Below are 237,550 nucleotides of genomic sequence, written 5' to 3' on the forward strand. Positions count from 1 at the left end.
TACGATACGAGGGTTAGCTGTGAGCTCATTTCAAAAGGGCTATGTTGGACGTCCTGTTTCTTTTAACGAGAAAATGTGGAGACATTTAAAGGGAGTCACTCAGCAGGTATAGAAGAATGATGCAACTCGAGTTGATAGCATTAATTATTAAACATCATTTTAAACCAACTAAACAGCATCACAACTGCTGTGGGGGGAAAAAAGCTGCAGATGTCACACAAACCCATGGACCCATGCAGCACTCACTACTCACCTACAACAAGCAACATTTTCCTTAACTGGTATTTTACAACTATTTTCAATGTATATTTATCTCTCAGCATTGATATCCAGATTACATTTTTGATAGTCTTTAACATTAAACACTCAAAATTCTCTGCAGATATTTCAATATTCAAAAATTGATTTTCTGTATTGAATTTTTCTTTTTAAAAGAACAAATGACACATTTTTCCTCTCACAAACTAAAGTTGAATTCATAAACAATAAAACACACTCCTGCTCGGTTTTATAATGCTCAGGGTTTTTGTTGCTACAGTCTAACTTAGTTAGGTATGACTGACCACCTAGTAGCTAATGCTAGTTAATGTTTGCAGACTTTTGAAAGGCTAGATTGTGCTCGTCTCCTCTCTACTTGTGCTAGCTGAGGGTGTAGGTTTCATTAAATATTAGAGGGGCAAATATGAGACAAGCATATGGGGTAGGGTGCTAGAAACTTTTCAGCACCAAACACTTAATTTCCTGCATTCTTGTGTATTTTTATGCACCACTTCGTGCCTTTTCTACATTAATTTATGATATAAATGTCATATAAACTCTTTGTAAATAAAGAGTTTTCTGCTACTTTCATGGTCTGTCAGTGGAGACAAATGCACATGCTTTAAATACTGTAAAGGATGTGTTCCCTGTCTTCCCCCCTAAATCTACACCTATGATACCCTTAGAAAATGTTTTTGATTTTTACCATTATTCTGTAATTATCTCTTGCCGTCACCGTGGAGCTCTTAGGCTCTTCTTGGTATGTTTTAATTGTCCATTATTAGATAAATCTGATAATATTTTTTTTTTGCTCAGCAGTACAGAGACATACATGATTAGAAAATGTCTTTCAAGAGTTGACATTAAATAATAATATATGATAGCATTTTTCTGTCATGACAGAAATCATCTGTAAAGACGGAGATGAAAATTCTTAACTTTCGGGTGAAAACTCTTACAGTATCATAATCACAGTATAAACTTGTTAGTTACATCACCATGTACTAATAAAATACAAAACATAGTGTAGCTGTGTTCACTATATGTCACTGCTGGTCCTGCCTCAGGCATGTAGAGAGCAAAGTGCTGTAATATTGAGTACCACTGTGGGACCATTATGTCATCAGTCTGTCTGCTGGATGACACTGTCTGTTTGTTTGTGTCTGTCATAGTACTGTGTTTGTTTAAATATAAAGTTTTACTGTTGTGTTCAGTTGCAAAGACTCTCCAAAATGCAATATCATTACAACTGTGTCAAGTTTTCCACATCAAGAAGGCTGTTCAGTCTTCATATATTTCTGTTTTCACAATCAATTTCAGTGACCCTATGTGTAAGTTTTAAGTAACATACAAATTTGAACCAATCTGAGCTGAGCCAGGCCTCTCCCAGCTGTCCGTTGGCCTTGTCTGCCCTCCACCTTCATCTCCTCTTTAATCCCCAAAGCCTCTCTCGCTCTCTCTCTCTCCCTCCTTCACAGCCTGTGCCCCTTATCTACTCCACCCGCTCTATCAGTTTCTCTCTCTTTCCATTCCTCTCCACACTCACATGCCTTCCCCATTGCGCGGGCGTCCCGACATTGTCACTCACCATGGTGCCAGTGTTCGTGCCTCCCTCGTCCTCTTGCTCTCCTCTCACACAGTTTGTCCTTCTGGCCTGGTGTTTACAGAATTGGCCCCGTTGAAAGATGATGGTGGATGAATAAATAAATGAAAGAGAGGGATGGAGAGAAATGATGATGAGAACAGGTGAGAAGCTTTAGGAAGCTGCAGTTATCTTCTAGAAAGCTAGAGGAGAAATACAATCATGGATACCCAAATTCTAATCTTCTTATACAACTACTTTTTTTTCACTATCATAAGCTGAAAAACTACAGACGCAGACATTTTGTCTCCATAGAGTGTCTATGTGTTCATATCATCCTCTTAAGGCCCAGACACACCAAACCAACATCAAAGAACTAGCAGCGATAAAGCAAACTGACGCAATGCCTCACATTGCCAGTGTCTCAGCCAAAAAGTTACACATGAACGTACTGCAAAGACTACAATTAGTAGCTAACTAGCACGTATGTTCTGCATCTTCATGAGAGGAAATAATTCTCCAAACCAGCAGATGGCGGTTGTCTGTAATCACCATTCACAAAGGGGCGCTGGTAGACTGATGCTAGTTAGCCAGTTAGCACATTAACAAAACAATCCAGTGTTGAAAGAACGAAGCATATTTACTGTGCGCCAGTGAACACCAACACAAACCACCAGAAAACCTTTCTACTTAAGATGTCAATAGCCAAAGAAAAATGAATCTTACCTAATAATACCAATTTCGTTTGGATCTCACTTCCTCTCGACTGAAGCTCTTTGTTTACTTTTCTCACTTCTGTTCTGTTTCTGAACTTGCAATGAATGAGTAATTTCATTCACCGACGACATATGCCACCTCTGACGCAAATTAAGCATGCTAAATCTTCAAAAAAAATGGAGATGAGGGCCAATGGTGGGGGACATACTGCAGCAACAAGGGCAACAAACGCTCTACCACCGGCCAACATTGACTGGTGGCTGACTGTTGGATTGGTATGTCAGGGCCATTATACCTCCTTTCCACCAAATTAGCTTAAACCGGTTCTGTTCAGGATGCTTGAAACTTTGGTGCTATCTAGCGAACCATCCTGAGTTTCCAGCAGTTTTGTTGAAAAATGTACAATGAAAGTAAAGCAAGTAGCAACAAGGCGGACTGCACTGATTGAGAGTATTTATACACAATAAAAGTGCTAGGCTATCAAAAACAGCGTACACAAAAAAAACAATGCCTGCAAACCTACACCATGCTACATGTTTAATGAAGACGTTTCATTCTACTTTGATCATTTTCAGGTCAAAATATTTGAAAAGAAGAAACCACACCAATATTGCACTGATTAAATGCAAATGTTTTTTTTTGTTGTCACATATATTTGTTTTTATCTAAAAAAAACAAGCATGAACCAAATAATAATGAGACCATTGTGTGCTTTTTTTCCCAACTTGCCTTCTCCATCTTCTCTCTTCAATCTGTAAAATAGGGTTCCCACCAAAAACAACAACAAAAACGTTCTTCTTCAGTTCCAACAGGGAACCAACTTTCCAGATTCAGAATAACTTAACTTTTGGTTGACTTTTGCTTAAAAATTAGGTATCCCGGAGCCATAGCTGAACCCACTCCATATTGGTGAAAAAGGGGTGTCATAGACTCCTGAAGGTTCAGATCTGTGGAAAATGCTGCATCACTGAACCAAATTATCCTCATCCTCTTAGGATAAAATATGACCCAACTTTGTCAAATTGCTGCTTAGTTCAAACAAGCTTTAATCTGTATTTCTTTCCACCTCCAAAAATAGATTTTCAAGGTCATCCAAGGTGGCCTCAGCCTTGTCGTGCTAAAGCAGGCCTGTGTTTATAAAAGTGTGTGCGTCTCTACTCACCAACCAAGCCAACAGCATGCAGCCAAACATGCTCATCACTGTCATACACATGATGAGCCTGGGCAGAGTTTGTCAGGTCAGGTTGCCCAGAGAGCTGTCAGGATGCACATGGATGCATGATGCATGTTTCTTTGTGCACCTTACCACACATTTGCTCTACTGGCAGTCAAGGTCACCTGATAAATCCCTCGTTACCTACTTTGCTGGGAGTCAAATCAGCCGATTTCTCCACCCCCCCATCTTTTCTGTCCACGCCGATTCTCCCAATCCCTCTCTTCTGCCTCTATTTTTAACCAGCTTAGCAGCATTGAAGGCATGAGAGGTTTATTCTCTGCCTTCTCCCTCACTCATTACCTGGCTGCCGATTCACAAAGTCTGTTAATCCCATAATGCCGCAACTGCACAGATCACTGCTAGTTTACAGCAAAGTAACACGGCGAACAGTGAGAGCAGTATCTCATCACAAATTTCTTCTTTTCTGTTGATCCTCAAAAAAACCTTTAACTTATTGAATCTCAACATCTCCTTGTTGTCTGTCCATACGTCTGAGTACTCCATTGACAGTGTGTACATTCCCATCATACCACTGTAACAACCCTTCGATCAATACACACACAATCATTAGAGAGAGTTACAGCTCCTGCAGGATCCCCAGATCATATATATCGATCCAGATGTTTATATAGTAGGCATCTTAATGTACATTGCAAAGTCAGCATAAGGGTACTGAAGCTCAATTAAAATTAGAATCAATACATAAATAATAATGCTTACAGGAGCCATCTTTACAGTGAAAGTCAGGGTGAGTTTTCAGTGCTTCTGCAAAGCTGACCTTGATTTTAAGTCTTGAATGGCCTTCGTTTGCAAAATACATTGAGTCAGCATTAAATCTTTAACACATTCATGTCTTCTTAGACTCTTCATCTACCTGTGTGATCAGAATACAGGCAGAGAGCAGACTGCAGAGTCATAGTGGGCTGCTTCTCAGGCCTCACCTTCATCCGCAGTACGGAGACGATTCTGCACCAGGCCTGCCTCACTGCTGCACTCCAGTTAATATGGCTGAGCTGCGAGACACAAGTACTTTAAACATGTGAGTCAGCGGTGCACGAGAGTCACATATGAATTTATTATATTCCACATATTTAAGACTGCACATTTTTTGGCTCCTAGTGGTGCAGTTGCAGTGATGGAAATGAATCACGCTGATCTAAAAATGGCCTTCTTCTCGTGCCTGCAGACTTTTTCATGGACTGTGAGTACGGGATTGGAGGAAATACAGCTTAAGATAGAAACAGATGAGTCAGACATGAGGGGAGCAAGCAGAGAAGTGCCTGCAACTGTATCAGGTGTGCTAGAGCCTCTTGCAGTTTCAGGCTTTAAAATCTAGAGCCCTCACGTGGACATCTTTAGGTACTACAGCTGCGGTCTAATGGCGCAATTTTGTTCCTAAACACTCCCTTATTATTTACTGATAAAAGTGACAATACTTACTAATAACTGAAGCCTCCGGTTTCCCAAAATATTCAGATGTTGGCAGGTGCTGGTCATGCATGTGACTCTGTTGTGATAAACCCTCCCACACTATCAGTCCACACTGCTACCACGTGGTGTAATGAGGGAATTACAGCTGAGGTGAAAAACATCTGCAGCTGCAAAGAATGAAGTGATTAGCAGCTCTAGTGAAGAAGTGACTGAACCATGGCCAAAGTTTAAATCTTTATTGAATCAACTGTCAAGATCACTTTTAAAATATAATTCAGGATGAGCAATTAAAGTCATTCGGTAAAGGAGAAAATAGATCACATTTCTCATTAGGCTAAAATCACCTGGTTGGCACTAAAACACAAAGAGACACCTTTGGGTTTATGATGGAGCAGACACAATTCAGACTAAGTATCAGTGACCTGTTCAACCCTTGACCCCGATAATGGACGGACATATCAGTATACTAGCAGGCTCTGTGTCTGGATTCCATAAACTATTTAATCCTCCACTAGGGAGATGAGTTGCCACAGATTTCATGGACATAATCCAGATTTATCCTAATCCATCTGAGCATGTTGGTAGACAAAGTAAAAAAAAAAAAAAAAAAAAATAGGCACAAAAGTTTTTTAAAGTAACAGATATCCCCAACAAATACAGCACTGGTGCTGCTCGAGCAACCGAGAAATGTTCTACTATGGCTTTAAGGAAGGATGCAAATAAAAAAACATCAAATGTTACAGTTATAAGCATACAGGTTGAGTCACTAGCTCTAAAAGGGATAGTTTGGGTCTTTTGAATTGGGGTTGAATGGGCTACTTATCCATTGTCAGTGTGTCACATGAAGTAGATGTCTGACAGCATGCCTTCGGTTGGGAGAAGCAGGTTAGAGTCAAACACAGAAGCTGAGTAATGTACTGCTGTAGAGGGGGGGCAGCAACAAAACATATATCAGCAGCCCAAAGAATCCATTTAAGCGTATGTTATACTGAGAGTTTTTTTGCTGTGTTACCTTTCTTTAGACAATCAATTTAGACGGGGAGGCCGTTAACAGCTTCAGTTTTAATGCTCTCATTATGGTCACAAAACTCCATTCAGAAAACAGTAATTTTAGCTCGATGAACACAGAAGCTGCTGATCTATCACTGCTTCAATCAGTTTGTTAGTTAATGTTATTGTGTGACTTTGGTGAATCCAAACTTACCCTTTTAAATGCAAAAGCCACACAATAACGCAAATAAATGAACGAATCGAGGAAGAGGCAGACCAGCAGCACCACTGTTCAGTGATATTAAATCATTGTTTTTGTCAGTGGAGTTTGGCTTTGAAGAGAGCAATAAGAAATCACTGTCTGACATTACGGTACAGCAGTAAAAATACTCTCAATATAGTGCACAGCTAAAAAACGTTTTATTGCTGACCCCTCAACAGCAGTGCATTGCTTAGCTTCCGTGTTGGACTGTCTGCTTCTTCAAACTGGGGGTGTCCCAACCGCTATTTACTGCATGTAATACATTGAGTACTGATAAATACTTCATGCAACCCCACTTGAAAAATCTGTCCCTCTGAGTTTCTTTCCATCTGAGGTGTCACTGAATGTTCACAAAGAAGGCAAAAAAATAAGAATAATACAAAAACTATTCAAATCAAACATTAACACAAATATAGTATTACTGCAGCAGTTAACCCTCCCCCTCACTGCAGTTAACACCCTGATGTTATCACGGTCTGTGAGTCTCGTCTCGCCGCTGTCCGATTAACTGCAGCTAATAGCTTCTCCACAGGGCGTCTGTTTTACACCGACTTCATGCCAGCTGGGTTTGTAAACCAACAGCAGCAGACAGATACGACTAGACAGAGGCAACATGTAACACCCACGCATTGTGCTTCTGCTAACAAATGCATGTAAGTAACCACAATGTGTCTGTAGCTCCACATTCAATAATGCAGGACAATTCAGTGTTGAAACATGCTTTTGCAATGCAACAGCGTACTTAGTATGTGTTCATGTCCTATGATGTAACATTTACACACAGCATTTCAAAACAAATTTGCTTTACAGAACTACAGCTTCATTACATCCCTGTAGCTGTCTGATACAGCCATGCATACAGTACATAAGCAACATCTTATATCTTGCTAGCTCAAGCTGATCAAGGTTTAAAAATGGTCAAATTCTCAAAAGGAGCAACACGACACCTAAACCCGATTATTTCAGAGTATTGACCACAGATAAATATTCTCAAACAAACAAGGCGAAACAGGTTTTGCTCTGCATCACAGACTTGAAAATATATAGCCAAGCATAAAATTCACATTCACAAGTCCTCACACTTTCACAGAGCTCAAGCTATCTCTCTCTCATGTGAGCCTGCAGAAATGTTCACCCACCCAGTTATACACATATTTACACACACACGCACGCACACACACATACACACACACGCCTCCAACTCCGTGTCCTCTCACACAAACATGGCAGGCGACACAAAGCTATCCCCGCGGTTGACATTGGGGCCCTGATGGTAGTCCTGGGGGTCGCTGTCTGTGCGCATGTAAGGAGGCGGGACCTCATTGTTTCCGGGATCATCCCAGCCGGAGGGGGCAGCAGAGTAATAATGCTCCCTCCCATCATGACCATAATCTTCATCATCATGGTAGGCATCCAGGTCCTGCCAGAAACAAGGGAACAGTAAAGATGTCAACCTTCATGTGTGATGAAATTTCTGTGTGGGTCAATCAGCTGTAAATACTGCATCTCTACTCAAGTTTCATCCCACTAGCTTCTGTTTTAACCCTCTGAAACCTGGAGTGACACCATTTTTCTTGTGCAAGTTTTTAAACCTTTGAACCTTTCACAAATGAGCTTTATTTCATTCAAAAACATGTGGAAAAGGGCAATTAGCAACTTGGTAAGAACTGTTCCACAAATTGCAAGATACAAGCGAATTTAGATAAATATTAAAAAAAAAAAAAAAAGGTGGGGAAAAATGTCTAAGGAAAAAAGAAAATTGTTAGGGAAAATTATTATTACTATAAATGTTTTGTTTTTGTAATTACCAATAACATTTTAAATAATTTTATGGAAAAACACATTTTTTAAAATCAATTTTCACCAGGTCATTTCCAAGTTTTTTTTTCTTTCTTTCTTTTCTAATTTTCAGTTTTTGGGTCCTTTCTTCTAAAGATTGTTTTGTGCCTCCTCCACATGGTTTTAAAAGAAATTAGCAATTTGTTCAGGTTTTAGAGGGTTAACAGCATCTGGTGCACAGTTCTTTTTTGCAATCAGGATTTCCTTCATGAATTTCTGAAAAGACTGAGCAGGATACAGCAGTATTCTGTCTATATTTTAGAGTACGGGTGTATCTACTTATAATTTGACTTTGCAGTAGTGAACTGCATTGCTTCATATTACCTCTTAAGTGGACCACTGCTATTGTAAAATCAAACTAATCAGTGTATTTCTAACACTACTGCAGCTGTGCAGTGTCACACACCATTAGCCAAAGTTTATCCGACTCCAGTCAGTGGTGTCTGAAATTAGCCTGTTTCCAGACCTCTGATTCACTAAATGGCCATTCAGTCTGAATATCAGCCTCATCTGAGATACTCTTCTGTGAAACAATGAGATTGCAGCTCATTCACAGTCCTCTGAATTCCATGCTAGCAGAGGGGATAGTTAAAGTGGGAAATAAAATGAATAAAAAACACACCTTCATTTATCCATGAACTCATAGTGTGACAACAGATTAAGTAAATAAAAGTTTTCTCTATGTTGTTTTCATGAAAACTTTCAACCCTCAACCCCAGTGTTTCCTGAAACATCTTAAAATAGACATAACATTTATTCTACATTGTGCAAAAAAGCTAAGTATTAATGAAACACTGCATGACATTTGAGGTCTGCACCCAGGAATAGTTTAGTGTGACATTACAGTATATTCTAAATGTTTTCTCCAACTATGGGGAAATGTGTGAGCAGTTTGATGAGGTTTGGCTGCACAACATTTAAGAACACTGTAGGATCCAAAACAGGGTGCCTAAAGACAGCAGACACTTAAATACATTTTAAGACCTACTGAAGAAATTTATTGTGGAAGTCAGATTTCTTTGTCTTTTTTTTTTAATTAAAAAGCAGATATATTAGCTATATAAATCCTGTGAAAGTATCAAAATGCTCAATCCACAGAGGGGTGCCGACTTTCAAAAACTGTGACGTTAAACAAGGCATAAGAACTTACACAAACTTTTGGACAGAGGGTGAATACAGGTATATTCAGGCAGACAGTATGAGAAAAATAATGTGTATATTTTTTATTAAAGCATATAAACACAACCCAGTAAAACCCCAAATACAAGTATGAACCTACAAATGTGGTTAATATGGGACCTTAAAGGCTGATTTTTCTTAGTATTGCAGAAAGGTATAAGAATAAGTATATATGAGGTCTCATGGTAACGGGAAGGTTTTTTGTAAGAACGTGATTATTAGAGTGAGTTAGGATAATCTAAATTTTGCCAACAGGTAAGGGCAAGTATAAAGTAAAGCACTAGACTTCAAAGATTTGTAACATCAGTAATTCAGATTTTTTTTTATGTAGAACAGCTTAACTCATTTTGATAGAAAGAAATTCAAATATGCATAATGGGAATGAGATAAAATATTTGTAACAATTAAGACCTCACAAATTCAAATCTAAAACAATTCAATTAAATTCAATTACTTAAGGCCTTATATTTTGAGACTTTTTCAGGACTCGAGGACACCCTCAAAAAGGACAGAAGAGGTTGTAATAATGCATAAAAACCTTAAACAATCTCAGACACCACCTTGATCACGGCAAGATTGCAGAAAACATTTGGTGAATAAAGCCGGGTGTACTGGAGGAGGCCGGTGTTACTTGTTTTCATGTTGACAGAAACTCATACCGCTCCACAACATGCTCTGTGCGTGTCCTCAGGGTACACTACAGACTTACAGTAATTGGAGTGTGTGTTACTTCTGCATTTTTAACCAACATGCTCACTTACGGTAACTGGCTCGGCACTCTGGGTAGAGTAGTATTGGTTCTGCAGAGGTCTGTCCTCGGCCACCGGGACATTCCCTGAGTTCACTTGCTGTGGATGCACACATCAGATAACATGTTTCAGAAGATGTGATCAAAAATCTGTTAAATTTGCTTTGTGTCGAACAACCTGGAACAATTGTCTGGTTTATGTGTTTCTGGCAGGCATTTGTGGATGGTGACTCACTCTGTTAGCCGAGCTGTTGGTCTTTTGAGGGGGAGGGGGCTTGTACTTGGGTGGACCACTGAAACACACAAAAAGCCACACAAATATGAGACATCCAGCATGTCATTTCATCTAATGAACGATTTTCAGAATAAACGCTCAAATATAAAAAACAGAAAACAATAATCAAGTGAACTGCAGTCATCCACACTCATCAAGTCAAACAGGTACTCACTCTCCGTTGAGTTTGTTGTTGCGGTGTTTGCGGTACATCGCGATAGCTGTTCCGATGATGGCCAACAGTATTATGACTCCAATAATGGCTCCTACGATGCTGCCTGTAGTAGCGCCTTTCATTGGAAGACGAGTACCTGCAAAAATAAGAAAAGAGAGAAAATACATTGAGACAGTGATGTGAATTTCCCCTTTAACTGGAGGGTCCTGCTAACGTCCACTCAATAACGCAAACTTACATTTTAGATATTCAAAAAATGGTTCACAAACTGTTTGCCTCATGAACCCTCAAAATAAATCTACTCGGAGCTTCATATCTCTTGTTGAACGCCTGTATGTTGATAAGTTGTGAGCACTGCCACTGGTGATTCAGACTGCTACATACTTGGGCGTAGATCTATCTATAATCACTCAAGAAAAAGCAACAGTTCATGGACTAGTTTGACATCTTGGAAAAAATGCCTGCCGGGTATTTGCTTTCCAGTGTAGAGTTAGATGAGAAGACAGATACAAATTTCATGTCTGTCCGTTAAATATGACACTACAGCCAGCTGCCTCTTAGCTTAACTTAAGACAAGGGCTGGAGACAGCTAGTGTCTTTTCAACGGGAACACATTCTGCCAAAAAATAAATAAATAAAGTATTCATGAAGTTGTGGGCGGGGCTACTTATTGTTTAGGACCAGCAGCTTCTAGTCTGCTAATCGCCTGGCAACAGCTCAGAGCCAATAAACAGATATGAGAGAGGTATCGATTTTCTCAATTTATTCCTGAAAAGGGGAATTTTTATCATGGTATGCTTGTTCCCAAGGTTAAGATTCCCAAGCCAGAGAAAGTAATAAAACAACAATGTCATGAAGTAGAGCAATGTCTCGACATTTACCATTTTGTCCATTTGTTAAACAGTAATGGTGCACTTGTTAAATCTATCACATTTATTATAGCAAAAAAGGAAACACTGATGCACTTAGCTGCGGAAGAGCCGGGTAATTTTCAAAGGTGGAAAGAGTAATATTGCAATCAAGTAAAAGTAGTGTTACTTGAAAGAAATTTTACTCATGAGAAATTTATCGAATGAAAAGTAAAAACTAAGTCACTTACAATATTGTCTGTGTAAATGTCACTGCGTTACATTATTAAAGGGGTTAAGGGGGTGGTGACTTTAGGCTACAAAATAAATCGTAATAAATGTCTATGTATGCACTAGTGGAACAACATTAGCAACATGACCCCTTATGTCACAACCAACAGTAAATTCAATTTCTAAAGATGGCCCTTTGCAGCCTGCACAAGGGCTTCAAGTGATTATGATTCAGTTTTACCTCACTAGACTTTACCAGAAAAGAGACAAAACTCAGACAAAAATGGCCAACAATAAATAAAAAATCAATTAACACCAGCAGCAGATGCAAAAAGTAATATTTATCTACCCAAATTAAATAAGCTGACATTTCTCATAAAACCGCCAGCACAATAAAATATCATCAAGCATAACAACATGGAGCTGTCTAAAAATAACAAGTGCAGAGCGGCTGCAGCCACAAACAGAAAAGGAGAGACTTCACAGTTTAAATATATACCTCGTAGCTAACACATGCAATGCTTGGCAATGCAATGGCTGTTGACGTTTTTATCTGGAGAGCTGTTATTGTACTCACCTGTCTGAATGTCAGACTGAGTCTTGTTCTCACACAGCGTTCTCATGAATGATTCATATGACTTTTGTTTTACTAAGTTACAGATGCGACTTAAAATGTAGGAGAGTGTGATAAAAAAAATACTTACATAAAAGTAAAATTACTCAAAAAAGTACAAGCACACAAATAAACTTAAGCCGCTTTTACACAGAGGTTGCGCTATAGGGCCACAATAAAGTCCCTTCTTTATACCACACTTGCATTTTTACACAGAACCAAATGACGGCGGCATCATTCTGCTCCCGCAATCAAAGAGGCGTGACAGGCATGACGCGTGACACAAAAACCTCGACCTCTGGTGTGACATATGATATAAGCGTCAGAGGCACTTTCTAAATAATAGCAAAGTGTAGCAGGCAGTGTAAATGCAGCTTTCGTTACAGTAACAAGATTAGATGTAATTCATTACTTCCGCCCCTGGTTGAACTTTTTTTAGCTTCATGCACCTCGGAGCAACTCTCATAAGAATGAATAGGCCCTCCTCCATTGCTGTATCCAGTTCCCTTAATACATCAATGATTATGACCCCTCAGAGGTATCTTGTGACTTCTTGTGAGGGCCCTGCCCCCCAGGTTGGGGACTTCTGATTTAACAAACATTAATTAAAAGAAAAATAGTGCAGAACTGCATGTTAGACAAGTTAATTTACTCCACACCAGACCCATGACTAAGGGTGGCGTTAGAAAAAAGAGACTCGACGATGAGGATGACTTTATAAATGAGTGTGTGTGAGTGTGTGTGTGTGTACACGTGTGTGTGTGTGTGTCTGTGTGTGTGTGTGTGTGTGTGTGTAGACGTGCAACACTGAAGTACAGAGAGGGTCTTGATTAGAGCGTTGAGTCACATGGGTGATTAAGATGAACCAGAGGAATCATGCAGAGGTTCCACTAATGAACCGTGACCACACTGAACATGAGCCGACACACACACAGCGCACGCGCGCACACACACTGTGTGTTTACGGAAGGTGCAACCCGGCTCATTATCCCCCCAAAATCCCAGGGGATTATGCTAATGAGGGGGCGTTAAAGGGCAGAGAGGATCTGAAGCTCATTTGATGAGAACAAACTCTGGTCCTAGTAATTGGAAGGGTCATGATTGAATGTTGTTCGGCCTCTAATTACAATTCTCCTCTAACAATAGACTTCTTTGAATATGTCCTGAAAATAATTTTCATACTTTCGTACATACAAAGTTGTTCCAATGATCATCTCTTTCTTTGCTACTCATTACAACCCAGCACATCATCTTTTACTGCTGACCCTGGTTGCACAACAGCTTTGGCTTTCCCCTCTCTTTAATGCTTTCATTGTGCTAAGTAATTCATGAAGCCCATATTTGGAAGTCTCTGTGAACCATCTGCACAATGGACTTATAAACATTCATTCTGAAAAGTGAAAACATGGGAATGACAAAATGAAAGACATGACATTTGAGAAACAAAAATAAAAGAAGATGTGAACCTTCAATATCAAAAGCACAATGTGCACCTTAATCTGCACAGTCACAGCAATAATCACTAAGCTTTTCAGCTCTTTTAACCATGAAACAAAAGGATTCCCTCGATATAATAAATAGAAAATCTTCTTTTGATGGGGTGAACTGAGTTAATTATGTTGTTTGGATTTATTCTGTGAGGTACAAATAAGTTTTCCATTGTTTTTTCCCCCCAGTGCTAAAAAACCAACATGTGGTGCCCTCATTGCATCTAAAGTAGTTTTCTGCTTTGGGAGGGACACAAACTGCCACAGCACACACTCTGGATGTGTGGGGTTTTTTTTTTTTACATGTTATGTGTGTTATTCTCAAGTTTTAAATCAAACCTGAATTACACTTTTGCTTTCAGTACCTTGTTAGTAAGACATGCTCTGGATAAACTGGATTCAAACAGCAAAAAGAACCACAAGTTGTATTTTAATATATTGCAAAATATGGCACAAGCCTACATATAGTATATATTTAAAGCTGGGGTAGGCTGTTTAATTTTGGCATAATTGGGCAAAAATCCCATAATAACATTTAAGCATATTGTAATTGACGTAATCTGAGAGAAAACTAGACTTCTGCACCTCCTCTTGGCTGTTTTCAGGCTTTTGAAAATGTAGGCCGTGACAGGACTATGGCCAATCACAGGTCATTTCAGAGAGAGGGCGTTATGAGCAAATGTTAGCTTGCTAAGTCTTGTTTTTTATGGTATGAGAGACAGACAGAGAGAAAGTGGGGCAAGCAGGGGCTGAGGGGCTAAGCTGTACAACTCTACAATCAAAAAACATTAAAATCAAAGTATGAGAGACACTGGGTTACTGTATAAAACATGTGCATATGCCTGTGGTTGTCTGGTGGGAGAAACCTGGGACAGAGAGGGGGGAGCTGCAGGAGGAGGGTGTATTTTTAAATTCTGACATTTTTATTTTTTGCCCATCCCAACTTTAATATTAAAAAGAATAAAATATGCAATAAAATGCATTTGGATAAAGTTTGTTCTACAGCAAAATTGAGTTATATGAAAGGAGAGGTGATTTAAATTTTATTAGTACTGTTATATGAGACAAGATATTTTTTGGGATATTGATTAGTGTAATATTTTGGCACTACCAACATATTTCTCTTCTTAAAGTTTGCATTAGAGCAAACTGATAGAATTCTCTGAAATCATCCTGTTCTAAAAATCAACAGTGTTTTTAAAAAAATGCCAAAACATCATCCTGACATTCTGTAAATATCACCTCAACCTCTGGACTCACAGCATAAAGGTTATTGATGGTTTCTAACACTTCTGCAATAAAGAGAGGGGGGGCAAGCAGCTGTTATGCTGGAGAGGAAATTCAGGCTCAGCTCGGCTGCAGGAAATGAAAACTAATTATTCATGCAACAGTCCAAATCTTAAAAGTGTCTCACCATGAGCTTGTAAAACCTACTTTTGTTTCAGCTCGCCCATAAAACACAGACTTTGGGTTATAAATGAACAAAGAATGTGAACTTTGAAATGAACAATGCTAAATAATTAGTCAGATTTTTACAAGGACTGTCATGAAGGAGTGTGGAGAACATTTTACGATGGCATTTTCAAAGTCACGGTGGGTCTGAAGAGTATTTTCCACAAAGTAATTTAACAGACAAGGAGGGGTGATTTAAACACAAAAATAGAAGAATTAAACACCAAAGTGTCTTCACAGAAACTCAAGCAGCAGAGACAGACTGGATGTGAAGCACTAGCAGGCACTCAGGCTCTATCAGATTACCAACTGTTGCAACTAAAATTTGGCATTTAATCACTTCACTTCAAATGTATGTAGTGTAAACTATCTGCCACATGGTGGTGCTGTGTCCATTTAAACCCAAAACACAGGAACCACAGGCCACATTCATTCTAAACCTGATACCTGCCTGGTCTTTCCATGGTTTTTGTGTTACTGCTTCCTCATTCCAGTGCCGTGTCTGTTTATCATCACACTGCTCGCTCCCTCCTCCATTTTGCCTCCTGGGATGTTTTTTTAATTTTTTTTTTAAACTCTATAGGAGGCCCCCCTCCCTTCTCCTTTTGCTTTATCTCACAGGCATCATTATCCAACCAAAGTCATTTTCACTCAGCAGGTTTCAGGTAGAAAGCTGTTCCTTCCTCACTGATAACCCCTGATAGAGAAGAGCGATCTGCAGGAAAAAGAGGCCAATTTTCAGGATTGAGGTGGCGGTGCTTGTGTGTGAATGACTTGACTTGAGTGTGCCCTCTGTGTTGGCCCTGGACACCAGCCATGTCTTGCGCTAATGAAACATCCCAGACCGAGAGAGAGGAGTGTGTGTGTGTGTGTGTGTGTGTGTGTTTGTACTGCACACTAGCTGGGCCTGTTCAAATCCCTGCAGCTCTTCGCCAAGGACATATTACCAGACTTACCCCACACATATAGAGTGCAGCAAGGCCATGGACCCGTGCAAACAAAAAACGCACTCGTGCACGTGCTCACACGACGTTGTATTAAGAAGCAGCTGGCATCCTCTGCTGTATCCTCATCACTCAGACTGACATATTTACACAAACACACTGGTCTGCAGCGTGCCCTTTGCCCCACTGCTTCTCCTCTCCAGACAAACATCACATGCATACACAAATACACATCTACATACATGAGAACAGACACAATAACAAGCACAAAACAACAACAGATCTGTTTTCTATATTCAGTCTCACAATATGTTTTTTTCTTCACTGTGAATGCAGAGATGGTCCAAACTCAGTTAAAGGTCAGCTCCATCTCTGTCAGTGGATCAATGCAGGGACCTTCCAGTCAGATACACATCTATCTCTTCCTATATGTGAGCCCTCCATTGCTCACCCTTGCCTGCCTGCCTGGCCAAGCCAGTCAACCATAGACCACCACTCTCCCACGAGGCACAGAGGAGGGGGGGTGGAGTGGGAGTGACGGAAGAGGAGATGAGCCTGGATGGCTGGCTGAAACTGTCTGAAATTACCGCAGACCCACTTCAGCAAGTTGAAAATACCACCAGAATCTCTGGAGCTTTAGGCTGCATGGTTAGATACTGGCCGCAGCTCTGCAGCCAGTGGTGTTTTTTGTGGGTTTTTTTTTAGTTTTACCTTTATTCTCTTCATTTCTGTCTCAAAATACTTTTACAAAGAGGGGGAAAAAAATTCAGGAGACAGATCAGCACTCCTTGAAAAACTTAGCGCATATGAGTCACTGACGGTAAAGCTGAAACGAGGACTCAGGGAAACAGGATTCGTTGCGAGATGAGTCAAGTCGAGATGACGGGGGTCCAAACACAGGAGTTCGGGTGAGTGACATTCAGGAGCGAGGAGGTGAGAAGAGACGGATCAAAAGCGGAAGAGAGGGTGAGGGGAGCAGGAAGTGAGATGGAGGCTGTGATTAAGACGTTGGCTCCAGATAAATACAGAGGGATTTCCCGGCTGCTGCCTGCAACTGGCTGATCACACACTGAGGGGATGAAGGAGAGAGCGGGTAGACAAAGATCTCACATCCCTTTCTTTTCCACTCAATCCTGTGTTCTCTCTTCTTGTGTGTTTATGCCGCTCCCTGAAGGGATTAAGGTTAACATGCTGGCCTATCCTCAGCATCCCAGCACAGGCCGGGCGCTCGCTGCATTTATCTCTGCCCCCTCCCTTCTCTTTCCATCCATCCCTCCTTCACTTCCATCATCCCTCTTTCCTGTCATCCTGCTCCATCGCCGGTGTAATTTGGGATTCGCTTGTTTGGCCCGGTAATACGACAGCGCAAATCTCCAGCGTCTCCCTCTGCATCTCTTATCTCCTGTGCCTAACGAGTAGAGATAAGCCTGTTTTTATTACCCTCCCTGACCCCTTCTATAAATCTGTGCACACACAGGCGCACACACACGGCACGTGCACACACACCTACACAAGCTTTTATTCCAACGAATGCTAAAAATCAGAAATGTCCATCTTGTCCAGAGAGTTGTAGATCCATTGGAGAAAAGATTGACATATACATGAGGTTGGTCTTGGTTTAAGAGATTACAGACCAATGGTCAGCAAAAAAAACAATCCTTCTGTAGCTGATGATGAAATTCATTTCTAATAGCTTGACTTTTTAAAAGAGACATTTGACCAAAACACCCAAAGCCTGAGGTGTCCTGTTAACTCAGCAGGCCTTTCGCCTTGCACATGTGGTACACAGGCGGTGGGATTGTCCCGCTTGTGAATTTTACCGTGCGTCATCTCCCCCTCTTTTCCTCCCACACATCTTTTAAGTAACTCTCAAATATGCTTTTTAGTAAAGTGAGAAATGCTTATTTAATTATATAAATCCACAGTGTTTGATCACTCCACCACCATTAATGTCTTTGAAGGAGCAAACATTTTTATTTTTTTTTTGATCTGGTATTCCCTTTTAATATCGGCAACTTTTTTTCTTTGTTGTTTTTTTTAAGATGTCAGCGGAAACTTTAGTTGCAGCAAAGAAAATTCAAAGCCTTTTGAACTTGAGCTGAGACACAAGCCACAGTACCCGCCCGGGACAGAAAAACACAAGGCTACCGCGGTCACACAGCAGAGTGCCTGGAGATGAGATTAGGACCGAATGAATTGATGGCCTCTGAAAGAGATTAAGATAAAGAACAGTACATGTAATCTCATTGCTCACTAAGAGAAAAGAGGAATCCTAGCCTTTAGATTCTGAGGTTAACTTGGTGAAACACACACACTCTCTATCTATTGACACAGGTTGAGCAGTGCATACACTTGCTGAAGGAGTAATACAGTAACCAAATAATCGACTGCATGGGTAACTGCACACAACAGAGTGAAGAGAAGAGGAGTAGAGAGTGAGCAAAAATGAGCAGAAATAGCTTATGGCTGCACTGACAGGCTACATACATGAGCTGCAGGCCTGAACACACACACACTTAAATTATTCACAATCAATGCAAGTGCTACAGAGTTGAGTGCTGCAGCTACCTCTGACATTAATTTTATGGCAGTTGAAGACCTGCTACACCCACTTTCACAATCACCATCGCGATCACTGTCATTTACTATTCAGCTGCACTCATGATGCAATTACAATTCATTTCGGCACAAAACAAATCACATCAAATTGATTGGGCTTGTTCGGACAACACGACCAGCTTCGAGAGGACAGACTCTACAGATGTGACTGAAACGCTGACTGAATTTCTTGAGTGTGTGTGTGTGTGTGTGTGTGTGTGTGTGTGTGTGTGTGTGTGTATGTGTGTGTGTGTGTGTGTGATGCTGTTGCCAAGGCTTTTTGGTTTGGGCAGATCAGTGATGTTGGTCATTTCTAATCTACTGTGATTCTGGAGCTCAACCCTGTGCATTTCAGCTGTCTGAGGATTAAATTCATGTCACTGACACTGCGTCTGAGTGTACATACTGGGAGTGTGTGTGTGTGTGTGTGTTTGTGTGTGTTTGCATTTTGACATTTTAAAAAGCTGTGTGGTGGTAATGTGAAAACTCTGTATGGTGTGTGGGTGGGTGGGTGTGTGTGTGTGTGTGTGTGTGTGTGTGTGTGTGTGTGTGTGTGTGTGTGTGTGTGTGTGTGTGTGTGTGTGTGTGTGTGACGCCGCTCTCCCTCTCCCTCTCTGGGGAGACAGTGTGTTCCCTGCCACAGTGCATCAAAGCACACTCAGTTGCCTTGGGAGAAGGCAGGAACTCACTCTCCCTCCCTCTCTTGCTCCATCTCTTCCCCCTCTCCATGCCTCCGTCATCCCCTCCCTTCCATCTCCCTCTCTTTCCTTCTCTCTCTCTGACAAGGTCGCTGTTCGCCTCTTGCTGTCTGCCTGTCAATATTTACAGTCCACTTTACACTGGCACTGAGGTGGTCGACTGCAGCCAGCAGAGAAAGCGGGGTTGCATTAGCCAAATGTAGCTGTCTGCTCAGGACATGAATGATCTGTTGTACTACAAGCAGCGCTCTGGTTCTGCTTCTTTCTCTGTCTGCCTCTCTCTCTCACACACACACACACACACACACACACACACAGAAGGGTAGGAGGTAACAGGTAGAGCTGGAAACAGCTTAACAGAAGAATAACAAGTGCTCAAAAAGCACAGGTCAGACTGTCATCACATCCACAGGAGCACATTAAATGTCTAAACCCATTTTAGCACTTTTAAATATCAAACACATTAAGCTAATTATGATACGTTACACAACCGTCTCAAAATTAAAGTGATGGTATTAAAATGCTACATGCTGTATATTTAACATGCAGTTTATTTTATGACTGTACTTTACTATAAATTCTGTAATAACTCAGAATAATTGTAAGGGTATAAGCACAGATTATATTTTCTATTCTCTAATAAACAGAAAACTGCCTCCAGGAATACATTTAAATGGTAGAGTTTGTTATCTTAAGGTAAACAAACATTTGAAGGGTCTCTAGGGATGTTTGTAAAACACTGCAGTTTTGACACGTCGACAAACACAAAATAATGTTTGTTGAAAGATTGTTGAGACACAATAATGAACTGCCATTATCAGTTAGGTAAAGTACATAATAATATATGAAATATATGTAAAATCTTACTATCACTTAACAAACTGCTGCTCGTTGACAAACTGTATAATGCTCAGAAATGGAAATTAGCACCAGCCACCTGCCAAATGCTTGTAAAATATGCAAATTGCTGCTAGATTTTTATTTACTCACCAGCCAAAAAACAACTGCAATCTATCAAGTGGATGGTAGATTTTGGAATCAATCAGTCACAGTGGACAAACAAAAGATAATTTTCAAACCTGTGTAAAAAAAACAGTTAATAACTAATTTAGTGAAGTTTTAATGCAATTGACTTGGAATCATGAAACAGAGTTTTACAAAACAAGAAAACACTATTGCAGTTAAAGTTAATAAATCATAAAAATGTTGTTTTTTTCCCCAGTTCTTAAAAAATGTAAGGATTTAGTGTTTAAGGGAATAGTTAGACATTAAAAAAAATACAATAATTCACCCTCTTGCTGAGAGGAAGATGAAAAGATCAATACCACCCTCATGTCTGTGTCTTAAAGGAAAAGTTTAGATCTTTTGTAGTGGGGTTGTATTAAGTACATAGTCAGTGTGTTACATACATCAAATGGCGGACTGCACTCCCCCCAGTTTAGAGAACTGACACAGAGGCTAAGCTTTGCACTGCTGTGGAGAAACATTAGCAAAATATATTTTAGCCACCTAAAAAAAACTTATCAGTTCAAGTGTAGGCTATATTTGGAATATTTTCACCAGTAAAGCTTACCTTCAGACAGTCCTTTCCAATGGGGAAGTTTAGCTATTATATCAATTTATTCTCTCAAAGTCACCGATTTCTTTGACAACAACATTAATTTTACCCTAATTGTGTGACTTTGGTGAATCTGAACTAACCTTTTAAAACACCAACTGTACTACAGGGGATGGCTGTGAAATCAATTTAAATATTATTAAAACTGCAATATGGCCAAGTCCATATCCATATTGCAAAAGCTGCAATTTTTTGATAAAAGTAAAAGGTGTCACAACAGCAGTATAACTGAGGCATTGTGGTGCTACAGAGATAAAAGTGTAACTTTTCAATCTTGCTCGCCCCCTTGTGTCTGTCTGCAGTATAGGTCATAAAGCTGCCCCTCCATGTTAGTAAATGGGACATAGTCCAAACTAAAAACTCAAAGTACATGCCAAATAAATGTTTCCAAAAGATGGTTTCTGTCACTGAAGGTAGTTCTCATCACCCTGATGTTTGTTTAAGTGTTCGTTTTTATGATAAGGTTGGTTTTAATGAGTTATTCAGTTCAGGACCATTAACAGTTTTACACCAAGTTATGTGCTGCAACAATTATTATTTGACAAGTTGTGACAAGTTTCTGGGAAGTCAATGCGTGGGCCAGGTCACACACCCCCCAAAAAAACAAACTCTAGTTTTTACAGTTGTGTTTTTGTAGAGATCAAAGACACAAGTTGCCGTGTAATGTGTTCATTATTGAGCTTCAGATTTTTATTTTTTTTAGTTTAGAAGGAGCCAGGTTTGCTGTTTTCCCACCGCTTCTCTATGATAAGATAAGCTATTCACATCTTGGCTTTATAGCTCTATACTTAGTGTATAGACTTGGAAATCTGTTTGATCTCCTCCTCTAAGTCTCTGCAAGAAAGCCAATAAGCATATTTTCCCAAAATGTCAAACTGTTCTCGCTGTAAGAGCGAAAGTGAAAGATTCAAAGGGCATTCAAAAAAGCAGCAGGTGTCCTACATTACAGGGTTACACACAAGACAATGTGTTTGTTAGTTTAGTCTTGGTTATTATAGTAATCAGTTAGATCAAATTACAGATTATGAGGTGAGGTAACCAGCAGCTAACCTACCCACTCAGAAGAAATAGTGTAATTCACAGTATATGTTGCAATCTGAGAATATCCAGTCACCTATTTTACCTCACAATGCCTTCAGGCCTCCCATCCATCTTCTCGCCCTGCTTTTCCTGCTCCTTCCCCCCACACCACGCTCTCTTCCTCCACCAGTGTCACTGCGGCCTTGAGGCCAGGCAGTCAGGAGCAGCTGGTATGTTTACCTGCCCTCCTAACCACTGCTAACCTCTGGCTAGAAGGGACTCTCACCTCATTACCCACAACTCAGCGACACATACAACCTTAAACTCTGCTATCCTCTTAGATTTCTCTCCTACAGCTGGGATGCCACACTGTAATAGCCTGTGTGTACTGCAATCAATTCAGCAGCCTGCTGTGCAAAAATGTTAGATATAATGAGAGGGGGGAAAAAAAGAATAACGTCTAGGACTTGGCGAGCGCTCCTTTCCTCCCTCTTTCTCTAAAGCGTGGAGAGTCAGTTCGTTCATTCCTCTCAACTCTCGCCGACTCACATGAGAGTGCTCTTCATGTCGCCCTCCTACCAAGTTCCTCACATAGACTGCCAGAGAGGAAACAACGCACAGAGGAGAGACAGAGATGGCGAAGGAGGGAAGATGGTGTAGAACATATAGGAAAAGAACATAGAACTGAGAGAATAGAAGATTCGAGCTGGAGGGCGGAGAAGTAAAAGACGTGTAGGAGGAGGCAGAGAAATCGAATAAGTATGTGTGGCAAAAGAAAAGTTACGTATGTCTTTCAGCTTGATAGCGTCGAAAACTAATGATCCTCGTACAGAATTTGTTGTGGGCTCTCTTTTTGTTGGGATAATGATTTCCTTTCAAGCGTTGTTTACTGTGTTTGTACCTGCTGTATTGCTGACCGCAAAGAAGGCAGCCTAAAAGAGCCTCACAGAGAGTCCTGAGAGTGCCATAGCGGTAATAGGCCCCATCTCTCCCTCAAACTGCCTCTCATCAGCGACTGATTAATGACACACAGAGCCATAATGGCCCTGCGTGCTCTCCACATTCATTCACTTTCCTCTTCATCTCGTGCCCCTGGAGAGAAACCACAACAATGCGAGCTGTCGAGACACCCAAAAACTACGCGCTTGCCGAACTCGAATTCAAACCCTCATTAAGAAAGACGTTTCCTCCATTGCCATTCAGTTATGCATTGCCACTGGGAGCGGTGGACAGCAACAATAGAATACATAAGAGATGGGAAGGTGGAGAAGAAAACGCTCAGAGTTCAATTTATCTGAATGGGAATAAAGAATGGTTTCATCACTGTTTAAATGTGGCTGATTGGCTGCTTGGCGTGGATGGTGAATTATGCATCGGCAAAAAGGATGCAATGTATATTCTGTCACAAGATGTACGCACACACTCACTACACACACTCACTACACTTCAAATCCATCTTTGCCTCTGGATATGAATCAGAGGAAAAAAACAAACTGCTGCGGGAAACCAGAGATGTGTACCAAAGTTCATCATCGTGTCTGCTGCGCAGCTTTGTCAACAATACTTTAAGTTGTATCTCACTGGCTAGTGTCTTTAAAGTGCAAAAACAAACTGCATGTGAGCATGTCTGCTGGCGGGCGTGCATGTGTCAAGGCCTTGCACGAGCAGAAATGCACACAGACATCAACATCCAAACCGACTCGCTTTCTTATGCGTGCACACAGATGCAAATATTCACATTTACGACACGCTTCAACCTTCGCATGTCACGGATGAAAGATATTAAACTGCTGTACGCACATCAAACGACATTACGCCAAGTAGCCTCCGTTAAAACCCCTCTCTGCATCAATAATGAACAAATCTATCTACATTCTCATTCTCCGCCGTGTATTGAACGTGCTGCAGGCAACGCCACTGATTTCATTGTTCTAATCCAAAATGGTTGCAGGCACATGTAGTTTATTGGCTCATTTATGCACTATTCATGTGAACATTCAGAAATTACCAAACACCTCAATCTCCTCCACCTACCATTTTTGCCTCTTCACATGCTCCCACCCTCCTTTCTGTGTGTGGGTGTCTGTTTATCAGTGAGTGTGTTTGTGTGTGTGTTTCGCAGCGGCAGTATTTATGTTTAGTGTTTGACAGTGTGTGGGGTAATCAATAGTGTTTCAGTGAAGGACACTTAGGAGCAGATTGGAGCCCAAATCCAAGCCGGCATGAAAGACAACATGACAGAAACACTTGCTGCTCGACCTGAAGGGGCTCAGTGTGACATCCACCCTGACTGTTGTCGAGAGTGCACACACAAACATGCACACGCCTTCACACACACACACACACACTTAGACATGCCTGTGAGTCTGTAAGAGTATCTCCAAATACAGTTAAAAACATTTACACAGTGCTACATCAAAGCAAGCAAACTAATGAGTTATTGACCGACGAGTGTACACACACACACACACACACATATACAAACACACATTACTGCACATCGCAATGCATCCATCCATTCCACGCCTAACGGACGTGACCAGCGTCCTTGTCACAACTAAGCAGAGTGTGTTATAACGAGTGTGGGTACGTGTACACGCCTTGCCTATTTGTGTGTGTGCGTGCATGCATGCGTCGGGCTCACTGCGTGTACACAAGTCATTATTAGAGGTTTAGTGTGTGCTCACCAGTCAGTCAGGCTCCAGTCAGAGGAGTCAGCTTAAGGGCTCATAGCAGCTCCCTGAGGAGACACTAAATACCATCAGCCGTTTAAATCCATCCATGACCATTTTAAATATGCAGCACACACTCACTCCATTTTTAATAAGGGCTCTGAGCAAGACAGAGGGAGAAAAAAGGAAGAGAGAAGAGAAGAGACAGACAGAGAGCAAGAGAGAGAAAAGGAGAAGGGGGCAGACTGAGGAACAAGGAGGGCTGTTGCATTGATTTCTTGGCAGTTTGGCACCGGCCCTGATTCGCCTGGAAAAGCCACAGATGTGTCAGAGCCAGTTAGGCACGCCAGAAGAGAGGGAGCACACACACACACACACACACAAACACACACACACACACACACACACACACACACACACACACACACACACACACACACACACACACACACACCAGACTCAGTCATATGCATGTACACACACAGCTCATGTGCATCCATACACAAACACACACACACACACACACAGGGGAATGCTCATAAATAGAGAGAATACACAGCGAGCACTCAAAGTGTCTAGCAAGGGTGTGTGGATTACAAAAGCACCTGTGTGAAAGCGGCGCGGGAGAGCCGGGGATGATGCAAGGGGTTTTGATGCCTTCCCGAGGAAAACCAGGCATTTCTCTCTGAAGGCAGAGTCAAAAATAGATACTATTACACACACCTAGATGGGCAGTAAATTTCTCCTTAATCCCTGGCTTAACTTAGCTCAAAAACCTGTCTGCTCCGCTCAGCTTTCAAAGCACACCTGACTGTGTGCGGGTGCATGCGCAGCCCAGCGGAACAGCAGGGAACAGTCGGATGTACATTTTGATCTGAGGGCGGATGAGACATTAGGATCAAAGTCGGGGACTGGGGAAAATCTACTGATCTTAGCTCCGAATCCATGTGCAACCTCCAGACAGACTACCTGATTAGATAGGCATTTGTGGCCCATATCGAGCATGGAAAGTGAAGGGAATATTGATGATAAAGCCCGGGGCAGAATTGTATCTAGGTCCTCTTATGGCTCAAAATGGTGCAAACTAATGTTAAGTTTAAGGGCTTGATTTCCACTGAGGTCACCTGCGCTACTTAAATGAGATTCCATCAAATATTTGTTTGATTTAATACAAAAGATAAATATTTGAAAGTAAATCATACCTATTTTATCAATGAGCAATAGGTTCCCATTTCCTATGAATAAATAGCAGCTGTAAAGCCTGAAGTGGGATTTAGATGCTCTTGCCTGACATGCACCTCCCCAGAAATGTAACTACACTTCACAGCAACACAGGCATCGTGTATATTTTTGTAAGCTGAAAACCAAGTCCTTCAGTGGAAAATAAGCTTTTTAAAAAAAGTTTTATTTCAAAGACAAGAAATTGTGAAGACTCTAAAGCCCCCACAAAATAGCATTTCAAGTCTTGTGACTTATCCTGGCATGAGTAGAGAAAAGTCCGCTAGGCTAATTTATCCAACAGGAAATGTCATAGGCTTATGCTAACAATGCTAGCATGTTGTTTAAAACATGTCCAGCAGGTGTTTTATTGGTGAGCCTCCAGAGTTATAATGGAGCCAAATTTTAGTTTGGCAGTTAGGCCACGTTTTGTGTGTGTTTGAGGTGTAACTGAATCAATCAAATTATAATGCACTGCACAGAAACTCAACACAGTAGCAAGAAACCCCAGTGCCAACTGCGTTTTGAAGGTACAACTGTAGAGCAACACAGACACACCATCACACAAGTATTAATGCTCAAACAGCGTAGAGTAGACTGGCTTTTTACGGATTTCATCATGTTTATGCTGTCTCATTTTGTGTGATTGTTTTTTCCAGGTGACAGTTGCAATTAGAGCTGCATCTATTATTTTCTTGATTGATTTATCCATTTTGTCCTAAAAAATGCAAGAAAAATCAATTTTTCTTCAAACTCCAAGGTGATATTTCCAAATAAGGCTACTTGTTTTTGCCTGATCAACAATCCAAAGCCAAATTACGGTTGTTATTACCAATCTGCAATCTCCAGGGCTGATATATGAACCATGGAAGTACCTAACACTGCTCATCGAATGGCCACTTGAGGCTGGCTCCAGAAGTGAGCCATAGACTTCCATGTTAAAACGCCACTTTAGTATTAAACATGTTAACAGCCCGGTACAAAAAAACATTTTTTAAATCTCTGTGACAACAATTGTGATCACTACTGACTCCAAAAAACCCAGATGGCGACAGCCAATATGCAGAACTCGAGGCTTTAAAACAGGAGTCCACAAACCAACGGGGTGATGTCACAGTAGCAATGTCCATTATTGTCACAGTCTATAGTATTCACTTGCAGTAAGAAAAGGACAAGCCAAAAAATCCCCACAACTGACGATCAACTTAAATTTGCTGCTGATTGACTACTTGCTTAATTAACAGGTCAGTTAGGATCGAGTAAAAAAAGAATAATATTTTGTTAGAGCACGAGTCACTGTAATAAGTGGGCCGTTGAACAGAAATAGCTACACAGAAGTTACATGTATCCATCTTCCATACACATTTATGAACTACTTGCTTTTTCCACTGCCTATTGAATTAATAAGAGAGACGACAGGTGCTTGCTGCACCTGAGTGCACAACACTTAACACCACTTCAGCAAATCCTATATGTCAACAGCCTTCGCTCAGTGGGAATGATGTCATCCTCAGTATAATAGAACAGTGGTTGCCTAACACCATTTCCTGCTTTGGACAAACACACACACACACACACACACACACACACATACGCACTAACACACACACCTATGCAGCTTGTTCTTGCTCCAGGTGACAGGTGTGTCAAAGCAGCATGGCAGGAACCTGGTGATCTCACCCGACAAGCTGAATGACCGGTTAGTCAGCTAGCTGGCTGACTCACTGACCGAGAGGATAAGAGCTCACTCACCGTCACGCCGGCTGCACTGTGTAAACGTACACAAGTAGAAAAGGATGAATGTGTCACTCTCAGTTCAAACAGGGTTACATGTGGAGATGCTGAGGCTCACAGAGACACCCCGGCATCTGAGATGTAGATTAGATACGGTATGTTTATTACCCTCTGTGCCACAGACGAAACCAGTTCCGAGACCTCCGTTCACTCAGCTGTCAGTAAAGACACAATAGGACAGTCACACTTTCTTTGACGCGACACTCTGGAATGTTAATCACCACAGAAACCCATTATCTTCACATCCTCTCGTTCCCTCCCCCCATTTGTCTCCCTCTCCTTTTAAAACCTGACAAACTCATTGCTCGTTACTAGAAAGTACCATTGTTTCATTGAGCGCACATGTAGAGGGAGACAGAGACATGAGGCGGAGGAGATAAGAGGAGGCGCAGCAGAGAGGGGAGGCCTGCCTGACTGCTGACATAAATTGGGGATCATAAAAAGTGTCGTCCCGGAATTAATCTGCAAAGAATGAATAAAGTGAAGTACCGTGGGGAGGAATGTGTGTGAGTGTGTGTGTAGACCAGTCCTGAATCCATAATGAAGAAACAAGAAAGGAGAGCAACATGAAAAACATGACTTTCAAATGCATTCATAAACCTTGATAATCTAGTATCATGAAGATGTGTGTGGACATTTATTTTTCTAAGTGTGTGTATGCAGCAGAGCTATTGAATTATGAGTTTGTATGTTGTGTGTGTCCGTGCCTCAGCTGTGACATACTCCCTGCCTCTCTCTCACAGCGCCTACAGGAAGTGCCACATACATCATGAATTTTATGCATAAGGCTGAATGTCAACACTGATGCATAATTTTTGCGGTAAAATGCTAAATGTCACCAAACACCAGGCTCTGTTTCGACTGACGGCGGGCCCTTGTAGCACCAGATGATGTGCTTGCAGCCAGAAGTCGCCACGCCAGCCGTCACACCAGTACTGAGAGGCTACAATTGTACTATACGCGGTTGTGGCAGGAGTGGCAGAGTAGGCGACAAGGGAGATCGGGGGACAAGGAGGGTAATGAAAGCAGATTTGAAAGAGAGGGGAGTGAGGCAAGTGCATTTCTTTTAACTTTTCCCCCCCAACACAGATGCATTTGCAAAAGAACAGAAACTATATTAGCATCTGACACATGATTTAATTCCCTAACATATAGTTTTACCCTTTAATTTCCCCTTACGTAGCTTGAGGGCTTCAAAAAAATCCCTCTCTGTCTAACATCTATACATCATCCTGCTCCTGATGATGTTTGATATATTTGGGGGTTTTTTTTTAAGATTTTTAAGATTTTAAGATTTCAACTCAGATAAAAAAAATAAAGTTCTCAGTCTGAATCATGTTTGGCTGCACAACGCAAATTTTTGCTGACTGACCCACCTGTGGGAGAGCAATGTTTAAGATATTAAGTATTAAAGCACCGTTGACCCAAATGATGAAAAAAATGTTTTTCCTTACTTTTAGTGGAAGAAATAAGTTTTGATTTTATTTCTGTTGTATCTGAGGTTTCGACAGCCACCTTTATACAACAGATCAGCACACAGCTCACAGCACTGAGGCGTCAGTTACACCTGTCATTAACATGTGATCTGTATTTTACTACATTATCATATAGCCTCTGCATTTGCACCAGTACTTAATCAACATTCTCTGACCGCAATGTGATTGGATCTCAATATACGAATTAGTGCAACATAGCTTGATGTTTAAAAATGTATTTTGAGTTTTTAACCCTCACCTCACTTTGTTCCGAAAATGTCTACGTGCAACCACCCTCTGTGGATGATAAACGAGGTGCAGACTTCCCTCTGTATCACCTTTGAGGAGGAAATGCAGCAAAAGCTGGACAGAGCATTGAGAGACAATCATCCCGCCTACTTTTAAGATTACTGTCTGCAGTGGAAACGCTAAACCTTTCTACGGTCCAGGTACATGTTGGTAGGGATTACTTTTGGTTCTAAAGGTACTATACCAAAATTTTTGGTAGAAAAAGGACTTATGTTGCCATGTTGTTGTGTCTAAGTGGCTCATAGGAACAACTATTTTTTAAATCCAGCAAATATTGAGTGAGCGTGCTACAACCGGCAGCAGCAAAATGTAATCACTCTGTACTGGTGCGCCCAGTGAGTTTACTTCCATAAAAAGTGCTTGCTTTAACCATTAATATGCTCAGATTATTATTACAACAGTCCACGAAATTATAGAAAAGACAGCCTTTTTTCTGTTCTTTTTTGTGTTCGAGTTTTGCTAAAGGAGTAGTCTCATTCTGAAACCTTCAGACTTTTTCGCATTGTTGAAATCAGCTAAATTTTCAGCCGTGAAACTGAAAACCTTTTAGATAAGATTGAGATTGAGACTTGCTGCACGCAAACATTACACACTACTACAATACTGGCGCTTCTCTCTCCAACTCTTACTCATGTCTCCACCATCTTTTTCCGGCAACAAGTAACCTCTCAGGAGATTTCAGAAAGAGACTCCTCGTTAGTGAGACTGTGACTCTACCATAGTCAGATGGCCAATTGACATTATTCTGCATAATAATTACAATGTGCTCCTGCTTTGGGAAAATGCTGTCGGAGAAACTGCCCTTCAGAAAGTTTGGAAGTCCTCTCCATAACATGACAAACTGTCATCTGACCTCGGCTGAAAATCATTTGGGAAATAAAACTTGCACCGCTATGTCATTAATTTTGTCCCCAAATGCCCATGTCTCAGAAATGTGATGTCTTCTGTTGTCATTCCAACATGAATTTGTGTGACATTAGTGGCTGCATGCACGTGTTTCAGGGCAGCGATCCGTTCACACTGATGTCAGATATAGGTCACTAAAAACATGAATGTACACAGTCTTGGCAGAAAATCAGATCTGGGGAAATAATCAGATTTGAGCAATAAGAGCTGTAATGTGAATGTAGCTAAAATGCTTTTTTGTTATTGGCATGAACTGACTCTAACATTTTCTAATACGGCTTTTATTGTCCTTACCACTACTTTATACTCATCATGCCCAAAGGGAAGTGGAAAAGATGTGAGCACACACACATACACACACACTCACATGCAGGGAATGTGAGGACAGGAGGATGAGAGAAAAGAGAGAATAAGTAGCCAGTGATGCAGATATACAGCTTAAACTCTCCCTCTGAGGCAGGAGACCACCAGCTGAGCTCCCCAAATGAAAAACTACACTATTAATATCTATGTGGTGAGCTGGCATCAAGTATTTTCAGCAGCAACGCACAGAAAGAGCAGCATGTGCCTGAGCATACACAAAAACACTCCAAATACAGACACCACGAGTTACATAAATAAGTTTGATATTCTTGCATTTAAAAGTGCTAAGTTTGTGCTTATGACCTTTAAGGTTGACGGGGTGAGTAATGAGGAGTTGGGCAGCTCAGCCAGGCCTGCCTGAGAGGCTTCTGAATGAAGGACAGGGATGGAGAGATGGGTGAGAGAAAGAGATGGAGAGAGAGAGAGAGAGAAAGTAAGAAAGAAGAAATATGAAGGCAGTGTCATCTCATTTTTCCTCCCTCCGGCTCTCCCAGCTGTTGTTCTCTCTCCCTCTCTCTCAATCACTTCTAATTGTCACTCATCCCTCCAATCCCCCCTCTAACCACTCACGCTGCCCTCCCGCTCCGCTGCCCTCCTCTCCCCTTATTCGCTCGCTCTCTCCCTCTTCTTCTCTCCCTCTCTCTTTTTCTCCATCCACACAAATGACTCAGTGAAACAGGTCAAGTGTTACAAAATTCCCCCTGCAGCTCAACCTGCCTAATACAAGGCCTGGCTCATTGCACCAAGACAAGTTATACGCTGCCTACTCACTGAGAGGACACACACACACACACACACACACACACAAACACACAAACACACAAACACACACACACACACACACACACACAGGCGCCTACCACCAACATGCAATTAATAGAAGCTCATAAAATGCCAACAAAATTAACATTTTTATCCATTATATAAAAGCATGCCACCTCACACCATTAAATGCTGAAAGTCATCTAGCATTAGCCATATTCACTATTTTGTTATCCAATTCATTTTAACACTATTTTACAGTTATTAGCTGATTGCCAGAAAAATAATCTGCATCTATTTTAATAACTGATTATTTGTTGTGGTGGTTTGTTAAACAAAAATCCCAAACATTTCCTAATTTCAGCTTCTAAATCGTCAGGATTTATAGCTATTTCTGTCCTGTGTGTAGGAAACTATGTATTTCGGTTTGTTTTGAGGCTTTGACGCAAAAATGATAGTGCCAAAAACTGCAGTTGTGAGTTAAACCTCACAGACCCCAGTGTTAAAATGCCCAGCTTTACAGCAAAAATAAACATGTTTACAGACTGGTACAAAAATCTGATTTGGCTTATAGATAATTTAAACATTCAAGACAACTATGATTTTTTTTCAACTCAACAATTTACATTATTCAAAGGCTTCAAGTTACGAATATTTAAGGCCGGGGACACTTTGAGCAACAGGCTGTTGCTGCAGTTTTTGAGTCAGGTCCACCCTTACTCATCCACAGCTCCAGCCTCTTGTTCAAAAATGGTCTCTCACACACACACACACACACACACACACACACACACACACACACACACAAGCACACATAAAAAGATGGCAACCGCAGAGGCTTCAAAATGGCAGTCAACAAACCAATGGGTGATGTCATGGTAGCCACGTCCATTATTTTTACAGTCTATGGTCCAACCCTGTGTCCTGGAAATTACGTTTGTCACTAAAAGTGCTTTCTAAATTGCATTGTTGTGGCAACCTAATTGCTGCCTGGATTATGTTAGAAGACAATATTTCTTTTAGGTAAAGAAACAGCATTTGAGTACTGCAGTAGTACTGCATAGGCTTTGCAAGGAGGTGGCTGGAGACAACGGTGAGTGAATAAAGTGCATCAGAAATTCCAGTTAGCATCCAGACACTTAGTTTTAACCAACAAATGCACTTTGGTTAAGGTTAGGGACAGATGGTGATTATTGCTAAATGATAATATAGAAAGGGAATCAAAAGAAACAAATAATGTTGTGACACCTATGAAAAGACTGCAAGACTACCTATTTAGGCAGAAAACAATATCTAAAAATACATTGTCAATGAACATTTGACCAATATCTGGTATAGGTGAACATGTTGTAGATATCTGAAAAAACGATTTTAGTGAATATTTTGCTGATATCTGCAATACATTGTCAGTGAATATTTTGTTTAGGATCAAGAATCTATGATTTGCCAGGTACCTTAATAAGCAACATTACCGCATTATGTTAAAAGAAAATGTTCTTAGCATGGCATTACATCTCCCTCGAAATGCAGTAGGTGTTTTTTAAAAGATTAATATAACTGTAATTTCTAGGAGACAATGCTGGCAAGCAACATGAAGACATCACCTTGAGCTTCTAGAAATTGTGTATTTTCTATCTATAGAGCATGATGAATCACAAATAATCTGCAGATTAATTCGTAGTGGAAATAGCTGCAGCCCTACATATCAATACTACAATAAAGTCAGCTTAAAAATAGGGAAGAAGGTACATTTAAGCACACTCTGCCTCTCTTTCTACCTCTCCCACCTATTCACACTAATGAATAGCAATTGGGCGACAGAAAACCCTGAAGCACCAGAGTAAAAGTGGTATTAAGAGGAGGACAGCAGAGTAAAGGACCTTAAAATAGGATAAATGACCGGGAAAAATGGAAGTTAACACACACACACTTGCCCTTTCACACACACCATGACAAACCAGCTGCTAGACTGTACCATATGCAAGTGTGTTTGCTCTGCAGGCAGAGTGTTGAGATATAGAAATGTAACAGCTCCATATATCAGGATGGTAGGGAGCGATGGAGGATAAACGACCTGCGAGTCGTACCTGGACAGTGTGTGTAATACACAGATAAATAACTGGGAACTGGGAGCCATATGACACACGGACTCCTGGTGATAGCATGGAAACCACCACACAAACACACGACGATAAAGAAAGCAGAAACATGAACATTGGACCACAGCACGCACTTATTTCTGAGAGTTTTGTTTGTCTGAATCCCCCGGGAACGACGGTCGTTTGGGAGGGTAATGACTTAGGAAAACTGAAATGTACTGGAACATAAATTAATCAAAATGTGAGACCTGCATTCACGCACGCTGTGAGTGCTCAGCGCCGTCTATTTTTGCCCCGTTGTTGGCCAACAACAAAGAAGTTCCGGCTATTACACACAGTGAACAGAGCATAATTCTGCATCGATGTTTCCGCCCGCTGCTCCCGTTGAAGGCTGGCTGGTCAGATCAGAGGTCTGTGGCCAGCATGATCCAGTTATTACTGTCAAGGTGACAAAGATCGCATCCAGGTTTGTGAGGCCGATAATCGACTCCTGTTAGTAAACATTTCACGTAGAGCCCCTGTGATGCCAAACGGCAAATCTGAATAACATTTAATTTCCTTCACCAAGATAAGACCTTTTGTTCATTTGAGACTATTTTATTCTATCGCTGCCCTAAGCTGACAGTTAAACGGACGGGGGGACGGTGCGGCACGGCTGTGCTTCGCATGGCAATGCTGAGCTATTTTCTAAACTCAAACACTCTCACATTACACACTGAAGTGCACTTCAACTGTGAGTCGAAGCTGTTACCCATGATGCCTCGGCTGTGGGGTTGAGTGACAGGTGACCATTGAGGGGAGGAGGGGGTAATAAGGGGCCAAAGACATACAGAAGACCCCCAGCAGGTGCTGCACTGAGGTCACAGATCACCGCAGTGTCTCTACATGATGCACAGACACACATGTAAAGATACACACACACTGTCTGACACAACAGCTTTGAGCATTTCGTGCATATAGATTCTTGTGTCTTGGAGCAATAATTAATGGGTTAAATCAATAATGCAATTCCCTTTTAAAATGATGCCTCTGGGTTCAGTAGCAAGTGATTGGAGATTTGCTGAAAATGAGAAAAGAGGATGTGGAATGATTAGACCCCAGGACTGGTTGGACAGCTTTGGATGTAGTATCACACACACACACACACACACACACACACACACACACACACACACACACACACACACACACACACACACACACACACACACACACACACACACACCATTCTCTTACAGATTGACAATCCTCTAACATTTAGTCCACAGTCGACGATAAAAAGATAGGAGCGTCAGAAAAGAGGACGGGGCAGAAGAAGTGATTACAGGAAAAGAGATGTCTAGATAAGATGACAGACAGATGAATGGGGAGGCAGTTTGTGGATATGAAAGGAGGAGCTGACACATGCACATGAGCAGACAAAGACACACACACACACAATTTTGTTAAGTCTTGACAGTTCTTTCCTCACTGTGGCTGTTATTTAATGTCAAACAAAGAAAGCAGAGAAGACTTGAACCCTACAGGGGAACCGGCCAGTGCAGATAACATCATGCTGGACTGCTGATGAAGGCGCACAGTCTAGTCGGCTCCATCACTTCACCATGTAGTGCTGGATCTACCAGTAAACACAGGAAATCTATACTAAAGCATTATCATCACTGAGTGGAATCTTAATCTATAAGTAGGAATAATAAATGCAAGATACAAAAAATGTCACTTTTCTGGTTGAGTTGATGACTCAATATAAAAACTAAAAATAGCATTAAACAGAATAAAAGCAAACGCCAGCAACGCTGGTTTAATCTATGATCCATCAGCAGTGTATATATGTTTTCCTTACTGGGTCAAAATAACCACGAATTGGTGCTGATTAACCAAATGGAAATAATTTAAATAACACAAAAACTGGGTCAAAATAATCCATTAATTTGGATGTGATTAGTGACACAGGGGTTTCAATGGGGACTACTGAGTAAACTTTACTGTTGTATGTTTACCCAAATTGGGTTAAAACTGACCCAGGTTTTTTTGTGTGTTTATATATTCTAAGTATATTGGTCCCTCCAGGGTTTTGCAGACTTTTGGGGGGATTGCCTAATTTCAAGCAGCTTTTCTGAAAAATTTTGATGCATGTTGCGATGTTTTTAGGCCTTGTTTTTGCATAGAAATTTGAGCATCAAATAAAAATGCAATAAAATTGAAATAAGAAAAAAGAAAATTTAAGGCAACTTGTTGCAGTAAGAATAAAACTGCACTGTTATTTATAATACACCAATGTTCCCCCCAACCATAGACAACGCACCTTGATTTTTTTTGTTTTTAAATACAGGCAATAGATCTGGATGCAACGGCAGAAAAGTGTTTGTCAGTGGATGTTGTTTGTGTTCCAACACAGCGTTGAACACTGCAAAACCTCTGCTTATGTGCACAACATGAGAAAACTGCCTTGCACTGTCTTTAGCAGTAATTTTAGTTTGGAAATGTAAGATGTTCGTGTCACACGTCTGCAACTTCACAACCAGAAACTCAGAAGTGAGTTTGTTTATGTTATGAGGGGGACTGCTATGGCCAACAAAATCACACCAAATATCTGCAAAATGTTGTGATGATAAATTGCAAGGTCGCATAGAATTTAAATGGATTTGTTAAATTTGCATTAACAGTTGTGTCAACATGGAAACATCCTGGAGAGGCTGGTATACAGTCTTTTATGTATGTGTGCAGTACACATAAATACACACACTATACAGTTATGACACATTGCCATAATGTGTCTGTGATCAAGATATAATATACTGCAGCATTAAGTATTAAATTACAATAACAGTATGTTGGTATTATAGTATTATTATATGGTGATTTAAGTAGCCTTATATAATTCAATGTAAAATGCACCAGCATTTGAAATGTTACTATTACTTAAATTTAAAGTTTGGGTTCAATACATAGTTACTTCAGGCTAGATCTGGGCGATATGGAAAAAATCAAATATTACAATATTTTTGACCACATATCTCAATATCGATATTGTGGGGTTGGCTATTGGTGCTTTTACCAAATACTTACACAATGAGATTTTTGATAAATAATCATCAGTAATGTAAATATAGAAAGTAATTAAACAAAAGGCAACTATAAACAACTATAATAGTCTGGCCTTTAAAACCAGGAAATTACAACACTGAACACACGACAATATCCAAAATCTAAGACAGTATCTAGTCTCATATCACGATTTTAATATAATATTGATGTACTGCCCAGCCCTGCTCCAAACCAAATAAAAAGTTTTACCTAATCTTATTAAAAATGAATTAAAATATTGGTGTTTTTGTTATGAGTTTTGTCTGATGCATGACGGTGTTCATTCCATTGAACACTGATTCATTTATATGTAATTTTGGTTTCACTCTTGGTGACAGACTTCAAAAACTTATTAATATTATGACAGTGATTTCAGCCATTTCACCCTAATTACATACACAATGATAATGACTACACAGAGTAATTTCAAACCTCATAGCATGGGTTATGTTATAATTCAATTCTGATGCGATTTCCAGACATCTTATCAGAAAAACACACACAGAGCCGCACAAACATTAGATGTTCGGCAGCACTCAGAAAACATTTGTGATAAACTCCCACTCAGACAAAAACATACATTTGCATGCACATTCCGTACTGTCAGGCAGGCGAACATCTGCACGGCAGTTACATGCACAAATGAACGTGAACACAAGCATCCACAATTTCCTTTGGACTTAGCAGTCCCCAGAAGACTCCAGTCCCTGAGACCAAATATTTGCAGACTTTAGTTTTTATCTCCATATTCATCTCTCATTCTGTATGTTTATATCTGAGGTTATGCAGACGTGCATGTGCCAGTGCGTGCATGTACTTTGTAAGAGCTGCCTGTTGAGACGGTGAATTAAACAGCAAGTGCATTTGATCTGCAAAGCACTCTAGGGCAAATACGCACAAACTGAGACAAACACACACACACACATACACACATGCACAGAGGCTTGCATACAGCATCAAAATCATTTCCGTCACAGAATCTATTCTTAGGAGCAGCAACAAACCATTCTTTCCCTGATATAAATCTCTTTTATTCATACCCACACAGTCACGCACATTCACATACACACACGCAGACACGTGCACACTTAGCTCAAAGCTAAACTCCCCGGTGGTCATAATGCATTCACATAATGTTCTTTGTTTTCTATTTCCTAGAACAGGATTTGTTCCAGGTAAGTCACAGCATGAAGACCTTTTGGGGCTTATTCAACTCACAAACACGCATGCACCCGCACTAAAACTTCCATCTGGTGATGGTGGGCGTTTGTGCAGGTGTGTCGAGGTCAGCGGCGTTCAAAGCTTCTTCGCCATCTTCCTCTCTCTCTCCCTCTTACACTCACGCGGTCTGATCTGTGAGGAGCTAAATCAACACAGCTGCAACGACTCAGCTCTCATCGTCGTCCTCCCTTCACTCAGCCGTCTTCCACTTCATCTTTAATCAGGCGTACCCTCCCTTTCTCTGTTCTGGTTTTTGCCCTTTTGCTCTATCCATCCTCCCTGACTCCTCCTCTACTTCTTTCGTCTCTTTTCCCCTTTTATTCAATCTTGCATTAGTCACTGTTAAATTTATATGCCGGCTGGCTCTCTGTAGTTTTTGCCAATACACGAGGCCCTCTGATCTCATACTCCCTTCACTCTCCTCACACCATCATGCCCTCTTTGCCCTCCCTCCATACTACCTCTCTCCCTGCCCTTCTCTGCCCTCCCAGCATTCAGGCCGAGCATGCGCTACCCCAGGGGAGACGTGCCTCATCCGCCCAACAATGCACTGCAACCAGCCAGTTACCTCCAGCCCTGTCAGCACGGGACAGGAAGAGTAAACGCCCCGGGGCCTCCAGGGGAAACACGAGCATCCACTTCCCCCTGTCTGTCTGCCACTGTGTGTATTTATATGACTGTGTGTGTGTGCGCATGTGTGTGTGTGTGTGTGTGTGTGTGTGTGTGTCAGACACAGCTGAACACAACTGAATGACCAGAAGCCACAAGATCGGATGTTATCATTTACCGCTTGAGGAAGAGGAATGATACAATTTCCAATTTCCTGTGATTATTTACAAAATGTAACTTCCTCTGCACTTTGCATTCACCTTGCTCGACACGATAACAATACTCGGCTGGATCGAAGGAATGCATTTGGCAGAGTCTTAAAGCACCCTCTCTTGTTTAAAATATGCTTTCATTACTTTGACAGGAAAGTCCTTGGGACATTTTTGTAGGAATTGGTGAGTCAATCCAACAGGATCAGCATTCTTTGACACTGCATTTTAAGTATTAAGGTGAGGAGGAAGTGGCATTTTTCATCTGCATTTCATTACCATCTTAGGTAATAAGGTAATGCGTCTGTTTCAAGAGTAAACAGTCGATGAGTGGCTGTTGCCTGAAGCTGCTGCCTTTTCCAGCATCCATTCAAAACAAACTCCATAAAAGTCTCCAAACTAAGAGGAGACAGTTGATAAAAGCAAACATTATGTGCACACACACAAAAACATAAATGCCAACAGCACTATAACCTGTGCCTCAAAAAAAAAAAACTAATCTAACTTTCACAAACAACCATAGTCAGAAACCAAATTAGTCATGCTGAATCCCAAATTGTCAACAAGCCCCGATTTGTCACAAACTGGCTCAGACAGTGTGAAATTCAGAGCTCCACACTTACTTTCCTTAAAAAAAATATTGATTTTAATTTCATTTCAGTTTAACAACAGGGTGAAAGTGAGCAATATCAAAAATAAAAGCGAGAGGTGGGTGTGGGAAATACTGCAAAGTCAGAGAGCATAAGGAAAGACCGTATATATGAAATACATGACAAGGACAGTGGTTCATCTTTAGACTTTATACTACTATGACTTTGAGGTTTAAGCACTGACATCCTTAACTCTTCTTTAAGGGTGTTTATATCCAAACAGACGAACAACCCAGTTCCTGTAGTGATTTTTAGGCATGCTGGTCGGTCCAAAACTTTGATCTTGACTGAAATATCTCAAATGTTGGATGGACTGCCATGAAATCTTGTACATTCATGTTCCTTGAGGACGATTCTTCCTGACTTTGATGATGATGATAATTCTTCTACTGCTATATATACCTGCTTACGTGGCTGTAGACCCTCACAGTACACGTTCTAATACTGCTACTGGCACAATTTAGGTATGCCAGATAAAGATTTAGTATGTCCCAAAACACAGTCAAATGCACTTTCCCAAACACACCAGCATGTTCTACTGAGCCCATCACATTTTGCAGCATGCAAGGCAGCATGCTTTTCTGCTACTCTGAACTCTTAACTTAAAATCTGGAACCACAGACTTCAACAAATATATAAACAAGTGGGTCAAGGTACAAGGTGCAATGTTAGGTTATAGTCCCAAATGTATGCATACTTCATGCAACAGTATGTATAAACCTGATTCCAAAAAAAGGTTGGGATGCTGTGTAAACGTAAATAAAACATAATGCAATGATTTGCAAATCCCTTGCTACATACAGTGGGGGAAATAAAGTATTCAACGCGTCAAATGTTTTGTCATTATACATTTGTCACATTAAATTTAGATCAGACATTGACATTAACTCAATTAAACTACACTGATAAAGAAGACGTAACATTTCAGTCCATAAACCCTCTGTGCAATGACGTAAAATGATGTAAAATGAAGAAAAAATAAACACACTCAAGCCTTTGAGACTTTGAGAAGCTTTCGTTTGCAATACCAGCCTCGAGATGCTTCCTGTATGGAGAAAGTAAACTCTCAAAGTGCTCAGATGGGATTTGGGCTCATTCTTCCACACAGACAGTCTTTAAATCTTTCAGATTTTGGGGGGCCCACTTGGGAATCTTGAGAAAGAAATTTCACTTTCCAAACTTCAAAAATGATTGTCCTCAGTTCCCAAATGCTCACTGAGTGGTGTTAAAACAAAGGTGATGTAACACAGTGGCAAACGTGCCCCTGTCCCAACATTTTTGGGACGTGTTGCTTTTTATTGTATATTTACAAATGAACGATCAAGTTTATCAGTTTGAACATTAAATATCTTGTCTTTGTACTCAACTGTACTGTAATCAATTGAATATGGATCAAAAAAGATTTGCAGGTCACTGCATCCTGTAGTTTGTTATTTTACTTTAACAGTGTCCAAACTTTTTTTGGAATCGGGGTTGTACTTTGCAAGGACAGCTGAACTGAAAGTAAGTGAAAAAAGTAAGTGATTGGGATTGCAGAATTAGTCTTGTTACACATTACCAGTGGTCAAAGGTCTTTTACTTGAGTAAAAATGACAAAACGACAGTGTACACAATTTTACAAATGAAAGTCCTGCATTCAAAAGCTTACTCAAGTAAATATATACAAGTATTGGCCTCAAAATCTACTTAAAGTACCAAAAGTAAAAGTACTCACTACAGAGTGGCCCTTTAAAAAAATAATAAAATTAAAAAAAAATTGACATCTCTGGATTACAATTAATTTTGCATTTGGTAAAGGTTTTGGCTTATTTTAATTACTTAATATACTGCTAGGTAGTTTGACCCATAATAATACATCATAATATATTAGTTGAGTTATATTAGCTATTAATAATTTTAATCTACAAAGTAACTATCAACTAACACTGTCAATGTACATGGTTTCTTTCCACCACTGTTAATTTTATTTTCACAGTATTACAGTATTACAGAATTAGTATTATTATCAGTCAGAATGACCCTTAAAAGACTGAAAAGAAAAGGGTTACTTTTGGTTGAAAAAATGTGTTATCACTATAACCAAGACTTGAAAACATTTTTTTTAATGGAAGTAATGAAGTCTTCCTTTTAAAAATAATAAAAATAAAGGTGAGATTTTCCATTCAGTTGTTTTTTTACATTGCAGATAAGCAAATGTATATGGTATGATAATCATCAACTTTCCTATCACAGTATACTTTAAAACTGGTATATCGCTGCAACCCGAACCACATCACTTGGGGAAAGAAAGCAGTTAAAACAGACTAAAAAAGTCATAAACCCACAGACATCACCAGACGTTCTTATCTCCTCTTGTGACGTCCTGTCAGGCCTGAGCTAGAGCATTCTTCAATTTAGTCTCCATGAAATGAAACACGTCCTCGGCCTGAGGTCAGATGACTGACTCTGGCAGTGAAGAGCATTCCACGGTTTGGCCATTAAACTCCTTAATTACATTATCTGTCTCCATACTTGGGATCATTGTCCTTAAACTGGAGGAGTATGTACTGTACCAAAAGCTATGAGTCAATGTGCTAAAATAATTTAAAAAAAACATATCACTGTCAGTTAAAAGATGAGCCATAAAAGATACAATGTTTGATACAAACATTCAAGTTACTGCAAGACGCACACAGCTGGAGATCTTATGATTCACCGCAGGCAAGAACGAGAAAGGCCAGCTGCTTTAAAGCAAAGAAGAATATGCAAGAACCTACTTTAATAATTGAGGTCAGACGCAGACGCTTGCTTTAATCCTTATGAAGGCTCAGGTCACCACATCCATCACTCAGAAATCCATGCAACAGTCCAGGCAATTCATCACTCACTCTGGGATTTATTAGTTATGTCTGGAGCCAGAGGGTGAGAGGTTAAATGAGGAGCATTGTGTTAGCGGTTATCAGCAGTGAGAGCCCAAAGTGGGTTTGTGTGCTAATCCACACACACACAAACACACACAAACACACCATCAGATGTTTAATCAACACTGTGGCTGTAGCTGCCAAAGCTGGAAGTTAAATATACTGCCTTATACAAACATGCATGTGCGAGACAGTACATACACACACACACACACACACAAACACACACACACACACATACACCAAACAATCCGATAATACACAAGCTCATAAATACTTTCCCGCACAAGCATCCCGTGGAAATCTGAGCTGTCTGCAGCATAGCAAAGCACTCACCAGACACCTAAACACATGAACATACTCCTTTAGCACGCTGTATGACCCAAGAACACACTCACATGCTCATTCTCCATCTAATACACGCCTACACACACACACAAATAACTTGGTATAAACAGGGCCACTACCAGCTATCCGGATTGCCCAGGGGCACCGCACCATGTCTCATCACTGTAAGCTAATGTTGAACACGGCGGCAGTGCTTGGCGTAGCTGCTGTCACTTTGGCTTCAGATCCAGGTTATTTGCTCGGAGCTCAAATAGGGCAGGTTCTGCGTTGCGGGGTCACTGCTTTCACATGGAGGTGCATCCTCCGTCAGTGACAAACCGAAATGTAAGTGTTGCACAGGCTTTCATTACCAGCTGCAGCTTAAAAGCCTTTCTGCTGTGCTCGAGTCTTTTACATTCAGCTAGAAAACCAAAGGAGCCAGAGTGTGCGTGTGTGTGTGTGTGTGTGTGTGTGTGTGTGTGTGTGTGTGTGTGTGTGTGTGTGGCAAGTGTGGCGAGTGTGTGTAAGTGCTCTCTATCTCGCCAGCCTCAAATCCAAAGCAATTAGAGAGGCCAGATGGTGGGCTGGACTCACAGTAAATAGCTGTGCATTGACAGAAGAAGCCTGCAACAAAAATTAACTGTGACAAGGAGCCAGGATGACACGCAGATACATGACAGCATCAAAGCACCAGAGAAACATCGAGGACACGCGGCCATAACCGACCATAAACCAACTGTCACAGTCGCAGGATGTTCACAGCACAACTTGATTGTATCGTTTGGTGGGGACACAGAGGGGGTACTTGTATGTAAAAAAACGAATACGGCAGGTGCACATGCACGCATGAACACACACATTCACTCCCGTGCCAGAACGTTCATACATGGACCTGTACACACACACGGACAACCCCCTACGTGCCCTTCTGTTAAAATTTGACCAAACCAGTTTGGTTTAGTCAGAGTTCAAACAATGCAGCCTTTGAGAGGCGCTCCATTCACTGAGTTTCAGCTTGGCCTGCACATTCCCCAACTGAAAACACAAACTGCCTCCCTCCAGGAAAACCACTGAAGCTACCGCACCACATTCCTCATCTCGATCCTTTTTTCTCACTCAGTGTGTGTACAGTTTTCGCCTCAGAGGTGTTGGGGCTCCATCGAATATAATGATTATATATGCACCTTGAAATAAGAGTGTGCTCTTTGTACCGTCACTCTCCCTAATCCGAATGCTCAGGTGAAAAATGTGCCCTTTAGACAACTACAGCAGACTCCTGCATACCTGTTACCAAGGCAGCAAGTTTACTTCAGCCAACCAGGACACATATACGAATCAGAGAGTCTGAGAGGAGGTGGAGCTTGAGTACAGGACAATTGTAATCCACAAAATGGCTTCTCCTATTCCTGTGCTCACTTTCCCCATAAGCCTGTTATCGCACCTCTGTTGACACACACACAGATTTATCAAAACCGAAACGAGACACCGACCACACCAGGAAATGAGAGTGGAAAAAAAAAAAAAAGACAAACAAGCATGAGGGTTGGGGTGTGTCTGGTGTGTGAAGGATGGGTGACAAGAGACAGAGAGGCCACTTCATACCCCAATCAATTAATCCATAAATCTAATCAGTGAGAATCAATGACTGGCTCTTCTATTCAATCTGGCTCCTCAGTCATCAGAGCTCACCGCAAGTGTTAAAGAGACAGAGGAAAGGAAAAGGAGAACCAGATACCACACGCAGCAATGTTTCAAAAATCAAGAAATCTTTAATAATAGCAACCAAATACAAAAAAATATAGAAAGACACGACAAAATGGTGACAACACTTCTAATCCTTATTTTTCTCTTCAAAAAGACCAAAATAAATCTGAAATTAAAAAAGAAAAATACAAAAAGAAATAAACGTTTACACAGAGCAGTCGATAATAAAAAGCACATCTTGGGGGGTAAGACTGTTTTGTTGTGTGTACAGTTCATTTGTATAGAATAAGCACATTTGCCAGTTTTGGCAGCAATCACAGCGCAGCAGTCAAGAATAAAGCACTCAGAAAACATAAATTATAAAGCACTGCAAAATAACAGAAACGAGGGAAAACTGTAATAGGAGAAAATAAATCCTTCATGCTTGCTGTCACTGAGAAATACACAAACGTGACACCATAAATTAGTAATATCTTTTTCTCTGCTACATATTTATATATTTATACTTTATACACAGGGAGGTTGTCTCTCTTTTTTTTTTCTTCTTTTATGTGAGCGAGATGGGAGATGTTAAGGCTTTGATTAGTCATCAAATGTTTGAAAGAAAATGTGACTTTCTGGGGAAAAAAAAAAAAGAAAAGAAAAATATTGGGTATTTTGACTGCCTAACCTTGTGCTAGACCTGGGCCAGGAATGCGGATTTCTCTAAAAGCATTTTGTCTGACAAGCCTTACTTGGGTGCTCGGGTGGGTGGCAGTGGTGTACGTGTGTGTCTGTGAAGGCGGTCGCGAAGGTGTAGGTGGCTGAAGTGAGAAAAAGTCGAAAAACAACATTTTGGAGATGTGTAGGAAGTTGTGACTCTCTAAAAGCATTCTGAGGGATCCGAGAAGGGGGGAGCAGGTCAGCGCAGTCAGTGGCATTTTTTTGAAAGCTGAGTTCCCCGGTGTAGAACAAAAGCGGAACGGACAAATGGTTTCCTAAAAAGCTTGTTTTTCTGACACTGGGTGAAAGGTGTGTGTCCCTGAACGTGTTCTAGGCTACGTGGTCGCTGATTCAGGGTTGGACTATTTGGGGGATGGAAAGCAGTGGAGCAGGGGACACATCATGCTTTTTCCACAGTAACAGGACGCGGTATATGTCCTGACAGAGCCACTGAGCAAGAAGCGGAGAGAGAAGAAGTGTTTGTGTGCATCTACGCGAGCGCATTTGTGTGGGCTTATGTCAGGAGATGGCAGAGTTTTCAGGTATGAGGTGTCTTCTGCACAGTTTGGCTGTGGGAGTGAGCATAATGAGAGTGACTGAGGGGTGTTTGTGTGTGGGCGAATGCTTCTCTGCATTCTGCGTATGTACAGTATGTGTGTGAGCGTGTGCCAGTGAGCGTGCCTTCAAAATGCACAATAATATCTTTAGTTTGCCGGTTTTCCGTGGTGACAAAGGGTGGCTACTCAGGTTACAGCCCCAATAGCAGCGAGAGATGTCTCAAGGCACCCCAAGCATCACAACACACACATTGACACTACTACTACTACTACACACACACACACAGACACACACACAAAGCTGACTCAACACAGACCGTCGCTTGTGCGGTTACGGTCTACCTGATAAATTATGAGTATTGTGGGTATTTTTGCATTGCGCAGGATGTCTGTCAAGGAGACGGAGAAGCCAGTTGTGCAAAGAAACACCGTGTGCTTATTGTGTGGAAATGCAGGCAATGCTAACAAAACACAAAAATTATAAGCATATATAATTTTTCCTCCCAATAGAAATCAACTCTTAGGCTTTAGGTAAACTCTCCTCAGTCGGTTCAGTGTGTTTTAACACCCGAACCACCGAGGTATTCATTAGATTAAAAATTACATTCTGAATGCTCTCTGAGACATTTGAACTTCAGGCTTTGCCGACCATGTGCGCCTCTTTACTTCCACAACACTGGCTCCATCAATCTGATATTTACATTTTCATAAATATCCACATTTTCACAAGAAAAATAAAGATGCTTACATATATAGTACACAGATACCTCACACCAAAATGTACATACAACAGTTTTGTCCCTTATTTTGACCCCGAAAACCAAGTATTACACTCATATTTCTCTTTGAAGCGGTGACACACAAAAGTGCAAAAATAAGTAATACATTTTTTTTTTTTTTTTGAGTGGTTGTGTCAAATCAGCGGTGTTGAGTAAATTCACTGTACCCCAGGTTGACAGGAGTTGCATTTATGTAGAAGCTAAGGCCATTAGACGATAATCCCATTGAACACGCTGGCTTACAGAATGCTAGACGGTGCTCAAACACCGTTTCTGTTTTTCTCATCTGCCTCTTGTGTCCCTCTCCTGTTCTCTCTCTCCGCCTCTCTGAAAGTTAACAGCCATCACAATGGCAAACAAGGACGGCCTCTCCTTACACAGACACTTGCACTGAGGGTTTCTCACCTCTATAGCTCAAGGTTAAAAACAACTATGATAGGAAATGCAGCCATCCTTGCTCCTGGCTATGGGTCACCCTGCATTTGACCTCATGACCTGCAGCGAACTGCAGCCCAGTTCTTCGCCGGGCCTTGCAAGAGGGCAGTACAGTCATCTGAGAGCTACGCTCACCAGATTCCCAGTGGGTCAAAGGGGAGTAGATTAGAAGGCAGGGTAAAGCATGATTAGAGGAGCTACGGTGGCACTTCTCTCCAAGATTGTCCATCACAGTCATCCAGTGGCTACATAGATACAGTGACGCATGCAAATGTGCACGCTGAGCCTCAAAGACAGCAGCATGCGGCAGCCACGGAGCAATATTTGCCTGAGCTGGCCTCCGGTGGCTCGTTAGAAGGATAAATTAACAGTCAGGAGACAATCAGCCCTGAAGCTGCATCATAAAGGGCCATTTCACTGCTTGTAGCCTGTTAGTCAATATGACTCCCATAGCCTCGCTGTAGACGCAACCTTTAGTGTCTCCCGATCAATTCACTACATTTAACAATATCCGCTAATGGAAAGGAATATTACATGATCTTATTGAAAATCTATCTAACCTAATGCAGTCGCACTTTGTGGGTAGGGCTCTGTTACATCCGGCCATTTACTAAAGTGTGTGAGGAGGCGTCCGTGTGCTGAAGTGGAGTGAAAATGGCAACTCCAGGTGGATTAGTCAGTCCTGGCATGTCAGGGCAGGCCGGGCTGGAATAGAGTAAGTGGGGCGTTTGACACATCAGGAGCAGTAAAATACTCCTCTGCTCTCTGTGGCCCTGACCTCAACACCACCGGATAAATCATAACCTCCCCATAAACACTGGGAGAGAGGGATGAAGAGAGAGAGAGAGGGAGAGAGAGGCGATAGAGAGATAGAGGTGGGAGGGGGAGGAATCGCCACGTCATAAACGATAAGTGGTGGCAATCTGTTGGTCCCGGCTAAGCGAGCGACTTCACGGCTCATTACCAATCAAGCTCCGCCTGTCAGGAGCGCTCTGAAGAGACGCGGATGAGGAGGAAGAGAAAAGAAGAGACGTGCTCCTCTCTCCTTCTCCTGCATCCCTCTCTCTATCCCTTGACCCTGTCAGATCGGCTACACCTCACTCCCTCGTCTCTTGTTTACCGTCCCTTACCTCCAGGCACAGTACAAAAGTTTGCATGTGAATACCTTGTTAAGAACTTAGCTCAAACTCTCCTGCAAACTTACTTTGCTCAGATCGGCTGCCTTTGTGTTTGTGCAGCACTCGAGGTCTTAATGTTCTTTTGAAATTTTGTAGATTCAAGCGCCGCTGATAAGTTTGCAGAGAAGTTAGAGAGGAAGGCAGAGAGAGCGAAGAATGAAAGCTCGCCAGTAGACTCGAGCGTACGAATCTTCTCTAAATCACCTGATGGCTACTGTCTGTTTCTTAAAATGTCTTCCTCCCAATCCATCACCGGCTACTAACTACCCACCAGCTGTCACAGCGCGTCATATTACCAAAACAAAAGGTTTCCCACAGGAGGACTGAGAATAGCAGCCAACACGTAACTGCTTGACAACCTCTTCCACTTCTACTGTTTTGGTGAAGATAAGAGTGAATATGCAAGTGAGTTGCCTCCTCTATAGCCAAGCTTGTATCGTGATTCCATTATCCCACTCCCACACTACATGGTTTCTCTCTTTTAGTCTGTCTGTCAAGAGTCCTTGTCAAGGTCCCAGTGATAGCGATAGCATGAGCAGAAGCAGTGGGAGGCAGGTTGTTTCTTTTCTCTGTTTGATTTTCAGTTCGTAGGGACCAGATAACAGCGATGCTCCTTTCAAATATCCCTCCTCAGTCCATTTCTGGGGTTGCACTGTGATTAATAATAGGCTATGTTTAAAATCAATTTGCAAAAATAAAAGTGGTATCATTTTCTCTTCTCTATCAGACAGGGACAAGACCCCAGAGCCACAAATTCCTTGGGAGGAATCCTCCATCCCTCCATTTTTCATCTCCTCCTCCTTTCCTCTTCTCCTTCTCTATACGTAAACAGCAGTCCGTGAGATGACGGAGCCGTCCTTCTGGGACTCCATGTCATCATCCAGGTAATCTCCAATCATATCGTCCTGGCCATGCGGTGGGCGAAGCTGAAGGATGGGGGCTCCTCCGCTGAAGTGGTCATACCTCTCCTCCTCCTCCAGCTCGTCAAACTTCCTCCTTTCTGCGTCATCTAATTCACTGCTCAGAAGGATGTCTTGGGCGGTGGGCGTTGTGGCGACAACTTCAGGCCGGCCACCCATGGTGAGCGGCTGGTGGTGGTTGTTTTTCTCGGCGAGGCCCTGATGGGAGGAGCTCTCATTGTAAACATAGACAGGCCCGTTGTTGTTACCGCCTCCAACGCCCCCGCTGCCTGTGCCCGTGCCGTTCTTGCTGGCCTTCTTGCCGCCGCCAAATATACGTGTCTTCATGTCGCTGCCGCCATTGGCACGGTAACCTTGTTGTTGCCTGCGGCTACGGGTGACAAGCACGGCGATGAGAGCGGCGACCAAGAGGAGGGCCAGCAGGGAGCCAATCACAGCTCCTGCCACCACGCCGACATTGGATGGGTTCACTGAGGGCTCTGTAGGGGGGAGGAAAGCAGGGAGGGAGAAAAAGGAAGAAAGGAATATGGTTGAGAAAAAGGGAAAAAAAAGAACAGCGTGAAACATGGAAAGAGGGCAGGAGGGAAAATAGAGACAGCATAAAAAAGGAGGAAGAAAGGGTAATGTCAAGGAAAAACGAGAAAGGTAGGAGTTGGATGATGTCAGTGGCCTGTACTGTATTCAGTCAAGTGTGTAAGAGTGCTGAGGTGTCAGTACAGTCAAAAGTGTGTGTCTGTGTGTGTGTGTGAGTGCTGAGCCTCTTCCTACACTGACATTTCCTCCTCTCCCTCAGAGCTGCTCCTGTCCCCATTCCCACAGCCACGTCACAACAACGTCGCAGCCACGTTTCCCCCCGTGTTGCCCTTCAACGGCCAGGGTCCGTCCAAGGCTCCCCACAAATCACAAGGCAAGGCAGCAGCAGGGGGTAAAAAGTGCAAGCCACATACACACACACGCGCACATTTTCCGAGGGAGCAGGGAATGGCGTGTGCAGGGGCAGAACAGGTGGAGGCCATGCAGCGGAGGAGGATAATGATGGATGGAGGAGCGGAGGGTTGGGAAATTAGATGAAGAAGAGGAGGAGGCGGAGGAGGAGTGAGTGAGTGACAAAGTGACACAGCGGAATGACAACTCTTCCTGGAAGCCATGAGCATAGAGCAGGGGGACAGTTTGGCACCCCTTCGCTTCTGAAAACCAAAAGGCAATGGCTCGAGCGCATGTCGGTCTTTTTTTCGCGTGTCCATTTTTATTCAAGTACGATTGGTTTAGTCACAACTGCCATGTTACACACACATGAAAAGAAGCCATTTTAAGTTCATTTTAAATCAAACAAAGTCTTCCTTAGAGTGCAAGCTGGCTGAGGAGGGTATATAAGAAAAACTAGGCCTCCACCATCAAATACACAGTGTTTCTGTTTGTGTATCAAAACTCCAGGGAGAGTTAGTGGTGTCTAAATCAGGTGTGTGAAGACGTCCCATATGACTTGTCAGCCATATAGTGCTCCTTCACTGAACTCACACTTCCCACTCCCTCGGCATCCCTATGCAGTGATATTAGTACAATATTTCAAAGCAAGGATTTCAACAGCAAAAAGATACAACTGCTTTTGCAGAGAAGGAAACCACAGGTTAACATTAAGGCTGGCGATTGTTTGAAATGTTTTGATTTACCGTGGCAATAACACACCTAAGTTTCAACACCAAACAATACTGCTTTTAATTCCTTACTTTGTGGAATACAGACATGTTTTTTTCTAGAGCAGCATTTCCTAAACCTCTCCTTGAGTACCACTTGTCCTGCATGTTTTAGATCTCTCCTTGCTCCAACGCAGCTGATTCAAATCATCAACTGGTTATGAACTCCTGAAGCTGCTTGATAACAAGCTGATCATTTGATTCAGCTGTGTTGCGGTGGTTTGGGAAACACCGCTCTAGAGGAACCGTTTCTTCCATTTATCAAATATTTAATATATAAGTTATATTTAAGTTATGCAAACTACATAATATTACATTTTGGCAGATTCCAGGGCGTCCTCACCTGATAGAGCAGGCACCCCATGCACAAAGGATTATCCCTTGCCGCAGTGGATGTCGGTTCGACTCCAGCCTGCTGCCCTTTGCTGCATGTCATCCCCACTCTCTCTCTCCCTTTTGCGCTTAACCTGTCATATTAAATAAGGCAAAAGCCCCCCAAACTAATTTTTAAAAACGGTAGATTCACTGTGAGTTTCTCTACTGTTATAAGCATTTTTTTCAAAGGCTGAAAAAGGAAAAAAACTATGCCACTAAGTTTTGGTTTCATTACAGGCACACTGTTTCTATCCTCTGCTCTATGGGCTCACCTCCTCCATTCACACTGGCAGGGCCACCCATACCAGGGAACACCGGGTCACAGCTGTCGCAGAGGCTTCGCTCTGCTCTGCCTGTGTCTGTCTCCAACTCTTGCGTCTGCTGGTTTGACCACGGAGGTGCGAATGACAGCAGTCAAACCAGCTGCCGCTAAAGTTGAGATGCCCCTCTTTTCTAACCTGTATACGCACTAAAACAGACTGAGATTCACACATTACTAAGTCTGCTTTTCAAAATAAGTGGTTTACACAGTATTAATACATAGATGGAAAAAATATTTTTTGGATTTCACAGGAAGCATAAAATATGTTCCTTTTGTCCCTACTAAATTAAGATATTCCACTAAATTGTGAGGAAAATTATTAAATAATTGAAAATACTGCAAAAAATAGTGCCACTTAATTAAAATTCATTGAACTGACTGTTGAATTTTTATTCATTCACCACACTCTTTCTTAAGACTGATTCAGAATGTGCTTTAATAGTAAAACACAGAAAATTTTAAATGGAAAACAGGGAATTTGGGTAAAATTTTAACATAAATTTTAAATTTAAATTTTAACGTATTATGGCCCTACAAACCACACTAAGAATCTGAGAAACATTCACTGCCAGCTTTTGTATTAAAGTTGATGTTTTCAGTCAGTACCCAAAAAGTATTGAGCTTTGATACCAGGCTTAGTTAAACACTAAAGCCTCTTGGAGAGCCATGACAATGTTACTGCTTTGCACAGGCTTTTTCGGTGCCACGAGTTCAGGGCTCTAAGTGCTTTCTTGGAGTATGACAACTCCCCACAGACCCTGTGACCGTTTCCCCCATGTGGTCATCATCTATAACTCAGTGTGCAGGGAGTACGGCTCTAACAATGCCGGAGTTAAGGGTCAGGCAAATCCGAGCTGTTTGCATTCACAGGACTGTGAAGCACTTTGAAGAAAAATGCTCCAAATGACGCATGTTGTTTGACAAGGAAATAAGAAATATAACAAGCAGAACAACTTTTATATAAGAAGAAGGAGCACTTCAATATGATGGATATACAGCTTTAATCCACAAGCTGTTTATGCAACAATGTGCCTCATTCACAGCTGTACAGAGTAAACCTACTCCTTGCAGAAGTGAATATTGATGCCTGTAAATTAATCCCACTTTTACATGGTTCAAAGCATTCAAGTTCGAAGCTTATGATCTATTCTGTATGGATGCATTTTTAAAAAAATGTAATATACTTGTTTATTCTGTTAGGATAATTTTGGATGCCCCAGAAGCAATAAACAAAATGCTTTCATGTGACTTTAAATCCCCAAAGAAGGCACATTGTTGCAGAAACATCATTTTATTGAAGTCTGTTTATCAACCATCACTCTCAAAGGTGTTCAGCTTCCTTCAGGTTTGAGCGCACAAGTTACACAATAAAACAAAATAAGTCGTAGCCCCTGGTTAAAAGTGATCAAGAGCCCTTGGCTAAGCTGAACATCCTGTCTTTAGCTCTGGCTTCTCTCTCCACTCTCTGCACTTTCACCAGCTTCTGCAGAGGATTAAACTAGTAGACGTTGCTGTTGAAATCCCTGCCTAAATTTGAAAGTAGCGAATCAACCCGATTCTTATTGTCATTCCCATTTGAAATCCATCAGAAGCCAGCCCCTCTTGTTAAGTGTACAGAGAGCTGACAGAATTACTCTTGTAACGCTGATTCTTGTCAAGAGAGAGAAATGGTAGTCTACTGCTGTCTACACCTGTGCTCCGCTCTTCTCTTCCACTTTATTTCTGCCTCTCTTCTCCTCCACTACCCCTTTCCTTCATTTCTGCCACCACTTCACAAGCTGTCTCCTGCATGCACTCTTTCCGTCTCCTCTAAATCCATTTTCCCTGCCATCTCTCCAATTTACGTTTGTATTTCTGTCACATGTTACTTCTCTCCTCTGCTCTTAACTTTCAACATAAGCTTTCGGAAAAAATTAATAGTTCTATGTGGTTAAATTTCCTTGTTCTTTATTTCAATTTCTCCCACCATTCTCCCCAAGCATACACACTCTCTCTCTCTCTCCTTCTATTCTCCCTGAAGCGGTGCTAAACATTCCTGTTCGCACACATGAGAGTGAGAGCTAGCCCTCAGTGTCCACTTGTAACAGGAACACAAGAAATGCATTATCACCTCGGGGTCTGTGGTGCTCCGTGGTGCTCCGGCACATGCAACGTGGCAACAATCTCTGTGCAAACTCAGGGCCGGATGCTGTCACACACTGCCATCACATCAAAGGGAATTACAGTGAAATTTAAATGCAAATTCTCCCTAAATTCCTCTCATCCAATTATTTTTAATGTGTCGCTCAAGTCACTTCTTAAGTGTCTCTCTCAAAGTCTATGCTGGTAAATCCTTTTGTCAGTGATTATTCATGTTTTTAGTCTACCCTTCTGGAGACAACACTTAAAAGATTCAAGAGATAGATGTAAAAGGAGACACCCAAGGCTCCCAGTACAGGCCCACTACAGACCCAGACACTTCCTAACAAAGCACCAGTGGAATTTATTTCAGTGGGTGAGGAGAGGACATCTTATAAACACATGCTGTTGGATGAGACAGCAGAAAAACTGCAATATGCATGCTGTGTGGATAACAAAGGGGGGAAAAAATAGAAAAACAAACATGCAAAACTACAGTACCCCACCCCTCCCCGTCCCTGAACACACACACACACACACACACACACACACACACACACACACACAGAAACGAACACACACAACATACTGTGGAAGCCAAAAAACAGCATGCTTCTTATGAAGTGACGTCCAGCACGACCGTAAGCTCCAAGTGACCGCAAGTAATAAGAGAGATGGAGCGGAAGTAACGTCTACTGCAGCCTCCCAAAAACACGCATGGTCACAGACACACTCATACACACTTGCACACTATCATGGTCATCAGTGGTGTGATGCTGGGCCGGGCTGCACCCTGAGCATAGCTTATAAGTATTCTCCGTCAGCATGTTAACTTATTGAACAGAGCTGTGTGTGTGTGTGTGTGTGTGTGTGTGTGTGTGTGTGTGTGTGTGTGTGTGTGCGCATGTGTGTGTGTGTGCTAATGAGGGGTGGGCAGGGGGCCAGTGGCAGGCTGGAGGGAGACTTGGCTCCATCAGACCTGTTCTCTAGTTGTTTTCGCATGGCCGGAGACACACACTGACAGACACAGACAGATACAGGCAGACACACACATGCCCAAACCCAGAGGAGGAAAATGTCCAAGCCTCTTGTTCTTGAACTGACTTCTAAGATGAGTCTTAAAAAGGGAGAGAAATAAGGGGAAATCTTTTTTTTTTTTTGTTGAACTGCAGAGCTTTTCGGACCATGTGGGGGACTGAATCAGGGACATTTAACTTTTTGAGGTTCAGCTCAGTCACCCCTGGTAAGGAACGAATGAGGAGGGAGAAAATAACAAGATGGAAGATGGAGGGAATCTGGGTTAGCCACTCAAGAACCCCCGCGAGAGGATACTGGGATGGAGGGATGGATGGAGGGATGGAGACTACTAAGCTGTGATTAAGACAGAGCCACTGGTATTTAAGAGTTAAGCTTAAAGAGAGAGGGAGATAGCACGGGTGTGAGCAGGAGAGAGAGAGAGAGAGAATGCTGGGGGCAGGAGTCTCTTCTCTGAGCAGGGAGATCAGCAGCAGACTTGCGGAGGCTGAAAGACAACCTGAGAGAGATAAGGAGGATGAGGAGAGAGCATATGCTAACTGAGAGGATGAGAGATGCAATGAAAAGAGCAAACTGCAGCGAAAGAGATAGTGAGGGGGAGATAAATCGAAAGAAAGGAGGAGGGGTAGGCTACTTTGGCGTGTGTGAGTAAGCAGCAGGATCGAAGATGAGAGGAGGAGAGGCAAGGAGAAGAAAGGACATCCATCTCTTGCTCTCTGCCTCTGGGAACACAGGACAGCACTGAGGGCAGAGGACATGGGCAAACACCCACATAGACACACACAAGAGCGTAGATTTATGTGTGTGTGTGTGTCATGCAGCTGTGGGGAAGAGAGCAGTGGGGGACCTGCTATGTAGCAGGTGCTGGCCATTTCACGCCTGTCGGCCCCTCTTAGCCCTGTTTGTCTACACGAGTTCACATTAGCCTCCACAGGTCTGCATCGCACTCCCATCTGGAGTCATTCCACATCTTTTCTCTATCTCTGTTTCCACCATCATCCACTCATTTCACTCCAACCAATGCAATCTCTGAACACTTCTCTCTGCCTTCTACAAACCCTTCTTCACTCTGACACTTGCCGGTCGCCTCAGTCACCTCTTAACTGCTGGTGAATTTGGCTCATATATGATCCTCCTCCTCTGCTGGTGAGTAAGAGAGGAGTGGGAAGGAGGTGGTCGGCGAGAGAACAAGAGGAGATGGAGGAGGGAGAAGATAGGACGAGGAGACAAGAGAATGCAGAAAGAAAAAGCAAAGGAAGAGGGAAAAAAGTGGGATGAAGAATAGGAGTGGAGCGAAAATGTAGGATAAAGGACAGAGCAAGAAGGGATGGTGGAATGAGGAGGGAAGCAGCCAGGAGCTGAAGCAGCAAAGGGTGACTGATCCGCTCTGAGAGGCTTGGAGACAGACAGACACACACGCTATGCTGAGAGATAGTGGAGGCCAATAGCTGTGGAGATAGGATGCAGTGGCACAAGATTCCCATGGGAGTTTTAAATGCCGTCAGCATCCTCTCTCTCTCTCTCCCTCCATCCCTTGTGCCTCACTTTCTTAGTGTGAGGACTGCACGCTGGCACTGATTTATCCCGGTGCACGTTCCCTGGCTTTTTAGTCTGAAAGCAGCAACCTCCATCTTCCTCCCTCTGCTGCCTGCGTCGTTGTATCTTCCTTGCTTATTGCTTGTACTACACAGCAGGAGATGGTGACATCCTTTGTGCTACAGAAGCCAGTTACGCTACAGTGCAGCGGTACAGAATGGCCCCAGAGGAGCGGTGACGCATGCTGTGGCACCATAAGGAGCCAAGGGACTTGAAGAAAGATGGGGGGTGTGAGAGAAAGATTGGAAAAAAAGAATGAAACGAAGAGAGACTGAGCAAAAGGACAAGAAAAAAAGGGAGTGAAAATGAGGGCATGAAGTTTCTGGGTTGCTCTTAAACTGAAGTCGCCAGAGAAATGCACTTTTTCCCCATTACGGGCGAGGTTTACCCCTATGTCAGCAGAAAATAACTTCCGGTTAAGTGCAGGCAGAAGAGTGGAGGGGATGTATTTTGTATGAGGTGAAATGCAGGAGTGAATCCTGTTGAGGGGTGCAGCTAAAACTACTGAGGAACAGAGGGGGATGAAATGTTTTCCATCATAACGGGTGCAGTTCTGGATGGTTAAACTCACAGACCTGAGGCGGTACAACAAGCTACACAGCACACAGACAGATGCATACACCTGAATACACACATATCACAAATATGAGCCAGCAAACATAGACAGAAAGTGGATCAGCGTATGTGTATCCTCAGCTAAACCCAAGGCAATGCTGAAATACCACTTCTTTTCAAAGTCAACAGTGTCACTGCGAGTCAAATTCATCACTTGTAGTGATTGCAGCCTTATCTTCAAGTCACTGAGTCTAATGAACACTGCTCATTTGCTTTGCTTTAGTCTCTCCTGTCATTAGTGATGGCCAAGGGTACTGCTGAAAAGCTACTAAGTTTCTTTTGTGATCATGACTTAAGGAGGCAAACAGCTCTCTCTCTCTCTCTCATTTTAGAGAAAAGGCGAAAAATATCATCTTGTCCATGTGCACCACTCACAATGTGAACGACCACAAAAAACCTTGTGAACAAACCGCTTCGTAAATGCCTTGTGATGCACAAAGCAGGTAGACAGACCTTGGGTACCGCTGAGGCACAGAAGCCTTGATACATCAGTGTTATTAAGCGCATGCAAAGAGACATAGAAAAGTGACATGCATTCTTAATAAAACACGGAGACAGACAGAAATAAAAAGTTAAAAGAATGATCCCAAACGAATGCACATACATATTCACTCCCTAAAAAAAATGTCCCACGCATACATACACACCATGGACAGAGCAGCTGGACCCTCTAACCCTAACTACACACCCAAGACAGTACTCAGCACAGAAAGTGTGTGTGTGTTCATGTGACATGTGGGGCAGAACAAGGTATGTGTCCCTGGGGGAAACATGAGAGCATAGCACACCAGGAAATGTGTTGCATGTGTGATTAAAGTGCACTCAGTTCCAGTTCATCAGTTCAGATTATATAGATGTTTTCATATACAAGCCAGGGAAAAGTTTGGATGATGAATGAGGCCCAGGTGAGCCACCAATGTGTTTTTCATTTCACTTCTGAAATATTCACTGCATCACTGACGCATTTACTGCGCCCAATTAATCAGTGGGTTGTGATATTTGTAACTTTTCTAAAGGCCCAGACACACCAAAATGACATCAAAGAATTAGTGGTGACAAAAGCCAGATGTTGCCTTACGTCATCTGTTTCCCGGCCAAAAAGTTGCACTAGAACATACCGCAAAGGCTACAGCCAATGGCAGTGGAAATGACCCTCCATATCAGTGAACAGGGGCAGTTTATTTTCATCATTCAATAAGGGAAACCAGAAGATCGACAGGCAGGATCCAAATGTGACTCTGCCAGTTAGCACTTTAATAACTTCACTCAATGTTGAAAGAACAAATTATATAAATGCATTCTTGACTTGTGTACTTGTTTTCCTCACTTTCATTTCTCTTCTTGTGCACGGAGCTGAACTGCCTTCAGCGCCAGAGTCAGTCGGTGATTTCTCTCACCAACAGGCTCCGACGCCAATTCAACATGCTGAATTTGCCGCAAAGAAGCCGACTAGTGCAGGAAACAGCACAAAACCGACCGTTGTCTTGGTGTGTCGGGGCCCTCAGTTACAGTTTGTTTTATTTTTAACTCACTTAGAGCAGCAAATGTGATGACGGGGGTAAGTCTAAAGCTAATTCATCAAATCACAGGGAAGTGCACAAAAAGAACACTTCTGTGTGTTTTTCTCACACGTTCTCCACGCAGGTTTAAAGTCTGTTCAGTGATATCTGATCTACATCTCGAAGATCACTTTTGCACGTTATGTATTCACACTTTGGGGTGTGTGCTTGTTTGTTTCCTTCAACTCACCTCTGACAAAGACTGTGACCTGGTCCCTCCCGACCCCGATACGGTTCTTCACCTCACAGACAAAAGTTGTGTTGACAGCGTCGTCCACCTTCAGCACCTTCAGCTCGTTGCCATTGATCTGCACCGTGTCTGGCTTCTCTCCTGACATCCTGTGGGGACACGAGCATATCGGCATGAGGAAGAAGAAAAGGGACAAGGCCAAAGGAGAAAACGAGAACAGGATCGTGGTTTCTTTGACTTTGGGCACAATGAGAGCATCGAGACAAATCAACATTTACAGAAACGTGCTGTATTGTGCACTGTCATCATATTCTACTAATCTTGATCGGCAGAGCAAAACCAATCAGTTTCCCCCTTCCTCAAAAGGCAATCCATTATCACACAGTGGAGGAAAATACGATGGGGACAGAGGAAAATCAAAAATTGCTGGATCCAGGCCTGAAAACTCATCTCTCCTATATTTAAGTACCAGACTTTCAGTTTTTTTTCCCCTCAAATTTTGTCACAGTTACGTTAATAGCTGATAATACGGAAAAAAAGGGAGGGAGAAACTCATATTGCTCTTCTCATTATGCGAGGGTTAAATCTCGAGTCGCAGAGTCCATTATGAGAAATTATACGGCTATCTCCATAATCAGAGCACAGGGCTGTAGTGGCAATAATAAAAGCGCTGATTGCAGCTCTCTGGACCTGGGTATGAAGGGTAAGGAATTGCAGAACGAGAGATAAGAGAGGGACACTGGGAAAAAGAGAAAGAGAGGAAGAGACGAAAGGACAAAAGAGATGATGGATGTGTGGATACTCACGTCGTCCACAGGGTGGTCAGCGGTAGAGGGTTTGATGTAGCCTGGCATGTTAGCACCACATTTGTACGTCCCACGTACCAATTATTGTCATAACCCAATATCGTCACCTGAGGGGCGTCTGAGGGAAGGACAGGTGAATGACAGAAGAGAGGAGAGAAAAATGGCAATCAATTAATCACTCCAAGGTTTCATGCTAGAAGCTGAACAGCAAAGGAATTTATGGGATAATAAGTGTTGTGCGTGTGTGGTGTCTTACACTGTACCACCAGCTTCATGGGGAAGCTATCTGCTTTGGTCTGGGTCCTGTGCGCCACAATGCAGCTGATGTCTTTCCCGTTGTCTGCCGCTGTGGGAACCATGCGATACTCGCTGGTCACGGTCACAGTGTTGTCAGCACCGGGCTTAGACACCGTCGTTGCATTGCCATTGGCTGTGGTCACCCAAGAGATCTGGGCAGCGGGGCGGCCATCCATAGACACGCAGCGTGCCACGACGACCGGCTTAGTGCCTGCGTCCACTGTTATTGTGGAGGCCGAGTTCTGGGGCTTAGCTGATGGATGGATGGACAGATTGATGCAAGGGCGGAGGGTGGGGAGAGGAAGAGACACAGAGTGGCAGAGAGAAGATTAAAGGATGTAGAAATAGATAAAATGGAAATAAGACAGCTGAGGGAAAAGATAATGTGCACCATTATTGATAAACAATTTGAGTCACCAGCCTGGCAAAAACAAATCCAAATCTCCAAACATCCTGTGCCCCCCCACTTGCCCTCTCTTGCTCTCTTTCCTCTGTCTTTTATCTCTAGAGCCTACATTGATAAACACTTAGGAGCACCAGTGCAAACACACCCAAACCCTAAATCTTCTTTCACTCTCCCTCCATTTCTTTAATCCATCCCCTCTCTATCACTATCATCTGCTATTGATAAACAATTTCCCTCACGGGTCCACTGCATTTCCATACACAAATTCTAAATCACTACATGATCTCTGTCATCCCCTACCCTCTCTCCTCAGACCTCCTCAATTTCCCTCTATGATACAAGTGTGGGATCAGAGCAGAGCAGGCAGGACAGCAGCTGACAGCGGGCATGACAAGCAGCCAGATCAATATAGTGCCTTAGGGGAGGCAGGGAGGAATGATGCGTTGGAGAGAGAAGAGAGCGGAGCAGAGGCACTGGTGCCGGGCCAAGGTTAGACCAATGGTTCCATTGCATTAACAAGAACACAATTGATCTGACAATACCACTTATAATAGCAATTAAGCCTAGCTGGACATGCTTTTAACCTGCATACTACCTTTGGGGGAGGGAGAGAGCGAGAGAAACAGACAAAGAGAGGCAGGCTGAGAGTACTTTGCATTTTTATATATAGTACGCAAGTTAAGTATGCACACTCCCTATAGATGGATGGATGAAATCCAAATTCTAAGAAAAACCAGCTATAATGCACCTTGACTCCACACGTCTCTCAAAGCTCTAGTAGAGAGACGAGCACCATGGTTATTGGTGAGAGAAGCTAATTAATTGATAAAGGTAGTATTAGACAGTTGGCCAATTCTCTTGCAATATAAATTTGACAAAGAGCCAATTTGGGCTTGAAAAATGGTACTTTTCCTAGCATAATGAATTAGACATTTTAAAGGGAGCATTCAACAATGTTTCAAGTTTTTGGGAGGCAGAAAGAGTACCAACAGCTTGGATCCTGGCCTTGACAGACAGAGCAGTAAAAATTATAACCCAGTATGGTGAATAATATTTATAACAAAGCTCCTGTTTATCTTAAAGGTCCGCTTTTGTAGAGCTATTATTGCTGATGTTAACTAGACCAAATCACTGTGGCATTGCGCTGACAACAAAAAACACTTCCAGGTAGACAACTAGCAATAGATTTCAATTGCATAGATAAGTAAAATCGTCAAACTTCTTTATTTCTGTTGTGATTTCAGCCATAAATGTAGCATTTAGAGATATATAGTTGTACATGATGGTCCAACCCATCTGACACTTTTGTAATCTTTATTGTCTGTGACTGTGTGTCCTATAATATTTCGCCTATCTTTATATAAACACGTAATACATTTTGTAAGTGACCTTACCCAGCATTACGAGGAATGTGATGCCTTGCTCGTTGCCACTGGGGTAAGTAGCATACTCGCAAATGTACTTCCCCTCATCGGTCATCCTAACATCACTTATCTGGATGGAGGGACTGGCCAGGTTTGGAGGACTGGGTGCGAAGCTGACTCTGCCTTTCACAGGTGATTCAGGGTAGTTGGGGTCAAAGTTGGGGTGAAACACAGCAATATTGATCCTTTCTCCATCCTTTGGCTCATATATCCACGTGACCTGGTGGTAGAGGAGGCACAGGGGTCAGGTTAGGATGTGTACAGTGACTGAGAAAAACGGCCTCATTTATCATGCCATTGATAAGCAGCACTGGAGAGCACATCTTGCTGTAAACTCCACGGGGCAGCGTTCACAGCATCACAATCAAATAAGTGGAGCAGGTATGAATATGCATGTGACTTTTTCAGGAGCAGCACTTGCTCACTCTCTCTCACTGCAGCTCTTAGCGGAACCAAACAGAGTTGTGTACTTCCCACTTCATTGAGATGCGACTAAGAAGTGTTTCTATTACCATATTCAATCCCCTAAAGCAAAATGAAGCTTAGTATTGTTTGTTTGGAGTAATAAAACATTAAGCCTAAATGTGATAAAAAACCTATTACTAGCCTCAGGATTATTTCTGAGGGCTATGATTTGCTAGATTAAGGTTTAATGGGGTGGGTAAACAAGGCACATGGACCTGCATTATCATTTTATGTTTATTTTGATTGTGTAGAATTGCTCTTATCCATCTGTGCGACTAAGTTTCACACACCTGCAGAATCAGGTTGATACATAATTGACAAATCCTTTATTTTACCGGGAAAACAGCCATATGTTTAGTTAAATATTACATTGTGTATTCGCTTAATGGCCAATGTGTTCACTTCAATTGTGAAAGCAAATTGTAGTCCCAGACAATTTCGACAAATTGTGCTGTGTCAAGTCAGCACAATGAGCTGCAATTTTGGGATGAAACAGACATTTTTATTAGAATTTCATAACACAAACCCAGTTTGGAGGTGATGTGACTGGGTGGTATAAGAAAGTAATCAAATCCCAACTGGAGAAAAAAATGCACTGTATCATGACAGTGTGTATCTGACCATTGTGAGCTGAATCCCAGTAGCATCAGTGAAGGCACAGCGCAGGTTGACCGTCTGGCCGGGATACGACAACACCTCTGGCTCCACCTTCACCCGCTGACCCGACGCTCCTGGAAGAAGCAGAGACAAACATTAATGATGGTTGTTTCCTTTCCTCCCAAATGAGGAGAGGAGACAAGGAAAGGGTGCAGAGGAATCGTTTTAGCACTGAACAAAAGCTCCTGATGATAAATGAGGACAGCGTGGAAGTGTCTGGTAGAACAGAGGACAGCATTAGTGAACCCAGGCAAGTAGGCCAAGAGTCTGGTATCTCTCCATGACTGTGCGTGTGTGTGGACGAAGCGGCCGAAAAAAGGGGGATGTGTGCAGGAGAAAAAAAAAAGAGGAAAGCCAGTTCTCTTTTGCACATAGGTCATAAATCATCCGGATGGTTTGTGCTTTTCTATAGCCTGCCATTTGCTGCGCCGACACATTCCTGTGTTACAGCAAAGAGTCAAAATAAATATGCTTTTCTTGGTGTGCTGTATCAGTGGGTGTGTGAGACACAGGGAGAGCGAAGGGAGCTTTAAAACGACAATCTGTCCGTGTTTGTGTGTGTGTGTGTGTGTAATCCAGGTCTCTGTGAAAATGTAATTACTTGTATGAGTAAGCGAGCATTAGTGTATGTCAGCAAGATGGCACCTGTTTTAAGTAAGAGTGGATTACCTGCGGATACACAACTTCAAATGTCTGCAGCCGGGGCTATGTGTGTGTGTATGTGTGCTCACAATGTGTTCAGCAGCAAGCTATAACAACACCAAGGACACACAATTTCCCCTAAAGACAAACAATTACTTGCGGAACTAGTTCCACTGGTTTGTGCTGAGCCAAAGCTGTTGTGTTGAGACTAATATGATCTGCAGGGCTGATGGAGCACACACACAAAACACCCACACAGATGAAACCCATAGACTGGTAGATAAGAGGAAAGGCCAGTGCTGTCTTTCTCTTTTGACGAGCAATAAACACCACACCTTCTCTACTCTAGGGAGATCTGAGATATCAATACGGTGGAAGAGAAGGAGGAGAAAGGAGTGAAAGAATGAGTGGGAAAATGGAAGAAAACAAGCCTTTCCTAGAATAACACCAGCTCTCCCAGGACCAGCCCAATTTACAACCACAAAACAACCCCCTTGTAGCCACAGAGGAACCTCTGGACAACCACTGAGCAGCCTGTGGGAGCAGCAGAGAGTCTTATTGGGCTGAAAAGAGGAACAGCTCACTCTTTTTCTTTCTTTTGGACACACATACACAAGCATATCTGTGCAAGTAGACCCACAAAAGCATTCATGCACATATACATCACATATACAGCTTTATTGGTGATCTCCTGGCCTGTAATCTTTCATATGTCGGGAGTATTTAGTGAAGATGAAGCTATAACCCCTTCTGTCAATCTACCTGAACTAGTCTGACTAACTACAGATGAGCTCTGGGAATGCGAGCTGTGCTCTGGTTACCAAAGGATGTAGCAGAGCGAGAGAAAAGGGGATGAAGGGTTATTGAAACCCTTGATTACCTGTCTTGATTGAAGTGTATGGAGCAACGTCAGAGGTCATTAAACCGCACAGAGTAAAAGATAAGTTACTCTGCCTCAGGTTTCACTTGTGTGCACATTCACACACAAACACTGTTGTGTCCACACATAATATGGGGGCAGAGCTGAGCTGGGGCCTGTTGTCTGTCATTCTAAGGCAATAAGAGGAGAGCCAGCACAGGTCAGCTCCTGCCAGAGCTCAGAGAAGAGACAGGCTGGCCTTATGAGACTCTATACAGCCCCAGGGAAATGAATATTACATGCAAGACATACAAGGAGTTGCACGTCTTCGTCCTCCATGAGAGTCCCCAAATCCCAGCCCCGAAGTCTCAGAGACTCAGTGTCATTGAACACCAGACACGGAGAGGAAAAATTCAGCGTGTGCATGTGTGTGCATGCACATGAACACATCAGACTTTGGGAAACGCTTAGGCAAGGCGGCATTTGAAATAGTAATTGTCAGTATAAATATTTAGAGAGCATTGGTCATATTTAACAGAAGAGCGAGGCGGGAGGTGGAGAGAGACAGGATCTAAGGGGAATTAGAGAATAAAAGACGGTTCAAGGGTAAGAGCAAGAAGAAAAGAGCGACAGAGGGAGAGAGAGACGGAGGGAGTGAAAGAGAGGGTTGGAGGGAAGAAGAGTGATAACAGAAGCCTTGTGTCACCGCTGCTCCACTTTACAGTAGCTCCGCTGCCTGCAGGTGACATACAAAGAACGCCACCAAATCAAAACGCACATGAACAAACAAATGCATGCACGCTGCCCTCTTCAGCATCATCAAATAGTCAGATGTCACCCTCCTGAACACTGTCACCTATCATTATGTCTTTAACACCCACATGATGTGCATGCGCACGCACACATTATGCTGATGGCGCCGCGACAGCCCTGCCATATTAACACAGTCCTCTCTGATCCCCTGCCTGGTCACACTGACATTTCCATATTTCCCACCATTCGTCTGTGAAGAGGGGAAATGAATTAGGAAGGAAGGAGGAGAGGAAGTGTGCAAGGATGGAAGGATGAAAGGAGACCAGAGACAGCCTGGGAATGCCAAAGTGACGGAGGATGAGAGTGGTGGAGGAGGAGGGTGGTGTAAGGAAAGTGGGGATGAAAGTGTGAGAAGACAACGTGGTGCCAGGAATAGAGAATGAAAGAGGGAGTGCAAAGAGAAAGTGGTGAGAGAAGAGGATATGAGGAGGAGGATCTCGAAGGGGAGACTGTGTGAGCTATAAACAAGGTTAATAGGAGACAGCTGAGGGACAAAAGAGAGACATTTAGGAGAGAGGAATGAGAGAAGTGAGAGAGGGAGGAGGTGAGAAAGAGACCAAGAGAGAGACTAAAAATGGAGAGGAGGTTGGCGGGGAGGGTGGTACAGGTGGAGAGAAACAGAGCGAGGAGAGGCAGATGAGGGGAGAAGAGACGGGAGGTGCAGAGCAGTGCGAAGCAGGATAGACTCCACACCTGACCTTGTGAGGAACACTGTGACTGTGAATAGAGAGAGCAAAAAGAAAGAAAAAAACAGCACAACAGACTGAATGAGCAAGCGGAAGCGAGAGAGTCAGTAAAAAAAACTCAAAATCCTCATTTTCTCTGCAGCCCATTTGAGCCAGCAGTGGCTTATAAAACGAACATACGCTTATCAGGCTGTGTCCGCCTGCCTCGCTGCCTGGCTGGCTAACTCTGACGCCTAATGGCATTCATGTCCTCTGCCTGATCCCTGCTATAGCGGAGAAAAGCACAGCGTCAGGGGGACAGGGAGTGCAGGCCATCACCTAAAATATCTAATGGCCTTCAGAGCTCACTGACTCTCTGCCATTTCATCAAGCTAGTGGCTATGCACTGTCAGGTGGGCTAGAATGAAGCTTCGCCATTCTCCGCGTTCTTGACGATTGCTTCCAAGCTCACTCTGTGTTTGTGTATGTGTGTGTCTGAGAGGAGAAAGTGCAAGACAGAGACGATGAGAAAATGTGGGTGTGTTTTTCCTTTGGCCTTTCTAGTGCATTGCTGTCTCAATAAGCATTCTGGGCTTTCATTATTCTTTCTGGTCTGTGTGAATTTCTCTCTTTCCATTATTCTCTTGTTGTTATTGTTGGGCCCAACCTCTCTGCTCCTGAAGAATAATAGCGCTGATACAGACAGTATGGGGCGTCACTAGCCTGTCCTGATGGAAGCGGTCTTTGTCAGCTCTCTCTTTCTCTCATTTTTCTTCCTCAAAGATATTTTTTTATACAGGAGAATTAGGATAATTCCCATCCTAAGTTTCAAATATGATCAGTTGATATGCTGAGTTTTACACCCCAGGGTGGCACTTGTGATGTAATGAGTTACTGAGATAGTGCAAGACACATTTTGGTCAGACTTAACAAAATCTGTAAATGTCTGCGCAGTATACAACCACTATACAGTACTGGTGGCCTAATAAATGCTTGAGCAAAATAATGTAAAAACATCTAATTATGAGCACAACACTTGCATTTACAAACAGTTCCAATCCTCCTTGGGTCGATGCACAGGCATAAATTATCTCTGAGCTCAATAAATACATGTCCATTAAAAGGAAGGTATGGGGATGTTTAGATCGTGTGTTCACAAAGGCCACATTTTTCACCACTTATTTATGACATACCTTGAAACGGTTCAGTTGGGCGTATGAAGGGCTCATCATCTTTTATGCCATAAAATTCCTAACTCATGAAAAATGCATGTTGCATGTCAATGTTGTTACATATTCACTCCTACGTTTAAAGATATACTATGTAGAATTGTCAGTTGCTGTTTGTCAACACACTTGCCGGTGAAAGTATAAACCAACCCGAGATCACGGCTAGGGTTTTTAATCAAAGTACTACATAATACCAGGGTATTTGGAAATCCAGAAAGTATGATTTTTAATTAAAAAATAAAGAGCATCTTCCCTTTATTAAACTGAAATGGAGGTGCTGTATTTAGGCGATTTATTGTAGTGCACAGCACGCACCACAAGAGGTAAGTCTTTTCTGACGGAACAGGAAGCTGAGGTGGGAAAGATGGCAAACGCGAGTGGTAGTGATGCGTGGGTTGCTTGTAAATGTTGCTGCTGGTGTCATCATACGATTCTGCAATGTATTTTTTGAATTTGCATCGGAGTCTTGTGTCCCTTCAGCTCTGAACAAGTTCCGCCCATCCAGCACACCAGCTTGATCAGGGCTGTTAGGGGTGAACCATGTCGTAGAGCATGGGTTAAAGGCTTCCTTTACTTCCACCAAAACAAGACCCCGAGTGTTGTACAATGGTGCAAAGATGATCTATCAGATCTCGTTACTTTACCCATTGTTCAGTGCTCTTGGTTTTATTCTCAGTGCGACAGTGCATGCGTGTTTGTGCGCTGGCCTTGGATACAAGTGGTTTCTAAATGAAAGCTCTGCCAAATACTGGCTTTGTGAGGCTCCCGATGTGCAATTTTGTTTTTGTTTTTTCGAGACATTGGCACAAAGAAGCTGATTCAATTCCACGATTATTACTGGGGTTGTAGTTTTGTACAGTGCAGCTTGTAAGTATTGGGACAGTGACACATTCTGCTGTTGTTTTGGCTCTACACTCCAAATAGACTTGAAATGAAGCAATAACTGAGATTAAAGTGCTGACTTTCAGCTTTAAGGGTGTTTGAGAGTATTTACTTCCATTCTGTTCCCCTCCAGTGTGGGAGTCAGTCATAGCCCTTTTGTACATCGATTTTTTTGAATAGCAGGACAATGACAGGGCAACTATTCCGGTGTTTTTTTAAACTAATGTGGATATTAACTCTCTTACATTAAAACTGAAAACTGAAATGAAAAATAAAACTGACAAAACTGGAATAGCAAGTTTCATTTCAAATTCAATGTGCTGGTACAAAGAGCCAAAATAATAAAAACATATCTAAATGTTTCATAACTAACCTGTCTATCCATGACAAGCAACAGCTTGTGACTGCAGTTCCCCCTCACTAAATCTTGTGAATGATGCATCTGTTATTTGGGTGCTGACTGCTCGTCTTATCTGGACTCTGTTAGGTCTTTTGTGCAGCTTTGAAATCTCATACCCAGAGACCATCAAATGTGTGACACATGCTTATTTGGCTCCGATTAAGCAACTACCAAGCAAGATAGCAACTTCTCTTCCTGGATTCCACACAAGTTAACATTACATCATAATATAAAACAAATATGTAACTAGAAAAGTGCACTCAGGAGAATACAGATCTCAAGGCGGCCTCATGCCCCCCGGGCAGGCTGCATGCAGCCACTCTAGACAATTCTTGTAATTCCAGCAGACATGCAGAAACGTGTTTCAAAAGGATCCCAGAAACTTATAAAAATACATGACTCTTCTATTTTTGACAGAGCCACCGCATGTTGCACAGAGTGGATTGATTTCTCCTGCTAACAGGCACTGTATGTGAAATATAGATGTGATGTTATTATTAGGATTAATGTATTTGCTATTAACTAAAACACAGCCCCAAATCTTTCATGACCGGAATTTTAATGGCATTAACTTTGTGTCATCGTCTGTAGGTTACAGCACCACAAAATAGAATATAAGGATATAAAAAAAAAAGATTTGAAAAACACAAAAACAATTTAAGTATATAGCCATTACTTATGGTGGAAGAACAAATATCATGAAAAAATAACCAGATCAACAAAATTTGCAATTCTACAAAATCGGGAAGTCAAAACGCACCGCTTCTGACATGCTTTCAGTGCAGTATGATGGCATGCAACGGATGGAACAAAACTGGGTTGCAGGCAGGGCATGGAGAGATGGCAGCAAAAACAACAAAAACTGAGACTAATTCATATTGTGCCTAACTTTAGTGGATCATAACATAGCAGGCATAGAATTAATCTGCAGATGCTCCGGCTCAAAATGAGAACAAACTTTTTGTATGGATGTTAGTTTTTGAGCTTTGACGAAGTCGGACACGTCATTTGCAACAGACGGTAAAGCTTATTGTTATAAGCCAAGATGATTCCCCGCAAACTGGCGCCACCTACTTGCCAGTAAAAAGGAAGGGCGTGAGTAGTCTAGGACGAAATACAACAGATAATTAAAGAGGCTTTTCAACAATTGTGTGTCACTGCAACTATGAAAGGTCCTTCCACATACGGGCATTGTGCACACAAAATATTAGGCCGATTGGTGCAGCAGGATGGAAGATAAACTGCAAACAGACAGATACACACACACCTAAATTCTCAACCAAACACGTGATCCTCTCCAAGCTCACACCTGACAAAGATAATTAAAAATCCAAGGCAAAAGGAAACAAAAAACAAAAAGAAGACGGGCAAACTACAACAACAATGAACAATTAATCAACAACAACAAAAAATACACAAGACAGTAATTACAACAATCACAACTACCCACACTATATCCAAATAGTCAGTAAACATTAAATTCGGCTAAAAATTGTGGTAGTAGTAGTAGTATGACTAAAAACAGTATAAACTGTGACTGAAATAAAATGACCACAGAGTTCCTCATTAAAGATCACACAGTCAGATATTATGTAACATAACACGTCCTATTTTGAGTATTTCCTTTACTGTGTTTTAAAAACAATTTCTCTATCTGACACTCTAGTTTAAAAGGCCTGTATGTGCAGCTTGGATTTCTGTGTGGTGCTGCCATTACTTTGTCCAAACCAAAACAGTGACACTGCTGTGGCTGCGTGTCATGTCCAAACTGCTGCTGGTATGTACTAATAGCCGTTATCAGCTGGAGTCTGAAACAGCACCAGCCTGAACCTGCTGTCGACTGCTCCTGCTGCTGCTACCCGACACTGTTGCAGCGCTGCTTCCTCTGACCTTCACATGCACACGCACAGGCGTGGGCGCACATACAGCCACACAAACCCACAATGAACGTGCATACACTGAGCATGCACACACACACACACACACATTTAGATGTGGATACTTTGGTATGCAGGGAGCAGAGTGGGAATGCAGCTTAGCTTTGACAGGCGAGGCAGTTTGACAAGCCAAGAATAAAACTAGGAAATGAAGACTTGAAATGTGTCTCGGCTTCTCATTGACCTTTCCACTGGGTTCTCTATAAGGAGCCAATCGATATCACATGAGAAAAGCTACATTTAGAAAGTAGCCACTGCTCATTATGGACTTCTCCAATGACATCCTATTATAATCCATTCATGCTGTGAGCTTTAGTAGTGGGAGCAATTGAGACGAAAGCACCTTGGTTTGATAAAGAAGCGCACTTCAAAAGACCAAGGCTATCATGCCAGATCTGCTCTCAAAAATCACCATAGATGTTCAATCAGCTCGGAAATGTAAAAAAGAAACACAGTTGTAAAAAGGGTTTGGTGTTACAGCGAGGTTGCGTGCAGGAGACAGCAGGTAAAAAACCAACCCCTGTGATGCAACAGGAGCAGAGAGAGGAAGAAAAAAAAGTGTGAGAAGAAGAGAGTGCTACATTTTACTTTGTTCACTGTGACATGATGAAATATTTGATAACTGACTCTGAACACAGAGTGTAGAGAGAGAAGGGGAATCAGACACACAGGAATAAATGAGGAAGTGAGGCAGAAATGCATGAAATGTAACAGAAGGGGAGCGAAGGAGAAATAGGGGTTTGGAGGGAGGGACACAGGGAGACATGAACAGGCTTCAAAGTGCCAAGGAGAAATGAACAGCTGGAGGAAAAATCTGCACAGGGAGGTGTGAGTGTTTGGTGACTGTGCATGTGTGCGTGTGTGTATTTACACACACGCATCTGTATACTGATGCATATTCCTATTTGGTTGCCTGTTTATAACAAACATGCCCTAGGACTTGAGCGAATATCATTTGCAAAAATAAGCATTTGCCAATTCAATTAAGTGCATCATCTTAATGAAAAAAGACCCAGCAGGGAAGTTTAAAACGCTTAAAAAAAGACAGTTTAATGCTCTCAAAAGTGTGCACACTTCAGCTTAAAAATGCCAAAACTTCCTTCTTGAAAAGCTGGACTATGACCTCAATGTTACCATGAGACTATAGGTCTATACAGTATGCATGAGTTCGAGAGAAAAAGGAAACTGACAAAGTAGAGGAATTCACAATAGGATCTTCCAGCCATTTAACTGCAGGGGCCCTGACAAGAAATTACACACACAATAGCCTATGCATACATCTCTCTGTGGACCTCTCTCCCGCTCTCATCCTCTATCTTCCATTCTCAGCTATGTACATACCACAAACAGAATATTTCAGGTCTTGCAAGCTCTGGCGGGCAAACAGGTCTGAAATAGGAATCCTGTTTGTTTGAATGAAATTGGAAAAACAGGAGTGATCCATCAACTATACATGCTGGGTTCTTTTGTTTTACTGCGGCGTATCTCGCATCGCAACAGATGAACCTTACAACCAACAACATACGCAACACGCTTAATCATTTAGCATCTGCCAAGCTAAGGGAAAACCGTGCATAAGAGATAAAAATGACTTGCAAAGTAGTCAGAATGGTGTGTGTGTGTGGTGTCGTGGCTAGACAAAACACATCTCCACACGTACATCTGCTAGGTAAAGTATAACCACATTTAGACAGGCAGTCATAGAAACACAGAAGATCGTACACACGCGGGGTGGAGAGGCACTCCTCTCCACTGAGTGAATAATTCATCCCCGGGTAAGAACGAAAGCAGTGTGCTCTCCTCCTCCTCCTCTCATCTCTTCATTATTGATAAACACCAACATCTACACTGTACCTGACCCAGGAGAGAAAGAGAGGAAAGAGAGCGAATGAAGGAAGGAGAGAGATGGTCAAAAGGGAGATACTGTTGGAGGGGAAGGAATGCAGCAACTGTGTAAAGCTGAAGTGTATAAAGCATAAAACACAAAAAAGGAAAATGACCAAGGTCATAAAAGACGTGAGCGCAGTTTTATGGCATTGCATGTTTTCATCTGGCGCTGGGCCCGTTTAGGGTCAGTAAAGTCTTGCTTGTAACAGGCGGTTTACTGTGGACAGAAAGGACACAGCTCTCCTGAGCCAAACAAATAACTGCTGCTTCTATACTGCCTTGCTGCTGCTATCGCTTCAACCCACTGAATAAGTGACTGAATAACTTACTGGCTGGATAGCTGACAGACACCCAGCTCCCCTGCGGCTCCTGGCTCTGCTTTGTCTGCTCGGGCCCTGCACATCATTCTACCTCCACCGCACTTGCCTTCTCTAGGCATCGCTCACTTCCTTCCTTTTTTTTTCTCCCCCCTCTGTGCCATCGCCCTGTCCTGTCTTTTCATTTTGGAATAAATCCTTTTCATCCCTCTGGCTCATTCTGCTCTTCCTTGACTACTTTTTTTTTTAAAACTCTGCTAGTTCTTTTTCTGTCTGACTTCTTCATTCTAGCCCTGTGTGCCATCGCTCCTCATGGTAATTGTACCGGGCATGTTATTTTAGCCCTGAATGTAATTTTGGGGTTTTACTGCCGGGTGACCATAGTGACAGATCTGCAGTCCGTGTGCAGGCATAAAATGTAAATCCAAGGCTTCGGGAAAACATTTTTCAGGTAGGTCTGGGGTCAGTGTGTGGGAAATATCTTGATCTATTTCCCATTATGCATGCCGAGGCCTTCCACCTCTCTATCAGGTCGAGCAGTGAGCTTGCCAAAAAAATTCTTCAGACATCACTCTCTGAATGACTTTGGAAGTGTGTGCTTGTGTGTGTGTGTGTGCGCGCGCATGTATGTGTGTGTTTGTGCATATCCAGAGTCTGGCAGCATCTCACTTTGGAAATAGCCATGAATTAAAGGATCAGGCTAAGTCAGAAGTGCACAGGAAGAAAAAAAGTGCCAGTTACTTCTACAAATGTCAAAGTTGGACTGTGTCTATGTGTTTATCTCTTTATCCATCATTTCCTGCGTGTGTGTGTATACATCCATGCCCCGGTATGTCAGTTGTTAACATAATGTGATTATGTGTCCTATTTTCGCCTCCCTAACAACACTTGGATGTGAGAGCCTACCGAGGTGTCAGAGAGGATATTTCAGGCTGGGTGTGATCCTTTCCCTGAATAAAAAAAAAAACAAAAAAAAAACAGCCGCCTGTTAAAGTGAAAGGAATTCCATGACAACCCCGCCTCCAGACCAAAACACAGCTGTGTTTCCAGGTTGTTTGACGCCGACGTTCACCTTTACTTCACCTTGGGGAAGCTTCGTTTCTCAGCTGCTCACAGTGTCACGGCTGCCACTCAGCCAGCAACTGACGAGCCCATTGGTCAACAATGCTGTCAACGTGCAGCTCATCCACAGTTGAGGGGGTGAGAGACCAATCCAATTTATGCTGCACATTAAAGGATTAAAATGCAGTACGGTGATATGAGGGAGACAGCTATCAGCGCAGTCAATCTGTCAGGAGGATCACACAGCGTGTTACCAAATCAATGCCGGCCATATGGAAGACAGAAGGTCGGGCACCGCAAGCAAACAAACAAGGAGGTGCGTACCAATATTATGATAAACTGATGACTGTGTCCGTCACAACAACCAGCTGGATTGAATTACTGACGGTGAGTCTGTGTAGGAGCACGGAAAAGAAGTCTGCAGGGAAAGATTTGAGAGGACAGACGAGTTATGTTCCAAAATATGACACCCACCCACCACTTGAAGAAAAAATAAAAGCAGAGTGTCTGCTCTTGCAAAAGTATTGCCAACATACAGTAAGAGCAAAAGTTCTGATTTATTATGATTATGACTCATATTACAGAAACACTGCAGGGTGTTGCACAAATGTCAGAGATGTGGATAGCTGATTAGTCTACCTGCAATTTAAAACTGTAATAAGAACATGCAACAGCTCTTAAAATATTTCACATAAAGGACAAAGAAAGCTACACTGAGGTGGGAAGATGATTAGTAAACATCAGGTAGGTAGGATGTGGGAAACACAAAGATAGGAATGGGGACAGTAGATAACTGAAGCAATTAAAAAGCAGAAAGAATCTATGCTTTGTGTATTAGAGCAGCTGCATTGTATGCGTTGGAGTTTCCTTCCCGCAGGTCTGCAGTGAGCTGTGAGGGCGGAGGTGAACGGCCTATTGTCTTCGAGTCTCAATAGGAGGCAGGTAAGATGAAACTCTTCACTTCAACACTCCTCCCATCAGTTCTCCCACAAAGGAGAAGGGGAAAGGTGATACCGAGGAGGGAGGATGAAACAGGGATAGAAAGGAGAAGAGAGAGAGAACTTGGACTGCGGTTTCTATAAGGTATAATGGAGTATGAGAGTAATAAACAGCAGGAAGGTATGAGGAGGTTGAGTTCAGGATTGTTCTCTAGTCCTCCCTCCATCTGTTTGTACTAAACATGAAGATCAACTTTGAGTATTCTCTGAAGGACAGTCACTATGACAACTTGCCTTAGGAACATGGTGTATTGTTTTGATGCTGGTGGATGGAGGGGTGACTGAAGAGCAAAAACACAGACAGACAGACGAACAGCTCAAGGAGACAGATCATAAGAGGGAGCGGCGCATAAACCGATATTTCCTTTCACATTAATCTGTTGGATTTTTTTTAAAAAATAGAATTCTCTGAGAAAGTTTAGCTGGCTGGTGGTCAAAGTATAATAATAAAAAATGAAACCACTTTAATTATCCTTAAAAAGGCACCTGTGCATGTCAACTCAAATATTAAACACAAAATGAAATATCAGACCAGACGCAGTGAAAAGCTTTACAGTAAAAGAAATAAAAAAAATCTATTTACAATTAAATAGCCGGAGGAGATAAAGGACTTAAATATATAAATATATTCTAAAAAGCATGTAAAGCAGAAATGTGCTAGATTGAAGTGTCTCAGTATGCGCATAATTTTTCTTACAATTTGCCGGTCGCAAAGAAATCCAAGTCCCTGTGTTTCATTCCAATAAACTTCAAAAAGGTTTGAAAATACCGTCTCTGTCCTTCAGCGATAAGCTATGAAACACAGATAAAGGAGAGGGTCAAAAGACTCCCTTAATTATTGATAAAAGTGACTAAGAATAACTGCTCTCACTCATTTTCAATAAAAGAGTCTTTCTTTAGTCGCTACATTTAATCATAACAATGTTTACATTTCACCTTAATTTACTGTCAAACATTTTACTGGACTAAGTTGTTGATGAATTTAATGTTCAGTTTCACTCTATGATTGTTGCATCCGAAATGATCTCTTCAGCTTTCTGTAGATAAATCCCCATTTGATTGATGAATCGTGCTCATACTGTACATATATGTTGTTTATGCTACCTATATTCCCATATTTTCTTCTATGTCTTTCAATGTAAAGCACATTGAGTTCATGTGTAATAAAATGTGATACATAAATTAAAATTGCCATGCCATGAGTACATCTGTAAAAATGTTGAATAACTGCTTAGTTTTGATAATCTTACATGTTTAGGTTATAAATCAAGCACAAATGGGAACTATTGACTGGTTCTAGCTCCTCAAAAATGAGGATTCGGTGCACCTTGGGCATAAAATAATCTACAAAAAGATCCCAAATTAGAATTTTTTATATTCATTAATGAAATTAACAGCAGTATGAAGAATGTGTTGATGCAGGCATGTGGTTGTTTACAAGAGTCCACTGCTGTTCTTTTGTTTTATTGCACTTTTTTGCATTTTGTGTTGTATGTTGTATTTTAATATGATGTGCTTTTGAACAGAGGCTACTTTTGCAACATCTCTCTTGTAATGAGATTTTCGGTCTCAATGAGACTTTCTGGTAAAATAGAGGTCAAATCATAGACTGTATTTTGAAGCCTCAATTTGGCCTTCGCCATCTTGTATTTCTAGAGCCAGAAGTAAGCATATTTGAATGAGGGGGGTGGATCTGATTTGTTGACTGTAGCACCTTGCAGACAGCATGTCACTCCGCTTTTAAATATGTGTAACTTTAAGCATTTATAAAATCTAAACAGGTGAGATATAAAAACTCAACCTATAGTTGGATGTTGACATTAGAAGGACCAGAACAGTTTTTATACCAGGCTGTAAACATGTTTATTTCTGTTGTAAAAGTGTGCATTTTGCCAGGGTGTCTATGGGGATTGACTCTCTCTTGGAGCCAGCCTGAAAGGGCCAATAGAGGAACTGCAGTTTTTAGCACTTACACATTGGCTTAAGTTTATTGCCCCGAAGGTTGCTGCTTGAATGAAAAAAAAAAATTTTTAAAAAGATTTTTAAAATTGTTTTATATCACCACAAATTGAAAAAGAAAAAAAGAATTTAAAATTTATTATAAATTTAGCTAGAAAAATTTGATTTATATTTTTATTTTATTTTTTATTTGAATACATAATAAACAATTTATTCAATAATGTAAATGCATTATTGAACAAAAAAAGTTCCTGCAACATACATGATGAAACGTAAAGGAGGTCAATCACAATTCAGAGGAAACCTCTGCTTTTTCTCTGTCAAAAAAAACTGATACAATACATCTATGAAAAAATGAGGCTAATTATCAAGGCTAATTAAAATCAAAAACCAATCAAAAACCAATCATGCTATTTAAGGGTACAGGAACTGAAGTCTGCAATCGGTAACCAGAACAAACAGCTTGCTGTCCTCGGCACCTTTACTTGTCTTAGAGGTGGACAGCAGTGGATTGAGTTTCCCCTCAATAACCGCATGAACCCTGGTTTTAGCTCGTAATGGCTCGGCAGTCACAATGATGCTGCAATTGATCTGACTGTGATTGAAGCCACTTCCCAGAGATCATAAGGAGGAGCACAACAACAAACGCACACCCGCCAGAAAAACACACAAGCTGTTGGAGCCGTTCCCTGTCAGGTCGTCATTACATTGAGTTGGGGCCGCCTTTGTTTACCATCTCCACCCTTAAGGCAGAGTGACAGATAGAGGATTGGGAAGTGAGGGATAGATAGATGGGGGTATGAACAGCCAGAGATGGCCCTGCCATGCTCCAGTGGCCAGCTTCAAGGACAGACGGGCCCTTCAATATCACAGCTTCTGTGTAATTAGACAGTGCTCTGTCACGCACCAAAGAATTGCTCCTATTTGTGTCATATTAAAACGCAGCATGGATATCCCCAACTGTGCTTCGCCATTGAGGGCTAATGCAAAGGGGGAGCAAAGGGGGATTTGTACAAATTTAATTACATTCATAATTCGCCCATCTTTTGCTGTAATCACTCGGGGTTAAGTTAAGTAAATCCACTTCTCAGTTAGCCACCCACATCCTGTGTTGCCTTCGTAAGGAGTGTGTTTTCCCGGGGAATTTCATTGACAGGCTGAAACTCACTAAGTGAAAGTAAACATAGTTCCTGGTATGCACAAGTAAAATATTAACAGCTGTACTCTTTCTACAGAAGTGCTGCATGCTTTGAAACTCTGCAGCTCACGTGTGTTTGTGTGTGTGTGTGGCTGTCTGCTGGTGTATGATACTGTGTCTCTGAGGCCACCTGCAGTGTCTCCGAAAGGCAGGGAAAAAAAATCTGCCACTGTGTGCATCTTTGTGTGTCTGTTTTTGAGTCTTTGTGTGTCTGCCTGAGTGGGTACGGTGCACCTTGCAGCCAAATCGTGGCCCAGGCAGGCAGCTTTTTTCGACAGAGAGGGAGAGGAGCGAAGCAGATCAAACACAAGCCAGCTAATCACAGACGCCGACTAATTAGCGCAGTCCTCAAAGGGGAACCAGGAATGAGTGATGATTCCCCCTTATGAATTTCCCAATGACGCTCTGCCGTATGCCACCATGAACAGTCACCGGTCACAGAGAGAGAGGAGAGACCGTGGAGGGTAAAGTGCAAAGAGAGCCTCCAGTGATCTGACCTTGTTGTAATCTTATCATCTGAGAGCAAAGGGGGGAAAAGTGGCGCTCAATATCTCTTATCGGTGTTTCGGTCATATGCACAGAACACACAAACTCCAGCATTGTCACATACACACACACACACACACCACAAAGTTTTATCTCAACATCCTCAAATTAGACTGCATGTAACGTTTCCCATTAAGGGATTTTTAGAGCGATTAAATCCCGAGTGCGGTGATATTCCAGCCTGCAGAGCGAAGCACAGGTTGACGTTCCTGTGCTCGAGCTCTGAGTGCTGATTAGCAGGCGGATCTGCCACGCTGATCCCAGATTTCCACAAGATCAGAGGCCGGAGCTGCGAGCACGGCGGCAACGGCTGCGGCAGCCAATTACAGATGTGACACGCACACGCATGCCTATGCACACATTGCACACGCGCCCTACCACACAGATACAACCACACGCCTGTCCCGAAACAGATTTCTCCAGGCTGAAGTCATCAAAGTGACGTGAACCTCCCCCTCCTCATCTCCCTCTCCTCTTCTAATCTCAGACAAGAGGGCACCTGTCAGATGATGCTCAGTTCACCAGCCAGCCAATCCTCGCAGAGACGGAGGCAGAGGGACCAAAAGAAATGAACAGAGAGAGCCAATAAAAATTCTAATAAGTCCATGTGAAGAGGCGCTGGGCACTGATGGGAGTAAGCCTAAATAAAACCCATTCATCACTCTTCAAGTGTCCAAGTCCCATTTCGTTTCTATAAATCTCAACATCAAGCTAAACATAGATATTCTAATTCTAGCTCTGGGCCTGGCTTTGAACAACACTGTGTCATTGGATGGATAAACAACAACACAAACGCACTCGCATTGACAAACACAAAACATTTCTCTCATTTCGCCAGATTCATGGCGGAACAATCCCCCCTCCCTTTCTCTGCCCTCTGCCACGCTGCCATTAATGGCCAGCATTTGTTTCACATGATTACAGTGTGACAGTTGCCATTCATGTGGCAGACAAACACACTCAGATCCCAGACTTATTGCTATGACAAAAAAGCCTAATATGCTTTGAACGGCAACAGCTGCATCTGGGAGGCTAGAGACTGAAACGAATTGGTGAGGCTGGTCAGAAAAGACAAAACAGATCTGAGAACAAAATATAAAATGAAGCTCGCCAATTTACACTTGAGCAACGGCGTTGCGGGGGGAACAAAAAGACACATAGATAATAAGAAAGCAAAAGCAGAGAGATATAGAAGTGGGGAGGTGGTGGGGTGGAGGGAGGGGTGATGCTGCAGAGCAGAGCAACAGCTGCTGAGCATCACATCTGCTCCAAGTGGAGTCATCAGCGAACAGACAGACTGGAACCGACCCACTGAGGCAAGCCCCAGGGAGAGCGAGGGATGGACAGAGGATGAGTGGAAGGGATGAAGGGGAGGGGGGGCGAGGCGAGGCAACGAGAGGATGAGATGAGAAGGGTACAATTAGAGAGATGAAGGGTGGAAAAAGATGAAAAGGAAAATGCACCGGAGCAGAGAGAACTTTCTGCGACCTGTTACTCTGTCCCCCAAATGGAGGTGATGGAGTTGAGTGGGTTGGTAGTAGGGTTGTCACGACACCAGAGTTTCTAACTCAGTACCGATACCCAGAAAAATACTTGATAGTCGATAGTCGAAGTGAAACTTAGTTTTCCTATAACTTGAAAACTTGTTTTGAATAATTTCTTCGTCATTTGAAGTTTGTTTTTAAAGAAGGGAAAAAACATTGATTAAAATCACAGAGGAAGCTAACACCTGACATTCTGTTGTCTCATTAAGCCTCTTACTAGCAAATGCCTTTTTTAAGACACATAAAAGCTTCAAAGTTCACGAGTGGGGTATTTACTGATGTATTTTATGTCCTAGAATATGTTTTGTGTTAACCACAGACCTTATTTAAGGTCGCTTTACCAAACACAAATTCACTTTGAGATGAGGGAACCAGAGGTGTGAAAATGCTAACAGATTTCCAGGTTTTTGGACTCGTTTCTGGGGTTCTCTATGAGGAGGCAAAGAAGGCACCATTGGTATTGGTATTGGTACTGTTTGAATGAATATTGTATCTAATATCAATTTTAAATATCAATTAGTGTCCGACCATCAATTTTTGACAACCCAAGCTGAGATGATTTAGCAGAGAACAGGAAACAGAAATCACTTGTTGTCGTTTTCCTTCTCTCCCTTTGCCCGCCCTCTTCTCACCACTTCCCTGACATCCTTCCTTCATCTCTCACTCCTTCTCTCTCTCCCCCCTTCTTTCTCTTCAGCGAGACTGACAGAACAAGAGAAGCCTGTGAGAGTAAAGATGAAAGGCCTGTGAGGGAGGTGTGTGTGTGTGTGTGTGTGTGTGTGTGTGTGTGTGTGTGTGTGTGTGTGTGTGTGTGTGTTGGGTGTGAGATGAATGAATGACCCCTCTTATCCCTCATCCACCACTGGAGCCATCCTGCCCTAACACAATAGCAAAAAAAAAAAAATAATAAAAAATACATACAAAAGCAACAGGGGCAATCATGGAGGTCACACTGTTGCATGCCTGTTTGGCGTGTTGTTGGTGTGTTTATTCTTACTCACACCATGTTCCCACAGTAGAAAATGAAACACATCAAACATCTCTCTAACAGGGCTTCCTCAGCGTGAATACCATCTTATGCATAGCTTCGTGTCCTGTAGCGTACACCTTCGGCCTGCGGAGAGGCACCCTGAGGAGAGGCAGGGGACCCTGAGAAGTACACATTGTTCATTCATGATAGCAGCTACTGGCAGCGAGGGCAACCCCGTAGCAGAGTAAGCGATGTCATTTGGCAGCAAATGAAGGGGAAAGAGCAAAGCAGTTTATGCTCGCGTCTCTCCGAGGTCTCACAGCTAGCTCTAACGTTAACTTAGCCCGGGCGTAGGACAAAGCTCAGTTTGTGTCCGCCGCTCTGCATGGCGGAATAAACATAGCTGCTGCTTCACAGTTTCCTCTAGCTCGCCATCTCCTTCCCTCTCATCTCTGCCTCCTCCGTTTGTCACCCCCGCTGCTTAAAAGAACAATCTACCGACGCAGCATGCCCTTTCCAAAATATTTACTCACTCAGTATTGGCTGAATACAAAGGCCATTCTCTTACACTCTCTGATGTCGACCATTCAAACAAACCATGCACCCACATGCACTCGCTGACTGCACCTGCTCTGGATCGCCCGCACACACTTGTTTACTGATGGGATTCCTCCCTTCCTGAACTTTCCATCTGGTTTTGTGCATTCGACTGATCTGGAAGTTGGGGGAAGAAAAACAAGTATAGCAGCAAGTATAGTCGCCCCACCTAGCCTGCGGCAGGGAGTGCGTATCTGCTGCTCACATCCTCGCACACACACACCCCTCTGATTCAACACCCCTGACGCTGTCTTAACACCTTTTTCCTGTGCAGCTTGTGCCCTTCTTTCCTGCTCAGTTCCTCTTTCTCCCCTATCTCAATCTGTCACCTTACATTCTCCCCTCGGTCCTCCTTAATCTTTTCTCTCATTGCATCCTTTTCTGCTAACCAATTTTCGAAGCAGCTTTTCCGACTAATCCAACGTTTTCTGTTTTTAGCAAGCAAAACCCAAATATAAGTTCATTAACAATCAAGTGCTGAAATCACTTGCAGTGTTGCAAAGCTCTGGCTTTTCCTGGCTCCTCGTTCATTAGCATATGTTTGAAAACCAAGTCTAAATGAGATGATCAGAGATGATGATGAACTACAAACAAAGACCCAGAATTATTCCTATGATGTGGCTGCGTGTCATGCTTGTTTTTAATGTGTTGCACTTAGGATTTTTTAACTAGGCGCTCGAAATAGATGCAAATGAATGGATAGTTAGATAAAGCCTGGGCGCCCAGAGTAATGACACATCCCCAGGGTGCCCACTGTTTTTGGGTGATTGTTCAAGAACTCCTGTGGGGTTTCGCATGCTAATAAGTAATAATGTTCTATCAAAGTGAAATGTTGCATTGAATCTCCTGTCTTGCAGCTCTACAGTATTTTTGACTACTTTCCAGCCCTCCTGTCCTCCTCTCTGATGGAGGATGTGGTTCCACGGGCTGCACCTGTGTCTCATTACCTCCGCTGATGGTTCAGTAACAGGCTCCTCTCTCCTCTCGCCATTGTGCTCTTACTCTCTCTCTCCCTTTAGCTACCGCCAACATACATTTACCTCTAACTGCATGGCCTGCACTCGCCTCTTCCCCTTTACTCATCCCGCTGCATGCCATTCACATGATCTGTGCAGCTCTGTTACTTCCTGTCGCTTCTGCCATCACAGACGCAGCACAAGTCGGCTTTGTCAACTGGCAGGTGATCTAATGATTCTGTGCGAGACTGGGACATGCCTCCAATTTGTCAAGAAGTCCTCCCAGCACTTGAACACCAGGGGTGTAACGATTTAGAAAAGTCATAGTTCTGTATGTACCTCAGTTTTTGGGTCGTGGTTTGGTATGTTTTCGGTAAAGTAGTGGGAAAAAAAAGCAGAAAATAACTATTTTCATTTATCTTTATCTTGTTAACTCACTGGCAGTAATACTTCCCGTAACAGTTAAGGCACTCAAATAGTGGTCAATTAAAACAGATAAATAAATAAATAATTTTTAAAAAATGTTAGTTACGCTTTATCATGAGACCCCTGAACTCATTGTGCTAAAAACTGGTACAAAAGACTGACTAAAATGCCTACTAGAGCTGCAACTATAAGTCAACTAATTGATTTTACAATCCACAGAAAAATAATTGCAAACTATCTTGATAAATGACTAATGATTTAGTAATTTTGCTTGTAAAAAATGGCAGAAAATGGTGGTTTCAGCCTCTCAAATATGGAGACTTCCTGCTTTTTTTCTATTTTAAATCACATTAAACTGAATATCTTTTGGTTTTGGAGTGACAAAAAAAGGCGTTTAAAGACATCACCTTGGACTCTGAGGAACTGGGGTGGACAATTTTCAGTATTTTCTGACATTTTATAGACTGAACGCTTAATGGGTTAATCAAGAAAATAATACGCTGATAAACTGATATTGAAAGTAAGTATTCTCAGCAATAATAAGCCTGTGAAGGCACGTTGTACCAGGGATGATGCACCTTGACCACATCCTTACTTCGCTATTCTCTATTACTGACTACGGTTGCATGCCGCAATACAGTCATTCTGTGTAATTTCATGAGAAACACAGAGAAAAAGGAAATCTTCATAACTGATCAGTTAAAACAAGATGTTTCTGGCACATAGAGTATACGCTAATATACAGCTCAGTGTATGGCTCATCTTGTTACTCCACTCTATGTGGCTAGAGTGAGAACAAATGCGTCATGCCACTGCTCTGCCAAAGATTATCGAACCTTTTTTAAACAGGGTTTATTGGCTCAAGTTGAGATAACATGCGTGAGAAATGCGGAGGCAAAGTCAGATAGCACCTTAAGCTCTCTTTCTTTGACAGTTTATCACCTCAGCGGGAGTACTGCTGCAATATTTCAAGCTGTACGTTCTGTAACATCTCAGGCTGCAGTCTCACTGTGCTGACCTGTAGTTGGCATTATGATATATGACGCAAGCGGCTGCACTGCTGGACTCCGAGTACACTCACTTCACTGGTACTATTCTGTCATTTTTAGCAATACTGTGCTATCACCACACAAGTTTTGTTAAAAAATATTGGACTTTATCAAATTTTTGTTTAATATCCAACTTTTCTATTCATTTTCAGTTTTTAGAAGGATTTCTACAAGAACATTTAGATCAATGGATTATACGTATTGCAATAACAAAACATTATGTTTTCATTTATTTAAAATGGATGTTATTAGTGCATATCACTAACTCTGCTTCTCTGGAGCCTTTACGCTCCGTCGTCCCTGCAGCCGCGCCTGGATCGCAGGTGGTGGTTGCACTGATGCTGTGTTCCTACATGACGCCTACTTCTACTGCTATTATTATTAGTCACACTTACACCATTATTATAAACATATGATTGTTATTGTCACATACATATACTATAATTTCTGCATCTAACACACATGGTATCATAAACTACATTTATTGATATTCATATTTCTACTACTATTGTTAAGGTATTGTTATTATTGCTGTTGCTGTGCATCTCTCCCTCTCTCTCTTCTTCCTTTGTATCACTTTGTCATATTGATTCCTGTATTTTTTTTGTTGCACGTCAGTCCGTCCTGGAAGAGGGATCCCTCCTCAGTTGCTCCTCCTGAGGTTTCTACAATTTGTTTCACTGTTAAGGGTTTTTTTGTCGGGGAGTTTTTTCTTACCTGCTGTGAGGGTCCAAGGACAGAAGGGATGCTATAAAACCTTCTGAGGCAAATTATGATTTGTGATAATGGGCTTTATGAATACATTTTTAAGAAAATCATGAGTATTTAGCTGGTATCCAATAAAAGTGACACATTAACAGATATACAGCCTTAAGACTTTCATAGAAATCCAATTTAATATTGAATTATGCATTAAGTATGGAATCAGACCGGCATTACTGTGATATCATAGCCTATACCTGATTCCTTTAAGGCCAATTAACCCTAGTGTCAGCATGAAATGACCAAGTAAAAACTCAAGTGCATTCATTAAACTTGACAAATGAACGCAATACAGATGGATATTATAAGAGTCTTAAAACGTACTACTGGGGGGAAAAGAAGACAGCATGACATTAGCCCTGATGGCTTCAGAGATAACTTGCTCCAGAGTGTGATAGCTTCCCAAGATGAGCGGAGGAGAGTGAGTGGCTATAAGCATTAGAAGATCATGGACAGGCTCCCTCCTACGCTGTGCATATTAATTCTTCTAATGCAGCCAAGCTCAGCTTGTCACACATTGACACTGCATAATTATGTCATCTACAAGGGACGAGCTTTTAAAAGGGCAGACGTGCGGTGCGGCGGACTGTCTCTGTCAGTGGAGTGGTTCTACGCTCTAAAATGTCAATATACGTCTAAAGAATGGTTTACTTTTAGCTCGTTAGGACCTTTAAGGCCACATTATAGAAATAGTTTTAGATCTATGGGTACAAAAAGGACGCTGCTGGTGAGAAGAACGAGCTCCCTGAGGCAGCTATCTTAATACAGCCAGTGAGGCTTCCACACCTTTCCATAATAACGAACGAGCCAATTCTTTAAGTAGTATCCTGACTGACAGGGGCGTCCATCAAACGCCCAGATCCCCTCACCCGTGGCCTCTCGCCATCCATCAATCCATCCTGACAGCTCTACCTCCACCCGTCTCTATGTAAATAAACACCAGAGAGAGGAGGAGAGGAGCATGGGGGGCAGTGAGAGGAAATCAAAGTAGGACACTCAAACCTGAGACAAGCAGGCCAAGTCAGGTTCACAGAGGAAAAGGAAGAGTGACGCATGGCTGGATATGGTTGGAAAACGAAGAGGAGGGGGGAAAGGGGAAGGAAGCAAACTCACAATGGACCGAGGTGATGAGGGGAGAGACGGGAGAAAGAGAGTTATCTGGAAGGAATGAGTAGGAGAGATAAATTGGAAGAGAGGAAGGGAACTGGCTGGCACAGGGATGACAGCCAAATGAGCGGCCACATGAGAGGGAGGCATGCAAAAGAATGCAGAGAAGAAGGATGGAGGAGGCCGTCTATGGAGGATATCAATAATCTATGCCAGATAAAGCAATTCTGTGTCAAAAGCAAAGAGCAAAATGGAGAGTGAGACCGTGGGGTAAAAAGAGAGACAAACAAATGAACAAGGGAAAGTTGGTAGGTGGAGCCTGGGGAACTTCTATTTAAAACCAGAACAACTGAGAACACTTGTGTTAGTTTACACAGGCAGCGGAGCCACATCCTCTTCCTCACCTTACCCCCCCCCACCCCCCTCCCACCCATCTTCCCGAGGCTGTATCTATTTAAATGTGTGTTTAAACGGCGACTGCTACTGCTCTAATCACGGCTGGCATCACAGCACATTCCCTCTCTACCCCCCATCCCTCCCTCCACACACACCCTCCCACCGCATGCAGCCTTCTTCTGTCGTTCAGACCCTACACACACTCCACACACACACACACACACACTCATGCGTGCACACTGCATGACTGTGCCGTGCCAGAGATAAATTCATGAATCACTGGTGCACGAATCAGCCGCAAGCTTGTTGCAAGAAGAGGAAAGTGGGAAGAGAGGGAAAGGACAGAAGTAAAGCGGTTAAAGTGTTTCCTTTAAAAGCTTTAAAAAAGGAGGTGGGTTCAGGAGATTGCTCCCAGCGAGCTGAGCGAGCGAGCGCACACCCAGAGGGCCTCGGTGACAAGTACTAGTCAGCAGAGAAGATACTGTCTCTCCTGCTCTCTCCATCTCTTCCCCTCTCCTCTCTCATCCCTTCCCTGCTGGCTCTTCCTAAAGAGGCCAAGATAGAAAGCCAAAACAGCAAGCGGCAAAATAACGAACAAGTGTATGATATATGCACCGTGTGAACATGCATATTGCACAGAAACTACCAAATATTTGACTTTCTGCACATCAAATGCCCTTTGAGGAGTGCATCAAGGACTTGTGTACCAAGAAAACCTGTTACAAAAAGGCACCACAGTGGCCCATCCACACAACAGAAAAAGACCCTCCATCAGCCTCCATTTCAAGAGAAACTACCCAATCATCTCTTGTTACAAAGCCACTTTCCCTCTAGGGCCACTACTCAAAGGCAGGCCTGTCCATTGATACAGGTGTGGTGCAGAGGGAGGAAATGGAGGGGGGAGGCAGGACAATAGATGGCCTTTTCAATGGTCTCCCTCGGCTCACCTGGATTAGGGGGGTGGGGGGTGTCTGGGGGGAGGAAGGAGGAGGAGGGTCTCTAAGCTTGGGCTGAGAACAATAGTGTCTCTGTTTTCAGTAACACCAAGTGCATCATTCTGTCTGGCAGCAGCCAGCTGACTGCCGGGGCTGAAAACAACATTTCAAGGCTGCTGCTGTTGAGAGAAAATGTTAACAGTATATGCATATAACTGGAGCTGTGACGGTATGTTTACTGCTTCTTTTCACGGTGAAAAGGCAATGCACCACCAAGGTTTGACAGTTAACCACCACTGTTACCAGCGGAAACACTGGTCTTACTTGTTTTTGAAATTTCGGTGTCAGAGCTTGTGATGTTTCAACTTACAACTTCAGTAATATCATTCGACACACAGTTCTGAGTGCGCTCACTGACCGCAGCAGTTCCATTTTCTTTGTCGTCTGGCATGGCAACCTTTAGTCTTTATAGGCAATTACTCATCATTTTTAACCAATCAGAGTGAGGCTATAGGGGAGTGACTGCAGGCAGCAGCAACAGAACCAAATAAGCACATTTTTCAAGGAATTCATTATTTCAGCTCAAAATAAATGTGGTGATGACAGTGATGACCTTTTTACCATGGTAGCGTCACATGATCATGGCATTGCAGTGATGTGATTTTCATAAAAGCCCTATAAAAGATCTATCCATTATTGGAAAACAAGGAACATGCACTTCTGCAAATGTATGGTGATAATTCAAATTGCTTTTTTTGCCTGAGTAACAGTCAAAAATACAGACATTTTTACAATGCAAAACTGAGAAAAGGCTTAAAATGTGATATATTAAATATTAAAATAGTTTTTTCATTACTTTTCTGCTGCAAGACTAATCAAATCTAAATCTATCTGTTTATTGACCGCATACCTTGATATTGATATCACAGTGCGTGGTACATATTGTAAAGTCGACTGTTGGTGATTTTTAAAAAATAAATTAGTGAAGTTGATACAATGACTGAGGAAAATAATAGAACAGCTTAAATAGTCTAGTTAGTTGAGAAAATCAATTCACTTTACTGTAATGCAGCCTTTAAAACCAGAAAATTACAACACTCACAGTATCATAGCATCCAAACTCAAAATGATAGCATGATATTGATAAAATATTAATACGTATATTGAGTAGCCCTTGATACAGACTATTTCTTCCTCACAGTTAAGATGGATCAGATGTGTAAATGTGGATTTACGGTGACTCTATGCAAATATTTAGCTCAATCAAAATAAAACCGTGTACCTCTCAGACACAGTCTCACCGAAATATGAGCGTCACAAAGCTAGTTTCCTGTCATAGTATTAAATTGTACTACACTGTAAACTGGGAATTAACTCTTCCAATGTAAGCCCCTTTCAACTCAAGTATGAGATTCTTGTTAGATGAGTCAAGCTATATTACCGGCCTACTAACCGCCTGCTGGGAAGAGGAGTGTGTGACAGCATGTAGCAGCAGGGGAGTGGACATTGTCAGCCTGATCCCGGCGCTGCACGACAGGTTAGCTCTGCTGAAATGAAATAAAACCCCGCATCTGTTTCCATTTCCCCCGGTTTTACCTCTCGTGCTTTACTCAGCCGCTTTCTTGACTTTGTCCTGTCACTTCCCCTTTTCTGTCCTCTGTACAGCAATCAAGTGATTCAACCATCAAATCAGCCCAGAGAATTGCGTGCATGTGTCCACGATGTATGTACTGTTTGTGCTGTGTGCGTGTTTTTTGCGGTTGTGTGTGCGAGGAGGTGGTGGTGATGAGTGTCGTTCTGCAGCCTGGGCGAGGGGAGACGGCGGGAGAGGATGGGTGAGACAAAAGGGGGGGGGGGGGGTGAAACACTGTAAAAGTGTCACAGCAACTTAACCTTCAAAAAATGCCCACCAGGGTGGAGTGGGAGGAGGTGTTCTTGGCCATTAGAAGAGAAAGAGGGAGAGAAGGAAAAGAGTATGAGAGAGAGAGAGAGAAAGAGAGAGAGAGTGATTGATGTGGAGGAGAAAAAAGAAACAGAAGACCTCGTTAGGGGAGGTAGGAAGGTACAGATGCCTGCAATACAAATGTCTGCAGGGAGGGCGGGGGCCGTTAAGGAGGTATGAGAGGAAAGTAGAACGAGAGACAGGGGGAGCAAATGAGAGTAGGAGAAGGAAAGTAGCATAGGCAGTTTGGATAGGCTTAAAGAGAAACTCTGGGGCTGACATAGGTGGAGGAGACAACTGGGGAATTGGACAGTGGGACAGGGAGGGTAAGAAAGCTGCAGAAGAGAGGGAGAGAGATTATGGGGAAAAGAGAAAGTAAGAGGATCGAGGAGAGCTACAGACATTCCAATTACAGAAGCAGAAACGAGGGATTGATGACTAAGAACTGAGCGGAGGAGAACAAAGAACAGGACGAGAGGAGGAAAAGAGATACAGTAAGAGACAGCAGTTTACTGAGCAGATGGAGCAATTATGCGGACCAAATTACAGAGAGAAGGAAGTTTGGAGCATTAGGAGGAGACGTAAACAGAGGAAGACGGAGAGGGCAGAGATGAAGAATAAAATCAAGATGGAGCAGTGGAAGCAAAAAGGCACAAACGTGATAGTGGGGGGAGATTGACAGGGGGTGAGCCAGTGGCCGATTAGAGAGAGCAGGCAATCAGTCGAACACATGAATGAGACAAATCGCTTCAACGAAGGAGGACCTGCTCTCCCTGAGGAGCCACACCAAACAAACACCGACACACCCTGTTGACAAAACGCAGGCCTGATAACTGAATAAACCTGCTGTCTCTATTTGACCTTAATGTGCTGTTTGCTTCAGGGGGAGGATTTGAATGCTCTTGCCATTTCAAGGCTCTGGGGACTCATGACGACTGCGCTGCGTGTTTATCGGCACAGCATGGCGGCACATTTTTATATAAACAAGTGAAACAATAGATAGTGCTGATATCAGTGGCAAGATAGTAAGATTTCAACAACAATGTGAAACACAAGAACACTCCCTGCCTGCTTTCATGACAAATAAACCTGTTGTGAATTATCTCTGTGATGGCGTATTCTGTTTTCTTATCTCATATTTCTCAGATGATATCTACGAGAACACCACAATTTCTTTACATTACGGTGTGCAATTTTACGCTGTTCCTCAGATAAGTCTGCTGGGATGGTGAGAAAAGCTGACTGAATTGAAAGCACTTGGTGTGCATAAGGTTTTTGGGGGAGCACGACTCTATATCGAGCTATCAGAGCCCTGACAAGACCCTGTCACACCAAATTCAATTTCCTCCTGTAGCCAGCCTGTCCACCGCCTCTGATAAGTGTGAATTTGACATGACCTTGTCAAAGTCAGATGTGACGAAGATGCAGCATGTCTGTGTGCGTGTCTGTGTGTGTGTGTTAATGGAGGTGTGCAGGAAGGTAACAAAATAGACGAAACAGGCTGTAATGTTGCTGTAACATATGTTCATAAAAGGCGCAAAATATGTGGAGAGAAAAAAGACAGAAAAAGGAAGTAACAGCAAAACTGGCTCGATATCTCACAAACCGGGGGCACGGAGGACACAGGCAGGGATTAGCAGAGGAGGAGGGGAGAGAGAGATGTTTCATGGCGCTGTCATGCCGCCAGAGCGAGCCCTAAATGTTTTCAATATCACATAAGGGCACTGCATCATCAACCATTCAATACCGGATCAATAACGCAAACCACCTTCCACCTCGCAAACTACATTTAGACACATTAAGGTGACTGCTAATGAGCCGTCGTGTGCATGTGCATGTGTATGCAGGAACGCGCCGAGGAGGACACAGTCAAGGGCCTCAGTGCTTAGTTGCACCGAGATCTGCTGAGTCCACTGTGGGGAGGATTTCTGAAATAAAAGAATGTGACAAAGACAGAAGAAAGAGGAGAAAGATGACAGGGAGAGGGTACAGGGCAGGTAACTATAATAAAAAGAGAAAGGTTAGTGCAAGCAGTCCCTTTCTGTCCACAATGGAGGACTCTTTGGCTGTTAAATATGTGTCTCATGCTTTAAGAGAGGGAGAAGAAGAGGAGAGGGAGGTGCGACTAAATTACAAATGAGCTGATAATTCTTGGCCTCCCTGGTTCACTCCCTCACACCGTTCATTTTTTTTTTTTTTTAAACCCTCCTTCATCCCCTCTGCCAAGATGTGGAATTTGAAAATGTCGACACCCTGCTCCCCCAACACCACTCCTCCTTTCCCGTTCCTCCTCTGTGATTTTACTACAGCGGGGGTCACGCAGACGCCCATCTCCCAAGTCTAGTTAATTAAGGGGATTTTATTTTAAAGAGTTTGGCTGCCTTTCAATGGATCTTCAATTGGAATTACCGCTCATTCTCCACATTGGCTGAGCTGGAATGGGTTTGACCTGCATCTCCCTAAATTCATTGGGGTTTGTTTGATATCAGGAAATGCAGAATTGGCAGAAGGTATCTTGACTAATGGTGTGGAAATGTGTGTGTGACCAAGAAATAAAGTAAGCCACATGCCTTATAGCATTTTCATACATGATAAGCTGCTGGCATGCTGCTCCTGCAGACAGTACAGTCTTAAAACTCCCCATTATCTACAAACATGTGGGTGGTTAGAGCACATTATGGAATGGTCTCTTTCAGTGAACTCGGATCAGTCTGTGAGCTACAGCACACTGATTTCATGTAGACAGCGGTTTGACCCAACACCTCTGCCAAGAACAACATCGACCCCGGCACAGTTGTGTTTTTGGAGACCCATCAGCTGCCCCTTTTCATATTAATGACATTTGGCATTCCTTCTAAGATGTGGATTTCATCAGACTTCTGGATCAGATGGGACCGACTCCAGCAGTCTGGCAACCCTGGGAGCCAAACACAAACATCCCGGTGGGGGGCTCTCAGTGTGACCTCAACGCAGGCCACCATCCGTCAAGCATGAACATGTAGGCGGGGGTGAAAGGGAGTTCTAACATGGAGTTGGAGCTCCTAGTTTGCTCGGACTGCACTATTATTATGTACAAGTTGGAGGAAAAGCGTCCTTAAAGAGAGTCAGTTAAATGAGCAGGGAGCGATAAAAAAGGATGTCCTCGGATCTGATGTCTGCAGAAGATAACAGGGTTACCGATGAGGATAATACACACCCGTTCCTGAAGGATTGCACACATGCACTGTCATCCTGTGATGTTCCTCCCTATTATTGGAATGTCATCTGACTTGCAGCCTCCAGTTACTGCCTTTATTCATCACCAGCTGTGTGTGTACGTGCGCGTGGGTGTGCTCAATTGTGTTTGTGGTCCAATATACCGCGGCCTTAAATGCAAAAAGATGCAGTGACTCGTGCTCATCGACCTCCATCTCTTCGGATCCATCCGTCCTGTCTAATAATATTTGCCAAGTCAACAATAAAACTGATGGATCCTTTGTGTTTCTGGTCATTGGTAATGAAAAGTCTACAGAGCGAAGTAATTTCACTGAAACTCATTTATCAAAAAATATCTGTATATGTATGACCCGGTAAGATGATGAGGATCAACATTATTTTAGATCAATATAGCTCCCATATAACAAGGTTTTTAAAAAATGAAAAGTGCCCGCTGCTAAAATGTTTTCAATACATCTGCTGAAAAGCTTTCCATCCGTAGTTTAATGTCGGATAAGAGGTACTCCATTTCCAGGCAGCCATTAAATATTGCCACTAAGCTGAAATCACTTTTTTCCAATAGCGCACCTGGTGAAATAACAAGTAATAATAGAGAGCTGTCTAAATCATTAGGCTCATTTGGTGAAATGCCAAATATTTGCTTCAGTCATTCTACAATTTAATTATTTAAAAATAATGGGTACACATTTGCCACACAGTATTCACAGAGACACACACTTGCTCTGTATCACTCTCATATCTCCATTAAGCTGTGAATCCAAGCACACTTTTATGTCTGAATCAACCAACTCTTAATGGTGATTATAAGGGGGAGGAGGAGGTTATTGATGTGTCATTTAAATACAGAGGCCTGTTAATAAGTGTGTGTGTGTGTGTGTGTGTGTGTGTGTGTGTGTGTGTGTGTGTGTGTGTGTGTACGTACAAGTGAATGCCACAGCCAGGACCAGACTTTCTTACACACATATAGACACACACCTGACCTTTTCAAAATCCTTGTGACATTTACAGGGGCCGGTGCGAAGGGGGCGAGGACAGCTCATTTACATAATGATAGAACCTAACTGAGACAGCCATTAACACAAAATCCAAACCAAGACCGAAGCCCCTCGCTCTGCTGGGACTAATGAGATACTAAGGACTTACTTTTTCCTTCTTTTATTAGAGAGGAAAAAAACATAAACTCATTATCCATCAATCAAATTCCTCTTAATAGACAAAGTGTAATGCTCTGGCTCTGTTGTAATGATGGATGGTCTCAGGCTTGGCAGGACTACACTGTTCACAGGATCTCTCCGTGTGCCGGGAAGTAGTTAGAGCTAGTAGTTTGACTTATTGCACAAGTCGGACTGCCAAAAGAAACATCACCTTGAAGTTTCTGACTGCATGCATATGTGTGTGTGTGTTTGTGGGAGGGCAGGGTGTTGTTGAAATGCTGGGAAATTCCCAGCAGAGTTGTTCTGAAACCAAAACCATTATGCCTCTGGTACTACAAAAAAATGCTGGATAGGGTAGTGGTGAGTATGCGAGTCTATGCACCAAACCAATACTACTTGATTTATCAATAAACTTACATGTTGTTTAACAACGGGATAAAACAGTACTTTTCCCCAGAAATCAATTCTTCTTGACCAGTAGTCGCACAGCAACTTGTGCTGTGCAACCACTGGCAAATACTGTTTAGGAGCAGAGAAGAACTGGTTTCTTTAGATTAACTGTGAGCAAAATGTCAGTATATTGGCAATATGTTACAACAGTATGTGTGGAGTTTGCATGTTCTCCCTGCATCAGCCTGGGTTTTCTCAGGGTTCGCTGGGATCCTCCCACAGCAAACATTCACTTCTGAATTTAATTTTGATTGCGCAATGTCATGGCTATAAATGATGAAAGAAACTGAGTAAAACTTTGTTTTCTATTAGCCTAGCTTTCACTATGCAAGGATCAGTTTACAGTACCAAAGGAAGTGCATCAACCATTGCCCAACAAAAGCAGGAAGAGAAACGTGCTCTCTGCTTTCCCAGGCCCAGCGCTAGCTAACCACAGCAAACAAGTGTTTTTGCAGTTAACAAGTGATTTTGCAGTTATCATTATTGTCCATGTAGTGAAAATAGCAGAGAGTGAAACAAGTGAAGTATCTGTGGAAATTCTGCATAGCAAAAGAAAAAGAGCCCAGCTAATGGAGGCCATAAAAAAGGTGAAGAGACAGAGCGATCAAAGCTGGGGTGAAACCAGTGTGAATCTTAAGAAGGACGGTAGAAAGTAGGTTTACTCGTCATTTTTTTTAAACAAAGGTTAAAAAGGGAAATTTCATTTGTCCTTGATTCAACTGCATCTTTGTGCATTTGTGCATTTGTGCATTTTTGCATTTTTACATTTGTACAATGGCAGGAGCTCCAGGATCTGACAGGGTTTAAAGCCGACAGGGAGTTGTTGTTCTTCCTTTTAGGTCAATATTTGCCCACACAGTTGCTTTAAACTTTCATTTTGCACCGAAATAGGTTTTTCTGGTCCAATTTAGAATTCTATGTGTTTCTGCCTCTGAATTGTAGATAGCCAATTATAGTTCTCAGGCAAACAGAAAGTTGTTACACTAGTCTTCGCAACAGTGGCGTCAGATACAACACCACTTGGAGACACTAGGTGGGGGTAAAATTGAAAAGTTGAAAACGCATTGCTTCCCACTTTAAGTAAATTGGTGACTCTTAATTGTAGCCAGCCTCCCGTCCAGTGTCAGTGGGGACAGGCTCCAGCCTGGAGGCTGCAGCTAATAAATGAATGAATGTATAAAATAGTGGACGTAGCTACAGTGATGTCACCCACTGGTTTGTGGACTCCCATATCTCAGCAATTGCCAGAAGTGACGATATTTAGCGAGATGTTGAAGTTCTGGAGGAGTGAGGAGTGGATCTGACTCACACGCTGAAGTGACAGTTCACACAGCCCCCGCACTTAAATATGTGCAACTTAAAGCCTTAATTTAATGTAAACAGGTGAGTCATATAAGAAGTAACCCCCTGTACAGTTGTCATGACTGCTGAAATTAGCTCTGGACTGTTTATTTGTACTATAAACATATTTATGTTGTAAAATTGGACATTTTAACATGGGTGTATTTGTGGACTGCTTCTAGAGCCAGCCTCAAGTGGTCAGTGTTTTGGGCTGTTCAGCACTGGCTTCATTTTTCTGCCCTAGAGTTTGTTGCTTGGGTTTAACTTGAGCCATGCCATCAGCAATGATAGCAACCATTTTACATTCATAGAGGTTAAACAGCTGCCTTTTTCTCAGTGCAGTGGTGTCAGCCAATACGCAAATTCAGATATGGGAATCAGTACTGAAAAGGGGAAAAATGTATCAGAACATCTTTAATCCCAAGCATGCTCATAACTTATACATTGGTATGAAAAACATATCATTTCAGCGTGGCCGTTGCTGCTCTGGTTGACAAGGAATCCTACAGCCATGGTGACAAACCAGCATGAGGTCATCTGTAGTTTATTTTCCTGTCTGCCTGCGTGTTGTTCCTGTCATAAACAGCATGGCCTTCAGTCCAGAGAGAGGCTGGGAGGCGGGGGGAGGGAGGCCATTTGAATAAACCAATGACTACCGTCACTCAAACAAAAGCAGTGGACAGGAGAGAATGAAAAATAGATGAAATAAAGAGACGAGAACAAGGCCCCTGTATGTGGGCGATGGCAGGGGGGTGGCGGGCGGGAGGGAGGGGAGGAGGGGGAGAGGGTGTTTAAAGTGGGGGGTGGGAGAGAGGGGAGGTGGGGCGTTGCCTGTCTTAATCAGACGCTGCCCGTTTAGTTTCCCAGCCAATCCTGAAATTCAGCTACAACCCTGCGCACTGCAGCAGGCTGCCAAAATGCCACCTGTTTCCTCGAAACCAAGAAAAGCCATGAAGAGTAGCTTTGCATCTGAATTAGCTTTGCTGGAGGACTTCAGGTATACAAACACAAACATTGGTTTATTTGTGAGCAGAGAAGGAAGCAGCCTCCTCCCCCGGCCCTGACCCTGCTGCATGCCCACCAGTTTCCCAGCCAGCCAGCCAGCCAGCCAGCCACCCCCTGCACACACGCAGCTTACTCAGCCATAAAGACAATGCTGCCATAGCCTCATACCCCCCATACTCCCCCGCACATAAGCCCACCCCTCTTCTAATAAAAACATCTCCATGGTAATGGGCCAAGCCTTTCTGACCCACATCCGTGCTCCCTCACAATCTTGACTTGGGGGGCGGGGGTCTTATTATAGTGTAATTTCAGAGCTTAAAGTGGCCCCCTACCTGCCAGCTTCTATTAAGTTTTATATTTATGTTTATAACAACATAAACCTATAATTAAAAACCCATCAACCTCTATATTGAAATTTCACATTACAGCTAGGCCATATTAAAGTGAAAACTTTGCAGAGAATTAAATCACATCTCTCAGATGCAGGAGGGGAGGTAAGTGGTTTTTGAGGCAGCTCGAGAGGAAGTGCCAGACGTAAAAATGCAAAACAGACAAGTGAAAACTCCCAGATTCGTCGCTGCAGCTTAAGTTGCACAGCTTCACTATTACCCAAAAGGGGGTCAGAGGTTCGCTCTGAAAAAAAACAACTTAAATGAAAGAAAACTAAAAGCAGTGTTTTCGCTTGTACTGCCTTGCGTTTTTCCTCGCTCATAAATATGTAAAACCTTTTGTTTTGTTTTCCCCCCACTTTCCTCCCTCCCCGAAGAGCACTTCATGCTCAGTAAAATGAAATTGGACAAAAAAGGTCCACTGCATGAATAAGTCAGAAGAGTGAGTATGCTTATGAGTCGTGATTACAACACCACCACAATCAGTTACATTACTGCACACATGCTGAAAATGTATACAGTAGCTGTGCCAGAGCGTTAGATCTAGTCCTACATTCTTGCCCCAATTACTGCACTAAACAAATAGCTGGCCTAGCGGGGAGGCAAAAAAAAATGTTGAACTGGTTTCATGCCACACGCATTCATATGTTAATGGGTTAACTGCATGCCAGGGATGTTTTCTCCTGTTTGTGGGCCTGCTCGCTGTGGCGGTCGACCTGTAGGTTACCTGGGCTCAAGTGTACTGGAAAAGAGCTGAATAATTAACCTGTATGACAGGTTGTTTAAAGTAATAGCAACTATGAAGGCCAACATAGGGAGTGGCTCACACACAGAATGAAACTATGCAGAAGTTACAACCCCGAAAGCAAGCCAGGGCAAAGGATTTGTCATCAGTGTAAATGATTAAGTGTCAAGTTGTTGCCCCCTGTGTTACTCTCTGTGTACATTAAGAGCTGTTTCAAAGCCCATTTTTCTCAGCTGAAGTGTAACTAATAGAAGATGATGTGTGGATGGAGGGAAGAAAAGGAGCGGGGGGGGGTTGAAGAGGAGAAGGGTGGCTCCAGGGGAAAAGGAAGCAAGTTTGAAAAGAGAAAAAGGTCGCAGAAGCCAGCAGCAGGCACCTGGGAAAAACACCTTGCTCTCCACTGAGCCACACCTTATGAAAACTAAACATGGCGTTGAGTCAGCGACCGAAACTCGGGTCAAAGAGCAATACAGATGGTTCATGAGCGAAAAACACGGGGAAAACGAACAGAAAATAGTTAAGATATCTAATTTCGCGTGGCTGTAGCCGAAATTCTTAATGATTAAAGCTGAAATAAAGCTGAAAACCTCGCCTGGACAAGGCAATCACCTGCCGGATTTTCTGTTCCTGTCACCGCCCTGACAGGTGGTGGCCAGGTTTTAAATTTATCTCCTCTTAAATTATTAAAGCTCAGAGAAAGAAATGAAAGGCGGTGTGCCGCTCACAAGCAGCTGGACATTATTAAGTTTTAATAAGTGACCATTTCTTACCGTGTTGGAGAAGTATCGACGCGACCAAGCAGAGCAGTCCGATCATTTTTGAGCAGTCATGCCACTTTCGGGCGTCATGTCTCGCCATGGTCGATTACGGTCCCCTTTATGAAAGCAGACACGCAGTCTCTCCGAGCTAAATGTATCAAATGGAAACCTTCAGACGCGGGTCAGTTCCTGTGTAGAAGCTCACTCATTCAAAGCGAAATAAACTTGTCTGGCTACAGGACAGGAAGAAAAGGGACTCCGACAGAGATTTCTTGTTTCAAGTGTCCTCGCTCACTGCGCCTTGAAGACGAGAGAGTCTGCTAAAATAAATGAAAATCCTCGTGAATTCGTCCCGGCGGCGCACAGGTGAATATTTCCTCCAGCTGGTGCTCTGGATGTAATGAAGTGCTCGCGCGCGCTCTCTCTCTACTCCCAACAACTATCCACTGAGTGTGAGCGCGCGACTGTCCGACTGTGTGTGACTGACTGGGTGATGTCATCAGCCTGAGAGGCGTCACAGCACCGCTTCCCAAAAAACAATTAGAACCAGCGACGGAAGGAGGGGAGGGGAGGGGAGGGGGGACTCTGGGAGCAACTTGTTGAAATCATGGTTGAAATCGCCAAAAGCAATTTTCCTTGGAAACCCCACAAGATGTACCTCGATGGAGTATAAAGTGCGCAGCGTTTTTTTTTAAACTGTGATTTTTGCTGTACATTGAAGTTATAAAAGCGTGATTCATATCCAGAAATATCCCTAACCTACATGGCGATGTTTTTCAAGCTCCAACAGCTGAGAAGTATTAGCTCATGTAACTCAATGTTGCCTCAAACTATGAATTTGCAGCCATCGCTTTGAATGCATGCAATTAAATAACCATCATTTTAGTTCAGGTAAAGTGGGAAAATAAGCATTTAAATACTTTGATATGTCCAAAATTATTATTATTATTATTGATAACATGATTTGCATGCTGACGGGAGTGAAATGAAATGATGATCAACGATTATCATCATCAGTTAGTTGCATGCTATCGTTGTGTTGTGACTGAAGCCTACTTCACCGTTCAAACTGAGATGACCTGCTGGCCTGTTGTGCATTTCACCAAAATATTTTTAAGTGGATAGCTCCTCCTTCTACAATGAATTACATGTTTTTTTTTCTTGTTTTAAAGGGTTTTTTTTTTTTTTACAACGTGATATATAAATGACTGTCCCACATAACCTGAACAAGCAGCCTGAGTGTGAGAGGGCCTTTTTATAGTTTGTTTGAAGGTGTTTAGCCTCTAAAAACATTGTGTTCACATTTCATTCCAAGATAAAAATGTCAACAAGACCTTAATGATTTATAGAAACATCTCTTGATTGAGTTAATAGTTTTTTTTATTCTCTTTTGAGGCACATGCCAAAAAAGTGTCCCACATTTCCTGAAATATTAACCACAGAAAAGCCGCACTCAATCTCTAAAAACAACACTAAGTTACTACACAATTTATCACCAGTCAGTCCTGATACGTAGAAAGAGATGATTCTTACGCCCTCTGCTGTCTGTTTGTGCACACACTTCTTACAAGAGAGATTAGCTCATTTCAACTCCAGCACAGCAGATGCCAAAATCAATAAACATTCATTAATGAACGGCAAAATACAAATCCAGTGGCAGTCAGCAAAATCAAATCAAGAGGAAACAGCTTCTCATGTATCTATTTGCAGACTCGAGCAGACTCTCTTGTTGATGAGATTTTTTTCTTTTTCCACAAAATAACTTCCAATTCATTTTTGCCCTATTTTCCTCAGAGGCAGGGTGCATACTAGCATAGCGAAGGCATTATCTGGTTTAGGTCTAATCCCTATACCCAAGTGTTTTACAGCCAATGTAATTACATCTCCATAAGTCCCACAGTTTAAACCGTGCTGCTTGGTTCCTTCTGTTCCATTTCCAGATTTCCCTCCAGTGTCACCCTCTTTATTTTCAGGCTGTGTTTCTGAAGATGCTGATAATGATCAGAGGTCAAATTTCTGCACAGTAGAGAGGTAAAAAAAAAAAAAACACAAACAGTTGAAACATGTTCCTCTTTTGGAGGTTTATGTCTTCAAAGAGACAGGAGGGGTTTCATTTTCTTTTCCACTCCTTGCCCACTGTAAATCCAGAGACTGTGCAAGCAGTCTGCCATGCAAAGACAGCAGCTGTGGGTTTTAAATGCCAACGATACTTTGCATAGACATATTTTAATTTGCAGCCATCTTCTGGCTCTGTAGCTGAAGAGCACCAGCACAGACACAGAAAAAAAGTGTGCAAGGGACCACCCGTGTGACTACTGCTACCACTACATCGTATGCATTCATGACAGAATAAGGAGCTTTAAAGGAAACAGCCACCAAATGGAGGATTTCATTCCTTTCCCTTCCCATGCTCATCCATTTTTCATACCCGTACCAAATCGACCTTCACACCTTCCACTTTGCAGCTACCACCCACTTAACTTATACAGTGCACCACTCGTTTTTTCCTCTCCATCTCACACCCCTTACACCTTCCCTTCGTTTACACTTCACTTTCCTCCTCCCTGCCTCTCTCCCTCTTCCCATGTCATTCGATTTCCTTTGTCCACTCGTCCTTCACTCCTTGCTGTTATTCATCCTGTCCTCCATACTTGTGCTCTCCGGGGGTCTGTGGCAGTGATAATGAAGCGCATAGTTAACAGATATTAGCTCATTGGCAGTGGATTCATTAGACAGAGCCAAGGCTTATGGTGATTATTTACCCATAGAGGAGGGGCCACAGGATCAGTACCATGCTCTGTGTCAGCAGCCACAGGCTTCTTTGAAGTCACTCTCTCTGTTCCCTTGCAACACTCTCACACTTCTACTCTCCCCGGGTTTTCTCATTCTGTCTGAGCACCTCTCCCTCTGCACTTCTCCCTCCTTGCTGCTGCTCTCCCATTTTTTCTCTCTTTCCCTGTCATTAGACACCCACAATACATATCTGCGTTCTCTCCCTCTCCCTCTCTTTCGCTATCTCTCCTCGCCGCCCCCATTCACCCAATGGTAATTATGGAAAAATCTGTAATAGTGCTCAGAGGAGCTGATAATACCTTTAGCTTAATTAAAGACATTTATGGGATGTAAAGACATGTAGCCTAGGGGTTGCTGTGCACCCACACTAACCCAAACTCTTTATTTCCTGCTTTTTCATCTCCCTCAATCCCTCGCTTTCTGCTAGTCTTATCGTTTTCTCCGTTTCACACACACATTGTGAAACACACCAGTACATGCTCATTCCTTTTGTCATATTAGATGTTAAGGTCAGAAGTTCTGTAACTAATTACCCATAAGTTGAGCTCCAAAGTGTTGTGAAACATTGTAGGCCTACATTATGGTGTGAGGCTTGTGTAGGGTTAGGGTACTGCTAGTTCATGTGCTTTATCTGCCTCAAACACACACTTGATGGAGATAGTGACAGCCCTTTCCTGTCAATTATCCCAGTGTTGGCCACTTCCTGTTAGGCTGAAAGATGAGCAGCAAACTTGTTAACATGTCATTCAAGGACACCAGGAAAGTGAACAATACTTGGTGTTCTGGAGCGTACTTAGAAAGGTCACAGTGTTGGAGAGACAGCTGGTGCAGCGAGGGCATTTTTCCTTTTCTTTCATTGTGTGATGGAGTCTGGTTTTCTCGCCGTTATTCTTGTCTCTTCTTTCGCAGTATATTCCTCTCACCCTGGCAATACAGGTATGAAATACTTTGTGTGATTTTAAAAAAAGAAATATATTCCTAAAATGATCTGACTGGGAAGAGAGTCTACATTTCCCAGCTTTGAGTGCAAACATGAATGAACCTGTTTCCTCCATATTTATTGGCTTTAATCTGACCTTTAGAGAATAGGCTCACATTTTTTCAAGTCTGTCCCATAATGACACTCACACGTCCATATATGTACTGAAAAGGTTATGGCTCGCTGTAATTCTCAGCTGGCAACAAATGTCAAAATGATTTCAGAGAAAAGTTGGACCCTTATGTTGGACAGATGCTAAATTTTGGTTGATTTGAAAATCTGGTTGATGATACCACAGCATTAAAATTGCATGTTGTGTGGAGGTTAACATTATCACATATTCCAGACACTGAGTTTTGGTCACCATTAATAACGACTAAATGTTATTCTATGTCAAGATAACGTTGGAACAAGACATTTGGAAGATGTTGGATTAAAATTACTTTAAATTATTACAACACGGCTTTAAACCGACAACATATCAACATAATCTTTCTCCCCTGTCCATTCTGGCTACAAAAGAGATCATTTTCCTTAGATGATTTAATAGTAGACACAAATCTACAGAACTTTTCTGTAAAAAATGCATTTTAAATGGATTTAAAGCTAATATGTTACTTTAGTGCTCTGCATTGCACACATTAAATTGTCATCTTCTAAAGTTACAGTTTTTTTCTTTTTTTTTTTTTACAAAGTTCTCTCATTTTCTAACTATCTATCTGCCACAACTCAGCAGAGAAACGCTGTCCAGGGAAACAGAAAGGTGAAATTTGGTGCGAAACAGACTGTAACTTTGGAATATACCCATTAGATTTGACTCGGACCGCTGAGGCCTCATATCATCTTCGGCAGAACTCTTAAAGGCCTTCTTTTTACACAGAAATCACTTATATTGAAATTGCTTTTGGATTTGGAGCTCTTTGTGAACAGAAGAAACACTTTTAGGGCACAATAACCTCTTCAGTGCACATGTGGGCATGTGAGTATTGTCTTAAAGGTCCAGTGTGTAGGATTTAGAGGGATATAGTGGCAGAAATATATTATAACACTATGTTTTCTTTAGTGTATAATCAGCTGAAAATAAGAATCATCCTGTTTTTGTTATCTTAGAATGAGCCATTGTATCCACACAGTGAGCGGGTCCTCGTCCATAGAGTCCACCGTGTTGCAATGTCATGTTTCCACAGAAGATCAGAGCGGACAAACCAAACACTGGCTCTAGACAGGGCCATTCATGTTTTATCTCAGCCACTGTAGTTAGTTACCACTCCACAGTGAGCCAAACAGTGTTGGAAAAATACAGATTTTTAATGTGCAACTGTGTTTCTACTATTTTAAATCACTGGGCCTTTTTTTGTTTGTTTTTGTTTTTTGGCAAAAAGGAGACCTCTGCGGATAATTCAGCTCCCGGTAAAAAAAAAAACAAAAAAACTTCTGAATGTCTAGAGCAGAAAAAAGATGAGCCCACATTAACTTTTCAGAGAAAAAAAAGCTGAGTACACATAAGCAGGTGTTGGGATGACAGCCTCTCTGCAACAAGCCAAATGGTGTAGGAGAAACACTTATTTGTAACATGACACTGCTTTATTTAGTGTTTTTACCATTTTTGATTATCTGGTCCATTATTGGAGAGAAAGAGACCTCTGTGGATAATTCTAAGCGGGAGAAGTTGCAGTCGATGGCAGTCTGCAATCTTCACTGCTACATGCTTATATATTACCTTAAATCTTACACTGTTCCTTTAAGACACACTTGAGAGCACATGAACTTTTACTTTTAGGGCAAAAAACAGAATCAGCACTTTCTTAAAAGAATTTCAAGGCCTTCCTAAAGACTCGCCTGAATGATTCACCTGTTATAACGCTTGACTTTTTGTCCTGCCTCCTTCAGAGTGGGAAGATGTTGTGGTGGCGAGAGAAGGCATGCTTACCACCTTGCCCTGCACTGATACAGTCAGGGGTGCCGTGGCCATTAACTGGATGGTGAAGTCACTTGGTGCGGGTGATTGGAAACTGGTTCTCTCAGCCAGTGAAAGTAGAGAGTTCTCCGGTGGTGCCTCGAAGTCATCGATGCAATTGACTGACCCCAACTTTCAAGAGACGGGAGTTTTCTCTCTGTTCTTGATTCCCAGAATGGAGGACAGCGGGCTCTACTCGTGCTTGATAAAGCAAAAAGAGAGGAAAATTAAGGAGAAGATTATCCTCTTAGCCATCCTTACAGGTAAATCAACAGGTTGTAGGTAAGAATTGTACACCACCTGTACTCCATAAGACTATGTCAATCGCATACATCATTCGTTTGTGTAACACACATCTCCCAATATTTAATATTTAAATACTTAAAAACTCAAACTTAAATCTGAGTCATGTCTTTATATGTGTTTCCATTTTAACAGTCTTTTAAATCTCTCAATAAGGCCTCTTGATATACTCTTTCATGAAACGTTACATAACTGTCTAATTATTAGTTTGATTGCTAAATTAATGAGAACCTAGAACCAAGAAATAACCTTTGCTGCACTTCATTAATATATCCTGCAGTGCTGAGGGGTTACTAGGTGCATTTACTCAAGTGGCACACTAAGTACTATTTGAGGTTGTACTTGTGCTTTTCTTCAGTATTTTTGTTTTATGGTACTTCACACCTCAACTCCACCACATTTCAGAGGAAAATTGCAGACAGTTTTTACTCCACTACATTTTATTTGTGAGCTAAATATACCAATCATGCTGCAGATTAATGTTTAACATCTAAAGCACATGATCCTTTTCCATAGGCAGATGCAACAAAACGCTCTTTACATGGTAAACAATCCAATTTAAACATAAATAAGTAAATCAATAAATAACACTAATGAAGAAATATTTCACAGCTGAAAATATAGTCTTCTCATAAAACAGTCTGTGCAGAAGAAAAACGCCAATACTTTTGAAATTGGTGCCACATGACCAGAGAAAATAGAGGTAAATGTCTGTGGCATTTGCTTTTGCTTAAGAAAATCTACAACTACCAGAATGCACTGCACCACACCGCACCAGTAAATACTCCCGCTGACATAATGCAAACTTGGATGTTTGTCTAAAGGAAGCAAAATGGCAGCCTGCTGGTAACAAATAATCTTGAATTAAAGTCAAACCTTAAGCTAAAATATGTTTTTGGGATCATTTTAAGTGAGAAATAGACAGTGCAGTTCTGCCTATTTTTATTATATGATGTCAATATATTCAGTCTCAGTTTTCACAATACAGGAAACAGTGCCCACTTCTTTTTGTTTTTGTTTTTAACAAATTCCCGTATTACAGCCAAACACTGCACTAAAAAAAGTTTCTGAATACATTTTAGGCTTTTGGTAGTGGTGTAGTGAAGGGTATAGGCAGGTATACGTCTCTTTTTATGGCCATTTACAGTATACCCACCTATCTGCCAAAAAGCCATTGGAATATATACAAGAGAGTATACCCACTTTCACCTTGGTAATCTGCCCATCTACATAGTAACACACCGACCTGATCAACTACCACTGCACCACTGGCAATTAGCACTGCCTAGTTTACAGTTTTGAGTGTGGTATACATTTGAGGAAAAGAGAGAGAGAGAGAGAGAGAGAGAGAGAGAGAGAGAGAGAGGCTTTACTTTTTGTGTCCGCGGCCGCAGGCATATACGGAGGCACAATCTGTAGTTCAACAGCCCTTGAGCCGGCAAAAATCCACTGGTAAACTGAAGGGGAAGTTCACCACAGTTCATTTACACATACTACCCACATCATTATGATACAAAGCTGGTTGAAAATTGACAAAGTATCCCTTCAAAGGGGCTATTCTGCATAATGTGTGCTACCTTTACTTGTTACAGGCCCACTTTAAGTGAATTTTGCTGGTGATACTTACCTGCTTTTACAAAAATTAAAAATAAAGTGCTGAACAATTACTTGGGATGCTTTCATTGTGATATTGCAACTTTTACTCAAGTAGACCTAACAAATTCTATTATCTCTTCAACCCTTCCCTCATCTCCAGTCACTGTTATCCCCGCTTCGCCCGTTCCTCAGCAAAGCACCCTGCGACTGATTGCCAAAGTTAATCCTGACTTCGCCATCACCAAGATCACCTGGGCGGCACCCGGCAGCATTTCCATGAAGAGCGAGAAAAAGCCAAACACAGGCACAGTGACCAAACTGCCTGTGGTCCAGAACAGTGACAACGGGGCCTATGTCTGTGTGGTTCACCCGTGGGGTAACAGCAGCACCGCTCTTTTCCCCTTCAATGTGGAAGTGACTGTCGATGGTGAGCCTGATTTAAGAGAGAAAGAAAAGCAAAAAAAAGGATTGAGGAACTGAATGCATTTATTGTTGCTTTTGTTGATGGTATGAGTGGGCATCTGTGCTCAAAACTCCAGCAGCAGCATTATTTATTTAAACATCCTGTAGCTACAGTTCTTCAAAGTATTTACTTTTATAGACCAGTTTTGAGCTTCAAAAATCTACTGTAGATCTGCACTAAAATTCAGCCAGTCCTCCTGTGAATATTATAGTTGCTATATTTATGTATTATTCATTATTTGCTTTTTGCCCCCACTCCCCCACCTCCCCCTGCTTCCTCTCTCTCCACAGCTGACAATGTGGCCTCATTCACCAGTATAACACATGGTGAGTGACTTTGTAACACAAGCAGTCTCAAAGTCCTGTGTCAGCAGCTTGCTAATCAGGCAGAGCAGAATGCAAGACCAACTGAGAAAGTAGCTCTCAGCATATAAGAACCTAATCCCTATTGTTGTAGGAATTTTCCCCCTATCTCCATTTCCCGACTCTCTTACTATTCTGTTTACTCTCTCTGTCTTCACCTCACTCTTCATGCGCTCTCTTTTTATTCTGAATTCCCTGTCTATATGTCTGCTTGCGCTGTTATGTCTTTATATCCGTCTCCCTCGCTGTCTCATCTGTTTTATCATTCTGGATTCTCTTGTCTTTTCCTCCTCCCTCCTTGCCCGCAGAGAGAGAGGTTTCCACCGCTACTCAGGCTCAGAAACTCTTCGTTCTGACCTGTCCTGTTGTCATGGGGGACTACGTCAAGATGTACTGGCTACCTCCAGACAGCAAAAGGGGCACTGAGATGAGGATTGTGTACCAGTACGACCGCTGGAGGGATTCCACTTTTTCTACTGAGCAAGGCAAGAGACTCAAATTCGCCGGCCCACCCTACAATGCAGAGGCCGGGAGTTTCTCTTTTCTGCTCACCCCTGGCTTAAAGGATGGCGGCCTCTACGTTTGTGAAGTGTTCCAAAACGACAACGCCTTCAGCCACAGGACCACACTCAGCGTGCTGAAAGGTACAGAACAGGGTCAGGTGGAGGAGAAAGACAAGAGGGAGGTGGATTAGGTTAAAAAAAAACAGGGGGCGGGGATGGATTTATGAGAGTGGTGTCACTTTTACAATAACCTTATGTATTTGTGTAGTATGACACTATATTTTATGGACGTTCATATGCAAAGCAGTGGCGATGAAAGGGGTAAATAAACAGATGAATGACAAACTGATGGGAAAACCAACATAAAATGTCTTAGTAAGGTGCATCGGTAGCTTCCAGAGCAACTTTTAAAGTCTGGTAGAGAGATGGAACATAATTTTTCCAAAATATATGACCTAATTTTGTGTTTTGATCATGAAATGCCCCATGGGAATTCATTTGGATTGCGATCTAGTGACTGCAACGGCCTTAACTCACAACATCATCACACTCATCAAATCATTCAGTGACAAATCATGAGCTAGTTGGAAGCATCTGCATTTGATTTGTCTCTCAACCCTTACTCTGTTTTTCCTACAATTTCTTACTTGTCTGTAGTTTATCTAAAGGAATAGCTTGACATTTAGGAAAATGAGTGAATTTGCTTTCTTGCCAAGAGTTAGATGAGCAGACTGATACCACTCTCATGTCTGTGCTTTAAGTATGGAGCTGGGACCAGGAGGTAATTAGCTTACCTTTGCATAAGAGGCAGGTTCTGTCAGAACAAATAAGTTGATGAATCGAAATTGTTATTCAGAGCAGAAAACAAAGAGAACACCAGTATTAAATATGTGCAAATAAAAAAGACGTGTTTCAGCTAAAGAGGCATCATCAGAGTGACGGGACACTTCTCAGCAGTTGTTCAAAGCAGGCACAAAGTTGAGTTTCTAGCCAAATGTGTAGAGCAAATTTTAACCAAATTTTCAGAAGATTTACAAAAATAGCACATGTATGTCTTTTCCACCCATTACTGTTCTACAAAAATAAGAGCTGGTTCATGGAGATAGAAGGGACTAATTTTCCAGTTAAGTGCCACTAAAAAACAATGTGCAACAGGCTGAGATCATTAAAAGAGCGCGAGTCAAACCTCAAACGAAACGAACAGTGGCCCATGCAGTGACGTCATGACAGTAAGTCAGTTATTTGCTGAATCTGTTTCAACTGCACTTAGTTACACTTAGTCCTTTTATCAATACACCAGTTTTTTTTGTCTTATTTTGAGATTTCTTTGAAAAAGATTTTAACTTTTTTGACTTTCCAACCAGTGTTGTTTTTTATGCATACATTAAACAATATGCACAAAAGAGGTGGTTGGAAACCCAGCTATATACAAGGTGAGAAGTGATATTGTTTAATTATGGGAATGGTACATTATCAGGCAGTCTCTTCTGGGAGGCACTCATAGTGTTGAACTCTGTTGTTCATGTGAAAAGTGACAGAAATAACTGCCAAAAGTGACAAAAAAAAAACTAGAGAGAGGTGTAAGCTCTAGCTCCTCTCTCACCTCCGCACAGCAGGCTAATCACAAAATTGTAGGTTTCTGAAAGTTGCAGAGATGGTGGGAAACTGCCTCTCTGTTGGTCGTCACACTGTGACGACAAGGAAAACATTGAAGACTCCTTAAACATAACACACAGCTCCCTTTTTTGCATTTTTGTTTGTGTATTGGTTCAACAACAAGATATAATTGACTAATGAGCTTTAGATATTTGTACATCGGACCGTGCCTGGCTAACTGCTTCCCACTGCTTCCTGTTTTTATGCTAAGCAAAGCTTTTCATCTTCTGGCTCCAGCACCATACTTTGTTCCTGTTAACATGAGAATGACTGTCAAACTAGTCCATTAAAATTATAGCAGTAACAGAACATGCATTTTACTGCAAAACAGGTTCATTTATTTTACCTGCAACATACTGACAATATTTTTCACTTTTGCTTAAGTAGGGTTTTGAATGCACATACTATTTAACCCTTTAAAACCAGGAGCAACTTCACTTTTCTCATGCTACTTTCAAAAGTTTTTACACTTTTGAATTAAAAAAACATGAAAAAAGGGCAATGAGCAACATGAAAAGAAATGTTCCACAAGTTGCAAATTGAAAAGCTAGGGGAAAAACTAGATTTATAATGATCATAGTTACATGTTTAAAGTAATGTTACAGAATTAATATCGTTTTTAAGGACTTTTCCAGAGGTCTTTTTTATTCTTTAGTCTCGTATTTCTTTCTTTATTTATTTATTACTAATTTTCAGGGAAATTTCTTGTAATTTCCTGCTTATTTTGGGTCATTTTTTCTCTTGTTGCTCATTGCCTTCTTCCCATGTTTTTGAAAGAAATCAAACCAATTTGTTCAGATTTAAAAACGGTTAATCTGAGCAGAGTGCAAAACAGTAATAAATAAGTGGCAAAAAGGGCGACACAGTGAATACAGAGATTTACCTGTAGCCAACGAGCACTTACTCTGCTAATGTGCACTTAACGCTCATCCTGCCAACACATTTAACTGACAAGGACTACTGCCTGGAGGGACTCCAAGAATAAACTACTGTAAGAAACAACTATCATAACAAAATAAAAGCCCTTTTCATTGAAGACTTTTTGACTTGTCTCAGAAGAAAAAGCACAGGTGTACATAATCAGATTAATTATGGCTGAATTTAGCTACTATGATTTCAGGTATTGTTGATGCTGGCTGTCTGCCACTCACACGGGAACTCTTGAAGAGAACAAATCCATCGTTAGTGTCATCAGTAACACCTGTGCTTCTCCTTCTGTGACAATTTAAAATGTGTGATGGGCAAAAGGTCTATAAACTCTTTCTTCTCAAAACATTGTTAAGTTATGTAATAAATGTCATCTAACAAGAGAAAAGATTAATAATATGTTAGGAAAGTTACAGTAAATACACATATTTTGACATGCTACATTATGACGTTTTTGGCCTTTTTTTCAACATTGTATGCTATGAGGCATTTCTACAAGCTACAATATATCGTTTTCCGCCATTTTTCGAGGGATGTCAAAATTTGATGTTTTTCGCTATACTATACTATACTATACCATTTTTCGACAAGTCCTTGGTCTCAGTATGACACTTTGTCAAAATAAACGCCGAATAATGTAATTCAAATGTAGATCTTCCAATTAGTACATACTGTAACCCTGCAAAAAAAAAAAAGGTTGAATAATGTAATTTAAATATAGATTTTCCAATTAGTACGTGATGTAAAATGAACTCCACACGCTACAAGCAGATTAAGCACACAATTTGGTTCATGCTGTGCTCAGGGTGCACTGGCATGTGAGTGGAGGAACAAACACTTTCAACCTTACTGCGTGTGCCTCGAGAACAAAGGCAACACCTTTATTAAGTAGATGTTTCATGTAAACATTTTCCTAGAATTGATCAATCGAATTTGACAGTAACAAAATATTATATTATGAAATAATGCAACGTATCCTTGAATATCATCTTACTTTAGAGAAAAGCAGTATTTAGGGTCCTAAACAGAGCACATGAGGAAATCTGTCTGCTGCATTCACATCTGTCTCCCTCAAAATCACTGACCTGAACTGACTGATGAGAGTCCTTAACCTCCTCCGATACTGTGTAGTACTTTAAATTAGGATCCATCGCAAACATGAAGTTATTAAATACCACTATAAATAATCTATAAAGGCGAGACACCCATCCCAGGTGAAAAGATGTTTGTTTCACGCACTGGTCGATTTTGACATTTTGGGTTATTTTGCTTCCATAACGTGTCTTTTAGCAGAGCAGTGCAAGGAAAATATCCAAAATATGCATTGTTGTGTTTATGTCCCATTAGATTTCTGTTCTGGACATGTATGCAAATCATCACATACTTAGTTGGATAATGCCTCATTTGCATATTTAACCCTTTGAAACCTAAGCAAATTGGCTTGATTTCTTTAAAAAACATGGGAAGAATGCAATGAGCAGCTTAAGAAGAAATGACTTTAAAACAACAACAACAAAAAAACAAGCAAAAGACGAAATTACCTGAAAAAAGGCCTTGAAATGCAAAGTATTATGTGAAATATATTTTAATATATAATTATGCTAATTATAAATCTAGTTTTTGTGGACATTTTTCCCTGGCTTTTTTAAAAATAAATTTCCAAACCTACTTAGTTTGAAGGTTTAAATAGGTGTGAAGGCATCTAGATGCAGCACAAGAAAAGTGATGTCAATCCAGATTTCATAGGGTTAAACATAACATCTCATAAAACTAATTGCCTTAATGTAAGTAATAAACTTGGGAAGTTTCAAAGTAATGTTTATGTGTTTCCTCTTAAAACTGCATAAGTGGAATTGGGTGCTTTTGACTGTGGTCCCCCAAAACCAACACAATGATATTTTTCAAAAGTACTAATTAAAACAGAGACAGAAAACAATGATATGAAGTAATTTGGAGCAGATTTCTTGACAAAGTCGTGAAAAATAGTAATAATAAAATAAAGCACCTGTGAGATATGACAAAAAGTATACCTCTAGGGTCGGCAGAATGAGAGAAAAGCAAGACAGCTCCCAGTGCTTTATCCTCACAGATCATACACTGTGCAATAATTTTAAGCAAATTCCCCATAGCTATTAGTAAAATGTGACATTATTAAACGAATACATTTACAATAGTGCTCATGAAAATGAACATTTGCTCGATTCATAAATTTAAAGAGAAAAAAATTGAGCAGAACACCTGTTGATTTTTATGAGCGAGCCGCGGGGAGGTTTCACCCTTTTCAGAACGCATTTACACCCACACACGCAAAAACCCAACACACACACACACATATAATGCCCTGTCATGGCGGCCTTGGAAGACTTTACTAATCACAGTCTCACTGGCATCCATCACAGCCGCCCAGACATGACCAGCCGATCCGTCACTGTCACTGTCACCCGGCTTCACACATCTGCATCCCTCATACACACACTCAAACATGCACATCCACCCACACAGCAATCATGTGACGCATATATTTTTACCCCACCTCATTATGAGTATCATTATGTATGATTATACCTGCTGCCCTCCCACCAAGGCTGTATGTGGCCCACACTGATCACACTAATCAAGGCTGAAATGTGTGTGTTTTTATGTGTGTGTGTGAGAGAGGGGGGGGTCTGCGGAGCTTGATTACACCTAGATGGATCCTCATTTCAGTTTGATGAGACACTAAGCATCAGTCACAGTCAACCAATGCATTAGCAGCAAATCACTTTAATGAATATATATTATTTTGACCCCTCTCTGAATTGTTCTTTGTTTTTCATATCACTCTCCCTTCACCCAATTACTCTCTGTCTGTCCTTGGCCTTTTCTATATTCACACACTACCCTTTAACTCACTTTCTTGCCCTGCCTCGCTCCTCTCTCTCCCCTCCTGCCTGTCTTTTTCACTTACTCATCCTTCCTTCGATTTCTTTTCATTTGTTTCATCCGTCTGTAACATTTTCTCTCCCTTATCCTCCTGCACTCCCCTCCCCTCCCTCCCGCCACTCTGAATCACATCCACAGTCAAAACCAGATATTCCTCCTCAATGCTGGAATTGAAGTGCCTGTACTCAGAGCGGTCTCAGGTCCAAAGTGCGTCTTGGAAACACCAGAATGAGAGTCGCCGGCTGCAGTTGTCAAGCAATGGCCCTGGCAGCATTATCACCACTCTGGCCTTACCCATCACCTCTGACACAGCCGGGAACTACACGTGCACCCTACGGCTGACAAACGGGCAGACCGTCTTTGAAACACAAACTGTCACACTGCCCTGTGAAGATGGGAGAGATGGTATGGTATAACAAAGACTGGTCTGTTTTCTGATTTTCTCTATCAACACTATGCTATTTTACTTGCACAGGAGTCCTGGCAGACTTCCTGTCAACTCAGTGGAGATAATGAACCATGAATGTGGAAGATTCTCGGGTATGTGCTCCGTGAAGCGTTCTACGGCAAATCCAAGCCAACCTCAGGTCAATTCATCTGCCAGAAAGTGCACGGTTTACGAAAGGAAAAAAGCCCCTGACAGATACCATATGTTATGCTTCCTTAATGCAGTTAAAAAGGTCACAGGTCAAGACTTCTGTGAGGTTGTGATTTGCAGATAATATCCAGCGGGAATAAATCAGCCCATTTACGTGCCCATTTTTCAGAAAGAAATCAACCACAGCTGTTAAACTTCTATAAAACATAAAACTTAAAGGCTGTCGTTTTTCTCATCACACTCACCCAGCTGATGTGCGAATATAAGAAGACGGGACCTTAGGACATCTCTCCCTGCAAAAACTAAATTATTCAGGCTTATTGTATTGGTGGCTGTGGGGGACCACAGGAGGATGTGACAGTTGAATGGATCCCTCAGCAGAGATGAGTTCACTCCCCGTACCCCAATACATCACTTGGGTTGAGGGGCCCAGAGCTCATCACGATGCATGCTGATGGTACGGCTATAAGAGTGATGGAAATGGGGGGAAAGAGAGAGAAGGTGATAAAGATAGGGAGAGGGAAAGAGGCAGCGCCAAGATTTTGCCTGATTGGAGAGGCTGAATCAGAAAAAAAACATATATATTTAGTGGGTGGTGAAATTGTCCAGTGGAACATGAAGAATTTTATACTGAGCAGAAAGAGAAGTTGAAATAATGTGAGTGTTGAATGACCTACATTTACACAGCTTTAAAGTGACAGGTTGCACAAACCCTGCAATAATGCAAGATAGCTCAAAATTCTTGGTTAATAATGAATAGTATGACAATAAGCAGTGACAGTTTAATGCTTATAAACAGTTCTAGTAAGGAGGCACTCAGAAATAGTAGGATTTTGTCTAAGAATGAGCTGGAAAAACTTTTTAGTTCACTGTAAACAGCCAAATAACCAATACAACAACTTATATTCTTATATATAATTTGTAGATATATTATGTGCTGAAAGCCAAATCTCAAAATATAGTGCCAGCTATAGGAAAAAAAATTCCTGAATAATAGAAATCCTTTCAGCACAGTTCAGAGAATGCAAAATGGAAGCAATCATTGTGCTCTGCAGCACATAAAATACTTCAAATGTCAGGGATGTTCTGCAATCATTTGCTATCCCGAGTTGGCCCATCATTTGCAAAGCATTCAGGCAGTGCTTTGGTCTGCCTTCTATCAGCCACACTCCTTTACAGTCGCAGCGATATTATTCACCCCTTACGTCGTTTTGGATTAAACAAATGAAGTGGGGGGGAAGTGCCACATTAGAGGAAAGGAAAAGGTGAGATGAAGAAAGATGAGAGACAAATGGAGAGAGTGACAAAAACAGAGAGAAAGAAGGGGTGTCAGAAACTGGAAGCATTTATGCATCACTTCGCTGCACTCAATTACCATAATTCATGCGTTAGAGCTGGCACGGAGAGCAGTGCAGGTCAGTCTTGGGGTCAGCACTCACCACAGTATTCCATTAGCAACCTCGACACATATTCACCAATCAATTACACCTCACACAGCGCGTCATGATTGATCATTTTGAAGCCAGCTTAAAGCGGTGACACCAGAGCTGTAAGGTGAAGCCTTTAACAAACAAAATCTGATGAGGTGTGTAAGTGGACTTGCCAGGTTTCTGTCCATCAGTTAACCTCATACTGCACACTGTGAAGACACTGTTTGAATTATTCACAACTAGTTTGTTTTGGTAGCTCTGGAGCACATTTTTTTATTTCTGCGCCACTGATAGCCAAGCATGATATTGGGTTTTCCCTATGACCATCCCATTCGTGTGAACAAAATATCTCATGAATGCCTTGAGGATTTTTTTTTCAAATTTGGCACAAACATGCACTTATACTCAGTGATAAACTGATTGGATTTTGGTGGTCATAGGTCAAAGCTCAAGGTCACTGTGGCCTCATCTGTCGCATTCTTGTGAACGCAACATTTTAAGAATACCTTAAGATAATTGTTTCAAATTTGGCACAAACATTCACTTGGAAGTCAACATTGAACTGAATAGATTTTGGTGGTCACGGTCAAGGTGAGGGCAAGGATTAGCAAGGTGATATCTCAAGAACACCTGGAAGGAATTTCTTCAAAAGTGGCGCTAACATTCACTTGGTCCCAACAATGAACCAATGAGTTTTTGGTGGTCAAAAGTCACTGTGACACTGTCCTTTATATTTTCATTAACGCAATATCTCAAGAACACTTTTAGGGTATTGTCTCAACTTTGGTGCAAATTTGGGCTCAAGAATAAACTGATTTAATCTGGTGGATAAAGGTCAAAGGTCAAGGACCTCACAAAACATATTTTTGGCCCTAACTCAAGAATTCATACGGTAATTACAACAAACACTGTTGCTGGACATGATTCAGCAACATAACTCAGAGGCAGAAGGGGAGACATTTGGTCAGATAATGAACTGGTGACAGTAATTTTGGGTGAACACAGCTGATTGTATAGACTTTCTGTGCTGCTGAGGGGGAAAGATGTGTGTGAAGCTGCTTCACACACAAACATGGATGCTGCCAGACATGGATGTAAACAATGCAACTTGACTGGTCCGCAGAGGCATACAACCACAAGGCAGTAATTCTAGTTTATTTATTAGCCTTCTCTATGTAATCAAAAGACGTCTGACAGATGTGACGGCTTTGTGCTCCGTGAGCAGTGAGCAGGCAGCGACACGACACTTGTTCAGGTACACTAAATTACAGCAGTCTCTCTGAAAATGAGTACCTCCCTCCTGCTCCTTGTGTCGCCCCGTGGCTCTGTTTTTGCAAGGCTGATGTCATCCTCATTATGCAAGCAAACCCGACAAGTTTGATAGTGCACGTGAGCTCTTCCAACAGAGTTTGACTACAGTGAGCAAATGGTTTGCTTATGCAATGTTTGTGATAATCATGCCTACGCTTTCTATCCACCTGTTTACTGCATTGAGAGGGTTTAGCTGAAAGACTGATATTTATTGTCAGTTCGCCTGGAGGCAGTTTGTTGCCGAGATCAGATGTCAAGAGCGTGTGCATGCATGGAAAAGCCTCTCCTCACATTCCTTACACTGTATACAGAACATATATTAAGATATGAAATAGGGAATTGATTGGATTTACAAAAAGTCTGGAGTTTCATACAGACTACTCTGTATGAAAGAGCCATTTGCTGAGCTTTTTTGTAGCGTCATGATCCAACAGCATCTGGTCCCTTTGATACTGGTGCTTTTTCTCATCTACGTTTCAAATTGACAGCATTTACTGTCCAGACTGAGGGTCTGTCAGATCGATGTCTACTCAGCTGTCGTACAGACTATTCACTCTGTATGACAGAGCCTGGCTTTCTTCACCCTCTTCCTCTGCACCCATTGTCTGTGATTGACAGCAGCGTGATGCAAATGCACGCAACATGTTTTAGAAAATCTCAACGTGTCTTTGAATCCATAGCTGTGAGTATAAAGAAAAGGTTGCCCCCTCTTGACTTGAACCAAAAAGCAAAGCAGAGAACAAACAGCAATAACTTCCCTTTGTGTCATTCAGCCAGACATAGCTCTGCAAGTTATATATTATCACTGTTCTTGGAAACACTCATGCTATTTCTCTCTCTCTCTCACACTTTTTTTCTTCCTTTAGTCGAGATCGACAGTGTGACCACCCCCTCCCTGCTCCCTTCTCTCTCTGCTTTATTACTCCTGGTGCCCCTGGTTGCTGCGGCTGTCTGTGTGTTGCTATGGAGACAGAAACACATTTCTGATCGCGGTGAGTCTTCCGGCATTTTTTTTTTGTTTTTTTTGACAGCTTTCCGTGTTCTGTCCATCTTTGGCCCCTGCTGGCTGTCACTGAGTGATGTGGGCCGTGACATCCTCTGGGGTTGTTGTAATGAATCTGCCCCCCCCCCCCCCCCTCCCTGTGCATTTGTGTGTGTGAGACTGTGTTGGTAACTATCGCTCTGTACTCAGGTATTGAGCAGTCTCTGTCTGTCCACTCGGGTGAAGCGGAGAACATCTACGAGAATCCTGAGGATATCAGACAGGTGATGAATTTAGACTTTTTTCAATAACTGAAACATCCTCTGATGAATTTCCAACCTCTTCTCCCCCCCTCCTCTCTGGTGTTTGACTATTTTTGTTTCTCTCACCCTCCCCTGTTCTATCTTGTCCCTATTGTACACTTTTCCTTTTTTCTTCACTCTCCTCTAATTCTGTTTTCTCCCTGATTTCCACTCTCCGTCCCTCTCTGTCACTTGTTGTTCATTAAACCTGTTTTCTCTGCTCTCTTCCCAACAGGCACCCCCCCAGGGCTCAGTCTACATGGTGAGTTATTGTGTCGTCCCCCTGCGCGCACACACAGGCGTGGTGCATATGTGTGTTTGTGAGGAGTTGTGACATCCACCAATGCATGTTCACTCTCTCTATTGCGTCCTCCTGAAGCTGTCAGCAGATATGTCTTCCCTCACACTCGCAGTCCTCTCCCCCAATCTGTCAGCCTTCCCTCAGATAAACCCATTGCGTATCAACTGTCACCCTTACATTAGTGGTATTAACAAATCAATCTCATTACACAGGGTACAGAGGGACATAAATCTGGCCTCAGTAGCATGAGTTTATCCGTCTCTTCACTCCTCCCTTCCCCCTTTTCTTCTTTATGCCAGGATTTGAAGCCAAGAGGAGAGGATGATGTCTATAAGGAACTGGAGCGGTAAGCAAAAACCCCTTGCATCACCTGTGTGTGCTTTTCTATGTTTAACTGGTCTGTGTGTGTGTGTATGTGTGTTTGCACTGTCACTCATCTGCCCCTCACACTCCTCTCACACTCACCAATCACGCTGGCCTGAACATCACTCTGACACTGTGGCATAATATCACGCCATGCGCTGACAGGCAGCGCTCCTTCGCCCGTGTGTTGTTGTTGTTGCGTGGGCTGTCTTGTGTTTGTGTTTAAGGAAGAATAAAAGAGACTGGGGGACGAGAGATTTTTGTGCGAGTTTGTCTTTGTGTTCTGTTTTCAGATACTAACAGTGTCAGAGCTGATCACCTACCCACATCTCATCCTCATCCAGCTGTCACATCTGCTCAGTTCCCAGCTGCAGCAGAGGGCCTTTATAAACAAAAGTAACAACTGAATGTCAGAGTTGGGATTTGAAGAAAAACTTCAATGCTTCAGGGAGATGCAACTCAATTGTTTGAATGTTTTTTGTATTGCATGCTCTTGCTCTTTATAGGTACTTTATTACTGATTTGCTTTGATGTCTGCACAAAGAGGCGGAGAGGGAATATTTTTTTCATAAGGTTTGAAAATTTGTCTCAAATGTGTGTAAATAAATAGGAAATATTTTCTTGCATTTGCTACTGTGCTGTGCTAAGTTGTATTTTACGTCTATAGATGTATGTCTGTAGTTTAGATGATGTACACAAAAACCATACTTGATTTAAAGAACAGATATATTACCAGGAAGTGACATTTGTACAGTTTGAGGTCACTTATTAGAATAATACTTAACCAAAAGTGTTGAAGTGTCTGATATTTACTGTACTTAACCATGACAAAATTACTTTTATGATATTAAATGAAGTATTGAAAGTAAAAAATACAAGTAAATGCTGTTTTTAAAAAGCAAGTGCTGAGAATTTGGGGAATTGTGAAATTCCTTTGTACCATACACCACCTCAAAAATGGAGCACACATTACACTTAAAAAAACAAGGTCTTTTTTTTTTTACAACTCAAGGATTTCTAGAACATTTTTTTTTCTTTTCTCTCATTCTTTCATTTGTTTATATTCTCCGCATCCTTTCCTCCCTTCTTTCCTTCCTTCCCTATTGTATTAAGTAACTACAATGCTTTAGGGTAAATGCAGTGGAGTTAAAGTACAATTTTTTATAAAAGAAATATAGTCGACAGATATATAAAACCTCAAGTACAGATAATATACAAAATACTTTACTACTGCAACAAAGTATTATTGCTTCGTTACATTACAGCACTGTTTGTGTGTAAATGTAATGTTTCTAAATAAACATATTTGTAATGTTGCTTGTCTCAAACACGTTTTTCCCCACACATTACTGAGCGCTTTCGCGTTTTAGATTTCTGGTCAGTGCAGCTTTCCGTAGTCCTCGTAGTGGAAGAATGGCCGGATGGATGTTGCTCCGCTGTATTTTAGGGCCTCATTTGCAACGAATTCATCGTGCAACGGACCAGTCTCGACCTGAAGGCAGGGCCGGGAGGAGGGTATGGATACCTATTAGGTTTTACATTTGTCTTAGCGCAGCCGACTGCGAAATCTGAGCAGTATTTAATCTCTTAGCATTGATGTAGCTCCGGCTGCGCCCCCGGAAGTGTTGTGTTTGTTATTGAAACCCTGCAGTCACTGCACAGCCGCCGGGGTGACAGTTTGTAAATGAATGAAGTGACAGCCGCACATCGATACATCTGTCTTTTAAAGTACAATTCATTTGTTTGTCACCGTCACAGCAACAGCCAGTCTAAGTGACGCCTCACAAACGCTTTCTCTCAATGACATTAACCGTTAGGCTAACGCTAAGTGGCCAGCAGGTGAAGGAAAACTTTGCCAAAACAGGAGGAGAAAACATATAAACTGTGCATAAACGAATAATTAGCACGTCTCTACTATAACAAAACCACTGTAAATGTTGTGTAGTTATAATATTTATCACCCAGTTTCAATGGGTAAAGTCAGTCAGTGCAATTAGCTAGCAGACGTTAGCTCTCTGAAAGTCAGACGCTAGCAGCAGTGCTCCAGTTACACCAGTTTATCACCAGTTTATCTCCCAGCAGGGATGGAACTACCAACCCAGGAGTCTGGAGAAACACACTGACAGCATCCTCGGCTGGGTCAGTATGGTTGTATCTTTGATAACAATACTGTGAGGGAAAAGATTTAGAAGTTCTGCTGAGTAAAGTTTCTGTTATTGTCCCTCCAGGCTTCAGCACTGTGGTCCCTGTCCTACTACAGCTCTCCTCTTCTCCTCTGCTATCTGTACAGGAAAGGTAGGTTTGGATTAAAAGAGTGACTTATTTCTTCTTCACTGTTTACTGCTGTCATGGCTAATGGTTTAATGTTATAAAATAATAATCATGGTTGGAACGAAACATTTTTGTGCACCTTTCAAATCACTTATCAAAACTGCTTTTAATGTTTAATCAGTATCATAGGCAATGTAATGTGTGTCTGTTGTGTATTTTAATGTATTCTATTTTATGATCTTTTTTGACTTCTGTAAGATGTCTTTCAGTTTCTTGAAAAGCGCTCTATAAATAAAATTCATTGTTATCATTATTATTATTATTACCTGCCACTCAATTGTTTTTTTTGGCTAATGAGTGAGACAAATCTAGCAGCCACCTGCATATTATTACAACATTTGGCTGGTTGTTGGTGCTAGTTTACAACCGTGGTAATAATACTTACTGTACTTAAGGGTGGGGGGGTGATATTTATATCAACTTTCCCTTTTACGCCACTACATTTTCCCTAATAAACTTAGTTACTTATTGCAAAACAGGGAGGGAGGAAGAAAGGGAAGAAAGGCTTGACATACTATGATTAAAGGAATCTTCAATACATTTAATTTTAGTACATTTATTATATAATAAAATTACTTTTGATACTTAAGTGCAATAAACATGAGATACTCTAAGACTTTTATTCAGGTGATTATTCTAATAGTGAACTTTAACTTCTACCAAAGTCATTTTCTGGTAAGAAATCTGTACTTTTACTCAAATGTGTCTTTCAGGTGCTTCATCTACCACTGTTTATGAACAGAGCTGAAATTTTTAGAAATGTAATTTGATTAGTCAACCAACTGAAAATTAATGAGCAACCATTTTGATAATTCACTTATTAAGGGTTTAAAAAAACAATCTTGTTCCAGTGTTGCCAATGTGAGAACGTGCTGCTTTTTCTTATTTCAGATTTTTTTTGTAAATTGAATATGTTCGGCAATTGGACTGTTGGTTGGACAAAACAAGACATTTGAAAATGTCACCTTATCAATTAACAGAAGACAATTGCCACAATAATTAAAAATGAAAATAATAATTAATTGAAGCCTCAGTTGGGACCTATAATAGAAAACAAGGCTCCATAGAGGGATAGACATGGTTGTGCAAAATGAGGCAATCTTGACAAGGACTGGGTAACAATTAAGCATTATCATTTATTAAATTTTAGCTAAATTAATTTGAAATATTATGTTGTCTCTTTACAGAGTTCGATGGTCAAAAATTCTTAGCAAGATACATTTAAAACATTTATGATTGATAGATATGAAGAATTAGGTTTCCTCAAATGTAGAACAGCAGTAGTAGTTTTAAACATCAGTTGAATTAGAGATTTGCATTTTAATGTATTTCTGTATTTCTATATTTGAGTAATAAATCATAATTTTGTACAAAAAATCTGGTGTAAGTTTAATGTTACATAGCCTGTGCTGCACATAAATTTATTGGTTAAAATACTTCTAAACATCACTTTCATGCCAGGTTACCATTCTCTCTATTAGACCAATACATTGGAAACATTCGAAGTATTTAACAGCTGCCCATATCTATTATTTTTGCTATTAGGGTCTATGCAGGTATTCATAGATAGTAGGGGTGTAAATAACTGGTTTCATCACGATATGATATTTGATAGTTGATACTTTGGACAACAATACGACATTTGCCGATATTACAAAGCCTACCACGATTCTATTTCAATTCGATTGAATTTACGGGCCCTGCTATCAAAATGGGACGATATTATATGCTCGTTTAACACAGCTGGTTACAGGAGGAGCTGCCACGCGTTTCTTTGCTTTTGGCCAGAAGAGATAAAAAGAACATATACATACTTGGAAATAATTCAACGTGGCTCATTGTGTTTTAAAATGCTTTCTGGAAAAAATGTTTTCTTGTTAATTCAAACCATGATCTTTTTTCCTAAGACTTCAGGGCTGTCTGACTTGTAGACAGACCTCTCCCAACATCCTCAAAACGTGGATTAACAACAAGATCTTAAGTCTAAAACTCAATAATAACTGTCAAGGATCATAGAAATAACAACTGCCTATGCAACATGCTAATGTTATTAGCATTAGCCTATGACATTTTACATTGCAGAAATTAACTTAGCGGCTAGCGGACTTTTCCTCTACTCATAACTTAACCAGTTTACTATTATTTATGCTTGCTCGTACTCACCGCTGGTTTAAGTCCCTTCACCTCCCGACAGAACCGCGCAGGTGACTTTCAGTCTTACATACACGTTTTTTCAGTCAACATTGTTGAAAAAGGGCAGCTAACTTAAAGTTAGCACGAAGTCAGTGAGGTGGCCCAGCAGGTACATTATGTGTCCTCGGTAAGGCTTTTGTTTACATATCACGTGCGCCGTCTGTTGACTCGCAGTTTCTCCGAAAAACAAAAATATTTCCACACTGATGATTTTCCCGAGTAAACAGCGTTATCCTCATCATGTTTCTCTCGGCTGCTCGCCATTATCTGCCGGACGCTGTGTGACGGTGACACAGACTTTCAAAATAAGGGCGCGCCCTAAGGAGGATGATATGGATCGATGTTTACACTTTACGTCGATGTTACCTGATCCTTGCTCATTTAATCGATATATCGATGGATTGTTACACCCCTAATAGAAAGCAGTTACGTTACTGGGTCACTTCCAAAAAAATGTTATTTTTTAATTTTGAACAGAATAACAGTATTAGAAATTATCTAGACTAGTATTATGACAATCTTTTCTACCTCATCACCCAGTCTTACTTGCATGTAAACAATTCCAGCTTTGGGGAAAAAGCAAATTGTTTGTTTTTTCTTCTTCTGTCTCATTCCTTTATACTACACTTGAAGTTTATATATTAAAATCTGAATTTGACATGTTTCGGTATAAGACTTTCACAGTACATTTGGCAGTGACACATATCAAAATATGTATTTTTTTTAATGACATTTATCCTTCCATTAAGGAAGAAAAAACGCCGGGGGATGTTCTCTGTTCTCCTACAAGTGGGATTAATATAAAGTTAATCAACTGAATCATCCAGTGAGACTGTGCCGTAATAGAAATTAATTGCTTGAGGTTGTGTGCTACTCTGTAGTGTATAATTGAGCTTCTGATATTGATTTATGCATATGGTTGTAGGGTAGTTGTCAGACTGTGAATCTTTGTATTGGTGCCTGTTAATGAGGCTCAGGTCTTGAAGGGAAAGAGAGGGTTTCATGTGGATGTCTGTGTCACTGTGTCTTTGTGTATTTTTAGGTTACATTTGCAGCAGTAAGCTGGTTCCAGTGAGTCAGTATGTGGGAACAGTGCTGGTGTGTCTTCTAGGAGTGGCCTGTCTTAGAGGTGAGGCTCCAGATTTCAACTGACTGGCAGGTGATGACTAATTCAAGTCATTCATCTTTTACATATCAAAACATATGCTGTGTATTCTGCATGTCAATAAGATTGCATTAACATTGACACCACTGCACAAGGTCTACACACACAAAGCATATTAAATGCACCTTGAGGCTTTGCAGCAAAATGTTGTTTGTATTTCATGTGCACTACGCCGCCTATATTTCTATCTGTTTGTGCTTTCTTTCCACCTCCCTACCATCTTTCCTTTTCTCTCCCAGGGTGGGGGAGATGGAAAAACTCTGAGTATCTTCAGTTTATCTCCATTCTTGAAGAAACCAAGAAGAATCACACACCAACAAACAAGGTGAAGTTAGAGGAAACTTATAAATGCTATTCATCAGGATTAGCTGTTGGCATTAGTAATGCCATGCTTTGGGGAATGAGGGGACAAAAGAACAATTACAAATTCTAACTATCCTTTCTGAAACATCAGAACTTAAGAAATAACTTTCTTTTCAGAAGAAACTGAGGTGTTACGACTTTGACTTTTCGTGCTGGCCTTCGGATTTCAGCTGGACTGAAGTCAGCAATCCGTAAGTCTTTGCTCTTATATATTATTTCCATTTGAAACGGCCATGTGTTTGCTGCAGTTCTATTCACTTCAGGGTCAGTTCATAATGAACACATGCACTCACAGCACTGTGAAGAACATTGGATAAATGCGTCCACTGCATGTCAAATGCTTTGTGGCCCATCTGTTTCATTATAAGATTCTGTGTGTGACAGAAAACTATCCAAGGTTGGTGTTTCTCTGCTAAAGCCCGAGCCCAGATTAAGAGGAGCAGCAGACAGCGTCCTCAACTCTGTGCGCACTCTACCATGCCACATCATCAGGTAAATGCTGTTTATGCAGCACGATCCAAAAATGAAGGCTCTGCGTGATGCCAGAACAACACTGCATATTTGTCATTTGTATCACAGTCAGCAGATTTTGTATTTGTCCAATGTTGCTTCAGTGTCATTTCTATTTTCTTCCCCTCCAGCTTTCTTATCGCTCACTCGTTTGGGAGGAGGATGCTATACCCCGGCTCTGTAGGTTTACTGCAGAAAGCCATGAGGCCCATGCTCCTGCAAGGCCAGGCCAGATTAATAGAAGAGGTAAAAAAAAAACAACACACTTTCTAAATGTATTTAATAAATACCGATCATCATTCTCTGTCAATATGTCTCCATTTTGTCACAGTTTGACGGCCAAAGGAACAAGCTTGTGGCCTGCGATGGTAATGAGATCGACACCATGTTTGTGGATCGAAGGAGAGACGGGGGAAGGAATGGCCAGACTCTGGTTAGTGTCTGAAATGATTTGTTGTGTCTGTGCCTCGGGCTTGTTCCAGGGTTCAGCAAAAACTCGTGTCACATCAGTCTCTTGAGATGTATGAATTCTGCCACAGGTCATCTGCTGTGAGGGCAACGCGGGCTTCTATGAGGTGGGCTGCATGAACACTCCACTGGAGGGTGAGGAATCCGCAACTCCACAAGAGTCAAAATATGTTATAATGCTAAAGCACTGAAGTTCTGTTAGTCTGAATTTGTTGTATTTCAGTTGTGCTGTAGTTAAATCTTGTGTTTTTGTCCGCTGTAGGTGGATACTCTGTATTAGGCTGGAACCATCCGGGTTTTGGAGGCAGTACGGTAAGCAGCGTTTTCAGATTTGCTTTAAATTCCCAGTGAAAAAGAATATTGGAGTGGTTACTGTGTACTGTTACAAGGGGGATTTAAATCTAACCCTTTGCATTTGATTGGAGGACCAGGAAGAGATGAATGAGTTAGACCTCTGTCATATTATTTTGGAAATTGAAACTAAGGTCTGGTTTATTGATAATCAAACACACATCTCATCCTCTCTACATATTGCTCTATCAGTAACTACAGTCCACAAACAGTGAAGTGCAGTTTTGCATGACTGATGTAGCTTGCTAGTCGAGTGAAGAATTATTCAACAAAATTTGAAACTTTGAAAAAATATTCTGATACAGAATTTGTTTGACATATATGTGGCACAGACACGTGATTTTATCTGGAAAACTGTATTTTTCTTTCCACTGGGTCTTTAAACTGACATAAATTCAAAAATAATTTAAATAGCACCTTTCAATACAAAGTTACAAAGTGCTTTACACTAAAAAGAATAAAAATGCCAAAAACATTTACAAGACATAAAACAAGGTAAAATAGTATAAAAAGTAAAAACAATTACCAGCAGTTAAAAAAAGCCAAATGATAAAAGTGAGTTTCAAGAAGAGATTTTAAAGAGGTCACTGAGTTTACAGTGTACGCCTGTGATTCACATAGCTATAACACAATGGAAAACAATAGCATGTTGAAATTCTGGTTTCGGTTGGACAGTATTGCACAAGAGTACACTCCCATGGTTAATATTAACAATGAAGTGCAATAACACATTGCACTCCTGTAACTCTTTCGTGTGTGGTTTTGCAGGTGCTTTGAGTGTTGGTGTTATGTATAATAATGCAGGGATGGTATGTTGTTGTACTTGTTTTTTTCTCACAGGGAGTGCCATTCCCCCAGAATGAGGCCAACGCCATGGATGTAGTGATCCAGTTTGCGATGCACAGACTGGGCTTCCAGCTCACTGACATTGTGGTCTATGCCTGGTCCATAGGAGGATTCACAGGTACACAAAGACCAGAACAACACATAATGGCAACAATGCTATGAATGTGGATCTTGTAGTCAAAGTCCCTCCTTCCTGGTTCTGCTTATTCCTTCTTCTCATTTGGTCTCTCCATTTCTCCATTTCCTTTCATAGCCAGTTGGGCAGTGATGTCATACCCAGAAATCCAGTCATTAGTGTTGGACGCGTCCTTCGATGACCTTCTGCCTCTGGCCCTCAAGGTCATGCCTGACAGCTGGAGTGAGTCAAAATCATACTTTGATAATTTTTTTCTTGCAGCAGGGAGCTTTTTTTTAGTGTCTTAAACATCTTTGTTTTTTCATAGGACCGTTGGTACAGCACACAGTCAGGCAGTACATGAACCTCAACAATGCTGAGCAGCTCATCAAGTGAGTGGGACAATCTGTTTATAGTGACGCTCATCATAAAAGTCAGAGTCGGCATTGTTGAATGTTACGCAACATATTGGAGTATAATAATGACACTACCTATTATTTTTTGTGGCTGATGATTAACACATCTTTTCTTCCTGCAGATATCAGGGACCAGTCCTGCTGATCAGGAGAACCAGAGATGAGATCATCACCACAACGTGAGTCCCCACAGTCAGGCTTAAAATGTCTCAGTGGGTATAAATTATAGCAGGTTTCCGCATGCATAATATGAGCAGATCACACTTTGGTTGAAATAGGATGTTGAATGAGGGCAACACAGCGGTTCGGTTAAAATGTGATCAAAAGTTGGAACATTTTTTACTGACACGAAAAAGATTCTCTAAAATGCCAAAAAAAAACACCATCCACTGGGGTACAACTGCTGTGATTTTCTTATTTTGAAATGAATCATTTTACTTGTCATGAAGCCATCCATAACATTTTACCAAGTACTTAAAGAAGTAATATTTTGAAATAAAATACAAGCAAGTTTTTTGTTGAGCTCTTGTCATTAAATAAGAGTATGTTATATAGCACTATACCTTACACCAGTTATATAAGAGCATAATTAACACACACTCACACAAGAAAATTACCTAGCACTTGAATGATCTACTTTTTACAGCACAGTAAATGTCAGTATGTTGGGAATTAAGACAGAGGATACAGCATTCACTTGCCTACTCAGTAATCTGGACACAAGACCACCATTATATAATATTAAATAATGCACTGTATCAAACAGGGGTCCAGAGGACATCATGTCTAACAGAGGCAATGACCTCCTGCTCAAACTGCTACAATTCAGGTTGGTGTCATGGCTTTTTTAAACATCTGATCTTAGTATTCTCTTTGCTGGATGCGATCAATGTATTTGGATTTGTTGAGAGACACGTATGTAATGTAATTTGTGATGTTACTTCCCCGCTTAGGTATCCAAAAATAATGACAGATGAAGGGGTTAGAGTTGTCAGACAATGGCTTGGATCCTCCGGTCCCCTCGAGGAAGGTATGTGTGACCACCATTTCACCGTGTTTGACACTTTCAATTGCTTTTAAAGGTCAAGTTGTTTTTTTTTCAACCTGAACTCTTATTTTTGTACGTGACTAATGGGAACAACACTTTTGAAAATGTATCCAGTAATGATCAAGACTGCTGCAGCCAGCAGCTGCAAAACAGGCTGCAATGTGTGAAAAGCAAAATAGTATAGCATCTCGAAAAATGTCACAGAATGTGTTAATAACTCTCAGTATCGTACGTTTTAGAAAGTTATACTGTCGTATGTCACAAGTCACAATATAGTATGTAGAAAAACTGTTATAGTGTTGTAAATTGAAAACCGTAATAGTATAGTATGCTGAAAATAGTTAAAGTGTAGTATATCGAAAATAAATGTTTAAAAGTCATTGTAAAGTGTGTCAAAAAAAGTCATAATGTACTATGTAGGAAAAATAAGTCTCAGTATAGCATGTTAAACAAAAGTCATAGCATAGTACGTCTGAAAAAAATGTTAAAAAACGTAGTTTTATATGTTGAAAATCATAGCATAGCTTGTCGAAAAAACTTCAAAATGTCATGGCGTCAAAAAAAGTTAGTATTATAAGAGCTGTGTGTAATGACAGCTCACGCTTTCTCTGCAGCATCTGTGTACAGCGGATACGAGGTGGACGACGACTGGTGTGCGTCTGTGCTGCAGTCCTATCAGGCAGACAGAGATGTTTTGTTTCCATGGAGTGTTGGTAAGCCCACAGATCCTCACACATTTACAAGGCAAATAGACAGCACACAGCACTACACTCACACATTCACGTTTCTGTCTCATGACCTCACGCTCTGTTATACATGTGCGTTGCCAGGTGAGGATATGACTCTAGAGGGAAGGCGGCAGCTGGCTCTTTTCTTGGTAAGGAAAAAATCTTTTGTCATTCATGTCCTGTCTTGCTGTGTTCAGTTGTTTCTTGTGTCTGGTTTAAAGGGCTGCCACCTGTTTTTTTTAAATCTGAATCAGGATACAAAGTCTAATTTCCTTTTCACCAATAAGCCCCATTTTCCTGTTTAAGGTTGGCTTACCTCCCCTGTTCTCTCACAGTTAAAAAAAAAAAACAAATCACAGCTATTCAGACATCATTACCACCGAGGAACACTATTCTGGTCGCCATAGTAACCAGCTCACCTGTGCTCTCAGGTTGACTGGTGTAATATATTTCAGCGTGCTCAGCTTATTGAAGTCATTTAACATCAAACAAGAGCAGTGCCATCAATTACGGCTAATGCTATGCTTTTCCTCCCTCTGTAATTCCTTCTGAATTAGGCTTTATTCACCTCCCGTGTAAACCCTTAAGAGATGGGAGAGATTTGTAAGGCACTGAGCCAGAAAGACTGAACCTAATATAATCAAGTTCTGCACTTTTTGTTCATTGCCCTCCCACACCTCTCATTTTCCATTCCTCCTCCATCCCCGCTGTCTTTTCGCTCTCTCCCAGGCACGCAAGTACATGCGAAACTTTGAAACAACACACTGCACTCCTCTTCCCGCCTCCGAGTTCCACTCACCCTGGAGACTGTAAAGACAGATGCATAGATGGATGAGAGGAAACATGCAGCAGAGGATTTGGATGGCCTGTGGTCAAGAGCGTGGTCCCGGCCTGGTGTGAATGTTTTACTGTGATTTTGTTCCAGATTTTATCCGAGACGGATTAATTGTCATGTATACTGTTGCTGTGGTGGCATCTGGAAAGATCTGGTCTACTTCCCCCTACCTGACCTCCACAAACCTGTAAAATATGGTACATCTTTTTTTTTTTTTTTGAGGTTAGTTTTTATTCATACTTTTCAGTGTTAGTCTCAAAAAAATAAATAATTAAAAAAGGATGCATTTTATGTAAATGCACAAGCCATCTCTCTCACTCCTTCCATTGTTCCCTCTTTGGCTGTATTTGTAAAGAAGCAATTATTAGTAGAGACACGTTTAAATAATGAAATAATCTCAACAGTAGAGGAGTTTTAATCTTTAAAAATGCAGCCAAAGTGTTAAAGCTTTTTTTTTTTTTCTGTGAACACTATCTTTATGAAAAAAGCTGTATCCTAAAATGATGCTCTTACATGTTGAATTAAATATGCTGAATAAAATGTTTGACATAAGGGACTGGATTCATTTGCTCATTACTCGATACAAGTGTTCAACAAATTGCACAGATTTTCAAGAGACCAAGATTAATAGATTGCCTCGGAACAATACGCTGCTGAAGACAATTGTCTGTCATAAGAACTTTATTGAATTCCCTCCGTACTACAATCAACTTCGAAAATGAATATGAAAATTAATACACCGACATGAAAAACGTGACATAAATCTTGATATACATAATGCTAAGGGGAAAGTCACATCATTTTCTTGAAGTTGTCCGTGGCTTCTTTTACTTTTTCGAGCTCAGTTTGGCTCTGCCTTAGCTGTGGAGAAAAGGAAGTAATTCTTTATCACAAATTCACATGTCTCACACCGCGAGAAACCCTGTGAGTCGATTTCTTTTTCTCACCTTCTCAGCATCCTGCTCCTGCACCTTTGCTGGCACCTTCTCTCTGTAGTCACTCTTTGCCATCTTCTCTGTCAGTTTCTCCATCTGTTTCTCCAAGTCACCTTTCTTAGCCATTAGCTTAGCCACTTCCTTCTCAACATCAATGAGACCCTGAGGGAATAAAAGGTGAAGTAAAGACAAGGACGACAGTCATAAATTATGCTTTTGTCAGTAAAGGAGGAACAGAGGAACCACTGGACTCAAATTCAAGTGAAGGAGACCCAATATTTCTAGCATATTTATCTGACTTTTTTACTAGGTGAGTCATGGTCTTGGACTATTCATGTAGTCAAGTTAAAGGCTGTGTACACAACATTCAGCAGCAAACCGCTATTCGTTATGAATTAAGGATAAATCAAAGTTTCCTGGATCATTAACCAAGAAAGTGAAATAACTGGTAAAACCCAAATTCTGTTGTCAGAGCTTCAAACCCGAGCAGCTGAGAGGAAAGTCGATCTCGTTATAAAAGATCCCACTCACCCTCTGCGTAAGTCTAACCAGCTCGCTTTTCTTTCCCATTGGCCAAAAAAACACTTATAAAAACTCCTTAATTCCAATTTCCATAAACATCTTGAATAAAAGGTAATGATCTACTCATCTACAGTACATAAACACAAAAGCCACTTTGCACACAGTTGTATATTGTGATTTTTATTCTGTCTAAATTATAGTATTAGGTATTTATTCTAAAGATAAAGATGAAGAGGAGGAATAGCATCCTGAGTGAGAGTGTGTGTGTGTGTGTGTGTGTGTGTGTGTGTGTGTGTGTGTGTGTGTGTGTGTGTGTTGTAATCTGAGCTTCTCTGGTCTTTGTAAAAAAAAAAAAAAAAAAAAAAAAAAGCTGGTCCAGCAGCGTGTTTATGTATCCCACTGGCAAGATAATCACTGCCACAGTGCCATGCTTTCAATATCACAAGAACTGCCGCTAAGGTTAAAAAATAAAATCAAATTGTGCCGGTGCTCATTTTCCGACAGCACCGTCGGTGTATGGAATGCAATTTTTCCCAGACATGACGGGCAGCATATAACCATAAGAATTCATAAGTGTTCTTATCTGCTGTTAAGTGTCAAAGGGAAGAACAAAACATGAAAGACTGCAATACGTTCAGCTCCAGTGACAACTTCATCTGCTTTTAGTGTATTTTGTTAAATCTTTGCAATGGGAGCACCGAACATTTACACTATGCTGCAAACGCAGGCAGTGTGACAAAGTGTTGAGTACTGTGACGACACCCAGGGTGTCATCTCTGTGCTGTTGATTCACATCTCTGTGTTCTCCTCTTGCAGTCAGGTGTTCGTTAGTGCAACTAAAAACACCTGAGAGTGCTCCGGTGATTAAAGTCCATGTGCAGCTGGTAGCTCACTCTCTGAGTGAACCTGGTTTGGTTTCCTTAGCGTGTTGTTTTGCTTTTACGTGCCTTTACAACACCCATTCACCACACACTGACACCACTGATTTCCACACTCCAAACTGTAAATATTAAGTTAATCTTCATTTGTTCTAATTTTGTCTGATTTGTTTTAATTTAATTTAATAAATATCTTTGGTTCAACTTTGCCATGATGTGGGTCCATTTCTGTTGTGGCCATAGAAGCCGAGTTTTAACAGTATCTATTCTGCACAGGTGAAACTTTGCGCTTGATATGGTCGATATTTACCCAGCTGTTTACTCAAAACGGAGGAGGGTAAGAAAAAAAAGCCTACTGCAAAGACTGTCACATCTAACATTGACAAGTACTGAACAGTAACAACAATGCAGGAAAAATGCTGATCTACTGCAGGCCATGTATTCACGCTTCTACTCTCACAAAATCTAATGAACCCACACTTTGTGTTTGCAGCAGATCATCAGGGATTAATAACATTTTAATTTAATTTAAGGGTTTTTAAAAAAGAAATGCACGTTTCAGTACGTAGGATTTATTGTTTTTTTGTTGGGGGTTTTATACCATGGTGTTGAGAATTGTTAAATTTCACTGGTTTTGTTATTAACCACAAAATGACTGACCAATGCTCATACAGCTGTTATTGCTGTTAATGACGTCCTGACCCACGGTGGCCGAGCACATTTTAATAATGGAGGGATTTAATGAAATCTGTGAGTTAACTGAAGAGTGAGAGATCCTAAAATTACTTCAACTGAGCAGTAAAGGGGTGCGTAAAAGAAAAGGAGGTGGTCAGTGTGCCCACTGAACCAAACAAGGGTGAACATGGTTTGGTTTTGGGAGTCTGACAACAGTTTTGATGATCTTATCAACCACATCTGGCCCTATGTTGGTGTTGTAAAGGTGCATAAAAGAAAACAAAGAGCTAAGGACACATAATCAAACCAGGTTCAGCCAGAGAGTGAGCCACCAGCGGCACATGGACTTTAATTACCTGAGCACTCTCAGGTGTTCCCAGTTGCCCTAACGAGCACCTGACCGAGAGAGAACACAGACAGGTGAGTCGACAGCACAGAAATGAAACCCTTGGTGTCATCACAATACTCAACGCAAAACTAGAGGCTTGCTGTGACTACCCAATCACAATTGCAAAATATGACAGCATGGAGGGACAGAGTGACACTTTTCTCTTACGGGCAACACTAATCAAAAGTGTTGAGCACTCTACCATAAATCAGGCTAATTAACCGATTTGCAACTGTATGAAAAAGTAGCAAATGACAAAACATGACCATGCATCCAAACACAATGTCTAAGAAAGCTAAAATAAAACCAGAACTAATGTATTTACACATCAGGTTTGTGGTGCAAGGATGCAAGAAGGGTGCGAGACACCAAAATTGGACAGATTACCGGTCCTCACCTTGAGCATAAGGTTGACAGTACATCTGTCAGAGGCAATGGCCACAGCACAGCCTCCTGGGACAGCCTGGTTAGCTGTCAGAGGGATGACGGCCTGAGAATAAGACAAGGTCTGAATCTGCAGACTGTACTTCTGCACCAAGGACACAGTCGCAGAGTCTATGCACTGGAGGTAGCCTGCGGACAAACAGGCAAATTGAAGTTTAGGAACCATAAAACTTGTTGACAAGATACATTCAGGATTCAATACAACCTGTGGTTGAAACAATTAGTGTGGACAGAAACTGATTGTTATTTATGTACAACCACATGTACTGGCTCAAGGGAAAGTCAGCTATTCGGGACATTGATCAAAAGTAGCAACACCACGAAGTAAAAATATTAAACTGCCAATGAAAGTCATTGAAGTACATTCAAATCTTACTTAAAGGGACAGTGCACCCAAAAATCCAAAATCAAAGTGTCCTCTTTACGTCATGGTCTCACTCTAGATTGTTCCCTGTCAAATTTAATGGAACTAGATGGCACTTGACTTGTGGTGCTCAAATGAGCATATACATACATATATATATATATATATATATATATATATATATATATATGTCACCAGGTTATTGTTGCTGATACATTAATGTGTAAGAGATTGTGTAATGTGTAATGTTGTTGCTATCTGAGATGGAGCTCATTTAACTACTCTATATACTGCTCTATAGTTAAATATATTGCAATGCATGATATCTCAAAGTAACAAATATATTGCATATACAAATAAAAAGAACATTATTTGCCCTTATGGCTGTATTTAAGAATAGTATCTAAGTAAACGCTTAATTACTTTTTTTTTTTTTTTTTTTACCACTTATTATAATCATAGGGACAAGGAGTTAGAGCCTTCTATGATGTTTGAAAAATCCCCCAAAAAAGCGGTGGTGGCTAAATCACAGACCATGGTAACTATGCACAAAAATAAAGTATGAAAAAAAATTACAGCCAGGCTGTCAAATGCTGGAATTTCCCTTTATAACTGAGATGATTATGATTTAGCCTGCGTTTGTCCGCTTACAGTCAGCTCTGGTCTTTGTCAGGTTGTAGTCGGCCCTCAGTGAGCGGATCGTCTTGATCACAGTCATTACGAACTCCATGTCGCGGTCGACCTCCTCACTGTGCCAGCAGAACTACAAGTCACAGACACACACACACATCAAGACAGAAAGAGCATGACCAAAAAAGTTAACTTCGGTTACTAACATGTAAAACAAGTGATGTCACATCTGAAATTGCAGCTTTATATAGTTTTGGGGGATTTTTTTAAGCAAAACTAATTCACTCTTTCTTTGTCTCACCTCCTCTGTATCAGGGTACGATGTGACGCAGATGCTGGGGGGATCACTCTGAGGTCGTCGCCGTGGTAACCTCTGGTAGAGTTCCTCGGTGACGAAGGGCATCAGGGGAGACAGGAGACGCAGACCGACTTCTAAACACGTGTAAAGGGTCTGTCTGCACACCAGGGCCTGTCTCTGGCTGCTGCTGTCCTCCTCTGCTTTACTGAACACTGGCTTCACACTTTCCTAGAGGACATGAAGAGTGGGAGGGAGGCGGTGAAGAAAAAGTTGTGTAATGTTTTTTTGTACAGTCATCTGCTAAAACAAACTTTTTAACATGCCCTCACTAAGTTTGCAAAATTATGGAAATATTTGAGGTGGAGACTTTACATGGGAGTTAACATGAATTTATGCAGATTAATGATGAGAAAAAATGGAAATATCAGGGTTATCGGCTCACATACTTTATTATTATCAACTACCGTTGGCAGATACAATCATTTCAGTTTCCATATAAATCCATTTATCTTAAAGATCACTGATTGTAATTTTTAATTTTCTTTTTTGGAGGTCTGACTCGTTAATTTTTATTTCTTCTTTTTAAGAAGTAGAACTGACAGCATAGACGAACATTTTTTATAACCTTTTGTTAAATTAAAAATGTTTATTAAATAACTATAACTTTATAAAATAACTATTAAATGACACTTTCTCCAAAACTGCACCAGGTCACAGCACCCTCTGTCATCTAAAAAAAAAAAAAAAAAAAAAGAAAAAAAAGTGCTCCAGGTTACTGTACAGATTTTTTTTTTTGCTACTAATAAAATTCAGCTTAAAAATAGAACAGCTCAAACAAATGTACATATCAGACAAAAGGAATCTGAGAAAATATTTTATACTGTATATATAGGTCTATTATAAAGAATCAACCATTTAGTATCTACCCCAACTATGTATTTATTTATACAAAACTATTAATGAAAGAGTATCTATATACAAGAGTTTAATGGTGCGTACTGTATACATTAACTCCTGCAGCGAGCAGCGTCCTCCTGCTTGCTGCACACTGTGTGCACGGTGCAGGAGGAGAGAGAGAGCAGACGAAAGGGCCCTGCGCTGCTGGGGGCTGCAGCTGCTGTGACAATAGTTGTCTGTACCACTGTGCAAGCAATGTGAACCATCTTGCAGAGCATGCATGCAAATTTCAATAGGAAGGAATCGGCTACATCTGAGACTGACCAGCTGGTGACCGGTCACAAGCAATCAAGCTGAAAAATGGTGGATTCCGGTCACCGGCCGGTCGATCAGTGCATCTCCAACTAAAGGGGAAGATCGTCTAAATTAAGAATTCCAATATGTTATTTCCACGTCCTTAGAAAGTTCAATCGATATTGGTGAACATGAGCTTTTCTCTCTCGAATCCGAAAAGTAAGTCTAAAACTTGTGATGTCTTCCAGTAAAAAATTGGAGGTGCTCCACAGACAATGAATGGGAGAGTTTGTGGACCCACTGAACGTTTGTTTTCATTTTTATACCCAAATGAGCTTTTTTGTATTATAGTGTTTTCAGTTCTAAAACAAAAAATGCCCCCATAAACTCAGAAGATTCCCCTGGCTGCTCTCAGTGTCATCTATAACATCATTCCCAATTCACTGTCTGTGGGGCAGCTCCAGACTTTTTACTTCTTGACATCACAAATTTGAGTTTCAGCGCTCTAGTTTTTGGACATGGGAGAAAGTTGATCATGTTAACAAGATTTTTGGACTTTCTATGACCATAGAAATAACATGTATGAATTTGAAAATGGGGTGTAGTTACCCTTTAATTTGTCAAATACATTGGAATACACTGGAAGATATGACATATGAGTTACCAACATTAGCCTACAATTTAACTAATGGGGAAAGGTACTTTAAAAATTTTAGCTGACAGTAGGCTATGTGCAAAAAAAGAAATTTATAAAATCAATGTTTTACAATAAAGTATGAATGGAAGTAGATTTATTAAAACTCCTCAATTAGCCTGTCCTATAAAGCTATATCTCACATGGTGCATGCTAATTAGCAAAACTTAGCGGTGTTATATAAATTTATAACACATTGTAAATGGTGTACTTTGCTTTAGGGTAATATAAGCTAGTTTGCAGAAATATCATCAAAAAAATAAAATACACTGACTCTGGTAATATAATAAAGAGTGTGGGCTGCACACATAATGGGAGCATGCAATGGCATGCAGGGGGTTGTTATTTTACTGAATTTCTATTTAATGGGATGCTGTCAAATGATCAGTGCATGTGATGGAAGAACTGCTGAATGCAGTGCACGGTTACAATTCAGTTAAATGGGGACTCTTAAGCGAAACATGTCATTAAGACTTGAAAAGAATTGAATGGACCTTCTGCTTCCCTAGTGCTCACATAATCAACTTAAGGTGAATGGGTCTGTGTCACACTTTGTTCTCAGATTTTCTTACCAGGTAGACGTCACACAGCTCGTACAGCCAGAAGTTGTAGATGGCGGTCGTGATCGTTGGAAAGTCGTAGGCTTTGAAGCCATTATCACAGAGTGCAACAGCAGCGCTCAGTCTAGACAGAATCCACCTGTCTGAAACACTCTCCTCTCCACACAGCTGAGGGGAATGAATGAAGCGTGAAAAGAGGAAGAATTTCAGTTATCATGACTATACTGGGCTCCTCCCAAATGTCAATGTGTAGATGTTTATGAATACAAAGCAGGGCAGCACGGGGGCAAACTAAACCCCCAGATATATAATGGTAACAAAAAAGCTGCTTTACTAGATGTTTACTTGGTCAAAACATGGTGTGTGTGTCACTGGATGAATATAAATCAGTTTGGAGCAGTGGTTGTTTGTGTTCTGTGTCCTTCATCTTCTCCCCTGGTCTCACCTGGGCTTTCTCTGATGGCACAAAGTTGTCTCCCAGCGTCTTCATGGCAAACTTCACAGCGTTCCACAGTTTGTTGCAGAAGTGACGGTAACCCAGGATGCGGTTGACATCCAGGTTTATATCCCTACCTGAGAGACATACACAGGAATAAAATGGACTGATTTTGTAGCAACTGACCTTGCACCGAATGATTGCGATGCTGTTTTGATATATTTTATGTAGTCAAGGTTGAGATCCAGGCTGTTGGCCAATGGAGGCACAACAAGGGAGAAAGTATGAAAAACAAAAAAATAAGACAAACGTGTTCACCTTGGCTGGTGTAGGCACACAGGGCAAACCGGAGAGCATCTGTGCCACACTCTGGGATGCCATTTGGGTAGTCTGACTTCTGGCCCTGCTTTGCCTTCTCCACCTCCAGTGGATCCAAGTTGCTGTCTGTCAACAGGGCATGAAGACCCTAGAGGGAAGCGGGATGGGCAATAAGGAGCGATGTCACCACTGAAATACAAAATGTGTTCAATTTTCTCTTTTCATCTTGAGAATGAAAATTCCCCCTTTGCTTGGTGTTTTAATATGCAGATAAGGACCTTTAAAGGGTATTATTACTCAGGGTGAAGTGCAGTTTACTACAAGTCCTTCAGTGCCCTCTAGAGGACAAGTCTGCTTCGTCTGACTGAGCAGTTTCCGCCCAGCTGGTGAAGAGATTTATGGCCTCAATAAAAGCTTGATGGAAGCAGAAAAGGGTGCTTAATAAAGCTTACATAAGAATATGGGCCTCAGAGGAGCGATGAGCGCGTGGTGACCATGTAAAAGACGACCCAAATGGGAGAGAAAAAAACTAAATGTATGAGCGTATCTGAACATGCATCAAAGCGTGATTAGGCTTTACCTCTAGGGAGATCCCAGTAATGACGTCCAGAGGGTCAATGACGTTGCCCAGAGATTTGCTCATCTTCCTTCCATGGGCGTCCCTCACCACTGCATGCAGATAAACCTGTAAGAAAGCATTATCATTACTAAGAAATGTTCTGCTGAGAACACTAATATCCTGCTGTGTTATGTTTCAGTTTTGGCAGGTTTGATTGGTCTCACCTCTTTGAAGGGCAGCTTGCCAGTCAGTTTGAGGCCCATCATCACCATACGAGCAACCCAGAAGAAGAGGATGTCGTGGCCCGTCTCCAGCAAGGTGCCGGGGTAGAACACATTCAGGTCCTGGGTCTAAAGGGAGACCACAAATATTGACGCTTACAATGACAACATAAACACACTGAGGAAAAAAAACTGTTTTAAAAGTCGCATTTTATACAGAGCACTTTAACTTGAGTGGAACCAGATTTATATATTACTTAAATCTCTTTGAGACCCACTATAGACCTATTCAGTCTTTTTTGGAGGCGATCTTTAGGGAGCAATAGCAGGTGGACAGTATATGCCTCATAGAAGTGCTATACGTCATCTGAAAGCAGGAGACCTAAAGATTAATTTTATTTGCAACTCAGCAATGTGTCAAGTTTTGCTAGTCACAACTTGGTAATAAACATTGTGTTTTGGTTATTCAAACTTTACAGTTTAGAGTGGATAGGGGATTAGAGCATTATGATACAAGTATATGATGGCCATTCCCATGTTCAGTTATGTCTCATAAGTTGTTGGTGCTAAATTTAAGCATTTTTGACCACTCGAAAAATAATCAAAAACACCTCCAAAGTACCCCATTAAGACACCAAGACCTTGAAGAACAATATGTATAGAGAAATCCATGCTGTCATTTAGTATCAAAAATTTTGGACATTTGATGATTTCTGTAAGAATTGCATTTCTCAGCATTTGGATGGCAAGTACATCTGTTCTGGAAACTGCTAAAAAAAAAACTCAGTGAGAGGTCAGAGTTCAAGGTTACAAAGTTATTTCGGCCTCCTGAGAAGCTAACAAGACATGGTTGGCACCACTGACTTCCTAGTTTCATGTGATACGGGTATATTCAAACAAGTTTTAAAAACTTCTACAGCCTCTCAAAGACAGTAATGTCAGCCGGGATCCCTTGCGGCCCCACAGGTCCCGAAGGGTTAAACTAAAAGTACCACCACTTCTAGTCTATCTTCTTTTCTTTATTATATATTTGAAGTTTTTGAGCCATGTTTCTGCTGCAGAAGATGTATCTACTGCTAAAAAGTGTCGTTCGTGTCAGTGGGAAGGTGGATGACCTCAGTCTTTTACCTCATTAGGCCACCCGAAAATGGAAAAGGGGAAAATGCCAGAGGAGAACCAAGTGTCCAGAACATCCTCATCTGAAACACAGGAACAGAATTTATCTCATCTGTACGAATATGCAGCAAGATTAATCACATTAGGTGAATCTGTGTAGTAGCAACACTTGGGCTGATTAGATAACCTTTACAATAATTGTGGTAATGAGACAGCTACATTAAAGAGTCTCAGTCTTACCCTGTCTGAGAGTAATTTTGTCAGCAGACACATTGAAACGTTTTGCCGCCTTCTCTCTGGCCTCTTCCTCTGACCTCCCACTTATCCAGTACCGGCCGTCCATGTCCTGGAGGGAATAAAAAACAAAGAAAAGAGTAGACGAATGAGAAAAAACAGGCAAAGTAGCACGGAATAACAACACAAATAGATTTTATCTGTCATGAGAGCCTCCAGACCTTGACAGCAGTGACAGACATCATCTTACCTCTCCTGGTTTCACGGAGGGATCGCTGACAGTGATGAAGTAAGCAGGAATACGATGACCCCACCACAGCTGCCGAGAGATACACCAGTCCCTGACAGGAAGATGGATGGATGAAATTTGAAACACGACTCACTACACACTTGATTGTGCAAAATGATATCTGAAGCTGAAACAATGACTCTGCGAAAACATTAACTGATCAACAGAACATTCATTGGCAGCTATTTTAACAATCAATTACTTTTTATTTTCGTATATGTATGTATGTATTTCTGTATAAGAATATTATCATATTCCTTCCATCAGCAGTCAGTTTTTAATGCTTAAGATTTCAGTGTAAAGGCCAAAAGTGAAGATACTGTATGAATCAGAATCAGAGTAGTGATGATGATAACACTCTATGGTACATGATAATGGTCACAAAAGGGTCCAGACTGCTCAGATCAGTACAAAACAGAAGAGACACCTTTCAACAGGGTTCATATAGCTTACAGCAAGTGGAATTTAAGACATTTTAAGATTTTTTTCAATGGCACTCAGAATGACATTTAAGACCGATTTAACTACAACCAAAATTGGGGGAATGGAGAAAAAAAAAACACCAATAACTAATTCTGTGATTTTTTTTTTTAAAGTTGCCTTATTTTGAGATTTAACAATGCAATTTCAGAAAAAAAAATCATAAAATCATGTCTTTTATGTCTTAGCATTTTCAAGGTTCATGAAAAAATGAATTAAATACATTTTAAGACCAATTAAGGCCTAATTTTTAGATTGATTAATTCAATGCCTTTTATGACTTTTTAAGGATCCACCACAAGGACCCTGTTTCAAATTAAGAAATAATTACCTGATGTTGTCCATCCAGTTGAACCATGTCTTGAGATGGTGATCTGGGATAATTTTGAGCCGTCCCTCTCTGACGGCGTCTGCGGCCTGCTTGCCCATATCTCTGCAGTTCACATACCACTGCGGCTTCATCAGCGGCTCCACGATGTCCTTGGAACGACTGACAGGGCAGATTCACAAAGGGGCTTAAAGGATGTTCCCGAATAAGACGGAAAGATCTAAAACACGAATAACCCGTGCTCTACTTATGCACACATGAACCTTCACTTTACCTGCAGACAGGGACAACCATGGGGTTGTCTTTGATCTCTTTAAACTGTCCTCTGTCCTTGAGAGCCTGCAGCACTGCCTTCCTGGCCTCAAAACGCTTCATGCCCTGGGGGACAGACGGAATAGTTAAAAATGAAAAGTTAAGACATAAAACTGTCAAACTATGCAGGAGCAAGACTTTTAGTGTCATGGTGGAAATGAACACACTGCAGGGGGGAAGTACGATAATGAGACACTATACCAGGAAGGGAGGGGGCACGTTAATGAGCAGGCCGTTCTCGTCCAAGATGTTGATGAAGGCCAGATTGTGTCTCTCTCCAACCTCGTAGTCATTATGGTCATGGGCTGGGGTGATTTTGACAGCACCTGAACAGAAAATGGTGAAGTGAGACAGCAGAGGCAGAGAAGGAGAAAAAAAAGAGCGGCCATAATAAGGAAAGTGGCCCGGCTTAACGACTCCTTATGATTACTTATTTTCAGCACAGACCCACAGGCAGACTGTCTCTTCCTCTAACTCATGCATACCTGTTCCAAAGCTTGTGTCCACAAAGTCATCGAAGACAATTGGCATCTTGCGGTCGCAGAAGGGGTGCAGCACCATTTTCCCCTTCAGATGCTGATATCTGGGGTCAGCAGGGTGGACAGCTACAGCTGTATCTCCCAACATGGTCTCAATACGAGTTGTTGCCACGATCACTTCTTCGTCTAAGCAACAGAGAGAGAAGTGTGAAGAAAGTTATTTCAGACGAGGCAACGGGCGTCTTTGTTCAAAATATTCTCATCTCTATGAACTCAGACGTACCTGATCCGTCCACCTTGTAAGCAAAAGACACCAACACTCCAAACTCCACTTTCTCTTTATAACCAGGTACAGGTAACAGAGTCCTGCCTGTGAGCTCTTTCTTATCCACCTGCAAACCAAGCAGAAGATTTCATCAAGAGAGTACAGCACTGGCATAACTGTCTACATCTGTCACCATCGCAGCCTTTTAACAGGGTACCAAAAGTACATCTATTTCTGTACTTTCATTTTCTGAGTATAATGACATTTTTCTGGGGAAAAAAATCATAGCTTCTCCTTTTGCATGGATTATTTTGGGGCATTTTGCATTTTTATTGGCAGTATGCAGTCAAGCGCCAGACAGGAAATGTGAGGAGAGAAAGGAGGACAATTGTTTCCAGCTGCGTTATTATGGATCCATTTCTTTTCTTGTAAGTAGTGATTCTGTGCTCTGATCAGAGGTAGTTAGGGTTAGGGCAGAGAGGTTTGGGGGCATGGATAGGTTGTGCTAGCACAATAATGCCGTACATGCACAGAAATGTAGTGGAATCCATAGTAACTCTTCCTAAATGGACTCAAACCAGGGACGTTGTTGTGCACATCTTAGCCCCTAAGTTACTGTAATGTCCCCCAAAAATCAATTTTTTTTAGCAGTCATCAGTCATTTTCTGTAACCGCTTGTCCTCGTAAGGGTCGTGGAGGGGCTGGAGCCAATCCCAGCTATCATCAGGCGGAAGGCGGGTTACACCCCGGATAGGTCGCCAGACTATCTATCTATAGACTGTCTATTTTTTAGCACCAACGTCTTAAATGCATCAGTGCTTAATTTTGTCTTGACACAAACAAACAAACAGAACACCAGAACTTACAGACAAATAGTCTCCTATTTATTGTGGGCAAAAACAAACTCATATCAGCTAGAAGTTATCATTAGCGTCTGTTTGTTTTGATCCTTGCCACATCAGTGCCCCAGGATACAGTGTGCATGCGCTGTTTTTTCAAATAACCCTACAAATCAGCTACCTGGATGAAATACAATACAGATTTATATTAAAAAAAATCAAGGTTTTTATCTGGAAATATCTGATCGAAGAATCTGAACAAACACAACTCTCAATTCCTTGTTTTTTCATAGTTTTTTAAATAATCTGAACGTTTTGCTGTTTGATACTCAGCCCAAGTAATAAGCAGGTTTGTACACAGTTTGAAATTTTATTTCTAACTCATTTTAGTATTTTATTTTTATCTCAACCAACACAGTGACTGTAAACCCCTAAAATTAAAGCATAAAATAGATAGAAACAAGTAGACCGACTGCTGCTGTTTAGATTTGACTGGGGAGAAATGCATCCCTTATCATTTAAGAAACTTGCCTCAATGTCGGAGATGGCAGAGTTGAGTGTGCAGGACCAGTTGACCAGCCTCTTGCTCCTGTAGATCACTCCCTCATCATGCATGCGGATGAAGGCCTCTTGGACTGCATAGGAAAGTTTCTGGACAGGGAAACAGAAATAGGCATGAGAATGTGAAATTTAGAGTCTATTCAAATTGGTTCAGGGGATTTCAGAAAACTCACAGGGTCCATAGTGAAGCAGGCTCGGTCCCAGTCCAGAGAGGAGCCCAGCTTCTTCAGCTGGTGGTAGATACGATCTCCCTTCCTAAAAAGGCAAAGTTATTATTGTGTCTTTATTCTAGTATTTATCCCAAGTCAAATTTCTCATATCTCCTCCTTTCAACTACTTCCTCCACTCACTCGTTCTTCCACTTCCAGACTTCCTGGATGAAGTTTTCCCTGCCCAGATCATGACGGCTCATGCCTCTCTCTCTCATCAGCTTTTTTTCCACCACCACCTGGGTGGCGATACCAGCGTGATCACAGCCCGGGTTCCACAAGGTGGTCTCACCTCGCATCCTGTGCCTGGAAGGACACAAAAAGCACATCAATCAAACACACGGCTTCCAGATCACAATAAACTCAACTAGACAAACAACAAACGTCTCTCTGAAAATAAAGCAGTGAACTATACGCTATTTAACAGCCCAATTTCGTTTACCATCTTGTCAGAGAATCCTGAATGGCGTTGGTAAGAGCGTGACCAAGGTGAAGCGATCCGGTGACATTAGGTGGAGGGATACACATCATGAAGATGCCACGGGGGTTCTCGTCACCAATATTCTTCCTCTGCAGAATGTAGTGAGGGAGACATGTTATTGCAGACTGAAATATAACTATAGCCTACATTTACAGCTGCACTCTGCCGTTTCAAATCAAACTGTTTGCCATAACAACTTACAGAAATAAAAACATTACCCCCAACAAAATACCTCTGTTAATTTAATCCATGTGCTTATGTCAAAGCAAATGACAAACACTATTTTGGAAATGTATTTCCCCAGTGTTTCTGACCACAAGTAGTTGCAACTTGAGTGTTAATCAGAGGCAAATTTAGTGATTTGGGGGCCCCAGGCTAACCCTATTTTGCTATATTGTACTTTCACCCTTTCTTTAACTGAGAATGTTTGGCACTGGTATTGGTAGACAAGATATATGCCTGAGCATCAGCCCTTTCTGGACAGGCACATTTTGAAAGGGCACTGCATAAGTGATAAATAAACAATACGGCATTTTCTGTCATGTGAATATAGCGTGACAGGAAGCACTTCCTTACCCCATACTCAGGCTTGAAGAATCCCTGCTTCTCCCACCACGGATACCATGCCGCCTCCACATACTGTGGACTGTAGGAGTCAGGAAGCGCACTAACGACGTCTGACACCAGAAGAGAAAGAGAGAAAGAGCTGACGTATAGACCTGAAGCTGATAATGATAAAATATGATTAAACTATTCATATTCTGGAGGGATACAACGTCAATGTCACTTTTTCAAATTATACAATTCCCCTCATCACCACTGAGGGGCAAAACTAACCTGCTGTAGCTGTTATGAAAGGAGAAAGCTAAAACACCACATAAGGTGATGTCACAGACATAACTTCAAACATTTCCACCCACACTGATCAATTACCTTTCTTGTCCCCAGGGGCAGTGGGCACAGTGTATGTGATCACTCCCAACTCCTTCTTTTCCGGTTTGGCCTTTTTCTAAAAGAGAAAGGTCATCTTTAATCAATGCAAAAAAACTACATCGTTGATAATATTTGTTTTGTTTAGTGTTTTTTTGTCTTTTTTAGAAGTTAAGTATCTATACCTCTGTTGGCGGCTGAGTCTTTTTCTTTGCCTCCATCTCCTTCTTTTGCTGAAATTTTTCCAGCTTTTCTCTCTTCTTGGCTTCCTTCTTCAGCTGTGCTTCTGTCTTTGGTGGGCCTGAAGGAGGAAACATAAAGAAAATCAGAATATTAAAAAGATATAAAAGGAGACATTTTAATTAACTGTGGCGCAGGATTTACTGACCATTAGCTGTGGCGTTGGCAGAATCAGCAGCAGGACTGCCATTAGCAGCTTTATCATTTGCGACAGCATTTGTCTTCGGTGTAACTGGCACCATCTTCTCGCAAAGAGCGATCTGCCCTAACACCTTCAGGAACTGTGGCTGATTTATGCAGGTTGTGAACCACCTTGTAACATTGGTCAAGACCTTCCTGTCTGATGGCTCCAAAACCTAAAAACAAAAAACAGAATAAGATTATGGTTGACTGATTAATAACAATAATTCCCAGTTTCTCACATTGTGTTTCTCCACATACGCACATATTTGAAAGGCAGAAGAACAGCTGTAGCTACAGCCATATCAGCCAGGCTGATGCTCTCCCCGACCAGGAAGGTTTTTGGCTCCAGTGCTTTATCGAGAACCTTTAGAACGCGCATCAACTCCGCTCGGGAACTTTGCTGGAGCTGCGAATGCAAAACAAGTCATTTAAGATTCAAATCTAACAAGATGAAATCACACACATGTCAAGGTAAGCTTTTGGATACTCCTCTCACCTTCTTATCCACTCCCATCACCCCCATCAGTGGGAAAACCACAGCACAGGACACCGGGGTGAGCTCATTGTCTGCAAAGCTGAGCCACTGCCACACCTGGCTCTGCTGCTTTGTATCTACACCAGCCCTCTTCCCCTGATTAGCCAGGTACCAGGCCACGGCACTGGCCCCGCTCAGGACGGAGTCACCGTTCCCAGCGCCCAGCACCAGGGTCGGTCTGGTGCGGGCATTCAGGGATGCAGGAGGGTCCTCTGTGAGGGTCCGTGGACGCGAGGACGGACAAAACTCTGCAGCTATGAGAGCCAGGAGGCTTCTGAAGTCATCGGGGTGAGGGGACACGTAGAGAGTGGCCATCTCTGCTGATGACACGGAAATAATGTACATTGTGAACTGGTTTTGATTTGTGAACAAATTCTTTTTGAGCAAGCTGCCAAAACAAATATGCATGCCAGGCTGTCAACGACATTCTTGATCTGCCCAGTGATGGAATGCAGCAAAGCACATTTACTCAAGCAATGTACTTAAGTACAAATGTATAGTACTTGAAATATACTTGAGCATTTTCTTTTCATGCAACTTCATATTTTTACTAATTATCTGAGGAAAATACTTTTTAACTCACTAAATTTAGCTGACAGCTTTAGTTACTTCACGAAATAGGATTTTTGCATAAAAACACATAAAGAAGAGTTTATAAAATAAGATGTTTGTACAGTTTATACAAGTACAGCTGCATCAATTAGCTTTTTAATCAATTAGTCAGTTCACAGAACTTGCCAACTTTTATACTATTATACTATTATGCTAACTAAGTCTTTCTCAATTTTTAAAAAATAATTTTAAATTTTGGTATGTGTTTTTTCCTCTAATTTAGATTTTTCATTATTATCATTATATTGAAAACTATATAGTATTGTGTTTTGGAGTGTTTATTTTTTAATAATAATTTTTAATGTTGGGTTGTTTTGGGTGTTTTTTTGCTTAAAACATTTTGAGGTTTTGAGGAGTTTTTATAACAAACATTTGTCTGCATTGGGTACGAGTTTTCCTTGTAACCGAGGATTTTCACAGGGTGGTATCAGTACTTTTAATTCAGTAATTGCCTGACAATTATGGGAGTGGGTGTGTTTGACTGTAAAACCTGTTACACAGTGTAATATCTACGGTAACGTTAACTGGGGTTTAAAGCTTTGTAAACAAACCGGTTTGAATGTATTTAAGAAACCATTTTTGTGTCTTATTCTGCCTACACCTCCGTTTAAAAGTCTCAGATGTTAGCTTTCTGTTTCACTCTGTACAAAGCTCGTCTCTGCCACCTGTCAAAGGCTGACGAAAACTAATGTCAAGCTGGCTAGTTAGCTTTAGCTGATCAGTCAAACTACAACTCGAGTTTCTGTAAGTGCACGCTGAGCTTTTAAACCAACGTCACGGTTGTTTTAAACTCGTTTTATAGTTAGCGTTCAGTGAACTCGTGCTTCGTTATTGAAACATTTCTGTAAGGAGTCATACATACCTTTGTATGAAACAGAAAGAGACGTCAGCTTAAGTTAGCACACACAGCAGAGCCACATGAGTCCTATCCGCCGTCTGATGCAACGAGAAGCAGCAACGGGTTCCGGGTTTGATCCGCCGCTTCCGCCACAAACCGGAAGTCCCAAAAATATTTTCCAACAAATAAATGAAGAAATAAAGTACACGAGGTAATCATTCAATGTAAAAATACGCCATTACATTTAAATAAAAGTACTTAAGTATCCCCATAAGAATATCATATAGTCTCATAAACACTGTAGAAATGTAAAAGAAGTACATGTTCTCAATGCAAGTGCTGTACTTAAGTTTGAATTTGAGGTACTTGTACTTGAGTTTATTCCTTTTATGCCACTTTATACTTCTACTTAACTACATTTCAAGGGGAAATATTGTACTTATACTGATGTTTTTGATGGAGCTAATTTTGTTTGTATTTTCTATTGTTCCTAAGTAATCCAGTCTATTACAGTGTAGTTCATAAACTTCTCATTTGTTTGATATTTGAATCTACAGACTAATTACTTACTATGTAAAAGATATATAATTCAGTGTACAAAGTACAATATTTAGCCTGGAATGTAGGATAAATAAAAGTATAATCAAATTGAACTACTCAAGTTAAGTACACATAAAACTGTACCAATGTACACTGCTATGTCCTACTAATTTTTGTATACTTAGTTTATGTTTGGAAGTTTTTATTTCATGAATATGTTAGTATACTATTGTGCGTACAATGACAATTGACAGAAAAGGACAGAACACATTTTGCTGTGTCTTGTTTTGATGAGGAAACATTTCCATCACATAAACATGTACAAAGACAACGCAGTACAATAAGCCAGCATTCTCTTTTATTAAAATCTACATATAAGCAAACATTCATCATAACAATTATCATACAGGAATTATTTTGAATAATTACATCCTAAAGCTTTGTGCACAGTGTTGACTAAATCACAGTTGGGTCACTAATCCCAGCAACAGATTACTTGGACAGCCAACCACAGTGATGTGTAAGACCTGCAGAATAATACATTTTTAATTCATTAAATTTGATTCAGAAACATGTGGCTGTCCTTCTATAACAGCTAAGGCATTTTAAATGACATCAAACTGAAACAGTCCCCTTTTTTCACACTCTTATGTGCTAAAGAAATTTACAAATCAAAGCTGGAGAAAACATTTGTTGGTCAGGGCGTCTTGTGGATTTTTCCTTCACTTTTCACTCTTCCTCCTCGCCAAAAGCCCCTCTCACCGCACCGATGACCATATCCACCATTCCCATGACTACCCCTCCTCCCAGCCTAAACACATTACCCACCCCCTTTCCACTTCTCCACACCAGGCTCCCCAACCCTCCACCTACAGCTTTTGCCTGACCCCCCACCTCTGACACCACTGTTCCCACGTAACCCTCGCTCTGCTCCCACAGCCGCCCTCCAAAGAACTTGGTCACCCACCAAGCATTATCCAGTGCATCACCAAATATCCCCACTGTGTCTCCAGCCAGGGTCCCCACACCAGTGACCCCAGTGTGGCAGCTGTTCATCAGGGTCCCCACCATGGACGAGGAGCAGTAATAGATGCTGGAACAGCAAGTTTCCCCGATACCCAGTAGTGTTTCTCCAGCTGAGCGCACCCAAGACAAGAGGTCAGAGGTCAAAAGGTGGAACAGGGAGAAGGTTTCTCCAGGTAGGGCAGACAGGACACCGAGGTCTTCCTGAAGAACGTACGTCACCTGAGTCGAAAGACAAAAATGTCATTTTTTTAATGACAACAATTGAATTTTATTAGCAGACAAGATGTCATTAAAAACAAATAAATAGAAACAAAAATAGCAAGCATTGTGCAGGAGAGGTAAGAAACCCAAAAGAGCTTATCGTGAAAACCTCCACTCTATATCTATTCAATTACTGAAGGTTTTGCTCTCCTTTACCTGACAATATAACAGACAACAGTCAATTTAACAATATGAAAATGAAATGACAGAATGACTTGATGGCATGTAATGAGTGAACACCTGCTGCTGACCACACCTCATTCCAGTCTCTAGGAAGAGCACTGAAGCTGAACATGTTAAACCAACTGGTTCTCTCCAAACTAAAATCACATCTCCGTGTTTTGTTTCATGAAATCCATGAACTCTTGAAAGATTTGTTCTTGTTATCTAAAAAGGACACAAGTATGTCCTGTTGCTGTGCTTTTTTGTTGGCCTTTGCAAACCCATTTATTTTTTCCTTTCTTTTCCCTCTCTTGTTGTGATAAAATATCATCCTAATTATTTTGTATATGCAAAGGTACTTAATTATCAAGTATTTTGCCTGTGATTGGAAAAATTAAAGGGGCATTTCCCCAATTTTAAACATAAAGTTCACTTTACTTGTTATGGGGAGTACTACTCAGCCCGCAAAAACAGTTGTACAATGTCCTCTTTTGCTCGGGATGAGCTGTCTACAGTCTGTCAAAATAATCATGTCATCAGGTTTGACTTTGCAGTCTACAAATTTGCAGCATAAGGTCTCTCTCTGTCACAAACTGGGGTGTTGTTGGCTCTTTGTATTTGCATTATTGAAAGTGGAGGATGATTGATCGATTCAACCAGTCCTTTGTGAGCCTTATGGAAGCAAATACATTTGAAATTGTAGAAAACAGACAAAACGGACTGTGGCACTGGAAACCAACAAATACCAGAATGCATCTGCTGGGCAACATAATGGTGGCTGGCTGGATCTCATGTTACAGTTAAACGGTAAGCTAAAACATGTTTCTGAAAACATTGTAGGTGAGAAATATGCAACTGAGCAACAGAATCTTGGTTTACATTTGATAAGTGCTGCTTAGTTTGACCGTTTGATCTCAGTTGTTTCTGCCTCTGTTTTTACTATGCAAGAAGTGTGGCACCCATTTCCTGTGCACAAATTCTCACCATTACGAGGAAACAGGTCTGACATCATCATGACATGATCTCGATGTATGTTTAACAGCACTGCTTTACAGTTTTACCGTTTGATCCGATTTCGGTTCGAGTTTGAGAGAAAGAGGGGCGGGTCTGCCTCTTGATCAGCTGTATAGTTTTTGTGTCTGCAGTGGCAGCAGCATGGTTGGTGGGTAATACAAAATATGGAAGTACGATCTGTAGTTCGAGCAAGAGCCTCAAGAGGCAGCAAAAAAAACAAACTGCTAAATGTTGTAAATATGTCATTTGGTGGTGTTTCACCGGGGAAAGGGAGGATATCTAGACGCTAGTTAGATGGAGGGAAGTCCACAACAGTTCAGCTACACGTACTACCCATATGTTTTCATATAAAGCTGGTGGAAAAACAATGAAGTATCCCTTAAAGGTCTGGTGTGTAAGATTTAGGGGGATTTAGTAGCATCTAGCAGTGAGATTGCAACCAGCTGGAACCTCTGGGGAAAGAATTCCTTCAGTGTTCATCGTTCTAGAGGTTTTTTGCCAGGAGCTGAATTAAACACAGAGGCCTCTTCCTTTCCAAAACAAACAGATCCGGTGATTTAAACAGTCACGAACACTAAAAAAGCAATTTAGCATTTTTTTTTTTAAAAATCAGAGTTGTTCCAGTGTGCTAGTCTTATTTTCAGGTGATTACACACTATTATATTATATTCCATTTCTGCCAATATATCCCTCTAAATTCTACACAGTGGACCTTTAAGTTTTAAGAAAACAAAAAACATGTCTACCTGTGCAGGTAGCTGTGTGACTGTGGAGAACACAGGCCGCAGCGGAGCTTTAAGGATGGACATGGCGGTGGAGAGGATGTAGACCAGAGTGCTGCTAGAATTTGTGTCTGTCTCCTGTTCATCCACAGTTTGATAATCGGTTGAGGACTCAGGAGACTGGGATGTGGCAACTATTTTTTTATGCTTCACATCACGCTGCTTTTCACTGCTACCCTCTGAAGTTGAATCTTGGCTGGTGGCACCTGAACTGACCTCCTCTCCTCCAGTAGCACCTGAATGAACCTCCTCCTCTCCAGCGCTACCTGATTGAACCTCCTTTTCTGCAGCAGGAGTAGAACCAACATCCTCTGCTTCAGTGGCTTCTGAATGAACCTCTACTCCCTCAGTAGCATCTGAACCATCCTCCTCTTGTTCAGTGGCATCTGAACCAACCTCTTCTCCTCCGGCAGCATCTGAACCAACCTCCTCTTCTCCAGTGAGACCTGAACCAACCTCCTTTAGTCCCACTCTGATTCCAACAGTCTCCCCATCTGCTCCTCCACAGCCCTCTGAGAACAGCTCTGCTACTTCAAGCATCTCCTCCAGCTCCTTCACGCTCACTTGCTTCTCCCCTTCCCCTGTCTCTCTGATTAACCCCAGACTGAAGCCACTCTTCCCCTCTGAGACAGCGCAGCACACTGCAGACCACAACGGCTTTGTCTGACACTCCTCATCTCCATCCTCTGCAGCCCCAAGACCTCCCGACCCGGTCAGGATGTAGAGATCACCCCCCAAAGTGCTGCACTGGGGAATGATGCTTGACTGGAGCAGTGTTGCGACTGTTGAGTCCCAGTTTTGAAGCGGGGAGTCTGTGGGTGAAACAGGATGATCCCCGCCTCCTCTGAGAAGAGCTGGTACTGCTACTTTAACATCTTCTTCTTCTTCTTCTGTCTGAGAGGAAAATAATCAGAAACAAGTGTTAAAAGTATGAGTTTATAATAATTAATTCAAGTGCACACTAATAATTCACTGTATTTTCATTTTTTATTTTATTGATTATTTTCAGATTTTCAAAAGTTCTCAATGAGTCTGTTACATTTTAAAAATAAGACATGAAAAAATCATTTGTGTTTTAGTATCATTGTATGATTGAAAGGTTTAAGTTTGACAAAGGTCATTTCTTGAACAAAAATACAGCTTTTGGGGTGATTTGTTGGCCTCTTTCAAAGGCTCTTATCTCTTGTAACTTTTTGTACATTCAATTTTCAAACACATTGACCACTGCCGATTGTTTAACATGTTAAGTGCAATGGCAGAAGATGTATTTAGATCTTTTGCATAAATTAAAGTACTAATGCAATGACCAAAACATGACCAATTTCATTACAAGTAAGAGTTCTGCATTCAAAATTATACTGAAGTAAAAGTACCCAAATATTATCCACATAATGTTGAAAAAGTTCTTGTTCTGTGGTTTAGTCACAGGATAAATCTGACGGGTTGTTAGATGATTAATCAAGTAGAAGAGAAGAAATACATAAAGTTACATAATGTGTGGCATATTTTTTTTATAAAGGCATCATATTATTGGACTGTTGGTACATATGTAATATGTCCCATTCTTGTGAATGTGATATCTCACGAATGCCTTCAAGGAATTTCTTCAAATTTCGCACAAATACCTACTCAAACTCAACAATGAGCTGATTAGATTTTGGTGGTCATATGTCAAAGGTCAAGGTCACTGTGACCTTGTCTGCCTCACTCTCATGAACATGATATCTTATGACCAACTTGAAGAAAAAGTTTTAATTGTGGCACAAATGTTTACTTGGACTCAATGATGAGCTCATTAGATTTTTGTGGTTAAAGGTCAAGGTCACTGTGACCTTTTGTCCATCTTTTTCTCTTCAACTTGATATTATATAGAATGATGTCTGGGAATATCCTAAAATTTTGCAAAAAAAAATTCTGATTAGAACTGATAAGAATTTGATGGCCAAAGGTCTAGGTTACTGTGACTTTAGGAAATATGATTTTGGCCCTAACTCAAGAATTCATCCTCTAATTGTGACAAAATTAACAAAAAACAAAACAAACAAAAAAATTCACAAAAATGTGTACTAGGATATAATGATGCAGTGCTGACATTTTACATCTAAACGGTCAAAGGTCATCTTCACTGTGACATCATAATATTTTGCAAAAACATTTTTCTGGCCATGACCCAACATCATGACTCAGGAACAGAAGGAGAGATATTTATTTAGATACTGAATTGGTAATATTGGGTGTCCACCTTGAAATTGTGCTAACTGAATAGATCTTCTGTGCTGTTTGAAGCATCCATGTTTTCACAGATGTAATCTGTAAGTGCGACTTGACTGGTTCATGGGAGCATTTAACCATGAGACAGTACTTCTATTTTTTTTAAATAATCTTTGCTTTACGTATAATGTTGTTGCAGTTTTTTTCTGACTGTTTCACTAGAATTGCATTGCTAGGTAATAGCTTGGGTGCATGTTTACTTTCTATCAGCTAAACAAGGAAACTATAAAACATATAATTTTCTTGTCAGCTGTTGTTAGTCACATTCAATGCAAAACATTGGGAAATACAAAGGGAGTGTTTATGCTGTCATGTTTGAAGTGGCCTATAATGTAATTTTGGTGCAATTGCTAAAAACTCAAAGACATCATAGGCACCAATGTTTTGGTCACAATCCAAAAAGGTTTTAACAATGAATTTGATTAGCTCATCATATTTTTTAATATAAAATCTTAATCTGAAAATTAACTGGTTACTATTTGCAGACAAACACTGTGGAGAAAAAAACAAACAATATTTCACTATAAATTTAGTTCAGTAGAAGCATAGAGTATCACAGAATGGAATTTCTGAAGTACAAGTACCTCAAAAGTGTACTTAAGTCCAGGACTCAAGTAAATGCACTTAGTTCCTTTCAACCACTGTTTTCCTGCTGGAGCACCAAGCTCCACTGATTTTGTGCTGTACTAAATTTCTCAAATTCCATCAATTTAAAAAACAGGTGATACTACTTTAAACAGCATGATAGATGCATGCTTACCACCAGCTCTTCCCCCTCGTCTCCCTCTGTCCATCCGTGCCTGAGATGGAAGGCGGAGTAGACAGCTGTGTCACAGGTCGGTCTGGACAGAGTGGCGAACGTCTGTCCCCCGGGCAGTCTGTGGCAGAGTGAGCGCAGCAGCGGCCCTGCAGACGCTCCCTGAGGAGGCATCTGTCTGTAGAAGCAGTGGCTGCAGAGGCTGAAACCTGCCTCTGTGTTGTCCTCAGCTGGAAGAGACAGGCCTGGGCCCAGCGCTGCCAGCAGCCAGACAGCCGCAGCAGCTGCACTGACAGCAGCAGGACACAGCATGGTGGTGGTGAGCTCAGCAAATCCCCCCTCTCTCTCTCACACTCACACAGAGCGAGAGGGAGAGGCTTATAAATTATCCAGTGGTTTCCGTATATAGATGGAAAAGGATAAGGTGGCCAAGGTTGGCTGCTGATGGCTTGTTGTTTCTCTCACTCCTTCCTTGTTCTCGCCTCCAGTTTGTCTCTAACCATGTCTATCTTCTTTTAAAGTCTGCTAAGTGAATCTGTCTATGTTGCAGGCACAATCTTGCTTACTCCTTCATTTCCCTTTCCCTGACAACCTCGCCCCCTCTGTCAGTTCCACCCTTTTTGACTCTCCCTCTGGCTCTACCTCCACTTCACCCCTCCCTCTTAAACGCTCTATGGTTACACCTTTAACTCCCATTGCTGTTAGGTACACAAGCCAAGTACACACACCCATCATAAGCTGTCAATTACCTGTAAGTCTGCATTCCAAAACAATGGCCATAGTACAAGCTGAGTCCACTGAATGATACATTATTCTTGGTAAAGCATTGCTTAACATGCTGATTCAGTATCAGGTCAAACATTTGCTTGGAAATACCTCCATATCAAGCAGGACTATCACTTGAGACACCAGGTAATAGTGTGAGCAACTGAGCTCTAAATTTAACAATGTCAGTTCATGAAACCCTCATTAAAGCTTAATCCTGACAGTGTCAAAGCCACGGGTCATCGTCTCACCCAGAGTGCAGCGATTCTTGAGATCCTAACTCCCCAGATGAAACACACTCCCTTCCATGCATTGCAGATTGCAGCTTGCTCTCCTTGATATTGGAAACAAGCCTGTTGAGACATGATATTGGCACTGACTCTTCTTTACAAAATCATCATGTGGCAAAAACAGCAATTTGCATGCAACCTGATAACCAAGCTCAGTGCATGTGTAAGAGTAAACAGAAAAATATCTAGCTCTCGTTTTGAATTCTAGAAGAGGTGGAGTCCAGCCAGGCTGCCTTCAAGTTGCTTAAGAGTTATAGCACACATGAGCCAATATGTAACCCTGGGCTAATACCAAGAGTGGTATGAAGATTACTTTGCAGAGTGGTCAAGCAAGCAAAGAAAAACACGTGCAACAAGTAACATGAACTGGGTTTACACAAGCTTTCCTCATTCATAGCTTGAGTGTTGTGAATGTTGTCTGTTCTCACTTCCTGCATACAATAAGTGCTCAGACAGACTATAGCAGACCTCAGTGACTGACAAGTCTGGAATGAGAGTTTTAGGGTGTGATGTTTTAGGTGGGGCATCAAGTCACACTGAGTTTGACATTTTCCCAGCTACATACGTGCAACAGCACTAACCAGCTGTTTTAGGTAAAATAGCCTCTGTAGCATGTTGCCAGTAGAATCTGTGAATGAAATATGACACCTCCTTCTACTGAGCAATTTAATGTTGAAAAGAGGCTTACTAAATTTCTATTATACATCTGTCTTTAGATGTTTAGATTTCAGTTGCTCAAGTTTGAAAAGTGAAAATTAAGCATGCATCTAGTCTTAGATGAGAGATGAGAGAGTAAACAGAATCTGTGTATATAACAAAAGTAAACATTCATAACACAGGGGTATGCAGTAATTGTGAATCATTCACAGATTTTTATTATATTTCATGATTATTTTAAAATATAGTTTGAAATCAGGCTATTTATAGCTGATAGATACTGGTCTATAACAGGGCAAAGCTTGGAGATGATGTTTAAATAAGGTCTATTGCTCAGGAGGTAAATTCAACTTTAAAGAAAGATTTGCAGTCATCTGAAACGATAGCATTTTACATTTTATTCTCCGACAAATGCAATTGGACAGATGCAAAAATAATCAACATGAATAAGCTTTGATTTTTTTGAAAATTTGTTTAAAAAAACATTAACATAGTATAAGTACAAATGGCAGGTGTCAAAACTGCCTGTAACAAGCAAAGAAGATGAGAACATTTGAAACACCTACATCATACTAAAACAGCTTTAATGGACTGCAGTGTTTACGCAACAGCAAGTCTGAGATGGTGTTTAGTTTATGCAAATATAAATAAATCAAGACTCTCTCCGGGCAGGACTCACCTAGTTTTAGTCATAGTTGTTGAGACTATTTAAACAACAAATAATCAGCAGCCAGCTTGCAAAAACAGTAAAATATCCCATCATCCCAGAGACAGTGTTTTTTTCTTATAAGCTTACGAACTGTAATTTCGTCACACATATATTTCCTAACATAATATTGGAAAACCACTTATCTGAGATATTTTTAACAGTGATATTGCAGTTAGACAAAAGTCCACAGGAGGGAGCTTGGCCCTCCTTTTGAAAATGTGTAATGGGCTGCTTTTTACAGAGAATATAGTCAGTCACATTCAGTCTTTGCTCTCAAACACACAAATGTACAAATCCTCAGTCCTTTGCTTATAAAGGCCCTATTCAGATGGGACAAGAACTACCTGGGGACATTGTGTGATTTAAAAATTTCCCCCGGTGTTTGTTTTGTGCGTCACGTTTGCTCAAGATAAGCGAAAACTGTATTTTACTTGATTTATTTATTGACATTAGCCCCCAGATATGACGCAAACAGCCATTTGTAACTCAAGGCAACAAAACACAGAAACAATACATAGCACTGATGTACAATTTTAACCTCTTTTTCTTTTAAATGTGGGTGAAACAAACTGATTCTACCACACATTATCACATTATCCATCTAATCATCTTTGGAGAGTTTGCTCTTCTGGTTGATTTGAACTTTCTTTTTTGGTGAAAAGGTCTCCATGCCGTGTAGCAAAATAAGTCTCCTGCACCCAAAATGCTGTCCGAACTTTCATGGATAATGCCAATGCATCGTTTGTAATCCTTGAGTGGAAAAAAGGCAGAAACAAGACGCGGAGGAAACAGGAAACCTACGTACAATCCCAAATCACAGCGATACCGATTCACATAGAACCAATATTATCTCATGACCTCTGTGTTTGGCAAAATACTGTTGGTAATTTGCTGTGAAATTTTAACTTCACAAACTACAGACATATCAGATTCACACAGGATTAAGATCACAGATGACCTCTGTAATTATTACAAACTTCCTGTGGCCCCCAGATAATACTAGTCCCGTGCAAATAGGGCTAAACACATCTAAACACACACTCATCCTCACTCATTAGGGATGTCAATGACCAGTTCTGCTTCGTCTCCTTCCCCTCTGTCTTCATCTCCCCTGTCACTGTCTGCATCGCTGTCTCCCTCCTCCTCAGCTGCATCTCCACTGAGCATCTGTCTGGGAACCCAGCTGAAGGGGCCGCTGCCTGCCGGAGGGGCCGCAGTGGCTGACGGGTAATTAGCTGCCACTGGGGCAACAACCTGAGAGGAATTCAAAATAAAGTTAAAATGTTAAAAATGACAAAAGGATGGAGATATGATGAAGGAATGAGAGCTACGGATGGATGACTGCATCAGGACAAAGCATGCAGCATGTACATAAACTTACAGGCTAAAGGGTCATTGTGGCATAGTGCCAAACTTTTTCACATTAGTGTCCCGAAATGTCATTATTACAGTTTATACTGAGCAAAGTTGTAAACTGTAATATGCAAAAGCAGTTTTTAGATTCTCTGAGGAGAACATAAAAGCAGAAATATATTACTTCCTAGTTTTTATGCATATATACTGTAACTTAAACATAACCTACTGTGCCACCTCATATATAAATGGCACATTCAAATACAAGATGTGAGAAGTAAGCAGTATGTCTGCATTCTTCTTTCTCTTATTATTGTTATTATCATAATCATGTCTGAATGTCTCATTTTCCCTTTCCCTCTCTCACCTTCCCAGTTGTCTCTCTCTTGTTTTTAGGCGTCTTTGTTTTTCTCTCTTTCTTCATTCGTTCAGCTGGGGGAGCCAAATACTCTGGTGGGAAGGGCATCTGCCCAACACACACGCAGTCCCCAAATTGCCAAATGAACACACATGCAAAGGCATATTTACGAGACAGACAAACACACACAAAAACATACACAGAAGAATGGACAATGCAAGGACAGTCAGCATCAAATAAAAAACAAAAAACAAATGAAGAGATAAAACAGACTCATGAATAGAATGACAATCAAATTATATTTTAAAAAAAATGCAAAATCAAAACGAGGATTATGTTTGCTGATGAGGAGGTGACAGAGGCAGCAATGTTACTGTTATTGTTGCTGGCCGCAGAAAGAAAGATTGAAACTCACAGTGTTGAGGTAGGGTCCAGAGCCCGATGACTGTAGGGGATGCACACCAGGACGGGACAGAAGGGAGAGATGAGGGGAGGACGATGAAGGAAGACAAGCTCCAGGACTACTTCTTCGCCTGAGAAGAGCACATGAGAAATTAAGAGAAACTCAGTGTGACCGTAAGAGCTTTCAGAGCACAAAATGTGTGATCCACAATGGTCCATTTAGGTTACTAAGATGCACCAAGCTGGTTTAATAGAAAAATGACTCCCCACTAATCTGGCATTTTCAAAAATGTTTTCCAGTGTGGATAAACCTGAGAACAATAGCTTCATATTTTAGTGTGATCAAGGAGAAAACACAGCTTTTGGAAAATGATGCCTGAATAGACATGGTCAGCAATAAAACAAGAGACCATAAATTACTTATATTAATTTTAGTCTCAGTTCCAGTATCAATAACTCTCAAATAACTATGTGTTGGATGATAATACTAGACAATGGTACCTTCCTTACACATGCTAGTTCAAGACTTAAAGGACCAGTTTGTAGGATTTAGGAGCATGTGTTAGCAGAAGTGAAACAGTCATAGTTGTGCTTTCACTAGTGTATTATTACCTTAAAAACTATTAATCATTGTGTTTTTTTTTTAGCTTTGAGTACAAATAATGGGTTGCTGTTGGAGGTGTTTTAACCGTTGACACCCATACCCCTGAAGAGACAATGCTTTTAAGGTTTCAGTTGTATTCTCCACTGTGCATTGCACTAGAATTATGTTTACGACAATGCTTTTTCCTTTTAACATGATCAGTATGACCAATAAGAAGCATGTAATATGTATGCTGCATGTGCTTGCACATATTTATGTACTATTCATAGAATGTGGTGATATGAAATAAAATTCCCAACTCACTTCTTTGCTGCATCTCGTTCCCTTTCCCTCTCCCTGGGGCCTTCTCCTTCACTATTTTCTGATGAAACTGTTGCATCTGAATCTAGAATAAAAGACAGAAAACTCAATTAACTTACAGTCAATTTGAAATGAAAGCATGCCACAGTAACAAACATTTTATTTTTTAGGAGAGCCTTTACAATGAGGAGTAATAACTACCTGAAGAGTCTTCATCTACTCTCTCATACTGTAGCAGTCTGTCCAGAAGGAAGCTAGAAAAGAAGTAAATAACATGATATGACTGCACGTCATCATATCATAACATATTGTTTAACATCCACATATTTTCACGTACACACACACAATGTAATCTCACCTTTTATCCCTGGATACTTTGAGAAGTTTTCTCTGTGCTCTCCTCAGCTCCTCCTGAAAACATTCCTGCTCCTGGAAGAGGGAAACCAAACACGAAATCAGTGCAGATAACGAGACGTGTGTATTTTCTACAATACAGATGAAAGCATGGCTCAAGACTGGCCTTTCGTTCTCAGAATGATCGTACTCACATAAACAAGAAATTTTAATTTTCGTTTGAGATTTTTGTATTTCCGCTTGTAGTCAACTTCGACGTCCGCTTGACCGTTCATTTCTGCAACAAAGAACACAAATAATACAACAATAAAAACTTCCATCTACTAATAATTGGTGTTTTATACCGGAAGTAATGTTAAGTTTGGAAACACAGACTGTAATTAAAAAAAACCAAGAACGTATTGTATGCTAAGCTAATCATTAGCTTACATAGCTAACTCACTAAAGATACAGAGCTGCTGGTCTCTCTGGCCTCTGAAAATATACAACAATATTTATTTCTACCATGAAAACATCTTTTCAATGAACATGCAAGACAAAAATCATCCTCAAAACCAATTTGTACCTCTTGCTTGAGTCTGTCTGTGCGACATGCTCTTGTTTACTATCGTGACGTCGTTGCTTCTTCTTCTTCTTCGAGGGTTTCCACGGTAGCAACATCCAGCGCTTCCCGGCACATTATCGCCACCCTGTGCTTCTTGTGAGAACTGAATACTACAAAAGAATCCCGTTTGAATGATTTGACGGATAAAATAAAGATAAAACAGTTATTTGCCACCAAACATTGTGTTTGGTAAAGAGCATAAACTGTATATGAAGATAAAGATGTACAGTCTATATGGTCCAGAGTACTGATATACAGCACAACATCAAAGGGACTGTTAACTCTTAATGTATCACTCCGCTCAGGTAAACATTAACGGTCGGGAATTACTGTAGATTATAGCGCACCGTCCTATAGGCCTATTCTGTGTCCATATGGCAGATAAAAACTTGTGGGGGTAACTTCCACTCTTTTGGGGGGTCATACATGTGTGGGAGTTTTGGTTAAGGAAAACAAAAAAGGCAGCAGTCGCTGTTGGAGCTGTTACACCGTCTTCCAAGCTGTTGTTTTTAGCTTAGCTGCCTCAGTTTAGCTAGCTGGCTAACCCCGTTTGGCGCGGAGACGAGGATCTTTTAAACACGGTTTACCTGTCCTCTCCTATGGGTGGTGGCTGTTCGCAGAGCTCAGGAGGCGGATGAGACTGCAGTTATGAGCCGGTAAGGATTCTTCCTACTCACCTTAAAAAGTCAAGAGAGACACACGATACACAACAGGCTGTTAAAGTTGGTTTGCGGTAACATGAAGACCTAGCTAACACAAAGCGGCAAGCTAATGTGTAGGAAAATGTTTGTACTAGCAACAGCTGTGACTTCCAGCGGTTATGGAACTATTTGTGTCTGCAGAGCAAAAAAAAAAAACAACGTGTTTTTACAAAAAGTGGTGTTTAGCTCATGAATTTTTAGTGATGGAGGGATCCCCCACCCCCATGCTCTTGACTGAGTGTCCGGCGGGGTCCGAAGCTTTTACTTTGAAAAAGTTAGTGTTCAAAGCAGGCCCGGTTGCCCCAATACTGCAGGTAGGAACTAAGGACTAGGTTGTATTTTGTGGGTTTTCTCTCTCTGAACTGGGGCCATGATTTGTTGCATTGTTTTGTACTTTGCATATTTACACATTTACATGTACATTGTAATACAATTTTCAGATGTCTTTTATGTCATTGAAGGTAAAATTATAACATTTAAATCACTGTTTTGCTTGACAGACTCTTTGCATTTTTCTCAGCTTTCTAGAAAAAAAAGTGGTCTTTTTGATGAAACTAGCCTCTGTTCAGTCTCAGATAAATCAAGAATGGAACAAGGTGCAAACAAGCATTTTTTTCATGATGAAAAGGAGAGTTTCTTCTTTCATTTGAGCTATTTCAGTTTTTGTACAAAATATTTTGTGGGTCTTGAAAGATGACTTAAAATGGCCAGAAAAGCTGTCACAAGCCACTTTAATGTGAACCTTTCCTTATCAATAAATATTCAATTTACAATTGAGTGTATGAAAGTTCAGAGTAATTCTGACCTGTAAGCATGGATCTTCTATAGCTAAGCTACATTGGCAAGGAGCAAAAACCAAGTGTTTCTTCTCGAATAGATAACTATTAAAAAAAATTAAATAATAATCTCTGTTTGAAATTACATTTGGGCATGAAGTTAGTTTGGCACTCACATGAAGCCTTGTGTCTGCCACAAAGCCATGATGATATTCAGTATAACAGCAGCACTCTCTTTGGTGTGATATTGCATAATTAAAGCTCATTCGGAGTCCCATTCATTTTTTATGGATCAGCATCAGACTCTATGACATCACACATTTCAGATTTATTTCTGTGGTTTCTGGCTTTGAGAGAGAGAGTAGCTTGTGTTCACAAATATTGGTCGAACTTTCCTAGGCCATAGGAATAACACACTAGAATTGTCAACTGAGGTGGTGTGCCCTTTAAGCGGGAAATATGGCTCAAATTGAAAGTCTTTCAGTGTTTTTTAAAGACTTTAGATAAAGAAGATAACAAAACCTCATAATAAATCGTAATACATTTATTTGTCAATTACTTAACCTGAAAGCTGCCGTGAACCTCCATAAATGTGATGCAACACCCTGAATCTGCAGTCCTGAAAACTCCTCTTATGGTAGAAAAACAGCTCTGAAGTCTCAAAGTTGTGGGTTTAAATATCTTCTGTGCATGTTTGGTTGTTTTCCTTCTGTTATCCAGAGGGCTTTTTCATAAAGGTGTCTCTTATTCTGAAAATCCTGTCTTAAATGAGCCTTAAAAATCAGTCTGTTTTGTAACGACACTCAAAGCAAATCAAAGCCTGAATTCATCAAAACATCTTAAAGGAGAAAGTAAGTTAGAACTAGACAAAACTTGTCATGTTTGTTTTTTAGGACAAAAAGTAAAAGCCATTTTTTATAAACTTTCCTAATTTGAGAATTGACTCATAACTCAGCTGAAAGGTGTCTGAGTTGCAGAAGAATTTTAAACCTGTCCGCAGCTGCTGAAGGAGGTCACAAAACATACACCTTTATGAAGCAGCACTCTGAGGGGTAACAGAAAAGAAAAAAACAAAAAAACACAGTTGGGATTTGAACTCAAAATCTTCCGACTATGAAACAGTTTCTCTCCTGGGTAACCTCTGAAGACTTTGTGAAATGTCTTCACTTTTTATGTCCAGGGGCAAATACAGGGGCTGTGGGGTTCACATCAAGTTTCAGGTTTTAACCCTTTAAAATTCGAGCAAACTGGTTTGTTTCTTTCAAAAACATGGGGAGAAGGCAACAAGCAACTTAACAAGACATGGCCCCAAATAAGCAAAAAAATGGTGAGAAAAAGTTACAAAAAACCCACCTGAAAGTAAGAGGGGGAAAAAAAAGACAAAAATCATCAAGAAAATGCCCCTTTAAAAAATGCTGAAAATGACAAACTATACATGTATTTATTTTATATATTGTATTTTTTCTGTCACATAATTTTAATTATGAAATTATTATAATTATATAGTTTTTAAAAAATTTTCCCCATTGTTTGGATAATTGTATAAACACAGCAAAATAACCCCTGCTGATTAACTCTTTTGCTCCTTATTTCTCATAAGGGGGGTTTAGGAGAAACAGGTCAGAATTTAATAATCTCCAACTAAAATGCTGAATTATTTCACAGAGACAAAAGACTATTGTGAACAGCAAAATTTTTCTTGCATGTCAAGTTTCTACAGCTTCGGTATAATCTTTTGACTCTTTTTTATGTGTGTGTGTGTGTGTGTGTGTGTGTTGAAGACCTTTTAACAATCAACTTTCCCTTTCTGACTTCTTGAGCTCCAGAGCATTTGTGTTTGTTAGTGTTGTTGAGTGTGCCATACTGCAGCCTCTAGAATAAAGGGCTCAGCTTGATATTAATAACCTCCAAGTACTCTGCATATCTTTTGCCAACCCACCCACAGCTTGCTCTTTGTCCTCTGCCTCGTTCCCAGCACTCCTGCAGTACCAGTTTAGTGAGGTGTTGTTCTTCTAACTGTCTGAGGTTAGCCCAGTAGTTGGTCATTAACTGCTTCCTTCTAATATGTAGTGACATCTCTCCCGCCTGGACTTGCAGGGCTGGGATGGGAGTTGACTTTACTGTGACACAAAAATGTGAGTTTTTGAGGCTGAACCATAGGTGACACTGCCGTGATCAAACGGAACCTGTGTTGTTTTTTTTCTCAAATACAAATATGTGAATAAAGGTAGAAGATTTTAATAATGAAAGCAAAAAAAAATTATTTTCGTGATCTGACATTATTTTGTCTTTGGTATGATTTAATCCTTTGAGACCTGAGCAAACTAGCTTGATTTCTTGTTAAAAAAAATGAAAAAAGGCAATGAGCAACTTAAGTAGAAATTAACCCCAAAATACCTAAGAAGAAGTACACACACACACATATATATTTATGTGTGTGTGTGTATTGATTGATTGATTAGTTTGTTTAAGTGCACTTAATTGTGCCTAGCCTACATGGGCTTATAAGACACTGATTTATATATATATTATGTATACATACACACATGTAAATCACAGCAGGGTGTTCAGCACCACTGTTTCTGTTTAAATAAATGTTTTTGCTACATTTTGTCAGGGCTGAAAGCAGCCCTGGAAGAGAAGAAACTGGAGAGACAGAGTTACACAAAGGTCATCACACTAACAGTCTTTATGACTGACTATCATATTTGTTATTTCTGTTATATATTTTTCACATATTTTCCTAGAATCCTATAATAAGACCATTCATTGAGTTAATATAGCCCACACTGATTTATAGCTGCTTTGATCCTCAGCCAGGAATTGCTGCGCATGCTGCCTTTGGGTTTTATTGAACCGTCCTGTCAGCGTCCCCTCCACCTGCCGCATACTGTAGTGCACTGTAGTTTGCAGCTCAACCTCAGATCAGCACAGTCACTTGCCAGGACCCAGTAGCATGAATTATAGATGAGGAACATTTTCAGAGATGAGTAATGCTGCCTCAGTGCACGTACTTGTAGCCAGACCCCCCCACCCCGTGTGGAGGGTGATGGAGGGGGAAACAAAGACAAAGAAAGAGGCAGAGATATAAAAACTTAAGATAAGTGGACAGACTTGGGGCAGATAAAAAGAAAAGAGAGAGGAGGCTTTTGGCTATGTAGTTGAATGCAGATAATCCAAAAGAGGAAGAGAGAAATGCTGACTGTATGTTTAGAAACAGTGCCCCACTGCTGAAATCCAGCAGGGCACTGACAGCTAAAAAGCATCTTTAAACGCAGCTACCAAAGCAAGCACTGTAATATCTCCTAGATCCTCTCATACCCCCACACGGTAAGAGAGCCACCTTGCAAAAATAAACGTGCATTGTCTCCCTTCCAGGCAAAACAAATGCCGATGTAAAACACAATATCTGCCCCTTTCTGCCGACAGATTGTTCTTTGATTCCAAAGACAGTGGCGGACAGAAATAGACTCCTCTGTGTCTGCTGCCATAAATCGCTGCTGCCAGCGGGCCAGCCAGCCAGAGAGCCCTGCTGGCAGATAAAGTCATCTGCCACCCCTCCTCCCTCCTCTGCTCTTAATGGATCCATATATTCTCAAGTCAGGCTGTGGACACTGATCTGTGCTTGTCGATACGATTTCTGCTTAATTTTCTGCTTGGATGTATGTCCTTGTTGCTCTGTTGGTATGGCGTGTTGTTCTTACCGTGCTGGAATGCATGCCCCCCCCTCTTTCTTGCTCCTTCTCACTTTCTGCATTGTCATGTCCTCCAATTTGTCCCTCCCTCTCACTCCGTCCATCACTTTTATTGCACTTTTCTTAAGTGTCCTCTCAATTTCTGTTTTGTCAAACTAGCAGAAACTGGAATGTACCAAAACCACATGAAAGACCCCAACAACAACTGCAACAAAAGCCTTCTCTGTGAGCACAAGGTAAGCTCCATGTTTTATGGTTTTCACCTGCTGCTGTACTCAGATTAGCTGCCATGAGATACTTTGTCTCTCATATTGTGACTCAGGGCTGGCACAATATCAGATTCTTATCACTACACGATTATCATGGCCATAAGACTGAACGGTAGCGATCTTATCGTGATATCTATAGAAAATTAAGTGCTATCAGTCAAAGTCAGCTTTAACTTTTTTTTTTTTTTGCGTTTTGTCTCTTTGTTTGATAAAAAAATTCGAGTCAAAATATATAGTGTAGGGAGGTGGAGAGAGAGTCTGCTACTGTACAAAATCGTACAGAAAAGAGTACACTTAATGGTTATAAAAAGAAAACCAGATGGTGTTTAGAGAGGGAGACAAAGCAATAACAGAAAGATGCAGACATGGGTTTAGAGGCGCTGGATTATTTACAAGATATTATCATGTGTGTATTATTAACATATCAATATTTCATTTACAAATGTCAAGGTTATCAGCAATAGAAGAATACACCCCTAATGTGACTGTATTTATCTCAAAGTTCATGGATCGTAAGCGAAGAAACTCTGCAGGATATTAAATCAGTAACCTTTCTGTTCCATGTGTACTTTTTCTCCTCTCTCTGTCTCGTGTTTGTGTGCGTGTGCGTGTGTGTGTGTGCGTGTGCGCATGTCTGTGTGTGTGTTACAGGAAAAGCTTATCCAGGCTATTAAAAGAATCAAGCATGAGGTAGACGAGTGCAGAGAAGCAGAGAGAGAGACTCACATAGACTCAGTTGAAGTAGAGGTGCTGTTGCTGCATTATTAATCCTTATCTTTCTCAAAAATGCATCATTTTTTCACATAGCAACTCCAGTTCAATAGAAACTACATGTATATATACATAACAATTCTGCTAAAGCCACTTATAATCCATAATGTCATATCCACACACTGAATTTATAGCCACAGCCAGGCTGAATTGATAATTATCCACCTTCTCTCTCCGACCTTCAGAGCAGTTTTGATGCCCTTGAACGTGAAATCAGCGCAGAGTTTCAGAACCTCCATCGTTTCCTGGATGAGGAGGAGTATAGGAACCTGGAGCGACTGAGGAGAGAGAGACAGAAACAAGTGAAGCAGCTGAAGGAGAGAGAGAAGAAAATAGCAGGGCAAGGGAGGGACCTTGAGAGGGCCATCGCGGTGCTGAACAGCAAACTGGCTGAGGAGGACAGTCCGAAACTGCTCAAAGTGAGGAAGCGTTTTCATAGAAGAACAAGAAATTTGCACGCAGATATTAAATCTGACTGTCACTGTAGTTTTGTCTTATGCTGTTACAATACCGAGCTTGAGTGTGGTGATGGAGGTGAATTTGGAACAAGGGTTATGTGTGAAAGAGGAGGAGGTGCAGAATAGTTTGGCCTCCCTCCATATAACACTCTGGAAACAACAGCGGAGCCACACATGGGGTTATCCAGGGTCACTGTAAGCATTCACCTTGACCTGAAACAATAGTTACCTCACTCTTGACATGTTTGAGCTTTGAACACTGTGATCTCAGGTTTCCATCAAAGGGACCCAATCTGCAGTGCAACCCTCCTCGCCAATCCACTCCTTCTCATCGGCACTTATTTGATCAATTATAGCCACTGACTGACTAAACAGTTGACTCTCCGGGTTTTAAAAGAGCAAATCAATTTCTCATTTAAAAATGAAAGGACAAAAGGAAGTGGACGCATTAGTCAACAAATAGGAACGGGCAGTGTAATGCAGTCTGTCACAACTTTAGAGTTGTTTAGAGTCCAATAATTTAGAGTCCAAACAAAGAGAACTGCTTGAGGCAATGGAAAGTTTGAAAATGTTTGTTTTGTTAACCAACTTTCTTAAAATCCTTTTCTCATTGCAGGACATTCAAGATCTCATAAAAAGGCAGGTTTTCTCAGCCTAACCTTTTTTTTTTCTCCACGGTTTCCCCCACATCTCATTAATCTTGTGTGTATGCATGCTTGGCATGTCCTCTCCTCCATCAATCCATCCCCATAATCCTCACTGTGGTGTGGCTACTACCTTAATATTCTTCCATTCATCATTCAGTCCTCCCCTCTTCCCATTTTGTCAGATCTCAGGTCAGATTTGTACCTCCAGCGGAGGTGGACACTGAGGTACGCTCCGGTCAGTTTGTGGGGCCCATACAGTACAGGATATGGAAGCACATGAAAAGCTGCCTTTACCCAAGTATGTTCATACATGTCATATATTACAACACATGCAGTACAAAATGGCAAAACTCACCTTCTTTAATCCTTTGACACCTGAGCAAACTGGCTTGATTTCTTTCAAAAGCATGGCAATGAGCAACGAGAGAAGAAATCTCCCAGCTATTAACACATTAATAAAACTGCAGGAAAAATAAAAATGAAAATAAATAAATACAATTTTAAAAAACAAAAAGGAAAAGAAAGTAAAAACAACAACAACAATTAAGAAATGACCTGGAAAAGTACTTAAGAAGTATTGTATTTTTAATGAACACTGTGATCACCTGCTGCAATTCGGAAATGCAGCCCTTGTCAGTTATGCCCCAAAAGGTATGGAACACACTACCAATAGATATTTTAAAAGACAGCTAAAAACACCTTTGTTCACTTTAGCCTTTAACAAGGGCTGATTTTATAAAACTTTTTTTTACACTTAAGACTGCTGCAATTATTTTAAAATGTTTTCTCTTAATTGATTTCATGATTTTAAGCACTGGCGTATTTATTGTAAAGCACTTTGTGCTGCTTTTCCTTTATGAAAGGTGCTTTATAAATAAAGTCTATTATTATTAAGTGTAGTTTTCCTCTTATTATTTTCTTTTTTTTCCTTAGCTTATTAAAAATATTTTGCCAAATCCACAAATATCTCGCAGTTCGTGTAACATTTCTTGCCAAGTTGCTCATTGCCTTTTTTTCTCCATGTTTTTGAAAGAAATCCCCCCAATTTTCTTAAGTTCAAAGGCTTTGATACTTGTGAAAGCAGCACGCTCCAGGTTTCAAAGGGTTAATCTCTATTTGCCTACAGATATTACATCAATGACCTTTGACCCAGAGACAGCCCACCCTAATCTGTCCCTGTCCAAGGCTTGCACTTCAGTATGGTTTGATGAGGATAAAGACACGAAGGATTGCCAGCCCAACCCACAACGGTTCCACTATTATTACTGCGTGTTCGGCCATCAGAGCTTCACCACAGGCCGACACTACTGGGAGGTGGAGGTGGGACGTAAGACAGCGTGGAGGTTGGGTGTGGCGCGAGCAGATGTCCCAAGAGGGGAGATGGATGCCACTGGAACTTCCAATGGCCTCTGGACCTTGGCCTTGAAGGACGGATCTGTCTATGCCTGCACAGACCCGAAGCCCACCAAGGTCATCGTGTCTGTCCAACTTGTCCGAATTGGTGTGTTCTTAGACTGTGAAAAGGAGGAGGTGTCTTTCTATAATGCTGTTACCATGGCGCCAATCTACACCTTTACTATGGGATCTGTCGGGGTTCCTCTGTTCCCCTTCTATAATCCGTGTGACGCAGATGACGGGAAAAACATGGCACCACTTAAGATCTTTAACCCTTTACTATGATGAGCGGCTGCAGAGATTTATAACGCAGATTGTTTTGTATATAAGCAGAATAATTCTAACATTTAGAGCTGACGCAATTAGAAAATTAATGCGTAACTATTTTGATCATCAATTAATAGTTGGTAGGAATAATATTTCAAGCAAAAATGGCCAAACATATGCTTCCTTGTTTTATGTAAAATCATACAGAATATTTGGGGGTTTGGAACTGTCATGTTTCACAAAACAAGCCATTTGAAGAAAACAATTTGGATTTTAGGATATTTTCCACTATTTTCTGACATTTTATAGGCAAAAAATGATTGATTATTGAGAAAAAAGATTGACAGATTTCACGATAATGAAAATAATTGTATATTGACTGTGAATGTTTTAGAGTTTGGTGAAAATAAATGTGATAAAATACGAAGATTCAAATGAATCTTGAAAAACGGTTTAGGAAAACAAAGCATGGGGGAGAGTTGGACTCTGCGGTTGTCCCCAGAGCTTCAGGGTCCATAGCAGGTGTTATAATGTTACCTTTGGCCTGTTTATAAATATCTTTGTTGTGCCTGCTCAGTTATGATGTGTCCTGACGAGGTTATGGAAGCTGGGATTAGTGGCACGCCGCGGGCCCAAGGGGTGAGAAAGTGGCGCGTGACACTCAAACAACAAATGACGGCTGACATTGAGTGAGACGAGCCACTGAGCTGGAACAGACAGCTCTGAGACATAACTGTCCTTCTGCGAGTTTGTTTGCACAGAGAAAACAAAGACAACAAGACAGGAAATGTCATAATCGCTTGTTTATTCTTAGTATTCCTTTAGACATGAAATAAAGAAAAATCTATTTTCTTTACAAAACATCTGTGAAGTGTTGTGCAAAAAGGGAGTACAGAGAGAACATGTGGGATGTCACACCACACCCAGGCCAGAACAGCAGAAGTAAACAGAGAAGATCAGGGCAGAGACAACTCACATAGTGCAAGAAGTGCCAGTGGTGTTAAAAGTAGTGGTTTCTTCTGTTAGTGGGTTATCAGAGGTGGGTATGACACCAGAATCCCTCTGGCACCAGTTCGATGTAATAACTCCAGTCCCACTGGACTGAGCCTTCTTTTAGATGCTGGTAACGTCAAGGAGGTTCAAAAGAGGAGAGTTCACAGCGCTATATTGTGATATATCGTTGGGGTACAACACACAGGCAGTAAAATCTGCTCTGTACTTTCTGAAAGGCTCGATAACTGGCGCAATATCATAGAACAAGGGGAAGATTGATGACTTTCACTAAGACCTCTGCAGTTGGATAAATATTTAGAACGAAATGTGTGAGAATTACAATTCTGCAGTTATTGAAAAGTTCCTTACAGAGGCGTAAGGTAGTGACAACAGGCCCCAGTGCAGGCTGTGATGGGCCCTTGTGCCAGATTTTGCATCTGTAGTAGTTACAGTATATTGCATCATCATGTTACCCTGCAGTCATCAGTCAGACAGAAGTCAGGCCAAATTGCTCAAGTTTCAAAGGGTTAAGTTGCAGTTCTAAGAGACTGAGTTGTATTTAACGTAATCTTCTAAAGTAAAAATTGTATGACAGTATGGAAAATTTCCGCCTCACATACCTCAAAATGTTTTTGTCATAGGTAAAGGTAAAGACTTTGACATGTGATTCATTCAAAACAGAATTATTTAGCTTTACTGAGCCAATGTCATGACAAAAACATTAAGATAATAAGAAAGGATTCATTTATTTTCATAGGTTTTTAAAAGTTTTTAATTAATGTAGAACAGGCATTTAAAAAAAAGAAAACCATGACGTTTGCCTTTTTGAGGGCAATAATCGCAAATGGCGCCTCTTTTACTTTAACATGGAAGTTTTTATGATTTATGATCACAGTTGCATTTTTGAGGCAGCAAATGAATCACCTGCAAAAGCCAGCTCATATTACTTCTCTACAGGCCCCCTCTCTCTATGCCCCCCCCCCCCCTCTCCACGGGCCCAAGTGCAACTGCACTGCCTGCACTGTCTATATGTACAAAAACAAATGCTTTCTGTAAATATTTTGTTGTATATATCGGCAGCCATCCATTTGAGCGTTTTCAAAAAGTTTTGTCAGATCCATTGCACTCAAGGAGGCTAAAAATAGTGCATCCAAAGAGCACCTGACTGGACACCGTGCCTTTATTTATAGTGCCGTCTGCTGTAACTATCCAACATTGCAGCTCGAGGAACAATGCGCATGTGTCATACCCTATAGCCTCCACGGGGTCAAAGAATGTGTCCCGCCTCTTTTGAACAGCCTTGGGTAACGTGTAAACCAAAGGCTATCTGCCTCTCTCACATTGCTACTCCCTCTGGCTGGAGTGGCTTACAATCACTGACAATATTCAGTAGTGGTGGTGCACAGAAATTCTGTCTGAGAAGTCTCTCTCTTACCACAACGTAACCCTGTGGGTTACCCACACAAAGCTCTGTCATTCATCTGCTATCAGTAATTCAGTCAGACTCCTAACTGTGTCACAGACGTGATTAATGACATGGAAAACACCCTTGCTTACAGTACAACAACACGCTCAGCACTCCTGACACTCTTCAGAATCATCTGGAAAACCTGACTTTCATTGTCACTTTCATCATCTTTATACAATTTGTCACACATCTCCAACACATTAGCATATCTATAGCCAGTCAGTGGTACCACTTTGCTCAGTCAGGTGTGCAAACAGCTTTTGTGAATAACCACTACATTAAGAAAAAGGTGCCATTAGGAGTGTCGGCAAATGACAGAATACAGGCCAACTATCCAGTATACGTTGTAGGCACTAAACAAAGACAAGAGTCACTCAAATATCTCAAAGTTACAATATCTTTTACAATATGTTGCGACTTCAAACACATTCACACTCATGACTTGAACACAGCACTTGTTTTCTTCACGTTGCAAGACAATTTTAAGCAGGCACATGAATACCTTACTCACAACAGACGGAGAAAGCACATGAAGTACAGTTGTGTCATCCTGTACAAACTGCCTATGCATAGATTCAGCACGCACAAACACTCATAAATCATTCACACTCACACATAATGTGCATCACAGGCATACACACTTAAAACACATAGTCCAAACACACCATGATGGCAACATTTAAAACATCACTCTTCTGGTCACACACACACGGACACAACTTTAGGACAATAAAAGCCTGTTTTTCATGTTGTGGGCATGCTGCAGTCAGTGCTTTAAGTGACGTAGGTTAAACATTTTAATACAACATGTAAATACTGTGAGAGATGCTGTCTGCTGTGAGTATCATCAGGTTGGAATGGCAATAACAGCAGATCATTGATCTAAAAAGATCTAATATAGTCTTGATAGATTTTTACAATATTTGGTACTTAAATTAGTTCAAGATGTTAGTGAGTATTAGTGGATATAATATATTGTACTGTATGTGTATATATTTTATATTCTGGATTTAAGTTTGGTGAGAAATTTAAATTAGTTTTCTTCTTCATTTTTAAGTATAATACAACAACCGTTCTATACACTACAAACATTCAGCCTTAAGGGGGTTAAACTGGCGTACACATGCAATATTTACAAGGCTGGAGACTGTATGTCTGGTTAGTATGGAAGCCCATTTTTTGCCAAAGTGTTAAAAAAAAGATCCTGTAAGTCAGAACAAGAACCTTTCTCAAAATAATGGCCTGGTATCTTAAAAATAATGATTCAGTATCTCAAAATAACTTAATATCTCAAAATAATGAGAAGTTTTTCAATAATATTGAGTTAGAATCTCAAAATAATGACTTGATATCTTAAAATGATCTATCGCATAACAATGAGTTAGTATCTCAAAATAATGAGAAACTTTGACTTGCCCCAAAATAATGAGTAGCTTATTCAAAACAATAACTTCTAGAAAGACGAAATATTTAATAATTTTAAGAACATTTGTCAAAATAATGACTTATCTTAAATAATGCATTTGTATGTCAAAATAATATTTAAGTCAGAAGAGCTACTTTTTTGTATGTCTCATTGTTTTGTGATACTAACCCATAATTCTTAGATACTAACTCATTATTTTAAGAAAAAATCTCATTATGTTGAAATACTCATTAATTACTCTAAGAAAAGTTTCATTATTTAGAAATACAAAGTCATTTCAAGAGAGTTTCTCATTATAATGACTTAAAATGTTCCTTTTTCTCACACTTGACAAGAATTGGCTTTCATAGTGGTTAAGTGTCCGTGTGTATTTGTATGTGTGTATAAAGACAATTGTTAGTTTTGCCCAAAATGGGTTTCTGGTTCCATGTTCCACATGTTTTACATTATAATGCCTTATTCCACATGTGTAGACCATCTGATACTGTATGTCCATTTAAAACACTTGATTTGATTTTTAGTTTGTGTATTATATTTATTGATTTAAGTAACAAATCTGACATCTAAACCTATTTTGTATCATATGGCTTTTAAAATGCTTTGCCTGATATTAATTTACTTGTTAGAAAAATCTACGAATCAGGAAAGCTACAGAGAAAGGCCAGTTGGTTGCAGGTGGATCTGCCTCTAATAATATTCCTACATCTCACTGATCATCTGATTTAATCCTCATGGTTACCACTTTGTGCTTCTCGCAAAAATCCAAAAATGCTTTTTGTTAAATTCAGCGCACCAAACCTGGACTGTCATTGGTTTCCCGGTGGTCTGTTGAAACATGAGGTAGAGACATGCATTTTGTAACACTGAAATGTATCTGCACACCTCCTCTGTGGATGATGTTGTGGCACTGATAAAGGCCTCGTGGGGGTATTTTGGAGCCATTAAAGATGCTAGACATAAATGCTTTTGCTAAATTTTAGAGGCCTAAAGACACAGGACCTGCTCACTGTAAGCGTCAACACAAACAAATACTATGAGGAAATTTTGGAAAAAAATGTAATGATTGTAATTACTGTCAAAGGCTGTGCACAGTTTAAAATGATACCCAGCAAAGGAAAGGGGAGAGAGGATGAAATAAAGAAGGGAAAGGATCATTGAAGGAACAGTACACAAAAGGAAAATGTGAAAGTAGACAAGGAAGGAGGGAGGGATAATGAAAGAAAGAAACAAACAAGCAAGCATGAACTCACCAGATGCTTTCAATCAGTATTTCACCTTTGGAAAGCCCGCCATACAGCGGGAACATGGTGGTCCCATTTAGTGCCTGGAGTTGCTGATGGCAAGCGCTTGCTATTAAACTGTAGGAATAATGGGATTTTTTTATAGAGCCACAAGGAAATCCAGATCAAAGGCAGTAAAGTGGTTGATCCGGACTTGAGGGATCAGTCTGCAAGACACATTTAATCATCTGAGAGATCCACTGGGAGTCTGAGGCTCAAACTCAGAGACCTTAAACATTAGGGTTAGTGTTATTAGTATAATTTCTTGTGTTGGTACAGTCAAAATGAATCTTTTATTTCTATATGTGATCCTGTGTTGCAGATGATGAAGCCAGAGGATCGGCAGAAGCGCCTAACGTCCCTATTCAGGTATGTACAGTGTGTGAACAAAAGGGCTTTCATTTCCGTTTCAGTGATGTCCAATCAAAACAATGTCATCACACATTTTTGTGGATCTGAGATGACATTGGCTGCAAATTTCAACCGTTTTGTGTGTTTTAACCACATGCTGATAGAGGAACAAAGCATTTTGATTGCGAGTTAAGGCCAAATAAAGAATTCTAGTATACTCTTGTTTCAATGAAATGTTGTAAACCTTTCTGGCAACCTCATTAGGTTAGAAAAGACCTTGTGTGGAGTTTCTTTTGTAAACTCTGCAAAGGAATTTATTTGCAGTCCGACAGTTTTACCACGAAGTTACTAAAAAACGAGGCTTGCAAGGTGTATACAACTAAAACAAGCCCCATTTTTTATGTGAAGATTTCCTGAATCAGAAAGTCTCAAAGTGTTAGTTTTAGACAAGAGAGATCGTTAAAGTAGAAGTATTCAGGCGTTAGACATGTTAAATCGAAGTCCTCGTCTCAGTTTCAGTGGTTTCTTCATTATTTGGTAGGGGGTGTTCGATTGTCTACAGTGGTGGTGGGTGGAGTAGATCTGTGGGGCTTTCACTGGATATTTGCCGGGGCAGTCCTCAGGTGGTGGTGGTGGTTGAATCCTCAGCAACGGTGCTGTCTTTGCTGGCGTCCAGCGTGGCACCGCTAGATTTCAGCTCCACTTCAGGGGTTTTCGGGGGAGCTGCTTTTGGAGCCGAGCTACCGATAATTTCAGCGTGATCCGGGCTTGGTTTTGAATCCGGGCCTGGCTCTGGGGTACCATTGGTGATAGGTTCGGGTGTGGTTGGTTTCGGGGGCTCAGGTGTGGGAGTCAGGGTGCTCTTGCTTTCAGGTGTTGGACTGGGGGCTTTAGGAGCAGGGGATTTAGGCTCTGGACTTGGGCTGGGTGCAGGCTTTGGATCAGCTGGACTCAGACCAGCCTTGGGCTCAGGGCTCGAGGCTGGGCTGAGCTTAACATCTGCTGGTTTGGGCACGTCTAACTTTATTTCCACAGGCTGATCGGGAGTTTTCTTGGTTTCAGGTGATGGGGAGGCTTTACTTTCAGCTACTGGGCTGGACTTCATTTCCGCAGCTGGTGGAGTGCTTGGCTTGGACTCAGTAGTAGCAGCAGCGGCAGCGGCAGGCGGTGGGCTTGGTTTGGATTCAGAGACACTTACAGCCACAGAGTCAAGGTTTTGGTCAGGAGCATCAGTGTCAGTGTCCAGCGGGAGAGCGGTGTTAAAGCCAACGCCAGAGTCACTGGTCTCAAGGTTACCGACCCCAACTTCTTTTGAGGAAACCTCCAGACCCTGGGTGAAACAAACGACAAGGTAAGGCAAATTTATTTCAACAAGCGCCCTTTAATAAGAAATCAATTTAAATTGCTTTAGAGAAGACATTAAAAGACGTTAAGACAAAATTGATACAAACACACAAGGCAATCGAAAAGGAACATAGACAGGGTTTTAAAAGAGTAAAATTAATGGGGAGATAATATTAAGTTAAAATTGAATAAAACAGGAGAATAAACGCCATAGCTCAGCTACATTGCAGTGCAAGATACGAATAATAGTCCCAAATTAAATTTGATAAGAGGCATGGCCAAACAGAAACCATTTAAGATTTAAAAGAACTGAGATTTGGAGCACATCTCAGGCCTTTTGGGAGTTTGTTCCAGATATGAGCTTCAAAAACTGCTTCTCCATTAGAGGTTTGACTCTGAGATCAGTAAACAGACCACTCCGAGAAGACCTGAGAGGTGTGGACGGTTCAAAACATAGGAGCATATCAAAATATATATGTTGGCCCTGAACCATTCAGTGCTTTATAGGCCAACAGTAATATTATAAAAATCAAGTCTTTGTCACACAGGAAGCCACTGCAAAGATCTGAGACCTGGACTGATGCGATCCACTTTCTTGACCTTAGTGAGGACTCTAGAGGTAGCGTTCTGAATAAGGTGCAGCTGTCTGAACGCAGAAAACAGTATAAAAATGCAGACATTATTAGAACCTCTCAAAGACTCTGTTTAAAGAGATAAATATTGTACATCCTTACTTTAATGTCCACCTCAGTGCTCTGAGATTTCTCTGTATTGTCTGCCTGGGAATGCTTGGATTCCTCGCTGAGTTTGGTGATGTTCTGGACCACCTGTGGAGATGCACACCGACAAATAATAGTAATTCATCATCACTGATTAATTGACTGATGACTTTATTTCGCACTTGTAATATACAACAAAAACAGTAGTTAAAAAATTAATGAATAACAAAAAGATAAAAAAAAAAAAAAACGACGTATTGAATTCCATCCACAAATTGCATCAATTTACATGTGCAAAAAGGAGTAGGAAGATGCATACACTTGTTTAATCCTACCCCTTTATTATATAATTAAATTATCATCAAAAACTCCCAAATAGAAATCCAAACACCGCTCCCACCTGTCTGAAGGCTTCTCCCTCATCCTCTTTGCCAGCGTTCTGGGCAATCTTCTCCAGGGCAGCAGCCCTCTTGGCCCTCTTCTTTACTTTGAACAGACAGGACAGCAAACAAACCAGCAGAAGGAAAACCAGCAGGCCCAACAGGGCGATGATGGCCACATACAGTGACTCCAGCTTGTAGGCTGCGTGGAGGCACGGTGGGAAAGAAGAGATAAGAACAGGAGTGGGAGAATAAATAATTCAAATGACCTTTCATTGATGAATTGAAATTCCAGTGCATGAATATAGTAGAAGAAATTGATTACTTCTTTTTTGGCCACAACACAGTTATTTTGGTTTCAGTACCATTATTTAGAAACCATCACAACAGTACTGTAAACTAGACTTACTGCCTCACAGTTGTATGCCTCTGGCAACCAGTCAAGTTGCAGTTATTGCTTTTATCCATGTCTTTCCAGACGCATATGTAGCCAAGACAGCTGACAGTGCTTGAAATATAGATTTTCCTGCAAATTCTAAAATGTGGATTCTTCACACACTTCTTTAACTGGGTGGTACAAAAGATCTTTACAATCAGTTTCGAGATTGACACCAAAGATTTGTGTCACCAGTTCAGTATCCAACTAAATGTCTTTCCCTCTGTTAGTGAGGTATGACGTTGAATAATGGCCGGAAAAAGTGAAGTTGACCTTTGACCTTTTCGACATAAAATGACATCACTTTAACATTTAATCCTATTAGACATCTGTGTCGTAATTGGTGTATGTAATACTGGGCTATAGCTATAGCCAAAGTTAGTTTTGTGAGGTCACAGCGACCAACTGTCACATAACTCCAATCAGTTGATCCTTGAAAACAAGTGGCATTTGTGGAAATTCTTCTATTCTTGAGATATGACCTTTACGAGACGGGGACTGAGGGACGGACAACTACGCCATGACACTGGCTCGGGGGCATAAAAGGGCTCAGAACTGATAAGAAGAAGCCCTTTTATAGTCTACTATGATATCATAGCCACAGAGTATTGTGGGTAAATTTTTAGGGGGAACACAGACGAGCATTGTGGGCTCAGATGTGTTCACTTCTAGTTGCATTCTGTTTCGCATACTGGAATCCTTTTAAATGCGATGTAAAGAGGTTAATCTCCATTATAAAAATCAGCTATTACAGTTCAACATCCCCATCCCCATCCTTACGTTGTAATTCCAGGTGGACGTTGGACACATTAAACCCCAGTATGTCCGTTATCTGGAATATGCCTTCATCTGCATTCTTGACCTGATCCAGGTATACCCATGAACCCTCCAAAGAGAGACGGTCCTCAAAACCCAGATCCGTTTGGGCCTGGAAAAGACAGACACGATACACTTAACTTAAAAAAAAAACAGCAAAGATGTGAAAAACATCAATAAATGATGACATTAAAAAAAACAATAGCCATTCATAAAAGACTTAAACCTTGAACATACACTGGTGCAAAGGTAGGTCAGACTGGATGTCCATTAGCACCATTTGCCAGACATAGTAAATCAGGTCTATCCTTTAGAACAAGCACTTAAGAAAGCAGTAAAAGTATCTGAGAGTTCATGGGTGATAGTCTTGAAAAAGAGAAAGAGAAACTGGCCAAACAGACAAATAGTGTTATGAAGCTATATATAAAGATTACACAGTATACAAAGTTTCCCCGGGAATTTATTTACTGGTGGTGTTAAGCTACTAAGCTCTAAGCTCATCTCGAGATTCATTTAGCTAAAAGATGTGTGCATCAGCAATTAAAATCACATCAAGTATAATGGTTTTTGCTGTGTGAAATATTGCCTGTGGTTAATGTCATATTCCACAAAACTGCATGAATTTTTCATGATGTCAGTCTTGGTGGTCTTTGTGTCAGATGACGTGGCCCACAGCTATCAAAAACAGACTGTGTGGCTGAATATGAAATCTATTATTAACTGTCTCTTATATGTTATAATATACATTTGTGCATTTTATAGGGATGGGAATTTAGATTTTATTTCTACAAATGTCATTGATTCTGCTTATCTGTCCGATTGTTTATTGATTTCTTTATTGATTCTTGGTCAATTTTCTGTGTGGGGAAAAAAGTACACAGGTTTTCTTAGTCAACTCAAAAAAGGCATGGACGTTATTCAGGTCCGCAAAAGCTCCACTGTTTAACTGTTTTCTTAGTCAAAGAAAAATCAGCTAAGCCTGCCTGTGTGGTGCTAATGTTATTATAACTGGATATTTACTCTCTTTACAGGAAGTGCGGCTCGGTTGTAGAGTATAGCACTCATGAGTAGAGTGTCAGATACATGGCATTCCTGGAGTTAAAGCCAATGTTGCATAGGAAAATGTTGCATATTGCTGGTGTTTCCAGAAAAACCTGCCAGCGCCCATAAAAGGAATTGATAATCTCTGATGCTTATTATTCTAATGGATCAGATCATTTGAAACCAGCTCTCGATTCCCATCCCTGACATTTTACAATATTTACAGTCCATAACTCTTAATCACAGCAGTGGTGGGACTAAAAAGAAATAAGAGGCTTCAGTTACACTTGTAAATTCTCCCTTGTCCAGCAGCAGACGGGGTACAGGGTCATAATTGGGGGTGTAGTAGAGTCGGATCAAGGAGCTGTTGAGAATCAGGTTGATCTTCAGTCTTTTCCCAAATGGCAAGGTCACAAAATTTTGGTGCTCTGTAACACAAACAGACAGAAGTGAAGGGAGGATGTACCATGAACACATCACAGCTCTGTTAATGGGCCGCTGGATCAACTAAAATGCATTAGTCTGCTGGAGCCCATTAAGATTTAGGTCTTTAAAAAGCCATTATGGCAGACGAGCGGAGCTTAATAACGAGAAAGGAAACAACAACAACATCCTGATGGAAGGTACCTGCAGTTTAAAACAGGTCAAGCATGGAAGATGGAAAGATATATGTCCTCATTTGTGCTCTCACCTCTGACGTTGAGACACACTTTCCTTTGGATATCACCTCTTTCATCTCTTACAGTGTAGCTACCCTCGTCTGCACCCGTGACAGCGCTGAGGGTGACGAAGCGCTCGTTGACGCTGATTCGACCCTGGTAGCCATCCCTTGAAATCCCTGTACTGGTCAGAAGCACCAGAGCAGGTCTGCGGGAGGAGGAAGTCATAGAGGGTGAACTTTCCTCGACCTTTCTTGGTAAGTCTCAGACAGGCTGTCGCAACGCATGCACATCATGGCGAGAAAATGTCATCACAGATTCCGTAATGGTGTAATTTTGTGGACCCTACCTTGATGTCTGGTTGGCCTCCACAGCACTGGGCCTGTACTCCAGGGTGATGGGAGGAGTCACCCCTAACAGTGGGATATGGTAGTTGTCTCCATATTTAATGACCTGCTCGTTGGAGCAATCTATAAGGCAAAAGCATGCTGGTGAACAGTTTGCTCTACAACAGTTGTTTCCAACTGGTCTGGCCACCGGGACCAGATTTTTCCTGAGTCATTAGTTCCGTGTCTAGACATTAGATTAATTATCACATATTTAACTTTAATTCACAAAATGTAAACAACACGTTGGCTTAGAAGAAATAAAACATTATTACAAGAATAAACAGAAACGCACTTCAAAATAAAAGCTCTATGCTGGCAATTCACTTTATGTAAAAAATTGAAAATGTTTTTCAAAAATTTGACACATTCACAAGTCACCTGTGGTCCATTCAGAATGAACCTGTGACCCACTTTTGGACCACAACCCACAAGTTGGGAGCCACTGTCCTAGCATAAAAGGATGCAAAAAACATTATTTACAGAGGACTGGAAATTGCCTCTTAAAGTGAAAAAGAGTGAAAGAGGACAGAGAGCTTATTTGCTGCAAAGAGAAGGAAAAAAGATAGAAATAGAGCTGAAATGAGAGAAAGGACAGCTAGGGGTAAAGGAGAGAGAGAGGAAAAGGGAATAGCATGACAGATGTGGCAAAAAGGGGGACAGATTGCAGAAAAAAGAGCAATGATCCAAAAATATCAGGGCAGCTGAAATGAAAGGGTAGAGATACAAACCGAAAGGCAGCAAAGACAAGATAAAGACAGGAAAACAGCAGGGCAGAACGGAGAGAGGAGTGGGTTGGTGGTTAAAGAGCTGCATAATTAGTGCCTGGCAGCTCCTCTGAGAACACACACACACACACACACACACACACACACACACACACACCTCTTCGTCACATTACTCCCTCCATATGGCACATCGTCCACATATTGCTCCGCTACAGTCGCCTTTATCCACGCTGGGTTTGAGCCCACTCCATCCTCTCGTGTGTGTGTGTGTGTGTGTTTGTGTGTCTAATCTCATCAGAGTCAGAGTCCAGAGTCAACACTGCTGCGACTTGTAACACTCTGAGGACAAACAGGATGTGTAACTGAGAGGTTTATTTAGCTGCTGACTGCATGATTAAAGCAGGAGAGATGACGGCGCCCACACGAACATGACTCCGACTCCAGATCAGATATAAGAGGCTTACTCTTCATCCTGCAGTTGTGGCTCTGATGTCATCCAGAGGTGGAGGAAGTATTCAGATGTTCTACTTAAAAGTCATCTAGCGGTAATTCAATTCAATTTTATATTTGCAGCCCATGTAAAAAAACCACATAAGCACAAACAATACGACATAAAAATATACAACAGTTGACATTAATCTGTGTGGCTTGCATTCTAGCTCGGGAGCAGATAAATAAGTGTCCACCATAACTACTATATAGCCCTTTTAAAGATACATTTTTGCTGCAGTCTTTCATTGTTATGGTTCGTCTTTTAGTTTTTGGATGATCACTCAGATGAGACAAGGAACTGACGTCACTAAAACACACTTCTCTGTAAAATTGTGATGGACATAGTTAACTGCTATATGACATCTTTTTGACTCAGTGCTGAGTTTAATAATTAATCGATAATGTAAATTATCATTAGTTGCAGCCTTGTTTGAAACTCATTGACTGTCATTGTTTAAGAAAGATTTAGATCACATGAGTTATAAGGAGCTGTTTTGTATTTCTGGTTTGCAGCAAAGCTTCTTCAAGAAGCACAATGCTTGGACAAAGAACTATTTTGGGTCTGAAATGTTATTTTGCTGGTCTGTGTCATATTGAAAGTGCATTTTAAAGCTGTATTAATAGATAAATTACTACTTTATTAAGTGGATTTATTACATGACAATTTGGTCTTATAGATGAGGTTATCCAAAAGGAACTGGTACTAATATGGTTTTATAAATTTGAGGCTTCAATCAGATTTGAAGTTAAGAGTATTTAATTGAAATTCCTGCCTGTGAGAGAGCAACATGTCAGCTGAGTCTACGCTTCATTACCTTTCCTAACATATGATACACTCATGTCACCCAGTACCTCGGACTATAAGCGTAGTGCGTCTTATGTCCTCTGGGTTCTCTGGATCCTTCACGGTGTACACGCCCTCGTCTCCCTCGCCCACAGCCTCTATGATGAGGTAGCTGAGTTGGCTGTTGAGTCTCGCCCGACTGCTGACCAATTTGCCATCACGCATGAGGAACACATCACCCGACCGCGGAGAAGACCTGTTCCGAAATGTGACCTCCAACGAGCGTGAGGGCAACATGATGTGGAAATCCTCCCCGTGAAACAAGGTCTTGATGTCCTCATTGACTGGGTTATAAGATGGAATAAGGAAGATCTCATAAAACTTATAAAAGCACAGGAAAAGTTGATAATTGATGAGTGAAACACTCAGAATAATAAATGATGCATTGGTGCACTGAATCTTACCTTTAACGGGGGCAGAAAGAGCTGTTAAAAAAGATAAAAGAAAATACACATCAAGCACGATATCAATAATATTATCATTCTTGCCATCTGCTATTAGACTGCAACACAAAGTCTAAATCATTTCCCTCTCCAAATCAAACAGTGTTTTTATTTACTCTTTTTCTCACATATTATTTTGGATAATGTGGTGTATTATGCTCCGTTTCTTACGGTTCTTAAGGTTACTACAATATAACTACAATAACTTCACATAATGACAAACTGGGTGTTTCCTGAGCAAATAACAGTGTAGCATGATCAGCTGACTGCCAAAACACTGACACTGATGGATTAAGACACGATTTCCATATTTCCATATCACTGCTAGAGGGAACAGCATCACATGTTTGTTCTCAACATACCTGTGGCGAGCAGAAAGCTGAATATGATCACGCTGACTGTCCCCATCCTGGCTGATTGTTTTGTGCCTAGAAAGAAAGAAGGAAGAGGAATGTGTTCATAGGAAATCTGTGTAACAGCCCATTTTCACTACAGATATTTTCACATGTCATAGTGGCCAAAAAAAATGGTGTTGTCAATAACATGACTGATGGCTGCATTCCACTAAGGAGGGGGCTGGTATTGCCCTAGCTGGATCAATGGAATAGTGGATTATTGGTAAACTTAATGGAATTAATCCATCATAAATGTTATCAATTTGACCTGAGCTTTTCCTACTATGACAATAGTCAATCAATAAATCAAATTTAATTTATATATCACCTTTCAAACAAATTGAATGCAATTCAAAGTGCTTTACAATTTGATTGAAGAAACAAAAACAAGAACAACATATGAAATAAGCAAAAATGCATCTTAAAAAAACAGATTTTAAAAATAGATCTTAAAAAAAAATTTTTTTGATCGTAAGACACTTCATCAAAGCCAGTAAAACTGTCTACTGTTGAAAAGGGTCCATAGGCAGCATTATTTATTGCTTTAATGTTTGGACATATATCACTGTTTCTCTTTTATTTCTTCATGTATTCTGAATCAGTACTGAGGGGAATCTCAGAGAGCACGTGGATATTGTTCGACCCTGTTGCCTTCTCACAGTGAAACTGGTGTGTGACATCATCCCTGGACGATCTCATGATGACTTAAGCATCCGCTGAGGCGCATACTTGAAACTTCAGACTCATAAAAAAGTAAGTGGAAAGTGTGGTTCTTAGTCTGATTTTCTTGCTTTGTATCCTTTGGAAGCTGTCAGTCGCTTTAAATTTGAGCGTACTGTCCGTCTTTATATATTTGTATGATATGTGGCATGGTGGTGTAGTGGTTAGCACTGTCGCCTTATGACAATAGGGTTGTTGTGAACACACAGACAAACTGGGGCCGTTCTGTGTGGAGTTTACATTTTCTCCTCATGTCAACGTGGGTTTTCTTTGGCTCCCTCCCACAGTCCAAAGACATGCCCGGAGGTGTGAATGCAAGTGTGAACGGCCGTCTGTCTATATAGCCTCTTTTATGCGGCCTGTTCAAGTTGGAAATATTGCGCCATTGTGCCACCTTGGTAAATATAAGGTACAATTATGGACTGGGGGGACAGAGCAGTGTCCCCTTAAAAACAACGCCAAAACGGTGTCTGTATAAACAGGACAGCCAGCAGGACGGGACCACAGGAAGGGCAGTTGTGACAACGATATTTGACAAAGTGTTATGTGTGTGATCCACAGCGGGGAATTTAGAAAGCAACTAGTAACAGTTAGCAGCTAAATCAAAGAGGAAAACTGGGGAAACAACAAGTTTACCCACCAAGCATTGTTATTGTTTAGAAAGTGCTGCAGGCATGTATGTTTTATGTCACACCATAGGCAGATGCGGTTGTGTTACATGTCATGCCCTTGAAGCCTCTTTTGATTCCACAATGCTGGCATGCTGTCTATAATCACACAGCAGACAGCAGAATGATATTGCTGTCGTTTGGTTCTGTATAAAAATGCAAATGGGGCATTAAGAAGGGACTTTGTAGCAGATCTTGTGCTCCATCTCTGTGTAAAAAGGTTTGATATCATTCACAGACAGTGCAAAACATTCCAACAGGATGTACAACGGGAGCCATTTAAAATGTTTATGACATCATGTTTGAAATGTTCGATACAAGAAATTACAAGTTTTTAATTTTAATAATGTAACTACTGCTGTTAGTTTCTGTAGTGGCTGAAAATACAAAAACGTCCATCTGGCTCGGATCCCAAATTCAACTCAGCCCCAGAATGTAATCAATTGTTCTTGGATCGAGGCTGATCTGTGTACCACATATAACGGGAATCTGTTAATTGGTTACGCAGATTTCTTGCTCACATAAAAACATTCACACACCTTGCCAACATAAGTTTTTATCTTCAGTTTACTGTCAATAATCTGAGAAAAAAATGAAAATTATTAAAAGAAATGTGTTAAATAAGAATAAGTTTGCACATTATTCTTGAGTGCAATGAAATGCAGCATCATTGGCAGTTATCTAATGTGTATAATGTTCCTCATGGTATAAACCTCTTGTTACAAAGATTCAAGAAGGACATGATCTCTTTCACAGCAGAAAAATACGCTGCAGCTTAAAAAGTCTTCAAACAGGACACATCCAGAAAGGGAAAACGAACACACCCAAACATCATTTCCACATCATCATTTCCACAAGCTGATCTCTGAGAAGAATCCTGATTAATTGCAGCGCTGAGGGGGATCTTGATGATGTGAACTGCTCTCTTTTGCACTGAGACATCAGAGGCAACACATCAAGGGGTCTGAGCAAAAGAAACGTTCCTGTGGTTTTCATTTTAGAAGCCCAGGAGGGGAGCAGGAGGAAACACCTGCAGTGCTCACAGTCAGAGAGCGCAGCAGCTAAGCAGAATGCAGTCAAGGCTATCTATATGCTATAAAAGTATGTACAACCTCATAAATAATTGTATGAATATGCTTCATTATTCATACAAAACAGTTTAAACCTGCATACCTTTGAGGCCAGCATTGTCTTTCTTTCTTTCTTTCTTTCTTTCTTTCTTTCTTTCTTTTTTCTACTGTTTATGCTAATTAAAGTGGATTAAGAAACCCATATTGGGTCGAAATCAATTTCTCCAATATCTTCAATAAATTACATGGAGTGTGTCCTGGATAATATTTTATCATGGGAGGACATTACTTTAAAAGCTCTTAACAAAATTACAAATAAATTTCTGTCTAGAAAATTGTTGCAAAAACAATTGTGTAATTATGCCACTTTGATTATGCTGCCACCTTTAGGTACAGTCTCTTAAAGACACATTACCAACTGCACAAATCAAGATAACAAGTGTTGTTGTAAAGCTGTCCCCTGGCACACATCTTAATGCAGTTCATTAAAAAAATAATTAAACCTTCTCCCTTTGGATGAAAAGGTCATATCTGCATCTTTCTATCTATCTGAATATTTTAATCTATAAAAACAGCCACTCCCGCAACACTAGAGACAGTCTAACAGATTGTATTCCTATGAGAGGTCCATTGAGATTTATTTAGAGGAATGCATTTGCAGAAATGTTATATAATAGGTATGTTCTCTATAGTGTATAATCCCCTGAAAATATGAATCATTGTATTATCATTACCTCAGGATGGTTTATATCTACATATAGAGTGGCTCTTTCATGGAGTCTGCCATGTTGTTTCTAGAGTATCCCAGAGCAAATCAATCAAACACTGGCTCTAGAGAGGGCTTTTTGCATTTTTGTATTTTTCACGTTGGCAGCCGTAGTTGCCTCCGACGTGATAAGCAGCATCGAAAAAACATTGATTTTTAACATGAAACTACTTCATTCAGTTAATCCGAGGTTTCTTTTAAAGTGGCAGCTGGACTTTTTGCTGGAGGTTTCTTGAAGACTTTTTGCCTCTTCCCCAAAAGGCTTCTCCAGTTCTAAAAAGTTGACTGGCCGAGAGCTGGAGTATGAAGCCTAGGCTGACCATTAGTATGCTAATGATCAAGGTGTCACATGAGAGTTGTCAGCTCAAAATGTGGGGGCATGATTGACGACACCCTAACCGTCTTGGTCCTTTCTGGGTCCTTGGTGTCACATGATTTAAAGTGGTTGTGTTTGGATTTCTGATGGAAAGAATCCAGAAGTGCATTGTAGATGGGTAATAAATGGTGTCTTAGACCACCTCCTCTGTTCAGAGATGGTTTTTCTAGCTTGACATAGATGTCTTCTTTAACTCCACGGTCAAACCAACCCTCTTCTTTGGCCTGTATGCAGACTTTGCTGTCTTCAAAGGAGTGTCCAGTATCCTTAAGATGCAAGTGGACCGCTAAGAAACACAACCACTCTAAATCGTGTGACACCAAGGACCCAGAAAGGACCAAGACTGTTAGGGTGTCGTCAATCACGCCCCCACACTCCTAGCTGATGATTCTCATGTGACACCTTGATCATTAGCTTACTAGTGGTCAGCCACGAGAGGCGAAATGTCTTCAAGAAACCTCAACAAGTCCAGTTGCCACTTTAAAAAAAAGCTCAGATTACAGCTTTGTAACGTAAAACTGAGTTATTCAGTGTTTTTACTAGTTTTAATCACCTTGTCCAGCATTTCCCAAACCTCTCCTCGAGTACCATTTGTAATGCATTTTTTAGATCTCTCCCTACTGCAGCACAGCTGGTTCAAATGATCAGCTCATTATGAACTCCTGAAGCTGCTTGATAACGAGCTGATTGTTTAATTCAGCTATGTTGCAGCAGGAAGAGACCTAAACATGCAGGACAAGTGGTTCTCGAGAAGAGGTTTGGAAAATGCTGACTTATTCTGTTTGTTTTGGAGAGGAGGAGATCCCTGTGGACTATTGCATCACGCTCTCATCCCAAGTTGTCACATGTTCTTTGCAGTGGACTTCTGCATCTAATGGTACGTTAGTTGGGGTCGTGTTAACCATGTTTGTGACATAAGTCCATGTGAATGCCTCCCTCATGTTATATTTATGACCTCATAGGTTGAAATTTTCTGGAAGCTCCAGGAGTTCACAAGTTGTGATGCGGGTGCTGACGTTTTCAGAAATCGCACAGGCCATGGACTACAGTTTTTCGACAGATGGTAAGTGAATATGCGTTATAATTTCAGTTGTATGGAGGTGTTTTTTTGTAATTTTCTAATATGTCCGAGGAAAATGTTGATATTCCCAGTGGCTTGATCTTTTTCCTCTGACGCTCTGTCTTTTCATTTCCTGCATTACATGGTTCACTCTTGCTAAATCGTTAGCCTCAGTGGCCTCTAGGGTTCATGTTGCCATTGCTTGAAAGTGAAGCATTTCATGTACATAACCTCCCACGTTGTAAATAAGAGCTTACCAGTTCCAACTGAATGCAGCAAGAAAACCTCCTGAACACTGAAGGAATCCAAAAAGGAAGTTCACACTTGGCTCACAGTAGATGTTTCAGCTCGTTTAAATCTACAATCCTCACAGTTAGATGCCACTAAATTCTAAACATTGCTTCTTTAAAACATGTTTTAGGAGAAATAGTGTTCATTTTTTAAAAATATTTAGTCACATCACTGGAACGAGCTGTCAGTCTCACTTAAACTAACCCCAGTTGAGAGGAGTTTTAAATCAGATTTTAAGAAATGTTTTTTAGATAATTTAGGAGTACATTTGCTTGATTTTTTTTGTAGTTTAATGTAATTCTTGCTTGTAATTCTACTTGCTACTTTTGTATTCAATCTGCCATCTTGTACTGCAATAGAGGACCACAGCTTTAAATATCTTATATGGGGTCTGTCAGTCTATCTATCATTAGGCTCAAATCACAGTAAAAATCAAGAAAAAAAAACTCCCTGAAGAGACTATCTGCAGAGAGTTGTGCAGTCCCGTAAATTCAATTTATCTGCCTCTGCCTGGAGGTTATTATTGGACTTCAGACATAAAAAAATAGCCTGTGGTGCATCTTTTGTCGAGAAAACCAATAACAGTGTCATTATAACTTAATAGCATATCTGAACTCATTTTAAAACCAGGATGATGAGTAGATTTATCTTTCAAAGTCAGTGTTTGTTTAAAGGCCGTACCTATAGGCATTTATGTCCTTTTTAAGTGCATGTGCAAGTTTACCAGGGCCACCCGGCTTTGGCTCACTGTCAAGGATTGTCAATTGACTTTGTGTCCCATTTTAAAGACAGAATAATTTATGAATCTTGAGATAATTCAGATCATGGAGATCTGAGTGCCGACTTGGCAGAGTTTCCAACAGGAGATGTCCAGAACAGGAAGCGCTGTAGAACGAACACATTTCCTACACGACATCATGGCAGTTTTAGAGAAGATTCGTCATTAATTGCAACACCGAGGGGATTATTAAGATGTGAGCCGCTTTCTGCCACACTCAGGCGTCTGAGGCAACACATCAAGAGAGTTTGTGCAAAAGAGATTTTGCTGTGGTTTTCATTTACAAAACCCAGGAGGGGACTGGGAGGGAACACCTGCAGTGCTCACAGTCACACTTTGCAGCAGCTAATGAACATGCAGCAAAGATTAAAGTGTCTCATTGTAGCACAGGAGACATCATGAGACATCCAATTCCTGCTGGAGATGACGACAGCATTGAGAAGTCATCCCACTGTGCATATGCCTATGGGTGCACTCTGTACGTGTGCCACCTGTCCGCCTTTACATTCTGAAGATTTTTTTTAAAAAATGACCAGTAAAGAGGCCATTTTCTCTTATTGTTCATTGGAAATAAACATTTGACAATCAAAGTTGCTGTTTCATAGAAGGCCTCACACAGCCCTCTTCACTGGGTCTGCCACAGTCCGGGCAGAAAGCCCAAAAGCCCACAGATTTTATTGTATCTGAAACAAAATATGGAACAAAGCTGCGTCACACAGAACAGTGTCTCTTGCCAAACAAACCTTTAGTGTCCTTTGCTACAGTCATTGGTATAACTCAAATTACACTGTAATTTTATTACTGCAATACCGTCTTTTGGGAATTTTGCCTTCTTTTCTGGGTCTGAAGACTCCTTTGTGGCCTCTGCATCATGCACTGATCGTAAATTCCAACTAAAAACTGACTGTTGACCCCTGTAGCCATCAGCATTTAATTAATACAGCAATCTGAGATGTAGTTTGGCTCTCAAGAAAGAGAACCGTGTCCATCTGTTTGTCACAGCAGTAGGCCTCCTGGAGTCACCGCAGCCAATCTGGTGTTTCTACACAAGATCTGTGAAGCAAAAAATATCTTCTCCTTCATTTCTGTGTGATTTTGAGCATTTGAGGACAAAGTGAGCGCTGCCAATGCCGCCTCACTGAGCACAAACATGCAAGCCCATGAAAACACATGCAATACGCTATATTCTAAGCTTATTCACACACTGCCCTCTGGGCTGTAAACCATGGACACAGACATGTACGCCATCTGCTCTCCTTCCCTGACTCTCTCCTTTCACTGAGCTCCACGCAGTCTTTATTTTACCTTGTTGGATTCTGCACTTTTCCCTCTTTTCTTGCATTTTCTCACTTCTGTCACCATTCTCACATCTTAAAGTGTTACTTTCTGCCACCATCACGACCCTGTTCGAGCCTCCCTATCCTTTTCTGCTGCATCCTTTAACTTTCTATGCCTCTGTTTGACAGCTCAGTGTCATGCTTCGCTTTCTCTCCACCACATGTTGTCTTCTCAGTATGACTCCTCTCAACCCCAAACCCTCCGCTGTCGATCTCAGGGCATCTCTCTCATTTCCCTTTCTCTCTCTTTTATCATGTTTCTTTCATCCTCTCCTCCTCCTTATCTTATATAATCCAAGCCAGTGCATCCCACTCTGAAATCAAAGCCCGTGCCTGTGTTCCTTCTAACTCCAAACTCCCTACTTACTGGAAGGACAGACGGGTCTTTGTCCGAAGGTTTAAAGAGGCGGAAATGCCTTCAATGACTGCAGATGTGGGGGACCCTACAAAGCCACCTCTGTGCCTTTTACCCTTCATCATTTCTCTTTCATTTTCACTTATTCTTCACGCAAGTGATGAGGAGAAATGGTGGGGTCCCTCTGATGATGAGGAGGCTAGAAGTGAGCTCAAAAACATGTTTACAGGCACAAAGATGCACAAACTGTACCTCCCTCTCACCGCACCGGGCATTTATAAAACATGAGGCATCAAAGAGGAAAAAAAAGGCTCACTGCACCAAGAGACATGTAAGAATGACTGTTTACTTAAGGGGCACCGATTTCCAAATAAATACAGGGTTTCCCTTTGCTGAAATGAGATGCATTTGAAATTTTTCTATAAAAACTGCATCATAACAACCACTATCGTGTTTCACATCAGAAAGAGATGATGCAGGGAAAACGGGCTCAAAACAACAAAATCCAAAGGGATAATTTCTAAAACTTTATCTTGCAGAGGGAGCTTATAGCAGCTGATAACCTATTTTCCTTCAAAGCTGGCTGCAGTGAACTAAAGGATAAGACAGGTTTCCACCGTATTGCTTGCACCTGTCAGATTCATTAAAATCACTGGTCATGAGGGAAGAGCGCGGGGGGGGCTGCATGCATGTATTGACAAACTCACAAGGTCAAGAGCACAGATGATGTGGAATTTATTCTTGGTTGAAAAAAACATTAGATTATAATACAGCCAGTGCTTTTCGTGAGTGTTTGGGCCTTCGTGCAGCTCTGGTCACAGTCTGTGAGCAGCACACTGCAGGCAGGAGGCGACAGCCTGAGAGCCTTCAGGCTGGAGCATCCTCTCTGATAATGGATGCTATTAAGCTTTTAAGTGTTAAGGACATATCAGACCATAAACTTCCTTATATTAAGAGAAGGCAGCCTGAGGAGAATGACTATAAAATACGATTTTCCTGTGATAATAGCAATAGTAGTGATTATGTTTCATGTTTTTAATTAGGTGGGCTATAAGGTGGTTTATCCACCTGTTTAAATTTAACCTGTTTACACAGATATGTGAATAAATGTTGCATCACGTTGCATCCTACAAAATAAATCTGCATTATACTGAATCCAAGCAAGAGGCTGAGAATTACAGGAAATTAACATAAAATCTCAAATGAATGCAAAGCTCCATCCCGGGACCGTTCAGTCAGGATGAACATATATCCACACCTTTCCTCAGAGACAGTAAAATGTGTAGTTGGTGATAAACCTCACAGCTTTAAGTCTGATCAGTCACCTCCGGGCCGGGATAGCCGATAAGCGCATCAAGCAAAAAACTGCAGAATTTAACCCGTCGCGCACCAAGCAGATTTTAGGACATCCGCACATGCATGTAAGAAGAAAAACAGCTCCCTGCAGCTCACCTACCTTTTAGTGTCCGCTCGGAGCCGCGGTGCAGTCAGCAGAGATGTCGGGATGCTTTCAGAGGTGAAAATCTGCGCGGACGATGCCTGTTTTCTCCCTCGTCGTCTCCCTCCCTTCCAACCTCGCCCCCCTCAAGAGCAGCACTTCACGACTCGGGCTCAACATTTGGAAGGTGTTCAGAATATGTCGGGCTCTGCTCGCTCTCGGAGCCACTCGACTAGTGTCGGGAAACACCGTCGCTCCCTGACAGACACCTATGGTCATCTGGAAGTGAGGAGGGGGTTTGTTTAATGAGGTATTAAGACAAGCGAAAGATGCTGATTCAGCACTATGCGGTCCGTAAACACATTAAACTCAGACATTATGTCCAAAGTGGTTGTTAATGTGTTCAGAAGTTCAAAGATCCCCTTGATGCATTGTGTTCCTTCACATCAGTTCTCTGAAAATTTTCCACACAATAAAACTTTATCGATTAGCTTGGGGAGGAAAAAAGTCAATTTAATGGGATTTAACGGGGAATTAGGAATATGCGAAATTCATACATTCAATTCATATAGTCTAAGACAGTCCAAAAATATTAGTTAATATGAAGGACTCTTTTCCAAATTCAGTGAACTCTTTCCAAAATACAGAAATTAGTGTTAAAACTCAAATTTGTGATGTCATGGGAAGCCAGGCTCTGCTCCATTGACAATTTATTGGGAAAGCACTAAGCAAATACTGCCTTAACTGATTAGTTTTTACCACCTAAAAAGCATCCACAAAAAAAAAACAACAAAAAAAAAAACAATATTAGTTTAAGCAGATGCCATATTTATAATAATCCACTGCTGTCTAACAGCCTGTCAGACAGGAAAGTGAAGCAGTTATATCAAAGCAACCAGACTCCATTGATAAAAACAGTCATTTTATTTAGCAGAACACTGGAGTTGCTGGTCTACCACTGCCTCCATAAGTTAGTGTGTAAGATAAAGCAGGGGAAATATTCAAAAATTAGTGTACTCTTAAACTAATTTTTTTTCAGTAGCAAAAATACATTTTGCTACAAAGCGTACATTTCTTAGCTTCCGTGCTGGTAGATTTGGTTGAATCAATAAGACCTTGAAAAACTGAAACTAAAGTCCACAATTCAGTTAAATCCAATTTGTAGTTTCCTCAACTGAGCAACACATTGAAACCTAAGCAACACAGATATAGTAATACATATCAAAGTACCATAATATGCAAAAATGAAAACATACAAAGTGAAACATAATAGGAAAGATTTAATGTTTTCATTGGTTAGACGGACAGATATCGTGATTTTCATACAAAAACAAACTTGGTGTTGAAATATTAGCTATCTGACAGTTCTAAAATCTAACTAAGATATAAGCTAATAGGTCCTTCTTTAAAACACCAAATGATGCAGCAAGTTTAAAGATTCACTGTCACTGTCAACTGAGGATTCTGGTCTCTTTCAATACAACATGTACACAAACATAAACGGTAGATGCTATTAAAGCATGGTTGTAAGATACTGACGTAGGAGAAGCATCAGCATTCAGGTACCCTCATATTGTGTTTCATCCCTGGAGGTAATAGGATTGGATGAAGCCTTAATGGAGTTGGAGGTTAATGGAGACAAGACATACTGGTAGGTTCATGATTAACTCAGTATAAAAAGGCATAATGCACTTTTCATCAGGAGATGAAACAAGCTCGTTTTCATCCCCTGGCCACCGCACCTGATGTATTTCTAAACAGACCCCCCCATGGGTTCCACTATTCCACCACCCAAACATGATTATACAACTCCCACTTCTCGGCTGGGTACCTGCCAAACTGGCTGATTGAGCCGAAGCACTCAGAATGCATAGAGAGCAGCAGCAATTTCGCTGTGTTAATTCCTGCTCTGCTTGTTATCGTTGTATAAAGAGAGGGGTGGAGCTGGAGCACAGAGAGAGGATGAGAGGGAGAAAGTGGCAAGGATGGTTGATGGGTAATTAATTCTCACCAGGCATAGCAGCGTCATAACTTTTGCAACTTTAAAAACTACATTTTTTTCCACATGTACAAGTCAAAAGGTGAGATTGGAAGTAAAGATCACACTGTGAATAGATTTTTGAAATGTGAAAAATTTGAGACACTTCTTGGTAAGTTTCTCAAATTTTGTTTTTTCCATCGCAAAAGTTTTTCACCATTTGACAGCTGCACCAATTCTATAGCCACAATGTGTTAAATGAATAATAAACTTTTGCCGCTTGTGGCAAATACATTCATCTAGTCTTTCAGCTTGCTTATACCTGGTGTTAACATGCACTTTTGGTGATCTGAACACAAGTGGACAGCTAAGACACATCATATGTCACACCTGTCTGTCATGTTTTTCCAGCTGACCACTTCTGTGTTGTGTTGTTTAATTTTCTGTGCCCCCTCTCTAAATTCAGACATTTTTGCAAGTCAGTGAATGCACTGTTCATGAAATCCTTTTTTCCTCAGCAGCAGTTGGAGGAGTTTGAATCGGGGGCTGGATTATGAATTCATCCATCCAGTCAGAGTTGATGAGATCAATGGGTGAGAGGAGCACCTGCTGCAGAGGCAAGTGAAAGCACATTTTAAGTACACTCTGTGCTCTGACAGTTAGGTGCAATGCATAACCAAACGGTGCCTTTATTCCAACAGCGCCCCTGAACAGTCCACCTCTTGAAGTAGAAAATCAATTTGTGTTGGCAGATTTTTTGATCATGGCGGGCCGTCACAGGTAAATGAATGTGTGAAAAACCTGCATCTTCTTCCATGGGGCAAAACAATGGACGGTTATGCAACACTGTTGTCCAACTTGGCAATTTAAAGAGGGTTAGCACACCGTCAATAAATCAACAGCCATGTCTTGCAATGATGACGTAGTCTTTGTCAGGGATGCATCAGGATGCATTAGAGTTTACACTGCTCTTGGTCTTCATTTACGTTTGTATTTAGCGCCATCCACTTGTGACCAGATCACCCAAGTGGCATGTTAATACCAGGTATAAAAGGGCCTATATACAAATGAACAGCGGACTCATTCGTGTTTCTACTGGCCTCTGTGAGATACAAAAACCCCACCATGGTGGATTTCCTACACGTACAGTTGATGGAGGTTTTTTTTTTTAATAGTAAACCCTGGTGGTGCTAAGTCTTCTTCCTGCTCCTTCCCTTGCCTCCAGCCAACTGTAGAGTATTTGCAGGGGCAGAGAGTGTGTGGGTCTGAAGGTCAACTTTCTGCTGAAGGATCCCTGTGAGAATGAACTCAGCTGTGACAACTGGCAGAGATGCAGCAAGAGCCGGGCCACACAGCGGCCAGTCATCCTCGCAGGAAATCACTAAAGTCTGGGGCTGAAGGGGAGGATGGAAGGGAAGTGACAGAAAAATCAGTTATAATTGATAAATTGAATGACCATCACACAATAACATTAATTTATTGTATGTAAGACCTGAGACAGTTTGACTGGTACCTTGTGAGTAGAAGGCATTTTTGGTAAAAAAGTGGCTCCACTGCAGGAGATGATGTCTTTCATGTGAACTGGCTCTGGTTTCACTGACTTTGTAACATGGATCTCATACCCCTAAGAGAAAGAGAAAAGAAGACAAGAGATGCAGTACATGACATATGTCTCTGCAGAAATGTCTAAAAGAAATCAATATAAAGCTCTTAGGAATGGAATTTGGTTCTACATGTGCATACCTACCCAAATGTTAGCGACCATCAGCATGTATCAAACCTTCTCCTAAGCTTTGATATTGAGCTGAGCAGTGCAGAGTAGTAAGAGCATGTAACAGAAATTGAAACTTTACTGTCTGCTTTCCTACCCGAAGTGCCCATAAAACATAACAAGTATAACAATAAATGTCAAATTACTTCCCATGAGCCGAAGTGTAAGGGTAAACAACTGACACTGTGCTCATGAGGACCTTTGAATGCCAAGTACAAAGAGGCTGAGCTGAAAACAATGACTGATGGTAAAAAGTCAAGAATTTCAGATGTTTTATAGGCTGGGGATTATTCTAACTCAAACATGTCTGGATCCCCACCATGATTTTCTATTCCCATCTGTCAGTATTATTCGTAAAAACCCAATATTACACCCGGTTGGGCGTGGTTTGCAGGATGCAGCATTGCACGCTTTCTCACCAGCCCATGCTCTGAGTATGCGCTCATACTTTATATGATAACCTCTGTGCACCTTTGTAATAAGTCAGAGCAAAAATCCAGAATTATTTTGGTTTGAAAATGAGAAGTTGGAGTTGAGTGTCAATGTATGGGCTGGTTTTACCTCTAAAGCTTGAACAATTACACAAACTAGACTGAACAATACACACTGCATGTATGACGGCACACTGTCAGGCACACTGTCTTTTTTGGCTGTTCTGCATGGCTGTGAGGCTCAGTGAGTTGGGTTTACCTCGAGGTAGAGCCTGTGTCAGTCTGAAAGGGGGTGGGCAGAAGTAATTAAAAGAGATGATACAGAAAACAGAGATGTTTTCTAAGTGCCATAAGGGAATGGTGGAGTTTCCTCTTTTCCCTATTAAGTTTTGTTTTCTGTTGTTTTCCGCATGTTTAATGTCTACAAATGAACTGTTAAAAGATCGCTGAAGCGAAGCAGCGTTGGATCACGGGGAGTGAGCTGACCGAGAAATGACGGCTCCAGGCTGAGACAGCAACAGGTAGGCCCATATCCCTCACTTTTAGCCTGGCAGCCAAACAATCAATCTCTGACAGTACATGTTCAGGCAGCCAGGCGCTGGAAGTGCTCATACATTATTTGTATATTTGGTCCCACACCAGTATACACAGAAATTGAAAACCTGCCATGATGCAAGATGCCCCCCAAGTCTGAGTAGATTTTTGTTGTTGTACATTATTTAGTTGATGATTTCTGTTGAAGCCATGCCAGCAGTACAAAGAGCGAGCAAAAATGAAGAAAACATCTCAGAAGTTAAAGTTAGGCATGAGGTTTAATAATGGGGTGAAGGCAAAGATTAGGTTAATAAACACCTTTTTAAGGACATGTTTTTGCTACTTTATCCAAAAAGTGACAAAAGTACCCATGAGTCGGTGAAAATGCCCATCAAGCACACTGCGTGACGCAGGACGTAGGCACTGCCCCCGGGTTAAATACCAGGAGGCCGAAATTATTGACCACCCCTGTGCTATCAATTGTGGGAAATGCCACAATGACACTCTGTCCGCCTCTCACTAAGAGAAATAATATAAGCTCAGAAATAAATGGTATGACTGAGTTAAGAGTACCTGTAGGAGAGGCTGACTGCTGGCAGTACATAGAGAGTCCTGCAGGCAGAAATTGAATTTCTTCTCCTGCTCCGGATCCTTTACAACGAAGAGATTAGGAGGCAGGAAGCTCCCAGCGATACCACTCTGAAACACAGGGGGAGGGGAGGGAGACAATATGACTGTCTATTTCACCATGTCTCTGTCTTTGAGGGTAGTAGGTGCATAAATATATATGTATATATATATATATATACATATATATACATATATATACACACACACACACACACACATATACTTCAACATTCATTTATTGGAGAGAGAAAACTGATCTTTAGTCAGTTTTAACTCATCTATAGAAACTAACCTTGTCCAGCCATTGTGTGGTGACAATGGGGACTCCTTTAGCCACTGCACACAGGAACTTGACAGTCCTGCGCACCTTATCAGTCACCAGACAGTTCATATCTGCCACACCTTTAGCCATGTAGCCTCCCAAACGAGCCAACACTCTCTCTCCTTCTTCATCCACCACGCCCGTGAACAGCACCTGAAAGAAAGACACACAGGTCAAAGCCGTGTTAACTCACATGACGCTTATTAACCCGATTTCAAGTAGTCATTCATTTATAAATGAAACAAATCTCATTCTGATGCCTGTAAATTTAGCCACGCACAGCCTTGTCATGCATGTAATCATAAATTGTTCAATTTTCTGTAGTTGGTTCATATTAAATTCTTGCTCAATATGGATCTGTGTGAAAGCGCACTTAAAAATGTTTTGTTGGCCATTACAGTGCAATTTCCCTCTTGTGCATCGTTTTTATCACAAATATGACCACGTGTACAAAGACATGTAAAACCTTGTAGGACTGGCTGGCAGCTCGTAATCGAATGCTTGTTGCCGGGGAGGCCGAGGAGGAACGAGGGGTCTTTGCCAAAGGTGATGAGTCTGCAGGAGCCTGTCGCTTCCGGGATGCACTGCTGGTGGGAGTCTGGTGCTGTTAGAGGGGAGAGAAAGTGGGAAATGAGACAAGGATAAAAGAAAGACAAGGACAAAACATGAAACACACAAGGAGAATGACGAGGACAGAGCAATTATGAAAGCCAGGAACATAAAACATTTGAGTAGGAAGTTACTGTGACTACTAAACCTCTTAATTCATTAGTGTATTAATGGCGATGCAGAACAGGTCAGACTACTCTTGTTGCTCTGAGAGCAGGAGAGGCAAAGACAGTCCCTGATGTGGATTGCAGTGCATTATGTTGGAAAGGCTGACTCAGACAGAAAAATGCACCGGGGCCTTTGGCCAAGGTAAAAACCTTCCATCTCAAGGACAGAGGTTTCTGGACACTCATTATATATTACTCAGCTTTCCGTTGGGTCTGATTTATGTTTCAGCCTTAATGCCTTTTTGTCTCAATCAAAACAACAACATCTTAGACCTTAAAATGTCCAAAGCATATGTTTAAAAGTGAAGTAATTAAGTCACCTTTGAAGCATCCACATGTGGATCCTGATCAACAGATGATCCACTTTCTTCCTGCTCCTCTTTCTTCTTTTTTTGAACCACAGATGTCCGACCTCTGCCTCTCCTCTCCACAGTCTCCCCCATTTTCTCACGTTCTTCTCTCTCCCCCACTTCAGTGGGGGAATCATTTGCATCTTTCTTAGCTTGAGCGGTGGATGCTCTGCCTTTTCTCTTAGCTTGGACTGGAATGTCATCTTTAGCCTCTTCTTCTGCTGCCTCTTTTGTTTGACTTTTCTCCTTCCCTTTTGAAACTCTGGAGCCAGAACTCTCCTCTGTATTTGCCTCCAACTCTCTTTTTCTTCCCTTTCTTGTCTCTTTAGCCTCATCTCTATCACTGACAGCAGGAGCTACTGGTGCCTCCACAGTTTCACTCTTAACTGCTTTTTGGCCTCTGCCCCTGATATTCTTTTTAGACAGGGGTGATTCTTCACTGGCACAGGCCTGATTAGAAGAGTCCTCCTTATCTGCAGCAGGTTCAGGAGTGTTAGCATTGGCTTGCCGTCGCCCTCTTGTGGTACTAGCCTGCTGAGAGTCTGTCTGTTCTTTCTCACCCTCATGGGGAACCTCACTAGCAGATTCTTCTGCTTTCCTGCTCTTCCTGCCTCTAGCTGTAGGTTTAGAGGCCAAATTCTGGTCATTTTGACTCTGAATAGAAGGGATGGAATCTGGCTCTGCCTCTGTTTTCCTCCCTCTTCCTCGCTGCCGGCCTCCTCTTCCACCTCTTCCTCCTCTCTGAGAGCTCAGGTTGCAGCTGGAAATCTCAGAGTTAAGGGAGTTGGTGGAGCTGGATCTCGAAAGGACTCCCTGAGGAGAAACATCCTGCTCTGTCGGCCCTGCAGCCGCTGTCCTTCCATTGCTGCTCCTGGCGATGGCCGTCTGGGGTGGCTCACTGGTCCTCTTTGCTCCTCGGCCTCGGCCTCTCCCTCTGCTCCCCTGGGTGCTAACACTCGAAGCAGACCTCTCAGAGCTGACAGAATTGGAAGAGTTGGAGCGAGATCTGGTCCTCCGCGCTGGGACATCATCACTGGCAGTTGTCGAGTCTTGTTCTCTCTCTCCTGTGCACAGGGCAGCAGTTGTTCTTCTAGTTGCTCTTCGGCTTCTTGTGGGTGTTTTGGGCTTGTTTTCTTCTTCCTTGTTTTCTTGTTGCTCTTTTACATGTTTTTCTTTGGCTTCTTTTTCTTGTTTTTCTTTCTCCAATCTTTCTTTCTTCTCCCTCTCAAGTCTCTCTTCTAGTTCCCTCTTTGCCTTCTCCAGTCTTTCTTTTTCCTCTTGTACCCTTCTTTCCTTTTCTATTCTATCTCTCTCCTCCTTCTCCAATCTCTCCTTCTCTTCTTTTTCTGCCTTTTCACACTCTAATCTTTCTTTTTCCTCCTTCTCCTTTCTTTCTTTCTCTAGTCTCTCTTTTTCTTCCCTCTCCAATCTCTCTTTCTCTTCTTTTTCTGCCTTTTCATGCTCTAATCTTTCTTTTTCCTCCTTCTCCTTTCTTTCTTTCTCTAGTCTCTCTTTTTCTTCCTTCTCCAATCTCTCCTTCTCTTCTTTTTCTGCCTTTTCACGCTCTAATCTTTCTTTTTCCTCCTTCTCTTTTCTTTCTTTCTCTAGTCTCTCTTTTTCTTCTCTCTCCAATCTCTCCTTCTCTTCTCTTTCTGCCTTTTCACGCTCCAATCTTTCTTTTTCTTCCTTCTCCTTTTTTTCCTTCTCCAATTGTTCTTCTTTTTCCTTTTGCGCCCTCTCAGCTCTTTTCTTTTCTTCCTTTTCCCTTCTTTCCCCCTCTATTCTCTCTTTTTCTGCTCTCTCCTGCTCAAGTCTCGTCCTTTCTGCATTTTCAGCCTGCAATCTTTCTTGCTCTTCCTTCTCTTTTCTTTCTAATTTGTCTCGTTCTTCCCTCTGTTTTTCTTGTTCCTTTATTAGGTTGTTATTTTCAGCCTGTTTGTTTCTTGCAAGCTTTTCTTCCTCTTCCTTGTTATCTTTCTGTTGTCTTGTGGATTTTTTCCCTCTGGCTTGTTTTGCCGGCTCTACCTCCTCCTCTTCCTCACTCTCCTGCTCATCAGGCCTCGATCTTCCCCTCCTTCCTCTGGTAGTGGGCAAAGCTTTATTCTTCCCCCTTGTCTGTCTTCTGGGAGGTTCAGAACACTCTTCCTGCTCCTCCTCATCTCTTAATCGTGTCCCTCTTTTACCTTTTACTGTGGTGCCGCTGGTTCCAACTTCTGACTGTCTCTCCTTTCCTCTCTGAGGCCGCACACTAGTTTTTATTTCCATGGGCTGAGTTTCAACAGGCGAGAGCGGCTGTGTCTCTTCTTCTTGGATTTGCAGTGGTTTTGCTCTTCTTTTTGGTGGAATTGGAATCGAGTCCTCATCATCACTTTCTCTGTTTTCACCCACAACCATGGGCTGAGTTTCAACGGCAGAGACTTCAGAACCAGAGAGGGGCTGTGTCTCCTCAAGTTGCAGTGCTTTTGCTCTCCTTTTACGTGGACCTGGAATTGAGTCCTCATCATCACTTTCTCCATCTTCACCCGTATCCCTTGGCTGAGATGCAACGGCAGAGAGCTCAGAGTTTGTGGATGTTTGTGTCTGCTCATCTTCAATCCGCAGTTGCTTTACTTTTCTTTTTAGAGGACCTGGAATCGAGTCCTCATCATCACTTTCCTCATTTCCACTTGCAGCCATGGGCTGAGTTTCAGCTACCCCCATGTGCATGGGCTGGATTTCAACATGTGATAACTCAGAGTTTGTGAGCTCTTGTGTCTGCGTATCTTCAAGCTGCAGTGGCTTTGCTTTTCTTTTTCGTGGACCTGCAATCAAGTCCTCATCATCACTTTCCTCATCGTCACTAATACACATGGGCTGAGTTGCAGCTACAGACAGAGCGTCATTGAGGTGCGCCTTCTGAGGTTGAGCTGCATCTTCATGTTCTTCCCTCTCTTCTTTTTCATTATGTGGGCTGGGCTTAACTTGTAATACAGAGGAAATTGGATTTTCTTCATCCAAACTCTCTTCTTCCTCCTCAAAGGCAGACATCGGTTGGGTTTGAGCCATTGCGAGAGTAGATGAGGTGGGAAACTGCTGAGTCTCAAAAGTAGCAACGTGTTTTCTCTCGTCTTCATCTGTTTCGTCCTCTGAGAAACTGTGGGGCTCTGAAATATATGCCTGAGTTGCTTCTAGGGCCAAATCTACCTGACCTTCCTTTACTAAACATTTGTCAGCTTCCTGATCCTCGCCATAAGCCTGTGTAGCCTCGTTCTCTAAGGAGTTTCTATCTGCATATGCTTGGGTTTGTTCCAGATTTGCACCGCCCGCCTCAGAAACAAAAGCTTGGGTGCTTTCTGCAGCTAGAGCTTGGGCCTGATCCTGCAGGTGGCTGCTGTCAGACAGCCCCAACTGGAAAGATCTGCTGGACTGTTTGCTTCTGTCATCAACAGAGGACTCAAGGCCAAAGGCTTGGGTGTGGTCCATCGTGTGTTCCTTGGGGGGGTTGTCCTGGAGAACAAAGGACTGCGTCTCGGCCACGACAAAGTCTTCATCCTCCTGGCTGTCTGAGCAGGGAGACAACCCCATAGGTCTTAGAGCAGGGGGAACTGCACAAAAAAATAGGAAAAAAAGAGAAATATGTGCCAGGTTAAAATAAATATTTAATACCCTCTTACCTTAGATATAGACACAAAATTATGTGTAATTTGACTGCATCAAAAGTGTTTTACTCACGTCTAAATGCACCAGAGGAAGGACTCACAAAAGCCTGTGTCTGCATATCTTCTACCTCTCCTTCTGAAACCATCCAAAAGCGGAAAAAAAATTAAAATACAAGTTAAATGCTCCTACATATCAAGTTCAAAATATCTTCAAAATGCTGAACGTATGTAGTGGATGAAGAAGACCATGACTTGTCTTTAAATTTAGAAACAGAGGTACCATGTATCTATATATATACATATATATAGTTGCTAAATAGAGCCCACTGCAAAATGACAGGCTTGTCCTGTTATTTAATTATATGAATAAGCTTTATGGCACACACCTACACAATTTGGGAGTTGGTAATTGTGTGACTATAACTTTATTTTACTTTATTTTGCCATTACTGTTTGTATTGTTGATACTGTTTTGTTATAATAAATTAGCAAATTAAGTGTTTTAAAAAAACGAAATAAATGCTAAAAAAATTGTCAAAATGCCTCCACTAAACAGCAATAACCTAAAGCAATAATGTAAATGAATTAATTAATTTGTTCTTGAGCTTCAGGGATTGGTCAATTAATTGATTAGCCAATCATGAGACAATTAATTAGCATGCATTTCAATGATCTAATTCCATTTTATTCATTTTTTAAATAAAAGTATCAAACACTGCCTGGTGGTTCCAGCTTTGTCATGTGACGACTTGGTGCTTTTCTCTGTAAACTAAATATATTTGAGGTTTGGACTGTCGGTCCAACAAAGCAAGCATCAACTTGAGCTGTGTGGAATTATAACTGGATTTTTCCACTTTTCCTATTTTCTGTCATTTTTTTAAACCAAACAATGAACTGAAAAACCATTATGGATGGATGAAACCATTATGAAAATAATCTTAGCTGCAGAAACTTACATACATAATATTATTTAAAAATTGATTGACCGATTACCTGTCATCTGTACAGGAGTAGAGCAGTTCTGCAGAAGAGGAGTCAGCAACCCAGGTGTATTTTCTCTGCACAGATTAGGAATCTGATCCTCCACTTCCTTATCATCCACATCTGTGCCACTGCTCACTTTAATGTCAGCTGGATTGACTCCATGTCCAGCAGGGGGCACACTGGATTCATCAGCATCTGTGTCTGCATCAGTATCAGACTGAAAAGCTTCTAACTTGGTATCAGTACCATCTGACAATGTTGAGACAGCAACAGGTATGACGAGAGGAGATTCGGCTTCCACATCTGTGTCGCTGTCTGACAAAATACCAAGACCTGTTTCTGTGTCTGCAGTGGTGCGTGATTCTGTGACTGCAGACGCCACTGAGGGTTCACTGCTGGCAGGGGCAGGAACAGCTTCATCATCTGTGTCACTATCTAAATGCATGCTGTGAGGTGCAGCAGGGGCAGGCTCAGGCCCAGTAGGCTTGATATCTAATCTACTGGGAGTTTCATCTGTTTTAGGGCACGTATTATTTGCTCCATGTTCCTCTTCTTCTTCCTCATCAACGTCTGTGTCACTGTCAAGGTGGAAATCTTTCGGCTGTGTTGAAGAAGCAGAGTCAGCTGTGGGTGTGCTTTGAAGTGATGCTGCTTTTGCTTTTGCAGCACCATCTGACACGGCAGCATCATCATCATCCACATCAGTGTCACTGTCCATAGTGATGCCCTCTGGCTGAATAACGGACACATCATGAGGAGGTTTGGTTTGGTCAGTAGAGGAAGGCACAGATTTAGGAACTTTGTCCAAGGCATCATCGTCATCGACATCTGTATCACTGTCCATGTGAAACTGGGCTGTGTTTGGCTGCTGATCAGCTTGTTGGTTTGTATTCAAGGTCACAGGACCTGCAGATGCCACACCTTCCTCCTCTCCCTCCACATCAGTGTCACTGTCCATGTTAAATGCAGGGATCGCATCTTTGAAGACTGATGGTGTGGGTTCAGGCAATTCATCTTCTCCTGTGAGACTGACATTGCCTTCCTGTTTCTCTGACACATGTTGTCCACTTCCCTCAGACGTCCTCCCACCTAGTGCTGCTCTTTCTTCCCCCATTTCTTCCTCGTCTTCACTATCGTACATAATCGCAGCTGTCTTTTTTTTCTTCAGCTGCTGTCGCCCCACATCTACAGCCGTCTCCTCCGCGCTGAAGCTGACATGTCTGTGAGGCCTATTTTTAGAAGAGGAGGACGGTGTGATGGGACTTTCATCCTCACTGTAAAACAGTGGACAAGCATTATAATTCAGAAGAGAAAAAAGGAATAAACTACACAGACTTGCAGGGACTGGCTATGTCTGTGTTATTAATGTTCACAGCACCTTCACAAGAATGTTTTATTTGTCTTTTCTTTTATCTGCTGGTACGGGGCACTTAACTTAAAACACATTTGCATTAAGATCGCAGGCACAAACTTAAATGATTTGCCTGAACAAGGATCAGTCTTGGCTGATCCCAGTCACCCCTTATTCAGTGAGTTCAGGTTGCTCCCATCAGGCCACAGATATAAAATGTCACCTTTTAGGACAAATGGGAAAAAACACTTATTTGTCCCAAAAGCCACTGGCTTCTTAAATAATGTTTTGAGATATTTTTATTGTTTTCTTTTGAACTAACCCAGAATGATTTGTTTTTTGGTATTTGTTGTATATCCTTTCTAAAATAATTTATTTGTGTATAATACTGCTGACTGCCGAATAAATTGCCCCTCGGGGATAATGAAGATATCCTCATCCCGATGAATATACACATAAAGACCAACATAAGATGATGCTAATATACCTCTCAGGGACGATTTTGTTTGCAGGACTCAGGAATGTCGAGCAGGTGGGACTTAATTTATGGGAGTCAGAATCAGACACTGTGAAAGATAATAAACATGTCAGATATCAGATACAAAAAGAAGCCATAATATCTATATGTGTTCACATAATTTACATACCTAGAGCCTTGCGCCGTCTGTCTCCTCTTTCTCCGTCTGAGTCCAAGTCAGACTCTGGGACCAGGCTCCCCTGTGGCTGTGTTGGAGTTTGCTCAAAGGACAGGCAACCGCCTCTGACAGGAGTCCTCCTAGTGTCCTCCCGAACAGGTAGTGCCGCCCTGGCCTTTGTACCTCCATTGACACATTTCTTGCTGCCTGTGCTTGTGTTGCCTCCCTTTTCCCCTGAGGCATCTGGCATCCTGGCATTTACAACTGAATTTCTGCTCACAGGAGTCCTCGTGTCCCCTTGAGTAGAAACTGCATCTGCAGCACAACTGACATACTGACATGGGATGTCTGCCACCACCAAACCGTCACCCTCACTGAGGGCATAGCGCACATTCGGAGTCAGCTTTAAGCGGCCCTTGCGGGTCCCATTCATGCTCCCTAGGTCCCAAACCAGAGCCTCTACGTCCACTTCACTGGGACGACCTCTTCTCTTGTAGACAGAGATGCAGATGGTGGCATGTTGCTTGGATACTGAGGGTGCTTGTAAGGACAGGGTACAGGTGTTGGGCTCACGGCCTAGCACATTATTTCCCAAAAAGAGGGGGAACTCTGGTTGACAGAGAATCAGAAAAAAACACATACTCAAGACCTGTTCATGCAAGTTAGACAGACTGCATAAATACACAAACCGTGGGTGTAATAACAGCAGTAGTCAGCTCCTCACCTGTCTCAGGGATGTGTGCATTTTTTAAGATGCACAGTTTAGCCAGTGGTCGTCCCCTCTTGTTTTCATTCTCTTCATTTTCTTCCTCATCTGACTCCAAGATTGAGTCACTGATCATTTGAGTTGCCTCCATTTCTCACACAGGGTAAGACAAGACCACTACTAAATTTAAACACAGATAAATAAATATTAATGCTCGGCTTTTACCCCTTACATTAGCTTTAACCAGCCCTCAAAACCTAGCCAGATAAGCCTTAATAGCCGTTAGCAGTTATAAGTAACGTTAGGTAACTGCATGCGGCTAACGTTAGCCTGAATAACTAATAGATGATCTTTTTAACTATACTCTTCTGTTGTATTTGTTACGATCTTACAGTTTTTAGCATGAAGCAGTGGTACAACTTTTACTGAACGAGTCTAAACATGTCTGTCAAATCAAAATATCCTCACAGCAGTCCAACTTCCGGTCAACTTAAAAACAAACTAACGTTTAATACGTGGATCGTCGTTTAACTCCCATTAATCACAAATCTAACCATCTATTTTGCAATTTCGCCTATTTATTGAATTAGTAGCAAATACGATTCTCAATTTAAACATAATTTGTTCCTACTTTACTTCAAATAACTTATTTTTAGGAAATTACCTTGAAAACTACGAAGGAAGTTTACGCGGTCATATGACTGGCTTGAACGTAGTAAGCCCCATTTCTAAAAATTAACTCATTTTAAATTTAAAATCTGGGTGCATTCTGAATTTGTCTTCATGAAACATTTTTTGAAAAAGCTTGTGATCTCATAGCTACCTTTAAGCGCTTCAGTCAGTGGAGGAAAAAGAAAATAAACATGCACATCCTGGAACCGGTCGTCCAAGCCCACAAGAGGCGTTCCACACGCACCCGATTGGTCAATAAAGCCATCACTCAAGCTGTACTCTGTTGCCATTGGTTGTTTAAATCTCCGCCCTGATTTATACGTCTCTGATTGGACGAGCTTTGTGAGAGGCGCTATTCTTCATAGTAGTGTCGTGTCCGTGGCGCTCTGGTTCATAAAGGGGCCACACGTGGTGAGTAAAGTAAAGGGACGTAGCACACATATAACACCACAAAAACGCCCTGTTCAAGTCTGCATGAATTATACAACTTAGAACATACTATGAAAATATCATAATAGATTGCTAAATGATAGAGTAACGATAAAGCCTTTATAAACAATGTTACATCAGCCAACCTCTTGTTTTTTGTCACATAGTTCCTGATACAGTTGGTTGCTAGGTAGGCCTATGTTTTATGAAGGTGTCAAGGAGATTTCATTCTGCAGATTAGATAGTGCTTTATTTTCTCTTTTTTTACATCTTTGACACAAAGCATTTAAATGAAAATTTGAACATGAATATACAAGGTACAGGGTAGATTTATTAGTCATTTTTTAAAAAATTGTCCTTAAATCCTGCAACATTTCTTGCTTTCAAAGGACAAGTTTATGAGTCTCACAGCCTGGGAAATGCAGCTGCTTTGTAGTCTGGTGGTACAGCAGAAGGTACTTCTGTATCTTTTGCTAGATAGCAGCAGGGTGAACCAACTGAGGCTGGGTGGGGTCTATCTTTCAAGTTTCCCTTGGGCTTTGTAAAGCAATCCAACCTCACCAATGTCACTAATGCTCTGTATAGGAGAGCCAGTGATGTTCTGGGCAGTTTTAAGCACCCACTGTAGAGCCTTCCTGTCCTGGCCCGTGCACAAACCATGCCAGTTCATGATGTTTCCAGTTAGTATGCTTTCTATTGCTCCTCTGCAGAAGTTGACCAGGATCTTGCTCTGGAATTTAGCTGTCCTAAGTTTCTGTAGGAAGTAGAGTATTATATGCAGTAAGGCACAACATAACCTGGTATAAAGGTATTAATGATGATACTTATTGACCTTGAGGATAAGTCTCAAATATGGTTCCAAAAGGTAGGTCAATACTATTGTTATTTGTTTTTGTGCTTATATTTGGCCCACATTACCTCACAGTAACCCCGGGACCATGGGTTAATGATAATGATAAAACAATAAGCCCTAGGACACAGATATGGACCCTACCACCACTTCTATATAAGAGCAAGACACACAGACACACAGACAAGACACAGGAGGTTTGCATCTCTTTCTAGTCATGTGAGTCTTTTGGGGGTTATCTTCATCTTACTGAAAATATTTCCTTTCTTACTTAATACAGTGTCTGTGTCACTGAGGTAATTTTGTGTCTTATGGTAGTTTTTGTCTTTTAGATGTGATTTGTGGCTCCTTGTAGTTGTTTTATGTCTTTTGGTAGTTGTATGGATGTCTGAGATAATTTTGTGTATTTGGTGCTTTGCATCTCTTTCTGGTCATAATACATCCTTTTGTGGTGCTTGTCTTTTTGTAGTCATTAGGGTCTCTAGGTAGTAATCTGTGTGTTACTGAAAATCTTTCCTTTTTTACCAAAGTAATTTTCTGTCTTATTGAGGTAATTTTGTGTCTCATTGTGGTAATTTTGTGTCTTAATGAGTCAACTTGTGGCTTCTTGTAGTTGTTTTATGTCTTTTGGTAGTTGTGTAAATCTCCTTGTTTTTTTTTTCTTTTTTGTTCATTTTGTTTTGCTTTGTAGTCATTTTGTCTTCTTGCGGTTGTTTTGTATCTCTTTGTAGTTGTTTTGCCCATTTTTGTAGTTATTTTGTATCTCTTTGCATCTGTTTGTGTCCATTTTAAATCTCTTCCAGGCTGGTTCTAATTTGAGTGACGTTTTGCAAGTGAAGGGCATGGGACCCATGACACTTTGGGCCCCTGGGCATGAGCCCACTAGGCCCTTTCAGTAGTTATCCATACTTGAGGCCTGTGTTTGACGAATGTGGACCCAGCAAATAAATTTATGCCCTCTGGTCCAGGTCCAGCAAAATGTTGCCAGCAACATTTTGAAGTGTTATATTTATTTGTCGAAATGATAGTTATACAAGCTACTTACTTTATTTTGTGGTGCACATGTATCTTCACCCCCAATGCAAAACCTGACGAGAAACTATAAACGCATATATTATTTTTTCTTGGCACAGAGAGAAAAAATTTAGTCTGGCTCTATCATGATGCATATTGGCTGTGCGCCCTTAACCATTACCTCATTAAATTGTCCAAAAATAACTGGAAACCATGTTTGTCCTGCTGCTTGTCTGCACCAACAGCCTATAGTCCAGACTGAGAATTCCTGTTTAAATAACTGTTCTATAGCTAAATGCTCATGGAACAAAATGCTACTTATTCATGCATGATGAAATTAATTGACACAGCTATTTTTATGGCTGCAGGAAATAGCACATGGGTGCATCAATATCATCTACTGGCGAAAACTGCTGACCTCAACAGAGTTAGCATTCATCCATCTCTAGAAATCCTTCGTGATATGCAAGCATTAATGAAAGGCACACACATTTTCATTTGAGAACTTTATTCGCAGTCAATCACATGGGATAGCTAATGAAGGCTAAAGTTTAATTCTAGCAATACTTCAGACACTATGTTTGTTCCTTGGTTACTTTTGTGGTTGTTCTTTTTTGATTATTTTTTGTTTTGGCATTGACATCTTGACCTTCACATCTTCATCTTCAAGCATCATCTTCAGCCTCCTCCTCAAATTCGCCCTCCTCTTCGGCAGTGGCATCCTGGTACTGCTGGTACTCGGACACCAGATCATTCATGTTGCTCTCTGCTTCGGTGAACTCCATCTCATCCATACCTTCACCTGTGTACCAATGCAAGAAGGCCTTACGGCGGAACATGGCTGTGAACTGCTCAGAGATGCGCTTGAACAGCTCCTGGATGGCTGTGCTGTTGCCGATGAAAGTGACGGCCATCTTGAGGCCACGGGGTGGAATGTCACAGACGGCGGTCTTCACATTGTTGGGGATCCATTCTACAAAGTAACTGCTGTTCTTGTTCTGGACATTGAGCATCTGCTCGTCGACTTCCTTCATGGACATGCGCCCGCGGAATACAGCTGCGACGGTCAGGTAGCGGCCGTGACGTGGGTCGCAGGCAGCCATCATGTTCTTGGCGTCGAACACCTGCTGGGTGAGCTCGGGGACAGTGAGGGCTCTGTACTGCTGGCTGCCTCTGCTGGTCAGGGGGGCGAAGCCAGGCATGAAGAAGTGCAAACGGGGGAAAGGCACCATGTTGACAGCCAGTTTGCGGAGATCGGCATTGAGCTGACCAGGGAAGCGCAGGCAGGTGGTGACCCCGCTCATGGTGGCAGACACCAGGTGGTTCAGGTCTCCATAGGTGGGTGTGGTCAGTTTCAGAGTGCGGAAGCAGATGTCATACAGGGCCTCATTGTCAATACAGTAGGTTTCATCTGTATTCTCTACGAGCTGGTGGACTGACAGGGTAGCGTTGTAAGGCTCCACCACTGTGTCTGACACCTGAGGACATAAGACAGAATCTTTCTTCAGTCTCATGATCTGAGAGGACAAAACCTGAGGCAGGAAGAGCTAAAATTAAAATTCTTCTGCTCTATCACAAGAGTACGTTACCTTAGGAGAGGGCACGACACTGAAGGTGTTCATGATACGGTCGGGGTACTCCTCACGGATCTTGCTGATGAGCAGGGTTCCCATACCGGATCCAGTTCCACCACCAAGGGAGTGGGTGAGCTGGAATCCTTGCAGGCAATCACAGCTCTCTGACTCTTTGCGGACCACATCCAGGACTGAGTCCACCAGCTCAGCTCCCTCTGTGTAGTGACCCTTGGCCCAATTGTTTCCAGCACCGCTCTGGCCTGCAGGGAAAAAGAGACATATGAGCCATCTTTACCTCTGCTCATAAAAGGCTTTAGTCATTCAGTATCATGATTACATTGCATTATTCAACCCACCGAACACAAAGTTGTCAGGTCTGAAGATCTGCCCAAAGGGTCCAGACCTCACAGAGTCCATGGTGCCAGGCTCCAAGTCCACCAGAATGGCTCGCGGCACGTATTTACCTCCTCCGCAAGAAAGAGAAAAGATAGGGAGAGAGAAAACATACCAACTCAATAATGCGGAAAACCACATTCTTGGATATTATATGAAACATAATGTGAGAAAATCCATGCATGACAGCAGCCACGAGAAAATAATTACATGTGAAACTGCAGAATTAAATGGCAAATCAGCTGTTCGGAAGATAACATACCTGTAGCCTCATTGTAGTAGACACTGATCCTGTCCAACTGCAGGTCACTGTCTCCGTGGTAAGTCCCTGTGGGATCGATGCCGTGCTCATCGCTGATCACTTCCCAGAACTGCAGACACAAAATGGAAGGTATCACATGACAGTTACTTGCAAAGAAAGTACGCATGTATCCGTTAGCGATGCGGTTTATGGGACTGGGGACTTTAAATGAGGAAAACAGCAGTGGGTTTGCATTTTTTGGATTCTGATGAAAATGACAGGGTTTTTTCCCCTTGCACTAACCATATATTAACCCATTTAATACAATGCAGCTGTTAATATTTCCATCGAGTCATGACTTAGCAGAATGCAGCTCTTTCAGATGTAAAATGCAAAGGAGGGAGTACAAAGGGGCTACAGATCACTCTAGGGGCAACACTGAAAATAAACTCCATTTGCAGGCGGTCACACTACACTGAAGACACTGATTGTCTTCAAATCTGTATTCATGTCGTTACTCTTTAAAGACCACACTCACAGTGCGCGTATGCATTAAATCCCATAAGCGGGTGCGACTGTTGCATACGCAGGCAGCCATTTGCGTGCACATATTTTTTGTGATATCTTCCAACTATGCCTTTTTTTTAGTGTCATACAGCCTGCGATTTTCTGCTAACAGCAGCAATAGGAGGATTTAGAGTAATCTGGATAAGCAGGCCGTATTGCTGCTCAGTACTTAAGAGATTGGGAGTCAGCTGTGGTCTAAGTATCATGACATTTAAATAAGACCATGTAGAACAAAAAATGACCAAGTGACCTTAATAAGAGAGACATCACAGCAGGGTGACAAGAACAAAGAGCCGAAAAAGAGCGACTAAAAAGATGGACAAACTGACAGATATTTGACAGTGACCTGGTAGATGACTATCGGTAACGAATGAAAATAGGCCCAGTGAAAGAATGAGGACAATAAGCAGGAAAGCAATGCCACACCCTGACCTAATTCACCACAATGTAGCTCTTCAGCAATTCTGTCAATCATATCCACTGGACATCTGAGTCAATGAGTCCTGGGGGAATGGAAGCAAATGAGGATCATCGCTGCCAGTGGTTTAATACCATACTGGGCAAAACTAAGGCACAAATCCATGCTTTAAAAATTAAGATGTGTATAAATTTACTGCATGAAGCTAAATTGCACAAGCCTAAACATACACATCATTTACTACAGTTTGCATTCTGTGCTATGAAAATTCATTAAAAGCATACATAATGATTATAAGTCGTTTTTATTTCCTGTAGATATTCTTTCGAGGCATTACCGGCAATTGCCATACATTGAGAACCCAATGACTTCACCCACTGTGCATCAGCTGTTTCCTCCATTCCTCCCCCACCCCACCCCTAATTTGGTTAGGAGAGGAAATTGATTACAAAGACAGGCCCTGCTTTGCAGGACATTAAAATCTCTGTCAGCAGAGCATCACTGCAATAATGATGCATCCTGTAATATATGGGTTATTAGTAATTTGGTATTTTTGACTAGCAGGGTAAGATTCCTGTGTGTGTTTGAGAGGTCCCACTTAAACATATGCTGTCTGTAGCAAATGATCAGTTGTAAAACAAAAGGAGGCAATATTACAGGGATAATAACGGGCCCTCAGGACATGGACTGTAGCAGACTGCAATTGTTACTGTAAGACTGGGTGGGTGATGTTAGCCTATTGTACTTGTGAGGCAGACTGTAATTCCCTATTAAATACAGTAAAAATACATTTAGAAAATGAAAAAAGCGAGTATATGAGAGTGTTTCAATGCTTAAAGCACTGATTATGTCTTTTAGGAAATGCGTTTTAATTGTCTTTTTAAAGGTAGCAATTCATTCTTCACCAATTATCCATGCCACACCCTTTCTACAGCCCCCCCTCCTGCTTTCTCACAGGCTGAAACAGCAGTCTGCGTCTACACCCTGCAGGAATAAAAATCGAATCAATATAAACTATTGATTCATCAGTCATATGGGGGAAAAATAACCAGGCCTCCCATCCCTTCTTCTACTCATTGTCTAAAATACCAGCCATATCTGCCTGTGCAAGACAAAGAAACCAGTGCGGAGTGCGTAATACACTGACTGAGGGGCTCTGACAAGTGAAGAATAGGCTGATTTTTTTTCTTTCTGTTCCCCCTAGACAATGTCTTGAGGTCAGCTGAATCCTCAACAGTTGAGACGCAGACACGCCCGGTGTTGTGTGAACAAAACCCGTCGAGACACAAGAGCCCCGTTATACCGTTATTTCAATGTGAGTAAGCACGGTCCGCTGCTCCACACCCACCCACCAGTTACCGCAGTGCACAAGATCCAGACAGAAAAGCACAGGAATAAACACCAACAATTGAGTTTTTTTCGCATGGTATAAGTGCATTTCATGATTTACGATGTGTAAAAATACAAAAAAGTATCATATCTATGAAAGGAATGGGTTTTTTAAAACCGTGCGTAATGAGACAACAGGAGTCCTTTGTCTTCATTTAATCAAACAATCAGCCACATAAGGACTTAAAATATGATTGTGTCCTTCATAATGTGCCTGTGGCGTTTCATCAGTAATATGATTTATTTTTTAAAAAAAATAAAGAATAAAAAATATTCTCAATATTCATATTTTCTTACCTTGGCACCAATCTGGTTACCGCACTGGCCGGCTTGGATGTGCACGATTTCCCTCATAGTGGATGCTAAAGTTTCACAACGGCGAATAGGCAGATCACTTGCTGAGGACGAGGAGCCGACCGTAGACTACCGTTAAAGTGCCGGACAATGCATTTATAACGCTGGAGCGTTTCCAGAGCGAGGCTGGGGCCGGGGGAGGGGGCGTGGTTAGACCCAAGACCCAGCTGCTGCGCGCAGGGATTGGCTGATAACACTGACCCAGAGCCGGGATGAGGAGGGGCGCTGCTGCAGATCAGGGAGTGGAAATAAGATCTAGAGATTGGCCAGAAATTTACCAGCTGGTGTCCAGAGAAACCCAGTGACATGTACTACAGCTTTTTCTTATGTCAGACAACACAAGCGAATAACCAATCAGCAGTTTTAAATCAGTCCTCTTACTGTAACACGCCCTGCAGAGGAGACAGATGGCAGGAATTTCAGTTTCAAGCCAGAGACGAGATGAGGTCAGTCAGCTCAAGCCCCTCTCCTCAGGGTCCTTTGTCTCACCACAAGGCCCAGTTAGTAACTGCTCTGAAGCCTTTTTCATCTCACTACATGCTCTTGATGATTCATCAAAAACTCTCTTGTCTCTAAAATTGTTGAGTCAGACTTTGAGGTGTCATTTGGCCATGTTCCTCTGGTGCATTTCTTTTAAAGGGCAGTTTCAGTATATTTAAACCTGTCCTCCATTTTCCCCACATCTTTGTGTGAGTGACTAATTAAATCAGATTAGATTAATAATTTTTGAAACTGGTCTGGTATTGAGTGATAGGGTTGCAATGTAACCAATTTACATCCACTAAAAACACTTGTTTTGCCACTGACATGCTCAGATTGTTATTTTAAGTGTATGCTGATGTTATTGAAAGGCCTCCTGCAGATGTGGACTACTTTGTTAGATAGTAAAGTCCTTTTTGTGTAACCAGAAACAGACCTGACATTATACCAACCACATTCAATTTTAAGGAACAATATTAATTTTATTAATATTAATCACCATCTCTGGTTTGGCTAAAATGTAACCTTAACCCTTTGAAACCTGGATCGACATCAGTTTTCTTGCGCTGCATTCAGACGCCGCTCTCAGGCATTTACACCTCTGAAATGTGAGCAAATTAGCAATTTGGCAAAAACGTGGCAAAAATGTTGCAAAGGTGAAAAAAGAGAGAGGTTGAGAGAGAGGTGTGAGTTTTGTAACTGCAATTTTTGGGCTGTTTCTGGTTAAACAAAAATTATTTATTTTTAACAAAAAGGTTGACCTCTGCAGGGACTCTTTTTATATTGCTGTTTAGACGCATATAATACCAATCTGAGCCTGTCAGTGACAAAAACAAGCACTTTTGGTGGGTGAGAACTGACACTAATGAGTGATCATACTGCAGCCGCTTGTGGCTTCAGCACTGTCCCTCAATACTGGACCAGTTTCAAAACTGTCTCTTTCATTAGTCACGTAAACACAAGAACATGGGAAAATAGGATCAAGGTTGATAAATATCAAAATTTCCCTTTAAGACCTGTGTACCTGCGTAGGCTTAGCACAGAAGCAAACCATAAAACTATTTGCAGTGAAGCGGCTTAATTATTTCTGATGTACATCTGTATAAATGTAATGTGAAACAGTGTATGACTTGTGATGTGAGAAAAATATTATAGAAATCTGACAAGAAAGTGAAATACAATGAAGTCTTCATCTGCAGATGGAGTCCAACTAGTTGTCATGGAAATATAGTTGCTCAAAATTTCTTTTTTTTTTATCCAGGCACTCCAAGGACTTCTCATTCATTATGGCTTAAAAGCCTCATTTTTAGCTTTGGAAAAGTGTTTGCAAAAACAATCTTGTCTCAAGGTCCATTTAGCAGGTGTTCTGTAGCTATAGTGTGTAGGATATTCACAGAAAAAGTGAGCTGACACAGCCTTATGATAAAGTTTGTTGAACACATGTATGTTGGTATGAAGCAGCATAAAAATGACCCTTTGCTGTCCGAGGCCTCCCAAAAACAAAGTTATACTGTAAGAATTGGATTGTTAATGATGCCAGTAAGCTACAGTTCTCTGTCCAGGGGACTGTGTGATTAAATATGAAGAACTGATCCTCGACTCAAAGCCTTGTTCGAATAAGAGGACAAATCTTTGATCCAAGCTCCCTTTATACCTGTGGTAAAAAGTCTGGGCTTGATGCTTGATGTTTGGTCAGAGTGGATCTGATGGGCGAGCTCGGCCCCTGATCCCGTCTCCGTCCATGCCCATGATATAATCAGATTAGAGTTTTAATAGTGGATTACAGAGCATAAACCAAACTCTGCTGCTGGGTGATTTATTATTTTTATGACATAGTCTGGTTCAGGAGTTCTTGACATTATATTTTATTGAAATTCCTTAAACTAAATATAATTTTACTCTGAATTTATTTTACAAATAGAAGCAGTCATAGCTGTGAGACTAAGTCTAATAACTATGCAAAACTGCATTTCAATTTTTGACATTAATACTGTCATATTTAAATACATTATACATGTTGGCGTGCACCAAGACGTTATTCCAGTGCAGACATCAATCATGTAGAGGAGCACTGTTGAGATCCATAAGTCATAAGTCAGTAATAATATTATGTTTTTATTATTCTGATGGTAATTAAAATGTCAGACATTTAATGTATGGGCAACTTCCTTTAAAAATCACAACATAAATATGGTAATCTGTTTTTTTTTTAGTCTTTCAATCATGTCCTTTGTTTCGTTTGTTCTCTCTCTGCTAAATGCTGCATCCTCTGATGTAAATCAGACATTTAATGCACAAGTAAGCTGTGGAATTTGTTATATAAGAACGTACATTCAGGCACAGTTACTGACTCTGCTGCGACAGCTGGTAGCTGATGCCTTGGGCGATGCAAAGATACCAAGGTCAATAAAAATCAACATTGTCAAATCATCTCTAACAGGTTGAATAAAACATTTCATAATGTAATATTTACTGAATACATCCTGTTGGCTGACAGACCAAAAATAGGCCTATACAAAACATCAGGTAAGAAGTACAGCACATGAACAAACAAACAGACAAATATTTGAAAGACTCAAGTATAAATATGAAATACAAAATGTTAAAATATATATATATATATATATATATATATATATATATATATATATATATAATAAATAGGTAAAAAAAAAAAACAAAAGACAAAAAGCTATTTTGGGGAGTGTTGAATTAAATCAATTCTTTAACTTTGTTTCATCTGTTAAATATTACATTACATTGAAGCACTGTGTTTTAATGGGTGAGGGAAAAAAAGATAACGTTGGTGTCAGAATCTGATGAAATGCCTAAATGAGGAGGGAACTTTTGAATTATGATACAGTTTTAATAGCTTTTTATTTTGGGGAGTGTTGAATTAAATCAATGTGTTTGTGGTCTGGTTGTTAAAAGCAATAAAGCATGGTCTTCAACCTGTGAATCTGCATTTATGGATATGGGATATGGCCAATATAATAATAAGATTAATCATGTACATTTGGTTTTCCACACATTCCTCCAAAGAAAGACAAAACCGTCACCAATATTTTCAGAAATAAAATTACATAAATTAAGCCTTACATAAATTAGATTCTTCACAATAGGGCAATGCCAAAATAGATGCACAACAGTTTTGATACAATCAAGGCAGAATTTTTTTTTTTTTGTCCGTGGGAGTGTGTGGCTGTGTGAGGAGATGTAGCCTATATTTGGATATCGATGTGTATTTTTTTTTTTTTTTTTGGGATGTGCAGTTGAAACGTCAATAAAAATATAGTTTTAAAAAAAGGACAGTGTGCAGTTATCACTGTTGACCCATGGTGTTGACCACTAGATGGCGTCATCGAGGCGTCATTGTTGTCATGAGGATGGGCGTGGTCACTGCACACTTCCCCCTGCTATCAGACATTTTTGCAATTCCAGTTGACGGGAAACGGGTCACGTCCTGAGCGTTGCAACAAGCAAACTGAGCTCGATTTATTCCTAAAAAAAAGAGGGATTCTCTATTTGTATTAACGGGATATCGGTGAGTGTAACGGATCAAATTTGTTATGTAATGCAGTATGAGCTTAAAGCTGAGCTGTTTTCCGCCAGCGTAGTGACGTCCTCGCCCCAAACCCGCTGTCTTTTTTCAGCTAACTATAGCTAATGTTAGCATGCGAGATAGCGGTCTTTGCTCGGTTTTACATTTGATGAGCTGTATTTCTGACGTTAATCTTGCTTCTCTGGCTATGATAACACATGCTCTTTAAAAAGAACAGGATGTTAATTTGACTGCCCTGTGTTGGGGTTGTTGTGAAGGGGAGGGGCGGTTTGGTTTTCTGTAAAAAAGTGGGAGCTTTAGCTTGAATGATTGACATAGACATGTGTTAATTGTAGCCTGTTACTACCATACTCTTATCTGTCTTTGCATCCAAACAATCCATCGATCAAATACCAAAACTTTGAGGTCATTTTGCTCAAATATAAACGTGTGTGACTGGTGAATATCTTACATTATGGTTGCCATCAGTCACTGCAAAAATAGTGTTTGATACAGTCATAAATCAGGGATATTGTTTATCTGTTGAATAGTGTTGCATGTTCCCAAAGATAAACATTTTAGTTTACAGCATTTAAGTGTTTTTGGTAATGATTTCAAGGGCTATCATCTGGGATTTTTTTTATGTCATAATACTTGTGTGAGTTGCTGTGCTGTAAATTCCCAAATAAAATCTAATCAAAACATATACTTAGGAATCCAGCTTTCTGGTTTCATATATCCATTATGCAAGGGACTGCTCGCTATTTATTAGAGGGGAGGGGGTGGTAAAGTAATTTTTAAATACTGGGAAGGGAGTAATGTTTTTGATTCGGCTTAGGGGAGGGACATTCAGATTTAAATGGTTGTATTTTGTTTTGTTTTTTTAAATACCCTTAGAACCTCAAAACCTGCATGGGGGCTTTAAAGGCGTGTTTTCGGCAAAAATCCCTCAAATTACAGCAATTGCCATTGCCAGGAACGGAAATATGGTTATTTATGGTGTAGAAAGGGGCATGTATTTACCTCCAATCTCTCATGGAGGCTCAAGGAAAAATGCGTCTACTTTTATAAATATCGTACAGTCCCCTAGTATTCCAGTTTTTTTAGACTCAGATTACAATTATATCCAAGAAAACGTGTTGTAATGTTCATATTTTGTCAAAAGTCTGGCTTTATTTTTATTTTTTATTTTTTTACACAAATCAGGAGTCAAGATGTTTTACACGTGTGGACCCAATGAAGCCATGGTTGTGTCTGGTAAGATACTTGCCTCTTTTGTTTTGCCTAGATCTCATAGTTTCATGGTTATTTCTCGCAATAAAGTAATGTTAGAAAAGTTGGGTATTGAAATGCCTCTGCCAGCATGTTGATGTTCTATTGTTACAAACTTTCAGAAAGTCATTGTACTGTGTAGGTGTAGTAATAGTAGTTCTGTGATAAAAGCTTTGTTTACAGTGGATCAGTGAAATTACATCATGTGATTTAACCGTCACATGTCTTGTGATAAGATTGTATTGAGCAACACTTAGAGTCTGCTGTGAAGAAGGAAATTTCCGGCTTGCAATATTATGTAGACTATCATGAATAATTTGCACTACTCATGTTGTTGTAATACAGAATTGCAAGTTAAACTGTGCCCTACATCCAGTTACTGTATACGTATGAATAACTACCTCTATGTTACTGAATGGCAGTGTAATGTTTATGTTTTGTGTTTTTTTTCCCCCCTCAGGCTTTGGCCGCTCTCCTCCTCTAATGATTGCTGGTGGAAGAGTGTTTGTCTTCCCATGTATTCAGCAGATCCAGAGGTGATCATGGTTTCTGTATCTCTTTTATGTTTTAAGTACAACACAGCTGCCTGATTTTGTCTGTTGGTCAGCAAAAAAGGGGTTTGTTGTTACATTTTATGTTATTAGAGGAGACATGATTTGCAGATATATTTTCTTCTTGCTGAATCCATTACCGGGCAGCTTGTCATTAGCAGGATGGGGGAGTGGTTTTTGTGGACAATAATTGACTTAAATTCCTCTGTCTCTCTTTTGCTGAGCCTTCTCATTCTTGCTCTTTGTTATAACATCCATCCACATCTCCACCCTCACTGTCATTTTATGCCTTTTCCTTTCAGAATCACGCTCAACACCCTGACTCTAAATGTGAAGAGTGACAAAGTCTACACCCGCCACGGTGTCCCTATCTCTGTCACTGGCATTGCACAGGTATGCTTAAAGAATTGGATGACTGAAATACCATGAGGCTTTTATTAAATAGAGTTAAAAAGCTGTGGGGGGTTTTCACAAAAAAAACATTATTTTGCAAAAAAAAGGTTTTAATTAAGGTAATTCAGGGCCAGAATTAACAACATCGATACTGAAACGGTTACTCTCAGTTATTCAAAGTGGCTTTTTTACTCTAATGTAGAGGAGAGTAAGAGAAATAAGAGCTAATAATGACCAATTATAGTTTAAAAATGTAACATTAACCAAGGCTGAAGATCCAGTTTGACTAAAATATTCGTTTTACCACTGTACACCTGGATGTGTATACACCTAAGCTTCTCTGAAAAGACTCTGCCAGTGAACTTCGTTTCTTTGTTGGGGGTCTGGTAGCCGAGGCATTTCCCTCCTCCCCTCCTTCCTGTTGCACTCTTAAGTTCTCATGCATCCACTTTAGAATACATGCCACAGCGCAATGTTTGTATGACCTTTATGTTGTTTCAGTTTACACAACATAAACATAATAATAATAATAATAATCATCATCATCTTTATTCAAACAGCACTTTTCAAGCTTAAGCACAAAGTGATCCCAGATAAAAAGGTTTACAGAATAAAATAAGACGTCAGAAACCCACGTAGCCCCTCCCTGTCCCTTACAACAACCAAAATCAACAACAGTAAGGACATTAAAAGCACAAATAATAAAATAGCACTGCAAACAAAAACATATGAGGGTGTAAGTTCAAAAATACAATTTTATAACTGAGTAAAGTGTAAATAAGAGAATTAAGCTCATATAAGCTAATACATATTAAGAGTAAAAGAAATAACCATATGGATAGGCAGATAAGATGCTGATAAAAATGATGAAATCATATAAAACAGGTTGAACGCCAAAGTTATAGAGCAAACTCTTGACTTTAAAACAGGTAAAAGTGCAAAGTATATGGAAGTGCATAAAATAGTCACGTCGAAACTTAAAAAGGACCAAAGGACCACTCTAAAATGCAATGACAGTGAAGAATGTAACGCCATCAAATCAGAATTTTAAGGAAAGGCTTTCTTATAAATAAGTTTTCAGGAGGCTCGTAAAAGCTTCAGTGGAGTCTGCTGATCTCACGCTGAGGGGAGGACAGCAGTGGAGAAGCAAAGAGTACTTGTACTCGATGTGTTCATGGCAACAATATGTTGTTTACTAAGACATATTTACTCTTAAAATACAAATGAGTACAACACAGAAGAGAGAAACTGATCCCTGTTATAGTTTTGATCCTATAGAAGTATAGATGGTCACTTCTGGGTATTTCTGGCGTCATTTTCAGTTGTAACTATAATATATAAAGACATAAAATGAAACAACCCAACCTATCTGACCTATCTGTTGACTGATTTTAAGAACTGTGATGCTTTGCTGGCGTCTTTGAAACAGCAGATACTAGCATGGAAGCTAAACAATGTACTGCTGTGGATTAGGCCTCAGCAAAACATATTTTAGTCACCTAAAACAATCACTACCAGTTTAAGTCTACTCTATATTTGAATATTTGCTCCACTTTGCACAATAGGTGATCAGGGCAGAGGTAGACCAGCTAATCCACTGTTGGGTGCAGGAAAATGACTTTTTCTCAGTGGAGTCTGGCGTTTTTATATAGTTTCAAATCCCCATCAGTAAGGGCTGTCCCACAGCAAGGCAAATTCTAAATATAGCGTATAATTAAACTGATATTACTTTTTTGGGTTGGCCTTTTTGATGTGACTTAGAACTTATCAGTTTAGGCAGAATTTGCTCAGTGTGCTTTGATTATATGTACGTGACCTGGCACTTTTCCACCCAAAGTTATTGTAAATAAACATTGTGATTTGATCTATTGATGCTAGAATTGATCTTTCAAACGAAAACAGTGGTACCTTAAGAATCAATATTTTGGTATCAATCTGCCCACCCCTAAAAGCGACACTGGTCTAAAGAAACATGTCTCATGGTCTCTTTATGACTGATAATGAAGGATTTGCAGTCTGAATGGACGGAAACAATGAACAAAATATTATCAGGCAAACATTTTTGTCAGAGCACAATACTAGTCAGTTTCACTGGCTTTTGGGGATGTTGTTGAACTACAGGCTGTACTTTTGCATTTTCATATTGCCCACCAAACACGCCTCCACCTCAGACACAAAACGCATAGAGCTGATCAAGAGACACACCCGCCCCCCGCTCTCAAAGTTAGACCGCAGTCTGATCACACGTAACACTAGGTAGTTCTGATCCAACACAAATCAAGATTATATTACTGCACTGCCTATTTCTCACCTAAAATGTTTTTAGGAACATATTTAAATGTCGTGCTTCCCCTTAATGTTTGTGAATAGGAAGTCGGTGCCATACTACTTCTTGGACACCGAAAACAGAGGCTTTAAAAAATCAGATCAAACTGTAAAACTAAGCAGCGCTGGTCAAATATAAACCAGGATTCTGCAACTGTATTGCAAATTTCTTGCCTCAGTGTTTTCAGAAACATGTTGTGGCTATCTGAGCAACGGTAATACGAGATCGACCGCTGCCACTGTTTCATGTGGAACGGTTTATTGGCCTGATATGTACGTAGCATTCTGTTAGTTGTCGGTTTTCTACCTCCTAAACAAAAACACCCTTTTTCTCTGTTTTCGCTGCCCCCATTTTTTTTACTGCAGAGTCAGCTTAGATTTATGTGAGAGCTTTCTTTATGTTGGTTAAATACTTTAATTCTTGTGCTAATGGCTTACCTTTAAAGTCAGATAATGCCAGATTTTTACTGTTGCAAACCTTTTACTTAATATCTAACCTGCTACTCAACTTTTCTTTTCCCGTCTTTTTTCCAGGTGAAGATCCAGGGCCAGAACAAAGAGATGCTGGCCACTGCTTGCCAAATGTTTATGGGTAAGTCAGAGGCTGAGATTGCCCAGATTGCCCTAGAAACACTGGAGGGACATCAGAGAGCCATCATCGCCCATTTGACTGTGGAGGTTTGTGGACTGACCTTAACAAAAAAGTATTTCTTGACATTTTCCACCCATAAATAAGTGTCTGGAGGCGTCATGTTAGTAATTCATCCCTGACTTCACAAAGTGAATGCTAATATATAACTGAATATATCCATCTTTGCGTGCAGGAGATCTACCAGGACCGTAAGAAGTTCTCCGAGCAGGTGTTTAAGGTGGCCTCCTCTGACCTGGTCAACATGGGGATTGGTGTTGTCAGCTACACGCTCAAAGATGTTCATGACGATCAGGTACTTAATATCTTTTGGGGTATTTTCTGCCAGTGCTAATGACAAAAAACTGAGTATCAAAACACCAAACACTTATAACTGGAACCGCATAAACTAGAATGTCGCTGTGGGCCTTAAGTATTTTCATACAAACGCTTTTAGTCTCACATTATTTCCTCTGTTGCAGTAATGCACTTAAGCGATTAATATTGACTCACTGTGTCTGACTCAACAGAACCCCCATTGCTCTTAACATTAGTGATAAAATAGGTCTAAGAGCTTCAGTGCAAACCACACAGTCTCTTGCTTTTGTTTGCCTAATGCACTGCCTTCCCTTTTGCAGCTCGAGTTGTGATGGCTCATATTCGATTGTCACTGTTTCCTCCCTTCTCTGTCTGTGTCTCGCAGGACTACCTTCACTCGCTGGGTAAAGCCAGAACAGCCCAGGTGCAGAAGGATGCCAGGATCGGAGAGGCTCAATACAAACGAGATGCTGTCATGAGGGTAAAATCATCTTATTTCCTCATCTCTATCATTCTGCCTATTTCATGGTTCCCATGGATCCCGACACAGCTTTAAAGGGCATTGAATTCATTAGTCTAAAAACATAAGGCCTTAATTGGCGTAAACATTTCTTAAATGAATCGAAGTCTTAAAAATGCTCAGTAATTGGATTTAGGATATGCTTAATATTTTTTTAATTGTTTTTTTTGTATTGTAGAACTTCAAAATAACTCTTTTGTATTTATTTATTGTGAAATAGGAAATTTGCCAAATTCCTTTTGCATGACCATCACTAAAACATCATGTTTTAATATTACAATAAATATTTGAGTACAGTTGTCCCTAACACTAAGCAATTGATGTCGGTTCATGTTTTCTTTTTTATTCAGTTTTTGTTATTGTAAAATTGGTCTTAAATTTAATGTCGAGTGGGATTTAAAAAAGATGTAAAACGTTTTAAATTTACCCTGCCTCAAGCTGTAGGGACCATGTATCTGCTCATATGAACCATCTGAAGATGACAATAATCCATCGTTCGAAGAGAAAAACCAACATTTCCTGTTTTCTGTCCTGCTACATTCTCTATACAGGAGGCGCACGCCATGCAGGAGAAGGTTTCAGCTCAGTATAAGAACGAGATCGAGATGGCAAAAGCCCAGAGAGACTACGAGCTGAAAAAGGCAGCCTATGATGTTGAGGTCAACACCAAGAAGGCTGAGTCAGAAATGGCCTATCAGCTTCAGGTACAGTCATCTGTTTGTGCTCTGATCTCTTGGGGCTACGCTTTCTGTCATTTGCATGTAATGTTAACGTTGGATGTTCAGATTAAACCCAAGTTTCAAATAATGAAGTAAACGTATGTAAAAGTAATCCATGTGAGCAAAAACCTCACGCTTCAGACTGTTATGAATGTTTCCAACATTTTTTTCTACTTCCGAGTTGACTTCAGATCGTGGCAGATTTCTTTATACGGTCACCTGCTCCAGGCACATTACTGCAAGTGTTTACATTACATACACTGCTACACGTAGCAACATGATTACGTGTAATGCTGGAATATGTCCAGTTTGAAGATTTTGGTTTGGAAGCTTTTATTGTTTTTGTTTTTTTAAGGTAGAAAATGCTGCTCAGTCATTTTCCCGGCTGCAATGACGGCGCAACAGAGAAACCAATAGCACAGATGTCTTAGATTTGTAAAAGCTGACCAGTCAGAGCAGACCAGGCTTTTTCAGGAGGGAGGACTGAAAGAGACAGGTGCCTAATGGAGCAATTCAGACAAGGAGTGATAATGTGTTATGTGTGCGACCCACCGTGGGAGAGCTAAAAAAGTAGCTGTTAACAGTAAGCAGCTAACTCAAAGAAGAAAAACAGTGGCTGCAAATTGGAAAAATAGTGAGATTCAGGAGCTCTCTGCCCTCTGAGCCGAGGACGAAACTGGCCACCATATAACAGAGTAAATGATTGTTATTGCCTGTACTTAGTAGCAGCTCTATCACACAATCTCTGTGTAAAAAAAAAAAGGGTTCCAGATCACAGATGACACCTGATCACTTTTCAGTGATTGAAGGCTGAGTAGTGTTGTTATTCCCTTTTTCTTTGTTTCCCTCGTCAGGTGGCCAAGACCAAGCAGCGCATTGAAGACGAGAAGATGCAGGTTCAGGTGGTGGAGCGGACTCAGCAGATTACACTACAGGAGCAGGAGATCGTCCGCAAAGAGAAGGAGCTGGAGGCCAAGGTTAAGAAGCCTGCAGAAGCAGAGCGATACCGACTGGAGAGGCTGGCTGAGGCTCAGCGGTGAGTGCTAGAGACACAATGCTCTTGTGTCATATAGTTTTGATGACCACTGATAAAACATAATGTGCAATCTCTCTTTCGCCTGGCAGCCTGCAGCTTATCATGGAAGCTGAGGCCGAGGCCGAGTCCATCAGAGTGAGTCCTGCTGCATGTTTTCCATGTGCACTTTCCCCTCGCTGTCTGTTCACATATCACATTTACCGAACATAATTACTTCCAGAACTTGTATTCCTGTAACCTTCTATCATCTTCTTAACTCTGAACATTGTGAGGATAATAATGCAAGAGTGTGTCCGCAGATTAAGGGCGAGGCAGAGGCTTTTGCCGTGGAGGCTAAGGGCCGTGCTGAGGCAGAGCAGATGGCCAAGAAAGCAGAAGCCTTCAAGCAGTACAAAGAAGGAGCCATGGTGGACATGCTGCTGGAGAAACTGCCACTGGTCAGTCTGACTCTCATAGATGAGTGAATAGATGAAGATAAATGTTAGAGCTGTGGGATAAAATACTGTGTGACTGTCCAACCTTGAAAACCCGTGAGTTTTTCATTTATAAATCCCATATAGTATGCTTATATACGTACATATGTTACTGCATTGTTTTTCAGACATGCATCCAAAAGTGAGTTTAGAATTGAATGCATAAGGAAAGCCCTGATGGTACAGTTCATTGAAGTTAATATGAACATAACCAACTATTAGACAATTGGAAAGGTTACTGTTAAATATTCACCCAATAATCAACATTTGGAGTAAATTATAATTTACAGTTCCATTCAGAAGTTGTAAAACCGTTAATTCCTCTGTTCGTTTTTGTCCTGCAGATGGCAGAGGAGATCAGCAAGCCACTGACGGAGGCTCAAAAGATCACTATGGTTTCCAGTGGCGGCTCGGATGTGGGAGCAGCCAAACTTACCGGAGAGGTGCTGGACATCATGACCAGGCTGCCCGCCGCTGTGGAGAAACTCACCGGAGTTAGCATCGCCCAGGTGAGCCGGAGCATGTGTGTGAGAGACTAACGTGAGACAGAACAACCGCAGCAGGTGGTTAATATCTGAAGCTTCTCTCGCTGTCGTTGCAGGTTGGAACGCCCGCCCTTGTGCGTTAAGAAGAGAGGGAGAGGGGAAGTTATCAGGAGAGGTGTCACTAATATTCAGACTAGGAGTTCCACATCTCCTCCTCGTGCCTATAACCACTGTAACAACTCTGCAGCACCGTAGTCTTGTCTGTGTGTATGCATGTTTCACTTGTGTCTCTTTTTAAAGTTTGTCCTTTTATGTGGTTTTCTTTCCATCTAAGCTGTTATGCTTTCTGCTGTAGGCAAAAGCAAAGCAGCTGTGAGGGATGCAAATATTGATAAAGCAAATTCTTTTTACCAGGAGACAGGAATTCCCATCTTTGTTGGTTTATACTTTACCTAAAGTATGCAAGTTTTTACTTTTTTGCTGCTGTCATCTGCATGGGGACTCGGTCAATTAGCTGTTATTAATGGGGTTTTTTTCACTTTTTAATGTAGATAAATAAAAAGTTTTGTGCCTTTTAGGCCATTAACTGGTGCTGAGCTCTTTATCGCAGCATCATTCCTCTAAGTCCTGCGTGAGTGTATTGTTACTGTTGTTTTTATCTACTAATAATTAACTCAACCTAGCATTGTGTTTATTTGATCTCTGTCCACTCATCCATGATAAAAAGACAAAATTGTGGTGTTGACAGTTTACTCTGCATGTCTTTTGTAATAACTGACAAAAGTGGAAGAATCAGTGGAAGAATTTTCTGTGTTTCAGAAAGGAGGGGAAGGATGTGGTTGATGGGAACAAGCCGAAGTGGTTTTCTGTTGAAAGTAATGAAAGTATGTTGCAGTGATAAAAACAAAAAACAACCGTGACTTCTGACTTTGCTGCAGTGTCTTCAAGAGTTCTGTAAAGAAGGACCATCACTAACTAAACTGCCTGCTGCTTATTGTCTTTATGTCTTTGCTGCCTGGAATTTTAACTGATTCATGGGAGATACAATGTTTTTTAGTCTTTTTTTTTTTAGTGTACTGATTTCCATAACAATGTGATGCTGAGTGTTATTATAGATTTTGACAGATTTTGCATATTGGAAGGTGTTGAATAACAGTTTGGCCTCTCATATCAGGAGCTCTTTTTTCAGACTTTTCTCTAACAGCCAAAAGTTTTCCAGCTGCCAAGCCTTATGCATTTTGTTATTGCCAAGTGCCTGGTCAAAAGTCCTCAACCGTTGAGTCAAGTTGACTTCTTTACTTAAGCCTCTTACACTTCTGTCAGGGAATTTTTCCACATATCCAACTGATCCTAAGCCATCGGCCATCAGTAGCGACGGTCGTAGATGAAAGCCAAATCAGTCTCTATATGTGTTGTGTGTTCTTGTGACTAATCTTTTACTTTCCCTTAAAGGATGTGTTGTTGCATGTCTGTACTTTTAAGTTGACGTGAGTAGTTTTTGCATAGCTCTGAAGTTGTATACAAGTAAAGTATTCCAAGATTTATCTATAGTGAAATGTTCTGTAATATCTATACAATAAAACATGGTTTAATCACTGAAACCTGTTGCTGGGTTTTATCAGTGGCGTCATTGAAGTGGCTTAAATTTCATTTAAGCCCACGTGGAGCAAAGAGGAGAATAATCGATTAACAGAAAATGAATCAGGGACTCTATAGTTGACCTAATAAACATCAGGGGTGAAAATTACAATGTCAATCGCAATACTATATTACATCAATTCATAGGACAACAAAACAATATTTGCTGATATCACAAAGTCTGCCAATATTTGATTTTAATTTGATTCTGTTCAGAGGCCTGTGATGGACATGAGACTATGTCATAAATATTGTCAAATATTCTGCTTCTTGATGCTGTTTAGCCTTTCATGTTTCACTGCAGTCCCAACCAATTAGCCTATATTTCCCATCATGCTGAGATTTGGACTGAGTTTGCAGATAAGTACTTTTCATTATCAATATAGTATGCAAATGTATAGCAAATATATCATACGTGCTGCTGACCCCTACTTGCATTACTGCGTTAATAATTTGAATAATCAAATTTAAACATAGTAAGTGATGCAAACTGTTTATATCTAGATAAAATGGTTCATAAAATGTTTTGCTATTCTGCAGTATTGGATGACCTACTGTAGTATGATTTTTTATGCTATTTATGACAGGGTATTTAAGCAAGTTTATGGTCAAGCTGTAGTTGGTAATTTTTATATAAATTACTTGAACTGTGGCTTCGTGCCCACAACCGAATCACAGCCCCGATGATATACGAGCATGACATCGCTCCCTCTCGTGTGATATCGCTTAAATATGACACGCCTCTACAAGCTACTGTATGTCGTTTTCAGCCATTTTTCTGACATGAAGTTTTGGACTTTTTTGGCCTTTATTCCCACTTTGTACACAATGACAGGTCTCTAAAAGCTATAAAATGTCGTTTTCAGCCATTTTTATGACGTCAAAATTTGTCATTTTTCGACATACTATACTATGCTGTTTTTGGCCATTTTTTCAACATGCTAAATTATTAAGTTTTGGGGCTTTTTGGCCTCTATTCCCCCTTTGTATACTATGAAAGGTCTCTACAAGGTATAAGATGTTGTTTTCAGCCTTTATTTTTGACACCTCCAAATTTTAAATGTTTTCGACATACTGCACTATGGAGTTTTTGGCCATTTTTTCGACATGCTAAATTATGAAGCTTCTGGCCTTTATTTCCACTTTGTATAATACAATGCATCTCTAGAAGCAATAACATGTCGTTTTCAGCCATTTTTATGACATGTCAAAAATTTGTCATTTTTCAACATTCTATACTATGGCGTTTTTGGCCATTTTTTCGAAATGCTAAATAATGATTTTTTTTTTGCTTTTTTGGCCTGTATATCTGTTGTGTTTTATACTGTTGCATACGTTATTGTAATTGCCTTTACACTCCCTGATCACAGCTTGTCGCTGTGGGACAGGGTATTGAGTTAGAGACAGGTGCGAAGAAGAGGTGTGGCGGAAGAGGAGAGAGAATCGAGGAAAGGAAGTACGGACGCTGCAAGATGCACGTTATGAGTGTCGCGCGCAGTTAAAAAGTAAAATCTTGAAGAGAATGGTAGTTTCTTTACTTGATTAAACGACACCACCAATTGGCGACGAGGGTGAGTGTTTCAGTGCGGAGCCCACCGCCTTTCGACTTGTTGGTGACCCGCCGATGACGATCGAAACATGGCGAAAAATCTGCCAGACCGCCTCAAAAATGGAGAAGGTGACCAACAGCAACGCAAATGCTTCAGATGTGGCTCTCAGACTCACTTGGCTAGTGATAAAAGTTGCCCAGCTACAGGAGGGAAATGCAACCACTGTGGGGGAAAAGGACATTTCGCCAAGGTATGCAAATCGGGAGTGAGTGAAGTGAAAGATGTCATAGTACCAGTGTTAGCTGTGCTCTGTGTCCATGATGTCAAGTTTTTGATAAAATTACCTGTAATGTCAACATTAAAGCTCCACAAGGAAATCCTCACGTCCTTGAGGTAATTGTAGATACCTGTGCTTCTGTATCTATACTGCCAGATACAGTTTGCAGGCAGCATTTTTCAAACTGCCCACTCAAAGAACCTGAAGTGAAAGTGATCACTTATGCAAAAGATGACTTACTTGTTATTGGCTGCCGACCAGCTACAGTTTCTATTCCAGATCAAGCCAACACAGTTCCAGCCTCCTTTTACATAGTTAAAGCTGGATCACCCCTGCTGGGCTTGTTCTGATTAAAGCACTAACATCAGCATTGTTGATGGCAAAGTGAGCTACATCCAAGAGGACAATACAAAAGCTTCTGCTGTCACTACCCAAAGATCCATAGTGAACAATGTTGATTCTGCTTCACCTGATCACCTTGGGTGTGTAAAAGGGTTTATTCACAAGTACAAGTAACTCCCACAGTGCAACCTGTACGTCAAAGTTGAAACGTCTACCATTGAGTGTTCGCAAGGAGGTGTCGGCTGAGCTGGAACGTTTACTTAAAGCGGGCATCATAGACTGAGTGGATACATCTGAATGGATGAGTTCCCGAGTGGTAGCACGGAAATGCAGAGGAGGCATGAGGCTTTGTGTTGACCTCCGTGAGCCGAATAGGAGTGCAATAATGGACTGTCACCTTCTTCCTCATATGGAGGACTTGTTCGCAGAACTGGCTGGTGCTACTCATTACAGCCGGATTCAACTTGACCTCCTTCACAACCCATGATGGCCTAATTCAGTTCCCTCCGGCCTGGCTTCAGCACCGTCTACCTTCCAGAAAATGATGCAGCCAATCCTGAAGGATCTGCCAGGAGTACAAAACTACCTGGATGACATCATAGTCTATGGAGACTCCCGTGAAACACATGACAAACCTGCTGTCCTCCAGCGTCTTAAAGACGCAAACCTCCAAATCAGCTTTGACAAAAGCACATTCAGTCAAACACACATTCCATTCCTAGGGCATCTCATTTCCAAGGAGGGCTTACGCCCGAGCCCATATCACCTGACTGCCATCGCTGACGCTCCTGTACCAAAAGACATGGCAGCTCTACGCTCCTTCCTGGGCTTAACTTCCTGGTTCAGCAAGTAGCTGTCAAACTATGCTACTGTGGTTGAGCCATTGTGACAGCTGCTTCGAACAAACACATAGGCTGAATTCCAGTGGACTGATGCAGCAGATAAAAGCTTCTCTAAGCTTAAAACAGTGTTCCTGAATAGCGCAGCACTTGCCATCTACATCTCCAGCCTGCTGACATTCATTACTACGACGCCTCAGACTATGGGTTAGATGCTGTCCCGATGCAGCTGCATACTGATAATACTGAATGAATTGTTGCCTTTGCTTATTGCACCCTGTCAGCTGTGGAAAGAAAATACTCTGCAATAGAAAAGGAAGCCTTTGCTTGTGTTTGGGCTGTGGAACGATGGAAAACGAACGTCTGGGGCCACAGGTTAACACTCAGAACAGACCATCAAGCTCTCACCACTCTACTCAGCACCAAAGGCATGAGCAGAGCTGGCATGAGAACTGCACATTGGTCAGCAAGGCTGATGTGTTTCCAGTATTACATGCAGGACCGGCCAGGTAGTCAAAACATCACTGCAGACTACATCTCACGTGTTCCTGTCTGCGACGCCAGTGCTGCTGCAGAGCCTGCGCAAAACTTGGTAGCAGAGATAGCTGAAATATTCCCTCTTCTGACTGCACTGCTGCTGGCTGATTTCAAAGCTAAATGCGAGGACTGCACTTCCAGATGATTACTTCCTGGTTTGTCTTGAGCTCGCTGTGGAGACACCCCTGATGTACCGTGGACATCACCTGGTAGTCCCAAAGTCTCTGTGAAGCGGATTGTGCACCTAGCTCATGAAGGGCACCAGGGCAGGGTACGCACAAAACAGCGTCATAGAGAGCTGTACTGATGGCCTCACATGCATGACCTTGTTCACACTGTTTTGTCATCATGCCCAATTTGCCAGGCATGTGACACGACAGCCAAGACTTCCTGCCCCATTACAACCTGTTGAGTTTCCTGGGGGCCCATTCCAACATGTAGCCGTCGACATTGTGAATCCATTTGAACATGGAGCCTATAAGTGCAGATTTGCCGTCACCCTTGTGGATTTCTTATGTAAATGGGCAGAGGTGGCCTTTACACCCACTGCCACTACATCCCCCATCATTGATGTTCCTGGCTTCCGTTTTTGCTCGTGAAGGAAATCCTTGCACTACTACAATTAATAATGGGCTGCAGCTCACGTCTTCTGCCTTTGCTGATTTCCTGAGGGAAAGAGGCGTCAAGCACATTAGAACAAGCGTGTACCACCCTCAGGCAAATGGGTGTGTTGAATGCTTTAACAGAGTGCTGAAGGACAATATTCAGGCCACACAAGCATCCCAGCAACCCTGGAAGCCTATGGTCACAGAGATGCTTCACAGCTATCAGGCCATGGCCTATGCCACAACCAGTGAGTCCCCTTTTCAGCTTCTGAGGGGGAGAGTGATGCGGACAAAACTCAATATCTTGCCACTTCCTAGAGACAGAAAAGTATGAACATATCAAGGCCAGAGTCGGGGTACAACAGGCTATAAGTAAAAGGTACACGAACACCAAGAGAGGTGCTTGGCCCAACAAAGTCACTGTTGGGGCTAAGGTCAGAGTGTGGAAACCTCACCACGTGGGAAACGGAGGGACTCAGTTCTGGCCTGAGCTTGTTTCTCCGGAGTGACGGAAGAAGGTGGAATGCAACACACATTTCTCTCTGCTCAGGGAGAGCTGAAGATCCACCGGAGGCTGACGCTACAGAGGAAAGCGTCAGCCCAACAGAGACTTCAACAAAATTGACTGTACAGCAAAGAGGGACAAAACCACTAGCTTGGACTAAAGACTATGTTATGAAGTAACCATAGTCCAAGATATGAAGACATGTAAAGGGTGTAGGCATATCGCTACCCTGAAAAAAAAGAGAGAATGTAAACTGAAAACAATTGTATTTGAGATATTTGAGCTATATAATGTGAATTTTAGTTATTGCAGTATTTCATACAGTACTCATGTTTTGATGAGGAATTAACATTTAAAGCACAACTGCAAGAAACCAATGTTTCATAGGTTGAGTAATTTAAATCTGAAATAATTGAAGACACATTACATTTTGTCATAGTCCTGATGATTGTTTATGATTCTGCATCAGAGAGTACTAAATACTTCACTGCCTATATGCCTATTCTGACATTTAGTCACTTGCAAAATGTTATGCCTGAATTGTATTGTTTAAATTGCTTGGCAATTTTACGCTAACACAAGAAATGTTTGCACTGCTTGTGCATGCTTAAGTTTTGACCGAAGAGAGGAATTTATTTGGATAACAGGAGAGATATGTTTTATACTGTAACATACTTAAATTTAATTGTTGTTACACTCCCTGACCACAACGTGTCACTGTGGGACAGTTTTGAATGAGGGACAGGTGTGAAGAAAAGGCGTGGTGGCAGAGGATAGATAGGAGAGAGGAAGGGAAGTATGCACCCTTAAGATGTACGCTACAAGTGTCACGCGCTGTTAAAAATAAAGTGTTAAAGACAACGCCAGTTTCTTCTTACTTGATTTACCGACGCCACAATTTCGACTTTGTACACGGTGACGCGTCTCTACAAGCTATTATATGTCGTTTTCAGCCATTTTTTGAGAGCGGTCAAAATTAGACTTTTTTCGACATAGTATACTATTGCTTTTTGGCCATTTTTTGACATACTGAATTGGCCTTTTTTACCTTTTATTCCCATATTGTATACTATGACGTGTCTCTACAAGCAATAATATGTCGTTTTCAGCCAATTTTAGGAGCAGTCAAAATTTGACGTTTTTCGACACTATACTATTACCTTTTTGGCCATTTTTGACATACTAAATTATCAGGTTTTTGGCCTTTCTTGGTCTTTATTCCCACTTTGTATACTATTACGCATCTCTTCAAGCTATTATATGTCGTGTTCAGCCAATTTTATCAGCAGTCGAAATTTGGAGTTTTTCGACATAGTATACTAACGCCTCTTTGGCCATTTTTGGACAACATGCTATTTTATCGGTTTTTAGGCTGTTTCTGGACATACTATACCAAGTGGTTTTCAGCAGTTTTTTGGACAAGTAGACTTTTGACATTTTTGCCATACTATAGCCTTGCTTTTTTGGTCATTTTTTCAACATGCTATTTTATGCATTTTGGGGATGGTTTTCAAGTTTTTTCAATGCTGTAAACTATAACGTCCCTCTACATGCTATACTAAGTGGTTGTCAGCAGTTTTATGGACATGTCAAACTTAGTACACTATAACAGGCCTCTACATGCTCTATTAAGTGGTTTTCAGCAGTTATTGGGACATGTCAAATTTTGACATTTTTGCCATACTATAGCCTTGCTTTTTTTTTTGGCCATTTTTTGAACATGCTAATTTATGCATTTTGGGGCATTTCTTGGATGTTTTTTCAACACAGTACACGATAACATGTCTCTACATGTTATACTTAGTGGTTTTCAGCAGTTTTTGGGACATGACAAGTTTTGACATTTTCGCCATACTATAGCCTTGCTTTTTTTTTGTTTTTTGGTCTATTTTTCAACATGTTATTTTATGCGTTTTTGGGCATTTCTTGCATGTTTTTTCAACACAGTACACTATAACGTGTCTCTACATGCTATACTAAGTGGTTTTCTGCAGTTTTTGGGACATGACAAGTTTTGACATTTTCGCCATACTATAGCCTTGCTTTTTTTTTGTTTTTGTCTATTTTTCAGCATGTTATTTTATGCGTTTTTGGGCATTTCTTGGATGTTTTTTCAACACAGTATACAACAACAGGCCTCTACCTGCTATACTAAGTGGTTTTCAGCAGTTTTTGGGACATGTCAAATTTTGACATTTTTGCCATACTATAGCCTTGCTTTTTTTTTGGCCATTTTTTGAACATGCTAATTTTTATGCATTTTGGGGCATTTCTTGGATGTTTTTTCAACACAGTACACTATAACATGTCTCTACATGTTATACTTAGTGGTTTTCAGCAGTTTTTGGGACATGACAAGTTTTGACATTTTCGCCATACTATAGCCTTGCTTTTTTTTTGTTTTTTGGTCTATTTTTCAACATGTTATTTTATGCGTTTTTGGGCATTTCTTGCATGTTTTTTCAACACAGTACACTATAACGTGTCTCTACATGCTATACTAAGTGGTTTTCTGCAGTTTTTGGGACATGTCAGATTTTGACATTTGCGCCATATATAGCCTTGCTTTTTGGTAATTTTTTCAACATGCGATTTTATGCGTTTTTGGGCTGTTTTTGGAAATTTCTTCAACACAGTATACTATAGCACGCCCCCTAATGCTATGCTAAGTGGTTTTCAGCAGTTTTTGGAGACGTCAAATTTTGACATTTTCGCCATACTATAGCCTTGCTTTTTTTTTTTTGGTTTATTTTTCACCATGCTATTTTATGCGTTTTTGGGCATTTCTTGGATGTTTTTTCAACACAGTATACAACAACAGGCCTCTACCTGCTATACTAAGTGGTTTTCAGCAGTTTTTGGGACATGTCAAATTTTGACATTTTTGCCATACTATAGCCTTGCTTCTTTTTTTTTTTGGCCATTTTTTTCACCATGCTATTTTATGTGTTTTTGGCCATTTTTGGATGTTTTTTCAACACAGTATACAACAACAGGCCTCTACATGCTATACTAAGTGGTTTTCAGCAGTTTTTGGGACATGTCAAATTTTGACATTTTTGCTATACTATAGCCTTGCTTTTTTTTTTTTGGTCTATTTTTTCAACATGCTATTTTATGCGTTTTTGGGGCATTTCTTGGATGTTTTTTCAACACAGTATTCAATAACATGCCTCTACATGCTATACGAAGTGGTTTTCAGCAGTTTTTGGGACATGTCAAATTTTGACATTTTCGCCATACTATAGCCTTGCTTCTTTTTTTTTGGCCATTTTTTCACCATGCTATTTTATGCGTTTTTGGCCATTTTTGGATGTTTTTTCAACACAGTATACAACAACAGGCCTCTACCTGCTATACTAAGTGGTTTTTCAGCAGTTTTTGGGACATGTCAAATTTTGACATTTTTGCTATACTATAGCCTTGCTTTTTTTTTTGGTCCATTTTTCACCATGCTATTTTATGCGTTTTTGGCATTTCTTGGAAGTTTTTTCAACACAGTATACAACAACAGGCCTCTACCTGCTATACTAAGTGGTTTTCAGCAGTTTTTGGGACATGTCAAATTTTGACATTTTTGCCATACTATAGCCTTGCTTTTTTTTTTCGGCCATTTTTTCAAAATGCGATTTTATGCGTTTTTGGGCTGTTTTTGGAAGTTTCTTCAACACAGTATACTATAGCACGCCCCCTAATGCTATGCTAAGTGGTTTTCAGCAGTTTTTGGGACATGTCAAATTTTGACATTTTCGCCATACTATAGCCTTGCTTCTTTTTTTGGGCCATTTTTTCAACATGCTATTTTATGCGTTTTTGGGCATTTTTTGGATGTTTTTTCAACACAGTATACTATAGGATGCCTCTACATGCTATACTAAGTGGTTTTCAGCAGTTTTTGGGACATGTCAAATTTTGACATTTTCGCCATACTATAGCCTTGCTTCTTTTTTTTGGTCTATTTTTCACCATGCTATTTTATGCGTTTTGGGGCATTTCTTGGATGTTTTTTCAACACAGTATACTATAGGATGCCTCTACATGCTATACTAAGTGGTTTTCAGCAGTTTTTGGGACATGTCAAATTTTGACATTTTTGCCAACTTAATCTACTATCGTTTTTGGCCATTTTTTTGACATGCTAATTATGAAGTTTTTGGCCTTTTCTTTGACATTGTATTCTATGACGTGTCTGGGTAAGCTATAATATGTCACCTTCAGCATCCCCACCAGAGACAGGGTTAGAGGGCGATGGCGATTCTCCTCCAGAGGTAGGGCTGGAGGGTGAGGCAGAGGGCTACTGCGCAGGTGTGTTCCCTCTGGAGGCAGGGCTGGAGGGCAAGGGCAATGTC

The 237,550-nt window shown here is 41.2% G+C and overlaps 11 protein-coding genes and 1 long non-coding RNA gene across 24 annotated transcripts; 4 read left to right on the forward strand and 8 right to left on the reverse strand.

The window, feature by feature from the left end:
• Positions 1-1,850: 1,850 nt before the first annotated feature.
• LOC121945318 lies at positions 1,851-5,278 on the reverse strand. The gene is made up of 3 exons (XR_006105952.1): positions 5,214-5,278; positions 4,715-4,786; positions 1,851-1,912 (listed from the first exon to the last, which is right to left on the reverse strand). It is a non-coding gene; the product is annotated as an uncharacterized LOC121945318 (long non-coding RNA).
• A 147-nt stretch (positions 5,279-5,425) lies between these two features.
• si:ch73-22o12.1 (nectin-2) lies at positions 5,426-98,228 on the reverse strand. 2 transcript variants are annotated; one of them, XM_042489349.1, is made up of 10 exons: positions 97,764-98,228; positions 62,580-62,689; positions 61,464-61,713; positions 59,623-59,916; positions 59,367-59,484; positions 58,561-58,709; positions 10,672-10,807; positions 10,458-10,515; positions 10,236-10,322; positions 5,426-7,876 (listed from the first exon to the last, which is right to left on the reverse strand). In XM_042489349.1, exons 1-10 carry the CDS (start codon positions 97,849-97,851, stop codon positions 7,670-7,672), a joined length of 1,497 nt encoding a protein of 498 aa, XP_042345283.1. In that variant the 5' UTR covers positions 97,852-98,228; the 3' UTR covers positions 5,426-7,669. The 2 variants fall into 2 exon arrangements, with proteins under 2 accessions (XP_042345283.1, XP_042345282.1); XM_042489348.1 differs by lacking the exons at positions 5,426-7,876; positions 10,236-10,322; positions 10,458-10,515; positions 10,672-10,807 and adding an exon at positions 44,527-49,535.
• A 3,124-nt stretch (positions 98,229-101,352) lies between these two features.
• On the forward strand, positions 101,353-118,815 carry g6fl (g6f-like). 2 transcript variants are annotated; one of them, XM_042489350.1, is made up of 11 exons: positions 101,353-101,480; positions 103,414-103,743; positions 105,540-105,806; positions 106,133-106,168; positions 106,513-106,848; positions 112,351-112,617; positions 116,418-116,543; positions 116,744-116,817; positions 117,071-117,097; positions 117,436-117,482; positions 117,793-118,815. In XM_042489350.1, exons 1-11 carry the CDS (start codon positions 101,408-101,410, stop codon positions 117,797-117,799), a joined length of 1,590 nt encoding a protein of 529 aa, XP_042345284.1. In that variant the 5' UTR covers positions 101,353-101,407; the 3' UTR covers positions 117,800-118,815. The 2 variants fall into 2 exon arrangements, with proteins under 2 accessions (XP_042345284.1, XP_042345285.1); XM_042489351.1 differs by lacking the exon at positions 106,513-106,848.
• Positions 118,816-118,879: 64 nt separating this feature from the next.
• On the forward strand, positions 118,880-129,420 carry abhd16a (abhydrolase domain containing 16A, phospholipase). Its single transcript, XM_042489393.1, has 20 exons — positions 118,880-119,014; positions 119,582-119,638; positions 119,728-119,794; positions 123,066-123,152; positions 123,428-123,513; positions 123,669-123,742; positions 123,936-124,043; positions 124,193-124,307; positions 124,393-124,494; positions 124,601-124,664; positions 124,792-124,841; positions 125,721-125,844; positions 125,980-126,084; positions 126,170-126,233; positions 126,380-126,436; positions 127,024-127,086; positions 127,211-127,287; positions 127,920-128,018; positions 128,136-128,182; positions 128,763-129,420. Exons 1-20 carry the CDS (start codon positions 118,913-118,915, stop codon positions 128,844-128,846), a joined length of 1,632 nt encoding a protein of 543 aa, XP_042345327.1. The 5' UTR covers positions 118,880-118,912; the 3' UTR covers positions 128,847-129,420.
• A 111-nt stretch (positions 129,421-129,531) lies between these two features.
• On the reverse strand, positions 129,532-147,020 carry vars1 (valyl-tRNA synthetase 1). Of its 2 annotated transcripts, none has more exons than XM_042489299.1 (29): positions 146,937-147,020; positions 145,424-145,779; positions 145,190-145,333; positions 144,893-145,100; positions 144,690-144,805; positions 144,508-144,583; positions 144,151-144,251; positions 143,536-143,663; positions 143,235-143,399; positions 143,058-143,139; positions 142,855-142,974; positions 141,503-141,611; positions 141,226-141,405; positions 140,942-141,066; positions 140,703-140,806; positions 140,432-140,590; positions 139,582-139,672; positions 139,338-139,443; positions 139,110-139,180; positions 137,985-138,110; positions 137,782-137,886; positions 137,202-137,349; positions 136,893-137,020; positions 136,460-136,615; positions 134,006-134,230; positions 133,726-133,837; positions 132,664-132,839; positions 129,816-129,965; positions 129,532-129,729 (listed from the first exon to the last, which is right to left on the reverse strand). In XM_042489299.1, the coding sequence occupies exons 2-29, from the start codon at positions 145,775-145,777 to the stop codon at positions 129,661-129,663; spliced, it is 3,834 nt and encodes a 1,277-aa protein (XP_042345233.1). In that variant the 5' UTR covers positions 145,778-145,779; positions 146,937-147,020; the 3' UTR covers positions 129,532-129,660. The 2 variants fall into 2 exon arrangements, with proteins under 2 accessions (XP_042345233.1, XP_042345234.1); XM_042489300.1 differs by having other exon boundaries at positions 145,424-145,782; positions 146,937-147,013.
• Positions 147,021-147,788: 768 nt separating this feature from the next.
• LOC121945250 lies at positions 147,789-154,556 on the reverse strand. Its single transcript, XM_042489337.1, has 3 exons — positions 153,729-154,556; positions 150,662-151,591; positions 147,789-148,697 (listed from the first exon to the last, which is right to left on the reverse strand). Exons 1-3 carry the CDS (start codon positions 154,035-154,037, stop codon positions 148,182-148,184), a joined length of 1,755 nt encoding a protein of 584 aa, XP_042345271.1. The 5' UTR covers positions 154,038-154,556; the 3' UTR covers positions 147,789-148,181.
• A 1,256-nt stretch (positions 154,557-155,812) lies between these two features.
• Positions 155,813-160,193, reverse strand: ino80e (INO80 complex subunit E). The gene is made up of 8 exons (XM_042489432.1): positions 160,083-160,193; positions 159,712-159,794; positions 159,522-159,592; positions 159,365-159,417; positions 159,167-159,248; positions 158,273-158,390; positions 157,867-157,965; positions 155,813-157,400 (listed from the first exon to the last, which is right to left on the reverse strand). Exons 1-8 carry the CDS (start codon positions 160,108-160,110, stop codon positions 157,194-157,196), a joined length of 741 nt encoding a protein of 246 aa, XP_042345366.1. The 5' UTR covers positions 160,111-160,193; the 3' UTR covers positions 155,813-157,193.
• A 370-nt stretch (positions 160,194-160,563) lies between these two features.
• Positions 160,564-170,816, forward strand: si:ch73-54f23.4 (zinc-binding protein A33). Of its 8 annotated transcripts, none has more exons than XM_042489382.1 (7): positions 160,564-160,777; positions 165,453-165,529; positions 166,214-166,309; positions 166,519-166,752; positions 167,408-167,430; positions 167,621-167,736; positions 168,565-170,816. In XM_042489382.1, exons 2-7 carry the CDS (start codon positions 165,464-165,466, stop codon positions 169,116-169,118), a joined length of 1,089 nt encoding a protein of 362 aa, XP_042345316.1. In that variant the 5' UTR covers positions 160,564-160,777; positions 165,453-165,463; the 3' UTR covers positions 169,119-170,816. The 8 variants fall into 8 exon arrangements, with proteins under 8 accessions (XP_042345316.1, XP_042345319.1, XP_042345320.1 ...); XM_042489385.1 differs by having other exon boundaries at positions 165,456-165,529; XM_042489386.1 differs by lacking the exon at positions 160,564-160,777 and adding an exon at positions 165,126-165,197 and having other exon boundaries at positions 165,456-165,529.
• Positions 170,817-173,306: 2,490 nt separating this feature from the next.
• Positions 173,307-192,377, reverse strand: si:dkeyp-77h1.4. Its single transcript, XM_042489331.1, has 11 exons — positions 192,179-192,377; positions 183,269-183,334; positions 182,868-182,888; positions 182,472-182,747; positions 180,363-180,483; positions 180,046-180,221; positions 179,640-179,782; positions 178,278-178,425; positions 177,082-177,263; positions 176,697-176,789; positions 173,307-175,948 (listed from the first exon to the last, which is right to left on the reverse strand). The coding sequence occupies exons 2-11, from the start codon at positions 183,312-183,314 to the stop codon at positions 175,238-175,240; spliced, it is 1,917 nt and encodes a 638-aa protein (XP_042345265.1). The 5' UTR covers positions 183,315-183,334; positions 192,179-192,377; the 3' UTR covers positions 173,307-175,237.
• A 1,043-nt stretch (positions 192,378-193,420) lies between these two features.
• Positions 193,421-206,702, reverse strand: mdc1 (mediator of DNA damage checkpoint 1). Its single transcript, XM_042489435.1, has 12 exons — positions 206,285-206,702; positions 205,573-206,169; positions 205,413-205,491; positions 203,584-204,848; positions 202,664-202,726; positions 200,415-202,536; positions 198,923-200,159; positions 198,293-198,430; positions 197,797-197,979; positions 197,448-197,573; positions 195,652-195,762; positions 193,421-195,532 (listed from the first exon to the last, which is right to left on the reverse strand). Exons 1-12 carry the CDS (start codon positions 206,415-206,417, stop codon positions 195,329-195,331), a joined length of 6,258 nt encoding a protein of 2,085 aa, XP_042345369.1. The 5' UTR covers positions 206,418-206,702; the 3' UTR covers positions 193,421-195,328.
• A 3,020-nt stretch (positions 206,703-209,722) lies between these two features.
• Positions 209,723-214,238, reverse strand: tubb5 (tubulin, beta 5). Of its 2 annotated transcripts, none has more exons than XM_042489371.1 (5): positions 214,111-214,238; positions 211,461-211,569; positions 211,162-211,269; positions 210,821-211,065; positions 209,723-210,709 (listed from the first exon to the last, which is right to left on the reverse strand). In XM_042489371.1, exons 1-5 carry the CDS (start codon positions 214,165-214,167, stop codon positions 209,897-209,899), a joined length of 1,332 nt encoding a protein of 443 aa, XP_042345305.1. In that variant the 5' UTR covers positions 214,168-214,238; the 3' UTR covers positions 209,723-209,896. The 2 variants fall into 2 exon arrangements, with proteins under 2 accessions (XP_042345305.1, XP_042345304.1); XM_042489370.1 differs by having other exon boundaries at positions 211,162-211,272.
• A 3,833-nt stretch (positions 214,239-218,071) lies between these two features.
• Positions 218,072-228,509, forward strand: flot1b (flotillin 1b). 2 transcript variants are annotated; one of them, XM_042489387.1, is made up of 13 exons: positions 218,072-218,191; positions 219,395-219,445; positions 219,921-219,996; positions 220,314-220,404; positions 223,264-223,407; positions 223,554-223,673; positions 224,061-224,156; positions 224,747-224,899; positions 225,769-225,950; positions 226,040-226,085; positions 226,250-226,387; positions 226,768-226,932; positions 227,025-228,509. In XM_042489387.1, exons 2-13 carry the CDS (start codon positions 219,403-219,405, stop codon positions 227,049-227,051), a joined length of 1,281 nt encoding a protein of 426 aa, XP_042345321.1. In that variant the 5' UTR covers positions 218,072-218,191; positions 219,395-219,402; the 3' UTR covers positions 227,052-228,509. The 2 variants fall into 2 exon arrangements, with proteins under 2 accessions (XP_042345321.1, XP_042345323.1); XM_042489389.1 differs by having other exon boundaries at positions 218,097-218,161; positions 219,393-219,445.
• The last annotated feature ends 9,041 nt before the right edge of the window (positions 228,510-237,550 follow it).

Source organism: Plectropomus leopardus, chromosome 7 (genome assembly GCF_008729295.1).
Source record: "Plectropomus leopardus isolate mb chromosome 7, YSFRI_Pleo_2.0, whole genome shotgun sequence".
Taxonomy (NCBI): domain Eukaryota; kingdom Metazoa; phylum Chordata; class Actinopteri; order Perciformes; family Serranidae; genus Plectropomus; species Plectropomus leopardus.

What these genes read in the sequence shown, in the direction of transcription:
- si:ch73-22o12.1 (XM_042489348.1), bottom strand. Translation starts at nt 97,851, where the DNA reads ATGGCGAGACATGACGCCCGAAAGTGGCATGACTGCTCAAAAATGATC. An exon ending in CTGGGATTCAGCTCACAATG is followed by an intron (nt 61,714 to 62,579) that starts GTCAGATACACA and finishes CTCTACCACCAG; the next exon opens with GTCACGTGGATATATGAGCC. An exon ending in CACATTCCTCGTAATGCTGG is followed by an intron (nt 59,917 to 61,463) that starts GTAAGGTCACTT and finishes TCCATCCATCAG; the next exon opens with CTAAGCCCCAGAACTCGGCC.
- g6fl (XM_042489350.1), top strand. Translation starts at nt 101,408, where the DNA reads ATGGAGTCTGGTTTTCTCGCCGTTATTCTTGTCTCTTCTTTCGCAGTA. An exon ending in CTCTCACCCTGGCAATACAG is followed by an intron (nt 101,481 to 103,413) that starts GTATGAAATACT and finishes TGCCTCCTTCAG; the next exon opens with AGTGGGAAGATGTTGTGGTG. An exon ending in ATTCACCAGTATAACACATG is followed by an intron (nt 106,169 to 106,512) that starts GTGAGTGACTTT and finishes CCTTGCCCGCAG; the next exon opens with AGAGAGAGGTTTCCACCGCT.
- abhd16a (XM_042489393.1), top strand. Translation starts at nt 118,913, where the DNA reads ATGGCCGGATGGATGTTGCTCCGCTGTATTTTAGGGCCTCATTTGCAA. An exon ending in GAAGGAATGGCCAGACTCTG is followed by an intron (nt 124,495 to 124,600) that starts GTTAGTGTCTGA and finishes ATTCTGCCACAG; the next exon opens with GTCATCTGCTGTGAGGGCAA. An exon ending in GTCCATAGGAGGATTCACAG is followed by an intron (nt 125,845 to 125,979) that starts GTACACAAAGAC and finishes TTCCTTTCATAG; the next exon opens with CCAGTTGGGCAGTGATGTCA.
- vars1 (XM_042489299.1), bottom strand. Translation starts at nt 145,777, where the DNA reads ATGGCCACTCTCTACGTGTCCCCTCACCCCGATGACTTCAGAAGCCTC. An exon ending in CCTGCTTCACTATGGACCCT is followed by an intron (nt 142,975 to 143,057) that starts GTGAGTTTTCTG and finishes TTCCCTGTCCAG; the next exon opens with AAACTTTCCTATGCAGTCCA. An exon ending in AGGAGCAGGATGCTGAGAAG is followed by an intron (nt 129,730 to 129,815) that starts GTGAGAAAAAGA and finishes TTTTCTCCACAG; the next exon opens with CTAAGGCAGAGCCAAACTGA.
- LOC121945250 (XM_042489337.1), bottom strand. Translation starts at nt 154,037, where the DNA reads ATGCTGTGTCCTGCTGCTGTCAGTGCAGCTGCTGCGGCTGTCTGGCTG. An exon ending in ACGAGGGGGAAGAGCTGGTG is followed by an intron (nt 151,592 to 153,728) that starts GTAAGCATGCAT and finishes TTTTCCTCTCAG; the next exon opens with ACAGAAGAAGAAGAAGAAGA. An exon ending in TCACACAGCTACCTGCACAG is followed by an intron (nt 148,698 to 150,661) that starts GTAGACATGTTT and finishes CTTTCGACTCAG; the next exon opens with GTGACGTACGTTCTTCAGGA.
- ino80e (XM_042489432.1), bottom strand. Translation starts at nt 160,110, where the DNA reads ATGTCGCACAGACAGACTCAAGCAAGAG. An exon ending in CAGACAGACTCAAGCAAGAG is followed by an intron (nt 159,795 to 160,082) that starts GTACAAATTGGT and finishes TCTTTGTTGCAG; the next exon opens with AAATGAACGGTCAAGCGGAC. An exon ending in AAAGTATCCAGGGATAAAAG is followed by an intron (nt 159,418 to 159,521) that starts GTGAGATTACAT and finishes CTTCTTTTCTAG; the next exon opens with CTTCCTTCTGGACAGACTGC.
- si:ch73-54f23.4 (XM_042489379.1), top strand. Translation starts at nt 165,263, where the DNA reads ATGTCCTTGTTGCTCTGTTGGTATGGCGTGTTGTTCTTACCGTGCTGG. An exon ending in TAGACTCAGTTGAAGTAGAG is followed by an intron (nt 166,310 to 166,518) that starts GTGCTGTTGCTG and finishes TCCGACCTTCAG; the next exon opens with AGCAGTTTTGATGCCCTTGA. An exon ending in GAAAAGCTGCCTTTACCCAA is followed by an intron (nt 167,737 to 168,564) that starts GTATGTTCATAC and finishes ATTTGCCTACAG; the next exon opens with ATATTACATCAATGACCTTT.
- si:dkeyp-77h1.4 (XM_042489331.1), bottom strand. Translation starts at nt 183,314, where the DNA reads ATGGGGACAGTCAGCGTGATCATATTCAGCTTTCTGCTCGCCACAG. An exon ending in TCTTTCTGCCCCCGTTAAAG is followed by an intron (nt 182,748 to 182,867) that starts GTAAGATTCAGT and finishes CTTATAACCCAG; the next exon opens with TCAATGAGGACATCAAGACC. An exon ending in AGTGTGTCTCAACGTCAGAG is followed by an intron (nt 179,783 to 180,045) that starts GTGAGAGCACAA and finishes TTTGTGTTACAG; the next exon opens with AGCACCAAAATTTTGTGACC.
- mdc1 (XM_042489435.1), bottom strand. Translation starts at nt 206,417, where the DNA reads ATGGAGGCAACTCAAATGATCAGTGACTCAATCTTGGAGTCAGATGAG. An exon ending in TTCCTCTGGTGCATTTAGAC is followed by an intron (nt 202,537 to 202,663) that starts GTGAGTAAAACA and finishes TTTTTTGTGCAG; the next exon opens with TTCCCCCTGCTCTAAGACCT. An exon ending in CACATGTGGATGCTTCAAAG is followed by an intron (nt 198,431 to 198,922) that starts GTGACTTAATTA and finishes CCCCTCTAACAG; the next exon opens with CACCAGACTCCCACCAGCAG.
- tubb5 (XM_042489370.1), bottom strand. Translation starts at nt 214,167, where the DNA reads ATGAGGGAAATCGTGCACATCCAAGCCGGCCAGTGCGGTAACCAGATT. An exon ending in GTAACCAGATTGGTGCCAAG is followed by an intron (nt 211,570 to 214,110) that starts GTAAGAAAATAT and finishes TTGTGTCTGCAG; the next exon opens with TTCTGGGAAGTGATCAGCGA. An exon ending in CTACTACAATGAGGCTACAG is followed by an intron (nt 211,273 to 211,460) that starts GTATGTTATCTT and finishes TTTCTTGCGGAG; the next exon opens with GAGGTAAATACGTGCCGCGA.
- flot1b (XM_042489387.1), top strand. Translation starts at nt 219,403, where the DNA reads ATGTTTTACACGTGTGGACCCAATGAAGCCATGGTTGTGTCTG. An exon ending in AAGATGTTCATGACGATCAG is followed by an intron (nt 223,674 to 224,060) that starts GTACTTAATATC and finishes TGTGTCTCGCAG; the next exon opens with GACTACCTTCACTCGCTGGG. An exon ending in AACGAGATGCTGTCATGAGG is followed by an intron (nt 224,157 to 224,746) that starts GTAAAATCATCT and finishes TTCTCTATACAG; the next exon opens with GAGGCGCACGCCATGCAGGA.